This window comes from Chelon labrosus, assembly GCF_963514085.1.
Source record: "Chelon labrosus genome assembly, chromosome: 8".
Taxonomy (NCBI): domain Eukaryota; kingdom Metazoa; phylum Chordata; class Actinopteri; order Mugiliformes; family Mugilidae; genus Chelon; species Chelon labrosus.
The window spans coordinates 7294294-7582651 of NC_140358.1; the positions used below are offsets into that span (position 1 = coordinate 7294294).

The following is a 288358-nucleotide window of genomic DNA, read 5'->3' on the forward strand; positions in this document are numbered from 1 at the left end:
TAATGACATCAGTGAATATCCTTAATTCTGGATCTTTTCCAATTTGTACGCAGAAAACCCCAAGCAGAGATGGTTGTGTTAGATGATATACGTAGGCTTGGCCCCGTGCTACTTTTGCTGCTTTCACTTTTTAGCACCAACACATTTATGCGCTTGGCTATGATAAACAGCCTCAGTATGGACCCAATTTACTTGTTATGGGTCTTAAACTGAAAATATTTAATGGCTCTCATCTTAATTCATAAAACATTTGTAATGGGTTCCCTAATTCACCACATGTGTTTAATTCAAATGACTATTAAAGGAGCTATTTCTCCCTCCACCAGAGGTGTTATTTACTGGCTTTCCTGGAGTTAGGTTCCCTCTGTGGCTGAAGTAATGTGATTTGTTATCTATTGGCTTTTGGATTGATGATATCACCTTTAATGCACAGTTAAGGGTTTCTGCAAGCTTTATTGCAGACATGTTAATCCCTTATGAGACAGGTTCCTTCTTACTGCTGCAAAGTCTGTTCTAGTGGTGATCAGTGATTCACAACTCAGGTGGAGTAGGGGCCAAAGGCTAGGGTGATTGATCTGGCCCTTCAAGACCCTGTCCTAAAACAGCTTTAATAGACTTTTATGGGATGTGTGTACTTATTCCCCAGCTGGGTTTAACTTTAGTTCATTGTAATAAAGCATTAATTATTAGTGTCTGGCATAATGCTCTTTGATTAACTGCAATGTGCACGTGTTCAGAACGGCCATAAATGGGCAAGCTGGGACTTGGATGTGTGCAAGTTGTGCCAGTGAGACAATTAAATACTAGTTTGTGATACTCACAGGTTAAGACTTTGGGGAAGTTTACTGTTGTATCTTTCACTGTAATGACTGTGAGGCAAACATGAGAAACACTGCTTTGAAATTACAAACTTTATCATGTGCACATGCATGTATTCGACTGGAAAACACAGCTCGTTGCAAGACGGCATCGCATTGCGTCAAATGCTGAGCACGATTCAACTTTCATGCTGGGCGTTCCTGTGCTCTTTTACTGGGGACACACCTCTCCTGCTTTAAAGTAGCGGCACCAATCGAAGGCGTGAGACGGTTTCAGTCAGAGTGTCTCTCCAAGTCAGTCTGAATGCAGCCTAAACCAGGAAGTTGCCTTGTTCTGCTGTTAGGCTGCTGTTGCATCATGTAAGCTTGTGTTGAACCGTGAGAGTGCCTTTTAGCTCTGGCTTAGTCTTTTGGATTTGAAGAGTCTTACTTATGGGCTGTGGAAATAATAACTTCCACTATAGGACTTGGAATGCTAAAAGTTGTGGTAGCATTCATGATACTGCAGGAAATATCTCTTTTTTTAGATACCAAGCCGATTATTATGAAATCATTCTTTTTATTTCATGTTCACTTTGGCACTTTTTAAGCAAATGCTGAGTGCTCGCTCTAGAAATGTCTTTCAATGTTATACTTTTTGTTCATTTCTTGCCACATACCAAGCGTACAGGGACACCAGCATTGTTGGCAGTGAAAGCATCTGAATGTGTCCAAACAGTGTTGAACTCTCAATTTACTTCTGAAATATTTTTTGGGGATTTATCCACGGTTAGCTCACTGAAGGTGAAGGTCGAAAACCTGCAGGGAAAGGTGGCGGGCAGTGGAGGAGAAGGCTGTGATTCATGTTTTTAGTAGACACAATATTCACATATTTTTTACTTTAAGGTCACAGTATCACCTTCAACTCCACCTGTTCCCATCGGAAGATTGTCCACTATGCAATGAAAAAAAAAAAAAAAAAGTTATTTAGTCAAACTTACAGAGAGCCAGTGCACAGGGGCAGCAGAGGTGCAGGTTGCCCACCACCATTTCAGACCATATTTCCTCGAGTCATTCTCACACAGACAAGACAGTGTAGCTGCTGGACTGTAAAATGTTTAATGTTTCCTTGTGTTACTACACTTAAAAGCAGATATCTTTGTTCCTAAAGTGCCTGCTACAGTGGAAATTGACCATGTATATTTTTCCATTGATTCAGTTTGTTTGGTTTTGGTCTGTCTGTTTGGTACAGTTTGATATTGATCTTTTATAGCAGACATTTACTTCGATTCACTTGGATCCTTTGTCGGACTCACGAGGTTTGGAGCACTACCTTCCAAGCAATTAGTCAGTCAATGCTCCATCGCCAATCAAAAGGCATCCATAATAACCAGTAGGATACCAATCAGAGTGATGTGCACAAATCTCCAATGCCAGGTCTTCACCCCCCTGCATCGTGGTTCATTAATAGACCTGAGTACCCACCCCAGACCAATATCTATTACAAGTTAAAGACCTCATTTAGGTCTAAAGTTAGAAAGTCAAACAGGGATTTAAAGTAAAGAGAAACCAGTTGTATGAATCCCAACACATATTCCAGCAGAGAAGCAAGTGCCTGCTATCTGATCCACATATATCATGTCATGATTCAGCTCGTGTCAGTGATGTTTTGTAGAGGGTAAAGATGCTGCTGTTCTTCTGTCAGACTTGCACAGCCTATAAAAAGCGTATGGATTGAACAGAATGGAACCTCCTCGCATCTACATCTTTTCTCATCTTGCCAATGCCCTTGAGGGTCAACACAGTGTCTTTGGTAATTGGAAATGCCTGCCGAACCCTCCCTGTGAAGGGCAAAAAACTATTTTGGGCCAGGATGGGTAATAAATGGGACGGATGTCTTTGCCATTCGGATGCTGTCTGCGGGGCTGAGTTTTTGTGTATACAGCCTGAGGCGGTGGAAACGTTGCTCTTCTGAGGTCAGCTCTGACAAATATCTGAACCCAAGAAACGGCTCGCAACAAATATAGAAATAGGCCCAATGAAAATAACCTATATCAATAACATTGACTAAGACTCAGCAACGCACAAAACATTCACCTTCAAAAATAACAAACATCACCATTTTTTTCCCCTTTAAAGCATTTGTCAACAGATCTTAAATAAATGATCACATAAAAATCACCACAGTCAGGCGCATTAGATTTTGTGTCCCAAATAGCCTGTACAATACTATATTGTTTTTAAATACACTCTTTCTCTCTGGTGATAATGTACAATATAGCCAAATTTGATGATAAGACCCACTAGCCAAAGCACTATGAACCTTATTCTTTACCAGCGCCTTAATATTCTGTCCAAAAATGACTAAACAGCAACCCACATACGACGTGTTCCTTCATTATGATGTTGACACACACTGTGGATTATTTTGAGTCTGTCCCACGTACACCACCCTGCTGCTGCATATTTGCTGTAGCCCGCGCCTGAATATAGTCTCTAATAAACAGACTATTTGCTTTTGTTTGAGTAATGTTTGCCAAACTCCACAGTGCCCAGCTGCTTTAGGAAATTACACAGCCTTTAGAAATAAAACTTGACATTCACAACCCATTTCTAAAGATTTATATCTTCACTGAGAATGAATGTGTTTGGGCCTGAGTGCCAGAGAAAGGAGTCGGAAAGTATTATTACCTTATCCATTAAGCTTGTAATGTACACTTTTTGTTGCGACTGTGTCAGAGTGATGAGATTTGCAGCGTATCTATTTTTCTTTCACCCACATAAACTCCACTCTTCTCCGCTTTAAAAGTTACCGAGAGAAACCAAGTGCGCCTCACAAGCACTTCTGAATGACGACAACGATCGAACAGTCCAAAGTCTATCATTCCATCTTCTTGGTAATTATTATCCTTGTCAGGACTGCAGTTGCAGCAGGGTGAGCTAAGCAGTTCAGCCCTCCTTTGACACGCCAAGCTCCTTCCACGTCTCCCCGGGGAGACCTCCACTGGAGATGTAACCCCTCCAGCACGTCCTAGTATGCCCTCTGACTGGTCTTCTCCCATTAATTTGTGCTTGAAACACATCCAAAGGAAGGCACTCAGGGGTCAGCTCAACCAGGTGTCGGAACTTCCTTACATCCACCTCTTGTTGTGTTCATTGTGCATGCAGCTCCAGGATGCCTCTTACGGTGCATCACAAACCTTATTACCTTGAGTCCAGGCCAGAACGTACAGATATTGTACAGCAATCAAAAGCAATATCAGTGTCTGTTTAAAAAGTTTAAAAAGAATATGTTGTTTTACTTGTAAAGAGGTTTGAGGTTGCATTTTTTGTTTGCATATTTATTTATATGAGAGAGGTGTCTATCGTGTCATGCTTAAGAAACCGTAACTATTTCTTTAAATTCAATGCCACAGATCCACCCAATGAAATGTATAATGCCTAGTTTGCACAGTTTAAATTGATGTATATGTATTGTATCAGCCCAGGCTTACTGTATGTACTGTGTTGCAGAAATAAGAATCGAATGCATCACCTCTGCTAAGACACTCAGTTTAGGAGTGCTGCACAAACAATTGTGCTGTGCATGGTGTGTGTATCACTAAAAGCCTCTCCATCACACATAAGTAACTGAGATTGATTTCTCCGAGGAACAGCACTATGGACATTATATGACTTCACTGACCTTCCTCTCAGTAGTCTCAATCTACTGTGTGACTTGAGCTTCATCTGCAGAATAATGTAGCTAAAATTGTACATCAAAGAAGTTATGCAAACATCTGACATTCTCTCCGGTTTATGAACTTTAATATCTTAATGGAAAACTTGCTGGGCAAGGCAGAATATTAAAGTTATCATGTTGAATTATGAATGAATCCACTTTTTGGTATGTAGTATCACAATATGATCACAGGGCTTAATACATGAGAGAAGGGTTTATCTGTAATCCAGAGGCAGTGATTGTAAGATTAGATTGTTTATTCAGTCTTACAGCGTTGGCTTCAATTCTGGTTTAGCAGAGGAAGTGATTTTTTTTTTTTAATTGCTTAGAAAGAGATTTAAAAAAAAAAAAGATGTTTTATCAGTTGCACTGGAGGTTTTTATTTCCATTAAGATTTATTTCAATATTTGCCAAGCTGTTGAGAAGCACGATGAAAAAGGAGACATTACAGAACCTGCTAACTATCAATTTACCCAGTTTAGAACAATCATAACAAACAGCAGACCTCTTAATTACCATTCATGATTAGCTCTAGCTAACAGTCTACAACTGAATGCATGGAAACACGTGGATCTAAAGGTTGCTAGAATACACAGACTGTTTGTCTGTTGTCAGTGAAAACTGGAGATAGGTGACAATGACATGGATGCGGGTCAGTACGGAGCAAGGTCACACAGCCACATATGCAGGATCAATCAGGCAGATTAATGAAGCGCAGCCATCGCAGCCTGCTGACATGACAGATTTGCAAGTCCTGTTGGCGCTGTGCTGTGGTCACCTCACGCAAATCGTTTATTGTACAGATGTGTCTCTGGAACTGCATATCCCACTCCCGCTCTGCATCTTTGCAAGGTCTGTCAACAAGATTACAGTTCTAGCTGAGAGTTGCAATTTTTTTTTATTTTCAATACATTTCCGCAGCTTTGATTAGAATCAGGGGAAGCCTGTTTTCCAGGTAAAGTGTTGAAACTGGATGGCAAAGTTGTTTTTAGGTGGAGGATGGGCATCCGAAACACAGTTCTGTCTTTGCTTAGATGATAAATCAGGACAAAAATCTTTGCTTAAACTGTGGGTTGTGACGCACAAAGCTGTTAGCTTAGTTTTGGTGGTGTGTCCCACACTGTTGTCTTTAGTATGATCCCTTTTGCTGGCTTTTTAGACTGTTCAAATTGTCGAATCAGCAGTGGCGCGTGTCAGTGAGAAATATGACTCTGATTCTCTGTTATGAAATGCGTGTACATGTGTGTGCAGGTGTGAATGTTGACAGAGGTGCGGTAAATTTTTTACAGTGACATGGACATCTGTAATGAGGGAACTGAAGACCAACTGAAAAGCATGGATCACAGGAGGCTAGCTCTGCATTAGCGTTTGTAGCTCACCCTAGCTTCCAAGTTAATCCTAGCTCCTCCCCTTTTAAATTACGAATGAATACTGCCACCTGCTGGTTTGAAAAGTTATCTCCTCCCACACAGGCATTGCACTGGCGTTCTAATTGACCAAATAGCTGTAGCCTTTGCGGTGTGCAACTTTCTGATCCATGCGGGGTGAAGTCAGAGTCAGCCTTCATTGCCTGGAGTTTTTTGGTGTTGGTTAGGCATTCGGTTATATGTGTTCGATTTTATTGTAAACACGATTTTATGTTGACTTTAAGTGTTTCTCAGCATGAAAGATGAAAATGTTTCTGCACAGAAGGTCCCACACTATCAACTAGTACAGTCCCAGAAAATAGGTTTACAATATCTTTTGTTCTACACATATATGGTACAGCCAACTGTAATCAGATTTGTCCGTCTGCCAGGAGTGAACAAATTTGTCAAAGTGATTTGTGAGAGGAACTGTTCAATTGCAGCAACATCCTGTATAGCAAATCTCCCGGTGGCAGATTTTTCACTGACAATAATTTGTTGTTGGAGTGTTGCTTGCTCACTCGCAGAGCTGTTGTGGCCCTGGGGCAGCGATTCAAAACTATGTGAACGTGTTAAGAATGAAGCGCGACGGGTGTGGAATTATGGAAACTCTGTCAAAGTGTCGATTTTTACACTCTGAGAAAAATTAACGCAGTTTCTTTGTGTGTCAGTCACGTTATGAGGTGCTGTCACAGCACTTCACGTGCACAATGAAGATGAATACGAGCCAAGAAACAATGAGTTCTGCCTCTGGTGACAGTATGTATTCTAGCTACACCTATAAAAATGTGAATCAAATCCTCAATTCCTGTTATTTGTTTTTTTTTTAGAGGTTGTACAGTATAAGCCAGTCCAAATAAAATTACCCAAATCATCTGAAAATGTTTCTAAACAAAAGAACATGAATAAAACTGGGTAGCACACTTAAACTGAACATTACATGAAAATTTAGAAAAGATTCCATCGGAATACCCTTTATAGTTACCGATCCTTGCGACTAAGGATAGTGGGGAACAATCTCTGGGTGTTGGTCAGTGGGCCTTTACAGTTATTATCTCTGTTTGGTTATTATTTATGCTGTTTCCTGTTTTATTTTGAAAGTGTATGTTTGTTCATGTGTCTCTGTTTGGTTCATTTCCTGTTTCTTTGTTTTCTGTTGCCTTCTCTGGTGTGGTGGTTTTCACCTGCTCCTTTTAACTCCCGTGTTTATCCATGGTGCCTTCAAATGGGTTTGTGCTGAATACATGAAATTGTATTTTCCCTGCATTCCTGATGCCATGTCAGTGTGTTTCTAGTTTATTTTTAATTTTTCCTTTAGGTTCCTGGAGATCTGCCTCAATGTGTTTTTGTTTCTTTGCGTTTTCTTCTGCCTTCTGTGTCCTGCACTTCACCCGTCTCCCTCTCAGTATTATTCCACTGACCCCGCCTCTGCTTCACTTAGCCTGCCGACCAGACCCACCTAGTCAGTCAGCTCAGCTCACCTGTGCACTCAGCAGCTCCTCGTCCCCTGTAATCAGGCCAGCATATACCAGTTCCACACTCACTCCTTTGCCAGATTGCTTTTTGCCATGCAAGACTTTCCAGCATTCTTCTGCTTTACTTCCCTCTTCTCTGACCCACCTGTTCCATCTGCCTCCCGGTAAACCATCTTAGCCTTCTTTTCTCGACCAAGAGTTTTGCCTTTACCCTCCTGGCTCCTGTTTGCCTATGTGTTGTTTGCCTGCCTGTGGCTGCCTGATTAAATAGTTGAACTCCACACCAATATAGTGCCTCTTTGTGCAGCAATTAGGTTGGTACACCAACTGTTTCAACATTTGGGACACAGGAGCCAATAAAATCTGTCTGTCTCTCTGTCCGTCTGTCTGTCTGTCTCTGGTGTTGAGTTTGCACACCTCATAATTTACTGGATTAGTTTGCTGTAATTTGTAGAAAATCTCCTCTTGTCCGTTAACTCAAAACCTATTGAAGTATTTTCCAAGTATTTATTTCTCATCTTTACTTTAATCTCAGTGTTTTTGTTGCTCCCATAGAGCAGCTGCCCCGGTTTAATCTCTGAATCACATCTGAAAACAATGACTGTTGAGATTCAGGCTTAAACCTTAAACATATTAAAGCGATGGATTCTGTAAAACATCCATTTTTCCCCCCACCAACTGAAATCATAATAAACCGGTAATGCTTCAAATCTCCTCCAAGCTTCAGGTGAAAAATCCCACATAATTAAATATAAAATAATGATCTGTCACATTATTGTCAAGGTACAAACTCCCAGCTTTGGTGTCCCCATCGGAGACTTATCTTGTGAAGTACCATCTTAAAAAGCTGTCTATTCTCACGTACTAAGCATAAGCACATTATTCACAATTTGCCACGGTGCTTAAGGAAAGAGTTGGATTTATAAATAAATGTTCTGGGACTTCACAATTTATTTTATCACTTATCACTGTATTTTCATCGCTATATCTGTCATGTTGTTATATCTCAGCTTTCATGTTAAATACACAGCAGTTCCAATTAACTCTTGTTAGTGCCTTCACAAGACTACACTTTGTATGTGCTAACACATTTTTCTTAATTTATTTACTTTATTTAAATATAATTTAAGCTTTAATTAGAAGATATTATCTGAGACAAAATTATGATTTGAATCAGTTGCATTTGCATGCATCATTAGTATATAGAATACAGTGGTCAGGCATAACATTTTGACCACCTTCCTAATATTGTGTAGGTCTCCCTTGTGCCTCCAGAACGTTTATGACTCATCAGAGAATGGACATGGACCTTCTGAGGGTGCCAGGTCCAAAAGTTTCCCAGCAGAACATTGTATTGTCACAAGATGGTCAATGTCATTCACTTCACCTGTCAGTGGTTTTAATGATGTGGCTGATCTGTGTTTACGTATAAATGCACACACTATTGAGTCACTAATGCAAATGTTTTTACAAAATTATATTCTGACTTATATTACAATGAAAGTCTCCAAATGTTTATGCAAATATGTTGTATAATTAGTTTAATAGATTTTAAAATATACAATATGATACAATAAAATGTGATACATTACGATATAAAATGAAACCATCATTACAATATACATTATGAGAGGATATGATACAATGCAAAGTGATGCGATACAATATGACATGACACGATGTGTTTAAGGTACGATAAGGCATGATACATTACGATGTAATACAATATGACGCCGTGCACAATGACGTGACACATTGTGGTGCAATACAATAAAACACATCATGATAATATATCCTAATTGTTTCCCTGTAGAATAAATTAATGTTGACACGACAATGCAGGGAGTAAACAGTAAAAAGAAAGCTCCATCAAAAGTACTGTTAAAAAATAATAATCACATAAAACTGAAATAATGGGAACTGACTATGTAGAGAAGCATATTTATAGAAACTGAAGAAATGAAGTCTGTCTGCGTATGATAAATGCCCTTCATGCATAACAAATGCAAATGTTTATTTGTCTTGATCTACTATGTAATTATCCAATTATGCAGTAACCCAAATTACGAGTGATACTGATGACTTGGTGGGTCATTCCATCCATGGAGGCAAATTACTGCTCTGTGGTTTCAGATTTCACCAGAACAGGCGTTCTTCTTCCAGTGTGTCCAATCTGTACAGCAAAGTGGGGAGTGCAATCCATTAGGGGTTGAATGTCTGAGAAACATTAATAAGTACACTAGCATGAACTTTCATGTTATATTCTTAAATAATTCTCTTTGAGAGAGACCGACCAGAACAAACCGGCTTTCGTCTTTACATAGACATGTGTTTTCTTCTCTTTTGTTCTTCAAAGTACTGATTTAAAATTAAACTGAAAGAAGGAGTTGTGTGTGTTCAGGCCCTTCACCTCTTGCTGAGCTGATTTCTGTTGTTATTGGCTTTGAAGTTATTTTTCCACTTCCTTTGACCTTCAGACAGTACATGGTGGAAACATTTTCTGAGAAACTCAGACAATCAAACTACTTGATGCTGATATTCACTCTGCATAGCTTTTATTAGATAGATACTTCAATGTAGTGTTCACAGCAATTACACTACAGAAGAGGAGAGGTTTTTTTTTTAAATTAAAAATGATTAGTTTTAAACACAAATGCATACGTGTTTGTTAATCTGGACATTAAGTAGCATCTGTCTAGGCCTATACAAATACTGCCAAGTCATTTGATGTTTATATAACAATTTTAAATACCTGTAGTATCTTTTAATGTGATTATGGATCATTTTTCACACATTATTTTTGACAGATTTAAGATTTGCGGTGTTTACAGTAAATAGAGTACAGTAAATTCTTTTTTTTTTAAAACAAAAATCTGACTGAAGTCAAGATGGAACATTTTCTACACTATGAGACATGATATTGAAGACATGACTGTATTGACTTGTACTCCTATTCTTTTGAAATATAGACGTCTCACTGTTATAACTTAAAGTCAGGCTTAAGAAACGTATGGTCAGCGTGACGGCATGAATCATATGTAAATGAGAGTTGAGGATCTGTTGTGAATCAGCATATACAGAAATTGCTGCAGCTCCACCTAATATTATGTGTGCTGTAAATGAAAGCAACTAAAATCCGTCTGTATTTATGGAAAGTATAAATTAGGAAGCTTCAAAACGATATCATATGCACTCACTTTATCCTGAAAGCTGCAGCAGTCAGTGAGAAATAACTTTAAAAAGCTGAAATTTATTTCAGTGTGAAATCCACAAAGCACATGTTTACCAGCCCAGCTGGTCCGTGATGGCTTTCTACCAGAGAATACCGGAGGGACGGGAGGTGGAAAAGATTTAATTGGCAAGTCAAACTTTTTAATGGTTGCTCATTTGCTGCTTTGTAAAAGTGAGCTTGATTTAAACTTTTTCATTTTCGAGTTGTTACTTCTCGTACATACCTAACAACAGAATTTAATTTGGGCATACACCGTCACCCTTGGGACTTTTGTTCAACTATCATGAGACACCTTTCTCTTGCATTGACACTTTGAGAACTGACATGACAAGTTTAATTTTATACTACAGTGAATCTCTTGACTCATCCTGAAGGAAGAAAACTGCACACAATTCAGGGCTTGAACTGACTGTAATACAAAGTAGGTTTTCTTTCTATTTCTGTCCCAGAGGCATTGCTGGCACAAGATTCTTTATGGCTTTTCCTTGTAAAAGTTACCGTTTCATCATAAATTAGGTGTCACGCTGCAAGTGTAAACACGACACACATGGAGACTAAAAACTAAAGGGGCAAAATAAGAATTCAGCTCCCACTGGGCTGAAATAATGTTGCAGCAGAGAAGACTGGAGAGTGTGATGAATCCAAAGAGGGCTCACATATGCCATGAAATCATTCTCTTGCTGAACGCTGGCAATCAAGGCACAATCAGTTGCAGTGACATATGAGGAAATCGATCCATGAACCCTCCAGTGCGAAAGACAGACAGATGGTTTAATCCAGCTCAGATATCTGATTGGGCCCATTTAGCCTACGCTCATGCAAAAATCCTAACTTTTTTCATGGTGGGATATAACTCAGACTTCAGTTATCATTCAAGACGAGAAAACCCATTATCTCAGAAGCTGGTTTGAATGAGAGAAACGATCTCTGATTTCTTGTAAACACCATCTCATCAGTTCATAAAGAGGCTTCCCTGTTGACTCTCGTGTTGTGACGCAAATCCCCAATCAAAGCCGACTTTTATTGGCTGTTGCTAGGCTACCAAACTTTTTCTATGTGACTCACCCTGGACATGATGAGATTTGGGCAGGTTTGACACTTGAATGCATTGCATCATTCCACACACTATGCACTTCAAAAATACTTGGAATGCATAAGAGTGGGAAATCTAATGAGAAAAGCTGAAGAGACTAGCGGAGGGACGGTGGACAGCAGCTTGGAAGGAGATTGGAGGCCTGCAGGAGGGCTGATATTGAATGTGCTCACATACACTGTTGATGAGAAACGGCATGTTTTCTTTGGTTAACAGCAACTTATATTACGGAAAGGTAATCTCCTTTTTTCACGTTTCTGCTGGGATGTTTTACCATCAAAGCCCTGTAGCATGACAGAATAATCTCTCTGAATGAATGTTTGAAAGCTGGCTGTCCATCATTAAACCAATTCACATTCCTTAAAATATCCAGTTTAGGTAAACAGATTTTTTTTTCACCCCTTGCTTTCCTTTTCTCAGAGAATAAAAATTTGCGTATGAATTTGTTTACAGAGAGATTTACATTAGCCACCAACAATCCAAGTTTGGATAAAGGAAGGATATAAGCTCATGTTATGTACACCAATCAGGCATAACATTATGACCACCTTCCTAATATTGTGTAGGTCTCCCTTGTGCCTACAAAACAGTTGTGACTCATCAGAGAATGGACATGGTCCTTCCGAGGGTGTCCTGTGGTGTCTGGCAACAGAATGTTGTTAGTGGGGGCCTTTGGGTCCTATGGGTTGAGGGGAGGGGCCTCTGTGGATCATCCCACAGATACTTGATCAGTTTGGGATCTAGTGAATTTGGAGGCCAGGTCAACACCTTGTGCTGTTCTTCATGTTTTCTGAGTTGTTCCTAAACTGTTTGTGTGTGTGTGTCTGTGTCAGGCTACATCCTGCTGGGGATGGCTGCTGCCATCAAGGAGTGTCATTGCTATGGGGTGGTGGTGTCTGGTCTGGTCTAGGTGGGTGGTACATGTCTAAGTAACATCCACATAAATGTCAGGTCCAAAAAGTTTCCCAGCAGATCATTGTATTGTCACAAAATGGTCAAAGTTATTCACTTCTCCTTTCAGTGGTTTTAATGTTGTGGCTAAAACAGAAAGGTGAGACAAAGACTGGGTAAGCTGACTAACAACCAATCTTCCAAACTGGCCCATATAGTCTTTAGTTTCCTGTGTGACCCTTGCATGACATGTGGTATTTATTCACCAAACCAGTGGCTTCAGAGATCCTCAGCCATCCATTACTTTTTACTCCCACTTCAACAGCTTAAGCTGCAACAAAGCCACTATTAGGACCTGCTGCCAAAAGCTAACGTGGGTGCAGCTATTTATTACCCACCCTGAAACAAACTAAGTACACATTTATTTATTTTGTGAGGCACAAGTACAGAAAACCATTCATTTGCAGAAGCAGAGTCCAATGTGGCTAATTTCCAAAGCTAATTTCCGAAGTTAATATCTAAAACCAACCCCTTAATGGCCATAATGAAGCAGTCCATAAAAATACACATTACTGTTTACAATCAGTACAAGTGGAAGACATATCTAGTTTGTGCTCATATACAGTACATTAGTAGTCACTGTTTTGCGTTAAGGGTGCAGTTCTGGGCACCAGGAATTACTGTGAATATGTTAAGATCCTGAACTTGCTGTAATACTGGAAATTCCTGATGGTTGGGTTTTAATTGAAAATGCAGATTGTACAAGGGGTGTTTTACAGTTTCTTAATTTCAGTCATAACCTGAAAGCAATAAAGAAAAGTGAATTATTGTGTGGTAAAGTCTGTACTTGCAAACTATCCAATTTAGGCGACAAGATAATCCTTTAATTTGTCCCACAAACAAAATGACAAAGTTGCAAATGACATAGGTTAAAATATCAAACAAAGTTCAAGCTCTCTGTATTTTGAAGAGGCATGTAACAGTGTAGAGAACACCTTTGGCTGGGTCAGAATTTGTGTGTGTTGGGGGAGGGGCCAACTGTATGTGTAATGGTCAATATATCTGCATTAGAACTCCAGGCTTGTGTTGTGCAGCTGAGGCAGTGCAGTGGGCGTCTCATTGAAGCAGCCTGCTGTGAACAAGGTAATGGTACATCCCTCCAGCTGGGAGGGACATGGTAACTCAGATTATGGCTTATTCGAGTATATTAATGGATCATTACGCATTAATAAGTCTCCCAGATCAGTATTTACACTGCACCGGCTTATCCCTTTTAAATGGCCCATATGTGACATAGAGAGCAGAAATAACTATCTGTGTCTTGTCACACTGAACAAACAGACAACGGCTTGGAAGAAATAGTGATTACAAGGTAGTGCAATCAAACCAAGCAAGATGAATTCATTCTAAGTTGGCAAAACATGTCAAATATCATAATGAGCCTGGGGGCAAAAAAAAGAAAAAAAAAAGTATTAGCAGTTGAGTAATTGGCTGTAAATGGTCCAAAACACTTAATGATGTGGGAGTGAAATGCATGTTGGCACATATGATAATCCCCTTGTAATGAGAATTCACTAGATATCACTGGCTTTGTTCATGTCCCGGCATCTCTGAAAGAGCTTAGCCACCAGAACAGTAACAATAAGCCACAGAGAAGGAGGCGAGTACAACTGAGAGCAAAGTGAAATTACACACAGAATGAAATAACTTACTTAATAAGGAGAGACCTATTGTTGAAGCTTTAAAATGGCGTATCCATTGTTTTTCGGCTTTCTTGTGATTAGATTAAGACATTCAGGATGCGTTGGTGGCAAGATTGCATGGTGCTTACGGTCAGTTATTCAGTGGGTCAAAGAACAGCGTTTGTGAGGAATGTCTAGCTAACTCGCTACCACAAACATTTCAAAAAGCAGGTTACATATAATTAAAGCATATTAGGGTAAACCGGAGAGTCTGTGAGTAGATGTAGGCGATTTGCAGCCATATTGAATTCTTCCCAACTTGACACACCGGCAGTATTCCATGATACCTGATAGTGCTTACAGCCTACAGCAGTGACAGTCACTGGCAGCATGTTGCCCAATCACCCCAATGGAGAAACGAATGAAGACAAACTAAGTCTCACAAATCCCATGTCTAGGTGCCACGTGGACACAATAAAAAGCGAGGACTCAATGTAAATACGTGACAAACAGGATGTTTAGTGTCCTGCTTTTCCATCCACAGCAGCTTAGAGATGAAAGTTGTCATCATTAGTTGGTGATGGAAATAGTCAAGGGACATAATTCACTGTAATCTGTGGTGTACAGTACATCATACACACTGTCATGCGTCGAGCCTGTTTATATCGGGTTTGGGGTTTTGCGTGTTGGCGGGATTTTTTGCCTCCCTAAGCCTGCAGATTCAGTGACAGCACCAATACATACCACATAAAATTCTAAACACTACTCAGGTAAAATCCTATCTGGCATTTACTGCACATTGTTATATGTTATATAACATTATTAGACTGTTGCTTATGCAAAGCTATGCCTGCATAGTTATTACATTTAAATACTTTGTGTATAGTTTGGTGCAGTCATCGTAAGACGGCGCTGGCTACACATAAATTTCCTTTTGAAATTTCATTTAATAACTTCATGTGGGAGGACAACTCATGCAACTTTAAATGTCATCAAACTTATCTACATAATAGTCTTGTATTAATTTGAACTAAAGTTTGAAGTCAGTCCATTAAATAACCGCAATAGAATACTGACAGCTGTAGAAGAGAACAAAGGCTTCCGATGAATGCAGCAGATGGATAGAAATCCGTCTTTGTTAAAAACTAAAAAGAAAGATGTGAACTGCCAACTTTAGGAGGTTAGGATTTTACATTTTTGTCTGATTAAAAGAAATCCATCCCATTAATGTGAAATGAGATGAGGACAATAACTGAGTCCTTCAGATTATAAATTGGAGGTTCTGAGAACTTGACTGACCTAAAAATGTAAATACTAATTACAAAATTGCCTTGAATCAATGGTGCATTTTTACAATGAATATTTGCAATGAAAACAAGAACATCTAACAAAGCGATCTGTTACGGATTTAAAATTTGTTGTAATAAACACTGAATCTGTATATTTAATACAAAACTATCCAAGACTCAGCTGTGTAATTTGTTCTGCAAACAAAATCTCGATAAACAAAACACTGTAATTAAACTTTTGAATTCTCAGCAGATGATCCTGAAAACTATTTCATATCGCTGTTTAATTATTATGATTACACGGCGTTTTAGGCGTTTGGTTTAAACTCTATTATTTGCACTTATTTTGAAAGGTAATGAGCGCACCACCAAAACGAAACCAGCCGAACGTAAACGCAAAGCGCAAGTAGACCTCCGGCTTGCCGTACTTGGCTGCGCCATTGTTTGACAGTTCTCGTTGCTAACCAGAGGCTTTCCTGGTTACCCACTCCGTAACACAGAGTTGCGTAAAGAAACTTCTAAGTGGGTTTATGGGAAGCGTTTCAGCAGCACACGGAGCGCGACCAGATGATAAGCACCTCGGCCAGGTACTTTTATACTTCCTCTTTGCTTTCAGCTGTCACTTCACCGGCGCTAACTTCCGTCAACGGTAGTTAGTGTTAGCTTCTGTCGCTGTAGAGTCGCTGCAGTTTACAATAGCACGTGTTTTGAAACCTACTCAGCGATGGATCATATAAAGTGTTGTGTGACTACAAATTATGTCAAGATAACATTTGTCTACGGGACTGTAAGTTAGCGGACTTTACAGTTCGTTATCCTGACTACTTATGTTTACTTTGGTTTAACTGAGCAGCAGCGCGACAGCTTAGCATTTCTTAACATCTTGGGAGCATCCGCAGAGGTAGTTTCCCCGTTATTTTTTGTATTTCACCGGGATATGTGAATCCGTTACAGTGCTGGTTTATCCTTGACGGATGGTCTGTTGAGTTTAAATGGATGGTAGTAAGCTATAGTTACTTATAGCCGAGTGCAGGAAGGTCTGTGGCGCACAGACAACAGTTTACTGCACCTGCCAGAGCGGATAAACATAACTCCCTAAGGGAGTGGAGTTTTGAAAAATATTTTTTCTAATCTATTTTCAAATGATTTAAAGTTATAAACGCCTGACCGGCTTGGCTTTAATCTGGGCGAAGCATGGAGAGTGTGGGTCACACGTTGCTTGGTTGAGGCTTAATTAAGGCTGGCATCTTGCACCTTTTGTGGAACTCAAGAGGACTTCATTTTACTTGGATAAGGCTTGTGGCTGCAAATAGTTCTGATATGGACCACTGATGAGCAAGCATCATGTGGTTACAGGTCAAGTGCAGTAAATACACTTCATTTAGTTCTTTGTCATAGCATGGTTATTGAATAAAGAGATTTAAAAAAAAAAAATAAAATACTTAGAAATGGCCATCAAGTTCCTTGAGGCCCATGGTGATATCTTCAGATTACCTACTGATCATCAGTGTAGTATCAGTTATATTTTTCCATGTGTTTTCTTTTGATGTTTACTGCAAAAAACACTGGATCATAACTGCTGTGCCTTAGGTGCGATGTTTGTAATTTAATTTAAGCAATTAACTTATTATCAGACTAAGTTCATCATCTAATTCATTAGTCAGTTAATGTTTCAGCGCAGGGGTCATGTGTTAAATCATTTAGAGAAAACACTTTCCGGTTAAATTGTTGCTCTGTGCAGGTGTATATGAGTTCACTCTCTCTGTGTAGGAAGACAGTTTTATGAGTGCTGTGTGGGAAATAATAGCAACAATATCATTGTTGTGGTATTTATCTAAATGTTCAGAATACCAAAATACCAGCTGTTGCATAAATACGCAGGATCATTACTGTAGACGCCTCTACAAATACATCATATCCAGTAAGGCTTGTGATGAGGTGTATTTTGCTGGAGAGATTTGAAGGATTACTGAGTCATTAACGGTAACCTAATGCCAGTGATACGTGGGGTGTCATGCAGGTCTGAAGATCTAAGTCTAATAATGAGCTAAAGAATGTCTTCACAGGTATAATCCTAAATCTCGACTCCACGAGAGCACACCGCTGATAGAAAAGGTTAATCCGCCTATTGATTAAAAATGGAGGATGCCATTTGTTCTGGGCCTGTTGTCAGAAATACTACCGGAATGTGGGCAGGAGATATGATGTTGGAGGTGCTTTAAGCTTTTTAAGCAAACCGGCTTATTCAGGTAAAGGTGGCATGGGTTTTTATCTGCCGCAAAGACGTGGTACCACATGGGTTATAATTTTATGTATTTCTTTTGGGAATGTGCAGGCGTATGTCGTGCTTGCATTCATGCTTGAAATAATAGGTTTAATCTCACGAACATGTCCCTGTATGCTGAAATGATTAGCTGATGAATTGATTTATAAATCGACAGAATATGAATTGCCAGCTATACTAAATGTCGATCAGTAATTTTATTTAACATTTTCCGTAGGGGTTGCAATTACTAATTATTTTCATTATCAATTAATTGAGTTCTCCATTAACTGTTTCGGTTATGAAGTAGTTTGGCACAAATTGAATGCCGTAACAAACTGAAAGAATAATTTTCCATTTGAGAGACTGGCAGTTTTTTTGTGGGGTAATTACAGACCAATGCTGATGCACCAGCCCACAGGTATACATGCTTTCACCGGTGTAGACATCAGGTCTTGGCTCCATGAAGACCAGTTGGGGAAGTATAAACACAGTCCCAGGGTCGTGGGTTTGAGCCCTACATTGGGTGTCCGTGTGAGATCACTGGCTCAATCCCCTCTATGTCCATGGCTGAGTTGCCCCCAACAAGCACCTAAATACCCCCAAACTGCTCTGGGGGCTCCTTACATAGCTGCCCACTGGTCCAAGTGGGCTCACTTGGAACAAATATACATGGCAAATAAAGCAGATTTGATTTGTTCAAGCTTCAGCCCGACAATACAGAAGATATTGCACAGATATACGGTTATTGCACAAAGTCCAAGTTATTGCAGAGAGGTGTTTATTTCACAGCAGCTTATTATAAGATGTGTGTGAGGGGTGTTGTGTTGGAGGCTACAGTTCTGGGGAAGACACTGTTCCTCAGTCTGTGAGTTTGTGTTCTGGTGGTCGTGTATATTTTCCCGGTTGGAAAGAGGACAAACAGACTTTGGTCTGGGTAGGTTGGCCCTTTCCTATCTCTTCTCTCTTGTGTAGACGACTAGGACACACAGGGTCCAGATCGGGGAGGACAGTTCCCACTATCCCCCCTCTGTGCTGTTTTGACTACCTGGGCCAAGACCTTCCTGTTCTTTCTGTGCTGCTGGCATACCAACACCGCGGCGTAGTGACATACAGGATGTATTCTACAATGTTTCTGCACTGAAACTATCGATCAGTTGTTGCAAAAATAAAATAGTTGCAATTTTCTATTGATTGGCTAATTTAATAATCAACTAATTACTGTAATTATTTTGCTAATTTGTTTTGTCTAAATGATTTATCAAAAAACAGTAATCAGTAGAACAGTATAGAACAGTTTAAAACTTAGTTCTTAGCTTGAGTTTCTTATAAATAGGTCATCTTAAGCCTTTTATCTCCCAAGAAATTAAAAACAGAAACCTCTGAGCACAGATTAAATTGATTGGAGCCACTGCTGGCAAAATGAGGTCTAATTCAGCGACTTTTTGTGACTTAATGTTTCAAGAGACTGCCACATTTTCACATTATTTTCAAGCTCATCTTGTATTCTGCTCATCATGTGATGGATTAGGTTCAGAAGTTTACCTGCCTCCTTCTACTTGGTCCTGATTTATTTAAGCAGGCTTGAGGACTGCGTGACCAAGATGTAATAGGGGTGTCAATATTCGTCATGTCAGCAGGTTGTGCTTCATTAATCTGTCTGATTGATCCAACATCCATGACCTTGCTTTGCACAAATAAGAACTGCACCCATCCCAGTGTTACCTGATCTACTGCTCTGCTTATGGGTTTGTGCTTGACTTATTGAAGTCACAGGACAGAGACGTATGTGGACACCAAAGCCGTGAAAGCCGAGGGGATTCTCCATGTGCAACAGGGGTGGAGGTCTCTTGTTACATTTTATAATGCTACAGAGTCGGGGTAGTGGTTTGAGATAATCATTCCAATACAGTTATTGTGAGAGGATGATGCCAGGCTGTAAAAACAGCAAAAGGAGCTCAAGTAGCCGTAGAATTTGTCTTTTGAATCACCACTGAGAATCACCCATCCGTACTGTTGATCAATTTACAATTTTGGCTTATAAGCGTAGAAACAGATGTGGTTTATCACATTTAATGCTATTTTTGCTTAAAAATTTACTTCAGCAAAATCTTAAATCGAGATCTGGAAATGTTAACGTTCTGTCTCCAGTGGTAAAGAGCAGCTTTTCAGCGGCTATCATGTGCCAGCAAAAGCATTATTCTCCAATTTGTACAGGGCCAAAAGCTGTGTAAAGTGAATAACTTTTTACGTGATTTATGTGTTTATAGTGCTTACTCATAGGCCTTTTAACCATAATAGTATTATTATATCCTTGATTATCCTTTACTTAATAAAAGTAGGCCCATCATGTGTGACTGATGATTATTCCTTTTGGCTTCATCAAGAGCGTCTCAAAATAGCGTCTCTTACAAATCTAAGACAACGGCCCAGGACTCAACTTCATTTTGTTCTCTTTAGTGCTTAAGCAGTCTGTCTTTTGAAATTTAAATGGGAAGGGATTTTTGTCTAAGAAAAACTTACATCATGAATTGCGTTCTGAATATTTGTTAGAAAGTCCTTTTTGCTTCCATTTCTTAAAATGGGATTAAAGTAAACTTCTTTAACATTGAACCAAAAGGGGATTTGTCTGCACTACATTCCAGATCTGTTGGGCCAGTTAAAGTTGGATGTTCAGTAAGGTGACCCTGGCTGCTTGGTACAGAAGGAAGCCTTAAAATGCTGTAACCTTACATTTGAATTTGAAAGCCAGTCTTGCATACAAATTTAGGTTAGTTTTCCACTTAGGGATTAAGCTCGCCCCTTCATAATATGATCTTGTACTTTCAAAAGAGATTTAAAAAATGGTGCTTTGTGCAGTTTAGGTAGAACACACAGGGGCATGGAAATCAGTTCATTTAATGAAGCTGTTTTGAGATTTAGGGCTTGTTCTTTTCAGAAACAGGTATAGATTTGTAAATGTATTGGATATTCAGTTAAATACTTAAGATGCAAGTTAAAAATGAGGTTGTATGAACCTGTATTCCAGACATACAGTGCCACTGCGTGCAATAAATGTATGTGTGGATGTTTATATTTGCCAGTCACTATCTCATTTATATTGTGATGGACAGTGCACATTTGTGATCATGCCCCTAAAGGCAAAGCAGAGGAGTTGTTGATGATATATGTGGCATGTTCCTACATGTTCCATCTTTCTCTGCGAACACAATGAGAAATATGTCTGTAGTCTTAATTCACTTTATTAAAATGCGCTACCATAACAGCCTTTTGGTCAGTATGTTTATTACTCGCTGTGAGTGGTGGGCAGCCCCTCCGTTTTCACAGCCCACATATAAAGTGTGTGTCATATCCTTTATTATGGGTGTGCAGCGTTCGAGTAGCTGCAAGCTTGTTTAGGAATATTAATGAAGTATACAAGTTTAGATGCCTTAAGGCAATTTGATCAAATGTACAACAATGTTGTGTTTTATAGCTCATGTCAATCATAAACTAACCAGACATTTTGAAAGTACACCTCAGCTGTGCTATTCTAAAAACTGCAGCGGAATGTTAATGTTTTGTTCAGACTTTAAGAGAGGCTGTCAGAAAACCTGCTGCAGCAGTTCTAGACAGAACTCTCCTGTCTTCAACTACACTGTACAAAACATCTTGTATACATTGTTTTAAGAGTCAGAACAGCCAGTCCAGTTTGATCAATTTGTCAACTGTTAGAACAGTTATTTTCTATTTTGATAGTTGTGTAATACTTTTAATGAGTGTTATTCATCTTATTTATTTGTCTTATTAAACAGAATGTTTGTGGATGCTGTACCCTTAGGCTCTTGTAAGCTGTGGTGGACATTTTTCACTATTTGTATAAATTATATAGGCCAAAGATCTGACTTATTTAATCAAGACATTACTTGGCTTATTAATGGAATACGCAAAGTTGCAGCATTTTTTAGTGTTTATAGTATTTTAATGTCGGCATTGAGAAAAATATTTTGGGTCAGGACTAACTCTGTTGATAGTACATTGCTCATTAGTGCATTTTAAAAAAGCATTTGCCATCAGTAGACATGAAACTTACCTGAACAGTCTTCTAAAACCTTGAAAAACTGAACAATGACAAAAATGAAACTGTTTATAATGCTGTTACGATGGCGAACTTTAGTCTTTAAGATCTTAGTTTAGTTCAGTCTTACGAGCTAAGAGAATACGTAATAACTGTAGGTGTCTTGTTGAGCCCTGTTCCTCAGAGATCCAAACACTGTTGCCTGCGTGAACTTCGTCAGTGAGTGGCTCCACCTGCTTTGTCTGCCAGACATGTACCATTAAAGGAGCGTACACACTGGAGGCAATTAGCAGCGATATGGTGACAAGACACCATGTAATGTTAATGAAATTCGGCTAAATGTTAATATGACAGGTGAGAAAAGTGGGCAGGTAACAACTAATGGCGAGCTTGGAGTGTTGGGTGAACCCAGATGGAGAGGCTGCGTTGTTGACAGTATTTCCTTTTCGAGTAGAGAGTGGTGATGGCAAGAAGAGCTAGCTCAGTCCACAAGCTAGCAATATTTTTGTATTCCACGTGTTTCACTTTGAAATATTTAGGATGTAAAATATACAAGAGGGCAACCAGAGCCTGGAACATCCACTAGCAACCAACTGTCAGCTACAAAGTGATGGATGACAAACTACTTTTACTTTTTTTTTTTTTTTTACAGGCATTCACCAGTAGATAATTGGGTTAATCATCAATGAGTTCAATTCAGTGAAAATCTACAAGATATTCACTTTAATTACTGCATTAGGATGAGCACTCCCATCATTGCTGTTCATGCCAGTCTGTTCATGACTGCTCTTATCCTTATTAATGTCAGGAGTCAGGACTGTGGTTTTGTAGCATCCTGTGTAAAACTGGCCCAGCATTAATTTGATTTCATCTGCTAAATCTGTGTGACTAGTTTTTGGTGCCTGAGGTCATCTTACTAAACTTAGCTCAGTGGATGGCACCACGTTGAGAACATTTCCCATGTTCTGAAGCAAGTTGTTTTTGTCCCAGTTCGGGTGAGGAAAGGTGACATTTCTCATTATGAGATGTTTTATTGACCCTCAAGGGAGTTCGGGAGCTGGGTAAGAAAAGGCAGTGGGTGCCATCTCAGTGAGTCAATATACTCGTGCATACTGTGCTTTCGAAACTCAAGGAAATTGAAAAGTCAAAATTGTTTGTAAAAAAAATAATGCCTGTGAATCATTATTTGAGAGGAATTCTTTGTATTAGAAAACTACTGTGTCTGCTGAATATGTTTCAAAGATAAAACAATGGACTGAATTTGACAATATGTCCACTGTCATCCACTGTTGATGACACATAATAAATAAGATCATATCTCACTGATTGTTAACCATGATGACGGGACCTTTTAATGACGTTAGTTGCATTTAACTACTGTATATTGAAACATTCCTATTTAACAGAGCTGCATAATACGGTTTTAGAAATGAACTTTAGACAAGAAAATGTAGCAATGCAACTTGTTTTAATACGTTTAAAAACAGTGTTCTACATCCCTCATAAATGTTTTGGATAATATAAGCCGGAAAGAGGAATGGTGTTTGGTGCGGCAAGAGCGACTGCAAAAATCAAATGCAGGTTTCAGCCAACAGAAGATGTTAGAGGGCAGTTGGAATTCATTCATTCATCTTCTGTAACTGCTTGACCTGTGAAAGGTCGCAGGGGCGCTGGAGCCTATCCCAGCTGTCATCGGGTGAGAGGCGGGGTACACCCTGGACAGGTCACCAGTCTATCACAGGGCTAACACAGAGAGACAGACAGGGGCACTTGGAATTTTGTAGCTAAATTCAAAATAATGGCATTTTTCTAACCAGTCTGTTAACTTTTCAGGAGAAAAAAAAATAAATCTGCTTCCACGTCTAAATCTCTGAGTAACAGAACTGACTAATTCGTGACTCATTAGTTACAAGACAGACCATTTATTTTTGTTTGTTTTTGAGCTAAAGCATCACTCAAATGTCTATACTGTCATTTCTTCTTTATGTGCTTTGCAGAGGTAGAAACGAGGGAAATATGCAGATGCAGACACTCAGTTGGCATACTAACTTAATTATAGTCACCTCCCTCGTAGAGGTCTTGTGTTACCTTGTGTTCCACTTCACTCAAATTGCTGTTAAAAATAAATCTATTTTGTGAGTCAAAACATCACCTACCTTTTTGCGACAAAAATAAACTAGCTTAAATGACAGTATGGGAGCATTTGCTCTAAGCTTCCCTGGAGGCTAGAAAAATAGAGCAGTGGACTCAGCGATAAACTGCTGTTGGACCGCTTGGGGAACACAGTTGGACTGTGCAGGTGTATAACGTAGAGAGTTAAATGGAAACAATGACCATGCAGTACATGCACACGATAAATGACTTTCACTGGCATTGGTTCTAAACACTGACCTGCTGTATACAGTCTATTTTTTCCTCAGGCAGACTGAGTAGCTGTTGACTTTGGTATTCCTATCTCACTACAATAATCATTCCCTGTAGTGAGACATTTAGGCTGTGTGCTTTAGGCCAAATCTCCTCATCAGATCACAATGGATACTGATCTTATGTGAAGTCTACAAAAGGTGTGAAGTAAATTCATTTCATACCCGAGTAAGTCTGAAAGCTGCGATGACACTGATGAGTGGAGAGGCGGTGGACGTACATTCAGGTTAATCCAGCACAGGAAATGGTGTTGTGTTGATCATAGGCAACAGATTTCAGACATGCACGACTTTCCAAAGTTACGAGCTGAAAAACAATGTGAGCTGCGTTTTACCTGGTCATCTGAGGATGACCTTACTGCTTAACGCCTTTTGGGCAGGGCAATTGCTTAATCACAAATGCCGTATTTTTCATAAAGATCGAAGCGACCCTTTTAATCAGGGAGCACTGATGACGGGTTATAATCCTAGTGATTGAACTAAATCTTCAGATGCAGTGATGAGCTGTGAGGACTTTGATTATGACAAAAAAAGTGGTCACAGCACCACTGCATACTTTACCCTTGATATCATGCCCTGTATGAATGACATCTACATATTTCAAGCTTAATGGGAACTGGAATTAGATTTTTTTGAAGATGTCCTTGCCCTTCCCTGTTCTCTTGGATTTGTATAAATCTCTCTGTCTTACTTTTCTGGTTTTATCTGAACTTTTATTTGTGGGATTTATGGAATGTAACATTTGAAACAAACCTATGTATTTACCTTTGCTACATCCAACAAAATGTCTGTAGCAGGAAGCCAGCCAGGCAGAATCCAAACATTAAAGCTTCGAATCACTGTACAGCTGAAATGCAATCTTACCCCGGTATATTTTGTAAAGACAGGTTTGGCCCCGATACTGCAACTTTTTTTGATGAAAGATAGTGCCTGATTAGCCGCCAAGACATCTGAAATGACTCCAGCACTAAAGCCAGGATGCAGTTTTGACAGAGCTGTGTGTCTGAAGCAGCCAGACATCTGGATTAATGTGCAAAAGGATTTGACTGGCTTTCCTTCTCCAGAGCAGAAAATCATACATACAGATGAAGCCAACTTTGAAAATGTTTTATTTTTGGGGGGGCAGGTAACACAGTGAGTTAATTTTCATTTTCCTGTGAAAGAAGATCATACAATATAGATATATATTTTATTATATTTCTGAAACGGACTGTATGACTCAGCAATTGTCTGCGTATGTGTTTTTTTAATTAATGTTTGCCTGTGTGTGCATTCATGAGGTTTGTAGGGAGGGGTTGACAAGTCCATACTCCTCTTTTACCAAGGTAATCAGACCTAATTACATTCAACTACTTGCGCTGACTTGGTGCTTGTGTTCGATATTGCCACCTTTTTTGTTCTCTTAGCTGCCCAAAACTCCTATATCTTATATCTTAATTTTTCTTTGTTGATTTCCTCAGCTGTTAAGACCATGTTTAGTTAGACATACTTGGTGTGCATTTTTGTTTTTATGATATGGCCTTTGAGAAGGTATTAGTCAGAGAAGCTGGGAATGTGCGGTGTTCCCTCCTGCTCTCAGCTGATTAAGATGACTATGACAGCGGATTTCACTTTAAATTCCTTCTCCCTGTCGGGCTGCACTCTATCCAAACCTTAACCTCTGCCGAGCGTGAAATGCCATGTGCAGTGCCAGCCTTTGTTTACCTGGGAGAGGACTGACAGCTGTTGGAATGAGAATGAGGAGTGACGCAGACAATTAAAGGGCTGGATTCAGCCTGGCCTGACCTTCTGATCAATGCACTCCTATTTAGGGCTGGCAGGCTAGAGACCCGACACTCTTTTTCCAGACTAATAAAGATGGCAGAGCGAGCAGCTCCTGAGCTGGCCTGCCAATACTTTTAACACCCCCATCGATTCTCATTACTGTTAATGGTTTCTTGCTAGTCTGAGTCGGATGTTGAAGAGGGTGTGGGTGGACATGGGTGTAGTTGGAGATTTGGTTAGGGGCAGAGTCATCATTTTATGTCTCTGGTCAGTGGAGCTGGAGAGAAAGCGTTGAGCTTTTAGTGTGTCGTCGTCTTTTTTGTAGTATAGGAAGGAAGTGTGTAAAAGTAGTCATGGTTCTGATCATGAGTACATCCTTAACTTCACAAGAAACACTCAGTCATACATTCACCTTCGCATTAACATTAATCTTGCGCTCACATGTCTGTTTTACACTGCTCAGCCACAACATTAAAACCACTGACAGGAGAAGTGAATAACACTGACCATCTATAATACAATGTTCTGCTGGGAAACTTTTGGACCTGGCATTCATGTGGATGTTACTTAGACATGTAGCACCCACCTAGACCAGACCAGACACCCCCACCCCATAGCAATGACACTCCTTGATGGCAGCAACCATCTCCAGCCGGATGCAGCCTGACACAAACACACACACACAAAAACAGTTTAGGAACAACTCAAAAAACATGAATGACAGCACAAGGTCTTAACCTGGCCTCCAAATTCACTAGATCCCAATTACTGTAGCAGTACAAATTACTTATGAACACAATACAAGGCTAAAGTGATAAAATAAGATTACACCCAACTGTCTTGTTTCTCTCAGAAAAACCAGCAAAGCCCAAAGATCCAACTGTAACTCGAGAAGATTGGCCTGGGTCAACAGAAGAACTTGAACTTTGATCTACAATTGAAGAAACGGCTTTTGGATTCACGTGGTTGTGCAGTACATCAACTCAAGCCCTCTCTCTTAGGCGGTGTAGCCACTATAATTGTGCAGCAAGGGGGAGACGAACAGATCATAGCATTGTTTTTAATCCCCTGACATGATCCACTTCCTGTCTGGCCTTAAGTAGTTTCTTATGCCATTGTTCTCTTGCTCTCACACTGCAGTAAATAGCTCTGCATATTTTAGTGGCCTGTGGAGTTACTGTATGCACTCATTATTCATTCTTTGGCTGTAATTGATAAGCATCCCCAGTTGTGGGGTTTCTTCTGAGGTGTAAGATTCTTCTTTTGCTCATCTATAGACGATTCTCTGTAGTCTGCCATTGACTTTTTCTTCCTCACTCAAATGTTCAGGGATTGCAGAAACATTGTCTGCTCATCATTTCAGCTTTCACTGCTGCATTCGATGGCTTTGCACTGACAATAGCACCATGGAAAAACATTGCATTGGGTTGTGTAAGTGTGGGCACTTTGCCACAGGGCACAGGTAAAGAAGATGAAAGACAAACTAACAAGCCCTGAGTGTAGGCATAAAATGCAAAGACAGCAATTTATGGCCTTGTACTCCTCAGAGGTCTGATTGTACAGCTTTGGAAAGTTAACACAATAACTTTCTTTTCTATCTTGATTCTAGCCAGGTAGTGCAATACTACAAGGTCCTTGCTACAAGATAGTCTGCATTGATGTGTATGCTTGTACATATCTGAGTGGCCGACAAGGTGCTTTGCCAGATGACCTCATATTGTATTGTGGAAAAGAAGATGGCCTCACATTGTACACTGTGACAGGCTCAGTATGAAAGATGCCTTAGGGTTCATGTTAGCATCTGAAACTACATCAAAATGAACTTTGTAGTTAGAGATTTAGTTCTGTAGCTCCAAAGTCCATTCACAGCCATGATTTTAGATGCACATCCAGTTTTATCGGTGTGGGCTCAATTTTCTTTTGTTGTACTTTCCAGGCTACAAGATGAAGACGACAGTCCTGGTATCTTCTTGGCCAGAGTGAAGCGGCCAGGCGCCCAAGAAAAGCAGTTCTATGGCTGCTGCAGCATCACAGGTATGATCTCCATGACATGCAAGAATCATGCTGTTCAAAACCGATTAACGGTGCATTTACAAGCTCCTTGGATTGTCTCGTTTCTCAAGGTAGTAAGGTCGTTTGTCTGTCTTTGGTGTGTCAATGTTGTTTTAAGTCCGAAGGTGAAAACCATATGTATGCAACAATCTAACAAGTGTTTTTTTGCACTTGATTATACTTGATGATTCCAGTTTTTGCATAATAACAAAGAGAGAAAGGGAAAAGACCAAGGTAGACGTGACAAATTCTTGATTTTGAACACACACCGATCAGGCTTAACATTATTACCACCTGTCTAATATTGTGTAGGTCTCCCTTGTGCCTCCAAAACAGTTGTGACTCATCAGAGAATGGACATGGACCTTCTGAGGGTGTCCTGTGGTGTCTGGTAACAGAATCTTGTTAGTGGGGGCCTTTGGGTCCTATGGGTTGAGCGGAGGGACCTCTGTGGATCATCCCACAGATACTTAATCAGTTTGGGATCTAGTGAATTTGGAGGCCAGGTCAACACCTTGTACTGTTCTTCATGTTTTGCTAGTGTCATTCCTATGGGGTGGGGGTGCCTGGTCTGGTCTAGGTGGGTGGTACATGTCAAAGTAACATCCACATGAATGCCACTGTCACAAGATGCTCAATGTTGTGGCTGATAGGTGTATGTTTACTGATCATAAAAAACTGCGACAGATGCAGCTGACAAACTTGTAATAATTGCCATGTTAGAATAAAGGTTATTTATGTCTACCATTCTGAGTAGATGAGGGAAACAACACATTTTCTTGGAGGGGAATTTACATGAATTTTCCCAGAAGTAATTTTCCCGCTTATTCCAGCATCACATAAATGTTCTATTAGACATCAAATCACAGCAAGTGTGTTTTCTTTCAGCTCCACATTAAAATTGAGATACGAGTGTTGTGTAAGGGCCACTCAAGCGTTCCTTCCATTCAGTCTACGACCGACTCTGACCTCCACGTGCTCCTTTGTCCTCAGAACCAGCTGTCTGTCAGCAGCTTCTGAGGAGCAAACACTCTTCACCACGCTGACTGACAGCAGAAATTTACTGGATAAAAATAGTTCTCATGTAGGCTCAGCAGGAAGAAGTCAACAGTGTTTTGATGTATGGATTCATTTATTTTATTGATTTTCTCCTGCCCACTGCCGAGACTGAAACCAGATAGCTCACAGTCACACCGAGAGCCTGATCAGTCAGTGCCATTAAAAATTTAACAACATATAAACAGCAGGAGATTTGTGTGATTTAAAAGCTGGCTGTTGGAGGTTACCCTTCTCTAAGCGCGATACGCAAGAAAATAGACTTGTGGAGATATGCATTTAACCTTAATTATATCTTTATCAACTTTCATCTTGTATTTATTGAACAGTCAGTTCGAATTATTTCAGTTTGTCCAATTTTCTTTAGTGTCATTGGGCTGGAATATTTTAGTTGCTGATATTCTGGGTGATGCCAGCACCTGTAAATTGATGTTTGTCAAGACTGCCTACAGGTACAGCTGTCTTTTTCTTATGTTTTGATGACTTAACGTTTTGTTAAAGATTTGAAGTGGTTCATTGTGCTAATGTCTTTTACTAGAGAGTAGTACACAGATCTCTATAGTTCCCGGCTATCCTTTAGGCTCAGGTGCTGCATTGCCCTCAAGCTATAACTATTGGAATTTGCCTTCAGATTCAGCAGCAGATAAGAACAGCAGTATTTCCTCTAATTGCCCCTTGCCTAAGATCTACTTACTACTGGGGATGTGGGCTGCATGTCAAGTGGTTTTCCCAAACTAGGTTCTGTGCAGCATTTGCAGCCCAAGCCCAAATTAGAGTCATGCTCATTTGAATATGCTGCAATGTATTTTTCTGTCCATGGAATAGTTATTTAACCTTTAATTTGGGAAGCATATCACCATTACACCTAGTTTATAAACATGACAACAAGTTCTACTGAGCAGGCCCGGTCCATCAATTTTGTTGTCCAGTTGTGATTCATGCAGTTGAGTCGATATGAATTGTATTTTCATATGAACGTATTTCATGTGCTGCAGATGAAAATATCTTCTGCTTGTTGTGTTTTCTTTTGTGCTCTTATATTCTGCTCCTAAAGATTATAATGGTTACACAGTTTAGTCTAGAAATTATAAATAGATTACACAATATTATCTGACAATGATCAACCAAACACACCAGAAGGGAAAGCACAACAACCTGAAGGAAAAATAAACACTGTGGCAACACTGCACAGTTAGTGACATTGCATCGAATGCCAATTTTCGACTCCGGTTCTCATCCAAAACACACAATCAAGCTCATTTGCAGAGGAGCTAGAGTCAACAATGATTGCTGCTACCTGTTTCAAGCAGAACTTATTAGTATGAGCTCTTACTCTCATTCATAATTGTTCTGAGTGGGAACTTGCCAGAATTAGGTGCCAAAATGAAGAGTGACAATTGCATTTGGCTGCAGTATGAACGGTGTCTTGTGGCCTGCAGGATGTCGTAATTATATAATGTGTGATTAATTAAAAGTAGATTTATATTCTTCGTACACACTACAAATATCTGACTAACACTGCCATATGCGCAGGCCCAGACTTTCATTTTGATTTGGCGTTTTTGCCGTATGTCCCCACAGAGTGAAATATTGACCAAACAGTAGATTAAGCTCCACTTTCTTTCTCTCTCGGCCTGTGGGTCAGCCATGCTGTCTGGGTGGAAACACACAAGGTTTTTAGAGGTTTTCAGCTAAGCCACACATTTCTGTTATCTCCAGCAGAACTCATTCTGCCTTTACTGCGACTTTAGAATGATTCGCGCTGCCGTATGTAAAGAAATTGGGATCCTGAACTCCAGTATTAGCTAGATGCTGATTAGTTCCTCTTTCTAATTTTCTCCATGCGATACTCAGTAGGCACTATAATGTCCCAGTTTAATACCCAACGTGGAAGCAAATAGGTCAAAGCTCCTGTTTTTAACTGGGCACAGAAGAATGTCCGTCACTGCCACTTTTGGGAAAAACTTTCAAGGAGAAAGGCTGGATTAGAGCCTGCTGCTTACTGAGAGTTTTACATTAACCGCAAGAATCCTGTTCTCACTGCAAGATATTTTTGAATTTCTGGCCATGCTCTCCATAAAAAAAAAAAAAAAAGAAAGAAAAAACACCCACCAAAGCCAGCTGTGAAATGTGACAAGAGATTTTTCTGTTCTCTTTCATCTGAATCATATTCAAAAAAACTGATCCTCTTGTCTTAGATTTTTGCTGAGAGCAGCTGGCTCAGTGCCGCACAGCAACCTGACCACACACACACACACACACACACACACACACATGACGGGAGATGCTTGGCAGAGGAATGTTCGTCAACCTCTTACTGGTTATTACTGAAAACGGCTATTTGACATTGAGAGCAGAGATACTACTGTCAGACTGAAATGGAGATGATATTACCTGTTATTCAGTTACCGGTGCAGGAGATTTATAGTCCCGGACAAATAGCTCCCAATGTCTAATTTAGCATACAGATAGTGCCATTCCCTGTCAAGTGCTTTGTGCATTTCTCTACTGACATTTTCTCTTTCCTGTCGTATGGGGTCCACACTTCAATCTATTGAATAGGATGAAAGGTGGGTAGTAGAAGTAGTAGCTGAAAATCTCCGCCGTAAAATCAACATGTGGTAATAACACGTACTTTTAAATGAAAGACGTCAACGACTCCATTATGACCTCTTTAAAGCGTCTGTCAAGAAGTTACGTCAGTGTAGGAGAATCAGGCCAGAAGTTTTCACCTCCATTTCATCAACAAAGCAATTTCTTGTCATTTATTTATTTAATTTCTCTTAATGTTATTTTCACACATTGGAACTTGTTGGTGAGCTTTATTTAATCCTTTAATAACAAAAACAGTTAAGATCTATAAAACCGGGCAAAAGTTTGATGTCTGTTTTAGCCATGTTATTGGCACTCCTCTAAAGATCCCAGTGTTGGCTTGTCAGTCTGATTCTTATCCATCACACAATACCTAACCAGGAGGTGTCTGATTAGTCCCAGTCTTAATCAGCAGCATGACAACAAAGAAATAAACGGGAGTTAAAGAACGGGAAGTTAAAGACACTGTCATCTGATTGCATGGCCCCATAGAGGCCTGATGTGCACAGTGTTAAACAGATCTAGGATTAGCAGAGGAGGCCAGCGACATCCTAACTTCACAGAAGAACTATGGCAAGTTTTCCAAGATGCTTGAAAACTATATGCGAGATTTGTTAGGAAGATTGGTCCAGTCTAGTTTAAAGGGAATGGGAATGATCATTTCGATTTAAGCATAGCAGTACAATGATTGAGTTGATTGTAAGTTGTTGTGCACTTTAATGTTTTGGCACAGTAGTGTGGTGGTTAGCATCAAGAAGGTTCTGGGTTCAAATCCAGGCCGACTGGGCTTTTCCGTGTGGAGTTTGCATGTTCTCCCTGTGTCTACATGGGTTCTCTCCATGTTCCGGCTTCCTTCCACCGTCCAAAGATATGCGCCTTAGGTTAATTGTTGATTCTAAATTGGCTGTAGGTCTGCATGTGAGTGTGAATGGTTGTCTGTTTGTCTGTGTTAGCCCTGTGATAGACTGCAGACCTGTCCAGGGTGTACTCTGCCTCTTGCACAATGACAGCTGGGATAGACTCCAGCCCCCCCGCGACCCTCCAGAGGACAAGCAGTTAGAGAAAATGAATGAATGAATGAAATTGCAGCCCTAAAATGTTTCAGCACTCCGCTCCAAGTTTAATGCTTTCAGCTGTTGGGACGTTTACAAAATTATTAATATCCTTCCCTTTTAACCTCATTCAGTGATTTTAACAAGGAGAGCAAAACTGAAGAATATAGTAGATATGGAGGTAGTTCATGGCTGAATCTTTTACAGTAAAGATGGACAGTCGGAGAGGACTGTTTTTTAAGATTGTGGTCCAAATTGTTATCTTTTCCTCCAAACCAGCATGCCATTCATAGCAGCAAGCTAATATTAGCTTCCACCTTTGCTCCATCTTTCAGTCTGTCTCCCTCACCAACATTCTGCAGATGTGATGCTTCTCACACACACACGCACACACACACACACACACACACACACACACACACACACACACACACACACACACACACACGCACGCACACAGAGACACAGACACACACAGAGACAGTAAATTAGCTCCTCTTAGCTCCATCAGGCTCAGTATTAAGCTCTCTTTCACCTCTCTGCCTACAGAGAGACGAACAGGTGTGATTGCCTGAATACTCCCAACTCTTTCACATTGGCTAATGACAGCCTAATCTCTGACAGTCGCTTGAGCAACATTTAAGCCATGTTAATGAAATTCACACCAGTGAATCAGCTCTCAGCATCAGTAAACATTCTGAAACCAAGACTTCTGTCTTCATGTGCAGAGTCCCTATTTAAAATACATGTATTGAATCTTGATCAGCTCCTATTGATAAGCTATTTTTACCATCATCGGGGCCTGCTGCCTACCCAGTGTCAGCCTACTTTCATATGCTGAAACTGCAAACTATGACAAGTAAGTGGGCAAAGTCGTACAGTCTAAAAAGTGAAACAGTTAACATTTGGTTCAGTGAACAAATCATGGAAATCTTTAATGTCTTTTCTCTGGCATTTTCCACAGCAACAGTTTTGTGATGGTGGTAGCTAATTACAATATCTTGTACTCATCTCTGCCTCCAGCCCTTTGTATTTTCAAAAAGAATCTCGGGATTTAAAATCTAGTAGGCTGAAAGGGCTGTTTAAGCACCTACACACACTTGAGCACTCTCTTCCACACGAACATATATTAATGCACATACAGAATCTATGATTATTCATCTCATCAAGAGAGCGTGTGGAGCGGCTTCCTTGACAGTAAATGAGGGAGCAATGTCACTCACAGAAACTCTGTCTAGAATATAAAATGTATCTCAAACATGCAGAGGGGTGTTTTTCCAAACAGTAACCTTGTGATAAAGGAATATTTCGAGTTTTGGTGAAATCGATACCACTCTCATACCTCCATTAAATATGAAATTACAGCTGGGAGAAGCTACCGAAGCTTAGTATAAATACTGCAAATGAGAGGAAAACCTCAACTACTAGCACAAATAGCAAACTCACTCACAAAACCCACTATCAAAATACATTAACATTTTTGTTTGAATTTAAACAAACTAATACAAATATAGTGTGCAAACTCTCGTGTGCAAACTCTCATCTCTGAAGCTTCATGTTTAAGAGATAGACTGGCCGGCTGTTGTTTTCTTCTATTTCATTGCACACATCAAAGCTAATTTCTTGAGAAGAAGAGTTCATGTCTCAGTACCTCATTAAATTTAATAATTTTGAATGGGGAAGCTGTTTACTATGATGACATGACACATTTGTTTAAGGTCTTCTTTGTAGAAGTTAAGACTTGAGCTTCTAACAACTGGGCTTCCATTTTCAAGGGAATCAAAACAAGTGTATTTTGGTCTCAGCGTCTCTGCCTTTATCTCTAACTGAATTGGCTAGTGCAATGGACTGTTTTAGTTGAAACGGCTTCAAATGATCCAGAATACTACTGCAAGAAGTCAGAAAAGCTGGGCATATCGCACCAGTTCGCAAATCCCTGTCCTGTTTACCAATCTGCGTTTCAAATATTGCTCTTTATGCATAAAACGCTGAATGGTCTTGCCCCACTTACCCTATCTTAGATATGTTGGTGACAGACTGGGTTGCTTGTTTTGTCCACAATTAAATCTAAACTGCCCTCATAGTTCTTATGCAGCTCATATTTGGATCAGACTACAAGAAAACTCTCAACTCAGCTGCATTTAAATTGGAACTAAAGACTTTCTATTGGTGCTTCATCTGAATGGTCTACAATATATATAAACAAACAGAGGTTTTAATAGCATGAATAGCCTGGTCCTTGGCAAAGAAAGCAAACTTATTTTGCAAAATGTCAAACTATTCAGGCTTTTATACTCAAAGTAAGAATATTTGGTGAATGTCGAGTAAAAAATAAAATCAAAACAGAACAAAAGACACAGTTATACTTTCACATTTTAATTGATTGTCTTATGGATCCAGTTCCTTAGTCTTAGGTCAGGTGTTTCTGACTACTGTCTTTCTCACTCTTGGTCAAGAGTGTCCATGTTTGACTATGTTAATACTAGTATATTTTTATTGTCACAAAGATGATCAGCCCAATTTCAGCAAGATGTTCAGCATTTCCTCCTTGTTTACTTCCATTTGTAATATACTGATAGCGTTTTTCATCTCGAACAACATCACAGTTACATCTGTCAGTCACAACTGTGCAACGTGGCTCCGAATAAATTGTGCTACTAATTGAAGTTAGACTGACATTTGACATGTATAAAGTTGAGTAACAGCAAAATAAACTGTCACTGCGTTGCATGAACTGTGATAATGGGTCTGTTATGTAATTTCTGAGTGTTTCAAATTCTTTACTTTTATTGGATCTGTTAAACACAGTGACACATTAATTTCACATGGTGACATGTTCATTACTGTGTGAAAAGCTCTCTGATATGAAATATTGGTGCCACCAAATTATGCATCCGTGCCACTAATGGGAAAATGTCAGTGGCGGCAGGAGCTCTGTGGAGGTTTTGAGTTTAAGCAACTCGTTACCTGGTTTAATTGCGGTGTGCTTTGCCGCAAAGCTGTAACTTGCCACTTTTAGAATTTTCCAGCTTTTGCAGAGCAGATATAATATAAATAATTTTTCAGGGTCATGCCCACACTTACGTACAAGCCATTAAACCAGATCTGCTGCATGTTCTTTTTTTTCTGATGTATCTTGTAAAGTGGCTTCTTGCGTTTTTTGATGTCTGACATGTTTGACAGCATGACAAGTCAAATTGTGACATGAGCTTAATCAAAGGCTTTATTGCAGTTCTGTGCAACGTCTACACGTATATACGCCCACAGTGTCATTGTCAACGGAACAATATTTGTTTCTTATGTCAAGTCGTCACCGTCTCTCTGAAGTTACATGTTTGATCAAATCCATTTAGAAATCCTTAAAAAAGTCACAGCCCTGATTTGCTTACAGAACAGATATAATCAGTGTCATGTTGAAACACTAATTCCTTTGTGTAACTCATACACCCCAGTTTCTCTCTGGCTGAAGGAGTATTTGCTACGAGCGGAGGACATTGTCATTAGTTCACTCCTCTGGGAAAGCCTTGCAGGGGAATAAGAAGGCAGAAGGTCATCATGGTGACTCATTTTCTTTTTCTTTTTCCACCATGGGAACATCACACAGTATAAATAGGCTGACAGTCTGGTGGGACCAGGTGGTCTAATCTGCCAGTTCGGTGTCCTGCTCCCTGCCTAGCAAGGTGGCGTGGCGGTTGTTTGTCCCCGCATTAACATTGGCCTCAAGCCCCACAGATGGGCTACTTCTTGTATATTGATGAAAAGGTGGCATTCTTTTAAGAGACATGTGATGTTAGATCCCAGTATGGCTAAAACTGGACGCCTATCCTGTTCATTTAGTTTTTGATATTTTATGGAATGACAAAAAACAGTGGACTGATTAGAGCTATTCAATGTTAGAATATGCTGCTCTTCTTTGTCTTAGTATATTTCTACATGAAGCGGTACTCCTTTACATATGCAGTCACTTCCATGCCATATCCAATCTACTGCAAAAACAAGCATTTATGACTTCAACAACTTTTGACAAAATCACTGTACGCATAAAAAATGCTAAGATCTCAGAATATGTACATATAGAACAATCACCCAGAGAGAAAGTCTTTCCTATGTTTTTCTCTTTAAAAGGCCACCTGCCTGCAGTAGCATATATATGTTCAAGCTAATCGTACTGGTCTGTTGTCCTAAGACAGAACAAACTGTGCTTACCATCCATGTCAAAAGATGTGAAATTTAATATTTTTCTTTGTCAGACTACTTTCTCCTTCGTGCATTTAATATTTTTGGTGCTGTTATGAAATCGTTGAAGGAAAGAAATTGAGAGCATTCAGTTATATTTCCTTGTTTTCCATCTCTTGCCACTTGGAGAACAGCGTGGCTGCTGAATAATCAGCACAACAAGGTCTTCCCCTTCGTGATGGCTTAGGAGCAGCAGGAGCAACAACAAGCGCTATTATTGCGTGATTAACGGAACCTGCCTGCCGCCATTTTTCTTTTCAGTTCATGGTGTACACTAATCATTATATGCTTTTATCGGTTATTTCCCATTGTGACTAATTTTATTTGGTAGCCAGACCAGTCGAACATTTTTTTTTCCTCATTCTGTCTTGTCCCTGTGTGGTCTGTCTCACTGTCCCTCTTCATCACTTTCCCCCATCTTCAGTCTCTTCCCATCAGAGATGCCAACATGTCACCAGCAGCGCTGAAGTCTAATGGCTATGGGAACATTTTCTGTGACACCTGCAGCAAACATGAAGCCTGCTGGGCTGCTGGGAGAACAGAGGGAGGTTTATCTGGGATGGCAGGCCTCGCCGCCACTGCCATGCCAATAGAGACAGCAGCACAGAGCTTGGCGCTTCACAGCCAGATAAGGCCCCCAGACAAAGAAACACTGCAGCTAGACCCCACTCACTACAATGTAGCAAAGAAAATAAGATATATGACTAATAACCCTTGACAGCTTGCTCCAGTTAAATGCTTTACTTTTAGCCTCTCAGTGGTGTGTGCTGTTATCTAGGGTACAAGTGTTAAATCTGAAGGTATGCAGGAGACAAAAATAAAGTTTCTCCAGAATCTGGCCTGCGGGAAATGTGTCAGCTTTAGCTAAATTTATATTGGAGATACTGTTGAGGTAGACTTTCTAAGATTAGTAGATCGAAGATTCCCACAACCACAGACTGAATCTACAGTACTCTTGATCATGCGTTGGCTCTATACGGCACCAAGGTCAAAAAGGTCCTATATGTAATCACCATATAATTGACTGAATACCATTTGTAATTAGCTTTTGCCATCTTATGCAATTATGTAAATGGTTTTATTACACTGATATTTCACTCTGACAACTGATTAACCCTTGTGTACCGTTTGGGATGAAAACAGCCACTTGGAGTCACTTGGAATGATTTTTGCTGCCGAACCTTAATTTTACATAAATTTTGAAAATATGATCTCAACATTTTTGAACGGTACACAAGGGTTAATGGCCACATTGTTGTGTACTCGGTCAGAGCATATTTGTCCTTTTTGTTATAGTGCTTTTCAACAGTTCTCAAGTCACCTAAATTTACAGTGGCTTTTATTTAGCTTTCACTGCAGAGGTTGTGTTTTCTCTTGCAAGCTTTCGATAATGGCAGATATTGTCGAAAAAAAAAAAAAAGAGAACCTGCTTTACCAGTAACACATTTTTAACAAAGCCATGTCCTCTGTGATCTTTCATCTGTGGCACAGTGAGTGAAAGAACCTAAATGCAGCGACTGAGCTGTGCAGTTGATTCAGTAATGACCTGAGGTGCTTCTGCCCACTCTCTGTTTTACTCAAAGAATGTTTGGAAGCACGTTTACTGCAAAGAGTGCTGTTGTAGTGGTGATATCCATATATCCTATGGCAGGACGGAAGTGGTGGATGCATTGTTAAGCCTGTTGAGAAGTCGACACCTTCTTGTATCGCCTTTTTGCAATTTTCTTAAGACTAAATAATGTTACTACATTTGCTGACCACAGCCAGAGATCTGGACTTAAAATCAGCTTTTCATTTGGCTAAACATTGCAGGCAACTTGAACAGTGAACAAGATGAATGGTTCCTGTAGTCTGTCGCCGTGAACATGAAGAGTAAAAAGTCACCTAAAACTCAGATGAACAGGAATAATACAAGGGATAGTAGGTTCTGCTTCTCTTTAGTCTTTTCCCATTTGCATGCTGTACATTCTGCAGCTTTTCACTTTTTTCATGGTTTGTAGACTAGTGAAGCATTGATTTTAGGTATGCATTTGGCCACGAACAAGATGTTCATCTATACAAACTGTGTCTGAATTGGTTTGAACTTTACTGAATAGTGCAATCCTTATGCTGAGTTCTTACACCAAGATATTGAATGTGTAATCTGTTATAGGTAGCTATTGCATTATATGATGGCTTCAGTTATATTTGTCTATTACTTGGCCAATGCATAAGCATACAAAGAATGAGCTATTCACTCAGATTCCTTGAAGGAAACTCATTTGGCATGGGTCACCTCATGTGACCAAAATCTAGCCAGAAAATAGAGCCATTTGAATTATTCTGTTTTTTTTTGGTTGTTGTTTATTGTGTGTGTGTCTGCATAAATGTTTGTGCTTGTCTGGCAAGAAATTAACTTTGTCACAGTGGCCCTAGACAATAGAAGGCAGGAATTGCTGAGCCTAATATTGCACTCTGGGAACAGTGAAGTCATTTTGCTCCAGCAGACCACTTAATAGCTTTGGCTGATGCAGAGTTTGGAATCCATCAGTCAATTGAGCCAGACGGAGATGAGTGGTATTCTGAGTGTCGGTATGCTTAGTATGTGAGGAAACAGGTAAAAGGACAATTTAGCTTCTCTCATTTTGAGCTTGATTCATGTAGAGACAGCAAAACTTTTTAAACTGCATGGTGACATACAATAATTGCTTGATATGGCATCATGCTATGAATTACCATCAAGAGTTTTGTGTAATTTCTGTATTGTCTGTCATGGTATAATACAACCAGTTCAAGAATGTTACTGGAGGTGAGTAAACAGATAAATGCATTGGCTGTGTGTTCAGTCACAAGTAAATTTCTGGCTCCAGATGTGATCTAGATCCGCCACGTAAATAGTTGTGCTGCTTCAAAGTGATCATTATTTTTTTAATATCAGCAGTCATTAATACTCAGTCTATCCTACAATCCTAGAGTGTACCTTCGGTATTATCCTTTAATGTTAAAGCTACACTAGACAGCAACACAGTTACTATTAGGTCTCTATGGAGGATAGTGAGTCTGAAATATTTTGATCTTAGTCACTCAGAAGCAAGGTTAAAGTATCTGACCAAGGTTAGAGTTGATTCAGTCTCTACTGTCAAAGACCAAAAAGGACAGCACTGATCATTCTTTCAAAGAGAGCTGAAATGCGTTTCCTGACAAGCAACCTGTTGTTAGTTGTGTTTGTTTTCTTTTCCCCTAACCTGAATAGTTTAGTGAACTTCACTAGTTTTACACATTAAAGTTTGTTTGGCTGCTTTCTTTGGCTCAGGACGGAGTTGCAGCTATCACAATCAAATCCAAGGTCGTGTTGCCTTGTGTTCGATCTAGGTGCTAGATTTTACTAGCAAAAACAATGTGAGGAATAACGTTTTATGTGTATGTTTTGTATGTAATGATTTTACAAATGCAATTAAAAATGTACTGTCACAACGCAAATACTCTGCCCTACCATGTACTTCTGCCAGTGATGATGCAAACTGATGACAATTAGTAGGTGTCCAAAATTTCTATTTAACTATTGAGTAATTCAGTATTTAGTGTCTGTCACATGTGGAGTACTGAGTGAGTAAACATAGGAATGATTTTAGACAGGAAAAGAGCTCACTAAAAATAACTGGTTATGAGCATAAATCATCAAGACTACTGCTGGGTGTTTCGCTTTGTTTGGCAGTCCCAGGCTAGACTGAGTTTAGTTGAATGAATAAATCTTTGCTGTGGGTACATTTGGTACCTCTGAAACAGAAACAGGTTAAACTGAATGTAATTAAAAATTCCAACCTCGTACCTATCTAATTCCTTCCATCTTGTCATTATGTGGACGGGAGGGCAGACGACTTGGCACACTGTGTCAGTCTATAAGGATTAGTTGTCACTCTAGCAGCCTCCCAGCTACCCTCAGTGTTAACACGTTGATCTGACTGGTTAGGATTTCAGACACATTGCTGCTGATGAAGTGCATGACCTTAGGTGGCTTAATCAGCCACAGTGATGGTGCTGGCCAGTATGAGGCCATTGGTATTCACTGTGTCAGACAATTAATTAGTTTGCTGCAAGGTAGCACCATATATGGTGGAAAGAAATGGTGAAGAATAGCTGGTTTTATTGTTACAGCAGCAGTTTTAAGCAGCTTGTTACACAATTTGTGGCACACTAAAGTTATTAGTGAGTTATTAGTGACTTGCATTGTTTTAACAATTTTAACAATTATCAGAGGCGGATTTTGTGTTGGGACAATGTAAATAGCCGTGAGGAAAAGCACCTGTATTGGAGAGGTGAACAGACTCATCTGCTTTTCACTCAAATGGTGTTGTCTGGTCAGGACCTGGAGCGAATACAGTGGGTCATCTCAGTGAGGATGCCTCCTGATAACTAATACTGGGAGAACAGATAGTACTGCTGCGTTATTTCTACGAGAGGCAGCCAAATTTAAAGTCTTTTTAATTGTGGATCCTTGCAGCATAAAATACATCCACTTAAGTGGCAATCAAAAGGCTTTTCATCTCTTTATTTTTTTTATGCATAGTATAGAAAGATATGGACTGGTGTGCGCCCAGTCTGTGTGTTGGCACAGGCAGACTTGAAAGTGAGACAGCTGCAGACTGAGCTTTCAGCGCAGGACAAGTACTTAGGACATAGATAAGTATAATTTAATGTTAATTAGGTATAACGTATGACAGAGCTAACTGAAAGAAATTTTTGTAGTACAGAAAGAATTGCCTGTGGTCCCTGATTCATGGGCTCCCACACACACAGTGCTGTAAGACAAGATCACACCCTCCTCGGGTCAATGAGTCTGGTTTGAATGCCTGAAGCCATTTTAGTCATTGGCATCCATGCTACAAAGAGGGCCGAATTTATCAAAGGCTTCCCGGTTTCAGAAATCTTTAAACATCCCAGTTTCTTCTGGTGAGAAAAGGTTCTGTGCTATTTAGAATTGATGCGTATTTTCTCATATAAGTTCAGTATTTAGCCCGTATATGGTAGGTCTAACCCAGACATCAGAGTTAAAGACAGGGGATATGTGCTTGTTGCAGCAGAATGGGCCTCCGTGTCTCATCCCCTCCCCTCTCTACACACGCTTTAACCTGCCTGCTATTCTTCTGTGACTTAAGTGCTTGTGACAAGGAGAGATGAACACCATCTAGCCTTTCACATGCAAGACTGCTTTTTTAAAACCTGTATTTACCAAGGGTTGGTTGATTCGACACCTCTGAGCATTTCCAGCAATAGCCTGCTGCACAAGTTGCACACATGAAAACTAGAAATGTACCATATGTTTTAGTAAAGAATAATCAATCGTCTAGGAATAAAGCAGCCATTCAAAGCCACAGTTTTAAGGATTTCTAACAAAATAAAAGACGTCACTTTTACAAGACGGAAACTAAAGATAATTGCCTAGACCTTATAAACAACACGGCATTGTTTCTGTTTATCGCCATGTCTAGTGTGAAGTCATTTACTCATAATATTTTCATTAAAATACCTCTTTATCATACTTTGTTAAATTAACATAATAAACTAATAGTGCACACTTGAGATTACCTTTAGATTTTGTTCACAAGGGGAAACTAATCCACACAATAATAATTTAGCCTCCTCCGGCTGATATTAAATCCTGTTTATCTTTCCTTTTTTTTTTGAGTGAAATTCTCTTTTTGGCACTAACAAATGATATCCTGGGCTGCGCGCGCTGGCGGGTGGGAGAAAATGATTTCCCCAACCTCCTCATTGGCCATGAATGCAAAGACAGCACGTGTCAACGGCTGTTAAACAACGCTCGCTGGCTTTCGGCCCACTCGTAAATTACGAAGCGAAAGCCTCTCCCAAGACTGCCTATAGTGAATCAGTTCAGCCAGTAAGGTTGTTTCTCATAACCACCGCCACAGCTGTCAGTTAACAGAGTTTTGTGGCTCAGAGACTAGGACTTGGTTTGCAAATTAAGAAAGACTGCTTGGCTAGGCTCATTACTTTCTTCATTGCTTATATGTCATTACATATACAGTGGTTTCTTTCATTATTCCCGATGCAGTAGTACAGTGTTTGTGCATTTAATAAAGAATTTAAAGCTGCAACAATTATTAAATTACCAGTGCCTTTGACTATATTGATTATTGGTTCATTTTGATGGTCCCATCCTCTAAATTATAAAGAGTTATCTGTTGTTAAATTATTAAATGTGCCGTTGTGGGGTTTGGACTGGTCCTTTATGTTTTTTATGTAGTTTTATTGACTCTTATTGACCATTCGCCTTGTAAGACTCTTGTGAAATCACAAGATCTGCGAGGTGTCAAGCCATGCGGCCATAGTTGAACCATTGAGATTCAAGTGGTTAGCGTCCTTTGAGGAACTACTGGCAGATGTGGCACTTCAGGTGTGATAACAGTCTCTGCAGCAATCAGCGTCACAACGTTGTGTGCCTTTTACATTTGGCGCTCTCCTACGGGTTGATTTGTTGACCTATTTGGTAGCCTGTGATAGAAAGATACATCAAATTATATGCCAGTTATCTTGTTTCTTTTTAACAAAATAAAAGACGTCACCTTTACAAGATGGAAACTAAAGATAATTGCCAAGACCTTATAAACAACACGGCATTGTTTCTCTTTATTGCCATGTCTAGTGTGGAGTCATTTACTCTTAATATTCTCATTAAAATACTTCTTTATCATACTTTGTTAAATTAACATAATAAACTAATAGTGCACACTTGAGATTACCTTTAGATTTTGTTCACAAGGGGAAACTAATCCACATAATAATTATTTAGCCTCCTCAGGCTGATATTAAATCCTGTTTATCTTTCCTCTTTTTTAAGTGAAATTCTCTTTTTGTTGTGGGCCTTTTATGCGCACATTTTCCTTGAAATAAAGCCAAGGATTTCCCACTGACTCAAACTCCTCAAAGTTGTTTTTTATTTTTGGCGCTCTCCTATGGGGTGATTTGTTGATTTGTTGATTTATTTGGTAGCCCGTGATAGAAAGATACATCAAACTATATGCCAGTTAACTTGTTAAAACTACCTGGTATTTTCTAAACAGTTTCCAAGAACGATTTCTTTGAAGGTTCAAATCATGCGGGCCATCAGCTTAATAGACCAAATGATTTTAAAATGAAACCGTAATGACAATGATCTGTAGTTTATAAATTCTTCTGAGTAGCTTTATCAGCTTGCATTCACATTCTCAATTCATTCCGCATTGTGCAGCTCTTACTGATGTGGCCTCAAGTAAACTTCTCCATAAAACAGCCGAGATGTATTTTCATTTGTCACTTGAAGTTGCATTGGTTTTCTAACACTTATGGCCTTGTTTCTTGTCTAAAGCTGATAGAAAATAGTATTGCCTCGGTCCTCTGGCTGTATCTGTTAACATTGTGGAAAATAGTTTTTCCTACCCAGCATCCGAGTTTTCAGCCTGAGCCATGTCTAAACGATGGAAGATGCACCCCATTTGTAACCAGTGCTTTCTCTTTGATCCTTCTATATGGAGCAGAGTCGTGAATATGTCTGCTTTGCTCTCTCTGTCCTCTTGCTGCCCTCTTTGTTCCCTCTGGCTGCTTTGCACTACCTAAATATTTAAAATTCTTTTGAAACTTCAAGTTTTTGACATGTGCAGTGTTCAATCTATAATATAGCATTAACACAACTACACAAGCAACCCATGCTATGAAATGGTGTACATTTAATTTAGAGCACACATTTGTCGCACCACTATTGCCACCCACAGAGGAACAGAGTGAATTTCAGCATCTTTTAATCTGAGCAAAATGATCTACAACCATATGTTGTCATATCGTATTATGTCATATCATATCAAGAAATGTCGCCAGAGGGCAGAAATGACTGCCTTCGTATATCTGTGTCCATTTTAAAAATGCATATTTAACAGTTTTTAAGCTGTGGCTTCGCATATTGCAGCACAGTAGTGTTGCCATCTTCCCAACATGTTTCTCTGTGTGTAGGAAGATTTGACAGACTGGCATCTTTTCAGCATGTCAGCAGAGGCTTATTAACAAATAATGCATGCGTGTGTAATGGCGGGGGAAACACTTGTGGTTGTATTTTTTTATATATGTACTATACAATTCCAATTTCCTGTAGCTAAAAGCATGAATTAGATTCATTTTTGTAGTGCGTACAAATTGTGATTGGAGGAGGGATGACAGAAATATCAGCATCACTACAAACACGACAATGCCTCTGTGCAGTGAAGCGTTTTTATTCCCACAACCCACATGTCACATCTGACAACTGCAAAGGTTTTCCTTGTCATTACTGTATACATCAAACCAGCTGTATAAGGCATAGGACTCACTATGAAGCTGTTGTTGACTGTAGAAAACATTAGTGATGAATATTCTGGTCTCGTACTATTATACGCTGATGATGGAACTGCACTTGGAGCTCTATAAACCAGTGGAAGATTGTTATGAGCCTTTTTTGCAAACCTAAATTGCAACATCGTCACTCTGACACTTGTAATGTGTGACTCTCGTGTGACAAAAAAACAAAACAAAAACACGCTACAACCTCAGTAACAGTGTCAACTAATAGAACACAACAGAACTGAACATAAATACATGAGCTTACCAATACCAGCCTCCTTCTCTCTGTTACCACAGGATGTTTGGTTCAGTTGTTAACTGACTACTTTTGAGAGGCTTTGGACCACTCCTCTGCTAGCGTTATCTGTGACTAGTCGACTTCCTGCTTAAAGCGTAAAGTCGACTAGTCGGTACAACCCCTAGTACAGATTACACTATATAGTTCTCTCCGCAGCTGTGTTACCAGTCCTGTGAAACAGGTTGCTTATCATCAACAGTAGACGTACAATTTATTTATAACAGAAAAGTCTGAGCAATTGTATTTAGTAGATTGTTGCTTAGGAACCTAGGTGATGATAAGAGACAGGAATAAAGAAATATATCTTAGAAATTAAATGCGTTTGAGGAATTCAGTGGTACACGTTGAGTTACTTTTCCCCCATTGCCTTTTTTATAGAGCAGAAGGGACAGGCAGGAATTGTGGCCAAAGAGAGCAGGGGAATGACATGCTTGTAAGGTCCAGAATTGAACTGGAGACTCCTAAAAGGCATTTTAGTCCCTGTGAACGTTCTTTCGGGTTGCCCTGCAGACATGTTAAATGGGAACCTCATTGCCTTACAACATGACAGCACCCCAGGTAAAAATATTACTTCCAGGCACTGGTTGGAGATATGCAAGCTGTCTAATATTTGAATGACTGATGTTTTTCCAAATGAAGCACTCCCAGGCAAAGTAAGAAATAAGGATTTCCTGCAAAATATCAATGTTGCACCACTACTCTATGTTGTGAACACCACACACCCATATATATATATATATATGATTTCCAGACCCGATGCAAAATCATTCAAGCCTTCTTTTTGTTCCCCCTGTGTGAGAGCTGTAGTACTTCATCACAGAGATAAGCATGCAAGCTGAGGGGCAGTTACAGGAAAGAAAAGGGTGCACAGGAGCTACTTGTGAAGTACCAGCATCAGTTCAGAAGTTGGTATGATTAATCAAAGGCTGCAAATAGTTTCAGAGTGCGCTATGGTTTATGTCTTCCCAGGCTGCTGTTTCCCTGCTGTGGAGATAAAAGATGAATGGACCTATCTGGGCTATTATTGGGTATCTCCCTTTTCTATCACTATAGGGGGCAGTTCACTCTGATAATCCCCTTCTCACTGAGGGGATCCTCTAATCCCTGGTGGACACAGGTGCATGGCACTGTGCAGTCACCAGGAAGATGAATGCACTCATCTGTGTGTAAAAATACATAGGGAAATATGCACATAACATACACATAGAATGTTGTCTGAATGATGAATATCTGTTGAAAGGATCCACAAGAAATTTTAATTGCATTTTGCAGCAGTAAAATTGACATTTTGTCAGTTGATTGTGTTAATTTACCGTCCGTAAATGAACAGTAAATCAATAATAATCGTGCTTCCAATCCCCATGAGATGTGTTTGACTGCTAACGAATTAGAATGAGCAATCAGCAAATTGTGCTGTGTTAGCCCCATGTACCATCTTTTCACGATAAACTGTTAAAGTTGAATTTCTGCCTCAAACAGAATCTAGTTTATCATTTTAATAATGTTCGTGTTCTCTGGCCTAGGCACTGTCTTTCTAGTTTTTTCTGCTTACTCTGAAGCTTGCATACTGGGAAGTGTGCTGGATCGGAGTCTAAATTTCAGGGGCTGATTTCAAAGCCCAGTGTGAAACTGCTCTCCCCTCAGCTTCTCTGCTTCATCCGTAATCATTAGTGTAAACATTTGCCCAAGATGGCAACTCAGGCTTTTTCTGAACTATAGAAAAGTATTTTAGAACTAAGTGTGTGGAAATGAAAAATGCTGGTAATAACAAATATGATAGGGGGAGGGAGTGATGAATGTCATTTGCTCTTGTGCCCACTAAGGACCTCAAAAACAAATTTTCTTTGCGCTCCCCTCATTAAGAGAACGGTTATTTTCTCAAATTAAAATAGCTGTCATTATTCTTCCAAAGTTTAGGCTAATGCCATTTGGGTGGTGACTAAGCAGCCTTATTTTTCTGTCTGCACAGTGGGAGCGTGTGCAGTTTTTGTTGGCCTTGATTTCGCTTTGTGGTTACAGCAGTCTCCTCACAAATGCCTGTCAGTGCAAGAGGAAAACAGTTTTCTGTCATTCTGATTCAGCTGTCTACTGTACGGTCATATGCTAAGAAAAAAACTTTTTTTATTTGCCTACATGATGAGGTTAGACCTTTTTAGTTGTACTTACAGATTAAAGATAACTTATCTAAGTTTTTTGTTTTGTTGTTTAGGAACCTGCACTCCACACACTTGTTATTACATCTTTTAAAATTGGGTTCATGTGTGTCATTAATAATCTTATGTCGTTGTTTTTATAGAAAATATTCAGGGTGTGAGTGTGCATACATGAAGACAAGCCATTGTTTTAAATATGCTTTTCTTTTCCTCATTCCCTGAGCATTTTTCTTTTCTTTCTTTCGGTCTGCATTGATTTCTAAACTGAAACCATGTGGCAGAAGGAAAACAATTATACATTCATTCATAAACATCACTTCACCATATCCTGGCTCAGTGTAATGCTGCCAGATTGTCTTCAGTAAATATTATGAAGAAGTCATAGATGGTTTGGAGAACCTCAGTAATGAATTCATCTTACTTCATAGCTAAATACAAAGACAACGTATACATCTGTATAACTGGGATAGCTTGTTTTTGTTGCGTATGTGTTCTCAACAACACATATGGTAACTGTAATTAGTTTGTTGTGTGTTTGTTGGAATCAGGTATATCCTGAGTTTTCAGAAATGTTCCAGGAAAACTGTGTAGTGCTATTCCAATACTGAAAGAAATTAATCACAATTATGGAGTCAACTATGAAACGGTGTTGAGTCAGGGTTCCTCTGATTGATGACTAATTTTCGCCCCTTAGAAGAGATAAAAAGTAACGACACAGACTAGACAAAAATACAACATCACGATGATCTCAGCAGTGTCCGCTGTTTAAGTGATGAATCAAATGTTCATCAGCACATAACAAGTCCACAACTGAGTCAACTGACCCAGAAAACAAGGATCAAACCAGAAAACAAAACTTAAAAGGAATCCTTGTGGCCCAACCAACGCCTTGAAAGCCCGTAAAACTGATAAATGACCCTACATGAGGAGAACAATTACATGAAAAGTATAATGTTTATTTCTTAAAAATTCATGTTTTTCCTCCTTTTATGAAAGATGATTAATGACTTCATTCAGATCTTACTCTGCTTTTCCAGTTGAAGAGGTTGACCCTCACAGCTTGTTGCTTCTCTTTTCATAAGAAAAATGTAAACTGAAAGTGAAGCACAATATTTTTAGCCACACTTATGGAAAGCAGTTAATATATCTATCCCCCAAAAAGTCTTAGCTCTGTGTTTTGGACTGTCCTTAAAGCCAAAGCTTTAGGGTTTCATAGTGTCATCGTATTGCATTGTACCAAAACACTGTGGTACCACCCAAACCTAGCTGGTGCAGTAGTATTTTCTCAGAGGATGTCAATACCTGACATATATTCAATAATAATTGAACATATGTCAATATTTACATGGACACTGGTATTCCAGTAATAACCCAAGAAGAACATAAATGTCTCACATGAGCACCTTAATCTGGACCGACCAGCCTCATCTAATTGGAAGGAATTTTCAATCGGATTGAGAAGAGAGGTGTACATTTTTGATGTTGCACAAACCATGTGAACACGATCCAATCGCTTGTCTCTGGGTAGAATAAATAAATACATTCTTTCTAAGCATATTTGTTCCGCTGTTAACATCAGGTGGTGTGATGAGTTTCCAGGAGGGACAGAAACATAGCAAAACAACCAGTTGTTAAAACAACTGTTTGAAAAGATGAACAAAGCTGACACTGATGGGGGGGGCAGCATAATTGAAAACACACAAGAAACCGTCACATTTCTTGTGTGTTTAAAGAGCCATACAAAATGTATGTTACGGTTGGATGTGTAAACATAGAGGTCTGTTTTGCTCATTTTATTTAGTGTCCACGTAAACCGAATATCTCAGTCGGTTGAAGTAATATCGTTCATGCGAAGCGAGCAAGTGTCTGGCTGTTTGCAGGGATGTACACGCGTGGTGGCTTGCAACAACGGTACGAGAATATTACTTTGTGTTCCCAGATCTTATTATGCCTGTCACATGCTGCATGTGTCAGCATAAATTTAGCTACGTGTGTCAGTGATTGGAATCTGATCAGTGCATCAGCATGTAAGGTAGGGAACTGCATAAGTGATGAGCTATCGTACAATTTCCACTTTATGTGATATGTATTTGTGTGTGTGTTTTTTCATTTTATAAAATGTATATTGCATTTGTCTGCAACAAAGAGTTATTTACATTACCATATAAGCTATTAAATACATGGTCACAAAAGTTATGTATAAAAGTTATCACATCCATGTGCTGGCTGTTTTAATTATATGTTTATTAGTATAAACCACCCCGTAATATAATCTCTTTTAAAAGTAGACCAAAATGTGTATCTAGCCGGGTCCTTGAACTAAAGGTAAAATCCCCAGGATGCAGTAGAAAGGTCTTTCTGTGAGAATTCAGATGCTGCTGTCAGCACTGTGGAGTGAGGTTTGGGGATCGCTGTGACCTTCTCAGTGGCCTGAGAGTGTGTTGGCATGGCATGACTGATGCAGATTATCATAGCCGGAGAAAGCCAATTACTCTGGTCATCACGGTACCCTCAGGGTGTCTCTTGGTGGAATGAAATGCATTACAGAATTCTCTGTGCATCCTTCTGGCAGGGTTTTGTATTTCCTCTATGCTGATCCCTCCAGTTTGAGTGTTAATAGCGCAGTCAATGGGACCATCCCGTGCCTCAGAGCCCTCTCGAGCTCAGATGAGCTTCTGTACCACAAAGCAGGGGGGTCGTGCCTTTTGGAGAAGCGGATGAATTACAGTCTCCTCTGTTTGTCTTCCCTCGATTCGAGACAAAGGCCCCTTCTTAACAACTCCTCTCAGTCAGTGTCCTTGAACGGCTACGGAATGAATAAGTTGGATTGCAGAGTAGCAGTGTAAGAGCCTCTTCTGTGGTGTTCACATCAACAGCACAAACAGCAGCTGATCACACCTTTGTTATCCCTGGATTTGTTTTCCAAAACAGATTCGCTGCTGCAAGACCAGAGAAGTTGAGATCACACCCAACAACGCTGCATCTGTAGGATGTACAAAGATCACAGGCCGAGTCGAGTCACAGGTAAGAGGCCTGAGTGTGTGTGGCTGACGGTGTGTGCACGATATGGAGGTATTATAGTTGTGATCCAGAGAGAGACACACTTTCACAAAGATAATTTGTTGCTCAAAACTTAACACATAAACAACATAGTCAGTTACCCTCTAAAGCTCATATTCTATCTAACTCTGAGGATGTTTTCCGTGTTCGCTTTGGTTTCTGTTCTGAAGGCATCAAAATCTCTTGCGTCCTCTCAGTTATTAGTGTCAAGACTTTGCGTCACGCATATGATTCAGAGAGCAGTGGCACGCAGTGTCACAAAGCTCAGGTGAAAGCTTATTTCATTTGTGAACCTAAAAATATCCCACGATAACAAAACCTGTTATTTGTGTTACTTTGTGTCAAAAGTAATTAACTGCTGAAGTCTACATGCGGGAATGTCTTGCTCAAGATTTGTCAGCTTTCATAGTCGGAAAAAACTTTTCCCAAGACACTCACACCTGAGAAGACGCTATATTAACTCAGATCCTTCCACAGTGGCTGTTGTAAGCGCCTGTGTGTTTATATAATAGTGTAAACATGCATATAACTGGTAATGACTGACTGTTGATTTTCCCAATGTCTTATTATTCTAATTGACAGTGTCCCCGGTATGCAGCTAGAGATTGCCCCCCTCCCCTGAAAGTGTTGACTTTCCCAATGACCTCTTCTTTACATTCGCTGAATTTAGTATACCCAGTCATTAATTTCCTAAACTGTTAGCCCCGGTGGCTTGTAGATGTCAACAGGTGCTCTGCAGCGGTTACCACTTAAACATCAAGCATTTTGTGTTCCCAACTTCCCATGTCATAACCACAAGCTGACAAGTTCAATTTGAAGGCAGAACACAGTGTATTCAGCACAGAGTGAAAGGTTCAGTTTACTTAAACTAGCATGTACTGCTGCAGATGTTTGTTTAAAACTCAGCAATGACGAGCATGCTCTGTAATTGCCTGGATGTAATTGTTATGCAAATTGTAGATCAAGAAACTAAATCACTCATATGGCTGTGCATTCATCCTTTGTGTTTACCTCCCTCCTAAGTACAGCAGAACTGCCAGATGCTGTTCATCACGTGCAGTATAGCAAGAGCCATGAAATGTGGTTTAATTGTGGTTCCAAGATCAAGAACACTTCCTATACCTTGGTAATTCTCTGACTTCATGGTTTGGCATGAAATTTGACACGATCATTCATGTCTTGCAGAAGAAGAATTGTAATAACTTACACGCACCCATGTGAAATATGTTATTTGTCTAGTATTTTGTTATATGACCAGACACTTTCAAAACTAAGTTGTGCTGTAATATTAGACTGCTGACATACTAAAATGCTAAACATGGTAAACTTTACACACTGATCAGGCATAACATTGTGACCAATCCTAATATTGTGTAGTTCTCCCTTGTGCCTCCAAAACAGTTGTGACTCTTCAGAGAATGGACATGGGCCTTCTGAGGGTGTCCTGTGGTGTCTGGCAACAGAATGTTGTTAGTGGGGGCCTTTGGGTCCTATGAGTTGAGGGGAGGGGCCTCTGTGGATCATCCCACAGATACTTGATCAGTTTGGGATCTAGTGAATGTGGAGGCCAGGTCAACACCTTGTGCTGTTCTTCATGTTTTTTTTGAGTTGTTCCGAAACCGTTTTTGTGTGTGTGTCTGTGTCAGGCTGCATCCTGCTGGGGATGGCTGCTGCCATCAAGGAGTGTCATTGCTATGGGGTGGGGGTGCCTGGTCTGGTCTAGGTGGGTGGTACATGTCTAAGTAACATCCACATGAATGCCAGGTCCAAAAGTTTCGCAGCAGAACATTGGATTGTAACAAGGTGGTCAATGTTATTTACTTCTCCCGTCAGTGGTTTCAATGTTGTGGCTGATCGGTGTACATACAGTAACACAATAAATGCTCAGCATGAAAAGGATAATGGCACTCATTAAATGGACAATCATGTTAGATTTTTTTTAAAACAATGGGATACTAGAGGACATTGTCTGAAAATAGAAACTGCACCGAGGAAGAAACTGACAGATTACTTAAAAGAAAAAAAAGAGAGGGGGAATGAAAAGAGCCTTTCTTGCTTGGCTTTGGCCGATGAGTGTGTCCTTTCCCATTACTCTCACACAGCGCAATATGCAGGTCCGTCAGGTGATAATGAATGCTCTGTCTGATACTTGGCCTTTCTCCCTCCTTCCTGCTTGTCTGGTCTGTGCTCTCTGTTGTACCCCCTCTTTCTTCACCCTCATGCACTGCAGAGATTTCTGTAGTATTTAGTATATTTGCCTTCTTCAGGTTTAATTATCTGGCAATCGCTTCTTCCACCATTCAGGTGCATTTGTCTAATTAAATGCGTTTCAGGTCAGTTTATGAGACAACGAAGATGTCATTTTCCGTCCTTTTCTTTATTAATCGAACCGTGACTTAAACTCACGGTCGTCTCTCAGTGAAACCTCATTTTGTCAGGTTTGTGTGGACAAAAAGAGAAGCCACCTTTTGTTATAAATGATTCACTTTAGTCTTCACATTGCACACAGAATTGGATGAAACTAAACAAACTCTGTGCAGACAAACTACCATCTGTAATAGGAGGGGATGTAGTAACACATTCCGCCAAGGATTTAGAACAAGTATGTGATTCAGATTTTAGGCTTTTTATTGTGACAATTTTTTGTAAACAAAGTCTAAATTAAATCAATCATAACTGAACAACACTGAAACAGAGACTAATGGTATGTATACAAAAAGACTAGTATTTTTAGCAATGACAGGCAAAAAACCTTTGGCAATACAAAGTTGATGGCTAACACGTGAACCAATCTCACCTTTGAGGCAATGTGAACAATGGGAGTGACTGATAGTTGATTGACTAAACAACTCTAGTGCCAAATTCACTGTGCTGATAGTGGGTTTGGAGTGTCAGGTGAACCCAGATGTGCCACTGATGGCATGTTCAGCAGCTCAGTCCGTGCACTAGCAATATTTTTATTTATTTAGATAGATTTATATGTGGATGAGGCGTAAGGGTGTTGCCCTTGTATTTTAAGTCTAGAGTTGGTGAATTTGCTAAATTGAAGACCTTTTTCTTTTTCTTTCTGTGAAAGATTTTACCCAGCGCTTACATGTTTTGATTTGTTTCTTTGGACATATTTAACAGTAGCACAGAGTATTTGTTGCAAAGATACTTCTGATATAAAGAATGGAGCATGAGTAGAATACTGCTCCTGATTTACAGGATTTACACAGGCTTCACTAAATTAACGAAAGATTATATTATTTGACCCACATTCCCTGTGACTATTCATTTGGTATTTTAAAATGACTACCTATGTCACTACTACAGTCACCAGACATGACTTGGCCAATGCTATGACTAATACTTGGCAAGGACATCAAACAGGGAAAAAACATTATTTAATATCTCCAAATTTTTAAGCAGGGTTTTCTCACACTTGGGATGTAGGCCTGCTTTTATATCCACGTCTATTTCTATAGGTCAGCCTGTCATTTATCACACCAACTGATAGATATGCAGATACGTAAATGGTCTGTTTTTGTGGAACATTTGCAAGAGCTATTTGTCAACCTCAGGGGAAATCACATTTCCATTTTAAGCTCTCCAAAGTCTCTTTATCCCACGTTCTTTGCCTGTTTTTGTGTTGTTTTTGACCCCTGGGTGGGAGCTAGAGGTCTGGCTACAAGACATTACCTGCCTTTGTGTTAATGTTGACTTGGGGGCAGTGAAGTTTCATGGCTGTGTAATGCTGATACTACACTGGGTGCCAGGAGTCAAGCTAGCTGTGAATCACGGCTTCCACATGTCCCACAGTGTCCACTTGCTCTCATAAATGGATTGCTTTCACCGGGCAGCATTTTAATGCAGTGCGGTAATGTTGCAGAACACACAGGCGATTTGTGTTTACCTTTTCTTGGAGGCAATGCGTGAGTGGTGTCGGAGTCAAGTGATTCTCAGGCTGTGAATGATGGTAGGGAAGCCAGCATAGTTGACAACATTTCAGCAGTGCAGAGAGGTTAACAATTATTTTGCACTCTGTTTCCATCAACATTCATGCAGAGCGAAAATTCTCCAGAGAAAGACCCGGCCTCCGTTTGGATTTAGCCTAATCCGGTTTTCAGAACAGATGCTGCTGTCACTAAGGCACTTACAGCAACTCCCTCATCTCACATCATCATGAAAATGATGGCAAACATTGTTCGGTTTCTCAAAACGTGTTGGCTGCGGTTACTTTTTATGTTGCCTTGTTACTCCTCCACAACTCATTATATTCATCCAAGTAGGAATACACCAGTGTGTGAACTGGGACACTGTGAAGCTCATTTAATGAGGTGTGACTTAAGCTGGGGAGTCACCTCAACCTTTCCTGTCCAGATGATCATCTGCTAACCATCAGTCAGGCTGCAGGGATATGAGGTAAGGAGGGAGGCGGAGAAGAAGGGGTAGGTAATTAGAAATGGAGAGTATTAAGAAAGATAGAGGTCAAAGATAACTAGCAAGAATACAAAAGACATAGATGTCCCCCGTCCTCAGGACACATTTCTCTATTGTCGTGCTCATACAGGGCAGTGGAGTTGATGACCTTTGAGCTACAAACCCACCAATCATTGATCTCAAAACGGACGACACCAAATATCACTACAGTCACTTCAAACTTATGGGCTTTCTGCTGAGCAGAACCTTTTTAAATATCACCCACTCTCCCTCTCTGAAGGCCTTGTGGAGCAGCTACCTGAACCCTTTTGTCTGACTAGAAAGGGCATATTGATACAGCATGGTGCACTCTTACCAAGTGAATACTGGACTGTGTGATTTGGCAAATGAATCAATAGAGGCAGACAAACAGTGCTGACATCTCTTGGGAAAAATAGCCATAAATGTTTAGTGGAAAGGGAAACACTGAATAAAACGAGTCCTATTTAAGAAAGCGGCTGTGCCTCTCAAAGCCCTTGTTAATTTTTTACTGTGATAGTTGTTGATGAGACCCATCTACCATTTAATATGCAGTAATTGAATGTGAATTATTCATTACATGAGAGTTCCCTGTTAACTAAACAAACGTATTGAGAGGGAGATTAAATCTAACTGGGTCAGCCATTCTATATATTTCTGCTTTATTCCATGAAAGACGAGCTGGATGATCTGGATGCGTGATTTTTGAAACATGTGGTGAGGGCTTCTCACATCAGAAAGTGTGTGTTTTAGCCATAATTACTCATTTCACCTCACTTTAAAGCCTTACAATTTATTTGTCTAAAGAAGGCTACGTATGTATGAAAACCATGAAAGCAAACCAAGGCAGCTTTCATCTGCCAAGGCACAGAGTGAAATTAGTGTTTGATTTGAATGTTTTGCTGCACTAAGCAGGCCACAGAGAGAACATCATTGTGAGAAAATAAAAAAAAAAAAAAAAAATCAAGACATCAGACAAACATCATTCCCTATGGACACTGAAATTGAATGAGAGCATGCACTGGCTGTTACTCATTACTACTGGCTGACAGGGGTAATTGAATTCTGCCTGGAAAACATTCAGTTTATTTATGACGAGTCCTTTCTGGTGAAAATATGGACAGCGAAACAGAAAGCTATCAGCTGGTTGCGCTGCACGTTTTATATCCCTAAATGCAGATGATAAATAAGAAAGTCTTGGCCGACAACACTAAGCATTTCTTACATTTTGTGTGTATTCTTTATCTTGTGTTTTTATTAACCTACTTCAGCATCTGAAGCATATTTTTCAAAGACTAGACTGTAGTCCAAACCGGGAAGACAGGCCCCTCTATTGTGTCATGTTGCTGAAGTCTTTCCAAGTATCCCCATTGTAAAATAGCTTGCGTAATACACACACTGGACTATTAGTTTACTTTTCACCTTGATAAATCTGCAGGACAGTTTTATTTCTCTGAGATTTACATAAAACTTTGCAAGAACTGAGGCAACAGATGCATATAATAACAAATCAAGTCTGAGGAGCAAGTGTTAAAAGAATCTTGTTAAATTGTTGCTGCAGTGCGATGCTTTCAGGTGGTATATTTGAAGTCTATTTATATATTAAATATATATAAATATATATTGGGCTGAATCTGAGAAGGATCGTTCTATGCATATTCTAAACATCGTTTAGCAGTGACTGAATATACACTATATGTGCAAGATTTTATTTGCAGGAGATAACAGGGCATGCTGATGAAACGCCATTGTTTGCCTGGTTTATTTCTCTAAATTATTCAAAGCTGTTTGGATAGCAGCTGACTGTAAATGAAGGACAGAGTGTCGGAACTTACTGTCCTGACTGTACACCTCGCTTGTGGAGTAGTATTCTCCTGGCTTCACAGTGGACTGAAAATTGAGAGCTGTTTCTGGTTTTGGAAAAAAAAAGGGAATGGCACTTTAACCTTTGGTAAATACTTTCATTTACCTTTAAAATGATTTTGTGATGGAAGTGGAAATAGAGTTATTGCTGTGGGGCAGGAGAAAATCATTTGACACAGAAGCGATCCACGGCTTGTTGACCTGAACTATGCAACCTCAATTTGAGTTTGTGTATATATGTATGCATCTTTTATGTCTATGGGCACAAATAAATACAGCTCCTCAGCAATATCTCCTATATCTTTATGGAGATTTTAGACTTGCTTTTGTTTTATGGAAGTGTTGAATAAGCTTTAGGGTTTAGGTGCCGGGTCTTGGAAACTCCATGCGACCAATCATTCTTGTGTTTTTTTTTTATGTACAATCTCTCATTGCCTCTGTCCCACCACTCTTTTTCTGTCTCTTTATCTGGTCAACCTCGAGCACTGGGGACTGGTCTGCCATGTGAGCTGAATTCTGCTCAATGTTTCTACTTGTTAAAAGCGAGTTTTCCTGAGTAATTGATGTGGGCGTTTCTGGATCTAGGTTCTGCAAAACGTCAAGAGACAGTTTTGTTTGTTATTGAGGGTCTATAAATAGAATTTCATTGAGCACTGTAGCTTCGAGGTGCTGTTGTTCTTCACGTTACAGCAACTGAAGACTTAACACCACAAGCTGATTATCATGTTGCGCTCCACTCTAAATATTTTGAAGGAAGTGGATGGATTCATATTAATTCCCATTTTGTTTTGCCAGTTTTCTGACAATCTGCATTTGCGAATTTAAACGTCTATTTGTTGCTGTTATATAGCCTTTCAACCACATCATATGGTCATACGTTGACCCATGGGCGTGGTAGTGGGGGGAAAAGGGGACCTGACTACCCAGGGCCCGAGTAGGGAGAGGGCCATGAAAATGTATTTATTTATTTATTTTTTGAATGAATTGGGCCCTCCAATTAATTGGTGTCATAATGTATTTCAAATATATTGATAACATCAACTAAGAGAATGCACTTTGTGTCACAGCCCTCTCAACATATTGGACATTCTGGGGGCCCCCTCTTGCAGACGCAAAATGGTTTAGTCCGCCCATAGACAGCGGCCGGCGAGACGTAAGTCAGTGAGCCCGGGTTGAATGACCTGGGGGCTAGCTGCCCATCATCATGCCGCCCAAAAAACACAAATTGGGGTACCAGAAAAAGAAGGAGCGGAAAGAAAAAGAAATAAGGCAGAATGAGAGGAAGCAACTGTTAACTGCTTTCTTTCCGAAAGGTGAACCGAGTTTACTTGTTGTGTAACTGCATCCAATTAACGTTAACGTTGTCGTAGTCCAGAGTCAGTGGGCATTTACTGGGATGTAAATTACATCCTTACATCTCGTGTAAGGCTTTAGCAAGGCTTTATTTCTTTTTCTGAACGCTGAAGAACAATTATTTTGAAAAATTAGATAGTTTATTTGATTTGATTCTCTGTTGTTGGCTCCTGTTCAAGAATAAATGTTTTTAAATCAAAATGTGTCATGGATCGAAACGTTAGTACACAAACCAGATGTAGCCTAATGTTTATAGGTGTTTGAGCACAAGTAGGCCAAATGCATCAGTTCAGGTGGTGAATGAAAGAACCAGTCATCAGTATAATCTGATCTGATTATAGCTTAAAACCCTATTTGCTTGTTTATTTATAAATAAATGCCCCAATTTTTTTTTTCCTCACACGCTTGCCATGGATAGGGGCCCACTGACATTAAGAGTGTGGGCCCAGAATTTGGTGCTACGCCCCTGCGTTGACCACTCATTGTTCAGTGAATGAGTAGTTGTAGTGGGCAAGAGTCAGTGTTAGTTTGATCAAATGAGGCTCCACACAATAATTTTGTAGTCATTTTTGAGGCATTGCATAACATTATGGAACGTTTCCAGTACTGGCCCTCCACATTTGTATGGATAAAGCAAACATTAGACAGTGGAATCGATACTACACTTTACCATTTTCGACAAAGACTGACCACTATAATCTAATGCAACATTTATTGTAACCAGGTGTACCCTTGAACTTAAACCACAACTAACTCTGCATGCTTAAATATTCATCCTCCTAATACAAGGGGAAATAAATACTCACGAAAAGGGGTTTCATTTTTCTCTTGGAGGGACTTGACGTATCACGTTCCCAGAATGATCACCATGCTTATATTACATTACCTGAAGAGTAAACTTTTTTGACATGCTGTAGCCATTAGAAGTCAAGTTAAATATTAACAATAAACAGGTGATGTCAAGGTCTCTCCAGGATTAGGATTTAGTCTGAATGGAGTTTGTGAGATCACGACGGACTCATCTGACCACTGCGGCGATACATTATAACTTTCTTATGGATTATTTCTCCCGTCTCTGTACACAGCTTGTGTCTAATTATGATAGCGTGATAGTGTTTGCTCTGCTGTTTTGCTTGTGCAATTAATCATTTGACTGTGCGTTGCGCACAGCGTGGGAACGAGATTACACAGATATTTGAGTGGGATACTTCTAAAGAGTGTGTTTATCAGGAGCCGTCACTGGAAACACCGGGAGTCAGTGTAGAAACCTGAGCAAATGCAGGTACTGTTACAAAGCTGGTCATTAGAGATGCACTCCAGTCAAGAACAAACAAATACATGGAATCCTTTAGATTTATTTATTTATTCATTTTTTTAATGAATAACATAGCCCAATTATACAAATCTGAACAAGTATTTTAGATCAGAGACTTTCAGTGATGACAGGAATGCCTCTCATCAGTCTACATGTTAATCTCTATGCTTCTCCTCCTCCAACTGGCAAGCAGCAGAATGACACCTTCTTAAAAGCACGGCTGTCAAAAGTTTTCACATCACCTGGCGTTCATTTGTATGTATATATCGGTCTTTTAATGCAATCTGAGGCAAATTCTTTTATACATTGCACTGGGGTCTGGGAGTTGCTGTCATGTTGGATGATTCTTCAGGACCCGGCCCCGCATCTCTTCGGACGCATCGCCTGTTTAACAGTCCAGCAGCGCCTGTGCTCGCCTTTTACAGCAGAGCAACGAAGAGTTTTCTCGGACAAGCCTCTCGCAGCCTGAGCGGTTCACCCCGTGTCGCCTGAATCGAACTAGTATTCCGCTTCAGTCGCGCACCGGGCGCGTCGTGAGGGCGGGCTCGCCTGCCGTAGCTAAAAGGTCCCGCTTCGACTGGCTGCTCTCATTGCAGTCCAGTCTGCCGAGCGGAGCGGACTGACTGAGCCGCAAAGCCCCGTCTCCATTCACGGATTTTTTTATTTTTTTTTTTAAATTTTACCTCGTACACTCCGTCCCACGGCACAGGACCGACAAGGAATCGCACATTTCTCTGTGTGGACAATGTTTCTCTTGCAGTACACAGGTAACGGGTTTTCAAGTTTTTATCCCACTCCGTTCATTTGGCGTCTTCTCTCCGTTAATTTATATATATATTTTTTTAAATCCACACACACCGACTCTCTGTACTTATGTTGCTGGAGGCTACAGTGTATCACCGCACGAGTTATGCGGCACATTTTGACGCTCATCTTTATGTTATTTGATTCAACTTCTAACTGCAAGCTCGGAGATTTCCATGCCGCGTTTAGACACTAAAGTGTCGGGCGTGTGCCAGCTGTTGAGACCGCAGCATAAGAAGGGCGATGCGTTGCTTTCTTCTGCGCGTCTCAGCATTTGATGTTGTGCCTTGTGGTGATATATGATCAACAGTAATTCCTTGCTCTTGTTTACGCTTGCCCGTCAGTGTAGTAGGCACGATCCATCGCTATAGCCTCCACTATCACACGCCTGCCGATGCTGTTTATGGATGGAAGTTTTCAGCCCGATCAATGCTACTGAATATATTTCCACATGCCATTCAGCCAGGTTTCTGTTAGACGTGAGAGGAGCATCCTTTTAGTGTACACGGCCCTATCTTGCAGGGGCTTGCGAGTTGTTTGATCTACAGATACAAGTTGTTTTTGGTTCCTTTACTGCGACGTCCGACATTTCCGTGGCATTTATTCCCGACTCGGGCGAAACGCGGAAAGCTGCCCTGCTCTTTGTTTTTCTCTCTGGGCTCTCAGGATCTAATTAAGCGAAGATGATGTTTGAACCCTCACATTAACCTGCTTACTCTGCTTTATTCTGCCACTCTGTTCACCAGCTTCCTCTGTTTATAGTCATGGTAAATTTACCTCAGATGTCCCACAGCTTTTTGCTGTTGTCTGTGTGTTCATAGCTTAATTGCTGCTTTCCCTAAGCTCATAAAAGCAATGACTTGTCAAAGATTAGTCTCATGGTATTAATTTGCTATATTCTTAGTGCTCTGAGTGGGCAGCTAGGGTTCCTACCCCATATGCAAAATATTTTGCAATATATTCTTTTTAACATTTTAGAAAGGGCTTTCCTGTCTCCTTAAAGGGCAACTGAAATACTTCAGGCCAGTGTTTAAATGTCTCATGAAAGTACTTTCTAAGCTTCCTCAGTGCATTGATTAAAATATAATCAATATATAATAATGCATGAGGTACAGCATGCATAAAACAAACAAGGAGTTCACATGATCTGAAAAACAACCTTTCTTCAGTGGGTGAAAATGTATTTCTTGCGCTTCCCTGATTGAAAGGTTTTTGTTTCTCGCTTATGCCGTCATTTATCTTGCACAGACAGAAAGGATCAGTTCCCCTCTCCTCTATTTCCTTTCCCTTTCCAGAGGCGCAAACATGCTCTGAATCAAATTGAGTGAATGGAGGTCGAGTGCCTCCCTATGACCACTGGGAGAGAAAAGGTCCATCAGGCCCTGTGGCAGCTATTTACCTCCACACTGCTGTAGTCCTCTCTGATCAACCGCCAGAGCATCTTTAGATTGGCTTTAATGGCGCAAGGGAGGGGGGGCACTTTGCTTAGATCTGTCAGAGAGAAGAGATTTAAAGGTTGTGCTCAAAGAGAGTCCTTAAATGTTTCAGCTCTCTTTGGCATAGGATGATAGCACTGCAGAACAAATTAAGACTGAATACAGAGCAGGCCGCTGTATAATACCAGGAGATTTGGCAACTTTGGAAACTCTCAAATTTTAATTGGTTGCTGCATGACAATTTGTGGTTTCGTAAGTGGGATTTTCGTAGCAGTGGCAGTCGAGAAAAAAGAAAAAACATAGTGAAAATGTGAGTCATAGATTACTTGCAAATGTTCAGCTTAATGAAACCAACCATCTCAATGAGAGCTAAACTTTATTTCTAGGAATATATTAGCATATGAAACTCTCCTGTCTTTTTGGTCATATAAAATGAAGCCTCTGTCTCAGCCCTTCAAAAGCATAAATTGCTACAGCGACAAACAGACTGGGATCCAACTAAATCCAACACTAGGCTATTTATTCACATTTGCTGGACTAACTTAACATAAACACAGTGCTATTGATTATAGTTGAACTGATGCATGCCTGCTTAACAGAAGTGATTATTTTAATTATTCATTAAAGTCTCGAAACAGAATAAGTATAATCAAGTAATTGTAGACTAGATCATTTACTTATCTTTAGGAACTTCAGCTGTAGGAACTTCAGTTTCATCCACGCCCGTGATAATCTCCCACAGCTATTTACTGACTCAGCCTGCCCATCGGTATTCTGCTCCGCTGTTGTCACCTGACTGCTCAAAGCTGAACTGACAGACAGGTTGGAAGCTCTTTAGATTACTGATGAGGAAAGTTTTTGCATTCAGAAGTCTGAATGCCACTTGGCGATGTGTCTGTTGTGGTCTGTTAGTTAAATACAGCTAGTGAGGACTGTCCTGCTCCTGTGAATGCCACTGATATGGCACATGCAAATGAGAGTTTGGGGAGCCTTCATATCCTCCACTGTTTTGACATCAAATGCTCGTTTGTAACAACCCGGATGCAGCCTAAAAACAGACTGGATGGCAAGTCAGTCCCAGGGTACAGGCAGTATTTTCGCTGCATTCAGACTGGGTTGGAGGAAGAAATGTATGGAAATGCACAGAATAGCTTATTGTGCAAAATTGCAGCCAACAATCAAAAATCTATAGAAGAGGCTATGGCTTTGGCAAATCCAGTTTTAGTCAGTGGGCTAGGCTAAATAACAGAAACACCAGCAACACAAACTACACCCTCCAAAATGATCATACAGTTGAATTTCCAAACTTTCTGATGCTGAATTGAATATTATAACAGTCATAAAGGGGGAGTTAATGCTGTTATGTTAGAATGCATATGTTTTTACGAGTGTACTTAATGTTTCGGCAAGTGAGTATAATTGCTAAAAGGCAATATATTTATTATATTCCTAAAGGAAAGACGATCAGTTAATGTATTACAATATTAGTACTTTTCTCATTAGCCTTGTGACATTTGTTAAATGTTTGCCTTAAGCTGCAGCTTGTGGATTTTTCCATGCTGCCCAAAAGATTGCCCTCCACATTTAGACCTGTGTACTCTCGTGCCAAAGTGCACCAATTAGATGCATATAATTTCTGCCAAAATTTCTCATTCTCCCACTATAGCCCCAGAAATGCTACGCACTGATCCCTAAATATTTTTTTCTCCTAAACGCGCCCATATTGTTTAGCTTACATAAATGGAAATATTATTTTCTGTACTCCCCAGTTTGACAATTGCTTATTTGTATTATCTAATATAAATTAATCTTGTTTTTTTAAAGTGTTGCTGCTTCTCGTCAGAGGAACCTTTAAAAAGAATAACACTGCTTTGTGTTTCTTCAATGAGCAATGCGCTCTGAAAAATGAAAGCTAGAGCAGATGTTGTTGAGGTTGGTGTGTTTCAGTGTGTTTCAACTCATCTAAAGGAAAACATCTTCCCCAGTCCCTATTTGTGGAAAGTGCTGTGGAAAAGTCAGCTCTTTGTCCTGAAACAGCCATTCATTAGCAACACTTTACAAAGCTCCCAATGGCAAAATGATGTCTGCACATCACTTTTTACAATATGCTTAGCTGATTTTTGTCAAGTCACTCCAGCACACCATCTGTTAGGCTGATGTTTGTGACTGTCGGTGTGATAATTTGATGTTTGATTGCCTCACCGCTGGTCTTAAACCTCTGTAGCAGCTTAATAGCTAGATGATGATTGCTGTTAATTCTGGTGTGTGATGTTTACTTGTATTTTGCCCTCTAGAAAACCCATTTGACTTAGTCTAATTGTTTAGCTGTTGAATTACCACAGCAGTGTTACAGAGAAACTAAAAACTGTTCTGGTTAAAGAAATGTAGTGTATATTAGCCTGTGTGGAAGATCCCTTGGAGGATCAGCAGTGTTGGCAGCAGCAGCAATACAACCTGCCATCTGGTAGTGAGGAGCTAAGAGATCTTGGCAGCCTGAAGGCAACCAAGTCAGGGGCTCCAACCATATCACTGACAGAGTTCTTCATTTCTAATCACTTTCAAGATAAGCAACCACACAGGGAACCTTGAAATTGAAGGTAAGGACTTTGCAACAGCAAGTTCAGGAGCTACATGAAAGATGAAGTGAGCCATCAGCCTTATTCTGCATTACTGTACTGTATGTGAGCAGTGTGTGAGACGGGATTGGGGCTGCAGCTCTGCTGTGTTAAACCCAGCTGACAGTCCCTTTGAGACGAGAAGAAAAGAGAAGCAGTCTGAAGAAGCTGGATTATGCTGTACACCAGGGAGCTGCTGTACAACTTTTCCTCTATTTTCATAACTTCTCTCAAAAACATAATGAACAGCTCAGTCTTCTACACTGGTCTCTACACTCTGTGTAATCTTAATCCCATGGGTGTTGGTGTTAGCTAAAACTAACATGTCCTTTACTTTTGGTAATATTTGCCATATTTGAACTAAGAGCTCCTATCCCCGTACTCTACCTGGTTAATTCTCATACACACCCAGTAATCCACTCACATTAATTCACTTGTACTAAATCAATACCAGCCCTTTTATACCAGTTAATCATTGTCTGGGTTTACATGGGTTTACATGGTGACCTCTCTTCAGAATAGAACAGTCATGCTATATTAACTCTATGAGCGTCATTTGTACACTACGGTCAAGCATGACCAACTACACGCTCAAGTAAGTCTTACTTGAGCGTGTAGTTGACGTTGTTGAATCTGTCATCCATTTAAAGTTTATTGCTGAAACGAATGTATGTGATTGACTGACGCATCATTGGAGCAGTGAATCCAGTTCATATTTCATATGTACAGTATACACCCATCAGCTACAACATTATGACCCCCACCCCATAGCAATGACACTCCTTGATGGCAGCAGCCATCCCCAGCAGGATGCAGTCTGACACAGACACACACACAAAAACGCTTTAGGAACAACTCAAAAAAACATGAAGAACAGCACAAGGAGTTGACCTGGCCTCCAAATTCACTAGATCCCAAACTGATCAAGTATCTGTGGGATGATCCACAGAGGCCCCTCCTCTCAACCCATAGGACCCAAAGGCCCCCACTAACAACATCCTGTTGGCAGACACCACAGGACACTGTCAGAAGACCCATCATTCTCTGATGAGTCACAACTGTTTTGGAGGCACTTTATTAGGCAGGTGGTTTTAATGATGTGGCTGATTGGTGTATATGTCTGTATTGTAGCTACAAGTGTCAAGGCATCACATTGCTCCTTCATATTGCCAGCTTCCATTGAAAATAAATTGTGGCCCGTTGCTTTTTGTCACTATTGCAAACATAGCATTAGGATTATTCAAATTAGGAGCACAAAGGTTAGAGTCTCAAAAGTAACTGTATAGTAGCTTCAGAGATATAACAATAATGGTATCATTAGTGTTGTACCTAAATACTAGAGCTCATTAGCTTCTGCAATAAACAGCCAGAAGGGTGCCTGACCTGGCGCCGGTAGACTTGTATAGTGCTGCAAAACATGTCTTTTATGACTGTAATGATGTATAAGCTCCTTCGACATGACGAGAAGAGGAGAGCAGGAGAACAAACATTAGCTCAGCAAAGTTTGCTAGCTACGATGGTCTGGATGGTACAATACAGTGCTGACAACGTTCATTTGAGTTTTTATGCTTTTTGTGCCATGTTAGCCAGTTTCAAGCTGCATGTTTGACACACTGCCTTTGTCTTGTAGTCCTTCAGTTTAAAGTGTTCCCACACGGTACATGTTTTTGCTTGAAAAGCTAAGGTCAACTAAAATATTCATGTTCAACTCTAGGAGCAACTTTTACTGTTGTTATTTTGTTTCAGGTAATGAATGACATACAGCTGTAACTTCAGCATGGGTTACTCTAACTTTCTATCTGTTGTTGTTCTGACTACTAATGTTTGTTGCCTGTAAGGTACTCCTAGGATGACATTTGGTTAATTTGTGGAGCTTGGGTTCAGTCAGAACTGTGGGAATGTCTTTGTAAAATATAATCTTAACTTCACAGCTGAGCTAGAGGAATTGTGCTTACACATGTGTGTTACTGGAGTTGTGAGGAAAATCTAAAGTACAGGGACAAGTGTCATTATAATGTGCAGGACAGGTACCAGAGGACAACTGGTTGAAACAGAAACAAAAATAAGATACTTTGCCAGAATAATCCTGAGTTTTACGTTTTACCGGGGCATTTCTTTCTCCTTATCCCGCAGCTCCAAAGGAAGCACCTGAGGGTAGCAAAACGTGTGGCATGATGGATCACCAGAGGGATGTAGGTCACCAATGTTGTACATCTCTGAAGTTACTGGTGTCCACTGCTACTTCAGAGATTATATTAGGATAATTTTTTTGCCTTGGTGCTAGATGATAAATTGAGCCACTAACTTTACCTGTTAGGTAGCAGTTACTTTTTATATGTATTGTCTTCTTTGAATAAAATAATGGCTTTATTGGTGACAAACTAAGATTTATCGCATCGACCCTAACCCCTAACCCTTTGTTACTTTGCTACTGTCCTAGCAATCTATTGTTGTGTAGGAGTTGACTCTCTCGGCCGAAACCTGTTCCTCCAAACACTGATATGTTGAACATTTCCCTCATAGCTGGGACTGTGGTTCAGTGGTTTGGACCAGAGAACAGGGGTGTCCACAGAGATTGCTTGTCTGGAAAGCAGCCATCACTCCACTGTAATAGAGACTGAGAGCCCAGATTTATAAGGCTCTTACTTTAGAAAGAAGGAATCGCTTTAGGGGGGAAGTGGCTTGAAAACAAAATGATACCAGAATGGATGGACAGAATGTAACCAAGAATGCATTATTAATATGGTAGCAGAGGTTCTCTGTGTTCTTTCTGTCATATGAGGGCATTTTGCCCCTCAGTGAAAGTCTGAAGGAATAACAGAAGGTGCTTTCATAGGCTGGTTGGTTGAATAGGTCTGGAAGGCTATTAAGTTCATATTGTAAACCATGTTTACATGGGAATATAGCTCCCGGTGGAAATACAGCTAACTTGGGGTAACCAAGGAATTTTCCATTTGCAGGAGGCCTATTTTGTGGTGAATTTTCTTTGGGGTGTTTTTTCCCCATTTTGCATCAACAAACTCTCACTCACAGAAACTTTTCATAGCGGTGGAGAAAAAAAAGAAAACGTATCTGAAATGTCACTAAAACAGCTCTGAAAGGTTTGGTGTTTGAGCTCAAAGGAAGCCCTGTACTTGCATGCACTGAGCCTGGCTTGAGTCAGACCCCTGGTGCCGGATAAATGCTGGGCTTTTTCTGCACTCAGCACATCTTACCGGCCAATATTAGTTCTGTATCATTTTTTTCTCCCTCTCTCTGAGGAATGAGAGGTCAGCATTTATGGGAGGATGATACAACACTAGTGTAACATTTTTACCAGGGAATGGGGAGCCGTTTCCAGTCGGGTTCTTTAAATTATAGCTCTGTCTATTTTGGAACATTGGAATGCAAGTTGAGGTCGGCATTTGGTTGAACTTAAGAGCTCTCTCTGTGACATTATCATGGCCAGTTGAACTGAGGACAAACACACAGGAGGCTTAACTTAACAATAAGATCCTTGACTTCCATTGTCTCTTGGTGTTTTTCAGATAAATACATATTGTATATGCCCCATATTCTGGACTGCAGGTTGCATATCACAAATGGAGTTGATGCTTAACCCCTCATGACATTGCTCATTGAATCCATCCCATCTTTTTTGCTACAAATCTACAGTAATGATTATCAGTGGTAGAGATGTAACGATATGAAAATATGATATCACGGTTATTGTGACCAAAATTATCACGGTTATCAATATTATCACGGTATTGTTAGATGTGTTCAAAATGTTCAAAAAGTACTGTTTTTTTACTGGGGGGGGGGGGGTCTCTGGAGCGCAGGTGGCTTCAGCCATGTTTTCACAGGACAGACAGTCAGTGTTGCCAACTCCTCAGTAAGGAAAGTAGCTATTGGATGTCCTAAAAGTCGCTAGAAGTCACTAAATGGCGTCATCGGCTAATTTGCATAATTTGTCATTTGGATGTAATTGTGATGGACGCTAAAAAAAAAACTAAATATGTTTAGAACTACAAATGAACATTCTTCTGTTGATTCTTGGTTGTTGTTTTTTTTTAATTTTTTTTTTGCCATTGAAATAGGCCATCACCTCTCAGAATAATTTCATGATGCTTTGCCTAGCCACACAAAATTAATTTTGTCCTTTTTCCGGGATTGGTATTGGCAAAGTGACTCTAAAGAGACACTCTGGCAGAGTAACTTAAGTTTTTTTTTTTTTAGTTTTAGTTTTCTTAAGTTTGGTTTAGTTTCTAACCGTATGCTCCACTTAGGAGCCTACAACAAGTCACAATAAAACATGCATTTTTTTTGCCATAACTAGAACATTTTTAACATTTTTTGTATAAACGGTTTTAACTTGAGAAAATTAACAATCTAAATGGATTATTATTTTATTATTTATTTTAGTGTGATAGTGAAGAAACATTTACATCCCGCTCTGTAAACGAGGGCGCGATCAGCGGCAGCTTTGCGCATGCGCCATTCGTTTGCAGTCTGGACGCGGAGTGGCGTGGGTCTCCTCTCTGCTCTGTCTGCTGCTGCGCGGGGCGACTGTGAGACTGACCGCCTGTGAGTGCTTTGGCACGGGAGAGGGGCTCACGGCAGCACCCGCTGCTTGTTGAGGACAGTAACTGAACCGATATGTGCTTTCACATCAGTCTCCAAGAACCAGAAAAGTCTCCAATAACACCAGAAAAAGTCGCTAGATTTGTCGCTAGTCGCTTTTGACAAAAAAATAAAAAACAAATAAAAGTCGGCAAGAGGATTTGAAAGTCGCTGGATTTGGCGAGAAAGTCGCCAAGTTGGCAACGCTGCAGACAGTGCAAACTGCGCATGCACGCCCGCTTCTGAGAGAGTGCCGTTCAGGTGCCGCTGCTTCAGGAAATGAGCAGTATCACTGAATTTTTCGGTAATCACTTGCATGGTTTTAACAATAATTAAAATTTGAAACGGTAGTACTAACCGTCAGGAATTTTACCGCGGTTTATCGTCATACCGGTAATCGTTACATCCCTAATCAGTGGTCAGCGTTTAATGTTCCACAAGCACTATGTCTCAGCCATTGACTACTTTGCCAGTAGTCAGTACATGTTCGTTTTTAATATGAACAGCTGTCCTCTATTGAGGTAATACCAGGGGTGGCTGAATGAGATCCTTTAGCACACCATTAGTCTTGTTTTCTGTAAAAACAGCACACATTCTTGCTATTCATTACCCCTTGTTTAAGAAAGCGCCACTAGTAGTTGTGGCTAAAGCTCAAATTACGCTGCTAGCCCTCAGGCAAGTGTCACTGAACTTTCTGGGGATAATGTGAAACAGGCAGTCAGGGGAAACGCTGAGGGAACTGGCGGCGAGAGCCATGTGAACTGCCGCTGCACCAGTTTGGCTCGTATTTGAGATCATCAAAAATCTTTAAGTGAAAGCTATAAAAATGAGGAAATGGAGTGCACTTTTAGCACATGTCCCATAAAATAATTTATGTTACTACACTGGATGTCGCGTTCGATCCCACTCATGTATCACTCGCTGCTGCCACTATTCCTAGTTTCATGGCCATAGGGTAAAGCACTGTGCTTCTTGTTAAATGTGATCATTTTCTGTATCCCGTTTAAGATAAACAACACTTCAAATTAACGTTCTACTTCCTGTGTACAACTCCCACGATCTTAGACCAAAACTTTGAAATGAAGTGACTATAAACAAGATACTTAGGTCTGTGACGCTTGTTGATCATTCCTTCTTTGTTTATGCCAGCAAACTAAACTAACTTTAGTGTTTTGGCTTCACATGAGACCGTCCACCATCCTCTACTGCTGTGAATCAGTATGGACATTTAAATGAGATGCTGAGTGTTGTCCACAGTGGAGGCTGTGGCCTTAAGGACATATGCTGACAACAGCTGACTTAACATCATGGCACTGAACGCAGCCATTACAGAGAGGGAGGTAATTGGATTCACAAATCAGCCATGGCTGCAGGTTTATAGTGGCACTGGCCTTTATGGGTCATATTTCAGATGCTGGTGGGCAGTTTGTCAGAGGGGGCTTGGTGGTAACGATAAACTGGTTCATGATATAGAGAGAGGGAGAATCAGGGGACCATCTCAACTTCCTTTTTCCTTCAGAGAAATACATCCTGAAACGTAGAACCCAAATAAGATCTTGTCAAATATTATAGATCTTAGCTGGAGTAGAGAGAAATATGATGCATGTTTTTTTTTTTTTTACTTTTCTGGAAATTGTACCTTCATCACCTTGACCTTAGTTTCTTGATTTGTGCTCCTCTTAAGCACTTCTTCGATACGTATCTGTCTACCCATTTGGTTGCTGCCTCCCTTGAAGGCAAATAAAATGTCACCTATGTAATGGGGAGGCCAGTGATGAAGTGAGTGCATGTTTGAGGGAGTGGGTGGGAGGAATAGCTAAGGAGAATCCCTTCACTGTCTTCTCCTCTCAATGAGCTGAAACATACTGCAGGTCCTCAGTCACACTTTGTGTACTTGTCCCAACAGAAGTCAAGGGGGTGGATCGATATGAAGATTAATTATTGTGTCCAGGTTGACGGTTGCAGCAACAACCTGCGTTTTTCAGGTCTCCAGTGAGTGCCCAAATGCTTCCCTTTCTGAGGAGCGCTGAGCTTTAGCTTGTTAGTGTGGTCTCTGGACCGAAGCTGCGCTGAGAGAAAATTGGACCAGGCTCTAGGGGTAACAGGCGGAGGCTCAGTGCAGCTCAGCTCAGCACCACCAACATTCAAACCAGGGGTCCCACGGCATTTTCTAGGCTTTATAGAACCTCCTGGAAATCAGGTATTAGGTTAACTGTTCTCTTAGGTATCAGAAGGGTACCCTGTAGGCTATAGTCTAATGATTGCTTTTTCTCTTGAGCTCCCTGCCTTAAAATGAATGTGTAAAAATATTTATCGGTTTATAATGATTAAGATAGGAATATTTATGCCGCAGTGCATTAGGTCTGCTTGTCTATGTGGGGATCATTCACTAGGTTTGTGCAATTCATTATTGTGTCTCTGCATTGATGCATGTTGATATATTGTGTCTTGAAATGTCCCTTATGTCATACCAATAAATCAACACCATGCGTTCGGTTGTAGGCCTCAACTGTCTAGGCTGGGAAAAATGACAGAATGATATTATATTCCCACCCTGAAGGCGCATTTTAGTGTGTTAAAGATGTGTCACAATATCAAATGAGCGTTAATCAGTAACATTCAGGTATCTATAGCAGATGAATTGAAACTGAAAAATGATTATATCCCTCAAACCAATCCCTGTTTAGATAAAAAAAAAAAAATGTTGATGATGATACAAGACACATGTTAAAACAACATGAATCCCTTGAGTCATCCCCACCCTGTTGAAAGATTTATACTTCCTTGTATGTTTCATATATCCTCAAAATATAGTCATGCTATGGAATTGATTTTCATTGATCTCTTGCTTTTAACAATGTGTCCTTCACCGCTTTCAACTACAGTAGGCTGTAGCAGAGTCGACTGGGAACGAAATGTCGGTGAAAATATTCTAATTATGGTTTAAAGGTTGGCCACAACAATACACCTGTCCAAATTTCATACTCTAACCCGTGTTATTCAGAGCAGCCACAAAGCACACGTCTGATTCATTGACTCTATCTGAAGATGCATGAACGTCATCCATAGGATTCCTGAAGAGTGGTTTTGATGCTCAATGTGGGCGACTCTGGCTAGTGCAGTTTTGGCAGTGCCTTATTCCCCCTAAGCACCAGCTAATTCAAAAATATGCAAAGAGGTGGAGCATGAGTGGATGGCACCAAGGCAGACTGCTAGCAACCTTAGATGGCCTCCATCACTTAAAGCGATGGAGTTATATAAAAACTGAACCCTGTGTTGTGATAATTGGGTAAATTGGCTATAGTTTTTTGTACCAGGCTGTAAACAAGGAAGGTCTGTAGGGATTGACTTGCTTTTGAAGTCAGCCTCAATGTGGTGCAATTTTTGGAACATCCACGTCAGCTTCATTTTTCAGCTCCAGAGGTTGCCGTTTGCTTTGACTCGGGGTCAGTGAGGATGTTAAATATGTAAGTTATGCAGGGGAACCAGTCAATAATATAGGTTTTTGATCTGCTGGTCTCTCACTTCTTGGTCTGTTCAAAATTTATTAGAATGACAGTACAGCAACATGCTGCTAAAGTTTCTTAATACTTAACAGGGAGATAGATGGTGTCTGTTATAAGTTCTTCAATGTATTTAGCCCTAAAATATTTTTCTTGATAGAGACACACTCGATTTGACATCATCAGTGTTAAAGGGGAGCCTCAGTCCTTTTCAGAATTTCACATTGTGTTGTGGTTATTTCCCAGTTGCAAGGCGTCGTGTTAGTCACACTCCGTTGCACAGAAACAGAAAAAAAATAAAATTGTGCTGGAACTTTGAGACCCAGCACTCATCTCTACTCGCCAGTTCGCTCACAATCCCACTTTCCAATCACTGCTTGGAATGAAGTTGTCAGCACTAACAACTGTGAGAACAGCTGATTGTGTGTTTGCGCACACACACACACACTTGAAGGATTTGTGAGTTTGCTCTGTCTGTATGGAAATGTGTACCGCTGAGACTGAAAGAACTACACATCAATCCTCTGCTTCTTTTGGGATCTTTCAGAGATGAAAGAATTATAGCATGGAAGTAACTGTCTTTATATATCAGACAGTTGGCTAGTCATTAAGCGTTTGGCCTATACGACGATAAGAAATCCTTTAAAATGATAGTAGTTATTTCCTGAAGGCTTGTTTTGTCCAACAGTCCAAAACTTCTATCATTCATCTATCAAGACTCGGAGACTAGGAAATCTCTACAGCAGAGCATTAACACACACAATGGGGTTGTCCGTTAGCTCACCCGTTTGAGTAGACAGCCTGTGAACTAATGCCATGGTCCTCACTGCAGTGAGAGAAATAAATCTCTATTCACAGCCGAAGATTTAGAGATTTTAATTCTGCTTTTTTATTACATAACTTAGACTGCACGTTGTGGCTGTTCAGAGGATGAGGAATACGCTAACAGACGGTTAAGTTGTTACACCCATACGCAGAGACTAGCGCTGCAGCTGACGTGCACCTCCCCAGAAATGTAACTACGCGCCACGGCGACGCAGAGCGCAAGGGCTGTGATTGGTCCGCTTGGTGGTAGCGTATTTCCGCCTTAGTATTTCCGGCTGCTTCTCCATCTCTGCAATTTTCGAATAGACTGTATGGATCAATAAAGATGGAACACGCCAAGGAAAGGTTAACTGAGGAGGCTTAGAGTTACAAACGTTTGCATGACTCGTCTTCGGCGGAATTTTGGTGAAAGTTTCAGTCGCCATTGTTGAAAGTGAAGCAGGTAGTGGAAATTGAAGCAGGAAGTAGAAACAAAAATTAACCCGACTAGCAAAAAAGACACGGCGCTGACTAGCGTTTGGGTGGTGTTTTTACAGAGCGAGTCAGACTGATGAGCGCACAAGTATAAGTGGCTCGCATCGATATTGGCTACGCGCATAGGTCATGGCGTCTATGTCCCGTAGAGGTATAAACTCCGCTTAAGAGTCTGACAGCTGCTGAAGATTTTAGAAGGTGACTGATAAACATCAGCGAGCAAATTCAAGATAATGTCCCCTACATGATTTTTAAGTATAAAATGATCAGTCATTGCCATCTCGTGCTTGTCACACCCTTTCTTTCCTCTTTCCTATCTTGTCACTTTAGTCATTAATAACAGTGTGACTACAGTCCCCACTCTGTCTCCTCTGATGAGTGATGGATGGATGGATGGCACGAAGAGAGACACAGAGAACAAAGACTGGACAAAGGAGTGAAGCCAGGCTTAACCAAATCATAGCCTCTGGAGCTATATCCTGTTGCATGATCTATGGGCTTCATTTGTTTGTGCTGTTTTGGTAATTAAACAGGGGAGGCCCACTCAGTGGAATCTGGCTCTTGGCTTAGTTTTCTCTCCCCTAATCTTCCCATAAAACCAGATAATTAATGGTGGAATGGCAGGAGTGCCCGCAGTCCTTCTGTTAATGGAAGGGATTCGTCTTGTTTACTCAACTTACTCCTCATGTCTTTATTCAGAGCTCGGCCGGGGTGTCAGGGTGTGGTGGCAGAAGACATCGAGATTTGGCCTTTGTCCAGACATCTAATGGCAGATGACATCGGTGACAAATTCTGGCGCAGACAGGAATATTCTCAGCGAGGATTTATCCCTCCTCCTAATTGTCTGACTTGATCACAACTGTCTGTTTTAAAGACATCTTAAATGGATTATGAGCGTGCTAAACGTTCAAGCACTGGATTTATCTTTTCAATTTATTTATTCAACAGATCAGCACAATTTATGTGAGGAGTCTTGTTAATTTTATTTCATGTTTTTTATTGAGAACATTAACGGATATGGTCTGTGATCCTTACGGGCTCATTACTAGTGAATAAATATACAATATGCAATGATTTAAAAAGAAAGAATACATAAAGTTGTACACAGCCGTGAACAGAAGTTTTTTTTTTTTCCAAAGAAGTAGAGTATGTGTGGCTTCTTCTGGCTTAATACACAATCGTTATTGAAGTAATTCACTATGTATTTCTAATAGGTTTTTGGACAGTAATAGCATTCTGTTGAATAAAGGAAGAAGCTATACCAGGGTCTGACAACAATATCTCTTCACATAAAGAATTCATTGTTGGTTTTGGTCTTTACATGGTTTTTGTTCACTGCAAAAATAGAAAAAATAGTGCTGAACTTGTTCTTGAAAGATAGCCTGTAGAGTTTGACTCCTGTATTGTTTACATCCCTGTTCAATGGCAAGCAGTCTTCCTTTTGCTTACCTTTGTTATCACATTGCTTGGTTTCTTGTCACGTTAACACCACCTGTAGATCAGTAGAGTGTCTGTGTATGCTGTCACTTGTGTGCATTGTGCAGCATGAGGTGCAGATACAAGATAAACAAGACAGGAGCCCACTCTCTGGTGCTATACTGGATGTCAGCGCTAATATCAACAAATCTGATCTGTATTCATCGTCGGTTAATAAAGTGTTGGGATTAGCGTAAGCTGTCACGTATAGGAGCTGGACATGAGAGCTATACCCATGGTTGAAGTGTCCCTGTGGGCAACTTGCTGCTCAAATCTCCCCTGAAGCATTATTTTGACAAAGGCTTTTAAAGAGATCTGCTGTCAGCGTCAGCCTCCTGACCAGACCCTCATTAAACAGCATCTCCAGCAAAGGGAACAAGCGCGGTGGGGACTCCTCTTCAGCAGCACTCAAGAGAAAATGCCGTACTAACTGCAGATTAATTTCAGAAAGGGGGATTCATGGGTGAGAACAAGATGAGGAGTGAGTGACGTGCCACGCAAATTGTTATGAATGTGGTTTCAAGGGAGAAATGAATCCCTGGGAGCTACTTGAAGAGGTAAACAGAGCAATATGGGGATGAAAGATAGTCCCATGCTAAGTTGTTTGAGGATTTAGTTAAATTGTCTTTGCACACATAGGTCTGTACATCCTGACTCCAACCAGGTCCTTGAGTACTTGTGAAGGACATGCCACTTGGACAGTTTACAAGCAGAAAAGGTTAAGCAACTGTTCAGAGAGCTGGCTCTAAAACAATGACAGGCTTCTGAATGATTTCTAAACTGGGGACTCTTGACATCTTAGAGATCTGGAGGATATTTCTCTGTTGTAAAGTGCCCTCGAGATCAGCTTAGACGGGGGGGGAAAAAGTTACTTATTTTTCGCTTACTGTCCTGTCATTGTACAGCTCTGATTACAGCTGAGACACTAATTTCAAACGTGCCTGGTTGGCGTGAGTTAGTGGAAACTGCACTGGACGGCATTTGGAGCTGACCCTAGCAAAGTCAGCTCAGACGCGACAACTCTTCTTCTTTTTCAAACAAATTTTCTGTTAAATATTCAGCTTTTTTGTTAGATCTCTAGTCGGTAAAGGAAAAAAACCCAGAGTGAAATGCTTCTAATGACAAAGCAGAGTTACCTTGATGTCCCTTTAGTAGCAGTTGTTGGGTATCATCCGATGATCAGCAGCAGAATTGACGATTAAGTTATTCGTGTTATTTTTTACTTGATTTCTTAATCTCATCTTTTCTTTAAATATCATGTGAAAGCTCAAAATGAGCTACTGAAAAGATCGTAAGCGAAAATTTCTTATGCCGCGTTTGTCCCTTGCAAACCATTAAGCAGGTTTCACTTCACAACAGCATATTGCGCATACTGTGTATATGGTAAACCTGGCTTCTCGATCTTTCATCATCCTCATTCCAGAGATAAAGAGGCATCATCATTAATTAGTGATCTTGTGATGATCCTTTGAGGAATTCAGACCAATGGTATGGAACTGGGTCTTGTAGTGGAGACAGGATTAGGGTTCTGCTGTGGTCCATCATCCAGAAATAGCACAAGCTGTCGGCTGGCTGCTCAGGGACGGCGTGGTTACTGGAGGGCTGCAGGGTATTTAGAGGTCTGTCCATGTTTGAGTTTCATTAAGGCTGGTTCTATATAATGAAAAGTCAATGCTAATCTGCCTGTAAATCTCCTGCAAATCACTAATGCATCAGTAGATTATCACGTCTGTCCTTTGAAATCCATTCCCGCGTTCCAAAAGGTTCAGACTGTTGCACCTGTTTGACATGCCTGAAGCAATTTCAGTGTTCCAGCAATATTAAAACATTTTAGTCACGTTTATAGACTTAAGGAGAGCCCCTGCAACACACACACAAACAGTTTTCTGTTAGTTGGTAACACTCATAAGTTATCATATATTGTTTTTGATGATAATCAGTTTTCTGTCGCTGTTTGAGCTTTGAGTTTTTTTGCACAGTGACTGGGTTGCTAGTGCTCTGGCCAGGCCGAGCTTCTAGCATCCTCACCGCTCAAGCCAGAATTAACTTGGGTATGACTTTCACACATCTGGGGTCGTAACGGCGGGCCGCCACCCATTGACGGTACAACAGTACAGTTGTGTATAAATGAGACTGCATGACTCTGTAGAAAGACAACAACCTAACTGGAGCTGATTGTCCCCACATTACTGTTGCCAACAGCAGAAGTTTTGTGTAACGTTTTTTGAGATTTTCCTCTAACACATGGAAGTGTAAAATAACAGGCGATGGAGGAAAATGTGACAATAAAGCAGTGCCAAAGTTTACGCATAAGGATGATTTGCGACTTAGATTTTTACTTCAGGAAAGCAGGAAGAAACAAAGGCCTGCAATTAGTAGTACAAAGCAACACTAGTAATGTCATTTAAGGACAATACCCTGGCCACATATCAAGGAACAGTCACAGTGTCATGTTGTCTTTATTTCTTCTGTGAAATACTGTAGGGTGTTATCATTGCTTCCAGATATCAGAGTTCATTTAAATGTCAAATATGTATAATTCATGATCTACATAATACATGAGAAATCATCAGATGCAAAAAAAAAAAAAAAATTACAAGGTTTAGAGTGAGCACGGCAGCTGCTTCTCCCGTTGCACAAGTACTCCATTGATTGAGAAGGAGATTGCAATTGATTGAGAAAGAGACTGAAGCACTCCAGTTAAAATCACGCCCTTGCTCTCCTATTTCAATGATAATGCATTGTGCAAGAGTAAGCAAGGCTCTGTGGCAAGCCAGCAAGTTTATCTTTGTTGAAAACATGTTGAAGAATAGTTGCACAAATACAAGCGGGTGCACACCAGCAATTTGCTAAAAGTTTTTCTTTTTTTTTTTTTTTTAACATACTCAGAAGCGAATTGCATTTGTAACACATGTGCACAGTAGCCTACTGATATACTGGTATTAAGTTTACCAATTTTGTACTTGGTTTTTGTGCATTGTGATGTGCTGCAGGAGACTTCAGAGAGATCTGCAGAACTTTTCACCCTGTCGCGTATCTTTTTCTTCCCCATCTCATAGATGTTTCACTTCTCGCTGAAAGTTTTTTTTTGTCCTTAATCTTATGGAGACAAACTTGAAAAAGTTGTCAGTACAGGCTATACAATATCAAATCAAGGAAATGCTGCACTGTGAACTGTGATTCTGATACTAGAAAGCGTCCTCCCTCTAATACATTATCTAATGCATTAGATCTCTTAGGGGATCTATACTTCAAATGGAAGTGGGACTCTTTATTCATTACTTTGGTTGACTGGCCTCTGCTGGGCTTGGATGCTTTCTCTATAGCTGCTTAAGTGTGATCTATAAACTTCCTAATTGCCTTTGTCCTGATCTCCTTCATGACCAGGCCATTTAGTGTCTGCAGAGGTCATTTCCTGTCCTATTTCTGTAGTATTCATCAGAAAGACTTTGCCACTGCAAAGTGAAGCGCTGTAGAAGATATCATTGCAGTATTATCATTTAGTTTATCTGGTAAATGATCAAAAGCTAGCCCCTTGAGAGATGGCATGGAATGTGCAAACAGCTGGAAATGTAGAAGTGATTTCAGAAAGGCCAGCAGATGGTTAGCTGAGCACTCAAGGCTGCCACGCTACATTTGTGCTCCACAGCTCATGCACTATGTCTGAATGAGAAGGGAAATTGTCGATTAGCTGTGGAAATGTTTGTCTATGTCAAGCTGGAACTCTGGGAACTAAAGGAGCATTGACTCTGACTTTATCTTTGCACATTTTCATTGACAGTGTGAGATTGACTCAACACTTGAATGTAGAGTGAACATATTGCTCTTCATCCTCCAGTTTTGACCTGCCGCTAACTAGCTGACAGTCTTTTTAAAACGATTGTGGTCTCATTATAACTGAATCTAAGAGGCTTGTCCCTTTTGGCAGTGAACAAATTAAGTAGCAGATTCTTCAGACAGCTGATACTCTGTTGTTTAGTTTCTCGCTCTACTAAAGGTACATAAAAATAGGATTTGCGTGTTTTGAGATACATTTGCAGTGTTACTATTGACTTTGACAAATTGCACTAAAGCATGGGTAGTCAAAACACTCTGTAAAAAATAACAGATAGCTCGGTTTATTTACAGTACAGCCAGCTTTTAGAGCAACCACTTAAGATTTATATTTCAAAAAGCAGTTTTGGCTTCCGCACAAAGACACCAGCCACAAACTGTGTTTTATAATGGCTCTTCTTGGCACAGGGAGATGAGCGGTGAGGAGACTGATTTGACAAAGTAAAGCTGTGATCGAACATCGGTGGGTAGATGTGAGCACCCTTTCTTGAGTAGCAGCCTGCAGATTTAGAGTGTTATGACACCGTTTGAACTTGAGTTTTATAAATAATGTTATTAACAGTCTCAAGACAAATTTTTGTAAGGTATACATTAGGCCAGCAAGTCGTTCTGTGTCTCTTCCTCTATTCCCATTTTGAAGTGTTTTATTTCTGTATATTCAATTTACAAGTACACAAAACTGCAAAAAGCTGAAAATGCTCTTGCAGAAGAACCTGAATTAAATCTTTTAGCAGATAATAAAAAAGCAGTATTACAGATTGATTATAGATTGTCTCTTACTTACGCTATTTTGCTGAGTATGGTCTAAACATCAACCTAGCATACTTGTTTTTGGTGTGCTGTTGCCATTTTGTTTTTAGAATTTGTTGTGTTACTATTCTTTCTAGGGTGGCATAATTAGCTAGTGAAGTTTGCACCAGGGATAACGTTACAAAGATTGTTCACTTTACCGTTTGTCACTATGTCTCTGTCTTTAAACAAGTCAGAGCCTGGCTTTAGCGTGCATCAGTGGAAACCCAAGGCATTTGAATAAATCAAATAAATCAGTGTGCCTAAGTGGGTGTTTACTTGACTGAGTGCAACCTATTGTGACCCCAGCTGCTCCCAGCCTCCCCAAAGTAAAACAAAGATGTTTTGCGCTCTTGTGCCTCACTCTGGCTATTTGCTTTATTTATGCTTTAAATTTAAGCGTGGCAGCTTTTGGAATAGATTCTCTCTGACTTGTTCTCTGGTCATTACAGGAGGAGGTTTCTCTTGCTTCACTGAATAATTCCTTCTGGCACACGAAAACCCTCTTTGCCACAAACACCTTCTCTCCCATTTTCCGGTGACAAAACAGCAAGAGATTTCAGACAATGAGTGCTGACATTTCCTGCCACAGGGTCCATTAGCATTCTCATGTGTGACTAAATATTGTTTTTTGCACTCAAAGCTCCAAATGTTAGCATCTCTGTACATAGTGAGGGAAAAACAGGATAAAAATTCAGAGCTGGAATAAATCTAGGCTATGTTTACGTGAAAAATATTTTTTTCAACCCTGTCGGAAAAGAAATCGAATCCAACTTAACTGTTTACTGGGACTCTAAATAAGATGATCTGATAATAGCCATGTGCTGAAATGCCCCAAAACATCAGTCAGAATATAACATTCTGACATCTGCAACACTTCATTCAGTAGAGGTAAACTAAAGACTTCTGTGTCCCTGCTCAATTTAAATCCTGCTTCACTCATCTTTTCAAGCGTCTGCTGTTTTGCTACCTCCATGATTCTCGTTATTACCTCATGTGTGGGAAACATGCACAGACAGAATGCATTTATACCAGGCAGAGACAAACGAGCAGATCAAGTGTTTACATGATCATTAGACATGTATATTATCTTATTCTAAGGACTGTCAAAAAGGTTTACACCACCCCTCTCAATCCAATTCCAATCTTCCTCACAGCTGGGCCAGTCTTTGTCTTTGTTTTGATTTGACTTTTATACTATATACTATGCTTATGTCCATGTAAGTGTAGCCAAAGAAGCCACTCAACTCATCATCACAACGTACACTGATCAGGCATAACATTATGACGACCTTCCCAATATTTTATAGGTCTCCCTTGTGCCTCCAAAACAGTTGTTACTCATCAGAGAATGGACATGGGCCTTCTGAGGGTGTCCTGTGGTGTCTGGCAACAGAATGTTGTTAGTAGAGGCCTTTGGGCACTATGGGTTGAGGCTGTTGTTATCAAGGAGTGTCATTGCTATGGGGTGGGGGTGTCTGGTCTGGTCTGGGTGGGTGGTACATGTCTAAGTAACATCCACATGAATGCCAGGTCCAAAAGTTTCCCAGCAGAACATTGGATTGTGACAAGATGGTCAATGTTATTTACTTCTCCTGTCAGTGGTCCTCATGTAATGCCTGATTGGTGTATGTGGGCTTATCAAACAGTGGTGATCTAAAGAAAGACACTACTGTGATGTATCTTTGGAGGTGCTGTAGAAGTGTTTTGGAGCTCATCCACTCCATCTCATTATTGTTTACAAATCCCCCAAATTTGTGAACAAAGGACAAAAGGGGAAATAAACACACGCCTTCAGATGATTACATATAGGTTGCAAAGAGGCTCACAGCTTATCCATTTTTCTGAGACAAAAGAAAGAAAAGAGAGCGGTCTTACACAACTAAATGTAGCCACAGGCTTGAAACAAACTAGTTTTATAAACTGTAATTAGACCATGGTTAAAGCTGAAAGTGTTCATAGTTGTTGCTTAGGGATTCAAAGAAAGGTCAAATAGCTTAGTGTCATACAGAGTGGAAATGCACAATGAATCGCACAAATTGACATATTGACATTAGCTTACACACAGTCTTTCCAAGACGCCATTCATGATGTGGCACTTGGCTGTACAAAGAAAGAACATAAGAAGTATTTGTGTAAAGAATGAAAAAGAGACCCAGATAGACTTGCTTTAATTGCTTTGTCCAGCTCCTCATCTTCAGAGTACTTAAGTTAGTTTCCCATTTGAACCTATTTTTATCCAATTATTTTGTGTGTATTCATCATTATTCCATAAAACTCATTGCTAGCGCAACAGACTCTTCCAAAAACATCTACCTTAACACTGTATGACTTGGATTCAGTTGCACCATTTCTTCTTCATCCACAAGTGGAGGCATATAAATAGACACGACTTAAATAGCTGCCACTAGACTGCCTATAGAAAGGAGCGGTGACAAGTGAAATCAAAGCCAAGTGAACCACATAATATCATTGATCCCCACACACGCTATACCATGTTCCCAGCTGTCAAGTTTGGAGCAGAGATTCAGATTAGTTTTCACAGAAACTGTTGCAACTATAACAAATGAAAGCAAAATCACTTGTATGCTAATTGGCAGATATATCAATGCGGCGTGTGTGTCCCTGTTAGATCGTGATCAGCATCAGTTTTCACTGTGTGGACCAGAATTCAGAGCTTAGACTCCTAAAGAATGACAAGTAGCCATCTGGTAATTCTTCTCCCCAGACCTCTATGGTAGCTACATCCCAAAATAGCATCAAAGGCAAAAAATTGTCTTTTGAAAATGGGCTGTAGCATCTAGAGCTAGAGAGATCTCACTTGATTTGTCACTCAGGGGGTCTGACGCATTTGGATCCAGATTCAGTTGTTTCAGGGAGGAGGGAGGAAGCTGCATGCGCAAGACAAACAACACAAACAACTAAGGAGCACTTTTTGCAAGTATTAATTGACACACAGGGGAATAAGGCCTCTTATCTGCTCTCCTCGAAACTAAGTACAGCCTCTGGGATGTTCTGAAGCGTACTGACAAGGTGTGGGCGTGCTTAAAACATGATGCGTAAAAGAAATCTGTTCAGTTGTCACACCAGCTGAGACAAAAAAAGTGAATTATTTGGAATGGGCATTAGTTGATTTAGCCAAATGATTCTGCTCTGCATACTTTTTTGTAACCTGTTACTATTATTACTGGCGTCAACTTTATCCCCTGTGACTAAATTTTCTTGGAGAAAATAATTAATCAAGAAAGAAGGAATTACAATTATGCTGCCCTGAACACTTTGGGTCAAAACATTGTTTTAAAAAAAATTACTGCAATCAATACTCTAGTGACCCTTTAACCCAAGGCAAAGCAGTACGGACAAATGAGCCGGAAAATGAGAGAATGAACTTGAACGAGAGAATAGAATTGGCGCTAGATTGCACTAGGTTTACACTTTTTTATCTAACATCTTTTAGTTTGAGCCTTTTGGGAGTTGGCAAACATGGACATTAACAATCAACAGTTATGACTTAATTTTAAACTTTATAATAAACACTGATTCTTTTATGTATTGTTCTCCCTTTCCTTTGTCCAATTTATTATAATAAATCAATATTAAATCCAATATACACAGATCAGCAATAACATGACCACCTTCCTAATATTGTGTAGGTCTCCCTTGTGCCTCCAAAACAGTTGTGACTCATCAGTGAATGGACATGGGCCTTCTGAGGGTGTCCTGTGGTGTCTGGCAACAGAATGTTGTTAGTGGGGGCCTTTGGGTCCTATGGGTTGAGGGGAGGGGCCTCTGTGGATCATCCAGCAGATAATTGATCAGTTTGGGATCTAGTGAATTTGGAGGCCAGGTCAACACCTTGTGCTGTTCTTCATGTGCTTTTTAGTTGTTCCTAAATTGTTTTGTTCTGGGGATGGCTGCTGCCATCAAGCAGTGTCATTGCTATGGGGTGGGGGTGCCTGGTCTGGTCTAGGTGGGTGGTACATGTCCAAGTAACATCCACATGAATGCCAGGTCCAAAAGTTTCCCAGCAGAACATTGTATTGTCACAAGACGGTCGAGGTTATTTACTTCTTCTGTCAGTGATTTTAATGTTGTGGCTGATCGATGTGTAATATATTAAGTCTTCTTCAGATTTAGATATTGAAAATGTCCTTTAGAACCTTTACAAATATTGTAGGTGAACAAAGAGCTACTGAAAGACAAAAGGTAAAAGGTTGGAGCTGGGTACATCTTGCTGCTTTTAAAAGCTTGTGTCAGCGACGGCAGCTGCTCATCATAAATCTGTCGTGTCCTCTGTTTCAGTCCATTCCGTCACAAGTATAATATATAGGTGGCCTGAACCAAATTATAGTGCAGCTGAGATTTCAGAGCACGCAAGAACATGCTGGAAATGGTGGATGGCAGATGAGAGAGAGTAGAAAAGCATAATTAACAGAACCCTGCATTTGAGCAGACAGATGGGAGAAAACAAGAGGTGGTATTAAATAAAATGGCTGTTAATGGTCAAGCAGGCAGTGCCAAAAAAAATGGTCATGTACTGGTAGTGATGTTGATTCTTACTTTTAAGGAACACCCATGTTTTCTTTAGTCTGTCGCAAGACTACTATTTTTTAGCTGCTTATTTTGAATGTGGTATGCCAACGAGTGTACAGTATATGTAACCTGGGACCTTAGAGAGTTTCGAGGCAAATCTTTTGATGTGAAAGAACTTACAATGTCGAGCCAAGTGTCCTTTAAAGGTGGCCATTCACAGCCGTTTGTGTGCATACTCGGACACAGACACATCTCTCTTAGCGTGCCAGCGTTGAGGTACGTTGGAGCCAGAGAATGGGTCGTTTGCCAATTTTCTGGAACATAAATCACATCAACATAGGCTGGATGTTTTTCTAACAGACAGCAAAGAGCCTCACTGGCTATTTTAAGGGAACGGTGAGTGTTTCCAAATTCATTAGCATTAGTGTGCCAGTGGCAGTCATACTGCATGCCATGCTGTAATAATGATACAGCAATTGCCCACATAGTCAAGATATCCTTAGTACCACAGCCTAATTGTTGATGGCTTGATGTGACCATACCCTGCATGCATTAAAGCATCCTGGTTTTCCAAGGAAGGGACAGATGGTGAGGGCTTAGACATTAGACTGTGGCCTTGAGGACAGTATAAAAAGAACAGGTCTCTTGGGAGAAACTTACATTTTGACTTCCTACCATGAGAGCCTTTTAGATTTATTAGTCCATGCATTATTCTCAAAGGACATTGCACGTGCATGTGTAAGCTAACATGACCTTATCATCTGCTGTGTTGTCTTGTTAACACACATACACAGAGTTGTTCCCTCACTGCATTGCAGAAAGGGCAGGGGCCTTTGACAGTAGAAAGCGGATTAGACTGCAAACCAAAGATTCTTAGTGAGTTTAATGGAATGATGAGTGGATGGGAGATTTAAATAAATTAACCTTCAGTGAATTCCCAGAGGCTTGGAGGAATGACAGAGGGGGTCTGAGGAGGATTTTTCCCCCCCCTTGTCACTGATGTAATGAATAGTCATGACATTATTATGGTGAGCTCGTGCTCTCGGATTGTGGTTGAAGTACAGCAGAAAACGACACTGGAGGTATTGGCAAATGTAGGAGCAGAACACAGTGAGGCATCCTTTATTTGAACTCTTGAGTGTGCTTCCACTCCGTATGCCCATGCACTGGCAGAGTTTATGCCACACACAGAGCAGGGGCAAATTTGCAAATACACAATGAGATATTGACGCACTAGCAACATTTCGAAATGCCATCACAACGACTGGGAATAGATTAACCTTTACCAAACTTCCATGCTGAAGAACATCATTCTTTCTACGTACTTATCATGATATTAACCCTGATTGGTGTCACTGACATTTACTTAAAGATGCAAAATGCTAAATATTCGTGATATTCTTAGCTTTGGTACGTAGTTAATGACACACTGTAATAGGAAGGAAAACTGTGATGTTTACCCTATATTCACTATTTCTTATTTGCACACTATTTCCTCCTATAACTGCACGACTGGGCAATCATAATTAGCATAGCATTAAACCATTAAGATCTATAAAAATGAAATTAGGTTCCTTGATTAATAGAAATAAGCTATTTTCATTTTTGTGTAATTTTATCACGGGGCTAAAAGGCAGCAGGTGAGTGATTGGTCTGCCAAAGTATGTGTTGTGTTTTTCGCATGGAGCAGAACAAATATCGATTTTGTGTACATGTAGTGGTGACTGTGATGTCTGCTTCATCTGTTTTTTTGTACAGCCGAGTTGACAGGTTACCCAGCAGAGATCCTCAGTCTATCTTGATTTGACAGGTCTCCATGGAAACAGTCAAACTAAACAGCAGCATCTCGTACCACCTCCGGTTGGTAGAGGACCCCATGGGTGACATTGTCACTGTGTTCCTCTGTATTCACCATAATCAGTTCTCCACACTCTGAGTTAGACACCGAGGCTTCACCAGTACAGGCTGCTGTCTTAATGGTTTTTAATTGTCTATGGTTTTAATTAAAGCCGAGCTTCTGTTTTACCTAGGTGCCATTTCTTTTCAAGACCGTGAGCAGGTATTGTGTAAACATGACAATTAACTTTATGGAAAATTGGCCCCTCATGTGTAAATATTCAAAACTGAAGTTCAGTTTTAACTAAGACTGATTGGCATATCCTACACAGGCTACAGACTGTTAAGGTTTAACCCTCTCTTCAGGAAATGCAAGGGACAGAAGCAAAGCAGAATGCTCTCAACCATTAATTTAATTTGTTATAATGAGTCTGACAGATAATGCAATTGTGCATAAAATGATCCCGCGTATTCTCCACTCGTATGAAGTGCCTGTGGTTTTGACTGCTTTGTCTTTGCTATAAATACACAGGAAGTGAAAAGCTTGGCTAATAGTCTCTTGTGAATACTACAGCTGCTTGGCATTCTTTGCCATCCCCTGCTAAGCCACATCAGTCAGACACCTTGTTTATGCATCTGCTAAGGGCACTCATAACTTCACAGTCGGCTGCCTTTTTAGGAAGCCCGGGGCTCATGCCCACCGTCCCGGTCCAGAATGTATTCTGTTGTTCTGACGGCTATGAATAGAGTAATGTCTCATTTTATTGTGGTGACTGATTTACGCAGAAAGGTTTTTAGCGAGGTCTTGCGACGTGGTTTCATCAGGAATCTTTCAGGTGACCGAGGGCTAATTTGGGATCCTGTTTGTGGACTTGCCAGATGCCACCCAACAGGACCCAGAGTTATAGCCTGTGACTGTCACATTTCTCTGACCCACGGCAGCCAGCTTTGCCGTGATAGCAATGCAGTATGATTCTTGAACATTATCAGAATGTGACTTGTGATCTGCGTTACTCCAGTGTTATTTATGTATCGTAATGGAGAATGTAACCTCTCTCTCTCTTTTTTTTGGCATCTATTCTAATGTTTCTGCCATGATATGGTCCCTCCATGATCTGCAACTATGTTATAGTTTTAAAACTATTTGTGGATTGATAGAAACCGTTGATAAGCAATAACCAGCAATATAGATTCATTTGCTGGTTCCGGGTTCTCAAGTGTGAGCTTTTGCTGCTTTCCTTTATTTCTTAATTCTTTAGATTTTTGATCCTTATTTGGTCTTTAAGAAACCAGGATGGCCGGGATCAACCCCTCCATGATGTGAGGCTGATCCAAAAATAGCCAAAAAGTCAGATACTAAGTGGAGCTGAGGTGGGTAGGTCATGCATAGACAGGTACATAGCAACCCAAAGACAGTATCTTCCTGTCATTCCATCTTTGGCATAACTTTAAGGCTTAATATAGTTTAAACAGGTGAGTTATTTAAGAATCCATATCACTGCAGTTGTCATGAATGAAGACAGTAAAACTTTATTTTTTCCTGTATAATTGATCATTTTAACATGAGGGTCCGTAGAGATTGACATGCTTTTTGCAGAAGCAGCTAGTGCCCACCCGTAGAACTGCAATATTGTCATTTCTCATTATCTTCATTTTTCAAGAGGTTGCTGCTTGCCATTCTGATGAAAGTCTTTGTTCATTCCCAGTGGAGTCTCGGCGTACACCTACACCGTTGGTCGTGTCTCTGTACCGTGCACTGACGTCTGCCTGGGTTTAGATCTTGTGGGACTGAAGTTCAGAGAGAAGGGAGACAAAAAAATAACAAATGAATTAAACGCAGGAACTCTTGACGTCTTCTCTTTAATGGGACAGGGGCTGTGGGAGTTGTTGCTTCCGTTTTGTCTCCTGAGTTAAATTTGAGCATCGTAAATAAATATTTTCTTTTTTGCAGCATTTATACTGTCAGGTGCATCCAACTGTGAGCTCACAACCTTGCAAAACTAAAGTGTTTGTGAAGCCGTTTTTCTGCTTGTGTATTGGGGATATTTGTCTTTAATCTATGAGCATGAGAAGCATAGGACTCAGTCCGTCCAATTCCTTTAAGTGTAATTTTTGCTATTTGCTGTTGTAGACAATTAAGAGGAACAGTCAGAGAAGCATCTTTATTTCTGTGAGTTGGACTATCACATTGTAGCGTGCCACCATCTGGCCCTTTGCCACAAGGAATGAATGAATGTGCAGTAGTCTACACAGTCTCTCTAAGTTTCTCAGTGCTAACTTAGATTAATAGTCCTCTGCGTAGGCCATCCACCCACTAATGCTGTTCCTCACAGTGCTGAGCTGATGCACATTTCCTTATGCTCTGCATTATTAATGCTGTACCATTGGGTTTATTAGCTGATAAGAGTTAGATTAAGAGCTACAGGAAAATTACACCAGTATGTTGGTAAGAGAATCATTACAGCTCAGTGCCATTCTAGTTAAAGCCCCGCTCTTTGCCTGAAAGATCACTGACTCGATCCCATCAGCTGCCAATGATGCAAAGTCATTATTAAAAACAAATTACAGAGTCATTATTTAATGGCTCTCATTCCATAATACTGTGTTAGGCCAAATGTGATTACATATATTCTCAGTAATTTGTTTAACTGACACAGACCGTTGCTTCTGTATGTCATTTGAGATGTGTGGTGCTCTACCGTGGTTTCAATCCCTGCAAATTAATTCAGATATTATAGATTTTTGTGATTTGTGTGAGTCGTGAAGCTTTTAGAATTACAATACATTTAATAAACAGTATTGTGTTTAATGGGTTTTCAGTCATTCTGATTTAACACACCAGAAAAGACTACCTGAAAGGCAATGTATTAAATCTAATAAAGGAAACACAGGCCACACATTCACACCACTCAGTTTGCTGGTGGAGGCTTTCATGAAGCTAGCGTGATGGCCGAGGAAGGAGAGAAGGAAAATCTGGGCATACTTAAAGATTTGTTAATTCACTGCAAATTATTCTGTCATTATAGTATTGGACAATGTTATGTCATACAGTGCTTTGCAAAGTGGTGGTTTCATCATTTACGGTACAGTGAAATATACATAAGATGCAGATGCAGGTTCAGGTGCTTGTTTCCATTATTTTGTTGCAGTCTTTAAAATGCAAATAAGTGGAAAAAAATAAATAAATAAAAAATATCTTAAGCCATCTTGTTTTGTCTGACCATTGATCCAAAGCCCAGACGTATTGAGATTACTTTCATAAAAAAGGAAGAAATACACAAATTTGAGCTAAAATGAATAATGTTTTGACACTTGCTAAAAAACTTTAAAAATGAATGAGTTAAACTTGGATTGGTCCTGGCTTGGCTACAGATTCAGTGTTATTGACCCATTTTAACATGAGGACACAGTCAGCACACGCTGCTCCACATTCTCTCAAGAAATTTACGATGTAGGTGCACCAAGGCAGGTAAATGGTGTTTTAATGACCCACTTACTTTCACTTCATATTCTAATGGTCCTATGCTTTTCCTGATTCACAATACCATTACTGGGGCATGTTTTTAATGCTTCTTTGATGCAAGATCAGGTCAGAATCATTTGTGATATTTCTTGTATCGCATCTTCAGGTCATAAAGTTTGTCTCTCAGTTTGCAGTTTTTGTGTCTGTAATTTACTCCACAGCCCCTGTGTCTAGTCTCCTCCTGCCTCCACCCAGCCTCCTGGTATTTATTTTCCTCCTCCCCTGGGGAGTAATACTCACCAACATTGTTCCACCATCTGGCCAGATGTTGAAACTCAAACACGTCATTCATCACCCTACAGACATATGAGTAGCAGCGGAAATGGGGATGATGACCCAGCATAGACTGTGTTAATATACACGGGTTTATGCCCACACTCCCAGACTTCAGTCCTAAGCTCTCTCCTCACCCTTTGTTTTTAAACCAACAAGGAATTTAGCTGTGGATAACTGTCTGATGACTGCTTCTGAACACTCACTCACACAGAACCAAGTTTCTGATGTGTGATAACAGCCAAAAGCTTATTCTGACTGGATTTTGCGGTGTGCTTTTCTCCATTTTTGCCCCTGAGTTTACACTGTAGTGTTGCTATCACTCCAGCCAGATGAGGTATCTGATTTCACATTAAAATCCTCGCTTGCTCTGTGTATTATAGCTCTACATCGGTTTTAAATCACACATTTGATATCAACTGGTTTCTTCATTCTCTATTAATCCTTTGTCAACAGGACCAGACACGTTTGTACCATTTTTTTAGAGGTCCAGTTCTATTCTTCAAGGTTATAAAATCTTTTAGATAAGCTCTCCACCATGGGCAAAAGTGTACTTCTTTCTTTCATCTTGAACTGTGCTGACACTGTAACCACTAAAGCTGAGTGGTATTTCCCTGCCAGCTGTTCAGTGTCGTTTCACTCTTTCCATGGCTTGTCTTCCTGGGAACTCTTCCTGCCTTTCATGACTGAAAAGGCTCTCTCTTTGAATGAAAAAAACCTAGTGTACAGTTAACACTGGCAGAGTAATGGATTCTTTTCACTATCCAGACTGTTGTCGGTCATCTTTAAAGAAATGTGACGGTTGGGTGCTGAGTAGAGATCAACTTAAGACATGTGTGTCCGTGTTTGTTTGTCCATTTACACTCTGCACTAAATCTAACAAATCTCTCCTCCACAGATGTAATGTATTTCAATGCCTTATTGCTCAGGTTGTATTGTACCTGGCTTGTAAGCGTGGCTTTGAAGGTTCAATGGTGTTTTTCTCAAGCTTGGTCCTCTATGGTTCTGTTAAATAGTGAAGCCACTTTCATGATAACGTGCTCTGCTGCATGTAAACATATTTACATTTTATCACTGTATACGATATTTAACTACTATCTAATGGCAGGGGATGAATATGTGTTATTAGAAGCGCGGAAATAATACACAGAAGCTGCTACAGATACTAAATGAGGCTTTTTGTCCTCGGCCCGACTTAATTAAATTTCTACAGCGCATGGACAATCAGTGTTTGTGTCTACTGTTGCCAGGCACTCCTACAGCATAGAAATGATCTAATGACCAACCTGCTAGATAATACACAATCTTGGCCTCCAGCCTTCATCGTTAGCTCAGTGTCTGGGGGCGGAACCTCGTAAGCGTTACAGGAGTAAAGCTCGGGACACACTACACAACTTTCACAGTCTTTACAGATTCTGAAAAGACTAGGAGTACAAACTAACAGCAGATTTTTGTATGACGCTGAAGAACTGGGGATCACACACTTAACAACTGTGCCTGATGAGCGATCACACACTATATGATTTGTCAAACCAACTCTGACGCCATTTCCTGGATCCTACCCTCTCTTTTTCATTGGCTGTTGGAAACACATGTTTGCAGTTGGATCAGTAATCAGTTCACACTACCTGATGTTTGACTGACTGCGACTGAGGTCGGGTCAGGTCTGTTCCCCTCATACACTGACTCCCTCGCTCACACACAAGCAGGTTTTTGTGCAAACTATCCATGCCAACTGTCCCCAACTACTGCAGACTGGTGCAGAATTTGCCCAACTGGGAATGTTGGTCAAATTTGGCAAAAATTCTTGTAGTGTGTCTTCAGGATGGGAATCCTGTTCTATGCTATAGATAAACCTTGCTCTCCTGTCCATACAGGTCTCCAAAGGTCCCTTGCCATAAGTTTCAGCCAGCGCTGTAGTCAGTTTAATTCCCAGACTACATGTTCTTGAATGAAAATACACTCTGTGGACACCTCTGCTTCTCCTTTCTCACATACTGAACTAGACACTACACTGATTCACTATCGCTTCTTGAGGTACATAGTGGTGTTATAAGAGGGGTTACATGCAGCTCAATCAATAGGCATCTTTGACATTTTATATATTTTAGATGGCACAATGGGTGTTTCTATGAAAGAAAAGAGGAGTGTACACACGTCAGTATTTTCTGACAGCACCTTAATAGTAAAATTCAAAGAAATAGTTTATACTGCCTTATTCTGCCTTTCAATCGGGGCATGTTTTGTCTCCATTTTCTGTTTCTTTCTTTGTCTCAGTTGTCATTCAGTGTTGATCAATCTTACTAGTGACTGATGGAAATCATGGAAATAGAAGCCACAGATGACACAGAAATCAATAACATCATTAGGTCTAGTGTTTCATGAAAAACAAGAATGCAGATCCACTTACATTAATTATTTTTTTTCTCCAAAGTGGTAGCATTAAAACTTAAGCTATAAATCTTCTGTAATGAAAAGAAGATTTAAAAAGAAATTCGAGAACAGTTTAAACGTCTGGTAATAATTATGTTGTCTGGATTTAATGCAAACTGATCGTGGTCCTTCAGACCTCTGATAGTCTACAGCAAAGTGGGGCTTCTGATCTGTTGTGCCGTGGAGGGAAAAACAAATCGGAGCACAAAGAAGTGTCATGAATTTTTCATGAATGTAGACTAAGTCTCACCAGGACCCTGCTCTGAATTCTAGACAAATACGACCCTTGAAGAGCACAGATAGCTGATGCTATATCAGAAAACACAAGTTAAGTTGCTTATCATTTATCGTGAGTCTTTTTAGTTTTTATTATTTTTAGATGCAAGTTTTGGGACTTCTAACTGATCAAAACTGAAATCCTAAATAAAACATTGCCTCTACAGTAGGGCCTCATTGTATTTGAGTTTATGTTCTTATAGTATAGGCCTGCTTCATCCCAACTTACTTTAGTGTTGAAATTAATATGAAATGTTGAATTTAAGGCGATATGGTGCATTAGATTCTTTACAGCTACAGCATTTAAAAAAAACAAAAACATAACATACAACAAAACATAATGACAATAATCCTGTCTAGGTGACATTTGCAGCAAATGATATTTAGGTTTACTTATTTTTATTGTTAGAGTTTTGCTTGTTAAAATTGACTAGGACTGGAAGAGACAGTAATGAGTGTTTTGTTGGTGTGTCTATGAATGCACAAAGTATTGAATCAAATGTCAGCCAACTACACAATCGTTGCCTGTTTTTGGCTTAGGAATTATTTTGACAAATAAAATAAAATCCTTCTGTTGAGTAAAATTCTCAATATTAAAAGTGGTTTTCCAAGGTCTTGACGTTTACTCTCACCCAGTACATAAAAATACTGCATTCAAAGCTGCGTGAATGTCTCTTAACTTCACATTAAAGATACTGTTAATCTTTTTCTTTATACAGATTAATATGCCATATTTTTTTTAAATGTTTTTTTTTGGGGGGGGGGGGGGGGGGGGGTTGAAATTAAAATGTAAAAATAGTGAAGAATTCCACGTGCAAAATAAATCCAAGGTGACCTCTCCAGCTGCTGGTTTTCCTGATCAACAGTTCAAAACCCAAATTCTGCTTAGATAATTAATTGAAAACCCTTTTTTTAAATTGCTAATGTTTAGACTTCCATTTTTTGTTCTCTTAAAAGTCCAGGGTCAAATATGCAACAATCAGGCATAACATTATGACCATCTTCCTAATATTGTGTAAGTCTCCCTTGTGCCTCCTAAACAGTTGTGAATCATCGGAGAATGGACATGGTCCTTCTGAGGGTGTCCTGTGGTGTCTTGCAACGGAGTGTTGTTAGTGGGGGCCTTTGGGTCCTATGGGTTGAGGGGAGGGGCCTCTGTGGATCATCCCACAGATACTTGATCAGATTGGGATCTAGTGAATTTGGAGGCCAGGTCAACACCTTGTTCTTCATGTTTTTTGAGTTGTTCCTAAACCGTTTTTGTGTGTGTGTCTGTGTCAGGCTGCATCCTGTTGAGGATGGCTGCTGCCTTCAAGGAGTGTCATTGCTTTGGGGTGGGGGTGACTGGTCTAGGTGGGTGGTACATGTCTAAGAAACGTCCACATGAATGCCAGGTCCAAAAGTTTCCCAGCAGAACATTGTATTGTCACAAGATGGTCAATGTTATTTACTTCTTCTCTCGGTGATCGCTGATCGGTGTATCTTAACCTTGCAGACCTCTGTCTATCTGTGGTCCTGTGCTGGAGCTTTCCATCGTATTACATGATCAGCAGCATTTAATATAATGTGTTGTTCTGTGTTTTCCATCTTCCAGGACTCAACGCTCTGCCCTTTGATCCATCAGCCAACAACGACCCTCTTCAGTTCAACGGTTCCAGCGTACCACTGGTGACTGAGTGTCCTCCCTTGGAAAACACTGCTGAGAGCAGCAAGAAGAGGAAGAGAGCCAGCCTGCCTCCAGGTACTGACAACAAGTACTTCCAAGTATTGCATCAGTGCTGCAGAATTACTCTATGGTCTCAAATTCTCACCGTTTTGCCCTTAGCCATATCGAATTGTAAATGTAAACTTAAATAGAGAATGTCTCCCTTCACTCTGGATAGCTTTGATACAACAGCTAGATTTCTTACCTTGAGATTCCCCCTTCCTCTTCCTTTTCCAGCATCAAATGACTGCGATGGGAATTGTTGCATAATCCTATTATTTGGAGGCAGTATAGGGAAAAAGGGTAGCTTCGTTCAGTCTTTGTTGTTTTCGATTACCTTGCCATGTCCTGAGGCTCCGGTTGTCAGGTCTGTTTGGAGGTCAGGCAGCTGCAGCAGGAAGCTGCTCCGCTGAGTTTGGATGTGTTTGTGTGTGTGTGCGTGCGCGTGATTGTCTGTTACTGGGCCAACACCACCTGCCAATCACAACCCTAACACGTCTTCAGTTTTTGCAAACACTGGCCTGTCACTCAAGGAGGGACACTCTGTTCATGTGTGTTTACGTGAGAGTGCGCTATAATTAAACAGCAATTTGAGTAAATGACGGCTTGCCCACTAATGTGTCAAATTAAGGACGGACTTTCTAATTAAAGAATTAAAGAAGTACTGACTAATGAATTGCTTTGCAGAAAGAAGAGGGCCCTTAAGACAGAGAGGTGTTGCATGTTCTCTGCATTCTTGGCCGTGCTAATTGGACTGAATTAATACTCCACATTAACACAGCCCTAATCGACTGTTCATCTTTTCTTCACATCCGACTTGATAACGTTTAATTTCATTTTAATTCGCTGACCACGTAAACCTATGATTGGGCAATGTGTCATATATGACACACAAATATTCATTATCTGCACAAAGGAGGGACTAAGTGTTGATAGCTACACATAGTTTGTTAAAACCTTCCTTAGATGAGTCCAAAACACTAAATACATTCAAATGTATAGTTCCAAAGGTTTTCAGTGATGGCAGCCTGATCCATCCAAACAACATCTTACACCAGCTTTACGATAAACAACTTCAAGCGTCGAGTGTTTCGCAGAATCCCTCAAAAAAATCTGGGGAACCAGAAAGTCTTTTTCAGTGTTGGATTCTAATTTATTTATGAGTAATGAGTTCTCACTTGTCAAATTTTCCCCGTACAGCGCTGAAAACCAAGTATCCTACAGTCATAATATCATTAGTGTAAAGCAAAATCTCTCTGTCAGTACAGCCAGTGCAGTTTTTCTCTGCCGCTGTCATGGCAGAAGCAGAGAATATATTATGTCTCTTTTTTTTTTTTTCATATTTTTACCACATTATGAAATGTTGAGAAATGGTCGAAGTGGCAACAGTGGCAACGATGAATATAGTTACAGTCTTTGAATAATGGGAGAAGACAACAGATCAATTTAAGATAAAAAAAATAATAATTAGCAGTGCATGAAAGTAGTAAGTCCTTCTTTGTATTGTTAACCAGCTCTGTAATACTGCAGTTATTTGTCTATGGTGTTATCTGGGCTGTTTCTTATCATACGTGCATTAAATGCATGTGGTCGTAAATAAGTGGATATTTGTTTTAGCTTGAGGAAATTCATTGAGGGTTATCTAACATTTGCAAGGGATTAACTGTCCGTAGATACCTGCGGTGTAGTTTTTGTCATAATCCCGATTGCACCACCACAACACAAGCCTGATGTAGTGTACACGATACAGGTTTGATTATATTCTCCTCAGTAATTATTTTACATTTCTTTTCATTTACTTGGTGATATAAAACAACATTGGGCGACATCTTCTGTTTCAACTCATGTCCTTTCCGATTGGACTGTTGCTGCATTCGAAGTTTTTGTGCAGAATTGTTAAACTGCAGAATTGTTAAACTTTCTCATGTTTTCTTCACAAATCCTCTTAAGTGAGACAGTACCTGTCCTGTAGTGTATCTCAATAACCACCTTAGCCTTAACATACGTTTCTTCCAGTTTCCACCTATGTACAGAGGCTCTGTAGAAAGCCCGTATGTGGCAAATGTGACCTTCCAGCACACTATGGTGATTAATATTATTACTACAGATTAGCTTTGCTGTGACCTCCGCGTCTGCTCTCAGTTATGGCTGCTTGCTTGCTTGAGCCCCCTAAAGGACTAGCGGGTAAGAGGAGGTCGAGAGCAGCTGGAGCTGTGGATTTATTGGCTTAAAGGGTCTGGTTCTATCCGGCTCCTGATTGTCTTCAGTCTCAGGCAGGTCCTCCAGCTCTGTGACGAAGCATTGACTCATTAACAGCCGTACAGATTGAGTCTAGTTAAGGGACCCTAATGGATAGATTTTTCTCATTACAATTGCTGTTACACTTGATAATCCATCATGCATGCATGGAAGCATCCTCAACAACACATACCCTTTTTTAAATATTACAAAGCTACATGTTCTTTCAACAGCTAAAGAAGAAAACTAACAAGTGTTTGATGAGGAATTCAAGTCATTACAGACTTAATGTGACCCTGCTGATGGATTATTTACTAATGATCATTAAAGACCAAACACCAGGCAGCCAGATACATAGAGTAATTAAGAGCCCTCACCTCTTGTAAATGGTGGGAGGAAGCGTTTGAAGTTGAATTGAAATTCTGTTCACTCGGCCTCAAAATAGACAGCGAGTCCACTCACTTCACACTCACTGTGATTAAACTTCATATTTTTATTTAGCTGAGTAGAAACGTTTCCAGGGAAACTTCTATTGGTTGAAAATCTTGTGAGGATATTTCTAGTTTGTTGTGACTGAAAGTCTGTTTGGGACCAGTGATATTGAGAAAGGAAACTTTATTTTTACTAATTCAGTTTCTCCTGGTGAACTTTGACTTTTTTTTTTAGTCTCTTCTGTTTATGTGCATCCGCTGTATGTGTGCATCTGTCTTTTAACAATCCACCATAAGTGGTGCCTTGGGGCAGCTAGCACATTGCAAGGATTTTCTTTATTCACTTTTATTTATTTATTTTTTAATATCTGTTCTACAGCACAGTCAGGGATGGCCATTTTCCCTCAAATCCTGCTGTGTTTAAGCTGCAGGTGGTGAAGAGAACGAGATGTAGAAATAATGTTCATTTTTTTAGCAGAGCAGTACTACAGTGAATATAAATGTCAGTTTAGTGGCAACTGCACAAGCTGAATTTCATTATCTCATGCCCGTTATGTTAATGTTATACTAAAGATCATCCATATGGAGCACTTTTCAAAACAAAGTGTGACTTACAGTTCAAAACAGAGATGGAGAAGAATAAAGAGGCACTATAAGAAGAGCACTTGGGTTGTCAAAAAGAAATAACTTTTAAGAAAGGTATTCGTATGTAATACAGATTTTTCAGTATTCAGCGAGGGGCTCCACAGCTGTGGGAGGTCCTGTCAGCTTTGGTAATGAGGTGTGGTTTCACTCACTGCACACAGTATGGCGCCTGCAGCACTCCTTAACTGACATCCTGGACTTTATGCAGTCTGCAGTGGCTCCACGAGAGCACTGGCTATAGCCAGAAATATTTTAGTTAACGGACAAGATTGACATTTAGGAAATATGGTCACATTGCCTCAGACATGAGACCTGACGGCATGCATTAGTCTGTCGAAGTTCACCACTAAGAATACTTTTTCCTTTCTACATTTAAGCATATGAACAGCTTCAAATGGGAACCGTCTCTGTCTGTTTAGTGCTCTAACAAATAACATTGTTTGTGTGGAAAAATATAAAATCTCTTTGAAGGAGAGTGTCTGGTCTTTGGCTGAATGGCTTTCAAGTACCCTTGTAACAAGGTTGTTCGACTGGAAAAATTATTGAGTAGTGATCAGAGCTGAGGTATATTTTCAAACCTAAGGCCATGTGTATAGATTTATCTAAAACCTTTCCAGTGCCAGGATTAAAGACCTCCCACCCGTCCACCACTCACTTTGTTTTCTGTGCATGAAAATCAATTAATTACATTTGAACACAAATGCCAGTTCACATGCGTCTTTTTTCTTTTTTTTTCTTTTTTTTGGCCAATAAAAGAAATGTGCTCTCACCGATCCAATCTCTTATGCATTAACCTTTAGTGGGAGCTTAGAGAGAGGCATTGGATAAAATGCTATTGATTCTGCAAGAGAAAGGTTAATGTCACTGAACCAGGGAGAAGAAGAATACATGTAGTGTGGGTCGGTTGCAGCAATACTTTTTAGACTGCTGGAGCAAGAGGACAGGAAGAAGCAGAGGTTATTTGGACACATATGTCCCGGTAGGAAAACACTCTAATAGGGACAAAAACATTAAACGTCCCTCGTGGAGCTTTAACAGTTTTATTTCTGTTCAGTGCTTTACAGACCTTTTTAGACTCATATATTCAAATATTTGAAACATAATATAAAGGTAGAATATTTTCTGAGATGTATGTAATAATGTAAAGGCTAGGATGTTGTGTGTTTTTGCATCGAAATTTGCTGTGAGACAGAATGAGCAGCACCTTACATTGTAGGGAGAAATCCATGTGATCTTGCAAGCTTACTAGCATAAGAAATAATATAACTCGCGGTTTGGAGAGGATTCTCTCTGTCTGTATCTGGCTAGGACTCTGAGGCTCTCTTCGTGAACCTTAAGCACTCTCTATACCCTCCACGAATGCATAGCCACAAGAGTCCATGTGATGTAAAATTCATGTTCCGCCCATATCCATAAAGGCCTGCGCCGCACAGAATGTATCACTATATGCGCCAAATAGACAGGCGTCCACCTATGCAGACGCTTACAGCAGAACCTTTGAGAAATCTTGTACCACCATATGATCAGCTGTAGTAAAGCCATGATCAGATACACACACTACACAAAACTGAATCTCTCTTGTTTTAGTGGAGCTGGTCCAGACAGTCTAGTGTAGTGGGGACTCTGGCAAAAGCCGTGCCAGCCACAAAGGTGAGTCTGGCTCATTTGGATATCATCTGGCATGCTGCCGTGTTGGCCAACCAAATACACTTCTTCTACTATTTATCTCTGCTACCGCCATGATAACTTTTAGTTTTAGAATCCTGTCTGAGAGTATTACAATCATTTGTGCTGTGTTTTGGCTTCAATACACATATATCTTTGAAAGAAAAGAGAAAGAGAAAGCTGTGAGGGAAAGAAGTCCTCACTCACTTCTGTGTTCAGGGTTGTATTGGAGATAGTCCGAACCACTTTGTCGGCACAAGGTCTCTGAGTGTGTAGTCCACACCATGTCTTTTTACTCCTCCTGATAAATGGTTTTCAGTTTGACTGAGTTTTCTGCGTGGAGAACCATAATGCTAGAAATAAACTGCACTTCAGAAAACTGACTGTGGTTTCGCATTTGAGAAAGTAGTGTGTAATAGTTTCCTATATTACATGCTCTAGTGTTCCCTTTTTGTGGCTTTTTTTGGAAAGTAATGGATTTGAGCATAAAAAATGTAATGCAGTGACATTGACCCACTACTGGCAGGCAAAGAGCTGTTGGAAAGTAAATAATGTAATGGGCTACTTAAGTTGTCATGGATGACAGTCCATTGAGATATATGCTTGTGTCATTGTCCCGTAGAGGTGTATGTGTGGAAGTACAGTGTTTTGATTGCTGTGAGCTGAGGCTGGGCGAGATCTACAGCTGGATGTCAGTCCCAGTGAAGCCGAGGGCACACAGTGCCACAGAAGATTTAGAGATGATGATGGATGGAAGACAGGGAACGACAAGTGACGTTAAAAGTGAACTCATTAGCTCGCAAACAGGATGTGTGCGCCCATGCAAGGGAATGTAGATGCAAAGAAAAGAAATTCTGATATGTTCTGTCTGGAAGGAGCAGCTGCATGCTTCTGAAGTCCTCTATGTCTACACACTATATCTACACAGGATATGTGTTTTAACTCTAGGAGAGAGCAGTGATTGAAATGCAAGACAAGCTGCAAAGGGGCCTACCTCTGTCTTATTCATCTGGGTCCCCGCTGCTTCATTCACAGCATAACAGTTCAGTTGTCTCCACTGTTGCTCTGGGAGAGATAAAGACTACACAGCCCCTGTAACTCTCTATGAACAATGTTCTTTTGCATGGTCATATCAACCATCTTTGAGTATTTGTGCAGATATCAGATCCTATATTCTACATCTACTCTACTGATGATTATCGAGCAAAGGATATTAAATTGGCCCTTTTCCCTTTTTATCTCCAATATATTTTTTCAATTGTGCTGACTTGTCCCTTGCCAATTTTCTGTATGCTGCTGTGGTCAGGTATTCAGTGCCATCTCACTCGTTCTCTAAAAGCCTACAAACACGAGATGTAAATAATTCATCGCCGGAAGGCACACAGTTCCGGTGTGTCTGTAGATTCATGCTACAGCTAATGGCAAAGCCTTTAAAGACTGCAACACAGAAACAGGAGTCTTCATTGTTTTTGTGAGTGATTAGAGCAGAACCATGTCTGGTTTGCTTTTGCACATGGCCTCCCTCTCATTGTTACCTCTCTTCAAGCACAACACCGGGGAAGATAAACAATTAGCCCTTAGATGAGCTTGTTTCTTCATCCTTCAGCCTGAGGGAAATGGCCAAATAAGTTGTCTTTTTTTGGCCAGTCTCCTTGGTTATTATCTCTGCATCTTTCCTGAATTGATTTCTAATCAGAACATGCCCTGTAGGCACGACTTTCAGAAATTGGAAAGGTTGTATCAACAACACCAAAAACAAAAACACATTCTTTGAGATTAATTGAAATAGCAGTTTTTGTATATAACATACAGTTTATAGTTAACTTAGCCAAAAGAAACTTTAAAAAACCTCCCAAAATGATTGATTAAATCTACTATTTACATTTAACTTAACCTGAATAGCTCTGTGAATAGTGCTCTCATTCATTTAAATCCTACAAAAATAACAAAGATTAAGTCTGAATCATCTGTTTAGATATTTTTGCTTCAATTAAACATCAAATATGAAAACACTGAACAGTGGTAAATACTTTTCATAGATGGTAAGCTCCCACGATGAGTTTATTGTTATAGGTTGGGATTTTACACATCCTCTTGAGCATTATAGTGAATGGAAGAAAGGTGTTTTAAAAAGAATCTTCAGACATGAGACACTTGATGAAGTCACCTTGAGCACATCTATACATCTTCAGAAGAGAGCTATAATCTACGCATCACTTCCTCTGTATGGCAGCCCTCCCACCCCCATCCGCATTTTAGCTGAAATAGAATCTGCCATTTCCTCTTGTTGAGTGCACGTTCTCTAACAGAGGAGGCCGGCCGGAGATTTAAGGGCTCAGATGGTTCAATTACCAATGTAAAGGCTGCTGAGAGATTTTATCTTCAGTGTTTTTCACGACGCCACCAGCGACCGTCAGTTCTCTACACGTTTGACTCTGCCCCAGAACACAAAAGTATAACCGCTCTCTTAGATAAGTCGGGTTACTTGATGAATTATTTATATTGTTGAGACAGTGAGCTTTGTTTCTACTACAAATGAACCAAAATTTGATTTCAACAAACCTACGGCCTTTATCAACTTACTTAAATTACACTAGAGGACTATTTCCTCACATATCACTGTTGTTGGAGATAGACATGGTGATGTTACACCGTGTTACACAGGAAGTGACATACACAAAACCTGCGTAGAGTTGGAAGCTAATCACAACAAGAGGAGACCCTACCATGGAAAATGTGATCTGTGCTCTCCCACATCAATACGTTCATCACAGACGCCCCGCAGACCCCCTCCTCTTCTATCAACACCTTTCTCTCTGTGCTCCTGTCTTCTCTCTAATCCTCCAGCCAGGTTAACTGATCCACACCAGCTGCCACCAACCGCCTGACATTAGTCTCTAAACCAATGTGCCTCTTTTCTTTTTCTTTATCGTCGTCCTGTCACCTTGTTTTCCAAACCAGCACCCTTATTTCACTATGCTCTTTAAGAGACCAGAAGGGCAAGTATTTAATATATCTAAACTTAATTAATTGATATGACTGCATTGTGAGGTTTTTTTTTTGTGTGTGTGTGTGTGTTTTTTTAAAACATTGTGTGTATATTGTGTATATTATCTAGTTTTAGGACATCAAAGGGAATTGTTCAGAAAGTAGAGTTGGGAAAGATACTTAAATCATTTCTTTGCGTGTAATCGTTCTATTGACCTTACCAGGAATTTTCCGCATTGTGTCGATTGATATGTGCTGTTTGTGATTACCTTGGACCTGCACTATAGCAAAATGTCTGAGCAGCTTTGTGACATGAAGCACAGTGTGAAGGACTGACAGAGCTGGATGAAAAATGAGACTGTCTTCTGTTTACTTTGCAAAGCAGCTGGATTCTCGCAAGAGCATGCAGAAATCCATCCTGCCGGGCATCAAGCAAACAACAATGGAGCGTGCCTTTTATGTGCTGATATTCCTTGGAGAGATGGCGAGAGTCATCAGCCGACGAGCTGCAAAGCTACACAGACTGGCTTTGAAGCTCCTCAGACCGCAGCTTGTTGTGTTTCCACTTTGGTGCTCCTCTACAATGTGATGTGGTTTGTTGATCTGATTGGTGGAAGCTAGACAAATGGATCCTCCTAATGCCTGCCGTGCATATTTTAAACTTGCCTGTCCTTTTTCAAACGGTTACAAAGGACGTCTTCTGAGATGGTTCTCTATCTGGCGCATTAGGTTAGCCTCCATAGCGGTCTGACGAACATGCACTACTGCACTAAACCAGTTCTTGTCCACACAGCGGCAAGATCAGCTGGTCATGTCTCAGTTGGAGGCAGTGGTGACTGGTGTTTGTGTTTATAATAACCTATTATATTAGAAGCTTTTTGGAGTGTGGCTATTCAAGCATGTGCAAATGCAACCTGCCTACGTCCAAAACAGAAATTCACAGTGAAGACTCTTTTGCTTAGTTCCACTGCTGCTCACAGTCCAGACACTATCATGGGCTTATAATTGAGTATTATAAGCTAAGTATTCCACATTATCATATCAGTCACTTTTTAATAGCTAGTCAAAACCATAAATGAAGCTTATCAGCAATAAAATGTGAGAAAAGGGTGATAGATATACCAGATTTGGTATCATAAATATTGTGATGTTGAGTGATGGTCGGTTTACAACCAAACGAAATGATTAATAGATTACAAAATTGGCAGCTGAATCATTCTGTCAATCTGCTGATCTTTTCTACACATGAGGGATGTTGGTGATGCTCAGAGAGGGAATCCCCAGTGTTACTGTGTACTCTGTCATCCTTTTAAGTCAGTGTTCATTAGGCGGCATGCTCAGGTGTTCATGTAAGGTGCCACCCATCCATTATTAACACTCGACTGTACCGGTGTGCACACAACCCAGGGAGTGTTTGTTGATGTCGGAGCTCCTCGGTAAAGAGTAGTCTACCTGAAAGCCACACCAGGAGGAGCCAACACAACAAAACATCAAAGAGTAAATTTGGAAAATGGGATTACGTTCCGACAGACAGTACAAGCTACACTTTCTTTGTACTATTTGAGCAAAGTCTCTGAAGCCTAGAATGTCATGGGAGAGCTGCACTGGTGCGGATCGTGTGTTCTGTCTCCTTTGAAGAAACACATACAGCGTGTGAGCAAGCAGGCAAAACTTTATTTATACACTGCACTCGTCAAGGGAAAATGCAGGGTGCTTCAGAAAAGTAAATAAAACAAGAGCGTACACGGACTGTAGGTGTCTATGTTCAAGTTTGAAAATCAAAATTCCTGTCTCTTGAATCTGATCTTTAGAGAGGCACCCTGAGCTGACTTTATTCATAGCCACCATTTCTTACTCAAAGCCATTTTCTAAAGGGCACCAGTCTCACTGTTTTCTACAATGACTGCCTGGACAAACCCAAAATTACAACAGAAACATTCTACTACAATTCTAGATTTGCCTCTCTTTGACTACCGACAATATATAAAGGACAAATATACTCAGTGCTGTCAAAGTCTGATTATATTCTAAGAACAAACCCCTTCCGTAACATGACTCTTACTGCTCTGCTGCTGCTTCCCTTTCTTTTATTCAGTATCCTCCTCGATCTCTCCTATTCCACAGAGATGGTAAAGTTCTTGTGTGTAGGCGGAGGAGTGAGAAGACATGGCTAGAGGTTCATGAGACTGTCTTCGCCTGGCTATATTTTGTACACCGTGTAGACAGGTTGATCAGGTGGGACTCAACCTGTCAAGCCCATTGTTGTGATTCGTAATACGAGTTTGGTCAAGATTAAATAATTAATAATTATTATTAATAATTATAAATTATTAAATCAAATTAAGTTGTTATTAATCAAGATTAATATTACGGGGCACCACCCTGCTTACAGGGAACCTTGACCAAATGTGATACAGTCTCAAATCATAAATGTTGAAGTCATGAACTCCGAGCACAGACTCTCTCAACCAGCTTGACACAATATAAACACACAATAATACAATAATCACTAGGAGTAGCTTACTTTAAGTACAAATAAGTTTATTACAATAAATGTTAATCAATTAACAATATCCAATCCACTTAACGTACTCTACAAACTACTCGTAATCATAACATTCCAACACGGTGATGCAGGTATGTGTGTGCGTGTGTATGTGTGTATGTGTGTATGTGTGTGTGTGTGTGTAAATGAGGACGGGGAAAAGGGGGGAGGAGCGTGGTGATGTAAGGAAGGAGGAGGACAAAAGGGGAGAGGCAAGATGGCTGACTCCGCCCACGAGTGGGTTTACGTCACCAATGATCTTTGCCCCGGAAAATGGCGGACAATTCAAATTGGTGTGGCTGATGGCGTGCTGATCAGCCGACAACCACGTGGTTATAACTCAAAAGAGAGAGGGAGATTTACCGCTGGGTAATCTAGCTCTCCTTGACTAATTAGAACCGAGAGGGTCCACGTGTAGCCTATAGGTATGTAGGTGTGTGTGGGTGTGTGCGTGCGTGGTTAGCGGAAAGCTCCAAGGGAGGAGAGAAAAGCAAAGTTTACCAAGCGGATCTCGTGAGGATCACGATGATTGTCTTTAATCTGTCCGGAATGGATAGACACGGACAGATACGAAGCAATCACCCGTTTCACACACGAGAACAAAGGAGCACGGCGGCTCACACACTCTAATTACACGATAACAACACTGGCGGACTCGCGGTCCGTAAACACAGCAAATAAAAAGGGATCACACGAAATGCAAAATAAAACATAAAATAAAAGAAAATCCTAACTCTGCCCAGACGTTAACCTCTTACTTGGTGATGAAAGGGGGAGCGGATGGCGTGTGTCCTTGCGTCGTTGCGATTCGGCTCCGTGCGGCTCGAATACGACGGGTCCGTTGTGCGCGTCGCTGGCGGACAAACGGCGGCTGATCCTCGGCGATGGCGCGGGGGAAATCAGCGAAGTCGACTGGGTGAAGAATCTGGTTCTTCCTTCTGCAGGCACCGAGGGATCGCAGCGGCGGCGTTCTCGGGAAGTCCGGATAGTGGCTCGGGTTGAGCGTAGGTAGAATACAGGAATCTAGTCTCGTCCAGCGAGGTGAAGATGGCGTAGTCTCTTTGCGTAACGTTACGTTTGTACCTCCAAGGTAACGAAGTTACAACGGGAAGCAATGTGTTCAGAGTCTGCGGGGTTATTTATATCCAATTTGACGTCATAGAACTCTGCGGGAGTTCTGATGGCACTCAGCCAATCAGAGTCAGTGGGTTGACTCTGCTGGATATTGTACCTGGTCATAAAACCGCTAGGGCTGATGGGAAACGGAGTCCCTTTAGGACTCCCTTTGTTCTCCCAAACGTGCTGTCAGGCTTTATGAGTTACAACAGGCCTCACTCAGGCTTTGTGGGCCCAACAATCCCCCCTTTGGTCTGAAGAGTGGGGTGCTGGCCACAGTGTTCAGAGCAAATCCAGGGCCGAACAGTCTCTGTTGTTATTAATAACCAGATGGTTATGCAGTCCATCTTCACGATGAGGGATGAGGGTACAGTCCATATTCCTGAGTGTCAGAAAAGGGTTAAACAATCCGAAGTTTCAGAGGTTCGTCTGGGCAGACGAGGTACATCTGGGCAGATGATTTCTAACTAATCATAATAAATTTAACATCACATCTTAATACTGTGCGGTATATCGCCTTAACCTTCATATTCCAACATTACTAAGATACTAATGTAAGAAAAGGGAAAAAGAAAGAAAAAGGAAAGGCAAGGTGATTAGTCATTGACTTACTCTCCCAGTGGGCTGGGGTTAGTCAATGGAGTGGACACAGACTGGAGTGCAAAACGTGGTGGCACGAGGAGGAGAGAATCCAGTCTGGCCTGTAGGTTTTTGGATGTACTTGTACATAGTGTATGCAACAATGCAGTGATGTAGACATTGTGAATGAGGTAGAGGAGGAGTCTACATCATGGTGTGCACGTGTTGGTGGTATATGAGTGCACTGTTTCTCCAAAACCGAAATTTAGTACAGACCTTAATCTATAGATATCTGCCTTTCCGTGGTTGGCAGAATTAAAATTAAGACTATATCTAAATTTTAGGATTTACATGAAGTGGTATTGCACTGCCAAGACTGTACGCTAGATGCTGTATGGGATTAGGGCATGCTAGTGGATGGGTTAGGCATGCAACTGTGTTAGTAGCGTTACAGGTGTACTATATACAGTTTACTTCTCATGGGTGGAAGCAGCTTCATCCTCGGGGGTTGAAGGCTGATCCCCCCTTTTGGCGAGAGCAGGTGGTTGGAAGGGCTTGATCTGATTTGAATGGACCCATTTGTATGTCGGCATTTGGCTCGGTTTTGAGGTCCTTATGCGGTATGCTACAGGTGAGAGCTTACCAACGATCTCGAAAGGTCCTGACCAGCTTGGTAGGAATTTCTTGGAGACTCCTACTGGTTTGGCGAATCGGAAGTAGAGGACTTTATCCCCTACCTGGTGTTCTCTGTGCGACGCCTTCCTGTCATAGTAGGCTTTGGCTCCCTTGGCGCTTGCCTCCAGGTTCTCCTGGGCCCAAGCGAATGTGGCTCGGAGGTGGCTCTGTAGATCGGCGACGTACTGGTGTGCCGTATAGGCTGTTGCCACACTGACATCCTCTGGTTGATACAGAAGGTGTAGTGGAAGAGTCATGTCCCTCCCAGTCATCATCTCAAAGGGTGTGACTCCGGTGGAGCGGTGTGGGGTGGACCTGATGGCCATCAGCACCAGTGGGAGTTTCATGTCCCAATCCTTACCATTGCTACTAACATACTTTTTTAGCATGTTCACAATGGTACGGTTGGCCCGTTCGACCTGACCTGATGACTGGGGGTGATAGGGAATGTGAAAACTGACATGTACGCCTAAAAGTTCGTACATGGTGGTCATGACTGTCGAGGTAAAATGGGTACCACGGTCTGAATCTATAGAGAGGGGAAGCCCCCAGCGGCTGAACACGTGGTTTAGCAAGAGGACAGCGGTGGTTGTGGCCGTGTCGTTGGGTGCCGGAAGACACTCGACCCATTTTGTGAAGGCGCAAGTGACCGTGAGAAGATACTTGTTCCCTCTTGAGGATTTTGGCACTGGACCAATCCAGTCCACTTGAAGGTGGGACCAAGGGAAAGTGACACCCCTGCTCTGAAGTGGGGCTCGGTTCAGTGGGTGTGATGGCTGGAACTGACAGCAAACCAGGCATCCCTTGATATAGGACTTGACATCCTTGGACATGGATGTCCAGTAGACCACTTGTTGGAGGGTCTGGAGCGTGGACTTGTAACCCCGGTGGCCTCCGACAGGGGAGTCGTGCGCATGTGTTAACATTACACCCCTATGGTCCGTGGGGACGACCCAGCGGGCTGGCCCCTGGCCATTGTGGCTATAGACCAACAGGCCCTTTTCCAGTTTCAAGTGTTGCTGTTGGCGATGAAGGGCACGAAGCTCTTTCACTTCCACTGGTGAAAGTGTTGAGGGCTCCTGCGTTGATGGTTCCATTATCAGTTGTCGAACAGCTTGAATGACTGGATCTCGTTCCTGCATAGTGGCCAAGTCAGCATCATCAGGCCTTCGGCCCAAGTGCAGTGTCTGCTCACTGATTTGCGTGTTTTCCTGCATCTCCCTTGCTTGTCGGCGGGTGATTGCGTTGACCACATGAGTGTGGAGGACAGGGAGCCATTCCTCTTGGAGCTCCCAGGTCGTGCCCTGTATTGCACCCAACTTCGCCAGGCGGTCGGCTTCATCGTTGCCGTCTTTGTCTGGCCCCGAAGTCTGGGAGTGACCCTTGACCTTCTTCCAGTACACTGTCATCCCTCTATCTGCAACCAGTTGATCACATGCCAAGAAAATTTCAGAGTGTTTAACCTCTTTGTTCCTAGCATTTTTCATGTTGTTTATTTTCCATATGGGAAAATGGGAAATGAAACTGTGACGAGCATAGTTAGAATCAGAACAGATCACCAACTGGCTGAAAGCCAGCTTAGCAGCTTGTTGGAGTACAATGAGTATTGCGGCGACTTCCGCATACTGACTGGTCTTTCCGCCTAGTCGGTAGTTATTTGGCTCGTCAACCGCACGGTTGACCCAAACAACACCAACTCCGGCTTGTGTCTGACTCTCGTGGTGAAACGAGCAGCCATCCACGTAGACCATCGGGAGCCCGAGACAGACATTTTCATCATGATAGAGATGGTTGGATGGCGGAGATGGCATAGTGACAAGCGGAGGTTGGGAGCTGGATTGCTCCTCACAGTCGCAATGGTGGCAGTCAGCCAGACCTTGGCCCAGGGTCATTTTGTGGTTTTGGGCATACTTGACCTCGATGTCGTAGCCCTGTAATGCCATCATCCATGATGCTACGCGGCTGTTTGATACCTTTCCATCCCTTAACCGCTGGCTGTTGAGGAAAGTGACCGGTTGGTGACATGTCTCAATGATAACTTTCTGTCCCCCAATGTAACTGCGGAAATGCTCAATTGACCATACAGTGGCAAGGAGGGCCTTTTCGCAGTCCGAGAATTTGATCTCTACGCTGCTCAAAGGTCGACTCGCATAGGCGACAACTCGCTTGTCTGTGTCATATATCTGAGCCAGTGCTGCACTGAGACATTGGTTGGAGAAGCTTGCTTCAAGGTGAAAGTCCTTATCTTTATCAGGGTATGCCAGGCAAGGTGCCGAGCAGAGTTTCTCCTTCATCCAGCAAAAAGATCGGTTTTGGGGGTCCCCCCATTGGAAGACTTGGTCTTTCCGAAGAAGTTCAGTGAGGGGTTTAGCGATCTCAGCATAATCCTCGATGAACTGACGGGAGTAATTGCAGACCCCCAAAAAGCTTCTGAGTTCCGACACATTGGTCGGCGGTTTGATGTCTTGGATGGCTCGGATCCTCCCCGCTTGGGGTTCGATGCCATCTCCTCCCACGGTCAACCCCACGTACTCGACCTTACTGCGACACCACTGGCCCTTTGACAGGGCCAGCTTAGCTCCTGCGGCGGCAAGCTGGGTGAGTACATGTCGGATTTCGCCCAAGTGTTCTTCAAAGGTTTTGCTTCTCATGAGGATATCATCCACGTAGATGAGATTTCCACGGGAAGCTGCATCACTCATGGCCTTGTGAAGAAAGATATTAAACTCAGCTGGGGAGTTTGAATATCCAAATGGGCACCGGTTCCAGGTGTACTGACGGTTGCCAAAGGAGAAGGCCAGCTTGTACTGGTCAGTTGGGTCTACCTTCATCGTCCAGAAACCGTTCGCCACATCGACGGTGGAGAAGAAACAGGCATCTTTGATTTTGGCTAGCTCCTGGTCCAAGTGGATCATGGGCCAGCGAGAAAGGGGAACCTGTTTGTTCAGTGGACGGTAATCGATTGTGAGCCGCCATTTGCCAGTTGGTTTCAATACTGGCCAGATGGGTGAATTATAGGTCGAATTACATTCCCTAATGATCTGCTTTTCAAGCAACTTGTCGAGGATCTCTTGGATCGACTCGTATGCGGCCAATGGAATTTTGTACTGCCGTACAAATGTTGGCGGGGCATTAGGATCAGTGGGAATGCGGACCGTATGAAGATCAGTGACCCCACAGTCTTGGGAGTCCTTTGAGAAGATAGCCTGGAAGTCGCGAAACAGTTCTCGCAACGAGCTTTTCTGTTCTTCCGTGGTCAAGGCGTCAGCTTTTGCCAATTGTTGGGCAATCTCGGACTCGAAGCCAGGGTAGGGTTCCTCTGTCATGGAGCAGACTCCTCCACCAGCTAGGACTCCCTCTTGTGGCTGAGTCACGAGAGCATACACCAACATGTCGCCTCCAGCACCAAGGGAAGCACTGCAGATAGCTTCATTTTGGAGAGATTCGTGACGGGCAATGGTGATCATTTTTGTCGGGTACGTTGAGAAAACGTTCCCTTGGTCGCCATCTCTGGCTAAGGAGGGCGGAAGCTCTCCGATGACAGGGATTGACAACTCGAAATCGTGGAAAGAGTAATCGATTAGCATGCCCAACGGTTGTCTTGCCTTCACCTGAATTGGGTTTTGGGTCAGATTTTGCACCAACAAATATGCTGATCGATTGTCCACCTCAAGAATTGGGGTACCGCAGACAGTCAGGTTGAGCTCGAAGAACCGTGACAGCGGTTGGAAGAATGCTTGAGAATTGGGCATTGTCTGTCCCTTTAAGATCATCAGGCGGATGGGAGCACCTGTCGTCCTTGCGGGAATCGTCCCATCAACTTCACTGGCAACCTGACATGCTTGGGGAATTGTTTGACCCGATACCATGTGCTGGGGTTCCATGCTTAACGAGTGTTTGTCAGCTCCCGCTTGTGACCACAGGACTTGATTGACTGTGTCAAGCTGGGCTCCCAGTCTAACAAGGAGGTCAGCACCCACGTGGACTGGGTGCTGACCCAGTCCACGTGGGTGCTTTTGCCACCCTGAGCTTGGGAGTAGTCCCCCCTTCGCCGTGGGGACGTACTACGGTCAAGGTGCTCCGACGTGCGGCTAAAATAGGAGTGAGGCGGAACTCTAGAAGGCAAGGCACTTGTGTCCTTGAAGCGGAGTGGCGGGGTTGCCTGGTAGGTGTCCAGACAGATTAAGTCAGCGACGACATCAAGGGCCGCTCGACTACTAGTAGGCGGCCTCTGGCTAGCTGGCAGGTTTGGCTGGGCTGCGTGGAGCTTCTGGCGCAGTTCAGCTTCTCTTGCTCGTGTGGCTCTGAGCTCCTGTTGCAGCCGCACAGCTTCATCCTGCTCAACTGAGGCCTCTCGGAGCAGGCCTGCTCCGGGCACGGTTAAGGGAGGACCCTCTTCGAGTTCGGGTGCCAGGCGGTGGACCTCCTGGTCACTCGTGTTGCCAGTCGGTTTTACCTGGCTGGCTGGTTGTTCTCCGCGCTCCTCATCCTCATCAGTTCCCGGGCGGACGTGGTGGAGCTGCTCAACCAAGGTACGATTAGCCTCCAGTGTTCGAACACTTACCTCCCGAGCACGGTCTCGCTCAGCTTGGATGCTCTCGTGCTCCAGACGTAAACTCTGGTTGTTTTCTTCCATTGCACGGATCCTGTGTTGCAGTTGCGAAACCTGATCTTGGCGCTCCATGGCTTGCAGCCGAGATTTGTGCTGGTGGAGGAGGAAAATCTGGCCCAGAACATCGGGGATGGTGCGGTCAGGTTTTCCAACCGGGTTATTGACATACTCCAGCAATTCTTCCAATGCCTTATCACAACTGCTGATGTCATACCCGCAAAGGCTGTCTCTCTCATCTAAGGAGAGACGGAGGAGGGCAGCGACCGCATCCTGCAGGGCTGGGTCACTCGCCCCCTTAGGGCCCTCAGCACCAGCAGGTGGGGGTCCTTGATGACTCATTTTTAGGATCAGTAAAAGTATTAGCCTTACTATTTACTCCTAAACAGCTGTTTCTCACAACTGCGCAGGTAATCTCGACCTGCGGCTTACACGTGTGTTAAAGTGTTAGGTAATATTAGTTGGTAACTTTGACAAGTATGGTTAGCAAACTTCTAGTGCAAAACACTGAGAAAAGGAAAAGAAAGGGGAACTTGCTAACCTACGTACTAACCACTAATGTAACACCTCACAATGCTGTGTTGGCAGCGCAATGAAAAATAAATTTCAAAATTCCAAAAAAAAAAAAAAATTTTTTTCTTCAAAAATTTAAAAAAATAATTATTGCACAGAAATATTATGACAAAGCTGGTAATATTGATGAGCCTCACACGGGGCACCAAATGTTGCGATTCGTAATACGAGTTTGGTCAAGATTAAATAATTAATAATTATTATTAATAATTATAAATTATTAAATCAAATTAAGTTGTTATTAATCAAGATTAATATTACGGGGCACCACCCTGCTTACAGGGAACCTTGACCAAATGTGATACAGTCTCAAATCATAAATGTTGAAGTCATGAACTCCGAGCACAGACTCTCTCAACCAGCTTGACACAATATAAACACACAATAATACAATAATCACTAGGAGTAGCTTACTTTAAGTACAAATAAGTTTATTACAATAAATGTTAATCAATTAACAATATCCAATCCACTTAACGTACTCTACAAACTACTCGTAATCATAACATTCCAACACGGTGATGCAGGTATGTGTGTGCGTGTGTATGTGTGTATGTGTGTGTGTGTGTGTAAATGAGGACGGGGAAAAGGGGGGAGGAGCGTGGTGATGTAAGGAAGGAGGAGGACAAAAGGGGAGAGGCAAGATGGCTGACTCCGCCCACGAGTGGGTTTACGTCACCAATGATCTTTGCCCCGGAAAATGGCGGACAATTCAAATTGGTGTGGCTGATGGCGTGCTGATCAGCCGACAACCACGTGGTTATAACTCAAAAGAGAGAGGGAGATTTACCGCTGGGTAATCTAGCTCTCCTTGACTAATTAGAACCGAGAGGGTCCACGTGTAGCCTATAGGTATGTAGGTGTGTGTGGGTGTGTGCGTGCGTGGTTAGCGGAAAGCTCCAAGGGAGGAGAGAAAAGCAAAGTTTACCAAGCGGATCTCGTGAGGATCACGATGATTGTCTTTAATCTGTCCGGAATGGATAGACACGGACAGATACGAAGCAATCACCCGTTTCACACACGAGAACAAAGGAGCACGGCGGCTCACACACTCTAATTACACGATAACAACACTGGCGGACTCGCGGTCCGTAAACACAGCAAATAAAAAGGGATCACACGAAATGCAAAATAAAACATAAAATAAAAGAAAATCCTAACTCTGCCCAGACGTTAACCTCTTACTTGGTGATGAAAGGGGGAGCGGATGGCGTGTGTCCTTGCGTCGTTGCGATTCGGCTCCGTGCGGCTCGAATACGACGGGTCCGTTGTGCGCGTCGCTGGCGGACAAACGGCGGCTGATCCTCGGCGATGGCGCGGGGGAAATCAGCGAAGTCGACTGGGTGAAGAATCTGGTTCTTCCTTCTGCAGGCACCGAGGGATCGCAGCGGCGGCGTTCTCGGGAAGTCCGGATAGTGGCTCGGGTTGAGCGTAGGTAGAATACAGGAATCTAGTCTCGTCCAGCGAGGTGAAGATGGCGTAGTCTCTTTGCGTAACGTTACGTTTGTACCTCCAAGGTAACGAAGTTACAACGGGAAGCAATGTGTTCAGAGTCTGCGGGGTTATTTATATCCAATTTGACGTCATAGAACTCTGCGGGAGTTCTGATGGCACTCAGCCAATCAGAGTCAGTGGGTTGACTCTGCTGGATATTGTACCTGGTCATAAAACCGCTAGGGCTGATGGGAAACGGAGTCCCTTTAGGACTCCCTTTGTTCTCCCAAACGTGCTGTCAGGCTTTATGAGTTACAACAGGCCTCACTCAGGCTTTGTGGGCCCAACACCATGTTTGAAACAGGACTTTGATTTTCTGTAGGAGGTGCAGCCTAATTATAAAAGCCTCCAGCGATGCATTTGGACATAAATTAGAATAGTGGAGAAGTTGTCAGTGACAAGGTAGCCATAGGAAATCTAGATCGGCATCCGTGAAAATAATTATAGGCTACAACCCAAGTGTACCATGGCTGCAGCTCAGGCTATACAGTGAGCCTTTGTTTTTGAAGTGTCAGTTCATATATTGTGAAGACCCTTGGGTATTCTAGCATGATGATGATTGTATCAACACAGCGCTGGCTTTGTTAACAGCATTGGCATTCCGCTGCTTGGCCCAACTTCCCCCTCAGGTGTTTGTATTGCATGAGGAGGGCTAATGGGTTTAATCTAAAGTCAGCACACCAGATAATTAGGGTTGTTAAATTCCAAACTTTGCTGTAATGGCATTGACCTGAGCAGTGTATGAATGACTTGTCAAAGCCACAGGAAAGTTTTTTGTAACAACATTACACCCCCTCTTTTTGACTTTTTGCTGTGTAGATCCACTCCTCCAATCATAAATTGGGTCTTGCGTTTTGTCAGATTATATTCATTCTTTTCCTCTCCATTTTAACATTTCTATTGACTTGGAATCCTTGCCCTCTGGCTGCGCCATGGACTTATGTGATTGAAGCTTACATGGACACAGAAAAACTGCTTTGCTATGTAGACACGTACTATTCCAAATGGCTGGAGCAGAAAATATGAAGGCTGTCTTTCCCATATCTGTAGAGATTAGATGCACGCAGCAGAAATGGCTTCTAATCTCAGATAATGAATGCAATATGAACAGTGTGAAGTGCAATCAGTGTGCAGTGAGACGATGGTAGTTTTTCCAGATTGGTTTTATAAATAAACATCTATCAGTTCATCAGTCGATGTATAGCCTGGTTTAACGCAGAGAGAAGAATCACAGTTTGTCCCATTTAAAACCTTTATGCACTCGATCAGTAGTTAACTTTGAAAATGTGTTCATCCATGCCACACCACCCTGCTGCATAGAATATCTTTGCTATAGTATTGTCACTATTCCACACCAATTGAAACCGGTCATCTGATGTTTTAGCGAACCGTACAGCTTTATGTTTCTGCCACTGACGTTATCTCCCATGGCTCTAGTCAACCATGCTGCCATTAGAGAAAAGATGAACCACTGAAATAACGGCAATGACCTCCATTCAGAGAGCTTTACTCGAGAAAGCACCAGACCATGATTCATTCAATGCTTCGTTACTCTGTGGAGGTCACTGTCTGCTGGCTGGTGTCTTGTATGTGGTCTTAAAAAGCCAGTCCGTACTGTTATGTCTTTCATGACCGCTGATGCAGTTGATGATGACATGTGACGGAAATGTGCTTGTCTCCACTTACAGGTAAAGTGGTGACAGGAAAAGCGTCATGTTTTGATATCCCCGCTCATTTTTCTTTCCTATTGATCATGTTGGTGTTTTCTTAACCGTACCAGTCTAGGAGTCTACAGTGAAACAAATGAGGAAGCATTTGTTCGTATTAAGATAACACAGGTTAAAGTAACAGGTTTTTTAATTAAAAACAAAATATTAATTCTTATTACTGTGTAAATGTGGCTTTTGTGGGATTTAAAAGGTGTGTGCACAAGCTGGAGCTAAAATGATTCATTTTTGATTGACAGAAAAATCTTTGAGTATTGGACTCGCTCTTGCGCTCTGTGCAGATGCAATGGGCAATATTTGTTTGCATTTTATAGAGCAAATAATCTATATATAACTTATAATCATGATTAGTTGGAACTCTTACAAAACAAAACAAAACATGTGAATTGTGTCATTTGTGAACAGGGCTTTATTGACCTTTGTCTTTTTTAGCTTTTTTTTTGTCATGGAAAGCTGACATGTTGAAACATTTCTTGAAAATAACGTGGAAAAGCAGTACTTTTTCCATTTCTTTATTTCCATGTGCCTAGTTTTTAATATCTTCTATATGTTTATTTATTCTGGACGCACACCCAGCAGAAGTAAATCTTCCTTTCTGCTGGGTGTGTGCCCCTTGTACTTTTCAGCTGTCAAAAACCTACTAAAATATTGCAGTCCTCAGGAAGTGTGGAGCCTTTCCAGGAGGCTTGCTCTTTTGAAACCCTGCTATTCCTCCAGCCCTTCTTGTCACAACATTGCACTGGCAGCTGTTGCAGTGACACACTCAAAGAAAGCTGCCTGGATGGAGAGGCGTGGCCAGATAAGAGCTGCGGCAAGTTCACTGAGCTGTTGACATTTTCTCATAGCTCCCCTGGTTCTAATTGGCTACCGCTGATAAGATTCCCATGTTGTAATTGGCAGCCCCTGATAAGATGCTGTCACCTGCTGCAGCACTCGGCAGGATGGTGAGATGACAACAGCTCGGGAGTCGGTGGGTGGACAGGGCTAAATCCAGGGCCTGAACCTTGTTTTCCAGAGATACTATTCCAGTCAGGAGTTGGCATACTGGCTATGACAAACTTATAGACCAGGCAAAAACTGTTTAAAGGACCTAAAAATATGTATCCTCAGCCGGTTTCCTAATATAAATAAAAATGCTGTTTCTTTTTGACAATTTCTTTCTTTTACTCCCTGCTTTTTCTCCCTGTTCCCTAATTTGCAAGAAGGTGAGTCACACATTTTGTGTGCACCAATGAAAATTAAGCTCTGTATAAATAGCTGTGTTGGCATGTTGTTTTCCTATGTTGCTAGGCCTCTTCTTAGTCAAATCTGAAGAAATTGCCCCTACATGAAAGTTTTGATAAATAATAACTTGGAAAGGTTTTCTCGTCAAAACTATAACCAGCAATTCTCTTTCCATTTGGTGGTAGCAAAACCAAGTTGCTAAGCTAACGCGAGCAGTTGACATGGTGGTCTTGCTACCAAACACATGACGAATGCAAGCCAGATATTCTTCCGTAGCTTTATTTTTGATTTCTGTCGAGGAAAATAACGGGCTAGCTTTTCTTTCACAATTTAGTCTCTAACTTGGTCTGTTTGTCTGCTGTTTACCCCTGAAAGAAAACTACAAAGAACTGAAACCCTACTTGCTCTTGTCTGTCAGGTTTTAACAAATGCATTCATTAAATTGCTGAGTGGTAACCATGGCAACTAGACACCCCATGAGGTTCCCCGGCAAAGTTCTGTAGGAGGCTGTGAGGGGAGTATTGTTCCTTATTATGCTGATGTACTGTAAGTTAAGTCCCATGATACTAACTATGCATCTTTTATCCAGGTTTGGAGGGAAGTCATGTCACAAAGATGAACATTTCTTCTGTGCCATAGTTGCACAGCTGACTGCTAAAACTGGGCCATTTTTTTTTTCTCTACATATTTCAGTGTATTTGGTCATGTTTCAGGTCACAGTCATATTTTGCATGAACAGATGTTTTTGCTGGAACAAGTAGACCAAAGTCTCCTGGGTATGAGCTGGAACTGCTGACAAAGATTTTTTTTTTTCTTTTTTTGTGCCATTGTTTCATTAGCCTAGAAGTCTATGTAATTAATATGGCTCCACACTGACCTTAAAGTTCCTATTTATCTTCACCTCACTTCCCTTCTGCCCCCTTCCAACTGCCCATCATGCCTTATTGTATCATCTTTTGATTGATTTTGAGGAAGTAATTATGCTTCTGTTTTTAGTTAATGGAAGCCACTAGAAGCTTTGCCTGGCAAACTATTTGATGTGAAACTTGCTAAACTCCCCAGAGGTTGTATAATGGACGGATGTGTGGGTGTGTGTAAGTTGGATGGAAAGGACTTGAGACAAAATTCCCAGAGTTACTACTGAGAGTTGGGAAGGCAAACCCCAATGTTCCAAGCTTCACTAGAAGCATGCATGCACATTTACAAATAAATAGTTACTTGTAACTCTTCAATTTAACACCTTAAAGAAAAAACAATCTCTACAGAACTATGTTTTTGTACATTTTACATTGTCTCTTGACATTCCAGCTGATCAAAAGAGAAAACGTTTAGAAGTTTGAGGATTCTTGACATTGAAAAAAAAAAAGCATTTTGACACAAGAGTTCTATCCCAACTTATAGACAGTGCAGACGTCGTAACTGATGTGGACTTCCCCAGAAATGTAACGCAGACCACAAGAGCTGTGATTAGTCCACTTGGTAGCAGCGTGTTTCTGCTTTACTATTTCCGGCTGCTTCTCCATCTCCACAATTTCCAAATTGATTGTTTTGGATCAATACAGATGGAACACATCGAGGAAAGGTTAACTGAGGATGTTCTGAGATACAAACATTTGTAGGACTTGTGTTCGGCGAAATTTCGTCGGAAGTTTCAGTTGCCATTGTTGAAAGTTCACTGCAGCAGTGTGGTGTGGCATGAAAGTGAAGGAAGTAGAAACAAAAATGAACCTGACTGGCAAAGAGCCTTTATCGTAAGCCTTATACGATAGTAAACTGATTATCTCTTGGTTTTTAGAGCGAACCTTTAATCACTTGAGAAGCTGATTGATAGGCTAATCAATAATGACAAGTGTCATTAGTTGGAGCCCTGCATGTGATGACAGGTAGTCAAATTTGTCTGTGTCTCTGGCATCAGACGCGTCTGGTCTCCTTGATGTTGATGACTTTGAGTTGATGAGTTTTGATGTGCAGGTTAAGGTGTGCTCTACAGATAAAGGGAATATGAGTTGCATGTGCTGAACCACTGGACTTATGACAGGAGGACATTTTCAAATCCACCCCTTGAGGCAATTCATTTTCAGTGGTTTAATGTGATGGAACAGAGATCACACAAATGCAAATTAAAACATATGAACCTGCCTGTGCTTCTAGGTTATACAGTGGACATTCACTTTACTTAGGTCTGAATTGAGGGGAAAAGCAGCTTGTCATATACTTGTAACTGTTTTACAGTTTCCTTTAGGACTTTTCCGGCTGTTGATTAACCATGACCATCAAAGATGTCTTTTCTCCAAGCATGGCATTCTATAACAAGCTGCAATGACTTAAAGCGCTGTTACCACAGCAAAGAATGACAGTCCTACCACTTTTTTTCCGAGGGCCCAGTCTCTTGTTCTGACAGTTTAAGCTTCAAAGGAGAAGGAAAACAGATTTAAAGGAGCTCTCTGGCTTGTTTTCTTCCTAGAGGTTGTCAAGCTGTCCTTCAGGCATCAATAGACACATTCAATTTGTGTCTCTTGTACTAAACAAGGGTTTGTCTGTGTGGTGAATACTTGTTAAACAGAAAAACTCCTACAAGGCTGTAAACCGGACACAGACTGTCTGGAAAATCCTGAATATACAGACAGGCGTACACAGCATTGTCTGATATAACATATAATCTGATACGTTCAAAGATTTGGTCAGAAATATATTGTACAGAAAACTGCTTCACCTTGGGAGGCCATGTTTTATAGACGTGTTGGGTTTTAATTTTCCATCTCTACCTTTGCCTTAACCTTCAGTCATCTATCAGATTGAGATCTCCCTCTGGCATGGTCTCAAGTTCTCTTAGATTTTAGAAATACATATCTTCATATTGTATAAATACTACTATATATCCTCACCATCTTTTCTCCTCCATATTCTCTTGGGAAGGATGAAAGACATACGCGCTGACAGCGCTGAGGAGGAAATTAATCAGGCCCTCTGAACTTCACACTTGGTCACTCTGGAGGTTTCTGCCTGTGAAACTTCTGGGAAACGGCTGTGGATTTCTCTGTGACACTTCCTTTCTTCTAAGTCTTCCTTTACTCTCAAAAAACAGTTTATCTTAAAAGGTGGGGATTTGCCTCCAAGCTTCTGTTTCATAACTATAAAAAAGTCCTAGGTCCACAGCTAATTGCACAACAGTGAATTGAAGGCAAATTAGGGTTGAGGAGAAGGCAAGTTTTGCTAGAAGGGAAGTAAACACAAATATTAAGCACGTTCACTGCTTTTAACCCTCCTTCTGTTTGGAGAGATGATGCATTAAAAAGACATTAAAGGGCAACAAATGGCAAACACATAAAAACAGAGGAAAGTGTTTGTATTGTTCTCAGCATGCTACGGATGAGGTCATTGTTCTGAGTGCAGTGTTTTTATTTGTTTTAATTTTCAAAAAGAATTTCGTGTTGTAATTACGAATTTAATGAAGTTGAAGATGACGTTGAACCAGATGAGAGCTGCACTGCGGCAATAGGGAAGCACAATCAAATCCTAAATCTCAGCCCTGACACTGCGGTATCAGACTACACATCAGTGGCCTAAACAGTAAATCCAAGAATGCCAAGTGCTTGACATTACATATGGGATCAATTATATTGCGCAGCTGTTGCATTTTCCTTCAAATTTTAACCGGCTCTGAACTATAGACTATAGTATGGTTTGGATCCTATGCATTGTTTTTTCCCCCATGAAAACTGGAGGTTTTCCATTTATTCTCCTCAGCCAAGTCACCATCTGATCCATCCTGAGTTGGCAGACAAAGCTTCCAACACTTTTATTGATCCTTTGTCTTTGCTTTCTTTTGGTTTGGCATTATGTCTTGGTCAATGGAGACAGTTTCAGATATATTACACAGGACTGAGCCAACTTGGAGTGTATCAAGATGTGCTATTTTTATTATAAACAGTAGTCCAGGAATGTTAGTCTCAGTAGTATTATTATGAAATGTTATATAGAAATATATGCAAATACAAGACCAGAGACACCTTTTTGAACCGCTACATTTTGTGTTTTGACACCAGCATTAGATGTACTTCTGTAAGGTTAAAGGTTAAAGGTTAAAGAGATGGTCATTGCAGACATGGATAACTGGAAAAGGTCATGGATATGGTTAGCTTCCATTAAGCAAATGGACTGCTGACTGGACACTTGGCCACTGCATTTTAAATGAAGTCCAGTTTAGTTTTTTGCAGTGTTTTTGTTGTCAGAAACAAAGAACATCCCTGCTAACATTTAATTTAAAAAAGCTTAAAAAATAAAGGCTATTATTGCAGAATAGCTTAAATTCAATTCAGTTTTATTAATTCACCAGCAAATCTTAACATACATCATCTATGATCAAGACCTTCAATTATTAGCTATGCTTCAGATGAGCTATATTTCATACATAAACTTCCAAACATATTCGTTTCTAAAGTGGTTTTATGGTCCAGAATCTGTTTGGTTTTCCACCTCTGCTGTCTACAGCTGACATATACATATTCTCTACAGAGAACAGGAAATTATTAGCACAGGTTTCATGAACCTTCTCATTAAGTGTTTAAAATCGGTGTGAATCAAGTGAGCTAACGAACTGAAAGTCATTAATGGATCCATCTGTGAACCCGTGAATCTGTAGCAATATTACTGTAATGTTTTCTATGTGGGTTAGATTTCGTCTTTGTTAAAATCTTACTTACCTTACAAACTGTATTTACCTTTCATATTAACTTTAGATGTACCTCAACTTGTTACATCTCAGATAAACTCCTGTTATTCCTGTTTGTTTTGTCTAAGATGATTTTCCTGGTGAACTGCAGGAGAGCTGGACGTTATGCAAATTGCTTATGATAAGTCACGGACCGACAGTACATAATGGATGAGAGAGAGTTAAATTAATATAGCATGTCTTTTTATATCTGTGTCTGCGCTTATATAAATTCACTACCATGACATTCGTGGTTCAGCACTGAGGTTTGAAGTCTCAATGGATTAGTTGATAGGAAAAGTTTAACACCCCATGAATTTATCATTTTTATTAGCACATACAAGTTTTACACTCTGCTATCGTGCTGCTGTGGAATTATTCACTTTGAGAAAATGCTGCAGGATTTTTTTCTCATTTATTTCTCATGATTTGCTCAATTATATTCCCATTCTAGTCACACATGATAAAAGTTGTAAAAATATACATCAAAGTGGGATTTGTCTTCAGCAAATGTGTTTAAAGTGATTATGTGGCCAAATATGGTGATGAATTATAGAACCAAATCAGGATTTTCAGTATCTAAAATATAATATGTTCTCAGAGGGCAGAACTACACATGCATATTCTGAAAAAGAAAGAAAACGTTGGAAAACAGCTGTAGCTGTCTGACTAGTGGCACGATTTAGGAGTACGTGATCTGTGACTTCTCTCGTCTGTATGTGTCACATTGATCCTTGTCAACCCTGATGATCTGCACCAAACACTTTAGCTTTAAAGCAACTAGACCCCCAAACACTCAGAAAAGCAGACCCAATGCAGGCCACATTGGCATTGTGCCTGGTCAACAGGAACTTCGTCATATTTCCTTGCTACTCTAGACACTCCAGTCTTTTTTTTTTTCCCCCACTTCTGCAGGAAATGAATTAGCTCTGGTGGCTTGTTAATCATGTTAATCGAATTATAGATGTACAGTTGGTCTAACTCATTTACTGTATAGCAGTCAAGCAGGACACATTCATTTGTGGCAAAAACGCAGAATGTACTGTAAACAGAACAAACAAAAAAAATGCAAACCCTCCCTAGGGAAGTTCAAAACGCAGAGGAAGTGAAGCAAACTGAAACACAATATGAAAATTTTATGACTGTATCTTTACTTTCACTCGAGTTAACATTTCAAGATATGAAGAAAATGGGACGTATAACTACAGAAGTGTTAACATGCAAAGTAAAAGTCTGTTGAAAACAACTAATCAATAACTTTTTTTGGTAATTGATTTTGGTAATGGTTTGGTTATTTTTCAAACATAATATTTTCAGAATTGTTAAATTGTGAGGATTTGCTGCTTTTCTGTCTTGTGACTGGAAAATTAATGTATTTAGACAGTTAACGAAACAAAGAAATTTGAAAATGTCAGCTTGGGCTTACATTTAGGGGGTCCTATTAGCATACGTAAAATAACACTCCTACCTATTACCTGACAATAAGAATCTTTACAACAAAATGAGCCTTTTATATCCACATATGGAACAGGTACCCACTCATGGAGTCCAGTGTTTTGCATGGCTGTGTTCCTACTTTAGCCCAGAATGGAGAAACAAAACACTGTCTCTAGAGAGGGCCTTACATGTTTTTAGAAGCCACTGTACACACTTGGAAAGCATAAGTGAAGGGTATTCACTTGGTTGCAGTCTGCAGTCTCACCACTAGAGGCCACAAAATCATTCACACTGGACCTTTAAAGAAGTCACAATAAGCTCTTTTTACTACTTTTTTTTAATGACATTTCCTGACTCCTGGACAGTTTATTGATTAATCAAAAATGTTAGCTGTAGCCCTAATGCCCTGACAGTAATTTAGGCAATGAATATGCATTGCATCTTTTTTTGCTCTCTCTGCGGCCGTCTGTACTGTAGTTCTCAATATAAATGCTGATGAGGTTCACTGTGTTGAAACCAATTTCAGAATGGTCCGCACAAGCTATCTAATAAAAGTAATAGGATCTTTTATTGAACCCTGGTTGCATGTACTTTAAATGCATGCAAGATTAAACATGGTTCATCTGCTTGGAGCAGTTTGTTTTTAAGCACTTAACTGCTTGTATCACATGAATTGGTGGCTCAGATCCCGCAGGATTCAATGCCAATTTCATCTCCTCCTATTGCACTGCTCCTAATGATTAAATTGCCTATTACGTCTCTTCTCTTTAGATTGATGTCCTGGTAATAGTATGTTTCTTCACATCTGCACCATTAGATTGGCCTCTCACAAATCTGTGTTTAATGATGTGACAGCCTGGCCAGCTTAAAATATATTTCAGATTCATAGTCTCTACTGCTGTCGCTCATCTACCCCCTACAGGACAGCCGAATAGGTGCTGTACATCATTTACACATTAAAATAAGAAGCCATTTCTTCAGCCCGGTAATGAGATCTGTAGGACTTGGTGTAGGAACAGGTGCAGTGTAAATGTGAGACAGGTATTTGGAATGAAAAGCACATCACAAACGTTGCTCATGCAGTGGAAGCACATTTCACGTCAAGCTTCATACAGTTGTATGTAATGCTTCACTGGCGCACTGTGCATGTTCAAATTAATAAGCCAACAATTGGAAGAAAAAAAAAAAAGTACTTTTTTTCTATCTGTGTTGCATTTTCTTTCCAGGTGTGACAGAAATACAGGACAATAATATTCTCTGTAATTGGGCAAATCCTCACTGCTGTCAGTGGACAGACGGATGTCAGCCTTCTCCGTAAACCTATTCATTAAAGTAACTTCCTGTCTCTTAGAGCTCATCATTCCTGCAGATTAGTAGCAGCTGCTTTCTTACATCATTAAGATCAATGCTTCTATCAGTTTGCCCATGCATCCTGTCAGCCATGCAGTCCCTCATCTGCTTGCAGCAGTGTGTTAGATCCTAATTTGTGTGCGGCTAGTGAGAAATCTAATGAATTAGATAGCAATATTATTTTATATTAAGATAATTAGATCCTTCTCAGAACTTCAGAACTAAGAAGGCTTGGTATCAGGTTTGAGAAGAGACACAGCCCAAATGTTGTTTACATGCTCATGCTGGCAGCTAGTAGATGAAGCAGCAACTAAATAATTATTATTGTCTGCGGTTGCTTGGGAGCAGTAAAGCCTTTCAAGAAAGTGCTTCGCAGCAGAACTGGCTGTTCTTCAAGTCAAACCCAGTCCAGTTGGAGTTGAAATTGGTTTTTGCTCTGAGATGTTGAGTTACATCCATCAATTTTGTCTTTTACATGGACACCAGTATTCCACTAATAGCCAGAAAAGCCCATCAGAACAAACCGGAATAGTCTGGCCCAACCCGGCCTGATTAGGAAGAGTTGGTGATTTGAAGCTTTACAGTAGCCCAGAATGAACAAACTAAACACTGGCTCTAGAGAGGGCCTTACATGTTTTTTAAAAACCGCCATAGGTTCTTCATCATAACTGGAACAGGAGAGTGAGGCAAAGGGTATTCACTTGGTTGCAGTCTGCATTCTCTAGGAAAATATCTGCACTCTGTGGTCGGAATAAATACATTCACTCTGCGCTTGTGTGCCCCACATGTGGTAAATATCAGGCGGCATGGTGATTTTCCCAGAGGAACAGAAACATGGCAGAAGCAAAACATTGTTGCTCAAACGTGAAAATTAGTTGGAAATGATTAACAAAGTTGGAATTGATGTGGACAGGGTCGAGGAAGTGGGGTCTTGGTCAGCTTCTTCTATTGAATGAATTAGTTCTGGTCAGTAAAGCTCTTCACAGCAGCCAGAACTACATTGTGCATGTCAAAAAAAGTTGCGTTCTGACTGATGTTACTTATTGGATCATTTGCATTTAGCCTCCACATATAAAAGATAGAATGTCTAATTAGAATTGAAATATCTTCCATGTAAAAATAGCCAGTGTCACTTCAGCATGATCCTTCAGTTATTCTGGTTGTAAACAGTAAGGGAGAGCAGAGAGCTGACACTTGTTGCTTTTGCCTCATCTTCACCATCTTGACCACTGTCTAACGGAAGCATGAGGTCGTCTGCATTGATTTCCACACCTATTATAGACCCGGCTAACATCGCATTATTTACAAATGCCTTGATAGTACTGATGTGGGGAATTTTCCAGCTCTTTTTGCAATCTCTGTTTTTCTCTCTTTCATGCTTTTTATCTCCCATCCCTCTCCCTCCCAACCCCAGCATATCAGAGTAATCTGTTCCTGTCTGTCACCTCTCCTAGCCCGATAAGAGAGAGAAGAGTCATGCTCCTGTCCAGGAACGGATGTTCCTCCTTGACAGCATTGACACAAACAAAAGGGCCTCTGCTCCTTTTGTATAAAAATAGCTCCCGATAAGGCAGTTGAAATTGAGGTTGTTTACTATAAGTAATCTGCCTATCAGAGAAGTCTTTCAGTGAGACCACTTCCTCAGTGAGATAAATGCAGATGTCCACTGTGCATCACTGCGTCTTTTTCTTTTTCTCTGTCGCTGCCAGTTATCATGCCAGGCGTTTATGACTCTGTAGCCCCTGATGTGCACTAGTGTGGCATCTTAGCTTCATAGCCCAGTCTAATAATGGAATATTTTTTGAAAGATGCAAACACGTTAGCGAGTCGTTTCAAACCCAGCAATAAAACTCATTTGGGGAATTGGAATTAGGCATTTAGCAGTAGTCGCTGAGCAAAGCTTATTGGAGACATGACTGTAATTTGTTGGTTTATTAAGTCAGCAGTAATCAGTCCCTCTCCATGTGGATGATTTTTTGGGGAGGGGGTGAATGAATGTAAGAATGATCTTAACATTTTTAACAAGAGCAGTCGTTGAACCCTCTGCAGTGTTAATGTTGTTGCTTATCTAGAATTAAAACACATAATTGCGTTGTTACTCGTTGGTCAGGGCATGATCAGCAATCACTTCACTAGAATGGAAAATCAAAATTTTATCTGAAGTAGGTCTGTACACAACACACTTCATGCTTATATATTCAGTTTGACTGTTATTTGTCTGTTGCTTTGTGGGGACAGTTTGATGTGGTGTGCACTGATGACTGGTCTGATTTCATTAGTTAAAGGCTTACATCTTGTCTTAATCTGCATTCACAATCTGCTCGAATGGATGTAATAATCACATGAAACGAGTAAAGAGACGTGATTGATCACATTCTGATGAGGGTTTCTACTAGTCAAAAGAATGAATTAATGAATAAATTCAATTGTTTAGATAAAATAGGATTGTGTACCTTTTGACTCTCCAGATTAACTGTTGCAAATGCTGTGGCTGAGTCTTTATAAGCTCTTGATTGGGGGAGTTTCACCTCTGAGGAGAATTGGGTTCACGCTAGTTTTTCCAATCCAATTTCAGAGTCAGTTATTTGATTTGACAGCCACCACTGCCAAGGCCATGGCAACCTGCTGGACACGACAGCAACATAGATTCACTCTCCAGCATTGTATTGCAACAGATTTATTCACAGTGGACATCAGTGGCTTGCTCAACTGTTATTTTCATTTTTCACTCAGTTTTTCCTTTGGTTACATTTTTAATGCAGCATAGCAGAATTCAAACAAGGCTCTGCCCCTGTTCAAGATCCCTATGCGAATAAATGCCTGAGGTTCTCTCTTAGTCAGGTTTGGAGCATAATGTAATTACTTTTTTCTGTACCACTATAAAACCATCCTTCTTGTAATTAAGGTAATTGCATTACACAGTCAGCTATTCAACAGCAGTTTATTTATGTTTAACATTGTTTGGCCTTTTTAAACTATTTATTGTTGTTATGAAATATTCCCCTTATCTTATGTACTGAAACCACTTTGTGGATAAGTAAGAAGATTAATACAGAAGAATATGTTTTGCAGGAACAAAGAACAACAAAGAATTGAGGACATAGTGAACATGAGGCCTTACTATCATTCATCTTTTACCACATTATATGAAACGTAATCATAGTGATGCAAAAATCTTACTAAGAGATGTTTGTTGTCAATCCTTCCCTTGCTAATAGTACATTTTGAAAAACAGTCAGATACTGTATATACGTATATATATACACAGTATATATACAAATTTGTACAACCTTATAAAATGTCACAAGAGCAGACAATTTGATTAAGATATTAATAATAATAATAAGATAACCGCAGGTCAGACTGCCAGAGTTTTTGTCCATCAGTTCACCTCTCACAACAGTTGAGGGAGAAATCCAGTCGAGACCGAGGTACTGAGGTTCGGGCCAGATTATTTGGTAATATGGGGCCTTTTGGTTACACTCATAAACCTCCTGCTTGCTGACTCTGGTCTGGAGCCTATCCCAGATGTCATTGGGCGAGAGGCGGGGTACACCCTGGACAGTTCTCCAGTCTATCGCAAGGGCTAAGACACAGGGAGAACATGCAAACTCCACACAGAAAGGCCCCAGTCAGCTGGTAGATTAGAACCCAGAACCTTCTTGCTGTGAGGCATTCCCAAGTAATATCAAGCGCATTTGATTTTTTTTTTTATTTATTTGAAATCTGGATGATTGCATCAGTACTTTCACAGTAACCAATGAGAGAAATGAGTCTACAAGGACACGGAGTAGGGACAGTGCTTTTAAACAAGGATAAACATTTAAGCTATTCTTTGCAGTCTTCTTCTTTTGTTTTGAATGTCGCTTGGCAGTCCAGCTTCCAGGTGAATTAGCGCCACCGACTGGACTGGAGTGCAGATCAGTAGATTAACAGCAAGTTGATGCACCAGTCTCTGATTTGTTTATCTCAGTTTCCTCATCAGATCACATTAGGTGGTGCATTCAAAGCTCCTTGATCTGGCACAATAATTTAAATAATGTATTGTAAGGTGTGTTGCATTATTATTTTCAAATCATGTAGTGTGTGAAAGTTTGAGAGTGTGAATGCAATACTGGCAACACTCAGTTGGGTTTTCGTCAAGGGGTGTGTTTCAACCGTTACAGATACAATACCTTTGCTTGCAAATGGGTAGTCCCGCAACCAATCACACCAGCGAAGTTAAAGCTTTATCAGCGTTAACTGTCTTAAAAAAAGAATTGGGAGAAAATATATTTCAAGATTTCTCTTCCAGTCTTCCAGAACTCCACTCATTAATGATTTTATTTAATCTGAAGGGACTGAACGAGAAATGGCAGAGGGAGTTTCTCCCCCAGTTTTTCGTCCCCCATGAGGCCAGCCTATCTTCAGGCCTCTTCTGTCATCTTAACATCTTCACTTTGTTGTCTTCTTTCCTGGTCCTAAATGAGACGTGGTGTAGTATAACACTCAGGGCGCTCTTGACTGTGCCACCACTAATCACCAGACCCCTACCAGTTTTATCATAATTAACAGATCAAAGAAGCGGAGAGAAGGGCAGTCATACATTATTAAACAGACCCTGTATGCATGTGAGAGTGTGTGTGTATGTAAGGCACGTAAGTAATAGAGAAAACTAGAGTGATCTTTATGAGAGTATTTATCTATTTTCAGAAGGCTTTCGTAATGCATCAGAGATAAAGTTGTACAAATTGTCCTCCAAACAAGGTTCTCTTCCTGTTGTATTCTTATGTTCCTTTTGCAATGACATTTTTATTATCTATCCTTTAGTTTTCCCTATGTAAGGTCAAAAAGGTTCTGTCCAGATATTTTAATCATTTCAGTATGGACATTTCACACATCATTACAAATGAAAAACGCAAGACTTGTCCTCCAATATTGGTCAAAAGAGCCAGAACATCTGAGGTTTTTATTATTTCATTTGGTTGGAGGACACATATTGAAATTTAATTATGCTCATTTGTGCTCTCAACCACTTTGTGTTCAGTGATGGCATTATATTATACATGATTGTAGGTTTTTTCAGTTCCTACCTTGCAGTAATGACTATCATCAGGCCTTCTGTGCATTATTCATTGCTGCAATGTTCAAAGTTCAAATTGAGATAGCTCCCATTTTTCTGCTTCACTCTTCTTCCTGTCACTTTGTCTCGTCAGCATCGCGTCCACCTATTAAAATCGACCTATTCTGTCTCTTTTTGCCTCCATCCCTCATCTTTTTAGCTCCCTCTTGAATTTGCTCTCTAGGGGCTGTAATAAACCTGTAGTTAGCTCTTAAAACCATGCGCATTTTAGTTCAAATGGCCCCCAGCGTGTCTCTGCCTGCTGTTGGGGCTTACGGCCAATGGGCCTTTAAATGACTTAATTTCCTATCTGCCTCCTGGGGGAGCTTTTAGAGAAGCTAAAAGCTGGTCACAGCCCGCAGAGAGGGAGTATCAGGAAAGCCTTGGGCTGCATGGACCCCAGCTGAATCAAAATCGCTATCACTTTGACTGCCATCGGCAACATCCAAATACAGAAATGTATCATGGTAATGCTAATGCAGAGTTGCACACAGAGTGGTCTCTTAGCAACATGTCCTTTTGTTTGACTTCTTAGCATAATCTCTTAGACTTACTGTAGTTGTGACACTTGCATTGACTTTCTGGTGGCTGGTGTGTAATGTGTGTTGATCATTTTCTTGATTAACCACATCAACATTCTGCCCGCAGGCAGGCGTGTTGGCTGCTCTACTCCACTTTATCCACATGTACACAATTTTTCTGTCTCATTTTATCAGAGCCCCAGATTATGACAGTACAGTATCCTGGTTAAGTGATCGTGGTTGCCGAGGGTTCTTGGAAAAAAAATATGTTTAAAATATTCATTTTCTTGTGGTATCAAATGTGAACTGGCACGTGGTAAGACCTCACGCTGTGTTCTCATTGTGTTTTCCAGCTAATAAGTCCCAGTTACAGCTCTCTGAAGGCATCTAAAGATATTCAGATCGTAATAAAAACCCTCAATTTCAGTCTGCTCAAACATCTATGACGCAAAGTCAGTAGAAGTTGCAGTAATTCTGACTATTCTTGAGCAGACTACGCAGTTTTACCTTTCAAAAGAAACTTAAACCATGTCTACATAGTTTGAGAACAGCTTTCAATTTTCTTTGGGCAGGCGTATTACGCCAATTTCGCAGTAATAATAAGGGATTAACTTGTCTATAGTTTGGTCCATAAAATAATTTAGTTAAGTTCATAATTCCACTGTAATAATTCCACAGTACATGTAATTATGCTTATCAAATAATAGTTTTATTATTATTGTCTCATTTGGAAAATGTGAAACGTGCCCTTCACTGTAGCTCTTTTTAAATCAAGTTTAACCAGACTTACCGATATTAAAGTCAGGTCTAAATGTGTTATGAGGCCTTAGCTGCACATGATTAGATTGTTCAGTTTATGTGTAGCATATGCATTGCAACTTGAGCCCACAGCTGAGCATAATTTGGCTTATTTTGTCGTATCATCATTGATTTCTTTTGCTTTCTCTGATCATCCGACCTTAGAGTAAACACTTACATTCTGAGATTCAATTAGCTTTCTACTCCATGCAGATTACTGGCTTCGATGCAGGAAAGAAAGTGCTCTCATCTATGTTTTCTGTTATTAATATTTACAGCATTGATGGGCAGTATTGTCTCTGGTTCTTATTCCTTCTTTCTGGCAAGGTGAACTTATGTGCTGCATGTGTCTGTGCTCGGTGTGCTCTTGCTCGTGTGTTGATTTTTCAGCATCTGTTTGCTATTCCTCTCTCAGCTCCATATATCGATGTGATGCTGTGGGACTGTGCGTTTAGGGAGAGCCAAGGCTGACTCCTGACCATAAGGTCACTAAGCATTACCAAAATCAAAAGGTCTCAGTGACTGACAGAGGTTCCTGTCTGAAAAGTAGAATTGATTTATAGAGGAAAAGGACTGTGTTAGTGTGTGTGTTGAGACAATGAATGGCAGGATGGTGAGGTTGGGTCAGTGCAGAATGAGCAACAGAACAACAGGAAGAAGGTTTTGAATGATTAAAAGGAAGTCTCAGGAATTGGCAGCGCTTAAATGAATGGGAGCATCGGCACAGACTCGTGAACCGGATGGTGTGTGCCGCAAATGCACAACGTTTGTCAGTCAAGGTTAGAAGACTACTGGAGAGGAGTTAACCTATCCTGCACTAAGCTTACACTTTAACATCTACGACTCAGTCAGTAAAATGCGGGAGGCTTTCAGTATGAGCTACACACTCAATATGTACTCCGTCCTCCAGTGAGGGACAGAAATTAGTTAAATGTGTACGACCTGTGCAATGATTTCCCATTAAAGGCAAACCCTTGTTGTGTTTTTATTTGCATTAGTAAATTAGCTGGAAGGACACATTTTATTTTTATTCATCAACCAAAAAAATCAGTTTCAGCACTGTAAAACTCTGCTTTGTTTCTGTTTTACTGTGCTTTCCTGCAAAGTGACATTTGGACCAATTGTTGATCAAAACGACGAATGTAAGGGAACTTTAGTAGCTGTCTGTGGCATACAGGGTGTAGTAATATATATTAGTTATACAGCTCTCGCTACTTGCACATGCAAAATATTATTACACAGAATGTTTGTAGTGAAAATCTTTGGCAGTCAGGGCTGTCTGAGAAAATGGAGGACATCAACCTTCATGCGACCATCTGCTACCTCAGAATGAACGGAGGTCCATGAGGACATGGTTGCAACACTAGGGAAGTGTGCGCCCTCTTACAGCATGGAGAAGAAGTAACTGGATATACCATTTGACAATGACTGAAGTGTAAAAATGCTATTTATTTTTTTTTTTTTTTTAAATGAACTCTTTCTAGCTGAGGACACAAATAACATAGTCAAAGAAACAAGCTGAATGAGTCACTGTTTATTTTATTGAACTAAGAGACTAGAAAATTCTATCACTATCGCATTTTTATAAATGCAAGGATCTCAGGAAATTGGACCACAATGCAGACACTGGAGGGTCTTTTGGCTTAAAGAACAAAAAAACAGCGAACAGACGGCTGTCAAATGAATTTTAAAAAGGCAAAGCTGTGAGGAACAAACAAAAGGCAACAAATTATGACAGAAACAGCTAGACAAAGTACAAACTGTGCAGACTTGAGCAAACACAGGTTAGGAATACCAGGGATGACATTACAAATGAACCTAGACAAACTGACTAAGGAACAAGGGAGAGACTCAACTATAAATACACCCAAAGGGCTGACTGTATAAAAAGACACAGGTGAGACGAATGAGGGTAGAGCACACAATCACAAGGGTGGGAACACGTTAGTAACAAACATAGAAAACAAAGAAGAACCAAACACAAGCCTACACCTATCCAAGGACTGTACATATGGCAAAATGATCAATTCCCAATCTATGTTGAAGTGTTTATCATGATATCACTCGTGTTGTTTTTTTTCTCAACTTGCTCTGTTCATCATTATTTTTACTAGCCAAGTAAGAGGATTCAGTTGGACTGAGGACATCACCTGTCCAACCCTGAGTGTGTGCATCCATCAGCACTGCAACAGTTAATGTACTGTAAACTGTAATAAAACAGCTATAATTGAGCTCACCATCTCTTCACCCGTTTCTCCCCTTCTTCATTTTAACTCCTCCAGTGTGTCCTCAGTTAATAGGGTCGTGTTAGTTAACAAGCCTGCGAAGTCCTCGTCTGCAGCATTATCACAGCGACACACAGACACCGCCGGTTTTATCAGGCTTCTCTGTGGCAGCGGCTGCAGACAGCTCTGAAATTAGTAGCTTGGAGAGGGAGGCAAACAGCATTATTACACGGTGCCAGCTGTGTCTGAACACCAGGAATACCAGTATACTGGTTGTTTTTCCAGACAGACACATGCGCTTATACACACAGAGCAGAGTGTTTGCACCACGGTGGGCTCCGCTACAGACCCTCTGAGGTGTGAAGTGTGTGCAGGGTGCAGCACTTTTCATCATTAACAGTAGTGTTGGCTTTGGCATCAGGAGAGAAGAGGGCAGCTTGGCTCAGCCAGCAGTCGCAGCAATTTACAGGTCTGTCAGAGAGAAAGAGGTCAACCAGTGGAGAGAATTAAAAAGCATTTAGAGTTGTGAACTAGACTGCAGAAGGGGAGAATGAGTCACTCATGTTGCCTCCTCTGCAGGGTTTTTGGTATGGGGACTTAAATATGTTATGCAGATATGCAGAAAACCTGAGTTCTGGGGTTGCCGGTTTGAGAAGATGTGCGTTGGAGATGTGTAAAGTTTTTAAAGGTTTATTTGCAAACTGCCTCGCAAATGCTTGATAGCATCAGGATATGTGCGTAGCGCCACAGTAATCGCGTTTTACGCTTTTGTTATTTTCTTACTCTGGCTGACAAATAAAGTCTCTGATCTTTCACTGCAGTACTCATTGTTGTACATTTTGTGTAGATGTATATGAATCTGTTCCCGTTTTTTTAACCTGCAACCTGGCAGTTTTGTTTTTCACTCATACAGCAGCATTTCCAGTAGACCCTCGGTACAGGGCACTGAGAGAGGAAGTGTCAAAAGGCCAGGCTCTTGAACCTCTGCAGCAAGCGAACAAACAGCAACATCAGGATGAATAGATTCACAGTGACAGTGTTGCTGAAATCACTGTGGTGTCAAACTGACTGCAGGGTCACAGTACCGCTCCTCCACTCTCATGCTTAAAGGAGCGATTTGTAGAAAAGAGGCAACTAGAGACGCCGTGACAACACCATTGTTGAAAACAATCCTCTACCCTCAGTGCTTCGAGTCTCATGATTCCTCTCTTGGCATGACCCTTTTGTCATAATGATTTAAAGGTCACAGGACTGAGACTGACTCTTCTTGCTGATCCTTTTTTTTTTCCTTTTTTCTGCAGAAGGCATCTGTAACATGACGATGGAATCCAACTCGATGACGATGCCTATGTCAGATCCCAACCCCTGGGCCACAGCCATGAACAACCTCGGGTTGCCCCCCATGGGAATGACTGGACAGCCACTCATGCCAGGTACCAAACTTCACCTCTGCTGGCTAGAGATGCAATATGCCTAATATTGGTTACCTAATACCAAGTCTCTTTTCTTGTTTTTAAGTGTATTTTTCCAAGTTTCTGTTTATATTTGTATTATTCACTGAATAATTATTATTATTATTCATATTCTCATTAAATTTCTTTGATTTTTTTTGGCTAGTGTTTTTACCCTTGGACTATTTTCCTGGAAATGGAAAGAAAATGAATGCAAATCTCAGTGAAAGCCGTTAGCTCAGATATGACTAAAATAGAACACTGAGACAATGAACAGGGTGCTTTCGTATTGGGTAGGGTAGATCCAAATCTCATATGTGAAGTGTTAAGTTTGTGAATTTGACTGCGTTGTGGAGTTCAGATCGTCTGGCACTATGGCTGCTTGGAAGGATGCGGAAGAGGATTGCTGTGTGCGGCCGTGTGGGTCATTTAAAATAAGTACGGCGGAATAAACAGGATGAGTTGAGTCACCACGATGGGACTGCGAGTCGGTAATCAGTCTTAGGCGGGCACACACAGACAAACGAACTTTGTGTGTCAGAGGCTGATATGAGTCAGTCTGGCTGGGATCAGTAAAAAACCCGCAACCTGTAGACTATAAAAGTTTTACAAGAGCTGTTAAGAAATAACTGCATATTTCTTTCTCGTCAGTTATGCATACTCACGGTCATTTCCTTTGTCTTCCACTTCTAAAAACTTTTCACTCTCGTCTCTCAGCCTCTTGAAGTGGCCGTAATGTATTACTGAAATGCAGATCCATGTTCCTGTGTACCAGCAGTAAAGGAAACTTGCTTATTTTGTGTTCAGTGCACGACCTTAAGATCTGTCCGAATAAAAAGTGGTTCACTCGGCTCTGTTGCCTTGGTAACCTTCATGTATATTTCACACCCCAAATGTTTATGAGTGAAACAAGAAGAACACAAAAATACCCATTTGGGTTCACACAGCTCCAAGTCCGCCATCAGCATGGTGAATTGTGTTGTGGGCGGTTTCCTTGCTGTAAACTTTTGGGGGCGTCAACTGCATCTCCTCAAACTTGAGATTTGTTCAACTTGGTACACTTTCTTCACTTTGTGTTGCTACAGCTTGCTAAATTTCATTACAATTCCACAGTCTCTTGCCGCCATGTTACTGCTAGTCTCTATCTGTGTGTATACCTGTTCAGACTCTAAACTCTTTTAGCTGAATATGCTGAATATGAACTACCACTGATAAGAATTTTACGTCCCCTTTCTCAAACAGACAACACAAAAAGCATCTTCCCTCTGTATATTTTGTAGTGGCATTTCTCAGGAACAAGCTCAGTTGTCAGAAATAAATCAGTTTTGTGCGTTTTAATAGCGACTAGATACCAGTTGTGATGATTAAAACGAAAGGATCTCATTTATTTGGTTTCATTCATCTTGTATTCTTAAGCCCCCAAATAATATCGTATGCCTGAGACTGAGCCACTGTATGCTGATCTACCTCTAAAATATCCAGCCTTACCGATTGCTCTGCTATCTATAACATTAGGTTCAGCTGCACCCTCCCACTCTCCATCTCTGAAGAGTTATTCTGCCATGTCTTTTCTCTCTCTCCTCAGTAGAAAGCCTTTCCCTAAAGCCTTTTATAAATCACTTCCCACTTCTTAGCTGAAATGCACTTTCATATTTGAAATATGCCAGGCAGTGTGTGCGTGTGCATGTGTGCTGATGTGTGTGTGTGTGTGTGTGTGTGTGTACACACTTGAAGACGAACAGTCTTCCAAATGCACTCCTCGAGATACATTAAGGGAAGCACACATGCACCCATACACACAACCATGGCATCTTTCAGATGTAGTAAATTAAAGCATTTTCCTTGAGAGAAAAGAGAGAGAACATCAGTGGAAGACAAATGTTTTATAAAGACAAAGAAAATTTGCACCTCGTGTAAGGGGATTTTCAGACCTCACTGACCGTTGACGGAGCCACCGACAGAATCCAAATCGGGGATGAGATAGTAAACTTGTTGTGTTTTCGTTAGTTCCATTTCTGTTGACAGAGTCAAACTAAATATATCAATGTGGAAACATTCAATCTGTTTTTTTCTTTTTTTTGGCTGCTCATGTCCTCAAGAAGGTTCTCTCTGACCAAATGTCAAGAGACATACTTGTTACTCGTCAGTATCAGACACTGATTCATTTTCCAGCTATCTGCTAGCAACTTTTGATTGTGCTCTGCGGCATCCAAGAATGCAAAGCACACTCAACTCCGGAAGACGTTCAGCTCAAGTACGATAGTTAGGTCAGATCGAGGCTGTATCTCAACCAGGCCGTCTTCACCAGAGTCTCAGTCTCATTGTTTTTGGTCAACATCCGAGTATAATTGCAGTGTTGAGATTGCCCAATCAAGTGGGAATTCAAACTAAACTCATTCTTAACCAGACCAAACAACACACTTGAGAGATGTTAATGGACTCTACGCTGAGCAACACATTTTTTTCTAGAGGCTATATTTCAGATAAAGTGTGGGGCTGGTGACCTCCTACTGAGACTCTCCCTTTATTCAACAAAGATGAAACTGATATTTTAACCTCATAGAAGGGAAAGCACCACTGCAACTAAAGACACTAATGATGGCCTTGATAGTGATCCAGTGTGCCAATGACAGATCTGTGAAAGTGGCAAACTTATATGGAGCAGCAATTGCTGATGCTGTTAGCTGCACCTGTGTTTGGCAAGTCAAACTGTGTGCTGTGAGAAACGTCAATTAAACCACTCTTACACCTAATCAAATGCTCTGACGGTTTTTTCCTTCAGTCGTACTTACAGGTGTACCAGTTGGTTTTTGCTTTGTGTTAGTGTAATGAGAAGAAATAACCTAAATGTCTTTTACAGCCTCACAGGTGTTCTCACTTGTTCTCGTTCATTAGACTTCTAAGCTTCAGTCACTTCATGAGAGAGATTTCTCTTACTTTCAGCACAGTATTAATTATTCAGCTTTAACCTATACTTTATTTTTACTACTCAATATTTTAGAGGGAAATTTTGCACTACATACACACCATTTCATTTATTCAGATACTTCTAGTAACTCTAATATTCTACATAATGCATAATGAAAAGTTTTGGTTTATATGTTTCTATATGTTTTTCATTAATGTAGAATGTTAAATAGCCATTAGACCATAGTCAGTAGATTACTGCTAATGCAAAACCATTTCCTGCTGCGTCTGCTTTACATAAAAAGCATTCAGTTTGCATGCACTTTCATTATGAAGTACTTATAGGAAATGCAATTTGTTCAGGGGTGAGCTTAGCACTGTCATTAATCGAGACATTGGCCGTCTCTGAAATTTCTTGGTAGTGGATCAGTTTGAAATATTTCACGGAGTAATGGAATAAGAAGGCGGAGCCACAGTGAGCTGTTGGATGAAGAGCTGCAGGGGTAGGGTCGCCCAACTTCTCAGTAAGGTAAATAAATCCTTTCACTGTGGATTGGTGGTCACAGAATCTGCTGGGTCAGTTCACAGTTGAAGAGGGACAATTATTGCCTCTCTAATTTATTAAAATGACAATAGTTTGTTTGGCAAATTATTATTTTTAGTGTTAAACTGGCTTTAGTGTTGGATGTATTCAGTCATTCATCCATCTTCTGTGACCGGTTGACCTGTGAATGGTGGCACGGGGGGGCACCAGCCTATCATGGGGCTAACACAGAGAGACAGACACTTTGGATGTATAGTACTTGTTTTTCTATACGGATTGGTATTTATTTATTTTCCATTTTGTGGGTTTATCATGGTTGTGCAAGGCTTAAGCCTCAAGTAGGGGTTAACCCATCAGATTTTAGAAGAAGAGTGAAAGAAAGCGGTAATAAGGGAGGAGGCAGTGACGAAAGGGAGGAGACTCAGGTGAAGAGCACAGCTGTGACTCCCATTGTGGACCATCTGGCAAAACTGAAACTACCTTTTCTTCATTTTTTTTCTTTTCCTTTTTTCTTCTTCTTTTCCCCCCTCCTGCTCCTGACAGCTGCATCAGCCACTTTAACCCCGAGCCACATTAGACGGCATGCTGTTCGTCTCCTCCTCGCAGAGCTGAGCTCACATACTCAAACTCTTGCACCTTTAGCCCGTGCTTAGTCACTCTTTAGTGATCCTACTGGTCTCAGACTATACTGAACACGAAGCAAAGCAACCTCTAATCATACTATTGAGGATGAATTGCCACAGTAATGCATCAATAAAGTATCTCATAGCAAGTTTAAAATGAAAGTGATATTTTTCTCCCCCAGATGAACAGTAAAATACATTAAGTAAGTTTCTGAAATGCTATTATATCACCAATCTGCACTTTAACTTGTATTCTATGATATTTTCAACCCGTGCATTTTTCATTTCACTCAAGCCCAAAAGAACTTCACTTGTTGAACCCCAGGAGAAAAGTCAGTGTGAAAAGATCCACTTAAGCACTACCTTTTTTCTTTCCACTTTATTTGTTCGTAGTTTTCAACAACTTACAAGGACAAAAAAAAACTCAAGGTTGGCCTCTCTGTGTTCCTCTGTGTGTAGATTTGGCTTTCATGAAGTATTCAGTCCTGCCTTAGATATGGGAACATGGCCTCTGCAAGTCTTTGCTTTTCCATGTGTTCTATCATCAGGCCAGTTTCATCATGAACATCTCTGAACACCAAGCACTGAATTCATCACACATTCATATGATCTCGCAAAGTCTTACGCTGTCATGCAGGATTTGTTTCCAGAGCACCTTTGGCTTTGAAGTAATCCATGTGGAACAGTTATTGATTCCCCATCATGACTGTACATCATTTTTTCCTGCTTTTTGTTCCCACATCTAAACACCAAGGGATAATTCACTGTCGCTCTGTTCTGGCTTGTGCACTTGGTCGTATGCTTCCTTCATGTAGATTTAAAGTGTTTGTTTTTGTGTGTGCGCGTGTTAGTTGTAGGCCCATTCACTGAAAGAGGCTGCCTGGGCTGGAGTGCTTTCTTTACACATTTAGAGTTTGCCTCTGTTTCATTCACTGTGAGGCTGGAATGAATTTCTTCACCACAGAGTCTTTCCCTGCCTCCAGCCAAGTGGATTTATCCAGACAGACAGCTGGATAAACAGACCACTGTGGATGGAGCCCTCAATACTCAGCCTCACAAAGCCTGGTGCACGTATATATGAGTATATGAGTGAGTTTTTATCATATTTTTATTTTTATTATATATTGAGTTTGGACCCAGACTTTAGGGTGTACATACTGTATGATATGATAATACAGAGTGACAGAGGAGTTTTGTGGTCTACGCCCAAGTGCTTGATGGCAGCAAGAATTTGACTGGAAGCCTTTTTTCGATTCATATCCTCGGGTTTGCACTCTCACTCTTTAATCATAGATCTACCCTGGATGTATGATTAAGATTGTATGTCTTTCTCTCTTTTAAAAGAGATCCGTCCTCTCTTGCTTTTTCGGGGATTTCCTCCTTTTTTTCTTCACGTTATTTATTTACTTTTTTAAGTTTATCCTCTTCCAAATAAATGGCCTAAGCATGGATTCACAATGAAAACAGACTTATTAACTCACAGAGCTGTGCTGGTAGTGTAAGCTTCTAGTATAGTTAAACATTTATCAGTCACCAAAACACTGCTCAATTGTTTGTAATAGACAGACAGAACCTTATCATGCCAGCGACTATAATCCGCCAAGGCAGCATCTTGTCAGATGAACTCACACTGCATTGCCCCTAAAGCCTGGTTCAACTTTTTATTTTTATTTTTTTTATTTTTTTTGCTAGAAAGTGTCAGACATGTATTGTTAGAGACCTCTGCGTCCAATTTAAGTCGGTTCTGAACACAGCTTAAGGTTGGGTAGTTTGTACACACTGGAAAGCCCTCTGACGCACATTTGGGATTTTGGGTTATGTAAAGTAAATTGACTTGTATTGCTCAATACCAGCGACAGTATCTGACCCAACACAAGCTATTTAAAAGGAAATACACCAGCCACAAAAAAATTAACGGACAAAAGCAAGAAATCAAGGGAACGAAATTCAAGCAGACTCACCACCTTCCTAACCCTAATAGCAAAAGTTAGATGAAAGTTTACTGATAAAGTTTATGCCTTCCAATATCACCCTTGTGCATATTGCCATGTGCCAAACGGTAGGTAAATGCATCTGCTGGTCGTGCACTTTTTGGTGTGGATTCATTTTCTCATGCACTGTCTACCTTTTGAGATCTGGTTCACCTAATGTGGCTAGCGCATATGCAAAATGGACAAGTTGAAAGCTTGTGTGTGTGCAAGTCCACCTCTGCAGGCATATAATCCATCAGTGCCAGAGCGTGGGGATTCCCAGATGGAACAGAACTCGTGAAAAGAGTTTACTACAACAATTGGAAACACACAAAAAAAAATCTGCAATTGTTTGTCTTAGAATGACACACAATACGTCCTGTGCATTTCCACTTCCATAGTTATTTCAGCGGGGTGAATTGCTTCTTTTTTCAACAGCAATTCCTATTGTCTTGAAGAAGACTGCAGTGGTTCAAGCATACCTCAAACATTTTTAACGTTGTGTGACCGGTGCACAAGGAATAACGGTAGAACGGGGCCAATAGAACAAGACCAGGCCTAAGCTTTACATCCAGTGTCAGTTATTCACATTACACCAACTTTCAGGTCCAATCTGTCAAGTAGGTGAGGAAGGCTTTATGGAAAAAGGTCAATGGACACGGAGACACAACAGTCCTGTGAGCAAATAAGGTCCAAATCCCCTGAGGGCAAGAGACAGCAGGGCCAACTGGAGCTCAGCGGGTAAGAAACTTCCAGTACACATGGCAAAGAATATTGATCCACTTTTAAGACTTCAGGACAGTTGAATGTACGGAACCTGACCCACATGTGACAGGGAGGGATGGCTCCAATCATATCGCTGGAGGGATATTGATTGTGTGCTCGGCTCTCTTAATAGTTGCAGCTGCAGGAGTTTCTGCCTGTTTTGTTGTATTGAGTCTGTGCAGTCAGTCTCAGACAGTGCCCCAGTGCTGAATATAGAATAGCAGTTGTTTATGTTTGGAAAATCCAAACATGTAAATGATAAGATGAAGCTTTTATAAGTATGAGAATTTGGTGATTTTTTAAAAAGAATTTTTATTATTATTATCATTTTTGAAAAATTCTTTGGGGACATTACAATAAGATCTCCTCAGGTTTTTGTAATTATGACCAATAGTAACGCAGATTTCATTACCTGATAACTGGCAAAGTCATGTCCTAATGTTAGCAGGCACGGCGCCTGGTGACTAAAATCCCAGATATAGTGTGACCTTACAGAATGGAGCAAAAATTGCAACAGTAACAGCAGGAATCGACATCTGGTTTCAACATATTTGACGAATGACAGAGAGGGAGAGAATATCCTCCTCCAGGAGCGTTTACCGCGGATTTCCCCAGCCTTCGTCAGTGTTCTCTCTAGGACATCCAGGCTCTAAGCAGAACCAGATGTACAGCTATAGAGTTCCCCCTCTACATTTCTCACAAAATACAGACCTCCCAAGGTGGTTTTTGTTGTGCAAGATAGTATATACTGTATCGCTGTTCATGTATATATAACCAGCACCACAGTATAGTTGCTTGATCTTAAGATTATACTAATATTTCCCAGACTTTTGGCACTCATGACAGCATAAAACGAATCATCGTCTTCTTTCTGTCATTACACATTTAGTCACATTTGTTTAAAACACTTCTGTAATTATTATTACTTGTCACTCCTCAACAAGGGCTTTGTGTCGGAATTACCACTCACTCTACTAAACAGTGGCCCCGTAGATGGAATGTTTATGTGGCAAGCAGTCGATGCATTTACAGACACCAAGCAATTCAAATAATACGTTTTTTATCCATCTTTCATTTCAAGCAGAGGTCAGCAACAAAATGACCTCGCCCACAAAGGTCAACACAGCAGTCTGTCCTTCACTCCGTCCAGGGACAGAGACAACTTCCTGGAATAGTATAAGTTTGCATTGCTAATGTATTACTATTAGTCCGGAGTTCTTTGTAGTTAACCACAAGGAAAAACAACAACATATAGATAAGTCAGAAGAATAAAATAAATAAAAATTTAAATCAGATGCCAAAAATGTCCATGTTATACTACCATTCTTCATGTTAATGAGCAGTAATGGCTTCCCTTTTACAGTTGCCACTTTCTGGGTTCATCTAACCTTCAAAGTTAAGTTTATTTTTCTAAACCAGTAACTGCACAGCAGCCCAGCGCCCCCACAACACCTCAAACATGTGTGACAGCTTTCTGTAGTAATACTGGGTGTTTTCACAGAGAGGACGGCTTTGATTAGCCACTCTGGCGTTCTCACGTTTTGAGTCAAAGCTGCTCTGTGTTCAAATCCAACAAAAGATGGTGGCGGTCCACACACACATACGCACACACACCCCACCGTCAGGAAAGCATTGATCTTTTCACACACATGTATTTGCAAGTTTTTCACAATTAATTTAGATGCATATACTTTTGCATGAATACACACACACAAGCTCAAACACCCCCACAGAATAGATAAGCAGACTCCGGGGACAGGGAACTGTTTCCTGAATAAACAAGGATTCCTTTGTCTGGCGCATCCCACTCGTCCGCATCCCTACCAAACACGAACCCCTGCACCAGTGTATGCACAGTGGAATATATGAAAACTTAGTGTCATGTCTCATTAAGCCCTCATTTAGGCTGTGCTTCTCATATGATCAAAGGATATGGCCCAGGTCCCCCTCATTCTCATGCTTTAGCTCACCTGGATTAACATCAGGAAATACATGAGATGACAGTCGTTCCTTTGCCGTAAGCATTTTACGATCCTTGGACTGAAAGCTATGTCCTTTTCTGCTGACTGCTCAGGAGCTGCGCTGGTACAACGCCAGAGGTTTTCGGCTGCATGTAGGCGGACAGAGGGGAGAGGCACAGACTTTCTTACCTCAAATATATTGTGTGTCTGGCAAAAATAGACTCTGAAATTGGACTTTTCTGACCATTCTCACCCATCTATAGCGGATATACTTGACTAGATAATGTTACGAGCTAGAGATCTGAGGTGTCTGATAAAGACGATGGATTTTGGAAGGCAACGTAAAGTTGCTGATTCTTATTTAGATGTAGAGTTGGTGATGGAATGACTTTTCTATAACAGGAAGGTGTTTTTCTCAGTATCCTGGCAGGTTGCTGCACCAGAGAAATGTCGCTGTAAAAGAAATTAAGTCAGAGATGTTCATATGAAAATGCAAAGAGGATGACTCTTGGCAGGTATTGAGAGAGGCAGCCTCTGGTAGGGTTCCAGGTGGCATGGCTAGCTCGCCTCATTAGAGAATATTATCCAGCATGCCTCACGGCAACCGCCTATGTCCTCCCTCCTACCCTCCACCATCCGCTGACTGCTTGAAGGGACGTTTAGCTTGGAAATCAGAGAGCAGAAGAGGGAGAGGAAGATGACATTAATAGCCAGGAGCGTCGCACAATCAAATGTCTTTTTCTTTTTTTTCTCTTTTCTGCCTGTACGTCCCGCTTGACGGGCAGCTCAAACCATAATTACCTTGAACGAACCTCCAGGAAATAGATTGTTTAACATCAAAAAAGACGTGAGTGAAGAAGTATGCGAGGTAAAGTGAAGAAGAATGTGGGTAATAACCTTAGAGGCCAACTTTGTGCGCTCATGCATATCACTGTGCAGCGAAGAGGTGCTGGCAGGGAGATGTTTGTGAATTTCAGTTTTCCAACATGAGAGAGAACAGAGACGAAAGCTGAGAGACAAGTGCGGTGTAAAGGATCAGACAGATGTGTGGCCATGTGTGGGTGGACCCAGCCCCAGGTTTCTTTTGTTGTTCTTCTTCAAGAGGACCCTTGTGCTCTCTCCCTCCCTGGGGAATCTACTCTTTCTCTCTCTCTCTCTCTCTCTCTCTCTCTCTCTACCTCTCTCTCTACCTCTCTACCTCTCTACCTCTCTCTCTACCTCTCTACCTCTCTACCTCTCTCTCTACCTCTCTACCTCTCACTCTCTCTCATATGCTGGCCAGTAGTGCATCCTTTATCATTTGTTAACTAGTATTGACTAAAAAACCAAAATGAAATGATCATTTCAGTCATGTTCCCCTCATTACCCTTTAGTTGTCAGTGCTATCAAACAATCCACCAAATATTCATATGTGAGGACCATGAATCACTGAATTTCTATTTTAAAATGACTTGAATGTGTAATTGAGCTGTTAACAATTGCTGCTACTTAATTATTTTCTGTTGATCCACTAATTGAGCATTCGACCAATCATTCCAGCTCTGCTCATCTTCTTTTCCATTTGTGCTATTGTTGAATCACAAATCTGGCTCTTGTTATCTAATCATTCGCATCCTGGTTTCTAAATTACTGTTCAGCTAGTTTACTTTGTGAATAAATTTAACACAAGTAATGGTCTCTTACAGGTTGTGTCCAATTATGTTCTCATTATTTTCAGTTTGTAATTCACAATTACATATCATTCAGTCGTAAGGTTTTGAGACCTGCACCTGCAGCTCTTCTGGGCATTCAAGTGAGAACATCACTTTGTTTATTAGAAGATGCTTTTTTAAGCATATATGTTTGTGCCTGAATCCTCCCTTTGCTTCAGTGGCTTAGATGCTGTAGCGGAAGAAGTATTCAAATCATTTACTTGTGTTAGAAAATATTAATTCCACATAAAAGTACAGTAGATGATAAACTAAGTATTTTAAATGCAGTCAGAATGAAATGCATGCATGCTGTGTATGTAAACTCCTAATCTGCATATCTATTCTGCAAATAATGATTTCCGATTGCCGATTTAGCCGCAGATTTTTTTCTGGATTGGTCTATGAAATAATGTTGTTTTTTTCCTGTTCTGTTTCTGAGCTCAGAGTATATTTGACCTGATTTCTTGGATGTGTCTCACACGATGAAATTATGAGCCATTTTCCAGTTACATTGTTCAGTAGTAGTTTAAATAGTATATGCTTAATAAAGAGAACCCAGACGCTTCTTTATCCCAGTGACTGTTAAATCTAGACCGGGCTGCTTTTGTCATTGCTCTAGGTGTGAAGGACGGTGGTCCTGTGTCGTTATAACATTTCTTTGAAGGCTTTCGATTTGCTCTAGTTTTAGATAAAGCCGCTCTGATTTAGGTACCTCTATGACACACTCACCCACTCATCCCTTTAGCATTATCATTGGAGGTTAATGAATGGAGCTGCCTCGCTGTTTGTCCTTTCATAGTTATGAATGCCGTAGTGGCAGCAGCTGCTTATTAACCTCATGCTACCTTTGCACAATCGACAAATGTAATTTTAGATTGATTTTAAAATCATATTGATCTCCTGTAGCGCCACTGTTGGGCCTTTTGTGTTTTCCCCACAAACAAGAGATGGTGACTGGAAACAAATGACACAGATCAAATCAAAACTCAGAACATTTTTTTTTCATATGCACTAAAAGCACTGATGGCTCACAGCAAGAAGGTTCTGGGTTTGAATCCATGGGCTGACTTTCTGTGTGGAGTTTACATGTTCTCCCTGTGTCTGCGTGGGTTCTCTCCGAGTACTCTGGCTTCCTCCCGCTGTCCAAATACATGCTGGTTAGGTTCACTGGTGATTCTAAATTGGCCGTATTGTTCATGTGAGTGTGAATGGTTGTCTGTCTCTCTGTGTTAGCCCAGTGATAGACTGGTGACCTGTCCAGGGTGTACCCTGCCTCTTGCCCAATGACAGCTGGGATAGGCTCCAGCCCCCTGCAACCCTTCACAAGACAAGTGGTTACAGAAGATGAATGAATGAATGAATGAATGCATATATAGTAATTTTAAACCTTTTGCAAAGAAATCCAGCAGTTAATGCGGAGCTACGTCCTGTCTGTGACATTCGAACTGTTCTAAAACAGTTGTTACTTGACCAGTTAGCTCTAACAAAGTCTCTACACTGATTGCAACATTAACATGTCAACACATGCATGTTCAACTCCTGCTGTCATTAGTTTTCTTTGCTACAGGTGACACACGTTGCTGTTCATGAACAGACTGGAGTGCTCCCTCTTGTGGAGAACATTCAGCTGTGTGATTGACGCACTAGTACTTCACATGGAGTGGAGCGTGCACTGTGGTGTAGACTGTCATTAGCTGCCTCTGATCACTTTGCATCTGCACTTGGCAAATATTTGAGTTGTTTCACTATAAAACGCAATATATACAGTGTGAACGAATTCTTCTCGTTCTTACAGGCATCTTACTACTATTTACCCACTGGTGACAATTAGAGGAGGCACCCAACAGAGTGCCAGGATCAGCAGAGTTTTTTTTTTTGTCTTTAACCATGCAGATGTAGTTATCTGTGCAGAACAAAGCGAAAGCCATCTAATCTAATTACTGAACATTATCTGCAGCTCTTGATATTTTTCACCATGGAAACTAGCTACTGTGATGTTACGTCTATAAGCAGCAGACATAACTTTGCACCAAAGATCACCTTCAAATTCTAAAATCTGCACTTGCTGGTGATAATATACCCAGTGTGCCTGGTCTGTGAGAAATGTAGTAGTAGTTTGAGTTCAGTCTTTCGGGACTGAAACGCTGAGACGAAATGAAACTGAAACTGGAGCAAATGCAAAAAAAAAAAAAAGTTACACTCTAATAAATACTAGACCATTATAAAATTTAAATCTGGAACTCAACAGTAATCCTAAAAGCAGGTGGTTGTGCAGAAAACTGCGTGTTCATCTGTGTCCACTTACAGCCCACTTTATAATGAGATGCACTGAAGGCGGGAAGAAATAACGGTACGCGATGAAACATGTCCTCGAGCTGTATTGTTGAAAAAGGAAGACGAGGGAACTGTGGCGGAAAGCCGGGAATCCTTTGGAAGAAGTAAATAATCTCCTTCATTACACACAGCTTTGCTACACGCTGGCTTCAGGTCTCCGGCTTTTAATGGTTGTGATAAATATATAGGTGCACTGGCACACATACGCACACACACAGACACACACAGACCAACACCAACAGTCATTCCAGAGGGAACACAAGTAGCGCTGCAGTGAAATTGCACCCTGATGCAACCTGATCGCTTTCTCCATGTGAGCTGAAATCCAGTTTGCTTTGCATCAATATGCAACATATGAACTCATGTGTATCCTTGTTTTATCACTGGAACAAAAGAGCATAGGTTTGCTGATAAATGGAGCGTGATATCAAGAATTATATTTGCAATATTTTCTTCCGTATGGCAGACTCCCACAACACTCCATTTGGCTGTGCACTTTTGTTTCCTCAGTCCCTTTCTACACAGAGGGTTTGGCATTCAGGTTATCCTTCACCATTTCTTATCCTCCTGATCTCCATCTTCATTTTCTTCACCTTAAGATGCAGAAGAACTCATCAATTGCCGGGCAACGAGGGTTCTTATCACCTGTTTCTTATCAGTCTGTCACCTGGTTACAGACTGATGGTGTGCTACATTGTTTTCATCAATTTCCCCTTAATGTAACTCACTTTGCTCGTTTTTGTTTTTGGGACTATGTGTCTCTGTCTTGCCTCTATTTCTCTTCCCTCATTTTGTACTTGAGCCGGTTTTATCAGTCTAACATATTTATTACACCCTCTGCTGCTCCAGGGACCCATTCCGGCTCTTTGATAATGTGCATATTTCTTTATTCTCCTTCACTTAGTGTCATTTAATCCAACCATTTTCTCTCTAACAGCAGATTTAGAGGGAATCGCTTATGAGGAAAGGTTTCTGTATCCATCTACTTCCAGTTAATGCTGTATACCGAGGAGCATTAAATATGTTTTTCTTGGCCAGATTCGTTGCTGTTGAAGATGAAAATAGTCAGAACTGATATGGAGCCCATGTAATGTGTGCTGCTGTTATTTCCTGTATATGAGCATTATCAGAGTGAAGTAGAAAAGAAAACAGTTTGAGACACTTACATTTCAGTAAACTCTAACGTTCATTTACATGTTTGTCATGGTACCCTGTGTTGTATGGAATAGCTCAGACTGGATATATTTGTTCAATAATACATGCATATTTTCTTTCATATTCATTTATTCAGTATTTAACACTTTGTGGCTATTTTCAAATACAGGATATAGGAAATATTTGCATAATATAGTATTTTTTTTCTGTAGCGTTATGATTGCATAATGTTTTACTCTGTACAGAGGCTCCAGTTTGGTTAATGTGAGTGATTTGACAACAACACTGTCAAGAAATTGAAAGTTTGAAGTAAAACTTTGCCTACGGAAAGATGCTCTTTTGCTCTCACCATCAGTGTAGGTGTGAAGCTACGCATAATTTGCATTTGTCAAACCATGAAAATATTATTGGACAGCAAATTCAGCGATGGCAAAAGCAAATTATTCCATAAACAAACTGAAGATATTGTAAACATTAGATAGTAACAAGAAAACTAGATAGACAATTGAATAGAAAAGCTGTCAAGTTATGACATTCTGTTTCGTATCAGGAATCATACCAGTGAAATAGCAGTGTTACAGCTACGTTCATGCCAGGTTGGATGAAGAGCTTTGACAATGTGACGCCATATCCATTATTAGCCAGTTTGGTTTTATATGAAAAGATGGGATTAAAATTCAGCCTAGGTGGTGACTGTGTTTTTTAACCGACCAGTGTATCTGGGAAAACTAGTCCTATTTTAAAGGCTTAAATAGTTCCACTAAATATTGACTTAATTTTAGGTTTATTAAATTTTTGGAGGGCCTGTGCCTGCGTGGGTTCTCTCCGGTTACTCCAGCTTCCTCCCACCGTCCAAAGACATGCTCGTTAGGTTAACTGCTGATTCTAAATTGGCCCTAAGGTGTGCATGTGAGTGTGAATGGTTGTCTGTCTCTCTGTGTTAGCCCTGTGATAGACTGGAGTCCTGTCCAGGGTGTACCCCGCCTCTCCCCCTAAATGTAATATGAATATGCTTACTGTATGTTGGGGGAAAAAAATGGAAAGCTTCCATTATAATTACAACATCAGTTTGACATGAACGCTGTTTAAGTTGGAAACTGGTAATTATGATACCTTCAACATGACATGAACGTAGCCGCCCCCACAGGAAGTACGACACAAGTAATTAATCTGGCAAGCATACGTCCACAAGAATGAAAGAGAAAAGAGTAAAATATACAGCAATTATTTTAACACCTACTTAGCATAGTGCCTGAAGGGCATTTAGTAGGGCAGATGAAAGAGGCAGATCTGATAAATATAAAAACATAACAATACTTATACTTAAGCTATTTCTTGATTCATATGTTTTTACAAAATTTATATCAATGTTGAGCCCCTCAGGGTTCCTTGCTCGTTTTGTTTTCGGCCTCTGTCTATTCCCGCAGCATCGACCACGTGCATATATGTGATTTTGATTTTATAAAGCATGTCTTACGTTTGGCAGCTACAATCTTCTGTAACATGATTTTTAGCCAGTGTGTCAGATTAATTGTGTCGCATGTCAGGTATATTGCAGTTTGCATACATATAGGATTTGTTTTCGTGAGCTGTGTTATTGGATCCACATGCACAGGTGCATAAGCACTACACATCCTGCGGCATGATTGTTGACTCCCAATCCTCTGCGGGGGATGCTGAGGCATATACTGGAGGGCAGCGTCATTTCCATATCAAAAACTTCCATACAGAGGAACGTGTGCACATAAAAGCACATGTGGCGGTTATGGATGCCAGTGCTTGTGTCTGCGTATCTATGTCCATGTTTTCCCAGGTGCGGTGTAAATCAGTGCTGTAAATAAAGCTCCTTTGTTATGTAGACCCAGCTACATTATCTATAAGGTCATCATTCAAACAGCAGGGAAGACAGAGAAAGAGTGACTCAGTAAAAACTTCTTAAAATATGCATGTCGTTTATGTGATGATTTATTCATGAATGGCTGTGTATTCCATTATGTGTAGACTGCTTCCGCATCGCTCGTGTTGACGGGAGAATCACTCAGGGAATAAGCACACAGTGTGAAATGCAACTTTAAAGATTTAGTGTGGGCTAAAGTGATATTTGACCAAAGGTTAGCTGTTGAATACAAGTCTGTGTTTACTGTGTAGGTGTTGAGAAGGAATTACAGTTTCATACAGTTTTTTTTTTTTTTTTTTTCCTGCCTTCAGATTTTGACCCCAATCTTGGTATGATGGCTGGAATTACCCCCATGAACCCCATGATGCCTGGCATCGGCATGGTCCCTGCAAATCTCTCCCAGGACATACCAGTTATCAAGGAGATCATCCACTGCAAGAGCTGCACCCTGTTTCCCCCCAACCCCAGTAAGTCATAACTTTATGCTAATTCTACACCAGAGTTTTCTTCTGCAGTGGAGCTTTATGTAAACGATTCACGGTAGAAGACATCCAGTTACACTGATCAGCCACAACATTAAAACCACAGACAGGAGAAGTGAATAACATTGACCATCTTGTGACAATTCAGTGTTCTGCTGGGACCTGGTATTCGTGTGGATGTTACTTAGACATGCGTCACCCACCTAGACCAGACCACTCCTTGATGGCAGCAGCCATCCCCAGCAGGATGCAGCCTGACACAGACACACACACAAAAACGCTTTAGGAACAACTCAAAAAAACATGAAGAACAGCACAAGGTGTTGACCTGGCCTCCAAATTCACTAGATCCCAAACTGATCAAGTATCTGTGGGACGATACACAGAGGCCCCTCCCTTCAATCCATAGGACCCAAAGGCCCCCACTAACAACATCCTGTTACCAGACAACACAGGACACCCTCAGAAGGCCCATGTCCATTCTCTGATGAGTCACAACTGTTTTGGAGGCACAAGGGAGACCTACACAATATTAGGAACGTGGTCATAATGTTATGCCTTATTGCTGTATATTATTTAGGCTTTTGGAGATTGCAGCTGAAAGAGTCTTTAAACAAGGACCAAGGGGCAAACACACAGTAAGAGACTAGCAGTGATGTAGCTACTGCACTGATTGGCATGCAAAGTGGGCAGGTCCCATTGCAACTTTTAGGTGACCCAATTGGTGCAACAACCAATGGGATGGATTGATATAGTTTCCCAAATGTTTACTGCAAGGAAACACTCTCCAAGACTACCACCATAACCAGCACGCAGAATGCAGTCTTGGAGCATCAGATGAACTCAGATGGAATGGTGCCGTTGTTGGGGAGCAGTCATGGCAACAAGAGCAAACCTCGTCCATACACCAGCAGTATTTTTACGTTCTGCTTGTTTCACTCTGACATATTAGCGGTGGGAAATACCAGCGCAACCAGATCCTGGACTGTCCTCAACCGACCATCTGTCAGGTATAAAGCAATGGGCAACGAATGAACCGGTTTATATGTGGACGTTTTACAACCAAATCTCATGGCCTTTCTCAGTACTCAAGGTCAGTTCCAATCAGGTCAATATGGAAACTGATTAAAGAGTTGATCTGTAAACTGAGAGAAAATAGTGAAAAATTTCAACTTCTCAAAGCCTGACATGATGTCTCGTGTGCTGTAATAATCCAAAGTCCCTGAATAAATCAGTTTACGATCAATAAATCAGTTTACGATCAATGAAAAATAAGAAAACAAGCAAATATTCACACTTACAAAGCTGCTACCACATATATTGAAAATGTATTTTCTATAAAAATAGTTTTGCCTTTTCATTTTCTTTAGATCAAATGGTTGTTTTAGCTCCCCTTACGTTTCACAGTGTGCAACAAAAGAAAGATTAAAATGACAAAATGAGTTATTGTGCATGTGAGCATGTGTATCTGCTTGGATGATTAATCTCTGTAAGGGAATTTGAGATTATATTCTTGTTTAGATGTCATGCCCTAGACTTTTATTAAATCTTTTCCCATTAACCTCATCACCCTAAGCTGCATTCACATTCATAGGAGAAACTTTAGAACTTTTCAGGGCAAATCCCTTTGTATAATGTGACTAGGGGTGTGCTGCACAAGCTGTTGTTTATATTTATCTGTCTCACCACCTCCTTCCAATTATCCAGAGTTAGGGAAGAAGTAGTGGGGGGTCCTTTGACTGATCCCACCTTTGCTTTTCAGATTTTCTGCTGCCGGAAAAGTTTCTGCCTGAGGATTTTTTTCAAACAACCGCTCCATGTCATCTTCAAGGTGAACTAAAACAAAAGCTCCTCGCCGCAGCTGCGCTTGGGAGTTTACAATCCTTTTAGAAAATATACACTCGTGCATTCTGTTAGGCAAATATTGTTTTGTAAAGCTGTTTTAAGGTATTCTTGTGTATCTGCTATGTGAACTATGACTTAGAAAAATGAGATCCAATATGTTTCAGGGAAAATAGCTGATTAAAAGTTTAACTTCACCTAGGAATACATTTCTAGCTTGTCCTCTGGAAGTACTTCTTTTCAAGGGCACATGAATGAAGGATCTGTTTGTCAAAAAATTACCTAACAACTGCACAGACTGTCACAAACACTCTGTGTGAAAACTTTTGTTCCATGTAATATGTGGCCTGGTTTGCATACATTACTTGTATTGACATCTTGACACCATGTCTTAGACGATCTGTGCACCAAAACCTGACAGAGTCCTCGGTTCTGTATGGATCTATTTATTCGTACTTTCCTATCTTTCTACTCTGTCCCACCCAGTCCTCTTCTTTTGATTCCCATCTCCTCTTAAGATCTTTTTGCCTGTCACCTATTTCAGTGTCACAAAAAGAAGTTAATCTCTAAGCCAGGCATTTCAATAGGCAGACATCTGAGGAAAAACCGTCTAGGCTTGATTCTTCTCATGAAAGTCAAGTAACTCTGAAAGCCAAGAGGCACGGCGAATGCCCTGAGAGAACCGTCACCTTATCTTGGTGTGTTGATTGCGTGTTTCGGTGAATCTGGCATTGTGTTTTTGGGGTCAGCAGTTCCTGGTAGTGCCTCTCAAGACAAATTGGGCCCAGGTAAGGGGCTAGGCGAAAACATGGAGGGGAATTCTGACATCCCCTGCTTGGCCACTAATTGCATCTCTGCTTTGTGGCGGGAAACTAGTTCTGTTGACTTAATTAGACCATGACCACCGGGCTGCACTGCGGCGGTTTACAGCCAGTTGTGAATATGTTGGAATTAGAGCGCCAATTAGCATTTATATTCTACCTCACAAAGTGAAGATTAAGACTGAGGGGAAAATGGAGCTGAAGGTAAAATTTCTTAATCAGAGTTTCTAGGTTCATCCTCAGTCCACATCCAGAAGAGGCTGTAGTCGAACTGCTGCTTCTTTTTTTTTTTTTTTTTTTATTAAAGCCAGGATCAAACATCTTATCTCCTGGACACCTCTAAGTGGATGAATTCCAGGCACGTCCACCTTTAGGACACACTGGGGCAGATCCAGGAAATACTGTAGGGATTATATGTCCCTCCTAGACAGAAAATGACTAAGAATCCCCCCAAAAGGAACCGAAGGAAATGGGTGGAAAGAGGGACACTGGGGATATATCTGGGGATTTCTGCAGCCAACGCAATCCTAGACCTGCAGAAAGCAGTAGAAAGTCATTAGTTAGGTAGAAAGCCTTTTTTCTGCCCATACTGTAGGAGCAGCGCCTGCAAAGTGACTTCATTGAAAAGGCCCATTATATAACCTGCCAGAAACTTCATGTGAAATTTCTTTTGAAGTCTGCTGTTGCACATGTTACTGCTATAGCCCAGATTCGTGGGCAAAAAAAAAAGTCTACCAGGTCTTTCGCATTATAAAATCTAAACTCTAATAATTGAGTTAATTTTATATTTAAGGATATTTCTTTGAAACGTCATTTGCAACAAAGCTGTGGTCACCTGGCAGGCTGTCGGGTAAGTGAGAGGAGAACATTATTTCATACAATATGCTGTCAGAAGTGCTTTTATATTTTTATATTCAAACAGTAATATATGAAGACAGTCTGCCATTAATGCCGCAGACTCTATATAAAGATGGACAAACACGCCGTCAGCCACAGAATTCCTGTAAAAACAGTTTTGAAGCTCAGTGTTGGTGGCATCGGCCGTCACCATCTTGGCAGTGACTGACAACTTCCAGCTAATCCAAAAATAAGTGTGATTAAATCAAAAGTGGCCAGGTGACAGGGGGCAGCAGCTGGGGAAATCAGTTATTGGCCAAAGGCATTTCTTGAACCAGCCTGTAAAGATGATAACCTTTGTAGGAAAGGTGATTTAAACATGGAAATTGATGCTGATTTACTTGTTTCTGGGTCCAGCCTCAAGGGGCCATTTGAGGAATTGTATTGGCTTTATTTTACAGTGCATGATGTTGTTAGGTTAGTTAATACAGGTAACATACAATACAGCTGGGCTAATCTTACAGGAAACTGCACGTTCCAACTTGTGCTTTGAACTACATGACAGGTGGGGAGTCTAGCAACTTATTAGAAACATCTGTAGTTGGTGCTGAAACTTGGGTCATGAATGTGTGGTGAACAAGCTTCAATAAATCTCACCCACTTACCTTTTCAGCTTTGTGTTTTGATTACCATTACCCGGATAACTTAGAATCTTCTCTTCTTTGAAGCAATTAGTGTATAGTCAACCATCTACAACACCATGTGAGCAACAAAGGGAAACAAACACTTGTGATATCGCAGGAAAAAGCGCTGGCGTATCAGCAACAAGCTTGCATATGGTGTCCATCACGAGTAGTCATTAGCCTCTTGCTGCAGACACTCAACCTGACACCGTATGCAGCATCCTCTCTCACTGACCTTTTAGCAGAACAACAACAACCCCTTAAGCCCTCCCCCAGCTCTCTCCCTCTTCGGTCTCCTCGGTGTGCATAACCTTACCATCAGGGTGCATCGCCATCAAGCTCTTCTCTCATCGCATCCTCCTCTTTTTTCGTCAGTGAAACGGTCCCCATTTAGCCTTGACCACACATTCACCTTCTCCACTGCCACTTCTGCATACTTCGCCTCAGCTACACAGTGTTGTGTTGGAATGGTATGCTTTTTAGTCTAAATGATTTGGAAAGACGTTACTCATTTTAACATTCGGACACATTTCCTCATATTGTTGATCAAATAGTACATCAAACACTTTGCTGTCCGTCTCTTATTCTCTGTTATTTAAACATCTTGAGTGGCCCAAGAGAATCATTTTATTATGATCTGTAGTGATACCCACTGTTACATACACACACATACACACACTCCATTTAGCTTGAGTAAAAAAAAGGATGCCTAAAGAGAGAAATATTGTTCTGTTTCCATGTGTTTATGGCTGTCCTGGCTGACTAACAGTGACCAGATTTGTTAATCTTATTCTAAAGGACCAGTGTGTAGTGCAATGTACAGTGAGCTTGCAGATCGTGGCCAACTAAATATCCCTTCTTTGCTCCTGCCTTTACAAGCATGTTAAGGACCTGAATTTGTCATCCAAACCAGAAGAGCTACTGTTAGCTGAAAGACTAGGAAGCTAGGAAAAGCTACAAGCTGTCATACAGAGCTGACCTCTCCACGGACCAATGACTCGACACCAACTAACGGCCATTTTCACCGGCTTGGTGTGTCACAGCCTTAATAGATATGCCCAATTTAAAAGTCCTTTTCTGTATTATCATTATTCCTTAAGCAGACAGAGCAAATCTAATCTTAACAAGGGTATTAAATATTATTGTAATGCCAAATATGCTTGTCTGGTCCTTTTTAGTATTGAGTAATCACTTAAATAAAAAGTGAATGAAGTGACTTGCCAAAAATATCTACAAGCATCCTAATGAAAATCAGACCAAGTTTTAACTGGGACGAGGAAGTCGCAGGGTGTTATATTGTGAAACAGTTGAGCCTATTTTACCACATCGTAAATCTTCATGTACTCGGGTTGATGCTTATTTTTTGTTCATGTGTGACGTGAACAAACTTACTATGTTTACCCGAGTGAGTGTAAATGTAGTTTATCTTGTGAACAGCAGTCCTTCGAGGGTTGAAGCCTCCTCCCTGTGGCATCCCCTCGGACCATGAAAAGGTGTTTAGCCAGTCAAGGTGATGGATGGTGATGACCTGTGTGTGTTTGTGTAGCAGACCAGTGGGTGGCAACACCGATGGCAGGCCTGTGGGACGGAGCTGGACTGAGAATTGGGCTGTTTGTTTTCTTTGCAGAAGCCTGCAAATTCACCCAATGTGACATTTCAGAATAAAATCACACATGGGTTGCACATGGGTCTATTAGTTATTTGTTGAGTGGTGCTGCTAATTTAAAAGATTTAAAACATACAACAATTGCATGTGCGTTCAAGTTCAATCCAGCCTACAGATTTATTGATGTGTCATTTTTAAGAATTATTCTCTTTTTCATTAGATTATAAATTCTTCTTAACATTTAAATCCCAATAAGTTGGGCACAGTTTTTAAACATTTTTGTTAACGCTCTGGATATTACCCTTGTCCCCTCTCTCTTCCTCGTCATTGTATACACCTACGGCATATGGAATTCATTCTTTTTAAAACTCTAGTGCGCCCCTGTTTCCCCTTCCTGCATTTCTTTGCCTCAGGTTCACATGCCTACTTTATCTGCATCAAAATACAATTTTTTGCTCTGTTTACAAATGCCTTCATACATTGTGCGATACAAAGAATTTAGTGTAATCTGGAAATCATGAATAGTTCATCTGAATCTTGTTTCTTTGCATAAACAGTTGGATGAACCATTGTTATAGACAGTGGGATTGTATAGCACAGCAGGTAGCTGAGAGGAAAGCAAATTTATCTCACTCCTGCTAAGTTTTAATAGGTACCAGCCAATCACCAGATTTAAACCAAATAACTAAAACCTATCCCTGCAAAAGGAAACAGTTTTATTTACGTAGTACGTTAGCTTATTGCTGCTCTCCACCTGTTCTCCTGTCTCTATCCTCGCCGCTCTATCAGCTACTCGCGGACCGAAAAGGTCAGTTAATTTGGAGCTCTTTGTTGCATCAGCCAACAAAGCCTTTTCCTGCTATCGCAAGCTTTTTCTGCACCGCCTTCGCTTTTCTGTCCATCTCAACTCCAAAACGAGTTTAATCTGCCAACTTTAGAGGTCAAGGAATGAAACTTGAGTCAACATTTTGCTTTAACAGTCACATAAAGAAATGAGGAGGTAGACGGAGGGCTGGTTGTGTGTGAGAGTGTAAGAGAGACAGGGAAAGTTAAAAGTAAGGGGCAGTGCTGGCCCAGACTCAGGGACATCCGGTTTTGTTGAGATTCTAAAAGAGAGTTGCATGCAAACACTAGGAGTTCTGACAGCAGGGGATTATGAGCTGATAAATCTTTTTAGCCAAAGGTCTCTGGATCGTTATGTTTGCACAACTTCCCCTCCATTTTTATGTGACTTACATATTAAAGAATGCAGTTTTATTTATTCTAAATAAGCAGCGTAACCACTGGATGTAAAGTTTATTACACTCTACACAACCAGTACCTTAAGCTTTCAGAATTCCTGTTAATATAGTCCTAGAGCCACCATCTTATTAAAAGCCCAAACAATGTCAGCTCAACAAGAAGCTGAAATACCAGCCCACTACCAAGGTCTCCCTCAGCTGAGCTCCTTACTTCATTTCATGGAATGAGATCAGCCGCCCTGCTTCTTCTCTCAGCTGTTTGTCTCATCTTCCTGTTTATTCTAGTGAGCAGGAATTAGAGATGTACTTAAAATGGAGCAGTACATGTAGAGCATTGTTTAACGTTTAGCAATTTCCCCACACCAATCAATCAATCAGTTCGACTTAAAAGAGTACCTGGTTGTGCAGCAGTGGAATTAAAAAAACAGCACAAACACAAAGCATTTGCAGTATTGATACAAAACAGACATATTGAAAGTACACAGGTTAAACCAACTGAAAGAAAACTACAATGTGACAAGTACAAGTACAACGTAATTGCTGCGGTCAATGCACCTAACCAGTGCTCAGTTGTAGAATTCTTGATCACACCAGAATGAAGTTCTTTTCGAAGTATCAATATCAACGGGGATGCAAGCCTCGGCAACAGTGATTGCAAGGTCTTTCCAGCAGAATCCAGAAGTACAGCATCCTCAGCGTTCCACTGATTAGCTGGTTCACTCCTCATAGACCCTACTAATCACATCCATCATGGATGAGAAGCCTGATCTATTGGAGATTAGATCAGTCAACACTCATCTGTGTTGAATAAGTGATTTCTGCAGTGCAGGGGACCTTCCACATGAGAGGATTTGCAATCACTTTGTGGCCAAAAGGATTTCATTTTCATGCATGGAATGGTTTGATATTAACATTTATCTAACAAAAAAATGATCTGAGCATATTGCTCCGAGTTATCATTACTCACACATCTAGCTTTTATCATTTTTAGGTCATAAGTGCTATGTTTTAAATACGACTTAATTGAATTTTGCAGCATCAATATCCAGAACAGGATCTGTCATTGACTGCGTTACATACAGTTGCCTTATTCTTCTTTTTTAAATGCTGCTGAGTGCTTGGCCCTTATTATTCTCAGCCTTGAGATTAACCTCGGGGCATTTTTGTGATTCATTTGTCATTCATGCCTTCTGGTTACTGTGTATTTGCTTTTGTCTTTCTCAGTCATTATTTGGAAATGAGATGCTTTATTGTAGTAGTCTCTTTGGTGCATTTCCATGTTTCCTTCCTCAGAGTCTTTCTTGGCATTGTTTAATGGATCTTTTTATTCTACGTAATGAGTGTGTTTTTATGGGTGCCTTTCAGTTCCATTATATTTTCTTGTATGTGTGTAAGTTCTGTGCATGTTTAATATATAACTTCAGCACCTTTTTGAGTAAGAAATGAAAAATATATTTTTGTATTGGATCCACAATGTTCTGTTTGGTTTTCTTTCTCTTTTCAAAACCTGAAGCATTATTATGTCTGTATTTTGTTGCACCTGCTATACAGACATGTGTATGTATTTCTTCTTCAGTGAAAAAAGACAAAAAGGAAATCAGACCTGGTCCTTTTGTCTGCCAAAATGTGTAACAAAAGCAATTCTTGCCATTTGACATATTGTTCCCGGTTTCTCAAAGAGCATTTTTCTTACTCAGAATTGAATTTCATTGCTCCCGGGACAACTAAATCATTTCTTGTGTTGCTTGTCATAAATGCACACTCTTTCTTTGTTCAGGCTAGATTTCCCATCGTTTTCTCTATGTTTCAACCTTCTGATGGTTCACACTATATATCCTGTTGTTTGTCCCGCCCCCTCTGAACAGACCTTCCCCCTCCAGCCACAAGAGAGCGGCCTCCGGGGTGCAAGACGGTGTTTGTCGGGGGCCTGCCAGAGAACGCCAACGAGCAGCTCATCATGGAGGTCTTCGGACAGTGTGGTGATATCACCGCCATACGCAAAAGCAAGAAAAACTTCTGCCATATAAGATTTGCTGAGGAGTTCACTGTTGACAAGGCTCTCTTTCTGTCAGGTAAGCTGTCATATCACAAAAAAAAACAGTGGCTTTGAAGGAGTGCTTGAGGCTAGCTACAGTAACTGGCTGCCCTAACAGTGGAAGAAAAAAAACATGTTACGTATGATGAAAGAATGTTAGTACAAGCCCTCCAGGCACCCATTTCTTCTATTCTTTCTCCCTTTGGCAATGTGTCACCTGGCTACAGCATTGTAGATACTGTCCACATTAAAAACCTAGTCATTAAGTGTTAATTAATATATTTACATATTTCACTTGCAAGCTGAGCCTCTGATGTAGAAACCCTGTCATATTTTCCATAACCATTATTATGTGACTCACAGTTGGAGCACTTCAAGACCTCTATGGTCATGAAATTTTCCCTGCTAACAAAATGACAATTGCGTAAATATGTCTGGTGTCTATAACATAAAACTCTAGTCCAGGTACTTGCAAATAAATAGTTAGTTGTGGAGCTTATGTGCTCCACTAACGGTGAATTCAAGGTAAAGTTTATGCTGAGAAGACAACGACAGCTTCAATCTGCTGTTTAATCTAAATTTTAGATTAAGCCAATTTGTGCTTTCCTCCTAGTAGAAAAGGTGGCCGAGGTTCATCATAGCTATTGTATTATTTAAAGCCCTCTTTATTGCCAGACGTTATGCAAGAAAAAAACCTAAAAAAAAAAAACCCACGTAATTTCTCAGAGGTGTAAATTATTAAAAGTTGTGGTCATACCACGAAACATAAAGTTTCATTAAATTATTAAAGGTGCTCCATGTTTCTATGTTCAGAAAATCATTAAACAACACTTTGAAATTCAGACTGGGGAAAACACAGCGGCTTCGCCTTATATTTTCAGTGTTTCTGTATTTGTAATTCAGCAGGAATTCAAGGGGAAACAGTGTTGAGAGTTGAGAGCCTACTAGAACCTCGAAAAAAAAATAACGTCACAGACGTTTAACAGTAGGGACCTGACTTCTGGACTGCCGGACTTCTGAAACCTCCCTGTGCAAACTGCTGGCCATATACTCCTGCTTTAAGAAAAAAAACACTTCAGAACTATTCCCATCATCGACTGTGTGTTCATGCATGTGCAAATGTGTGTGGGTGTGTTTGTGAGCGAGTCAGTTTGAACGAGAGTTCCCTTGATTTCGTCTGCCTCTATTCTTACAGTGAGCTGTGGGAGCTGAGGGTCCATATATTCAGAGTGATGACAGAGCTGTGTAGTTTCCCCATAAATAATACCCCACCCACCCACACACACACACACAGAGTGCAAACAACAGTACCCGGCATGGCACACACATCAAGCAGCCCCAGCCAGCACCAAGATCTCCTCATATGAAATATTGAAGTAGTGGTAGATTGGGAGCCCGAAGCGGAAAGAGCAGACTGAAGTAGAAACCCCTGAACTTGCACTCATTTCTTTTCCTGTTTGCGCTGGCATCCACTCCTTCTCCTTTGATGAAAGTAGTATGTTGGGTCTCTCGGTGAATCACACTGTGCATCATTACTGTGTCCAGCTGCACTGGCACACATGTTGTACCCTAACATACACACACTGGACACTCATTCTCGGATCATTTCAACCAATTAAATCACGAAATGGCAGGATTTCATTTCAGTCTGCAACCAGCCATTAGTGAAAATTGAGTAAGGAGGAAAGTGTGGGGATAAGAGAGGAAGTTAGCGAGGAGAAGAGGGGGTAATGAGAGATATTGTGGGTCTTTCACTGCCACTAGAGAAGTAATTGGCCTTCCTAAGTCTCTCTCATGTGTTGACAAAGGGATTCAGGCCTTGTGTGCTCCACAAAACCCTACAGCTACAATACATCTTCTCAAACAAACATATCCAACAAGAGAAATGATGAGGGCACCAATAAACAGCTTCCTCACTGGTTTTGCTTTGCTCTCTAAAAAAATGGTCTAAAATACAAAGTGTAGAATTGTGATGGAAAGCGTCTCGCTACCGGCACTAAGACAAGCTCCACAACATAAACAACTCATTTGTGTACCCTTTCACTCTCATGCTGCATATTTCAATTTTGCTATGCACTTCAATCAAATTCAAGCCTGCAGGCATGTTTGTTTGTCCCCCCCCCCCCCCCCCCCCCCCCCCCCCCCCACTTCTCCAATGTATGGTCTTTTTTTGTTTTCTTTGTGAGCTAGTTGGAACAAATCGGTAATGGACTTACTGTGAATTTGTGCCAAATTATTGATAATTAAGCTTCTTTATTAAGAAACTAATATGCATAGGAGGTGTTAGGTTGACAGCTGTCCAAAATTAGAATGCAGCAGTGGTAGCTCAGTGTTTCGAGATCTGTCTCTACTTACTCTCTCTCACTCTCTTTTTGTCTTTTTGTCTTTTTGTCTTGTTGCTTTCTCTTCGCTCCCGATGGTAGACTGTTATCATGCTATTAAGCAGATATTTATGCACTGGCAAAATGCACACCTATGAAAATGGCAGTAAACTGTCTCCAAATACAGATTGCCCCACATGCGTCGACGAGTTCCACCACCTACTGCTGCTTTTTTAAAATAAACACTTTCTTTTCTGAAGGTTATCGTATCCGTTTGGGCTCCAGCACAGACAAGAAAGACACCGGCCGACTCCACGTGGACTTCGCCCAAGCCAGAGACGACCTCTACGAGTGGGAGTGTCGCCAGCGCATGTTGGCCAGAGAGGAGCGTCACAGGCGCAAGATGGAGGAGGATCGCCTCCGGCCGCCGTCCCCTCCCCCCATTGTTCACTACTCCGAGCACGAGTGCAGCCAACTGGGAGACAAGATCAAAGGTGAAACTGCTGGCAACCTGAAGCATATGCACTGGAATATATGCAGGATATGATGGCACAGAGAAAATCATTTGACACATGTGGAAGGTGTCACATTGTTACTGAGACAAAACAATGCAAACCATAAACAAGGTAGGGTGAAAGAGTAGTTAAGTATGTGTGTGTCTTAGGAGTCATCCATTGCAGGTCGACACATTACAAGAACGGTGCTAAACTCCAGCTGGTAATTCTGACAAAGAAATTCTGATGCTCCAACAAACTCGTGGAAATTGTTTTGAAAAAAAACATCACACAAAAGCTGTTAAACCCAGTATATCAGTTTCCTCTCCCTGAGCACATGCTCCCCTCTTATCTCCTCTGCTCTCTGCACTCTCTGTTCCTCTCTGCTCATCCTTTCCATTTTCTCTCCTCGGCTCTCTTCTCGGCTTTCTGTCGAGTTTCTGGCTGAATAAACTTGTTTCACTAATGAGCAATGACACTTCCAGGTCTCAGTCACAGTTGCCTGATAACAAAATGGCTGTGACTTTCTGCCGCTCCGCCATCTGCGTACGTCTTTTCCAGCTCTCCCCTCCCTGGCCTCGGTGAATAGAGCTACAACTCTGTGCAGATTTAGCCAAGGATTTGTTTCTGATCACTTTGGCTGCTGTTGTGAAAACAAGACATTTGCTGCAGATTCAGGTTTACTGTTTCATGAATCCTTACCCACAGGAGCAAAACAGATTTAGTTGTTGTCTCTTCCAGTTATACTCCTGTGCTGCAAACCCAATTCTTTTTTTGGATGACGAGAAGGAACACAGACCACGTCTTTTTACTTCTCTGTCTATGTCCATCAGCTGTCACTGAGGTCCATAATGTTGTTTTATTAACAATTACGATTGTCATATTTACATTTTTCTTTTCTTCCAGCACCACAGCTCCCTTTTCCATTTGACCTTGTTCTATTTTTTATCCTTTTATTGACACTTTTCTCACGTAAACCCTTTTTATATTTTCTGCTTGGCACTGAATCGGAGATGTGTTGTGAAATCTACAATTCCAGTATTTCATTGTTCATCCCACCTTCTGTGCCAGTGAATCAAATCTTCATTATATTAAATAACTACACTGTTTCAGAATCTTTGAATGAGCGCACCTTCAATCAGACAGATTTATGAAACAACCTTTGATATGACATTCTTTCACATGACAAAGATTATTTCATGAAAAATAACAATTTCAGAAGCCTTTTTAGTCTGCTGCGCAACTACCTGCTCAATGGGAAAAAAAACAATAATCTGGATTTGCTTAACCTCATGAAACTCTATTTTACAGCTTTTCTACATTTAGAAGACGAAACATTCATTCCAGCAGTGATTTTTTTAAACTCTCTGTTTTGTAATCATCTTTTTAAACACATTACGTGGTGTCAGACTGTGCAGGAACAATGTACTTTTACTTCCTGACACTTCTCCGCTTCCCCACCTCTTGCACAGACGACGGCAAGTTTGCAGAGGCTGTGCGTGTGCTCCTGACCTGGCTGGAGCGAGGTGAAGTCAACCGCAGGAATGCCAACAACTTCTACTCCATGATCCAGTCCTCCAGCAGCCACATCCGCAGACTGATGAGCGAGAAGAGTCAGCATGAGAAAGAGATGGAGGAGGCCAAAGACAAGTTCAAGACTGCTCTGGCTGGTATACTGGCTCAATGTGAGTCTTAACAGTCACACACACACACACACATACACTACACACTGCGCACTTTGGTGTATAATGCAATATAGTGTACATAAGTTTTTGATTTGAGCAAAGAGGAGCTCATGATTACACTGGTGTAACTCATTTTAAGCTTACAACAACCGTACTCCTTGTTGGGCAGGAGGAGGATAAAATGAGATCACACTGATACACACCACATAAATTGAACACAATTTACAGCGAGGCAGAGACAAAATCCGAATGACTGAATGGAGTAAAAAAGTAAGTATAATATTGTTTACAGTCTCTCTCATAATGCACAGTGTGTGTGCGCTCTACTGTGAATACTTACCGACTCACTGGATATAAAGTTTGAGTTTATTCACGTCATAGAGTGCTAGTGCCAATTTGTTCTGGGAGGATGGTTGAAAGGTAAGTCTATTTTCTTTCCTAACAGTGGCAGTGTCCCCATAGATCACCTTCAGCTGACTCTCCAGTTCGTATCATGTCACTTTTAAGATGCAAAAGTCTTAAAAAGCGGAGTGGAATTATTGGAATTATTACGTTTCCCTTCAGATAAAGGTAGTAAGTGGCCCAACACATGTATTGCAAGAACACGACTGAGGCCAAACATGTACAGTAAATGCACAACACCCACCTTAAACAGCTTTGGTTCTGCAGAGGCTAGTTTATACCACAGCCTGCAGCACTTTGTCTCCACATACCCCACCACATGCATGATAAATAGGATGTAAACATCCTTGAAGCTAGCCCTCAGCTCACAGTTGCTGTTTCATGTTCATTAGGTAAATGATGCACGTAGAAGTTTGTTTGTATGAAAGAGGAGAGAGAGGCAGACCTTCTGTCCTTGTATTAGCCCTCTTTAATTATTTTAGCCCATATAAACACATTGCTATTCATGACTTTGCCTTCCTTTGGGTGCAGTGCTGGCCTCATTCATGATAGCACAGAGACCGGCGTCCTGTAGGGAGGTTTTCCAAATTTCCTGGGAACAACTCTCACTTGTCATAACAAATTCAGTCTCTTCTTTCTTATTTGCCGTCTACATAAATCAGTCGGTCACCTTGCAGGGTGGGTTCATCCACGTCACAAAAAATATTTGCACTTAATCTTTAAATGCTATTCTTGCCATTCATAGAGTTTTCTTGTAGTCAGCTTTTGAGATAGTGGTTTCCGAGTTTCCTTCTGCTACAGTGGAAGTTTAGAGAATTGAATTTGTGGTGCTCAAAGTGTTGAAAGAATATATATGTATATATGTTTTTCAGAAGCAATGTCCCTTTTCTTATTAAGATAATTCACTGAGCTCTCTGTGAACCGTCTTTATTTGAAGTACTTTCTCCCACCTTGGAAACAAATAGAATATAGTAGTGGTTTTCACACAGTATACTTGCATATAAACTCACTGTCCTGAAAGTCTGTCTGTACCGGGGCCTTCTTTGCCTCTCCTATCGATCTGTTCCATCAAATTACAGGGTGCTGGGAAGATGCTATTGATCCCTGAACTGTTCTGTCTCTCACCACTCTGCAAACACACACATACACACTTAGCGCTTGGGTTTATTGACTCCCCTATGTGTACATTAAGACCTCGGGGATACATAGACCACCCATACAGTTCTCCATGACCACCCACATGACAGACAGATACAGTAGGTAGCTGATGGGCAAATGACTGATAAACTGCAGCTAAGATACAATCTGATGGAGAATATGTAAACCCTGATCAGCTGTCATCATACTCATCCTACGTAGGGTGGGTACAGACCTCGGAGTTGAAGGTTTTGGCTTTCCTGGTCCTAATAAGACATTTTGACACAAAGTTGCCCACTCAGCTAAGCCCAAACTAGAGTCTCTACACACTAACTGCCTTTTAAGCTACAGCTGTGCTGAATATTGAAGTAGTCTTGAAGCGTTCTGCCGTTCCTTTTTAAGAGAGGCATCTGCCCTGGGAAATGAATCAGAAACACTGCATTACTTTGACAAGGTGGTGTCCTTGGGCAAGGTTCTTAAGAGCCCACTTCTGTTGTGGAGCTGCACAGTGGTCAACAGTGGCAGACTAGGAGTGGGTTATTTTTGGCACCTAGCAGTTGCTGTGCAAAATTTCCGTTATTAAACAATAAATCAGCAGCCATGATACCCTCTCTGACACCCCGTACTTAAGCCATGTTCACGTCATACCTACTCTAGATTTCACTTTTAATAAAGCGTCCAAGGAATTATGACTTGGAAAGTCACGTCTTTCTGAAAAGTCTGATATAATCCAACTTAGCAAAACAAGCAAATATGAGTTCCTCACTTCAGCCAGGGTTTGTTCTTTCAGGCAGTTTACTGAGATTTAATACAAGATATAAAGCGCTATATAGAACAAGTACAGGATTTCTTTGCAGTAAAAAAAAAACAAAACACAACTATCTCTGTTATTACAATGTGTTGTAATGTACAGAAGCCATTAACTGTGGTTTAAACAAATAGTTTGCTCACTGAATAGTACAGTATTATTTAAAGTATGTAGAAGTTGAACCTTATTGATTAATACAGCGGGAATCTCCAGCAGCACAAGAAGACGTGCAGTTGTGTTGTGCTCTGTCCTAATGTTGATGTATGCTGATGTGTAATGCTTACCACACAGTTATCTGGTTATACAACAATGAATTGCTGAATGATTTGGGCCTGTGATGACATTAAATTATTCAAGGAATGTAATTACAGCATCTATGTCATTTAACAGCATTCCATCTTTTCTTTCTGAAAAACACAAATGTCAGTCTCTATCATGGCACTAGTCTACAGTGTAGGTCAGAAGATCACGAAAGTCAACAGGGTTCATCCTTTGGGCACCATTGATGGCTGTGCCAATTTTAATGGGAATCCTTCCACTGGCTGATGAGATAGGACTGAACCAAAGCTTGCTAGCTTAGTGTGGCTGTGAGAAATCACTATAATAAGTTGTGTAGTGTTAAAGGGCAGCCAGGCTTTGTTCCGCATGAACCAGTATATCATAAATAATTTAAGTATGCTGGATGAATGTATGACTTATTGAAGTTTAGCATGTGGGGACTATATGATCAGCCACCCATAGTATGATGCACTGGCATCAGCTGGTAAGTAAAACACACACATACACAAACATATAAACACACACACACACACACACACACACACAGTTCTTTACATCTAGTTGACTCCACTTTCTCACTCCTCTGCTCCTTCCCAACTGCCCTCTGTCTTTCTCTCTCTCTCTGTCTCTGGATGGTCTCTGGTCCTTCCCTGCATCCCGCCACAGTTGAACAGATTGTGTCTGTATTCCAAGCTGCTTCCAAACAAAAGGCATGGGACCATTTCTCCAAAGCTCAGCGCAAGAACCTGGACATGTGGCGCAAACAAGCCGAGGTTGGTACACTTTGATTTCCTTCTGTTGTTCACATAATTATTGGAAAATTAGACATTTTTCCCATCCACACCTGTGTCATTGTAGAGTTCTTTATTTTTCTACTGATAGTTTCACGAGAGCAAATTTATAATTAACAAGGTGAAACAAAAGATGATAATAAAAAAGAAATAATGGGAAAGAGCAGTCCTTGTTTCGTAAGTACTTTAGATGAAGCAAGGCTACAGAACAGGTGCCCATTCACTAAGTATGAAGTCCAAACCTCTATCCCTTCCTTCTCCCCACCCTCCACTCCTACCCTCTCCCATGAAGGGATACAAGTTGCTTGGTGAGTTTGTTTCCATCTCTGGCCTGGACACAGGTAAATCTGTAAAAGCTTTTTCCCCTCTGCACCAGTCAATTCAAATATTTTAGAGCATATAATTAAGAAGCAACATCTTGACCTGAAAGCGTGTCCATTTTCAAAAGTAACAACATTTTTGCTATCCACTGTCTGCTCGTCATTTTCCCTCTGTGCCAAATGGAACGTTAATTGGTATGATAATGGGTTGTGTGTAATGGAGGGTCTGGAGTGTGTTGCAGTCTGGGGTCTAATGGAGCATATATGATCATATCTGATTGGTAAGTTTTTTGGACCTTAGTATGAAAAATGACTGATTCAATGTGTCATTCAGAGACTAATTAAGACGCGCTCATACAGTAATAACAATCTCACACGGCAGACGCAGCAATCAACTTGTTCAAAAACTTCTCTTTAAAGGTAGGTGTTGAAAAGCAAAACTGTTGCTCTAATGCTCAGATTTGCTGCAGGATTATCGGAATGAACAACCCAAAATTTTCACCCATCCATAATAGCAGTCGTTAGAACTTATAATAGCTTGTGTGAAGGTCTTTTAACACACGCTCGATGAGTAAGTAGGAAGTTGGATGATGCATGATTATATGCAAATGCTTGAGTACGTGCCTGCTTCTGTGAAATCGGTAAAGACAACTTTCCATTATTGCATTCCCTTGCTCAGTCTTTGGGGTGTTCTCAGGGATTTATACACTAAAGAATCACTCTGTAGGCTACCCGTCCAGAACCAAATGACTGACACAGTTAATGACTAGCTGCTGAACTTAGGGCCTGTTCAGCCCTGGTCTTATCATGAATCCTGAGTGATTTAGTGAACAAATAAAAGTGAACAAATAAAATTATTGAATATAAGTTAGCTATGTGTAATTCTGTGATTACAAACCTTATCAGTATGTGGTTAATTAGCAGTATTTATGTTGATGTATGCAAAGTAGCCACGTGGAGCCACATCAAGTTAAGTATTTTCTCAATAAAGGCCAGTGCCCCCATTTACGTTTGTTGCCAGAGATTTTTCACTTCTCCGAACAGTGCAGGAGTGACAATTCTGTGCATATGGACGATTCCAAGATTGGATTTATGTTGGAGCTTTCAAATGCTTTGTGCCTATATCTAAAAGAACTAAAATAAAACAAAATGCATGCTCTCAATACAGCTTGTACCAAAATATGTATCGTATCCCTATCACTCCCTTCCAGATCACTCAGTATGCATGTTGATATCCGTCTGAACAGGGCCAAAGTGAATCCAGTAGAGAAAATCAGTGTTAAGCTTGGTTTTTACTCCTTCAAGTAATCTATGCAGAGTCTACGCTATAGCAGGCTATGCTGGTGTGAGCAGTAATACTTGAGCCCTGGTGTGTCGACATTGTTCAGTAATTATGCCTCTAAAACCCCAGCTGGCAGCTAGTCAGGTATGTTGAGGTTCCCTGTGTACTTCAAACAATGGCAACAGGAACTGAGTGGCTCATGTTGGTGATGAAATAAATACATTTTGAACAACAGTTTCTTTTACTGAAATCACTGCAATGCACAAAAGAGACAAGACGTCTGAATAGCTGGTATGTACAAGGCAGAAGGAGGGAGAATCTCTGTTCGTCCAGCTGAGAGACGTGAACAATGAAATGCATTTTCGTTTGATTCACAGCTGTTGCAGTCTGAAGCACCACAACATGTCGCCACATTTCTGGGGAGGTGCATGTCAGGCTACTGCAGGGGCTACTATTCTAGTATTCTATGACTCGTATTAACCAACCATTACTGGACTTACGTTTTATTATGTATCTTATGTATCAGAGTGTCACAGACCATAACAAAATCCTTGACTCCAGATAAATTCTAATGTTGTTCCTTGTCCACTGTAAAACGAACAGTACTCCCACCAATGATTGAAAATGTGTCTTTGCATGTTTAAATCTGCATTAAACATTTGTGTACCTTTAGGAGTCAGAACATCAAAAATATGGCCCCTGTACTCTACATGCTGACCAAGTTGCCTGTTTACGCATCCAAATTTAATTTGCACCCAATGTTCACTTGCATTTTATCCTTGGCATAAAATGAATCCAGCCTTTATCCAGCTCGGTTTGCAGCATCTTATGAGAAACATATCTGTGGCTCACAAGATGCTTGAATTGCTTCACAAGCAACTCCAGCGCTTTGTCATTTATTGCTGGGCTGGTAAAGTGCCCCTCAGCCTGTCTGAGCTGGAAGCTGCTGCCTTTAGTTAAATATGAGGGGGTAATAAGAGCTGTGGGATGCAACCATACATTCTGCGTGAAGGTCGCTGAACCAAAATAATGGGCTTAAAGTGTCAAAAAGCTGCACAGAGCTGCAGAGGTGGGTGCCAAGTCTTTACATTAATTTCTGCAACACTGATAATTCCCTTGCATTACACTGATTCACTACCAAAAAGATGGCTTTATGCTGGTCCGTTTTCACATTGATCATATGGACCTGCTTCAGGCACTGCAGAATTGGCAGCTACTGGCCAGTATAAAGAGCATATGTAAGTAAATGCAGTAGTTTGGGTCTGGTTTATCATCAAATAGGCAGCCAGTTTCACTCTCAGTCATATCGTATATTCAGTATGATTCTCTGGCCTGGAGGTGAAATATGGAGGAACAAGAAGCGCTGTTGAGTTGCTGCAACTCCCGGGCAGAATCAGACAACAGCTGCCTACCTCTATCAGTGTTTTTATGTGGCGTATGTGCAGTGGTTGTGTGTGTACACGGTGTGGTCTATGCACACCAGATGGTTCTGTTTGCATGTGATGTGCAGCTTGTTTGTGTAGAGTACCTGTTTGACCTCTGCTATGGGCTCTAGCTGATAACGTCAGCTGACAGATGGTTGTACGTTTATTTACTCTTGGGTAGCTTTTTGTTCACTTAGTTTTTTAACAGTAGTTTTCAGCATGTTTTGAATGTTTCATTGATAAAGCACAGGTGTCTCTATGCACATGTGGTGTTCTTACAGACTGTGTTTGTGTTTGTTTCAGTGCGTCCTATTTAGTTTTCCAAATAGGTCTCATTCTAATTCACTGCTTTTGTGAAACTTGATATAGTATGTTTTTAAGGTCAGTGGCATTGCTATAGCACACATCTCACATTTAATCCTACTATTTCATTAAATAAATGAGTTAATGTTTTTGAGCAAGTAGTTTTGAGTGTAGTTGCAGAAGGGAAATAGTTCTTGCTGAGATTCTATTGATCGATTTCCCGCCTGTAGAAGATGAGTTCTCATTTGTCTGGGTCTTACTGCGGCCCCTTCGTAAATGGCCAACTGTATAGATTGTGTGATCAGCAGAATATAGCTTGGTTTACCCACGGCATACCTATGCTATAGATCCGACGCTGGAGCAAACATGTATTCAAAGCAGACAGATTCCTTACCTCCTTGTATCAGGTGACATAGGTTGAATTAAAGATCTCATCCAGTCAATTCAGCCAGGAAATGTTGGAAATCTGTTGTATTGCTTCTCATCTATAACAATATCATGTTTAAGACGGCCTGTCAGAACATCTGATTGTACATTAGATCTCTAGATGTACTGACGTAACACAAATATATCATCACAACCAGGAATTAAAGCTGAATGGTTTGCAAGAACAAATTATACACTGTGTCTAAGTATTGACTGCCTAATAATGTGTCACTAGGAGATTTGGTTTGTTTGTTTGCTTTCCTCTTGAAGGTTTGGTCTCATTTACAGCCAGTCCATTTCAGTGGGTTGACCTTAATCCTCAAACCCGCTTCTGGTTACTGGTCTCCGGATGGATGTCGTCACTGGGGATTCTGTCTGTGCGGGTGAAATGGAGACATGGTGAAATGGAGAAGATATCATATAGTTACTGCTGGTGATTTCAGAAGTATGCACAATTAGACTACAACATGGACGTAAACCCTGGTAGACACCATGTGTAATTATGTATTGCTTCATTAACATGCTGTTTTTTTCCAAGTAACAGTACAGTGCATACCTGTAGGGGCTCAACACTGCTACTGTATGCATTATCACTGTGCCAGAGAAGGAACCGAGCATTTTCATCATCATCTACACTCTTTTGTTCTGCACTGATCTGTTCAAAGTATTACATCTAGCTCATGGTAAACATTAACTGTTAAAGAGGTCACATAATTAATGATGGTACTCTTGTTTTAATGCGCAATGCCTGTGAGTCTTTCCAGTTTTAACCCGCCCCTGTTTTCATTGTGTTTTGCAGGAGATTAGAAACATGCACAACGAGCAGCTGATGGGCATCAGACGAGAGGAGGAGATGGAGATGTCTGACGATGATATGGAGGACGTCCCTGACAGCAAGGACTCTGAAGACTCAGGTATGCATAGACATGCATCACTTTTGTCATTTTGGCAGGACGCGCACCGATCAATATCTCCAGAGGAGGAATGTAGAGATCGTTGAATAACTGAGCGAGACAGCTGTGTTTGACTGGAATGACAGTAATCATCCCCCATGCATCTGACAATGCCGCATGAATAAAATACATTCAAAGTACATCAAGATGCTGACACCATGCACGCTTTACTGAGTTGATGCCAAACACAACGGCTGGATGACATTCGGCCCAGTCCACACCAGTGAATGTACCTGCCAGCTGCCATTTAATCTCAGAGTGGGGTACCACTGAAGTGTCATAATCTTCTGTTTTTCACTCAGAGGAGTCTCTTTGAGTTTGCTGAAGCAACAAAAACTAATGGTGCATCTAATCTCTCAACCCCCATAACAATAACCCATAAGTCTAGCATAGTCACCAGGGCAGCATGCTGAAACTGCTCGCCACCACATGTAAGGTCGCCTCTCATCCTCCTCTCTTCATGTACTCCTCCTTCTTGCCTTTTAATCACTGTGATCTCTGCCAGTTGCCAATATGACAGCATCTCTAATCAACATGCAAATGTATGTAAATGCTCTCGTCAGCTCAGCCCCTTCTCTTTTGCAGCCTTGCTATTTAGCTATCAGTAATTAGCATTTCTGTCAAAGACCTGTCATTCCACTCGATGCAGCAGGATCGGCTGAGGTGACAGGTGTTGATGTGACACTTCTTGGTATTCGTGTTAACAGGCTGAGTGTTCCACCCCCTTTACTCACTAACCCTAAAGGGGCATGTTTGTACGTCAACCAGCTTTGCTAAAAACACCTGTGTTATGATTGCAGTCTCTTAAAAAGTGAATCGATACTCAGCATCTGACTCATGCACAGAATAGAAAGCAAAAGGGCTGCCTGCGTGCATGACTGTACGCCTGAAGGTGTGAGCGTACGTACATGCTCACGGGTACCTGCAGGTCAATAGCGCTGTCTGTTATGTAACAAAACCTGGCCAAGCAGTTGACATCTCACACCAAGTAGATGAGGCTCTCAGATCAATACTCTTCTCACCTCAAACCTTCGTTTTGCAGGGAGAAAAAAGTGCACACAAATTCGGCGCGGGCACACACACACACACACACTCAACCAGCAAGAGTTCATTAACACTGCCAATGGTGCTCCGTGATAGACTGCAGGCAGCACTCATGAACACCCACACAAAACCTAACAAGACACGCTTTCATGCGCACACACATAGACGCACTCACACAGGATTGGGCTTATCTCTACGGTCCAGTCAGTGTATTGCACTTTCCCAAAGAGCTTCTGCTCAAGGCCCATAGGAGGGGAGCACAGTCCACAGTACTGGACATTTGAGAAGCTGAGTAGGTCTCATATAATAACAACTCCCTCGTCTAGCATCATTGCTCAGTAGGTCAGGTCCAATGTCTGGCAGAGTGCTACCAGATTATTTCAGCTTTCAGTCTAAGTTAATACAGTATACTTCAGGTGTTCATCGGACATGGAGTGAATATAGATCAAGAAGATACAGTTCTTATAAGTTAACATAAACAATAAATAGGAGAAATGTGTGTTTGTGTTTTTCTCTGGGCTTTTCTCACCGGTTAGAATGGCTTCGTCAGATGAAAGTGATACATCCAAATCAAGTCTGGATTTGAATCCAAATGGGAATTCTCTGTTATTCATCATGGAAACTTCCTCGGATGATCAAACTAATCATGTTGATGTGTAGATCCACTTCTCAGACGAATAGAAAAAGCTGAGTTCTTCATTGTTGAATGCTGGAGTTGATCAAGGCTTCAGTTTTATGAGCCCCATAATCATAATACATTACAGGATTTAAAGCTTTTAATTCGATTTTTATCACTAAATTGTTTCTTGTATGTCATGGTAAAATCGTCCTCCAAGTATGTATGTGTCAGTTTTTATCAAAGAACTTGATGTTTTTTGATGCAGACATCATTCCTTTTGTATCGGTGACTGATGATGCGCATCTGTAATTTTTGAAACTGTATTTAATCTATGTAGGTGTTTCCCAAGCAGAAGCCTTAAAGGAGGAGAACGACTCCCTGCGCTGCCAGCTGGACGCCTACAGGAACGAGGTGGAGCTGCTCAAACAGGAGCAAGGCAAGAACCAGCCAATCAGGAGTGAGGAGGACAACACTCACTCACAGCAGCTCAGCTTCTTACAGCAGGCTCTGCAAGGCATGCAGAAGGTAATTGTTATTGTATGTGCAGGCACAACCTACCTGTCATCTGTCCAACAACGAGTTTAATCTCCCATTTGTTGCTGTTCACCGCCAGGTTATTTATAAGAACAAGGTCGTTCTGGTTAACCCGCTGAATTTCTCATCTGTTTGTCTGACTGTCATTTATTCATGACCCAGCACTTTAAAAGAAAACTAAGTGCTATCTGGGAACAAGTCAGAAAGTGCAGCTGTCTGGAGCATCTGTGAAGAGCAACTATTAAAAATAACATGTTCAGGTTTACTCTAGTTATGGGAAAGCTTGCGGGTTGTTATGCTTGGGTTCTGAGAGTTCTGTGTGGTACAAACAGCACATAGAGACTTGTTGGAACAAACCCATTAAAACTATTTCAGATCATTTATTCAAAGAAAGATGACGACATTTTTTTCTCTTTCTTTGAAGATGTGCCTTGAATCTCATTGAGTGAGTTTGCGTATAAATGATGTTGTAGAACTTCTTCAATCTTCCGTTCTCAAATCAAACCATCGAAGTGGTTTGTATAACTGTGTAACTTGAGAACAGATTTGTCATTTTTTTTTAGTCCCTGGCTTTTACAGAGGCCACCAACCTTTTTCAAACAGGAGACAAACATTAAGTGTCTACTATGAAGACACTATTCAGAAGAATAACAAAATAATAATATAATAATTTTAACTGGTTTTAAATCCTTTATCCTCAGTTGGGGTTCAGAGTTCATTTTTTGACCATGAAAACAGCAGCAGAGTAAAGAGTCTCACCACAAGGTCTGTTGCAGTGGCTGCTCCTGCTAAATCTTTCAGGGAGGCCAGCCCTGGCAAGGCTGGATAATGTGCACGGTTGTTTTTTTTGCTGTTAAGCTCATATAGGAATATTATATATGCCTGCACCATCTAGAAAAAACAAGTTACATAGGACTTAACCACATTAGTACAAGTTGCATTACAGCATCTGAAGTTTGGAAAAAAATAACTCTTTAATATGAAAGTATATCAGAACGTTCTTGCCGATTTGCAGCCATATTGAAATCGCCCCAAAGAGACCGGTCAGTGGTACAGAATGGAACACTGCTTGGCTGTGATTGGACAATGTCACTGACAGCTAGCCAAACATGTGGTTCAGTGTGGTGGAAACCGCCCATGATTTAGAAGCTGTTCTGGAGCATAGACTGAGGAAATAATGCAACACAAACAATAACTACTTTAATGCTCAGTACTCATTTGATGTGTAATTATGATCAAAAACAGTTCAGCATGGACATTCTTGACTTTGGTTTCTTAACCACTAAATCCACTGAACATCCATTGGTATTTCAGAAACCCTTAAATGTAGCTTTCAAATGCAAAAGAAGTACTAAATTGACTGATTCCGGCGTCGTCAAGTGGCCTCACTTAGCTAGTAGTCTCAGGTAATGGAAATTATGATCGATTCATGTTCAGAAGAAGTGGATCCATTAAGGCCCCGCTGTTCATTTCTGCTTGCGGAGAGTAATTACCTTTCCAACTTATGTCTCTCACCGTGTGTTTATGAAAAGATTAGGTGAATGGATTAAATGAACTGGAAGACAGTGAAATTGGATACCTCTGCTTGCCGGGTCCACACATTACATCACACAGTGACTTAAATTGCAATAAAAAACCATCAGCATGTACCGGCAACCTGTTTCCTCTTTTTCTGAATTGCAGCTCATGTTAGAAAAAGGCAGTCAATGTGTAGCTGTGCTGATGAATATTGCTGGCTGTAAAGACCCCCCTGCAGTTCACAGATTTTTCGTTGAAATTAACGCAGCAGGGGGTGAATCTTTTTTTATCTGCGTTTCGTAGATAACTTCAGAGGACAAACTGGAGATAAATATAGTTGTTAGCCAATCAAAGCTTTTGCAAAACTAGTTCTGCTGCTACCCAAAGCAAATATGAAACCCAAATGAGTTTCATCCGTCTTGTGATGTTTTTCCACCATATGTATTTTTAAATTTTTGACTCAACAGGCATGTAATTTGTCAACTTACTGCTCTTTGACAAAAATATAGACTAGTAACTTCTTTCTAGAAGATGTTTATCAGAGATATCATTTAAGTCCCATGTCTGATTGCTTTTTGTATCAAGTTCCAATTACCACTGTAGGGATCACATGCTCAGTGTAAATGAAAGACATGGCTGATTTCCCTTCTGTTTTTTCATTATGAGGTTAGTGCAGTATTGTCACAGTGGGTTAGCTCACAGTAACATTAGTGGCCTAACTTTCTTTCGTTTTCTTCAGCAACTGTTAAAAATGAGGGAAGAATTAAAACAGCGGGATGCTGAGCTGGAGAAGAGTTTGGAGGACAAACAGCAGCTGAAGAACCAAGTCCAGAACCTGAAGGAAGGTCTCCAGAACCTGCAGAACACACACCTCGTGCAGGTCAGTGTGACGGGAAACACTCTTGTCTGTGTTTGGGTTTCTGAGAGCAAAGAAATGGGGGAAAAAAATCTTGATAAGATAAGATAATGTAATACATAGTACAATGCATAGTGAAATGTATTTTTGTACCTGTAGCCAGTAAAGGACGCATTTTTGTTTCATGGCAGGATTCATTTCTGGGTTACTCTCTGAACGCTTTCTAATCTGCACTTTAATAAGAAAGAAATTAGTTCAAAAAGTTGCAACGCACAAAAGAGATTGAAGAAATAAATCATCAATAAACAAAAGAGCTGAATGTGAGCATTGTAATATGTAGTTTGGGGCTGAGTAAATGACTCAATACTTTGAGCCAGTTTAAATACTTTTTCTAAGCTCATTAGGTGTCCCATAATAGCTACTATGGGTGCAACTTTGTAATATAAAATCTGCAAGATAAGGCAGACCACGGTGAGACAGATGTTTCTGACTTCAATCAGTGTTCTGATTCTCTCACTTTCATTTACTTTCATTTTCATGATTTCTTATTTTTTTTTAATACACACGATAAAATCGACTCTTCAATTTATAATCTTGCTCCAAAAAAAAGAGTAATATTACAGCTTTCAAGTTTTAAATGGCTCTGTGAAATAATGGAGTTCCCTTCATTTTGTTTTTATTATTCCACAATAACGAGTCCCATTTACAAAAAATAATAATAATAATAATAATAAAGAAGGAAGAAAACATTTTAACCAGTAATCATTTGCAGAACCATTTATTATTCTTTGTGCTTTGTGAATTTTCAATTTTTGTTTCTTTCATTGGCCATTTTAATTGGAAAAAAAAACACATTCATGCAAATTACAGCCATGTTATGAATGTAATCGCCTATTTATTTCATCCATTCAAGGAAAAATAATAAAATACTGTGATAGTCAAATAATAATGTCTGTCAGTTTTCATGCAGAACTTCCAAATTCTCAATCTCTGGCTTCTCATATGTGAGGTTTTGGTGCTTTTTCACAATACATGTTGATTTTCCACTACACTGTCAGCAGCCTGTTGCACCAGCAAAACGTATTGAGGAAGTGTGACAAAAAAACGAAGTGCGTCTTTGTAATTACTTAACTTCACTCTCAGCTCTTCAGTTTGTTCAACAACTTAATTAATAATATGTTAAGAAATAAGAAAACGTCAAAAAAATACCTCGTTTACACCTGGTATAACCGTGCGAGATCTATCCTGATCTCAAGGGAGAAGGCACATTAACGCAGGCTGTAAATGTCCGTAGGGACATTGGGATTTGGATCTAGCTGCACCGATCTCATGATGAGATCTGGCATCTGTAGCTGTGATCTGCACAGTCAGACCTTATCTTAAAGAAAAGCATCCGACCAGCTGGTTGATGTCACCTAACTTCCAGCCAAATCAGAAAACAAAAAAACAAAAAGAGAGCTTCAGATAGCAGCTGGCACTAACTCAAACATGGCAGTGGAATTGAAATACAGTCCACAATGCAGCATTGCTTCCTCTGACCTGGAACACACCAGGCTAGTTTACTATTCAGCTTGTCCTAACTAATTTGCATACTGAGCCATTTAAAACCAGATGTAAATGCAAAAGCTAGATTTTTGGATATTGTCATCCGAGCAACATGTCCAGGTGTAAATTGATTTGTAAAAAGTTCCCTGGAAAAACACATGTCATGTTTTCACTGCAACCACATTTAAAATCCACAAAGGAAATCCTTTCCCTTCTTAAGAAGAAACATATTGAGCATGGCTGACCGTAATCTATTTTTTTCCTTACATATCTGCCGCTGAGACTTAAAGCGACATAGACCACCAGCGATTCAGTCATGCGCTCTCATTCTTGCACATTATGTCCTTTTAGGCTGCAGGAGCATCACACAAGGCAGTGATTTATTTTGAACTGGCCAAGAGGCAGTAACTAACAGATGACACTGTGATCACCAGATAGGGAGACGTTACCTGCAGGAGATATTATTACACTAATTTTAAACCACTGTCTGTGTCTCGGAGCTGTTCCATAAAAGCCATATCATCAGTTATAGCCCGCCACATTATTCATCCATCCTAACATGACATTTGTTGGATGTGTTGCTCACATTGAAGCATGTTTTTCCCCAACAAAACTCCATCTAATATTGATTAATGCCAAGCTGCATTAGTACACCGGTGCACTGCTTAATGCACAGTCTTCAATCTTATAAATAATTTCAACTTTCGAGGGTCATTTTTCTCTGTTAATGATGTCATGTTTACAGGTGTTGTCCCATATACCCACTTATGTTTGTTAATGTTCCTTCTAGCTCAGTGTAATGAGAGGAATGCCTGTCGTTAAAATGAGCTTCGGGTTAAATCGGCTATTAAATTGGATATTAATACAAAGCAAAGGCTCTCAAACAACGCAGGGAGCCGCTCCGTGTGTCGTCTCTTTGCTCTGAGATCACTGCAGGTTTCATATAACTCAAAGCTGAGTTAATCATTTGTTAACATTGCTTCTTCAGAGTGCAGGAGTTGTCAATAGCTTGTTAATGATGATGGGTTTGATTAGATGCGTGTCCCCACAACTGTGAGCGCCAGGAAACATGCTAATTAAATTCCTGTGTATGAGCAAACGTCATGAATCATGACAGACAGTCTCATTAAAGACAGAAAGGGAAATCAATTTTTGGGTGTGGGCTCCTTCTGAAGATTAGCCGTCACTGTGGCATCGTTTGTCACATTGAGGAGATTTCTTTATACCATCAGTCCTCCTTCACTGGTTCAATCACTGGCCCTGCTGTCACCCAACTGTCACCAGACATTACTGGACTGATGCGAGTGCAGGTCATTGACGTTATTAACCGCAGTGTTATTCTTATAATCACAACAAACGCTTTTATCATTTCAAGGTTTAAGTGCTGACACTTCTGATTGATCTCTTGATTATATCTGAGAAAAGGGATAGTCCAGTGATTTAGTATTGTATTTCACACACAGTTCGTTTGCTTTAATCTGAATCAGAGTGTTTTCCTCTTATTTCAGAAAATAAATCTGAGTGAAGGCAAATATTTCACTACAAGATACAGTGTTCTGGACATGTGTGCATACATCTTTGAAAGACATAAAGTTAAGGAAATTAACATAAACATGGAGCAACGGCAGAGATAACATTTGCTCATAAACATAGTTATTTTCTGGACTTTAGCAAAACCATACCAACCAAGTGACAAATGCACTTTAACGATGCTGTACTGCTTCAAAGACGCCATGCATCCTTCAGACAACTGAGGAGAACTAAGCGGCTAACAGGAGCCGCTGTGCTCAAACTTGCACCTTACACCTGGTAGTCAGATTGAGGTCAAATCATCACTAATGAATTGTTCCGGAGTTTGTTTGGGACCAAACCAAGACTACCTCCTCTCGGTTCCTCTGTGGTTGTTTCCGTGCACACCTGAGTGCAATTACAGTGTTCACACCTGTCCAAATGAACCGAACCAAAGGGTCAAACACTGCAATTCGATCCAGAATGTCTCAATGCTGCAGGTGGGAAGGCATCCCTGATGTTAGTAACCCAAGAATAATGGGTGACTAACTTTCCATTATGCAACGCAATAATGAATATTTGATGGACCCTTCCTGCTTGGTAAAGGTCTTTGTCTTTCATTCGCCACTCTCCAAACTTACTCTAGAAGCCTTAAGCCCAAAATGAGGAAAACCCAAAGACATCATCTGGAATATTTTCTTGTAGAAAGCTTCTTTTCTAGTCACAGAGAGAATTATATATGGGCTCTGTGAAGGTTCTCAGTCATCCGGGTGTACCATGGTATATCCAAAAAGAAAAACAAAGGCAGTTGCACTTGTTGGAGTTTCTGGCCATTAATAGATCACCATTTATTAGTCAAAACTTGAAAATGCTACTTGGATAAGTGGCAAAACATATTCAAGAAAACAAATTTGCCTTTGCTTCGAACTCTATAAATTGTTGGGTTTTTTTCTCAAGCTGAAGGAGACGGTATGCTTTACCTGAACCCGTTGTTGAATGATTCAGCAGCATCTCAGCATAAGTTCTTATTATACCTACCAACAAATACAATGCTGGTATCCCAATATTTAAACTTATTGCTCCTCATCTCTCAGTGACTGCAGGCTTCTCACATCATTGTCCACTGTGGTTGCTCTGAACACTTAGAAACCTAGAAGTTTTTGTTCTTCAAAAGATGTCCTGCAAACTGCTTCATTTTCAGCGCGCCAGTATCTTAAGTTGTGAACTGATCCGTCCAATTGTTTGAGTGCCCTTTTAATTGATTAACCATTAAGTCTAAATTATGTAACCATAGTCAAGCTAAAAATCAACGTGAAGTCTCCAAACTGGTGTTCAACCAACAATCATTGATTAAATGCTCAACAGAAAACAGGAAAAAGCATGAAATCTTTACATTTGAAAAGCTGGATGGGATTTTTTTTCCCCCTTGAAAGGTCTTAAACACTTAACGAGTTAGCAGATTTGCTGTAGATGACGGTGCTGTTATGATGTCTAACTCATCACTTCTGCAGCTATGTTCCTGTGAAATCAGGATGCAGACTGTTACATATTTAATGGTTGTTTGTTCCAGTTTTCACTCACAAAGAGTTAATCATATTCATATGGAGTTCAGCGTCTCCGCCTCCCTTGCTTGTTCAAAATCAGCTCATTTCCAGACATTTTTCTAAAAATATACAGTGCTTGTATAGGCCTGTTTTTGCACATCATGCTGTGCGCAACCGTGCTCACCCGTCTGCCTACATTAATGTTTTTCTTCATATGTTTCTAATGTGCCGCAGCTGGAGATGTCGAAGCAAGACGACAGAGCCAGCGAGGAGAGCGCTAATCAAACCAGTGTAAGTGGGAAAACGTTGAGCCTCCCTCGCTCGTTCAGATATTGTTTTGTGTCCTCATTTTCCCTTCTTCTTATTCTTCTTTCCCTGACTTTCCTTTTGTAACCTCTTCAAGTGACATGACAGATCATTACGGGCCAAAGCAGCTCACTGTAACTACATTTGTCGCTGAATAAATCACCCAGACACAACTGGGCTGAGAAATAAAGGAGTCATAAAGTCAAAATGGCTTGCACATGTGCAAATGTCTACACACCCACACACTGACACACACTTGCAGGGTGTTACAGATAGATTTAAAACAGAAAAAAGGCCACCAGCCATCCCACAGCAGAAGTGGAAATAGTACACACAGTACTATGTAGGACAACAAACACAGACAAAAAGTCCTGTGTTATTCTGCCTCTTTTCTGCCACCTGTCACAGATCTGAAACAAACTGCTTGATCATTTCCCTTCCAAGTCTCTTCCCCTCTCCCTCTATTTGTTCTCTTTAAACCCGTCTCCTCTTTGTGTCATTGTGTGTGTGTGTGTGTGTGTGTGGCATGTATCAGAAATATAGCTGCTGGCTGAATATCCTCCCTCGCCTCATTATCCCCATCCTCATTGTTTCTCCAGATTGGCGTGTTGGTTGTGAAACTTTTTTTCATGTGTTCCATCCAGTTATATTTCTATGATTGTGTTTTTATTGTGTGCATTGCATCAGCTTATATTTAACTTTGTTTACATCACGCCAGTGCCGGTGGCAGATTTGCTTATAGTAACCGCGCGTGTGTGTGTGTGTGCATACGTGTGTGTGTAGGAAGCCGCAGTATCAACAGTGGTGTCCTTCAGTCAAGAAAAAGAAGGTCCTATGGAGAAGAACCCGCCGAGTCCTGTCCACTCCGAGAGGGAAGCTCTGCTTGTCGGTACGCTGATGCTCAGACTGTTGCACTTACATTTCTTAACATAATTCTAGATATACACGTGTCAAGGTTTTCTCTTTTGGATTACCACGAATGCCACAGGTTCTTTGTGCCTCACCTGAGATTATGATCATATGGTTAACTGCAAATTTGTTTGGGAATATTCACAATAAAACAAAAATGAAGTAAGCATCTTCAAAGCATCACTCAGCTCAAAACAAATGGCTACGCTGCTGTTTTTCTGGCTTCTGGTTGCATTCGACTGGTCTGGATTATTAGGGTATTCATGTCTCTGTAGTATCATTTAATTTACAAAAGGGGATGATGGTGCACGCTTATGGCAGTCTGCCCTCTGTAGTCATAATGCATGAGGTGGACGTTACTAGATCTGTATTGTTACAGTTGTTACGTTGTTAAAGTTAGCAAAAATACGGGCTTCTGTCATTGGCTGTTTACAAAGAAGGATGAACCCAGTGTGATGTCTCCCATAGATTTGATAAACCTATGGGAGATAGGGCTTTTAGAGCTTGGTGTGGTGGCTCCTGGCATTGTCTGACTTCCAGCTAATTAAAAAATCTGCAAGAGGTGGACTATAAGCTGGAGGTTAGGTGGGTGGATGACCCCTAGGCAGACAGCTGGCAGCTTGTTAATTTACCCGCTTGTCACTCAAAGTGACCTCACCCTAAATTAACAAACTACAAAATCTCACTCCTAGCTGTAACCATTTATTTCTCCTGAAAAATTGGACATTTTAACATGGAGTTTGATAAGATTGGTTGGCTTTTGGAGCCAACATCAAGTGGCCATTTGGGGAAGTGCAGTTTTGGGCGGTGCGTTGGCCTCTCTTTCTGTCCCTGGAGGTTGCTGCTTGGTTGCATCCCCCACAAACCTCCATTAGGTTTCAGGTTATATTGTGCTTGTATGATGAAGCTCATCTATTATGGAGTTGTTTGAATTTGCTGACTGTGTAGTTGTAAGACTTAAAATGTGGTGTAACAGAAACAGAAACAGTAGTTTCTTTTAATTTTTTAACAGAAACAAAATTCAACATTTACCATATTTTATTCTGAAAACAAGTGTGAGCTAGTGTGAGCTCTGACACTGTCTCATACTGATAATCAGCGTACACATGGAGTGGGTGCATGTTGATAGAGCAAACGTCTGCTGTCAGTTGGAGGATGTGTTCATTGGCTGTTTGAGGCAAATAAACATGGACAGCAAAACCTTTCTAGTGGGCGAATTCATGCAAATAAAAAATAAATAAATAAACAAAACGTGGCCGTGAAATGTCTTTTGGTGTTCTGTCTGAATGCACCATTAGACTCCAGTCAGTCCCTTAATCATTGTCAGTGGAGCAGCTCTGGAGTAGCACATTGTTTGTGTTCAAGTATTGATTGACTTCCTGCAGGTGACAAAAATGAACTTGCAGAGTTGCATTTTCTTCTTAAAAGCCTTGAGTGATTCCACCAGCGGTGAAGCCATTTGAGCACTCTGTGTGTGTTTTTTCAGGTGCTGGTACCTTGGTGCTCTATAGGTGGTTAGTAAGCAGAGGAGCAGGATTACCTCTCTCCTCTCTCTCCCTCTGTTAGCTGATGGCAGATGGTTTGTTTGAGCTGTGGGAACGCATGGCTTTGATGCAAGACAACAGCATCAAAGCTGTCATTAAACACTCCCTCTAATCTACAGCCACAGTATACAAGAGGCTCTTAGCTGTACTGGGACTCTGGGAGAAGTCACTCAAAGCTCGTGCTGCACTCAGCCTGAGGAGAGGAGTTGGATAAGCTGATGTTGCGAACATCCTTTGGTGGTTGGTCAGTGTTTCATGGATGACATGGCTCTGCGTTAACATCTTTTCATGACTTCTTTCTCAGGGATCATTTCGACATTCCTGCACGTCCACCCGTTCGGAGCCAGCATCGAGTACATCTGTTCCTACCTACAGCGTTTGGACACCAAGGTAAAAGACTCGCATGAATCACAGCGTCCACTGTGGAGCAGATAAACAGAGCTGGCCTCCACTTCCACTATCACTCTAGATGCACCTACACAGACAGTATGTCAGTCTCCCCTACAGTCAGACGTACGGGGCAGGATCCTGCTGTGCAGTTGACACACTCCTTAATGCTTGTACAGACCCATTCTTAGAAATGAATGGATTTTGCAGAAGTGATATGAAGCCAAAGCACTTTAATGGAGGAGTTTGACATATTTGTTTTCTCTCCAAGAGACTGGTGAGAAGACCGACAGCCCTTGTAACTGTCTTAAAAACAGAGGTACATGCAGCCGTCATTTAGCTCCGTTTAGCAAATACACGAGCAGGAAAGAGTTTTCCCGGCTTTGTCCATCTGTAACAAAATCAACTGTAAATCTCACTAATGTACACAATGTGTTTTTTGTAATTTAGTTTTTGTTAAATACTGGAAACTTTTCTTTAAGTAATCAGGAGCTAGCTGTCGGTGGTGTGTATGTTTGCGGTAATTTTATTTAAAAGTGAGCAAAGACATAACCAACAAGGTCAAAAAAAAGTTTTGGCAATAGTATTAGTTCACTTTTCTGTACTTAAATGTTGTAGTTCTGTGCCTAGTTCTGGGATTTCCCTTGATGCCACTACAAATTAAAAGCTGATCCTTCATCCTGTCACCTGAAGACAAACACCACCCTCAAATCCGCAGACACTCTTCATCTCCACTCTGTCTGCTGAAGCACTGCTATTTTATGCCCATCTTTTCTGATGAGGCATTTTAGAAGTATTATCGCTCCTCACTGCCACTTATATGAGGCTTTCAAAGTGCCAACTTTCAGTGTCACCTCCAAGAAGTAACACTGTGATTAATGGCCACTTCTGCTCTCTGCCTCAACGAGAAGACCTTCGGGAAAAAATGGCGGCCCATCCCCTTAACAGAAGACACATTTAACGTCTAATGAAACCAGTTGCACTGAGAAACTACTGGTCATCACCACCCTGACTCATCCTCACACTAAGAATGCCAAGAAATAGTGTGACGCTCTTCTCTTGTGCCTTTTGTTTATTTATTTATTTGTGCCTAGTGTTCACGTGTAAGTCGGCGTGTCAGTGTGAGTGAACGCCCACGCTTGTCTGTCTGTGTGCGTCCGAGTTTGCCTGTGCGTCTGTTGTTCCCACACAGACTCTCACACTACGCATCCAGCAGCACCCACAGAGCTTTGTCAACATCACTGACTAGACTCCCCAACAACAAGCTCCATCCTCTCTGCTTATCTGGTCGCTCCACACACGCGCAGCTCCTTTGTATATAATGACACACCAGTCCTATCTCCATGATGGACTTTAATGTATCCTGACATCATGAACGAACTGCTTATTAATTCAGAAGCAGTGCTGTGTACTGTGGGTTTTGGCCGCGTCACCTCAGGATTTTAGCTGACTGACTTATTTTCAGCCCACCTGAGCGTCGGTCGTGAGCCAGATTAAACTTAGTCAGGTGGCTTCTCACTGCAAATTTACTTGCGCTACGATGCTCTAAATGCGGTGGAGGTGCGAGTGTCGTGATTGAGCGTGTTGTGAGTGTGAGCGTACAGGAGGTGTGGAGTGTGTGAGAGAATAAAGCGTGGCCGTATGAGCAATGTCCACGGGGTCACCTAACAAGAGTCGGTGATGGGCATGTCACAGCAAAGTGCTCTCGTATCGATTTACCAGGCAGGAGTGTGTCAGTTAAAACACTTAAAGGAGCTACTGAATGTAAGCATAATTAAAGAGAATGAAAACATCTGCACAATGATAGGTGTCGTCAGAATGTTTGAGATTGAGATTTCAAACTCATGAGCTACTTTCTCGAAATTATGGGATATAGAAGTCATAATTACAAGATAAAAAGCTTATACATATTTTGGTGAAAGCAGTTTACATCCATAGACAACAACTGAGTTCAGAGAAAACTGATATTTAAATTGTAAGTTAGCAAGGCTGTAATTAAGAGTTTTAAGTAGGAAGAAAAAATGATTAACTGTCAGGATTCAAACTCTTAGTTTAATGTGTAAAGATTTGATGCATAATACAGTGGAATTCTCTCTTTCAGGGTCGTTTATATAAAAGAAATCCCTAATAAAAATGCATAGAGTGTGGGAAGAGAAGTAACGGAGCGTAAATGGTTCATAAACTAAGATTTAAGGTCACCAGTTGATGAGTCTAGACGCCAAAAGCTGGGTCGCTCTCATTGCCAAGCTGAGATTTGGGGATCACTTTGAGGCCACACTGAGTTCATGCTCATACAGAACAAATCACATTCATAAACAGCAGCCTGGTCTCGCAGAGCTTTAAAAACCAAAAGTAAAGTCTTAAAATCAGCCGACAAGAAGCCAGTGAAGGACAGCAAGGGCATGGCTAATGTGGTGGATTCTCTCCAGTGTCAGGGCTCTTCGCTAGCCGTAGGTGTTAATGTTTTCCCTGTGAGTCCAGAAAAAAAAAAAAAAAGCACGTCACTATAATCAAGCCCGGAGGAGATAAAAACATGAATGACCTTCTCCAGGTCTGCTGACAAGAGAAAAGACCCAATTGAAGCCATGTGTCCCTGCTGATTAAAACACAATTGCGCTGCCTCTGTGGCGGGAGCAGCTTATGACAGTTTTGAATCAAAACATAAATCAAGGCTACGGCCTTGGGGATTTACATTTGTTGTTAAGCTGTCCAGACTAGAAATGATATAATTATTGTCTAGAGATATGGGAGACGCATGACACAATGAAGAACATATCTGTAACATCTGACTTCTTAGAACATTGGATGTCTGGTTTTTGTCAGTCCTATTTCCAATACTGGGACACATTATGTACAAAGGCTGATAGGGATCTAATAGGCGGTTTAGACTTCTGCATTAAAGGGGAACTCCGGCGCAAAATGAACCTGGGGTTAATAACACATGTGTACCGAGTTCGACCGTTCTCTGGTATTTGTTTTCATGTATTTGTTTTGTTAGTCAAATGTGACCAGTTTTCTTGCAAACCGCTATTTAGCGTATAACGCTAGCCTTCGGGGCACACATACACATAAAAAGAAATCGCTATTTCTATACCACTAACAAGGCTCACAATATCACCACACTTACACGGTAGCATAACTAGGGTCTCTACATGTAAACCGAAGCATTGAGAACTTTGCAAGTATACAGGCAGTTTATTAAAAAAGGAATACAGTACCGTTCGCGTCCGGCTCGCTTATCCAGGCGGGCGCCATCTTGGGGAAACTGAACTCTCTTCTTTCATTGCTTCTCTATGCTCTCAGTGCTTTCTTCCGGCAACAGACAGTTCAGTTTCCCCAAGATGGCGCCCGCCTGGATATGCGAGCCACACATGAACTGGGTTCCTTTTTTAATAAACTGCCTGTATACTTGCAAAGTTCTCAATGCTTCGGTTTACATGTAGAGACCCTAGTTATGCTACCGTGTAAGTGTGGTGATATTGTGAGCCTTGTTAGTGGTATAGAAACAGCGATCTCTTTTTATGTGTACGTGTGCCCCGAAGGCTAGCGTTATACGCTAAATAGTGGTTTGCAAGAAACATTTGACTAACAAAACAAATGCATGAAAACAAATACCAGAGAACGGTCGAACTCGGTACACATGTGTTATTAACCCCAGGTTCATATTGCGCCGGAGTTCCCCTTTAAGTTGACGCAGAAGCTACGGCGACAGCGCAGACCCATACGCAGACCCTAGCGCCGGAACTGACGTGTCACCTCAACAGAAATGTAACTGTGATTGGTCCGCTTGGTTCTTGCGTGTTTCCACTTTAGTATTTCCGACTGCTTCTCCATACCCGCAATTTTTGAATTGATTGCTTCGGATCAATACAAATGGAACACATTGAGGAAAGGTTAACTGAGGAGATTCGGAGATACAAACATTTGTATGACTTGTGCGAAATGTTGGCAAACGTTTCAGTCGCCATTGTTGAAAGTGAAGCAGGAAGTGGAAACAAAAATGGACCCGACTGGCAAAAAAGACAGCGCCGACTAGTGTTGGGTGGTGTCGTTACAGAGCGAGCCAGACTAACGAGCGCACGAGTATAAATGGCTCACACCGGCGCAGGCTCCGTGCGTAAGTTACAGCGTCTAGGTCCCACTGTACTCTAAAAGATCCTTAAATCAGAACCAGGTGGAACCTCATGTGGTAGTGGATTGTAATAGAAGACGTTCCTCTAAACACTGAAAGGGTCCATTTCCTAGAAGTTGTTTAGATCATGGCAGTCTTCTTCAATCTTCTGGAGAATTCCACAAAGATGACTTGCAAGAATACCATATTTTCTAAATACTGTAACAGGGTCGTATACATGTACAGATCTGTTTTAAACAATGTGGACTTTGTGTGTGTCTGCAGATCAACCCCAGTGAGGTGGAGGCTCTTCTTTCCCGGCTGCCGTGCACCTTCAGGCAGGAGCTGACTGGTGTTGGAGCCAGTCTGGAGAAACGCTGGAACTTCTGTGGCTTCCAGGGCATCAAGAGCACGTAGACTCTGCTGGGGACGCTTCTGGTGACATGGACGAGACGACAGGTGGACGAGGCAACACAGACACACTGTAAAGATGTGAAAGAGATGGTATAAAGCCTTCAACTATCAAAGACTGGGCTGCACCCGGCTGCACAAGGACAACAGAAGACTGAGCACAGACCTCAGATCAGTAAGGAATGTTATATGAGCATTTCAGGGACTTTGTGAAGGTGGCAGAGACGTAAAATCGCTGCATTTCTCTGGCTACAGGAATGATGACACCGAGCCCTGGTGATGAGGTCTTCATGGGCTTGAGCTCTCAGTTTCTGGGTGTCTGCAAAATATTTTTAGACATAACGACTCGTTGGGAGTCACAGAAGAGCACAGATTCCTACAGTCACTGGATTAAAATGTAGTTTTTGCCACGGGGCCGGGGGTATTGTACTTTCTGATCCCAAAGTTGGCTCGGCCAGTGTGGGCCGGGCCTACAGGGCTAACCAGGGGAGCTGATCAGGGTCAGCCTGAACACTTCACTCCTCCACACCCTTCGGCCTCCCTCTCTTCTCTTTTTGCTGTTCCTGGTTTGTAACATAGAACACAAATGGATATATTTCTTCATTTTCTGTAAAGGCTGTTAAAAGTTGCATAGACTCATTTGTTGTAATACACTGTAAATGCTTGGATGATATTTTTGATTATAAAAAGATGTTTGAATATATAACAGTGTTTGAATTTGGTTTCATGCTCCTGGTGTTCAGAGAGTTGTTACGTGTTATTCGAGTGCAGTCGTTCAAACACCTTGAAGCCTGCCAACACTTACTTTCAGCCCTGAGAGACACAAACACACACATGCACCTGCATAAGACAAGACAAGGGCTCTCCTTCTAAGTTTGTGTCCATTCTTGCTTGAAGGGCTCTATTTTTCTTGGTTTTCTTGTTCTTACAGAAGCTGTACTCTGTTTTTTTTTTAACATTACATAAGGGCATTTGTGTCTTTCAAAAGCCTATTAAGTCTGGCTGTCATCCTGACTAAAGGCATAGTGCATTCACATCACACTTAACTGGGAAGCACACCTAAGGGATCATGTTAATGATGTTTAATTGGTGAGGCAGTTGGTGTGTGTGGTTTTTCTGGCAGGCAGCGTACACAAAAATATTTGTGTGTATGTGTGTTGTTTGCCTGGATCCTTATATTAAGTGGTTATGCAACACTCTACTGAGGGGAGATTTCTTCTCCACCTTCACCAGATAGAGAGCTATTGCCTTCAGGACTGGAGGTTCCTCCCAAAAGCCCAGTCAAGCATTCTTAATACGCCTCCACTGGGCTGTTTGGCGGCAAACTCGCTTCCCCCCGTTGCTCTGGGAAACAAAGGTTTATTATTACGCATGATTTGCTCTCGTTGGCCTCCTCCATCTCCTGCAGTCATCGCATTTGAAAAATTAGCACTCACATAATTCTTAGCATACTAGTTCTTGTACATGAATAATTAATAAGGGATGTGTTTTGCCTACAAGCTTCTACAAGACCTTCCTTCCGCACGTATATATCTATTATTAAGAGCAGTAGTTTCAAAAGAAAGGGGCTTAGATTAGTCAAAGTAAGCTGTCTGTCACTGAATAGTTTGCATATTAAATTCACACCATTCAGGCAAAACATTATGACCACCTTTCTAATATTGTGTAGGTCTCCCTTGTGCCTCCAAAACAGTTCAGAGAATGGACATGAGCCTTCTGAGGGTGTCCTGTGGTGTCTGGCAACACAATGTTGTTAGTGGTCCTATTTGTTAATGGGAGGGGCCTCTGTGGATCATCCCACAGATGCTTGATCAGTTTGGGATCTATGGGATTGCTATGGGGTTGGGGTGCCTGGTCTGGTCTAAGTGGGTGCTACATGTCTAAGTAACATCCACATGAATGCCAGGTCCAACAGTTTCCCAGCAGAACATTGAATTGTCACAAGATGGTCAATGTTATTTACTTCTCCTGTCAGTGGTTTTAATGTTGTGGCTGATCGGTTTAGGATGTAATAATCTTCAACCTGCTTAGTCTTCTGTCATGATTTGGAGGCCAGGCCTTCTCTCCTCTTAAAATAAAAAATGTTATTTGTTGTTATAATGCCGCCTCTGCTAGATGAAAAACAGTAAAGCTGTACTTTTTAGCTTCAGCCTGCTTGATGGCACGTTTGGGATCGTGAGAGATGTTGCCTGTGCAGATTTGTGAATCACTACACCTCCTCTCCACGCTGTGAGATCTCAACAGAACATCCCGGGTGACAAACTCAAGCACACCTTACACCAGCCTCTTCCCTCTCACTCACTAGGTTTATGCCTCTCTCCCTGATATAAACACAACACTAATGTGGTGCATTCTTTTCTTATAGAAGAGAAGCTGCTTTCTGTCTAGTGTTTCCTCCCAACTGAGCTGCCATTCCCACGCACTGATAGACCGGAGGCACTTGCAATTTATCTCTTTTACAGTTGGTTGTCTGCGAGTGTGCACGCGCAAACATGCTAGCGATTGTGCTTTAGGTTTTCAGGCATCGCGCAAGGAGGTAAACACAGACTAATTAAATCCACCAACATTCCCTGGTGAGTGCTGCTCTCCATTCACTGTTGTCTCCTCATCGCTGTGACACAGTGAGAAGCCTCCTCATTAATTCAATTCAAGATGTATGCAAGCGAAAGGGTGTGATTCACCTCACCAACAATGATTGTGCCAGAGGATAGCTCCCACCTTGTGAAGTCTCTGAGAGAGATATTAGAAGATGTCCTTGGGCATCTGCTGATGTTAAGCTTGAACAAATTCTGAGCCTGTGTTTTAAATTTAAGGGCTTGAATGTCATTCTGATGGGAATGATTTTATAAATCCATTTACACATACTCACATCACGTTAAAGATGGGAATAATTGGACGGGAGGAGATAACCGGGTTCTTTAGGGTGATATCATGATGCTCTAGATACCCTTAAGTACCTTTTCCTCTCATGTTGCTTCCTGAAGGTATCCTCATCTACTTAATTATGATTATGGCCTCCCTGGAGCGAGCAGGTGAGTGGATGCCGTCTGCATGTGCAGAGTTTGCAGTCCGAAATAAGATAAACAATTACACCATGAAGTGGATTAGAAGAACACCGAGGGGATTCACCTCGAAGCTTGTCCACATTATGGTCATGGACCCACTGGTTTTGCAGCTGAAGATATGAACCCCCTCACCGGCATACTGTTTAAGGCTGGAACCAGTTAAGCCATTACTTACCTTGATATATTACTGGATAAAGCTCAAAAAGCTCTTTGACGTGAGGTGATGAGTCAACAGCTCCTCCTATTGAGCACAACAGTAATTACACCTCACACTTGTCATTTTTCAGCCAGCAGGACAGCACCAGGGGTGATTTGCATTGACAGCGGGTATATGGTCACAGCACTGTGGGACATGCTCGTCCAGGCTTCTCTCTCAATAAAATCTGCATGGCCCTCATTAATTTATGTATGCATGAAAGCTCCTAAAATCTACTCTTATTTCCAGGCTGCCGGGGCTGAAGCACAGCTCCAGCAACACTTGCCTTCAGGCATTTGGAATGACATCTTAGAAACTCCAAACTATGGAATATTAAAGCTGGAACATAAGAGATTTCTATTTATTAGAGGATTATTAGTTTGGCAGGGAACAAATCATGTTTTGTAGATTCTTTTTTGTGTGTTTCGATAGGCTTGGAGAATTGTATGCGCTTTTAGAGTTAGAATAACTGCTTTACACTGTGCTCTCTATGGTGTCTGGGCACAGGATTTCAATGGAGTATGTCATGCAATGCATCTCACTTTACCCTCTCTCTCCTGTACATATATATTCATACAAAGCAGGAATGAGTTGAAAGCACAGCAGTCAATGCCCATAAGGTATTAGCACCCACTAAGCACGCTCTCTGCCACATCAAACACACAGAGACCCTGGAGGTGAAAAGAAGGGTATAGAGTCAGAAATGCTAAGGGGGAAAGCAAAGTCTCTTTCTGTACTTCTACTCATTTGATTTTTCTTTAAATCTTTTGCCGTTTAATAATACTCACTTTACGAAACGCCACACATCCTCCTGCGGTGAAGTCCAGCAGTGGTATTTCTGGCCCATTAGTTGGTGGAACCAGTGGGCCTGATCACTGCATTTGATCTGAATGCCAGCACAGTGTGGCTCATGCCAGGTAAGGTTTGGTAGTAATACTCTCCTCTAATGAGCGACGGCCACTCATGCTGTTATGAGTTGAGTGACCTTTACCAGAGAAAAATTGCTTTTTCACAGACAGCAATTACCTGCACAGTGGACATTTATTTGAGCAGAGTTTATTTTTAGAAATGAGAAGAGCTTCGGTCGGCGTCAGTTTTTTGACATATCTTCTCTAATGTATGGGTTCTAAGTATTTATGGTGTTTGGCAGCAGCACCGGTAAAGCATTCTCTTGTGGTATTTTCAGTCAAGTGGTTGTAAGATTTTCATCAGGATCTTGTTAAACTGCAAACACCTGAAGGCCTGCAGGGACTCATAGCACCTCAGGAGGCTGGCAGTGGTGTATATAAGTATATTTTCCTGAGCCTAAATGGAATGCATATTCACAAATATAAAACTAGGTTCATGTTCAGGATGATGCCTCAATCATTCACAACTTTAGTGTTGCTGATTATGTCATAGTGACTGAGTTTCATTATAGCACTGGCCATAACGGCATAATACAGCTAAAAAAACAAAAACAAAGGATGACATTGTGACATTGTCATCAATATAGAAAAATCTATAAAAACTTCGTATCTAACTTCTAAATCAAAGGTCAGTTTTCTCATCATTTGCAAGGGCAGTAAAGATACAAGAAGGTGTTATTTATTAGTGTTGGAATACACAAAATGTATGACTAGTACAAAGAGATACCGTCAGCTCAGAATGAAAAGACAAGATGTGAATGGAGGATGGTATTTGTACTCGACACTCAGTGGTCGGATCTGACAAATGCTGAATGAGAAGGGGGGCAGCCGTGAGGTACATTAAGTTAACACAAAAAAAAATGACAGCTGAAAACTGCCCAGAGAGGATCACTGTTACCAACACTTTAACTGACAACCACAAGATTGAGTTCACTGAGTTGACAGCCTTGGAAATGTGCATAAATATCTTATCTTTGTGTTCTGTCTGTTTTCAATGAAAATCTTTAGCGAATATCCACTCAGGGCCTTTCTTTGAACACTGAATAACCTCATAACTCAAGTATATATGCTTATTTTCTTTTAAGGTAAAATGTATTGTGACTTATATAAGAGTGGGAGTACGCATTTATCTTACAAGCACCATCTGTTTGACTCTAACATTTTCTACCGCATATCCACAAAGACAGTTATTGAATAAATGGCTGCAGCCTTGCCAGTCCAAGGGAAATGTTGCAGCTATTAATTTATATTCATCAGTATGTTAAGAAATAAAAATAAGTTACCACAAAAACTAAGCAACAGTAAATGTACTCGTTTAAAGAACATTTACAACATACTTATTTGTAGACAAACTGCTCTGTGTCTTTTGTCCATGTTAGAAAAAAATTAATCTAGTTTTTCTAAAACTGTTATACCACACTATAAACAAGTTTTTACATGCTAGAACTGTCGAGTGTAAAGGTGACTGTAGGTTTGTTATGCATGTTTACTGCAACTTCCTGTTTACAAAATTCGTTGCTTTTGATTGGACAGCGGCATAAACGCAACCGATTTAGTTAGTGCTATAGATTTACGAGAAAATGTGTTTCTTCTGATAATTACACGAGAGTCCCAGTTCGACTCAGCAAATGCAGACAACTTAAGCTTCCAAAAAGTTCACAAATATAGTCTAAAAATTCGGCCAAACTTACAATTCACTGTATGCATAGCAACGTCGTACTTCCTGTTTATGGCAACCGTTTATTTGTTGTTCTGAAGTGAAGACTTTTAAGGTGACACTTCATTTATAATCTCATATTTATCGGTTCACAATTTTAAAGCTAATGTTGCCTTTATTTATTTGGTTTACTGAGAATGCAAAGTGCTTACCTAAACTTCACTCACGCTAGTTTTGAGCAGTCGGGCCTATTTGTTGCCGTGGTGATATATCTCATTTAAAATGGCGCTAAAATCTTTCTCCTGAGGATCTGCTGTGATGGACATGCAAGCCGGTAAGCCCTTGCTATTTTCAGAGGTGATATTACAATTTCCTTTAATGAAAGTCATGAAAGTCATATGTTGTTGGTTGCTAATGCTTGTATTTTATTTTTAAAAATAATACAGACATACGGTTACCACACAATATGTCTGTGTTGCTGATCTAGAATTGTACTATAATAACTTTTTTCGATTTGGTTTACATCCTCCAAACCGAAAGACATTCCCATCAACTTTAATTATGCTTTGTATGAAATACTATCTATGAACAGTTAAGCTGTACTAAAGTGGTAAACATAGCTCCTACAAATCAACATGTTGCCATCATGAGCATGTTAGCATACTGTTGCTATTATTTAGCTCAGATCACCACTGTGCATAAACGTCCTTTACGTTGTTTTGTCTATCTTGTCCTTGTTTTAACACAATACTAGTTAAGGGCATGAAACTCAAACTATTACTAAACTAAACTAGTTAACTTTTTTTTTTAAAATCCTACACATTATCAAAATGTTCAATGTCGTCAGATTACTCCACTGATCACATTAAAGGACGGTGGTCTTCTAGTGGGATGTTTGAAGTTGGTTCGCACACTACAGAAGTAACTGGCGACAGGGGGTCAGGATATTTTAAGAGGAAGAGGAATTCCCAAAAGCTCTATCTGGTCTCCATACTCCAGCCTGTCATTGCTGGTCAGATCACATTTCAAACTGCAGGATTTGGACTTTGGACTGTCTTTAGGCCTTTTGTTTGAAATCTCCGAAACTGTCGGTGAGTGGAATATCTTGTAGTTTACACTTGGCATAAAGGAGCCATTTTTTTTAGTTGTCCCTCACAGCAACAATGTTGTCATGAATTAAACCTCTTAAGGCATCTTGTTATCAGCTTCTAGATGTTAAAGGTGCAGCCTCAGGAGGAATTTCACAGAAATGTGTCTGTATTTATTTATTTTTTCTCAACAAGGGTTACTGATACATTAAGCATTTTCCTGCACACCTGTACACATTTTATAGGATTTGTGGGGGGCATTTCTTGGTGAAAATGTCTAATTATCATTAACATACAACAATATAACAGCTTACTCTCAATAATAATCATTTATAATATGAAATGAATAATTTAATAGCAGCATATAATATACATCCCTGATAACATGAGAGAGAATTTCTAGTGTGGAGCTGAATGTGTCAGTGAAATTGGAATCAGTTTTCAGTTGACGTATTTTGAATTCTCGCTGGACATTTTGAAGATCCTCAGGACTCATTCTATCTAAAATCAACAGTGACTACCTCTGAGCCTTCACTTAATGCATGACCGAACCCATATTAAACCAGATTGATTGTCAATTTGTCAGCTCTGTTCCCAAAGTTAATGTCAGGGATTTTGTAGTTAATCCAGAGAGGCTTGAGCACTTCCAGTGGGAAGTGTAAAAATCTTAGCGCTACTAAGCTACAAGTTGTGTACATATCCATAATTTCAATCATGAGGCACATAGCTGAGCATTAGTAAGCAGTTACATTTTTAGAATCTGGTATAGTTGAAATGTTTCAAATTTTCCACTGGTGCACTGACACATTAATGTGAATTAATGTGAAATGACACAAAGCATCCTTAATTTAGGTCATTTGTTATTAGCTTAAAAATGCCCAAAATAAATGTAATGTGAATATACAGGTTCTGTTGTCTTTGGCAGAGAATAGACATATTTGTATTGAACTGCTGGTAAGAAAAAACTGTCTTCAATTTTCAAACCCGTATTTTATTATTTTTTTAGCAGTTTGTTGGCAAAACTATTCAACAACAAATAGACAATAGTTAGCTACCGCCCTAATTAAAGCTCAGTTTTATTGCATGTTATTTTCATTTTATTGAAATTAAATGAACATACACACTGTGACCCAAAACACAATGAACAAGAAAATCAATTTGGGAAAAAAACATCATGGACAAACGTTCAGGTGGCACACTCTTTCATCCAAGTGCTTTAACTAGCCTTTTCTGGCTTGCACCTTTACAATAATGCGAGAAGTCTGCTGTATATCAATTTCCTTGCAAAAACGCATGCAACATTTGGACCTTTTGCACTAAATAAAGAAGTGCAAAAGTGCAAAATCCTAATAAATGGCAAGTAGTTGGAAAGTGCAGTTTTACAGACTGAATGGTATATGTCAAGTCTCATCAAAGGAACATTTCTCTGCTGGAACCTTTAAGGTGTCATTAACATAGAATGAATTCGTCAGCTTTCCTCTAAAATATTATTAATATATTGTTGCTATTGGCATTGTACTCTATTTGTTTTCTCTTTGGTAATGTATTTTTCTTTCTCCTGTGGATAACTGGACATATAAAGTCATGTCTAGGATCATGTGGATGTCTTCCCAGCTGCACTCAAATTTATGGATGAAATTTCACCTGCCAGCCATCTATCGCGAGTGATAAATGTATATTTGTCTCTCACTCAAAAACACAGCACTAGTTCCTGTTTCTAAAGTCACAATTTTGCACCGATATTCAGCAATTACTATGAAAGCAGAGAAACCAATTTATTTCCGTCAGTAGGCTCCATACGTAGTGTAAACATCTACCTCACAGCAAAGTTCAACAGCATGGAGAGGGGCTGTGAGAAGATACTGTGCAATGACTCTGCAAAGGTGAACACTGGAAAATTCCAAATGTGGCAGTAAAAAACGACCACGTCAAGAGCTCATGTCTACTTTGTATAAATTACAGCTGTGTGCAACTTTATATTGAGGGATTCTTCCTCACCATAAAACTGTCATGGAGCCATTTTACAGAACATGTCCATCAATGACAACATAGCTCCTCTCAAATCATGTAATACCGCCAGAAAACGAACAGAAAAATTGTTAGATCGTGCCGGGCTCCAGACTCAGCCATAGCTTTGCTGTTATCTTAAACGTCTCAGGAGGTTGATAGCGAAGTCCAAATACAGAGCATTGATTGCAGAAGTTCAGCAAATTTCCCAGCTCAGTAAAGTGAGACCCTTTTGATGATTATTGCTTTTTTCTGCCTGTCAGTCCTGCAGAGAAGGCAGCCGGCAAGACTGCACCACTGAGATACTAGAAGAGCAGCAAAAAATAGAGCCAAACTCCAAAACTATATATAGTTATATGTGATAAATGTCTTGTATCTCTCTTATCAAATCTTACCACCTAATTGATTTGAATGGCTTGAACAAAAGAGACACTTTTTCACTGTCCTGTTTAATATTGATATACATTTAATTATTTCATTAGCAACAATGGGTTGGGTTCACACTTTATAAAACATGGTATTAGTGTACAGGCAGACAAGACAATTGAAATCCTATCAGTTTTTGTTGTTCACAAACATCTTAAAGAAATAATCAGCGCTAACCAGAGCGATATGCACAGCAAGACATTTAAACTAAAAACTGCTGATCACACTTAGGTGTTGCTTTTTAATTTTTAGTGAATTTGGTGAGGTATTTTTGCTTATGCAGTTCATTTCATTCATTTTTGCTAAAAAGATGGTGAAGAAAGGAAATGAGTCTGTTTTTCTGCATTGTTTCACACAATCTTCATCGAAACTGCTTCAGAGTCAAACAGTTCTACTTCACATGTTGCCAGTCTCAGAAAAACAGGTACATGTTTTACATCCAAATTTCTCTATAGCACCATTACTTTAAACTCACGGCTTCTTTGTCATGTTTTGCTCAAAGTCTAATCAGTTGCTTCATAAACAGCCTTGGTTATGTGATATCAGTTTAGTCAACATTTGAAAGCAGACTTTGCAGACTTTCTCCGTCGTGGTTAGAAACATTCTGGATTATTTGCTATAAAACTAGGATATGGTTTTATAGCATGTTTCAGCCCCATTTGGACGGATTCAGATCCAACAATTTGCTCTGTGATGTGATATGTAGAGGGCAGGATTTATTATTGGAGCACCACTGGCTCAAATCCAGACATAATCATTAAATCTTAAATGAAAAAATATGTATTCTACATGTGGGCTACAAACATTATTCGTGTGACACACTCCAAAAATATTATTTTATTTGCAGAAGTTGATATTTTAGAGAGATCTTTTTGTCTCATATAGGTAATAATGAGGTAATTTTATTAGAAACAGCAAATCTACAGTATGCCTCCAGATCTGAATGGTCTTTACATTGCTGCTGTACCTTGTATTTGTGAATTTGTGATGATTTCTTTATTGCTGCAGTAATAATAATCCTGGGACCCATAATCTTTATTCAGATTGGTTTTGCTCATCCTGCATGCAAACATTTTAAAATGGTGTAGGAGTTTTTGATAGGAAAGAGTGAATCGCCAAAGCCTTCCCGCTGTTCTGTCAGGAACCTCCATGTTAATTATTTCAGAGCAGCTAAATGGGACTGTGTTTGCAGTAAACACAGGGGCCTTGCCTCCTCTACTGATACAAAAACAAAAACAATAAAAACAAACTTAATTTGCAACTTAAGTTGCATTTGTATTGTTCTGTTCTGTTGTGCTCGGTTAAGACTAAATTCCCATTGCTTGACTTGTTTGGCCCGTCGGGAAGTCTGAGCATAGTGTTATTAAAGCAACCTGAGCTTAAGGACAATTTAAAGTCACTGTAGAGAAAGCAGGAAGAAAAAAGCAAAGCATACTGTAGGTAGGATGGTAAAACTGAATTTTTATTAGCTCCAGCAGCTCAGCATGATAACTGCAGTTTACCTGAACATGAAAAGTCCCTTCAGTGTTTCTTTTTGTTTATGGCCTCCAAATTCTGAAACCTTGTTCTCTAGCATTTGATTGACACTTTGTGGTAAGTTATTATTTCAAAATGCGTTTCATGTATGTGTTTAGACTGCTGTTTGCCTGAATTGGTTTGAGTTTATATAGTGACATGCCAACAAAAAACTACACTGAAGTATGAAGTCATGTGTTTTGACAAAATGACGTGGCATGACAAATAAAACTTGACAGATAAAACTCTTTTGGGTGTTAAATGCACAAAACTAAAGCACTTAATTGCTGTTTAGTCTCAACACTGTAGGGAAACTGTAGATAAAAAGATAACTGCACATCTAGAGCATACTCTGGTTTAATTTGCGTATTTGCATTCAGGAAATGATATATAATGACTAGTCTATCAGGTAGTCAGACAACACTTTTTAAACAAAATTGCCACACATTTAATTTTAATAGTGGTGTGTGGTAGTTTACCACGCTAATCTGTACATTACTAAATAATGAAGCAATCCTTGGTGGCAACACAAGATTAATTCTTTCCAGTATCTGTAGATAAAATGCTACACACCTACCTTCCCAAATCTGACCAGAGAGCACCCGTATTTTCGGTGTAAGCAGGTCAGTGTCTACCTAAAATAAAAAGTTGTTTACAGTGGTCTAAGCCTGAGTGTGGCTTTAAATAAAAGCAGGACCTGATATTTTTACACTTGTCCCTTCCTCCAAGAGTGGGAATGAGCGCAGACACTTATAGACATACAGACATACATTAATGTTATGCAGTCTGTTGAAAACAGAAATCACATTCAAGGGCTACAACAGTGTTTTAACATATTTTGCTATTTTAATCTTGATAGCAACATATTTGAGGAGAATGTTTTAGTAAATATTTTAGTTACAAACAAACCTCCTTTATCATGCAGAAAATGTATTCATGGCCCAATGAAACGTCCTTAATTAAACTTTAGTCTAAATTGCCATCTCCCCTTCATTATTATTTTTTTCTCCTTTGATTGACTCACTAATACAGATTACCTACGCTGACCAATCAGATTTCGGTGCAAGCCGACGTCAAAAACTATCCTCCCGCCCCCTTCCTTTGGACCAGCCCCTGTCCCGGTCCCGACCGTGCACTTCCTGGTTATTATTCCCGTTGTTATGGTGACTTCTCAGCACCGTCACCGGTTGGCGGAGTCTCCATGACATCAGAGCGGTATCGGGAATTCCTCTCCCTGTAGGGCTCCGTGTGACGGTGCAGCGGAGTTTGAGACGCCGCTGTGAGGAAGCAGCACGTACTAAATACACGTGAGGCGTCAAGTTGACCATGGTACCTCGCCGTGTTTTCATCCACCGCTAAGCGAAATGTGTCTGAGTGGCGGAGAAGTTTAAGTTTAATGACAGAACTCGGAGAAGAGGCATGATGATCGTCCGTATCTTCTTCTGCTCATAAACACACCATCTGAGAGCTGCACTGCTGCTAAAGTGACCAGAGCAAGGTCGAGTTGAATGTAAGTGTTTAAGTGATATAATAATACTGTCATTTTACTCACTTCCAGGAAGCAGTTTTTGTCTAATGATAGCTGAGTTGATGAGGTGGTATTTCTAGCCACTGTAGTTTGAAAACTTCGGGAAAAAAAACAAAAACAAACAAAAAAACAAGAACAGGTTCTATCAATGATATTCTGCTTGATTAATACAACTATCTTAAATGCAAGTTAGAAATAAATTAAAAATTATCTTTTGTCTTTTTTATAGAGACAATTTTTTTCCTGTCAGTTAACAACATGGGAAAACTAAAATGTGTGTCTTTAACATGTACTGAAGTTTACCTTTGATAACATGGGTCTGTTTGTTGTGTACATTAACTGTACATTGTGTCTTTGTTCTTTGTGAGCTATGCGTGCTTTCGTTTTAGTGAAGTTGGCCGTACAAACAGTGGCGTGTTGACGAACCTGTTCAAATCCGACTACCTGACTAACTGGTTAAGAAATGTATTTGTAAATGAGAGATACAAAACAGCCCCCAGACTGTTGAGGAGGGTGTCTGTTGATTGGGGAACACGTAGTCATTTTAATTTGATTTAAATATGTTACTAGGTAGTTCAGATGCATGCCAGAAAGTGTTTGACTCTGATGAATGACGTGCAGTGTTTCCCTTGAAGTGAGGTCTGGAAGTTCACAGCCATATGACAAACTTCACATGATATAGGCACTGAGGTTTTTTTTTCTCAACCTCAGGGTTTGGTTCCCAGCACACTTTTACATTAACAGTAACTGTATTGTGTTGCAGAATATTTCTCAGCAGGCCTATCGGTTTCTGTCATTTGACTCTGCTTGTGCACCCACTTGGCTATCTGTTTTGAATCTCATCACTGACCACATTCTCTGGACAGTCTATCTGAGCCCCACACCAAGTCTGGCCGACCTTGTCACGGAGCTTTGCCGTAGAAGGGATCAGCTGAACGTGTACGGACATGCTGGCAGCTCAGATGTCTGCTCCCAAGCTCCTGAGGCCGCTGGCAGATCGTCTTTAAATAGATAAGCACTTTAGTTGTATGCCAGAAGAGAGGCCGCGACCTATGAGCAAGGTGATTTCTCAAGTCTATCTGCGTCCCAGAGGATGATTCAGCAAAACACCGTCCTTCTCTATTAGTTCTCTGCATTAAAGGAAGACCAAACAGGAAGATTGCTGATTTTTATTCATCCCTTTCCCACCCAGAGGTTATTTGAAAATGTCAGGTTGGGAGTGTTTCTCTTGAACAAAAAAACCTTTGAAGCATTTAAGACAAAAATAAACTAGCTTTTTGCTGCTGTGGACAATTCATCTTAATAATCCTCCAAAACTTCACTTGTTCCTCAAACGTGAAGCTTCTGCTGTATAAAAATCAGATTTATTTTTTGGGAGTTTGGACTCTTAAAATAAGCCCCCTCAAAATGATGATTGACATTTAATTGATCAAATTAAATTATTATTAAATTAAAGTAATTTCAGTGATTTAGTCAAATGAGATCACTCTTGTAATAACATATTAATTACAGGCCTACATATTATCAGGTTGTGGTTATTGCGATTTAATTGAGTTTTCCTGTTCTCTCCTCAGAGGGTCCACCATGTTCCCCGATGCCCTGGAAGAAGCCGGGCGGGTGGAGGGCCTGTCACTCTCCTCTCCGCAACCACTACCAGAGCTGGAGGAAGAGGAAGCAGAGGAATCGGTGGAGAGGGGCCCAAAGCGACGAGGCCGCTACCGGCACAGCTTACAGATTTTGAAGCCCTTCAGGATAACACACAAGTAAACAAAATTTTATTTATGTTCATGTGGGAACTCTCTGACAGTGAGTCAGATGAATATAGACATTTTAAAGACACACACAGACGCAAAAGTTGGTGTTTGTTGTGTTTGCTGTATGTATAATGTGCTGACTGGGTGCAGCAGGAGGCATTGATAAGGAGTGGGAACTTATCCCCCAGCGACACACCACACCATGTTTGAACATCTGCTGACTGATAAACTACCTCAGAACTTTTTTTTTCTTCTCTCTTTTCGCTGCTCTGTTAGATTTCTGTGAAGAGCATGCAAATTACTGTCCAAACACTGCAGGCATGATTCACCTTTCATTGACTCTGGCGAGCAAAGGCGCCGCTTACTTCTCATGTGGGCCTGCTCCACTAACATAGCGCCTCTGTGTGTGCCTGCACTTTTAGACATCTCACCCATTTCCACGTCTTCCACTCTATTCCAGGCATCAGCACCCAGTTGATAACGCTGGCTTCTTCTCATTTATGACTCTGCACTGGCTCTCCCCGTTGGCACTGAAGGCCTACAAGGCATCCAGCTTGTCTATAGATGATGTGTGGGGACTGTCTTGCCACGAAAGCTCTGCAGCTAACTGCCAAAGGTGAGGTAGCTGTGGCACTGCTGAGGTTTACCTGATGAAAGTGTGGTGTTAAGAAGACTCTATTTATGTTGCAACACAGTATTCCCAGAATATTGGATCTTGGTGAGACATAAAATGAAAAGGCCGACTACCAGTATCATGCTATGAGGCCCTTACTGACCCCAAACTACCCAGTTTTGTGAATTATGTATCTACTCTATCTCTGTTGATATATATAAGTTTGTTGCTTATTGTCAAGAAAACAAATCCAGTGTAGAGACCAAAACCAATGATGGATATGATTGTACTGACAGACATTAAAATGAGCCAAATTGTTGCCTTTATTACTATAAACATAAACACTGGAGTCTACTTTAGGTGCATCAACGTGTCAAAAAGTAACTGATTAAACATATATAAAGTATAGTTAGTTTTTTATATAGATGGTGGTGCTGTTAAGCTGTACTGAATTAAACACTAAGGTTTTTCTGTTATTTAGCCGAGCCCACTGGCAAAAACAGAGGTTGTCAAAGTAGTCGAAACACGTGTCGGTACAACACAAATTTAATAGTAATAGTAAACCACGGCCTCCAAAATGAAAGCAGTTGCTCTCAGTTTAAACAAATGCTGAATACCATGACCTTCATGAAACAAAGATTTAGTGCAGGACTGTAAGGTTTGAATACTTTCACTGGTGCACCTAATGAACTGGTAAGTGAGTGTTACTATTTTGATGATATGACATGTTGTGATGCTCCATTGCATATTTTAAATGTGTTACACATTAAATACTGAGCTGAAGCTTGACTTTTATAAAAAATAAATAAATAATTGCTTGTAAACCAAACTTAATAAACCATTAATATGGCTGCCTCTATCTGTTTTGGAAAATATCGGACTCTTTTTAAAATATCCAAGCGTGTATTTGTGACGTTTATAAAGAGTTCCGTCTTAAGTAGGTATGAGAGCATGTGAGGTCCAGAGTCACAAAAGGCTGTTGAAACGAAAGACAGTGTAAAGTGGATTTTGGTGCTCTTAATCAGATTTGTTGACATTTGGAAAAGCTTCATGAGAGAAGCCAGCACCAACAGCAGATTGCACATGGCATCTACATTAGTGACTGAGGTGCTTTATAATAATCCAATTACTAACTGAACCTGTGGTGGGCTGTGGTAGGCTGTTGCTTGGTTTCAGTGTATTAATTGTTATAGAAGATTATACATGGCTCCTAGTTTTTTGTTAAAGTTAGTGCATCTGTCATGTTTTGTAATGTATTCACAAGCACTGAAACAGAGAATGATCCACAAAGGCGGAAAGGGTCATGTTATTTCGTTCAAGTACACAGTGCAGCTTGTTGATTCAAGGTGTGTCCAGGTAAACTGATCTAGGCCAAACTGTGTTACTTACATGCTGTTCCTGTTTGTTGTGTCAAAAGAAAAGATCTTTCTTATCTAAACAAATCTTGAGAAACCACCTCTGTTTTTCCTGGTCACACATATTGTTCATAGAAAAAGGAGTCCACAGTTTACTTATGGTATTAAGGCTTGTTTTGTTTTGTTTTTTTCCAGTTTTGGATTGATACGTACTGTATGCGAACACCATAGACAGTACACTGTGTTTGACTTCGTCTGTGTTCTGTGTGTTTGTTGTCAGTCTGTGCGGGGTGACCTAACAGATGAACATCCTGCTTCTCTTTAGCAATACTGGAACATCTCGCGGGGATTGGGGAAAGCTTAGAATAGTAGGGATTAGAGATTAAAGTGAGAGTTGGTGCCTGACTTGGTTGGTTATGTCATTAACTCCTCCATCTACGATTAACAGTGTCACATTGATTAGCTGTCATTGACTGGAGCCAGGCTGGAGCAGGCTGTGAGATAAAAAGTCAGTGTTTGCCTGCCAAACCACAGCTTGAGAAATGCCTCATAGTATCACACTAATTCTGTGAATGAACTGCATTGACTTACAATAAGCTTATTAGGGGGCATTTAGTTTTTGTTGCTTGCTGAAAAGAAAACCTATGCTTTGCTATTACTCATGTGCTGTCAGTGCCATGACTCAGCACTACAGAGGAGGGTGACAATTTGAGGAAGTTCACTCTTGTATCTGGTGACAACTGCGTGGGCTGTCAATTACTTATTCTGTTTAAAGATTGTGGCTCAGGGCCTGGAGGTTCAGTGCTGCTGCTCGCTGTTTTCTATGTGTTAAAGACCACATAGAAGGCAAGCAGCAAAAGGAGCACAAAGCTATCACTGCGGCACGGGTGGGCTCTGGAGACAGGAAGGCTTTATTTTGTGTTTACATAGCAAGAACAGTTACACAACCCCAATGCAAAGCAGAGATGATGGCGAGATGGGGAATTGGAAAGGCACCCTGGGAGAGTTGACACTTGTTTCGTGCTCAGTGAGGTGCGAACCTTGAACGCAAAGTCCCGGCCAACACGCTCTTGAAACATCAGCTTCGCTTGCCATCTGGCAAACTGAAATTATGGCTGTTTCGAACATTTTCAGTCCCGTTTAAAAGCAAATAATGAATCATTTGGAGCCTACAGTGTTGCCCTGCTGTTCTCATGCTGTCCATGCACATTCTACGAATCATATGAATAACAGAAAAGATCATGCTGAAAACTATAAACACATGATTTGGGGTGTTTACATTAATAGACGGGTGTTATTATGTGTTATTATTGTTCTTTGGTGAATGTATTCCTCAAATATAAATCTCTTTTCCAATGACTCAAGCTGCGTCATTGCAGCTTTTTGGTTGCACTTAATTCTAATTTCTTACATTCACCACCATTTGACTTCGAGTAGTAATTATCAGGCTGTGTGAGAGTCTAGTTGGTTTAATGTTCTGTCTATCTCTGATACGTTTTTAATAAAGTCGTTAGTGCGTAAATTACTTTCTGCAGCTGCTCCGCTGCTGCTTTATGGAGTCATTATCCATGACGCATTTGGCCAACAAGATATTTACCCACTTCAAGTGGCATTATGCAGCAATAAAAGTACATTAGCACATCTTTAACATGTTTAGTAGTACCTTTCTCAGTCTAATTGTGCAATTCATCATTCATGATTGTATATTGTAGGTCACCTTTATGTTATCATCACGGTAGCTGCCCTTATGTTTCCTTTGTAATGTTCAGTTGCCTTGATTGTCTGCCTCAATCTGAATTTTTTCCCCATTGTGGGACAGTCTAATAAATATCTTTTGTGTTATTTAAGAAAATGTAACAATACACCCAGCATTCATCTACTTATGATAATTTTCACCTTTAAAAATGACAGCTTTTACATACAGTTAATTGGCACTTTGCATAGTATTCATGTGCAAAACAATGGAAATATTTTGTAGGTTTTATCTATCTGTAAATAGAGTTCAGTAGCAATACATTGATACTCGATTGAGCTGTGTCTTTGTGTAGCTCATCACTGTTTTGCACTCCTGGTTTTTGGTTCCAGGCTCGAATCTTTATGGCACGACGAGCTGAAAAGACACGGTCGAGAGGGGGCCTCTCTGACTAGAGTCTTCTGGAGGTTCTGCCAAACTCGAATGCTCGTAGCCATCTTTTCCCTGCTCCTCACAATGGTGGCTGGCTTCGTTGGGCCTGTGAGTACCGTCCAAATCCTCCTTTCCCTTTGTATTTAGCTGATTCGGCTAATATGCCTTGGAGCCCCAAGCTCTTGTATTTTCTGAAAATCACTTCATCCCATTTCACGCTGGTCATACAATTGAAGTGAAAACATACTGGGAGATTACAAAGCTTTAGATAGTGAAACTCATAGATTAGCTGGTTTATGCTCAGTCACACTTTGCTCCAGAAATTCCCTATATATCTGGCACTCTTAATGGCTTTAAAATTTCCCCAAAAATGCACACAGATAAGAATCAGAGTGATCATATTGTTAGGCTTATTTATTATATTTGGGTTATCCAGGGTTATCCAGTTTATCGTATTTCTGAGTGGATTGCATTGTCCCTCTTCCTCTAAGCTCTTTATTTTGACATCTTGTAGTGTGGGCACTACTGTATGTGGCTGCTACTACCTGCAACTAATAGCATTAAGTGGGTTTAGTTTTTACACAATGACGCATTTGTCTCACATTCCTGTCTGATTAATATTAGTACACCTGCTGACAAAGCAGGGTTGTATTGATTCTTTCTGCAATTTAACAATATTAGGTATGTAAGTAAACACAAAGCAATGTACAGGCCTTGTCCTCTCTTTTCTATTTTTCTCAGGCTCAAAATTGTTATCTAATCTACTTATTTAAAATACTGTTTGTGGTTTTCTTTCTCAACTTTTTCTCTTATTAGTTCTCTTTCATGTGTCCCCTGCCTTGCTTATCTATATCTATTGCATTTCCTCAGTTATATACCATTTCCTTTCCTTTCCTTTCCTTTCCTTTCCTTTCCCATATCTCTTTTTTTCCTCCCTGTCCCTGCTTTCTGTCCCTTTTTTGTGCTTATGTTCTGTAACATTTTTTTCTCTCACTTTGTCCTGTTTCTTTGTGTTCGTCCCCAGGCTCTCCTGGTTCGGGCTCTGCTGGAGTATTCCCAGAGCTCAGAGCGTTGCTTGCAGTATGGCCTGGCTCTGGCAGCCGGGATCTTTCTCATGGAACTGATGCGATCCTGGTCTCTAGCGCTGATGTGGGCCGTCAACTACCGTACTGCTGCACGCCTGCGTGGAGCAGCTCTTACCTTTGCCTTCCACAAGATCCTCCGCCTGCGCAGCACTAAGGACATTAGTCCAGGCGAGGTGGGTGGTATAACCCCGGAGGGTACCCATCTCCAAATTAACTAAATCATCCCTCACTGTAGGGCACCACATGCACATGATTGAGAAGGATTTCATTTCAGCTCTTACACCATACCTGCTTAGATCTTGACAAATCCCACAGCCTGAGGGAGGGGAGGCTGTCTAAGACTAGTCATTACACTGCTTAGGAGGAATCATTATCCAGCAAGTTAGCATGGGAATAAAGACATCTTATATTTTTTCATCTTTGTGGTGATTTTCTTTATGAGTAGTTTGAAATGGTTTATTTCTTTGAGGATTTTTAATATTTTTAAATTGTCATGTCTTTCTACTTAGTTGATCAACATCTGCTCCAGCGATGGCCAGCGGCTGTATGAGGCAGTGTCAGTGGGCTGTCTGCTGGCTGGAGGGCCCCTCGTGGGAATATTGGGTTTGTCTTACACTGCATACTTCCTGGGCCCCACTGCGCTGCTGGGGTCAGCCATTTTCATCATCTTCTATCCTATCATGGTATGACTTCAGCAAGAAAGTCTGACACTTAGAGACAAATGTGGAAATGAGGAAAACATCAATGTCTGTCAGCAGTTTTTATTATAGCACAATATAAAATAATTATAGCAGCAAATTAATTGAAAGAATTTCTGAATGTTTACCCAAAACTTAATGTCCAGAGATTTATATTATTATATTATTGCTGTCTCGTTTTTTGCTGAGCGGAAACGGTTTTGAGTCTGGTTAATAGAAAGCATAAATAGTCATTGAATCTTTGAAGAACCCAGACTGAACTTTTAAAAGCATCGTAACTCTGTAGCTATCAATCTCCTGACAACGTTATAGCTTCTATTTTCAAATTACACTCAGTTTAAGCTGTAGCCTGACAGACGGAAACGCTGGTTTTCATGTGAAAAGCGTGTATCACTCTGGTCCCCTGGACAGGCCTGCAGCACAGCTCATGTGATTGTGTCTACTTTCATTTCCTCCCGTGCCACTTATAACTCTTGTCATCATTTCCCCTGTGCCCGTCTGGACAGATGCTTGCATCGAGACTAACGGCGTACTTTCGCAAGAAGTGTGTGACGGTCACTGACCGGCGCGTGAGGCTGATGAACGAGATCCTGGGCTGCATAAAGTTCATCAAGATGTATTGTTGGGAAGATGCCTTTGCACAGAACATTCTCAGTGAGTCAGGCTCCTAAATGACTCAGCACACCTTATTTCCTGTTTCTTGTATAAAAAGGGCGAGTAACTTTCCATAAAACTTCATGTTCTCTTTTTTGAGGTTTTTATCCCCAACTCACTCAGTAATTAGTAACTGAATGGTCAGTTTATCACTTAAAACATCACTTTAAATTAGAGTTATCCATGTACTAAAATGGCAAAATAGCCCTGACCCTAAATGCATTTCCATTAGCTCGCTCCATTTAAATCATAATTCATTTGAAAAGTGTTCAAGACCTTATGATACCTTAAATGTCTGTCAAGACTTCTCTGCTTATCCATGACTTGATGATAGCCTTTTCTCATGAGGTCCTCACTGTAGGTTGAGGATAAAGATCATCATCCCTTTTTAATCATTCTCCAAATTGGCCAGGTGGGGCTTGTTCCCACTGACATCCTGTGATTACCTATCATAATGATAATTAATTGACATTCAGTGGCCAATGAGCCTTGAGTTACAGTGTTTTCCTCTTTAATCAGCATTGCTTTTAAATGGATGATCAGTGTTTTTTGTTTTCTTTTACCCTGGATGTATGACTTCTCCTTTATAGTCTGTGCGGAAACACACATAACTTCCACAAGGGAATCCCAGTGGGAAATCAGGTGTACAAGGAGGAGGTAGTCCTCATATTTCACAAACAGTGCTGCTGGGGCTGAATTACAGTTTCACAAGGTTTTCACACCAGTGTTTGTATCCAGTGAATGGTGTTAACAAAGCAGCTTGCCCAGCATGCATGTAGGAGATGCAAACGTGGACACATGGGTCAGAATTTGGACATTACACTCAGAGAGTTATCAAGATTCAGCCAGATTAAAGGTCCCTTTCAGGAGGCAGGCGCTTGTCCTCCCTCTTGTATCCATTTCAGTCTGCTCACTCTGTTGGTTAGTGACTCTGGTGTTGTTGATTGAATGTTCACAGGAGAACCCTTTGGGAGTCACTCAGCCCTTACTTTATTTTCTCTTGCTCTCTGTCCATCTTTGCCTTTTCATCCTGTCTCTCGGTCTTATCTTGACAGAGGTGCGATCAGAAGAGAAGAGGATACTCGAGAGAGCCGGGGTCGTCCAGAGTCTGACAGTGGGTGTGGCTCCAATTGTAGTGGTGATAGCAAGTGTGTGCACATTCACCCTGCATATGGCCTTGGGCTATGATCTTACTGCTGCTGAGGTACGTATAAATGGATACAGTAAAAATATAGTTCACTGCATATCTTCCATTTGGATTGTTTAAGGATTAACATATTTACCACCAACTCTGCTCTATCGCTGTCTCTTAAGGCCAATAAAATGAACCTCACACCCCAAAATAGTTCTTTACATTAACTAAATGTGCCATTATTAAATTTGCATTTTAAAGTTAATGTTTAAAGTTTAGCCACAAGTCACTCAAGAATAGTTGTAAATAACTGTCTCCATCTCTTCATATCCTATCTCAGGCTTTCACTGTGGTGGCTGTTTTTAACTCCATGACTTTTGCCCTGAAAGTCACACCACTGGCCATGAGGTCGCTGACAGAGGGTGCAGTTGCCGTCAAAAGATTTCAGGTAAATAAGATAGACAAGTCTCCAATAAAGGTGGGGTATTAAAGATGAACGTAGTCAGTTTAGATGTTATTTAATATGGCCACATTGTGACACACAACAGGATTTTAAAAAGTCAGCATTGTTAAAGCTCCTTAATATGGATCCACTTTGTCCTTGGGCAATCAGAAAATGCTCCTGTTAATCCTAGTAACACATACGCCCACACCACATACTGACATTTTCAACATACTGGGTAAAAGTCACATGTTAGTGAGAGAGGGTTTTTGCAGAGACAAGGAGGGTTAAGTAAACAAATATTTCTGCCGAGGACGCATCAGATGGCTCAAGATATTTTGTATTGTACAAGTACATTATCTAGAATGAGGTACTGAAGAACATAATGACCAGCTGGACTGTATTATTTAAGAAAAAAGAAAACCAGCAATGAACTATTGCCATTGTTACTATTACTAACGTACTTTGTTGAGCTGTGGTATGACGTGACCTATCCTGTTTGACTCTACAGAGGCTCTTCATGATGGATGACAGACAGGCTGTGGTAGTCAAGATGGAGGATCATGACAATGCAGTAGAATTCCAGGATGCCACACTGGCTTGGGAAAAGGCTCGCTCTCCAGCTACGAAACCAAAGCCGCCTCTCAAGAAGCAAGGAGGGATGAAGCGCTTGCTGCGCAGGGAGAAGCTTACACTGTACATTCCCACAGAGGACGGCAAAGTAAACAAGGACGGTCCCAACACACAAAGTCTTCTCACAAATATGGAGCAGGAGAGTCCACAAAGCACCATCTCCTCCACTCAAAGCATACGACCCCCACTGCACAAGACCCTGCACCGCATTGACCTACGTGTCAAAAGGGTAATGTCACAGACATGAAGTGAATTAGGGACGTGTTTCTTAAACAGTTGAACAGATCTTTACCTAAACCTGTTTTTCCTTCTTTAGGGTACACTGGTAGGAATCTGTGGTGGTGTGGGAAGTGGAAAGAGCTCTCTTCTGTCTGCTCTGCTGGGACAGGTGAGAGTCTGTTGAATGCGAAATTCAACTGAAATAGAATAAACTAGATGCTAGATGTCTCCTTTTTACATAGCACACACATTAAAAACACCAAGGATAGTGTTTCTTCCTCAAGTTTTCATTCCAATGCAACGGCACTGAATGACACACAGTTTGAACAGGAAGATTTCAAATGATTTCTCAGATTTCAGCCTTCTGTTTTGTGCTGCAGATGACATTGTTAGAAGGTAACATAGCTGCCAGTGGGGGCTTCGCATATGTGTCCCAACAAGCCTGGATCCTCAATGACTCCCTGAAGGAGAACATCTTGTTTGGAGAGGATTATGAACCAGAAAAGTAAGATCCAATTTCGTAAATTGAAGCTATAATGGAAAAAAAAGCCACAAAATTTGAGAATTGTCCCTAATTTTACATATTTGTTTCAGATACAATGCCGTGCTGGAAGCATGCTGTCTTCTCCCCGATCTTGCAGAGCTACCATACGGAGACATGACAGAGGTATCTGTAGTCATTTCTCTAAGCTTTGATACCTCAAGAATCATGCACAACGTGCAGTTTTATGGAGCATTTTTTTTAATTTCTCTGTATAGATTGGAGAGAGGGGTGCCAACTTGAGTGGAGGGCAACGTCAGAGGGTGAGCCTGGCACGTGCACTCTACAGTGAGCGGCCCATACTTCTCTTGGATGACCCTCTCAGCGCTGTTGATGCTTGTGTGGGTTCCCATATGTTCAACAAAGCAATTCGAGGCCTAGCTAAAGGCAAGACGGTACTCTTTGTGACACACCAGCTGCAGGTGAGGACTAAGTTTCCAAATGTTCCTTTAGAATGGGCAATTTTTCCCAAAGCATGCAAAATCACTGATATATATATTTTCATTTTGATTACTGTTAAAATTTCATAGTCCTTTTTGTCCACTTTTTCTATTTTGCCACCGGACTTTCTTGTTCTGAAAGCAAAAAGTTCTAAATGTCAACAAATCTAAAGCTTCACTTGTATTTATTTATTTATTTTCTAGTATCTGCCTGAGTGTGACAACGTTATTCTGATGAAGGACGGGCAGATTGGTGAACAGGGTACTCATGTGCAGCTAATGGGTAAAGAGCGCGACTATGCCACCCTATTCCACAGCATGCAACAAGAGGTAAGGCCAGGGGCACATGAGGAACAAAGGCACCTCTTTTGAATAAGGCATCTTTGCCCCCGCTACACAATAACAGTGAACACTACAAGTTGAATAATTCATAAGCCCAGAAAGGCAGGCCCAATAGCAGGGAAATGTTAATGCATACAAGGCCTTTCATTATTTATGCGTGCATTGATTTTCTGGTAAGCTGCTGAAGACCATGTCAACCATATCTCTGTTTAAATTACTTTTGGGATGTGTTTGCTACGGTTGGTTTCAAAACTCACCCCTCATTCCCATTTTTGTCTCTCAGAATCTGGTTAAAGAGAATTTAAAAAACAAACAGCAACAGGCAGTGGAAAAAAAGCCTGACGGTGCTGTTGATGTTGCCAAGGTCGGACCAAAGGTGAAAAGCAAGAATGGAGGTGAGAGACCTAGCTACTTTTCGTGATCCACATGTTAAATGAATGCTAAATGCTATTACCTTTGCGTTCGTAAGCAAACTCCTTCTGATTTTCTTTCTTTCCTCTTTTTTTTTTTTTAGAAAAACTTATGAAAGCTGAAGAGAAAGGCTCTGGTGCAGTCGCCTGGTCTGTGTATGGAGCCTACATCAAAGCAGCAGGAGGTCCGATAGTTTTCTTCATCAACGCCTTCTTCTTCCTCTCCACCACAGGAAGCATAGCCTTCAGCAACTGGTGGCTGAGCCACTGGATCAGGCAGGGCAGTGGGGTGAGTTGCTGCTGCTTCTCTATAACACCCACCGCTCTATAGTGTGTATTTGGCTCCCAAAAGAAAAATAACTCCTATGCTTCAATGAGTTGTGGCAGCCGACTGAGCATTAATCTGAATGTGCATGATTAAAAAAGTAACAGCACCTCGGTAAACTTAATTAAAAGCAAGCACAGGCAGAGAAGGAACAGATGTGCAGCAAAGCAAGCGGTGGCTTCTGTTGAGAAATGTGCTTGGAATAGTAAACATCACTGAACTGACTGATTTTGTGTACTTTTTTTGTAAGCCATTCTGTGTATTTCTGAATTTCATTAGGGACCAAATAGTTTTTTGTTTTTTGTTGTTTTAATTTTTTCTCTGTCTTTGTAATTTGTTGCTCCATCTGCCCTCAGAACACATCATTAATCTTGGTGAATGAAACGATGGCAAGCAACAGCATGAGACTCAACCCTCATATTCAGTACTATTCAACTGTTTACGTCGTCTCCATGGGAGTTGCTCTGCTGCTGAAGACAGTGAGAGGCCTGGTGTTTGTGAAGGTACGCCTCTTTCTGTGACAGGATTTGTCCTTTTAACCACTGTGAAACTTGTGTCATTAAAAACTGATTTATTAGTGCTATACAGTTAAGCAGTGTTCCTCCCTAATTGTCTTTACTGTCATTTGTTCACGCTCCCATGGTTCTAGAGCTATAATTGAAAATGCCAGCAGGCCAATCCATTTATCTGTCCGCAGCCACATCTCGTAGGTTTATGGCGGCCGTGCATATCTCTCTGTCTGTGTGTTTGTGAGGGCAAAGAAGCAGAGAGAAGGGAAGGATACGTGTGTGTATGTGGCCCCTCCGCTGTGCGTCCTCAATTTCAAGCTAACCCATCCTGACACTGCATTGCAGAGGTTAGGTCCCCACGTTAATGTGTGCCACTTGAAATTGCAAATTTTTCGAAGATGGCTAATCTTTTTTTACCTCTTGCTGTGATGAGATCTTTGCAAGTGTTAAATATTCCATTAATAGAATTAATTTGTTCTCTGCTGCCGCAAGTAATTTCTGTCCAGTTGGTGAAATGTCTCTTGCGCATTAGGTCATGACCTTTATGTCAGCCTCACAGAAACCCATTATAAATGAGAGATTTGACAGCCAGCCTCGTGCAAGGGAAAAAAATAGCCACCCACCTTTGTGCACACATTTAGCATATGGTGAGGCAGCATTTATGTGAGCATCATAGTACTTACCCCTTTTGTGTTTTATGTTTGAGGCTGAGGGCACAGACAGACGATTTCCTTCCAACTGTCTGTTTATCCAAGCCATGACTGTTTCCGTATGTTTCTTAAAGTTGTTTGTTTACATGTGTCAGGTGGTCTCATGTTCAAACACAGCATGTTGTTTGTGTTGACAGTGCACGGTGAAGGCATCCTCCGCACTCCATGACAAGCTGTTCAGCCGGCTCCTCGTCAGCCCCATGCACTTTTTTGATACTACACCTCTGGGTCGTATCCTGACCCGCTTCTCCAGGGACATGGACGAGGGTGAGGTTTGATTTGTCTTGACTGTGAACCCTTCCCCCAGGAGAGCTCTCAGTCAGTAAAGTCACCCTGTTTGACAAGGTGTAGTGCCAAGACACAGTGTGATTTGACATAGTATTTTCTCTAGTGAGTGGCTCTCTGTTATCCACTTCACTGCTATGTTTGCTTGACATGTTGATTTGTGCGTTGTTGTTTTTTTTGGATGGTTGGGTTTGTTTCTAAGAACATTATTTTGACTCTACTGTACATCTTCTGTTTCTCTCTTCTGTGAATAAAACAACACAAAAATACACAAAATGAAATGTTCACACCCAACACTTCACAGTGGGTCTGATGTGGTTTATTTCTCTTCCTTGTAGTTGATGTGCGTCTGACCATGCAAACTGAAATGCTGCTACAGAACCTGACCCTGGTGCTGTTTTGCTTGGCCATGGTGGGCATTGTCTTCCCCTGGTTCCTGATCTCCATCCTACCCTTGGGGGCCTTCCTATTCATTGTCAACCGTGTCTCCAGGTTAGACTCTCATTCATTTCCTTGTCAGCATGGCTAATGGCAAATAGTCTATTATGTGCAATGTCTTTATAGTTGTATTTTTATTCAGTGATTGGTGCCTTTTTGCTCCAGATGGGGTTGATGAGATTAATTGTGAGCATAGTAAAAAACAGTAAGCTAATAAAGGTCAAAAATCAACATAGAGCTTTAAAGTTTGGGTATACAACTATATTTCAATTCTGACTTTACAAAGAAGCTTCTGATAAATGCACAAATATGCTATCAGTTTAAAGGTACTCTCTCTCTGCTCTATGTTGTGGTTGTATGGTTATCGTGTTGGCCTACATATTACATGTCAGCACAACCTATTCAGCTATCATTAGAAATTAGATTATTCTGTTCAGTAATGTTTATTATTGATTCAGACACAGAGACCTTAAGATAAACCTGGGTCTTCTCTGCCTCTGATTTATTTTTTACAGCTTCTGCATTGTGGTAAATGTTGTAGGAGCTCACTAGTTGATCTGATGACTTTGCTTCAGTCATTATTTACATTTTTGCTGCAGTTAAGCAATAAAGGTGGATTCACAAAGGGGAATAACAACTTGCTGGTGTCTTGGGAAATAACCACAGTATTGTGTTATTTCCTCATGAGCATGACTTTAGCATGACTTGGCATGTTGTGCAGAAATTAGAGAAACAAGATTTATGCACACGTTAAATATACAAGTAACTATTCTAACATTATGTCATGGTAATGATGAATAAATAATGATACATCTATGATTATTTTGGTGTGGCACAGCTGGATTTAATATGTAATGTAAAGGCATGCAGCTCAAACACATGCAACCTCCCTTCCCCTTCAGTGTATGTATCATAGCTAACAACCACATATTCAATGCGATGTGTGCTAGCACAATGTATTGAATTTCTTCAGTATGATGTGCTACTAGTTTGTCTCTTGAGAGACAAATTCAATTACAGACCATCCTATAAACCATTTTTGTTAACTTTTAAGGGATACGTGATTTATGCATAGACCGAGTGGAATTAATGATAAACTTGTGGTTAACAGCACACAGAAGGAAGTGATGATCCACAGCTGTTACCAGAAGGTAACGATAACCCTTGGCGATGCTGTTCAAAAGGATGACATACTGTATCTTCAGCATCCCAGGATATGTATGGATGTTAGATCAAGCTGGTATTCCCATTGAAATTACCCACTTCTAAAGCATCCTTTATTGAATTCTGAAATGAAACTGCCCCAGGCATAAACATGTTTGTCTGGATCGCAGCCTCGGAGTGGGGAGGTGTCATGTTCTTTCCCTCTCTCTTCTCTGCTTTTATGAGAAACCCAAATGATTCATAGGAGACCTGTAATTCCCACAAACGATCCATTCTGTCCTGGCATTTAGAAACATCTCACCTCAGTCTGTAAAGTTGTGTCTCTCACACTACCCTGTGGACAGTCTGGTGTCTTTCTGGCTACTAATGAATGTCTGTGTGTGACATTGCTGATAATATTACACAAGCATCAGAAAACAGTCAGTAAAATGGGCACTTGGTCATGGACCATCTCTGTCTCTGTCCATCATCTCATCAATACTTGTCTGCCACACAACTACATCTTGAGAGCTGATGCATTTTCCATTCCTTCACTTCTCAGTTGTGTCAGTATTTAGATAATGTCAGTGTTCCCTCCAAGATCTTAAAAAGTCAGTTGGTGGCTGAAAGCTGCAGTTTCAATTTAACTGAAATGTGACATACAGTGCGTGTGGTGGTTCTTAAGCCAGACCAAGACACTATCACAAAGTTTTGTGCTTCAGATTTCATATGGGATTTTAAAAATCTGTCTCTTTAGTGCTTACTGTGGCTTGTTTTATATGATTTCCAGTTGAATGTAATTTATGTGATTGGTGGAGCGTTTTTTTTCACACTGTACCCTCCATTTTCATTCAAATGAGGCTAACGTGAGTGGAGGGCTTACGATTCTGCTGCGCTGCAGACTTGACTGATTGTGGTTTTCATCACCATGTAGGATTACAAATCAAAACAGATATTAGTTGAGATGTATTTCTGCAGTTATCATACATCTTCATCTGTGTTGTATAGACAGTGGAAACGGCTAAAACTAACATTTGCAGTCATCTGTATGCAGCTTCACAGGGAAATGTGAATTATTTTTAAGTTAACTGTAAAAAATTATTATTGCTTTTTTCCAGGGTTCTGATTCGTGAGCTGAAGCGACTGGAGAATATCAGCCAATCACCGTTCACCTCTCACATCACCAGCAGTCTTCAGGGACTCTCCACCATCCACGCCTATGGAAGAGGGCACGATTTCCTCCAAAGGTGACTACAATGTTATCTGTCAGAGAGGGAGATCATTAAACTTTAATTCCATCTTATCTCTTCTTGTAGTTTGTCAGTTTACTCCTCTGCTAGGAAACACATCAGACCTCATACTAGGAAATTTCTCCTCAGCAAACAGCACTGTGGAGCTCCAGTTGTTTGTGCTCTACCTTAAATGGCTTTACATTATCTCTCACTTTTTTTTTCAGATATCAGGAATTGCTGGACACCAGCCAGGCCTCCAACTACCTCTTCAGTTGTGCTATGCGTTGGCTGGCTGTTCGCCTGGACCTCATCAGTATCTCTCTTATCACTGCCGTAGCCCTTCTCATTGTCTTCATGCACAATCAGATACCTCCAGCCTATGCGGGCCTGGCCATATCGTATGCAGTGCAGGTTTGTAAATGAACACATGTAACACTGAATGTATGGAGACACTGACTGGCAGTCATCTGAAACATCTGTTAAAAAAAAAAAGAAAAAGAAGCAGTTTAAGGTTGTACAGTTTCACTTAAGCGTGCTCAGATTTACATACAATGTTCCCTAGATAAATATAAGTTAAAGTGAGATTGTCTGTCACATTTGACATCTAATGGGAATTAATCATTGATATAATGAGTCTTCTGTACTCGTGCTTAACATTTTAGCTGCTATCTACTAGCTTAACATTTCGCTAAACTGTAGCCCAAAGCATTACATGAAAGGGTCATTGTGCGTCAAAAAATTCCTTTTCTGTGTTCAGCACTGCATACTACACACTGCATACTTATTAAATATACAATTGTTCAGCATATTGTGTAAAACTGTTTTTGGACACACTGCTGCCTTACTTAGTCTGGTCTTACTCGTCACTTTTGTTGGCTGATTGCATTATTGTCTATTAACTTAATGATTTCCTGTGCTGCATTCAGGATACTTATTAAATGTGCAGTAATTGCTTTTGTGTAAATAAACAGTAGTATGTATACTTTCAGACTGTTCTGTCCACAGCCACAGTTAGGAGGTTCTACTGTGATGACCTTTCTACGACATTACACTGTGTGATATTTATGCCAATGTAGTGTCCAGTGTTTATTATATCCTGTTTTAGCATACTATATAGCATGTTAGGATGAAATTTTGGGTGTAGCAACACCCAAGGTTATTTCCACGGCACGTGTTAGAGCTGTGTTATGATCAACATATCCATCACAGCCCAAGCAGAGAATTGGAATCGATTAACAAGATTGTGAAGGAGCCATATCAGCAAATACGTTTATTAGGCTGTAAATTTTTAGATGTTTTACTGCTCTGTTGCTGAAGGGAAGCATCACACGTAAATAGCGTCTGTAATTGGAGTGACAATGCTAATCATTAAACTTTTACCTCTGCTTTTCCCTTTACTTCCAGCTGACTGGCTTGTTTCAGTTCACGGTGCGGCTGCTCACAGAGACTGAAGCTCGGTTTACATCAGTTGAGAGGATCAATCATTACATAAAGGTAAGAGCATTGATTAGCACAGTGAGGAAGGTGGATTATGTGGCACTCAGACAAATTGTACACATAGACTGGGAATTGAATCACAGCACCAGACCTGCCCGGTATAACAGAGCAGTTGAATTCATGGCACTTGGCATGCTCAGATAGGTTTGTGTGTACTTTCGTTGTGTGCATGTTATTGCGTATGTGTGATGAACTCAGCAGGAAACAGATTGAAACTCTCTGTGTGGTCTGCAGTGCACATGACAGGGCCTGTGTCACACAACAGCCATCAAACCACAAAGATACAAATATCAAATCCACTTTCTCTTCTGCGCCAAGAAAGGCCCATGGAGAGAAAATCCCCACAAATCAGTTTGAGGGCTTGCACCTCTACAGAGATTCTGAGATTAATAGCAGATATCATCACCTTTCCTTATCTTAGAGTCTTGAGAGCGAGGCACCTAGACAAAGTCTTGAGGCAGCCACTCCTGCCCCCTCCTGGCCTCAACATGGAAAAATCACCTTCCAGGATGTGAAGATGAGATATCGCAACGATCTGCCACTGGTGCTCAAGGACCTGTCCTTCACCATTCTGCCTGAAGAGACTATTGGCATTGTGGGCCGCACAGGATCAGGTACTCCTCACCTTTCTCTGTTTCCCAGCTATCTGCTCTGTTTCAACATGCCCACATTTGTTAACACACCATCTTACCTATATGTGTTTGCAGGGAAGTCCTCTCTGGCTATAGCTTTGTTCAGACTTGTGGAGCTGACTGGAGGCACCATTAGCATTGACGGGATCAATATAGCACAAATTGGTCTGGATGACCTGCGGAGCAAGCTCGCCATCATTCCTCAAGAGCCTGTTCTCTTCATCGGTACTGTCAGGTAATCCAACCATAATTACTTTCATTATTAATAACGTGACTAATGCATTGTTCTAGCTTAGAAATTAATTTTTTGACTGAAAACCAGAGGAGATGACCAAAAAATAAATAAATAAAAAACACCCACACTGCAATTACTGCAGCCGCTCTACTGGAAAATCTGCTTAGTAGTGCAAGCAGGTGGTCAAACTGGGTGTGTGTTGTTTGTTTAAAGGTCTGCATGTATGTGGCACTCCCTTCTCATACAGATCACTACGCCACCCTAGATACAGAGATATGCTTTTGTTCAGCCCTTCTTTATAAAGATACAATATGTGTTTTTTACACTAAAACTATGCATATATATATTTTAGATATTTGACATATCAGTCACTGTCTGTGGTATTAAATGTTTTATGGTCAAAATGTTATTATTTGCTTTAGCAATGATCTGATCTGTGTATATCAGTTAGATTTTCCAGAGGGTAAGAGACAGTCGAAAACTGTCTGTTTTTTTTTTTTGTTTTTTTATGAAACTTTCATTTGATTTAGGGATGTTGATCACGTCAGCCTCATTTGCAAATTAATCTTGATCATTAATGGTTTTGAGTTCAGTATCAGCACGTCTCATCTTAAATTGTCTTAACATTCGGTCCAGTTGTTGAGTATTGCAATTATTTTCCAACAGGAGTAATTTAGACCCGTGGGATCAATACAGTGATTCTCAGATCTGGGAGGCTCTCGAGAAGACACACATTAAAGAAATGGTGAGTGGTAAGAAGTTTGGATTGTAAATTGTACATTACATGACTAGAGTGGTTGTCCTCATACCTCTGTATCCCTCTTGACCGTCCTCAGATCAGCCAGCTGCCTCATTCACTCCACTCTGAGGTGACAGAGAACGGAGAGAACTTCTCGGTGGGAGAGCGGCAGCTGCTGTGTGTGGCCAGAGCCCTGCTGAGGAACAGCAAGGTGCTGATTGTACAATACTGCTGTTTCATATTTACATGTGCAATCTCACTTTCAATTTTGTAATGGCAATTAAAAAAAAACATCTCCACATCACTACCTGCTTGGGACATCACTGCCACCTAGTGACTTCTTTCTTAAATGCATTTCATAAACTGATAAAACAGTCAGCAGCATATACAGTGTGGTATATAGTGTATGATTTTTTTACTCCTTACATTTCATACACCCCGGTTTCATGATCATTCCTATCTTTGAATGATTTATTTTTCCATAATTGGTTTTCTCTCTGTAACATTTCCTGTTTTTTTCTTTAGGTCCTCATATTGGACGAGGCAACAGCAGCCATTGACACAGAGACAGATCGTCTCATCCAAGAGACCATTCGCTGTGCGTTTGGCAGTTGCACCACTCTCGTCATCGCACATCGTCTCAACACGGTGATGAGCTGCAGCAGGGTCATGGTCCTAGACAAAGGCCAGGTGTGTACAAATGCAACGTCACTGATTTCACAGTGGTTTGAAACCCATTCCCAAGTTCAAACAGCCCTAATTTGCTTTGTGAGCTGGTCCCTTTGAGTTGATGGATGTGATAAGTTTAGATTTTACTTCTTGATTCAAGCAGAACCTGAAATGAATACATACCAGTTTCACTGTCAGCCCTGTTAATAAGTCAAGACCACCTCTCTGTCTAAGTTGTTCATCAGTATGCAGTCCAGAGCAGTGAGTGAAATGCGATGGATGCATCAAGAGAGACACAATTCACTGTGTAAATTTAACCCTGATTTATTCCCACTGTGGTTTTGTAACCCTGCTCACAGGCAGCAAGTTGCTAGTGAAAAGGCAATTTCTATACAGACATTACTGAAGTGGAATTTTATTTTTAATATTAGATACCTTTAAAAGGTCTAGTACTCGTTGCATATTGTATTAAAAAGCTCATGAAAGGGTTTGATAATCATGTTTGGCAAGTTGTCTTTTCACTTTTAGCCTATAAATTGTTAACTGGTGCTCACTAACATATGCAATGTGCCAGAAATTATTAGATATTGTGTCAACATTTCAGTGTCAGAAGCTGAGGGAAAGGTACAGTGATCAGCACTGATTTCACCAAAGTGTAACAAGGTCGCCTGAGGACAACATTTTCCAGATATTAAAATGCTTTCCATGCACTACCATTGGGAAATAACTTGCAATATTCTTAGATAGTAAGTCTTGGTTTTATATGCTGGTACTGATTTTATCCTACTCATTCTCTTAGATTTCGGAGTTTGACAGTCCCGCTGCTTTGCTGGCTGATGAAAACTCAAGATTCGGAGCCATGATAGGAGCATCAGAAAACCAAAGCAGCTAAAACACACTGGAGCTGAGCTCAAGATGTGAACGATGACGCCACAAAATAAAATAAGTTGCACAAAAAAAAAAGAACTACACAATTAACCCAACCCTGCCACGGTGTGAAAGCGATGGGTTAAGAAATACAGTGATGGCAGCTCTGTGTTTCGGTGTCTTTTTATTTCCTCACCAAAGCCCCAGGGACCACGTTTCTGAAGGACACATCACATCTCAGCATGCAAAGTAAGACGTAACAGCCTTCCGTTCATTGCCGCCGTGTCGCAGGAGTTATTTCCTGGAGGCCAAATAATTAAGTACAAGTAAAAAGAGTTGTGACTCTGACAGTAGCACTTTATGTTTCATGTGGACACGAGGAACGTCATGCAGTGCTTCCTTTTCCTCTGGAGGTCAGTTAATCAGTGAAACTCCAAATTAGTTTTAGTCATTTTATTTCCATAACAAAGACCTAAGCAGAGAATTGCTCAGAACAGAATAACACTTTATATTATAACATCAATATTTTAATTGATATGTTTTAGTTGAAGAATTTATGAGTTTGTGTTAATTATTCATTATTTAAAAAAATCACCTGTTATCCATTCCTAGGAGGCACTGTCTAAAACATGCTAAAAATGTTGTTTGTTTTTTTCCTCTTTTTTTTTTTTCGATAATGCAGTAATTGAAATGAATTATTGCAGAAGCGATGTGTGCCTAGAGCTGTTAACACTTTCAGGTTATATAATGGAGCTAGCCATGTAAGCATGCTTTTTTTTTTAGACTGCATGCAAGTACTGTGTTTTGAAAAGAGCTAACGTTTCCAAATGCTGGAGTTTAGAATCTGCACATTTTACCCTGCTGGTAATGTTCTACCGTCGGGGTACAGTCATTTTGTGTTGAACAAAGTGTATTATTCAGTTGCAATTTACAGGTACGCCGTGTTATTTGCGACAAAGCTGAATCATCAGGAGTTAAATGTTGTGTTCTCGCAAATTTGAAGATTGTAAACTTCTGCCTTATAATCAAGTATGTGCTGAACAATCAAGAAAAGTGCAATATCTTCCTATTGCTTTGATGCATTTTCAAGATTGCCTTTGTACATTACATTTGAGATTGTAACATTGCAATAATTGCAATATATGTTTGTTTAATGTTTCATTTTTAATATAAAGGTTGTTTTTTTTTAATAAAATATTTTTGTAGATGATGGCGTTGAATTGTGTAAGATCTTCCACATGTCAAAGGGAAAGTCTGTTTGCAGTTCTCAGCTGCATATGTGAAAAATGTTGCATGAAGCCTTTTGTGGCTCTGAGTTGCCTTAAGAGCCTCAACTTGAATGAGCATCAGACAAATAAGACAAGGCCTCTTTTACCCATTGTTCATCTCTGATCAGGGCTAGCAGCTTAAGGCTACAATAGCCATTGCTCGGCGGGTTTTATTGTGGGTAGTTCCCATACAGTCAGTGGTAATGAGAGGGATTGCATGAAAACAATCAAATTTTCCAAATTGACACTGTTTTAGAAGTGCAAGTCAGTGACTGGCTCCTATGTATACTTGATAAAAGTTATGGAGACATGTATGGCTAAGCAACACGGATATCCCGTTAGTCAACTTTTAAACATGTCAGAACAGCCCAGCATGACAAGGTAAACATGACATACGCCTCCCGGGCTTCATGCAGGGGCGGAGTTAAAACCTTTTACGAATTCAACCCGCTCAAAGGTCAAATTGGTGTTTATCAGTTCAACACAACAGTGTGAGGTCCTAATCTCCAGGCTACAGTAAAGATCTGTTTACATGTACTTATTTACAGCTAAACCAGATCCACTCATTCATCAGCCAGTGAAATACGTAAAATAACATCTAGAGTGTTGTGACTTGAATGTATGATAACTTGTTCCTACGTGTTCCTACAGCATAAACATTTGCCAGACTCTGGCATAAACAGCTGTTAGTAAGAAAACACAAATTCCTTAACAGGGAAAAAGTCTTGAAGCTACAAAAGACTAAAAGACAATAGTGCTTTTTTTTTTTTTTTTTTTTACTTGAATGCAATGCAATAAAAGTCCTTCAGAGAACCCTGCGTGTCTGTGTGTGAACGATGAAACACTGTGTCCATGTTAATCTGGATTCAGTATCAGTGCATATCCTACTTAGATCCCCTACTAGCCAGATATCAAACGTCAGACTATTGTCCAAGGTTCACAACCTTGATCTCACATGATGCAACAACACATCACATCACACCACAACCGTATCTATAAGATACCTGCCTCCTAAACGGTCTGCTCCTTTCTGTACAACCATGTGTGTAGTAGACAGTGTTTGAGAGGAAAATGTTTGATGTGCGTGACTGGCTGTAAATTAGCCTTCCCCTGCTTATTGCTTTGTCTCTTTGTCTGTTACTCACATATATTTAACTGTCTACCTGTCTTCCTAAAACTGAGTCTGAACAGGGAAGACTGGTTTTTACATTTCATTACCGTTGCTGGATGTTTGAACAACCAACCATTCCTTCCTTTGCTCCAGAGTAAACGTGGGCTACTGTGCAGTTGTTGTACAGGTAATCTTTGCTAAAATACACTTGCTGTATTCAAAATAAACAACTTATAATAAGACATTTCGGATTATGCACAACAATAAATGGCCCTACCATGGCTCATTTCAAGGGTCCAAATAAGTTCTGAATATTTTCAATTTTGGGGTTAAAGAATTTCAATCCATTTTTCAAAGGCATTACGGCGCTTTACCAGAGCCACATTTCAGGTCTGCACAAAACTGTTCCCCGTGGGACTTTAAGGTTTATAAAATTATCTGTAAATTCTTCTCAAGGAAAAAGAAACTCACAGCGTTACATAAAAACTTTGACCCTGTTTTTATGATTGAAAGCAGTCAGGAACATTATTTTAACTTCTGGAAGTCAGGGTAAGAAATTTCAATATCACATTCAAATTATATCTGCACTTCTCAAAACTGTTCAAATTCCCATCATTTCTTTCATCTGTGAAAGAAAAAAAGACCCATTGCCTTCATGTTTTAGAGGCTTGATTTCACTTCAAGGTTTTTAGCAGACAGGGCCAGCACTTTAATTCTGCAAACAAAACATGCACCAGTGAGGTCTAGTTGCACTATCAGTAATGCTGTGACCCTTCTTCAGTGCAGGGGCCGAGATAAGAGGACTTTCAACTTTTGTTTCTTGCACCAGTTATACTAAGGATATAAACGCTGGTATTTTTTTCTTTGTAGTGAAAGCATCACACAGTAATTATTAATCACATGCATCATAAATACTCATCATAATCACTCATGATGATGTGCACAAGCATAACAACTTATTTTTAGAAACGGGAAGTGAGCCCACTGGAGCTGTTTATATTTTTGTGCAACACCACTGCTAAAAAACATTTCATAAAATCAAACATTGATATTGTAATGACAAATTGTATTCATGGCGGACAAAAACAACATCCTATATTGTATAAAAACAATCCAATAAATATTAATGCGCCATATACAACATTACAAATATTGTTGTTGTATAAGTAAAAAATAAATAAAAAGATCCCTTGGGTGTCTTTAGCGGCTTTTATTTTGAAGTTCGGGGATGAGCCCGTACCGGAAGTGTGTTTAGCTGTTGTAGCTCTGTTCGGGCTGCTGGGGAGGAGGAAAGCCCTGGCTGTGATGCCGCTGGATGATGGCTGCTTTCGGGATCTTAAGTTACGAACACCGGCCATTAAAGCGTCCCCGGCTCGGCCCTCCGGACGTCTATCCTCAAGATCCAAAGCAAAAAGAGGTCAGTTTTCTCGATGTGCGACGTGAAACGCCGGCAGCGGTGTTTTAGGGAAGAAAATGTCCAGCGGAGTAGCTGAGCGAGCTAACAGCAGCTAGCCTGTTTAGCAGCCTTGTAGACGACTCGGGCCTAGCAATAACAATGAACAGCACCTAGTTGTCAGTTTGTTAGCTTGCTCGACAGCTTACTTGGAAAAAAGCCGGGTCGTTTGCTCATCTGCTAGCGGCTGTTATGCAGTTTTATATTAAGTCTAGCTAGTATTTTGCTTTGTGACGAAAATCAGGAGGCGTTGGGAGTTTTAAATTGTCCGTTAGCTTGATGTTTTGGTCCAACGCATTAAGCTAAACCTGCACAGCTAACCTACATTACCTGCAAGCTGTAATTTAAAAGAAATTATCTTCTCAGTTTTAAGGCAGGAGTAGGCCTAGTTTGGTAGACGGTGCTGTTTGCTCATGATTGACTATTAATCTGATGTAATATGTTCACTAATTTACCTAAGCACTACCACCTCCAGCAATCATTTAGAACATTATAAATATATATATATGTATATATATAAATATATTTATATATATACATATATACATATATATATGTCCTTACTCTTAGTGGCAGTAAAACAAATCGTGCACATCCTGTCTTTCTCAGACTACTACTGGATCAGAAATAATAAGAAGGTGACAAATAATTTTAAATCGATTCCTTATCAATATTCGCTAAAATGTTTCTTTCAGGATGAGTTGACTGCACTTAATGTGAAGCAAGGATTCAACAACCAGCCAGCTGTGTCTGGAGATGAACATGGCAGTGCCAAAAATGTCAACTTCAACCCTTCTAAGGTAATATCTGCTGTGCCACTGTCTCTTCTCTGTATGTTACACACCGATGTAGCCCTTTTTTCATTGATCTAATCATAACACACGTTTACAGATCAGTTCGAACTTCAGCAGCATCATCGCAGAGAAGCTGCGCTACAACACGTTTCCAGACACAGGGAAGCGCAAACCACAGGTCAACCAGAAGGATAATTTCTGGCTCGTCACGGCGAGGTCGCAGAGCTCCATCAATAACTGGTTCACGGATTTAGCTGGGACTAAACCTCTCACACAGCTCGCTAAAAAGGTAAGGCCCTGGTGTGAGCCACTTAAAGCCTTCCTTACTTAGCCATGTTGTCTCCAGGTTGGTAGTATATCTGCAGTGGAAACAGAAGTGTTACAGTCTGTTTTAAAAGGTTGTGTGGAGCAAACAAGGAGCCCCACCCTCTTTATTGTGCATCCGGCGGCTATCTGTTCAGTGTAATTCTTTGTGTGTTTTCCTGCTGTGTGTGTTTTTTTTTGTTTGTTTTCATGTTACATTCCTACTCATTTCTACTATTTGCTTTAGGAAAAAATAGTATGGATGTTATCCACAAGAGAAGAAATAGACCCCCCGAAAAAAATAAAATAAAAACATTTAGCTTAGTTTATTTTTAGTGCAGTTATGTGGGTAAACTTACAGCCATTCTTCAGGCCATTTTCTAAGTCTGTTTCATTGATTACGTATGTATCATAGCTTGTGAACATACTGGACATTAGCTCTTTAAATTACCAGCTAAATGTGAGCATTTGCCAACTCGAACTGGGACATGCTACCATATGCTAACATTATGCTGGAATACTCCGGTCTAAATAATTGTGGGGCTGTTGAGCTTGCAAAAGTAAACGAGAACATGACAAAGCACAGAGAAGGAAGAAAATTTAGACAAGTTTGAAAATTTAGCATTAGGGCCATGACACACCAAGCTGACAGTAGGCTGCTTTTCAGATTCAGCATTGAATTGGTAGTGGATCTCTCTGATTGGTTGTTCATCTTAGAGCACAAGAAGAGAATCGACAGATATTCGTGTGCGACAGTTTGTGGCTCCTCATAGCTTTCTAGCCTCCCAGTTAATAGTAGCTCTTCCGGTGTCTGCTTTGAATGACAAATGCAGACTACTGCCACCTGCTGGTACAAAGAGTTATATGCTTTCACACGAACGCTGAATGTATGTGCCAGCTGGCTGTTAGCTGCAATCTTTGTGTGTGTTCAAGTCCAAATTATTGGCCAAGACACAGGACATGCGATGTGTTTTTTTTTTTTTTTTCTACATACCTTTAAACTTCACAAGCTAGTCTAAGATGACCTAGTGGACTAACTAACGTGATTACTTTACCTTCAGACTTTTTTTATAGCAATGTTGTATAAGTAAATGTTGTTTTGCTGTTTTCATCCAAAAAATATTTTGTTTTTATGGCACACAATTAGCCTCCCGAGGATGCAGCTAGCTATATATTTCAGATGTTTTGTGTCTTCATGTTTTTGTACAGTGTCCTTGTGAGTCTTGAAAGGCGCTTATAAATAAAATGTATTATTATTATTATTAGATGTTTTTCTCAGCTAGTATTTAGCTAATTGGATGCAGATTCTGTATATCAGTGTATGTCTGCACTCCGAGCTTGCTTTGCTTGTTGATCTGGCTAAACTGCGTGGGCCGTTTCAGCTACGATAGCTAACTGTTAACAGATTGCATATGTATGATCCCAATGGGTACAAGACCATGGGAGAAATGTATGCACTGCTTGTTACAAAAGCTGAAGAATAAGAACAAATTTATGACAAAATGGCCCCTAAATTGCGCCATGCTCTTGTGGATGATTCAGTCCCACGTTAAAAAACAAGAACAATTCAGCAAAGGTAAGTAATGTGTTGTTTTGTTGGTTTTTTTTCTGTAAGTGTCCTTGTTGAAACAACCCAATTCATGCTTCTGTGTAAATCAAGTCTATTGTTTGTCTTGTTTGGGTGTATTGACCCAGAACAAAATGAATGTCATTGTATGTAAGTGGCAACAGCTTTTACTGCAGTTTAGTTATTTTTTTATAACTAGAAAAATCTATTATTTATAGATTACCCTGGTGAGATGTTTTTATTCTCTCTCAACAAATTGTTCTCTCCGTAAATGCTCTTCCAAATAGTAGCAGAAAGGTTTTGAATACAACAAACCACCAAGGTGAGGTTTTTATAAATGTAGAAGCTTCTCACCACTTTGCAGTTTCTTTGTAATTTTTTCTATGCTTTCCTGTATTCCTGCTTACACTGGGTAGTTTTATCGCTATAATAAATCAACTGGATTCATTTATGACTTTGACAGTTCACAGCTGCTTCAGAATCCGGAAAACACAGAAGATGAAATTGCTGATTTTGTGAATGAAAATCCTTCAGGACATTAATTGTCGAAGGGCTACTGAATCCTGTATTTACATGATTTAGAAGTCATGTGCATGTCCAGCCCCTACTGGTTTTCATTTAGCAGTGTGTATCCTAGTTTGAGCCTTGTTAAATGTGTCTGTCACCACCACCACTACTACTGATGAATAGCCTGAAAACCACACCAGTGTCCCTGCCTGCAATTATTTCGTGGCAGAAAGTTGGTCTGGAACCACTCCCCTGGGAACTGATTATGCGGCAGTAAAGATTTTCATCGTTTTCATCTGAGCACTGTTGGGTTGAATTTGTTTACAACAAAATGGCTGCTGTCTGAGCCGTTTAGAGTCCGCCGTCGTGTCTGTTGCAAAAGATATTGGCTGCAAAATAACTTTAAAGTTCAGACTATTAACTGCGATGAAGGAATTTGTAGAGAATTGTGTAATGTCACGTACTTCTCAGCACGGATTAGTTGTAGGATTATTTGAATGAATTACTGACTTTCCAGCAGAGTCCTGTTTTATTTGCTCTGTGATGTTTTGATTTTTTTTTTTAGTGTTTCACCCAGCATCGCTGACAAACATGAAATTCCTTTGTCACAGGTACCAATCTTCAGCAAAAAGGAGGAGGTTTTTGGATACTTGGCCAAGTACTCTGTCCCTGTCATGCGCTCAGCGTGGATGATAAAGATGACCTGTGCTTATCACGCGGCTATCACAGAAACTAAAGTTAAGAAGAGGCATGTGATTGATCCTTGTATAGGTAAGCAAGTTAAATGGGTATTCAAATGATTTTAAGTCTTATTTAGTCTTATTTTGTTAAATATACATAAGTACCTTTCAGCAGATTTTATGCTTCCATCCGTATATTTTTTGAATGGCTTTCAAATGTGTTTTTGTCCATGTGTGCTTGTAGAATGGACCCAGATCATTACTAAGTATCTTTGGGAGCAGCTTCAGAAGGTAGCTGAGTTTTACAGACAGGTTCCCAGTCAAGGCTGTAGCTCACCCTTACCAGCCACGCCAGCGGATGTGGAGACGGCAATGAAGCAGTGGGAGTACAACGAGAAGTTAGCCATGTTCATGTTTCAGGTTGGTTCATTGTCTTAAGTCTACTGTTGAAAAATGTTGGTTACATTTCACATTTTTCCCCAAACTGGAATTTTTTTAGTTTTAATCAGATACACAGCAGGTATCACGGAGAAAATTTATACTTACGGCATCACAATTACTGGAGAAAATGGATTATTTTTTAGATTAAAAAAGGAATGTAATTCAAAGGATCCTTGAATTGAAGAGCAGAAATTGTACCTGTTTCTCAGGATGGTATGTTAGACCGACATGAGTTCCTGACGTGGGTGCTGGAGTGTTTTGAGAAGGTCCGACCTGGTGAAGACGAGCTTCTTCGACTTCTTCTGCCCCTTTTGCTACAGGTAGGCATATCTATGTACACACTGTCACCTCAGAATCCGTCTTATACAAAAAACGGTTGATTGCATTTGGGAAACATGCAGTCCTCAGCTGTTCATGCTTACACACACTAGCTGCTCCATGTTAAAATGAGTTTCTGCAGCTGACAACAGTTCGTCATGTTTTGTGTCTTCATGTGGCGGTGGCGACCTTTGCTGGCTGTGCCCACCGGGCCCCGCAGCCACTCATTTTGTTTTTATCTGCAAGGCTGGCTGATGTTAATGGACACTGAGTGCTCTGGGTAATGCTGTGAATCTCTCGTCTGTGCCACAGTACTCAGGGGAATTTGTACAGTCTGCTTATTTGTCACGGAGACTGGCTTACTTCTGCACACGCCGCCTCAACCTGTTGCTAAGTGACGGGAGCCTGGGCCCCGGCGCAGGAGGGCATCCAACACATGGCATCTTGACACAGCAAGGCAATGCCCTGCCCCCAACCCCAACCTCCCAGCCGGCAGGAGGGAACCAGCCACAGACACCTTTCACTGATTTCTACATCTGCCCGCAGCACAGGCCTCTGGTGTTCGGCCTCAGCTGCATGTTACAGGTATTTAATGTTCACTATGACAGATACATCATTTGTTCAAGACAACTGTGGCGTATTTTTCTTAGAATATATATTTTGGAAATTCTTCCTGTCCTTTTTCTTATTTCTTTCTTTCCCCTTTTGTTTGTGTCTCATTATCAGAGCATAGTGTTGTGCTGTCCCAGTGCCCTGGTGTGGCATTACTCTTTAACAGACAGCAGAAACAAGACTGGTTCACCCCTCGACCTCCTCCCAATTGCCCCTTCCAGCTTGCCAATGCCAGGAGGCAATACTGCCTTTACACAGCAGGTACTTCCATCAGTATAGATACAGTGTCTTTATTTCATCTTTTAACTATGTGTGCAGCACAAAAGCCTCTTGGTTATCATTTTATTTGCAGTTAAAGTGTTTTTTGTTCAATAAAAAAATTTTTGGCCACATGGGAGTATATAATACAGACAAAATTAGACTGGAAGGAAAATAAGAGCAATCACAGACAAAGATTGCTTGTGCAAAAATCAATTTTTATTAGGATATTAAAGCCTGTAGCATCGACACTTCCATTAATTACTTCTTACATAAAGAGTTGTTTGGTTGTCCCATTGAATGTGGGGAGTTTTTATTTCCCGGAAGACTTTTTGAATCGTCTTTTCTCTGCAGGTTCGTGCAAAGCTGCGAGAAATTGAGGAGCAAATTAAGGAGCGAGGCCAGGCAGTGGAGTTTAGGTGGTCATTCGATAAGTGCCAGGAGACCACAGCAGGTAAGAGGAGTGTTATTTCTCTGCAGGCGCCTATTCACAGCTTGCTAGGACAGTTTGAAATGATGTAATCTGTTGCCAGGGTTCACCATCGGCAGGGTTCTCCACACCCTGGAGGTTTTGGACAACCACAGCTTTGAGAAATCGGACTTCAACAACTCTCTAGATTCGTTGTACAACAGGATATTTGGTTCAGGCCAGAGTAAAGATGGCCATGAGGTAATGATCTATTTCTGTCATCTTTATTTTTTGTTATAGACGTGAATTTAAAAGTTGATGCTAGCTTCTGATGATTACTTGATCATCGGATTACAAAATGTGTTTTGTCTCTTATTTTGGCTCGCATGTCTCATAATGCGTGTTTATGTCCAGATGTCACCGGATGACGATGCGGTGGTGACTTTGCTCTGTGAATGGGCAGTGTGTTGTAAGCGCTCTGGCAGACACAGAGCCATGGTGGTGGCCAAACTACTGGAAAAGAGACAGGCAGAAATAGAAGCAGAGGTAATAGACACACCACCCCGACTCAATACTCATACATACTCATCTTTAAAGTAACTTCACCCTAATTTAATAATAGTCATCTTTATTACATTTAATCTGTCAATAGTATCCAACCATTCTGACTTGTAGTCCTTTCAAATAAAGAACTATCTCCTAAAATGCTAAATAAGCAAAGTTTGTAAATAGGTTTTCTACATTTAGCACTCAAAGGCCACTTGTTGTGTGTTTTCTGTCTGGTGTGTGTTCGTTTGCAGAGGTGTGGTGAGTCGGAGGTGGTGGATGAGAAGGGCTCTGTGTCATCCGGCTCCCTCTCAGCTGCAACACTGCCAGTCTTTCAGGATGTACTGCTGCAGTTCCTAGATACTCAGGCCCCCACGCTGAGTGAGTCTCCTCCTCCCTCCCCCCCCCCCCTTCATTTCCTGCGGGTGTGATCCTCAAATGTGTCAAACTCAGTCGAATATTAAAGAAACTTTTGTCTTTTCCTTTTATTTCATTACCCACTGCATATTTATTCAATGGGATTTGGCAAGGGGAACCTGCTATTAAATTATTCAAATCCTTTTTATCCCCGTCACAGCGGAGCCAGGGAATGAGAGTGAACGAGTGGAGTTCTCCAACCTGGTCCTTCTCTTCTGTGAGCTCATCCGTCATGACGTCTTTTCCCACAACATCTACATGTGCACACTCATCTCCCGAGGCGACCTGGCGTCCGACTCCCACCTGCCGCGCCCACGCTCCCCCAGTGACGAACCCTCCGATGAATCAGAGCGCAAAGAGCAGGATGCAGGCAGCAGTGTCAAGATGGAGGCATGTTGGAGGCATCTGTTGGGGTTGTGTAGTGTGAAAGACCATGTCTCTGTGTGGCGTAAAAGACTAAAATGAGGTTGTTGTTTGTTCAACAGGATACTGGTCTGTCAGAGTCAATGGAAATTGATCACAACTCCAGTGCTAATTTTGATGAGGTAAACACAGTGCCTTTATTCCTTTTGAACCGAGTATCTTATTGGTACATTTCTTCTCTAACACACACTTATTTTCTGTATTTTAGCATTAGCCAGATATTCTTGCTTGACGTAATTTCGTGTTGCATTGCTTTGCAGATGTTTTCACCTCCGATGCACTGTGAGTCCAAGGGGAGCCCCTCTCCAGAAAAGCCTGCTCCAGAGCAGGACAGCAAGGCCGGCTGTAAGGACAAGGGCATGGACCCTGCCTTCCCTCAACTGTATGAGCAACCCCGCCACATTCAGTATGCCACTCACTTCCCTATTCCTCAGGTAAGAACACTCACAGTCTGCCTTTAAAAGAAAATCAGAGAAAATCACAATTCTGGGTTTTTCATGGGATGCTTATTTATTATAAGCCAGCTTCAGTCCTGTACATTTAATAGAATTTAATATAAAAAATAGTGCTGCTCAGGTTATCAAGGATCTGTTTGTCTTTGTTCATGTCTCTAGGAGGAGAGTGCCAGTCACGAGTGCAACCAGCGCTTAGTGGTCCTCTACGGGGTAGGCAAGCTGAGAGATGAGGCGCGACACACCATCAAGAAGATTACCAAAGACATCTTGAAGGTGCTCAACCGCAAAAGCACAGCAGAAACAGGTAACCGTGTTCTTCAATTTTACCGTCTTCTGACTGGTGTTCCACATTTTCCATTTCCTATGTCTTACGTTACTTTCGCTGTTGGCATGCAGTTTGTCTGGCAGTCATTTAGGAATATGCTTCAGTTTTATTTAGCCTTTTTTCATATTTTAGGATTAAATTAGAGCCAGTGAAATTGCCTTAAGGGTTTTAGTTTCGTATGTGTTCCCTAATGTATTTATTAGATATTTCCACTTCATCTTTGTGCAGAATAATCCATGTTTATCATATGAAATACTTTGTTCTGTCAGGCAGCAGTGTGAAAAGGAGAACTCTTTATTACGTTTGGATGTAAAACATTGTTAACACGCTGGCTGATTGCTTGTTTTCCCACTGTGACCAGTTCTTATCCTGCTAATAACTCTCCTCTTTGAATACTTTTCATTTGTTTCCCTTTTTCTTCTCCCCTTTCTAAAAAGAACAAGCCATTTTTATTTCTTTATCAACCCTTGGGGGCTTGCATCTCTCAATCTTCTTCCCACCCAATTTCTATGCTAATGGCTTTCATCTGTTCACATCCACTTTATCTCAGATACATGTGACCTTATTAAACTGATTTAAGGTTTTCAGGGCTGTAATTGCGTAGACTCGACTGGTTTGTGGCAGATTCCTGCGAGCTCATGATGACCTTCAGCTCACAACTGTGTTTCTCTTAAAGGAAAAATGACACCTTTTTTTTTTTTTTTTTTTTTTTTACTTCAAAGTGCTTTTATGGCGGTGTCTTTTGGCTTTAAATAACAAGCTGGAGGCTGGAGATCAGATAACTGACCACTGGCTTGACTGGACTTCATGGCTGACCTGTTCAGACTAGAATGGATATCACTGAACATTTATGAGTAGCTGCTTCCTCTCTTATTGTTTTATTCATTTCTTTCCTACATAAGGAGGGGAGGAAGGACAAAAGAGGAAGAGGAGCAAGCCGGAGGCCTTTCCCACTGCAGAAGATATTTTCTCCAAATTCCAGCACCTCTCCCACTTTGACCAGCACCAGGTCACCTCCCAGGTAAGACCACGAATATGTCATGTTTCACAGTATGTAGAAAGCAGTTAAGATTCTGGGGACGAGCCAAGGGTTTATTAATGGTAATAAAGCAGAAGCCCAAAGTAAATGACCTCCTGAACGACTCATCTGAATGTAAATGTAATTTACATGTAACCTGATTTCTCTTGTGAGACGTCCGGACTCAATTTGAATGGATAATGTGCTCAGGTAGCTGTAACCTGAAAAAGCATTGAAACATAATTTAAACAAAAATTTAAATTTTAAAATTAAATTTTAGATGGTACCGATTGTAAGGGAGGGTGTGCAGCTGCTCCTGAACAGCACAGCACAGTTAATAATAGCAAAAAGTTGTAAAACATTGTGTATGTGGAAATTTCATTTAGGTTTTTATGTGCTTTTAATTCAAGTTTTGCCAACGTCAATCCCAGAGTTAAATCTGTGTGGGTCTCATGAGGCCAAAAGCTGTTTCATAATGTTCATAGATTTTCAGTTTAATATACAAGATCAACGTTTCATCCAGATAACGACTCAGCTGGCGGCCATATTTCTATTAAAGGAATAGTTTGACATCTTGGGAAACATGCTTATTCATTTTGTTGCAGATTGAATTAAGATAGTTTCATGTCTGTTAAATATAAAAGTGCTTTCTGCTAACCACCCCTGGGCTTGAGCTTCATATTTAACTGATCTTATTTATAATCTTCATGGAAAAACTATATCAGTTTAGCCTTTTCTTGCAAACTAAATTACATGTTTTGCATAATTTGATATGTATCCACCACACGCTGCAACTTCGTCATATCATAAAAAAGTTATTTATCTGTTACACTGGTTTATTAATTAGGAGTATAGAGATATTTTCCCCAGATTTATAAGGTTTGAATGTATCTACTGGTCCTTTGTTTCACGTTTGATCTTTGTTTGCGTGCAGGTGTCCAGAAATGTGCTGGAACAGATCACCAGCTTTGCCTTAGGGATGTCTTATCACCTTCCTCTCGTCCAGCACATTCAGTTCATCTTTGACCTCATGGAGTACTCCCTCAATATCAGTGGCCTCATAGACTTTGCTATTCAGGTACTTCATCACCACTGATGAATGTTTTACACGTATGAATCCAGACTTCTTATTCATTGTCGTTTGTAAAAATCGGTTGGCTTTGTTTTGCAGCTCCTGAATGAGTTGAGTCTGGTGGAAGCCGAGCTGCTGCTTAAGTCATCCAGCCTGGTGGGCAGCTACACCACCAGCTTGTGTTTGTGCATTGTAGCTGTGCTGAGGAGGTACCACTCCTGCCTCATTCTCAATCCTGAGCAGACAGCACAAGTTTTTGATGGGTAAGTCACTTGTGTTTTGTAATGGTAAATTACAAAACTTAAAAAGAGAGAGATTTGATCCGTCTCTGAAGGGATCTTTACAAGGTTAAGGCTTCAGTTAAATGGATAATTAAAGTAGTAAAAAGGATGTCTGAGATTGTAACAGCAAGTTAAAAAAATCGTTTGCACTCAGAAACTCATTCTGCTGAGTTTAATTAGGATTTTTATTTCTCATGAATGCTGACTGGGCACTTCACTCGTGGTTGCTGTATCCCTAAAATTATTAACAAAAGCCTTTTGATTACACCTCTAATGGTCAGTTACTACCAAAGTATGTCTTGAATTTGTTACAAGGGGTTTTGGATTGGACAATTTCTGCGGGATGTTTTTGGTGACGGCAAAGGAAGCGGCTCATTTAAAACGGAAAACTGTTGTTTTTACAATGCATGTTAATTTATTGTTATTGTGTAACCTTTGGACTGAATAAAACGAGCTGTTTTATGGTGAGCTAAATCAGCTAGCTGCTAGATCCATACTTAAATAAGGGGTTCTCAACTCAACAAAAAGCTCTTAAGCAAGATTCTTTTTTTAATCATTTGTGTAAATGCATTCCCAGGTTGCGCATTGTGGTGAAGTCAGGTGTGAACCCGGCCGACTGTTCCTCTGCTGAGCGCTGTATCCTGGCCTACCTGTATGACCTGTACACCTCCTGCAGTCACCTCAAGAACAAGTTTGGAGAGATCTTTAGGTAGAAATAAATTGAGAATGAATGTTTCCTGTTGCCTCAACGGCTTCTATAGGCATCACTGTCAGTTAGTGAATCGTCTAAAACAGAAACATTTCAATACATATACGTATTTAACTCTAATTCTCTGCTTACTTCCTCCTATCTCAGTGAGTTCTGCTCTAAAGTGAAAAACTCTATCTACTGCAATATCGACCCATCGGACTCCAACATGCTCTGGGACCCTGTCTTCATGATGGAGGCCATTGCCAACCCGTCGGCCCACAACTTTAACCACTCCATGGTGGGGAAAATCCTCAACGACAGCCCAGCCAACCGCTACAGCTTTGTCTGTAACGTGCTCATGGATGTGTGTGTGGACCACCGAGACCCTGAGAGGTGTGGTATTCTTGTTGTGAATCTGTTGTTTGTATGTGCGACTACAATTCTGTACCTTTTGTCGGACTGCTGTTTCATGTCGTGTAATGTTCTTTCAGGGTGAACGATATTGGGATCCTGTGTGCTGAGCTGACGGCGTATTGTCGCTCCCTGAGTGCAGAGTGGCTTGGCATTCTCAAGGCTCTGTGCTGCTCCTCTAACAACGGCAACTGTGGCTTCAATGATTTGCTTTGTAACGTTGATGTAAGTTGTGGTTCCTTCTTCAATTTTATGTAACACTTTAATTATCCATCTCACATAACCTGTATAACTATTGACTGTCTTTCAGTTTGTCTGTTTCCTATTCTCTAAATAAGAGTAGATTTTATTATCGTAAATCATCTCTGACCTTGTGTCCTTCAGGTTAGCGATTTGTCTTTCCATGATTCCCTGGCAACCTTCGTAGCTATTCTCATCGCCAGACAGTGCTTGCTCCTAGAAGACCTGGTTCGCTGTGTGGCCATTCCTTCACTACTCAATGCTGGTAAGGTTTATCAAATCTCAGGCATTCTGGCATCGACACATATTTTATTTCCTGGTGAGGCAGCTTGATTCTTGCAACATTTGCCAGATCAGGAAATATCACAACAGTCCATCTTTCCAGGCTTCAAGCTAAGGCTTTAGGTACTATTAAAAGTACAAAATCTCCTTACAAATATGCCCGCCAAAGTGCTAACTACATAGCGACTGCCTGCTAGAGTTCAAAAGCCCCTCAGATTATGCCCTGTTGTGTTTTTTTTTCTTTTGGTACTCTCCTGTGATAGACAGATGGTTCACACAATCACCTGCCAAATATTTTTTGAGAGCACCTGCCCTTTTCCAAACATTACAACCACTTCCCATATGGTTCAGTTTAACAAACCATCTGGTGGATCTGGAGTATTTTATGCAAAAATCTGCAAATAATCTGATCATCATCCTGTCATTTCCAACGTTTTGATATTTGATGTGGCATTACAGTCCTGTTCTATCAACTCAAATACGGGTTGGACAGTTTGGTCAAGTTTTAGTTCTGCCATGTGGATTCTCTTAAGCTGGACATTTTATTCTTTATATTTTATTACTTTACTTTTGCTATCTGTCTTCTAAGTACCTATATATAAAACCTCACACATATACGACTTATTCTATAAATTAGTGAGCAGTACATCACAGTTTGGCTCAGTTGAAGATCTATCCAGCTGTATTATGCTTTACTTGTATCAGTTAGGAAAGTATGGCTTTGTGCAGTCACCAGAGAAGTGCCTCTCTCTCTCCCCACTGCTAATTTCTTTTCCCTCCCAGTCTGGAGACAAAGCCTCATTCAGTCATGCTGTTTGGGGCTGGCTCATTTTACCACACAAGCCAAATGCCAACAGCTCTCACTTGTGTTGAATGTTTTGTTCTGACTCCCCCTGTCACAACAACAGCTCTATGAAATTTCCACTTCCTCATCCTGCCTTATGAGAAGTCTATCTAGGACAAGGTTTAAATTTAGATATGTGACTTTGATGTAGTGAAATGCGTAGCCTATCCAAAAAAAGGCAACCTCGCTAATGTGAAGAAACTCAGTCAATGTATATGTGTCTGCCCTTAACTTCAGCTTGCAGCGAGCAAGACTCCGAGCCAGGAGCCAGACTCACCTGCAGAATCCTGTTACACCTTTTCAAGACCCCACAGCGCAACCCTGTCCCCCAAGATGGTGTGAAGTCAGGTAGTGAACACAATTACGAAAGATTTTACCAATTACTTAAGTTTCTTTTTTGTTGTTTGTTTTGTTTCTGTTGGTCAAAAGTGTGACTGTTTTTATCTTGTACTTGTGCAGATAAATCCTCAGTTGGTATCCGGTCGTCCTGTGATCGGCATCTTCTTGCTGCTTCTCAGAACAGCATAGTTGTTGGAGCAGTGTTTGCCGTCCTGAAAGCAGTATTTATGCTGGGTATGAATCATCGCATTACTCTCTTGAGTTTAACCTTTCAGTGTGTCATCTAAATAACGTGGTTTCAAATATGAATAAGGTTTTACCAAGTCAATACTCAATCATGGACAGAGTTGCCTCGTAAGTGGGTCATTACAGGCTCATTATTTCACCATTTTCACTTGCTATGTTTATATGGTCAGAAGAATGCCTTAATCAACTGAATCAGAACACACTGGTGGGATCTGAAGTAATTGTTCAGACAGATAGGAGTGGTGTAAACTTGTGATTATCCGTTCAATATAAAAATATTTGCTCCTCATAACCACATAGAAAATGCGTAATCTGGTCATTCCTCTTTGGAACAAATAAATACATTCTTTCTACACATGTTTCCCAACACATTGGTTGAACATCAGTTGACTTGATTCACCGCAAAGGACAAAACATGGCGGACATGTTATTCAAACAAGTATTTGAAAAAGATGGGACCAGTGTGAGCAGCGTAACAGGAAATGTTATTCTGTCTCAGGCCATTTCAGCCTTGTTATTGTATAAATTAAATATTGTCAGTTGTCACACTCCACAGTGAGCAGAACCATTTTGCCCATGTCAAGCAATGTTCTATTCTGATTGATGTTTTGTGGCATGTAAATAAATATATATATTTGGTGTCCATATAAACAGTTAAATTGAAATTGCTAATAGATTAGATAAATAAATATGATTTTACAGTTGAAAAAATATTGTTCATGTAGCCACTTAGTTTTACTGGTTGGTTTAACTTGTTCCTTCGTGTCATTGTAGGTGATGCTGAGCTAAGAGGCTCAGGACTGTCACACCCAGCAGGCCTCGACGATATATCTGAAGGACGTAATGTCTCCATAGAGACGGCAAGCTTGGATGTATATGCAAAGTATGTTCTGAAGACGATCTGCCAGCAGGTGAGGATATGAGTTGAAATGGGGTGAATATTTGAAAGTGAAATTCACAGCTGCAGTTCACGCAGTCGGTGTGAAATGGAAGAGGTGAAAAGGATGGTGCTGAGATAAATAATCAGTGACAATCGCTTTCTGCTGTGAGGACCTGTAGACACTGTCTTAAAAGTGTTGTTGTGTAAAAAGCCTTTGTGAGAACACACACCAAAACAATTAATTTTTATTTTTGCTTTTGTGGGATTCTTGTGAATGTAGTAAGGTGAAGTGCATAAAAAGCATGAATGAGATTATTTTCCGCACCAGATGTCACTCATACCGCAGATTTGAAGGACAGATAGCTGACAGCAGTTCAGGGACCTGGACATGCTCATGACATGTTCATGGCTCGTGGTCATGACATCTTCATTTCTATTTCTAAGATATAAACCATTGCCTTGGTTTCATGGCCACACAACCAGCTTTAGACAAGTTTGTTTTGCGTAGCTGAGTTTACCTTGACACTTGAACTTCAGCATCTCTGAAATTGTTGATTATTGCGATATTTCACACTTGTAACACACTTTCCTTCTTCCCCTCTGCCTCCTTTTGTTGTATCTTGCAGGAATGGGTTGGAGAACGCTGCCTGAAGTCTCTGTCTGAGGACAGTAGTGCCCTCCAGGACCCGGTGCTGGTAAACATTCAGGCCCAGCGGCTACTGCAGCTTATTTGCTATCCTCACCGCCAGTTAGACAGTGACGATGGTGACAACCCTCAGAGGCAGAGGATCAAGCGCATCCTACAGGTAAACAAAAAATACACACGGTTGAATTTGTATCATGTATTTGTGAGCGCACATGAAGCAGTTTTTAAGAACAAGAGTGTTAGCTTAGACCCTCTTGATTAATCCATATAATCTGTGCTGAGTGGTTTCTTGAAATGGAACTGTGGGGTTTTGCTGCCCTCCTCTGGCTAAATGAGGGGGACATGTACTACTAATGCCATGAAGTTACACATGACTGGCTTCTGATTATTAACCACAAGGTAGAAATGTAACCATGACCCTGTCCCTTATGTAGAATATGGACCAATGGACGATGAGACAGTCATCTCTGGAGCTGCAGCTGATGATCAAACAGAGCACAAACAATGTAAGTGTCATTTGCTGCTGTATCACAAATATCAATATTTATTTAAACAAAGTCCAAGTGTGCACTGGCCTGTGATATCAGGTATATCCTGTGAAACATATTACATTATTTCCTGTTATTTCCCATTATCTTTTCCTGTAGGAGCTCTACTCTCTCTTGGAGAACATTGCTAAAGCCACTATAGAGGTGTTTCAGAAATCAGCTGAGATGAACTCCAATAACCCCTCAGGGAATGGAGGGACAGCCCAAGGGGGCTCAGCATCTACTAACAACAGCACTACAAACAAGATGAAACCTATTTTAAGGTGAGAGTCTGTGCAGGTCTCATTGGAATTAGTTTGTCAGTTTGCCTTTGCATTGAAATTCGCTGTCAAGGTGACAACATGAAGTCCTAACCCTTGTGCAGAGGTTTGAATTGAAGCCTAACAATTATTATTTGCAACCTTATCTGCAGCTCATCCGAGCGGTCAGGAGTTTGGCTGGTGGCTCCGTTAATAGCCAAGCTGCCCACTTCAGTCCAAGGCCATGTGCTGAAGGCAGCCGGAGAGGAGCTGGAGAAAGGACAGCACCTAGGCTCTTCCTCGCGTAAAGAGAGGGACAGGCAGAAACAGAAAAGGTATCAGAAAAGGACCAAGTCGGACACTAGCAGCATCTAGATTGTATTTATTCTTATTCTGAAAAGAAGAACTGTATTGGAGGAGGCTGTTTTCAGTTAATATAAATATGTTTTCTTTTCTCAGTATGTCCCTGCTTAGCCAGCAGCCGTTCCTGTCTTTGGTGCTGACCTGTTTAAAGGGTCAGGATGAACAGAGGGAAGGTCTTCTCACCTCCCTCTACAGCCAGGTGCAGCAGATTGTCACCAACTGGAGAGAAGACCAGTACCAGGATGACTGCAAGGCAAAGCAAATGATGCACGAGGCCCTGAAACTACGACTGAATCTTGTAAGCACTTCTTGGCTTGATAGTACACCAACTCTTTCTGATAACAATTTTTATCAACCTTGGGGTGTCCTGAGAGCTCACCTGGTCGAGTGAGTGCCCCATGAACCGAGGCTATAGTCCTCACTGCAGTGTTGCAGGTTTGAGTCTGTTCTGTGTAATTGCCTCTCTCTCACTCCGTCACTTCCTGTCTCTCTCCACTACAACCTATCAAAATAAAGACCAATAGTATAAGCATTAAACTTTTGTTTTTATCGTTAATAATTTTAATTTTAATAAATTTTAAATACCACTTTACCAGAAATGGTTCTCTTAACAAAATATAAACAAAAAAGTAAGTCTTTTCACATCGTTATTACCTTACTGTTTGTAAATCCAGCATTAGTTTTTCTTAAGCAAGTTATGAGCATGTTATTCTGCTTTTTCCCCATAGGTTGGCGGCATGTTTGACACGGTGCAACGCAGCACCCAGCAGACCACTGAGTGGGCGGTACTACTCCTCGACATTATCAGCAGCGGCACTGTGGACATGCAGTCCAATAAGTGAGTTGTTGACTACAAAAAGGCCCATTCCTAAGTAAAAGCAATCCATATATTATTTATCTGGCTTGACACTTAATCATTAAACACAAATTCTATAATAGTAGAGTAAATATCAGTCAATTGATCTGCCTGACTTTTATGTTTGCCTCTTTTGAACAGTGAGCTCTTCACAACAGTGTTGGACATGTTGAGTGTGCTGATTAATGGGACACTGGCTGCTGACATGTCCAGCATCTCTCAGGGCAGCATGGAGGAGAATAAGAGAGCCTATATGAACCTGGTTAAGAAGCTCAGGGTAAGAACGGTTCGCTCACCAACAGCCAGTATATTGATGGAAATATCTTCCTTATTTCAGTTTAATATTATCATCCCTGCATGCATAAAATTACTATCAAATCTACATTTTGTGGGGTGCTTCAAAGCCGTACCTTTTATTGGCTTTTACCTTTGTTAATATTTATTTTCGCTCTGTTTAGTTTTTTATACGATACTATACTTTTCTATACTTATTTTTGAGACAGGGTTCTGCATTTTGTTCTTTTCCAAGTCAGAATGACAATAAAGCATCCATGAATCCTTGAATTTATAAAGGCACATGAAAGAAAGAAAAACAAAAGATATTAGGTGATAACTTCATCAATAAAAATAGTTTCCTGCCAAAAGTTCACACCAAAAATGACTAACCACATGAGTCACACCTGTTGTGCAGAAGCCTTAAAGAGAAAAGGTCTCGGTTAATTTTAGCTGTTGATTATTTTGTATGTAAGAGGGTTTTTCGAATTGTAGGTTAATGTAAAAATGAGACACAAACTTCACTTTGTGTTTGCAAAGAGGCTTTTTACAAACATTGTTATGATGTTTGCTCTCCATGCACTTTATTTCCACAGAAAGAGCTTGGAGATCGGCAGTCTGAAAGTTTGGAAAAGGTTCGCCAGCTTCTGCCGCTGCCCAAGCAAACCCGTGATGTCATAACCTGTGAACCTCAGGGGTCGCTCATAGACACTAAGGGCAACAAGATCGCTGGCTTTGAGAAGGAGGTAAACACTTTGTCACACTACCCAGTTATATCAGGACATTATATATAAATATACACTGATCAGCCACAACATTAAAACCACCAACAGGTGAAGTGAATAACACTGGTAATCTCGTTACAATGGAAACGACAAGGGGGTGTTGCTTGCTTCCTGGTGCCATATGTTTTGCAGCTTCAGCAGACCAGGCCACTTTCTTCCATTGCTCTGTGTTACAGTTCTGATAGGTACTGGCCACTGCAGAATGGGAATACTACACACAAGCTCCAGTTTTGAAGATGCTCTGACCCAGTTGTATGGGAATCAAAATATGACCCTATTCAAAGTTGATCAAATCCTTCTGTTTGCCTGTTTTTCCTGCTCCTAACACATAAGGCGTGATAACCAGATAATCGTTTTGTTTTAGTTTTTTTCATTTTTCATTTGACCGGTTCGTCATAAAGTTATGGCTGATTAGTGTATACAGTCTTCAAGTGCAAGGTTGCTTATCACTACGCTCATGTTTTATCTATAAAATGAGTTACCCAAAATGAACACGTTAAAGCTTTATCAAAATATGCATGCAAGACTACTTAAGCAAATATGAAAAAATTGCAGCTATGAACTAACACTCTGTTCCATCAGGGCCTTCAAGTATCAACCAAACAGAAGATTTCTCCGTGGGATGTCTTTGAGGGTTTGAAACATTCCGCCCCACTCTCCTGGGGCTGGTTTGGCACAGTCCGCGTCGACCGCAAGGTCACTAAATTTGAGGAGCAGCAGCGTTTCCTGCTTTATCACACCCACCTGAAGCCCAAACCTCGTAGCTATTACCTAGAGCCACTTCCTCTGCCTCCTGAAGAGGAGGAGCCCCTGACACCTGTCTCCCAAGAACCAGAGAAGAAGATGATGGAGGCCGTGAAGCCAGAAAAGAGTGTGCCTGCTGTGCCCCCTGACTCGAAGAAGAAACCCAGCAAGAAAAAGAAAACTCAGTCCACCAAGACAGAGGTAAGCCATCTCTGCAAGTTATGCTTTTAGAATAATATACATTAACTAACATATTTTGTACAGTGATTTAGAAAGTAATTGATTTTTCCTCAGCAGGACTACAATCGTACTCCAGGTGGTGTGAGCTGTGGGGCTAATATGCCACCAGAGTTGATGCCAAGCCACCCATATAGCAGGCTACCCTATGGCCAACAGCCCATGAGCATGTACACACAGAACCAGCCTCTACCTCCAGGTCTGAGCGCAAAATATTTATCGCACACACTCCGCAAGAACATTCTTGGCTGAAACAGCAACATCTTAAAAACCCTCTGAGATTGTGGCTTATGTTTTGTTTTTCCATAGGAGGTCCAGGTTTAGAGCCTCCATACAGACCTGCCCGCAACCCACAGATGAACAAAATGATGAACCCTCGGTCCAGCTATCCTGGCATGATGCCTGGCATGCAGGGGAACATGCCCGGTATGATGGGAATGGACAAGCAATACCAAATGGGTTATAAAGCCCAGCCCACCATGCCACAAGGCCAGATGCTGCGACAGCAACTACAGGTCAGACTGGTGAGTCAGTCCACACTGACGTGTCAAGCAACTTTTAGTCAAGTATAGTAAAGATTAGTAGCCTAGAAAGCAGGAGAACAATTAGTTGATTGTCTGTGTTGATTTTCTTTTACTTCTTGAAGACGACCCTGCTGACTTGCCATTTTCCTTTTCAGAATCAGGGTTTGATAGGGCAGCAGATCAGACAAATAACACCTAATCAACCTTACACATCAATGCAGGCATCTCAGGTGAGTCTTTTTTTGTTGCGCTTCTATTCATTTAGAAAAGCATTTATTGTCTGATCTCACCTGTTGTTGGGAAATATGTCACCCAATACATACTGACGCCCCTGTATAAACAAAATGCCAGCGCTGTCAGACTACCCTCAATGGTTTTCTTTTGTGCCTTAGTTTTAATTAGACATTGTCTCGGTTTGTGCAGAACATTTCTCAGGGCTATACCACATATGGATCGCATATGGGCATGCAGCAGCATCCGTCCCAAGCAGGTGGTATAGTTCCTTCCTCCTATGGGAACCAAAGCTTCCAGGGCACCCATCCTGGAGCCAACCCGGCTGTGGTGGATCCTCTGAGGCAAATGCAGCAGAGGCCTAGTGGTTATGTTCACCAGCAGGCTCCGGGCTACGCACACAATATGCAGAACACTCAGAGGTCGGTCTTGTGTTGCAAAAAAAAGGCTGTTGCTTTGTTAGCCTTTAAAAGTCCAGTTATTGAAAGTTGGCATTATTTTAATAAATTGCATTGCATCTTTTACTTGTCCTTGATTTTTTTTTTCTTATATTTCTATATATCCTATTTTTTTTTGTCTTGTAATTCGCAGGTTTGCTCACCAGCCCATCCAGCAGAACTCTATGATGCACAGTCTCGGTCACATGGGAGGCCAAGGCGTCCATCCAGGCCTGAGGCCTAATCAGATGTTGGCAGAGCAGCAACAACAGCAACAGCAGCAACAACAAGCAGCACAGCAGCAGTACCTCAGACAACAAGCACTCAGAGTACGTCACTCATTATTCATATATCCAGATCTTGATTTTGATTTATTATCATAATAACTTGAAGTAAAACTCTGGGTAGTGTTTGGTGGTAGTCATCGAAGACTACTAAAAGTATATGTGTGTCCTGCTAGCCTTAAGTTTATAGAGCTTTGCATGAAAAACTCTTTAAACACACTGACACCATATAAAATGTTTACGCCTTAGCTTCTTTATGCAAACTTCTTTAATGCCATTGTTAAGTGCAATGCAAAACTGAGTCGCTAAGCTTTTTAAAGGGCTTAGTCAGCAAAAGCATAATCACCTTTAAGGTTACATCCAGTTTGCAAAAACCTCTGAAGGGCATCAGACTGAGAAGCTCAGGCTTCTTAATTTTACTTGACTTTATATTGCCAACTATGAACTCTTTCCTGCAACAGCAGCAGGCCCAACAAGTTCAACAACAACAACAACAACAGCAGCAGCAGCAGCAACAGCAACAGCAGCAGGTCCAACCACAGCAGGTTCCTCCCCAACAACAGGTTCCACAACAGCAACAGCAGCAGGTGTCTGCGGTGCCTCCCCCGGGGCAGGCACAGAACCAGGGTCTGGGCATGCAGACGCTGCCTCCACAGCAACCCATGGTAGGTCCAGGCCAGGTCCAAAAGATAATGGCCGCGTTTCCCAAACGAGTTAAGAAGCTCTTAGCGCTAAGATCTTCTTTGGAGCGCTCTTAAGAACGCTCCGAAAGAAGAACGCGTTTCCCAGAGTCGCTCTTAGCTTAAGAAGATCTTTCACTAAGAAGGAAACGTAAGATCGATCCGACCCACTCTTAACAGCCTTCTTAGCGATCAAATGCTCAGTGATCATAGCCTGCCACCAGGGGCGTCTAGATTTCTAGGCTACAGTGATCAAGCTGCGTCAGGGAAATTTATATCCTCCACTTTTTGAAATAATAAAACAATGTTTAATGTTGAAATGCACTCATAGCTGTGGAGCACTGGCGCAAGAAACATAGGCTAATAGTAGAGAAGGAAAAAAAATATATTATTGAAGTACACGTTTAAGTTTTCCACACATCTGCATATGAGCTTACACATAAAAAACATCAACCACCCTGTGGCATTTCACAGATATCAAGGAAACAGATGTAATTGAACTCAGCTGAACCTAATCCAGAGAGGCTTCACCTGCTACTCTATATAAAGGCGTTGCCAAAGTCCGCGTGTGTGAGAAACCATGGCTGCAATACAGCACATTCTCGCTGCTAATCAACAGCGGTGCCGAGCGCGGAGCCAGACGGTTTATATAAATGTTTATGTGCGTCAGCACTTCTCCCCACTCGACGTACTGTCAGACCGGGCTGTCCAGGAAAAGTACCGGCTGCCCCGTGCGACGATCCGACGGCTGATCACTCTGGTGTCTCCACATATCCAGAGAGCAACCCGCCGCAATTTTGCCCTCAGCCCGGAGGTGCAGCTCCTGGCTGCTCTGCGGTTTTATGCAGTGGGGAGCTTCCTGGAGGTGGTAGGGGACGGCACAGGCCTCAGCAAAGCATCTGTGTCCCGGAGTGTGGCAGCTGTGACACCGATTCTCCTGCGCCATGCCCGTACCCACATTAAGATGCCCACCACACGGGACGAGGTCCGCCAGGTCCATCAGGGGTTCCACGCAGTGGCTGGGATCCCCCGGGTGATCGGTGTGGTGGTTATTGCAGGCCGCCTGGTTAAGCCTCCCCGCATGCGGACACTGGGCCGTGCTGGTTGGCGCACGGGGACAGGGCACGGCTGTGTGGGGTCGTCCTCTCCTGTGGGCGTTCTGAGAGGCCCTCGTCCCCCTCAACGTCGATGCCCCCTGTGATGCCTTCAGAGGCCGTCTTCCCTATGATGGAGAGGACTTTCTCTTCATCGGGAGTGAGGGTCGTCCCACCCGGTGCTCCACCACCCGTGCCCATGGCTTCCCTTCTCACCTTGGCACTCTTCTTTTTGGTCAGGCTCTGAAACTCCTGCCACTTCTTTCTGACAGCACCCCAGTCACGCAGGCCACATGGGCTGGAGGGGGACATCTTCTCCGCTATAGCCTGCCATACACGGTTCTTCACCGTGATGTTTTTTTTCCCTTTTGTTCCTCCAAATAAAATCTCACGGTGCTGCCACACCTCGTCCACTAGGACGCCCATCTCCTCCGCGGTAAACGACGGTGCCCGCTTGCTCTTTTTGCTGCCAGTTTCATCCATTCTCACATGTGTGTGCCAATATTCATGGGGGTATATATGCACTAATGGGCTTGATTACTACTTGGATACACCTGATGGCATACACACACTTAAAACAAAAATTAACTTAATGCTATATCCACGTGCAAACACTTTGTTTGAGCAGGAGAGACGCTTATAAACAACGCTGTGTGTGACTGCGCGCTGCGCTCAGCGCTGATAAAGGAGTGGGTGATCGATTAGCCTGGCATCGATTGATTCAGTTTCAGCACCACCGCGGTTGACAGCTCCCGTTAAGAGCTTCTTAAGAAGCTTCTTAGGCTTGATCTTAAGGTTCTCCTAAGAAGGCAGTTAAGAACGCTTCTGGGAAACACCCGTATCTTAGCGCTCCTTCTTAGCCGAACCCTTCTTAGGAGCCTTCTTAAGTCCTTAAGAACGATCGCATTTGGGAAACGCGGCCAATGGCAGTAATTTTGCATGGTTTACTATTGAACTACACATTTGTGTACTGTACATAACTGCTTCTAAAGTTTTTTCTGAATCATTAATTTTAGTATGATGTGGAAATCGGCTTCAAACAAAACTGAAAGATAAACAAAAAGCTAAAGCCCTAATTTATTTTTTCATGTCTTTGGTAATTTGGAAACTCCTTGTTTCTACTGGATGTTTATTATACACAATAATTTAGTCAACTGCTAAATGGTTATTGTTTTTATTGGGAATGTATTTAAAGAAAAATCAATTTTCCGATTCAAATCCATCTTCATTTGAAAAGTCAGATACTGATTCATAAAATCCTTGGATTGATTTTATTTATTTTAAATTTATGCCAATTCTTGTTTCACATGACTCGTCTCAGTATATGAGATTAGTCTGTGTGAGGGCGATTCAAACCATGACGGAGGCTCCATCTGTCTTTGTCTTCTGCATTTGATTTCCTCGACAACTAAGGTTGTAAACAAAATGTAATTTTAGTAGCAAATGCTTAAAGTCCCAACATTTGTACATCCTGAAGAGCAACACTAATGCATACATTTTAAAAACAAATGTTTTTACTCCAATCATCCAGGTAGACTTTTCATTTGAATTCATTGTATTTAAAATGTAAGCAATGGGGTGGAACGAATCTTGGTGTGTTTTTTGCTAAATGTATGTCACTAAAAGTTTGATGGGGATAAACATGCACACCATCAACTACATAGAAAACTGTGAAATAGGTCTGACGACTGTCTTTGCATATCTCTGTTTTAGTTCCCACGACAGGGGATGCAGCAGACTCAACAGCAGCAGCAGACTGCAGCTCTGGTCCGACAGCTGCAACAACAACTTTCAAGTAAGTCAGAAACCTCTTCAGTGGCATGTTATTTCATTTAGCTTTTTTATTGTTATAGTTTTCAGGTTCCATGTTAGTAATGACCCTTTTTCCTCTTCTTCAGATACACAACCAGGACAGGGCACCAATTCATATTACTGATCATGCTTGTTCATAGTTGTGTGCGGAGAAAAGGCTCTCGTTTTGTGGGGAGGCCCAGCTCCATTGATTGGCAAATGAATGTGTCCAGTCCCATGAAGCGATTTAGGAGGGAAGACTGTTCGAGGCACAAAGGACCACCAAACAGATGAACCAAATCCAAGTGTGACCACTGAGGCAACGATCGGAAAATATCTTGACTTCAGCTGTGTAATTATGGATTGTCAAAGGAAGGGATCCTGATCTGAAGTAAACACGTTATGGTTGGTGATGGAAAAGTCTATGTACAAAAAAAAAAAAAGTACCACAAATTATAAGAATAATGCAATTTTTTTATTTTATTTCAATTTGTACAATTTTTTCAGTTTCGTGTATTTCTCATTAAAAACTCATGTCAGTTTTTATGTCTTGTACTTGTGTCGGCTGCCTGTTTTTAAAAGCTGTCGGTTTCAGCATTTTCACCTTTTTTCCTGGCTGTGGCTAATGTCGCACGCTGAGCAGTCATACCGTTGTGACCGACTGGTCAAGTGAGTAACAATGATTATCATGGCGCCTGTTAGTGTGCAGGATATATTTGGCTGCAAGTGAACACTTTAGACGGCCAAGGTTCTTTGTTGCAGGTGGAGAGTCTGATCCAACAGCTCAAATCACTGAAAAAGTAAATGCTGGTTCTGTTTGAAAGGTGTTGAAACACACAGCGCATTGCAGATTGTTTTTGAGACCAGTCAATGTGTGAAACTGGAACGCAACCAATAATTTAATTACAGCAACATGTTGGAATGTCTTCCAGGAAAACGACCTACTGGTAATCAGCAGACTATTACCATTATAATGTTAAGGTGTGTCCTTTTCTCAAAAGAATGATGGTCTAACGATCACATTCTGTTTGAGGACAGTTGCTACCTATATAGTATTTCATGACATTTTACAGCAACCAATATGTTTATTCAGACTCTACGGAACCTTTTAGTGTGTGGTAAATGCCCCTTAAATAATTTCAAACAATGATACGGCCTTGTATACCCTTACAAGTGTTTTCACTTGCTTGTCAGACTTGTGCTCAGGTGAAAGTTGCTTGGAATAGATCTTTAAAGCAGACAGTGGCATGCCAATGTAGAAAAAGTACAATTACTACGAATAATGATGAAAGACGGGATCAGGGTGTAATCACTTACAGCCATGGTTTAATGGAATACTTACATGCAACAGAGCAATGATAGAAGCTCCACTTGTGTTTTTTCTGTTATGACAAAGATATTTTGCATCATGAAACCCTAATAAGACTTTTGAAGATAAGCTGACTAATGCCCGTCAAGCACAGTAGAGCACTTCAGAGTGTCTGGATATGATGGAGTGAAAACATCATTTCAAACTGTTTGGTGACTTTTTTGTTTTCTTGGATTTTTGTTTATCTACATTCTGACTCTCCAAGCGACTAAAAAGCACTCCAGTGTCAGAACCTAGCGATCTCCCTTCAAAGGGACAATCCATTCCCTGATACCTGGACAGGAAGTTCAGAGCAGCCCAGCTCCTCTCATCTGGTCGCACTCCGAGTCTGGACAGCAGTTTGTCAGAAATCTCTGGCACCACTGGCTGGAGGAGAGTTCCATAAATCCTCAGACATTCAAGTGAGACGTGGATAATGGTGTCTACCCAGCGCTGGTCTTTGCTGTCCGTCCTGTCCAGCTTCCAAGGTGTGTGTCGCTGAACAAACCCGTTGGTCTGCCTCACGCAGGCACTGATAGCCTCCAGAGCTTTGTACACGTGCATGTTCTCATAGTGCCCATCTACTACGGATGGTAGATTTTTAACAGCAGTCAACATGTGGTAGTCTTCAACCACAGCTTTGCCTCCATGTTCAACGGGGAAGGACTGAGGGCAGAAATGGGGGTAGACCTGAGCTGGGTTAAGAGCTGGAGCGGTGCAGCGGTTAAGCAGACCACCCAGAGAGTCAGCAATCTCTGCATTGAGGAGCTTCATAACTTTGTTATCTGTATAATCACAGTCTGAGTCTGGGACACCTTGACGCAGCAGAAAATACCTCATACCATCAGTTGTGAACATTTGTGAGCGTTCAAGAGGATCTACCACGTTACCCAGACTTTTAGACATCTTCTTCCCTCCTACAGTCCAATGAGAGTGTACATGTATGACCTGTGGCAGTGGCAGTTCAGCTCCAAGGAGAAAAGCTGGCCAGTAGATGGCATGAAATTTTAAGATGTCCTTTCCTATAATGTGGTGAGCTACATGCCACCATTGGTCATGTTGACCTGGATAGCCAGCTACGGTGAGATAGTTCACAAGAGCATCTAGCCACACGTAAATAGTTTGTTCAGCATCTCCTGGGACTGGGATGCCCCATTGTAGGCGACTCCTCTGACGGGACACTGAGAGGTCAGGAAGGTCTTCATGCAGCCACTGGATAACAGCCTGATGGAAACGTTCAGGTTGAACAGCCTGAGGATTTCTTCTGAGCCAGTCGAGCAGCTGTGACCGAAACGCAGACAGACGAAACATGTAGTTCTCTTCTTTCATCCACTCCACCTACAAAACAGTATTAAAAGATTTGTTAATTTAAAATAAAGACTGAAAACAAGGAAGCAGCTAGCCTGGCTCTGTATGAAAGTAAACAAACATCCAGCTGTTTTCACGAGCTGACCTTTATGTGCAAAACCGGCAGAGTGCCCCTTTAATGCTGCCACTCAATCAAATGCCATGCTGTTTATTACCTTGTGTCCACTCTCCAGTGACACTTTGATCTCTTCCCCTGATGAGTCCAGAGCATCACAGACCTGCATCGGCATGAGGAAGCTTTCATCTTGTGTGGAGTACCAGCCCTCATAACTCCCCTTGTAGATGAGCCCTTTATTCCAAAGCACCGACCAAAAATGCTCCACAGCCTGCCGGTGTCTCTGCTCGGTGGTTCTTATGTAGTCTGTGTACGATATGTTGCAACTGCTGAAGAGATGCTTGAATCTGTCGGAAACATTGGTGCAGAAGGTCAGGGGATCTTGTCCTGCAGCTTCGGCCGCTTGTTGGATTTTCAAGCCATGTTCATCAGTTCCTGGAATAGAAAATTGCACAACGTAATATTGATTTTGGCAGTAATATAAAACTGAAAAATTATCATAGTTAACAAACAAGAAACAGACATTTTGGGGGATTTAGCTTTAAAATAAAGTGACTGATGTAATTAGCTGATTACAAAATAGTTAGTTGGACGCAAACTAAGCTTTCCAGCTGTGTTATGTCAAGATATTACAAAGATTTAGTGAGTGTGAATGACATGCAATAAAAGCAACGTGTACATGAATATTTTTGAATATGAATATACCTGTTGCAAACTTGGAGTTGAATCCCCGAAGGAGTTTGTATCTGTGAAAGCAGTCAGCTATCACAGCTGAATACAGGTGTCCTAAATGAGGAGCAGCGTTGACATAGAAAATGGGAGTGGTAATGTAGTAACTCCTGTCGTCTCTGCACTGCCGGGTGGTCGTGTATCTCAAAGCAGTGCTCTTCTGATGTTTCAACAGAGCTTCAGTTGGTGATAAAAACTGGCTTTGCTGGACTCTGTTAACAGCTTTACAGCCCCTGGCAACAAAAATAAAAGGAAACCTCATCGTTGGAAACCAGGAGACGCCAGCATGTGGACCACGACTCGATATTTAATCCAGGGACACAGCAATCCTGTGTTAATGTTTGCAACTGAACTGGTAGGACTCACAAAACGTATTCCCTTTTATCCGTATTCTTGTAGCCCATGTGTTTTGGTTGCTTGTCAAGGTGAGCGCTTCTTCCGGTTTCTGTGAACGACAGTGGCTCGTCCAATGAAAGCGCTTCAGTCTCGAACACCAACGACCAATCAAATTGCGAGGTCTTTCTTCGCAAAGTTCCGCCAAATGTTTATTTTTTTTATTTATTTTTTTATTTTGGACGTTAAATCTTCTTAAACCGGACAAGCAGCTAAATGTTCACTCATCAATCGTTTCATTAATATGAACACATAAAAATAAAAACGTTTACTTACTGTAATAATGATTCCAATGTAGAGGACAGATGCGGAATGTACAGTTTACATCCACTTTCGCCGTAAAACAATATATCAATAAGATTGATAATAAAGACACAAAACTCATTCTTAACATGACTTACACTACCGGTCAAAAGTTCTAGAACACCCTAATTTTTCCAGTTATTTATTGCAATTCAAGTCGTGCAAGTCCAATAAATAGCTTGAAATGGTACAAAGGTAAGTACTGAGCAGCCAGAGGTTAAGAAAAAGGTTTGATTACCCAAATCTGAAAAATAATGTATATTTCAGAATTTTACAAAAAGGCCTCTTTCAGGGAACATGAAGTGGGTTAACAAGTTAAAGCTGTTCTGCAGCGATGAAGGTTTACATCAGCCTTGAAAGCTGGTGCTACTAATATAGAGATGTTCCAACTTTTCTTGGTTACTTACAACCCTCTCTGTCTGCATAAAAGCAGTGTTGGAACACACTGTGGTACCAGACCCCATGAGCATCAGGTGAACAGTATTGTACTGCAGAAAGTATATTGCTACAAAAATGGCGAGAAAAAGGCAATTAACAATGGAAGAAAGACAGACCATCATAACACTTAAAAATGTAGGTCTTTCCTACAGGAAAATTGCAAAGAAAGTCAAGGTGCCAGTGAGTACAGTTTTCTTCACCATCAAAAGGCATTAAGAAACTGGGGGAAACTCTGACAGGAAGAGGTCTGGCAGACCTAAAGCCACAACTGAATCAGAGGACAAGTTTCTGAGAGTTAACAGCTTGCATGATAGGCGACTCACAGGACAACAGCTTCAAGCACAGCTTAATAGTGGTCGTAGTAAGCAAGTCTCAGTTTCAACTGTGAAGAGAAGACTTCAAGCTGCAGGTTTGACAGGAGGAGTTGCAGCAAGAAAGCCATGCTAAGATGTCAGAATAAGACAAAGAGGCTCGCCTGGGCCATGAAACACTGCCATTGGACTACTGAAGACTGGAAGAAGGTATTATGGACTGATGAATCAAAATTTCAAATCTGGAGGTGGAAGTGTGATGGTTTGGGGATGTTTTGCTGGATCCAGGGTCGGTGACTTGTACAGAGTGAGAGGCACCCTGAACCAAAACGGCTACCACAGCATTCTGCAGCGCCATGCAATACCCTCTGGTATGCGCCTAGTTGGTCAGAGGTTCATCCTACAGCAAGATAATGACCCAAAACACAAGTCCAAGCCATGCCAGAACTACCTCAGGAAAAAAGAACAAGATTGAAAACATGCAGTGGCTAGCACAGTCTCCAGACTTAAACCCCATCGAGCCGGTTTGGGATGAACTGGACAGAAGAGTGAAAGCCAAGCAACCTACAAGTGCCAAACATTTATGGGAACTTCTGCAACAGACTTGGGAAGAACTTTCTGAAGAATATTTGATTTATATTGTAGAAAGAATGCCATGAGTGTGTTCAGCTGTTATATCTGCCAAAGGTGGCTGCTTTGATGAGTCAATAGTTTAGAATACATTTTGATCTATAAATTGATTCCATGATTTCTTTTTCAACTCAAATTGCTTATTTGTTCTATGCTTTCATTTCAGAGTGCAATGAGACACTAAACTGAATACTTTTCAGTAAAAAACTGGAAGAAGTGTGGTGTTCTAAAACTTTTGACCGGTAATGTATATGTCCATACATGACTATAAGTCATAACAATTGAATTCACGATGTAACATCTTTGACTTGGGTGTTGTAGTAGTGAGGGGTAACTTGTTGTAACTAAGCAAAATCTTTCAATATTACACACTTGTTTCACAAATATTATTTTCATTCACTTGTCATTGCATAGAGGTCAGTTTTTATATAACCCACTTTTATTGTAAAAAATTATCTAACGATGAAGAGAATAACTGTGTTTGTTACGGTGGAAACAACACAATACTGTATATTTATGAATTAATTTGACGTGAACATAACCGAGAGCCTCCTCCCTCCTTCTGTTTCCTGGGCAACCACCACGAAGGAACGGGTGACGACCATGGTGACGACCAGCCAATGAGCTGCTTCACTTCCTGAGTCAGCGACGAATGGGTTTGACGTGACAACCGAGGTAAAAACATTTTACAAACTGTAAAGTTAAGCGGCAGTTAAACGCTGCATTAAACGTAACTAAATTATTAACAAGTTAGAGAAGTTGATAGTCTTCCGTTTCTCGTTCTCTTAGTACATCTAAACAGCTGGTTTCAATTCGTCGCATTACAGAGAGTCAGCCTATCATGTGATTTTAAACATGGGCAGCCTGTTGCTTGATTCCTGAAAAGTTCGCGACAGAAGCTGGGTTAATTCATTCGTGGAAACGTCATGTTGTGCTATTAACAGTTTTTGCATTCATTTTAGATGGACGTCAACCGTGTGGACTTCTACATCGGTCTGTCTCTAGCTGTTAGCTCCAGTGCTTTTATCGGATCAAGTTTCATCCTGAAAAAGAAAGGCCTGCTGCGATTGGCCAGCAAGGGATCGATGCGAGCAGGTAATGTAAGCTATAGCTTGGAAACTTCAGCAAATACGGAAGACATGCATGCTCAAAATCTTCAACGCTACCGTAATCAAGTAACAACTAACGATAACTGACAAGTTAACAATACTATAAAGTGGGGGTAGGGTTAGATGTAAACGTACTGCGTTAAAGTGCGTCTTCATTACGGAAGCGACAGTATCACAACATCAAAAGTACGGCGTAGTCTTTATGCAGACGTTATTGGCAAATAGTTAAGGCTACAGCTAACTACTGGTTTTCGTTATTGACGAATTTGTTAACTATGACATATCGTCATATTGAATAGGTGAAATAATTCAAATAATAATGGAGGATGTAGCATGTAGTTTGTGGTGCTGTTAAACCACGGAACATGTGCGTGTTTAGTCTAGCCCACTGACTAAAATGGAGTTGTCAAAATAATAGAGCCATGTTAGTACAACACAATAAAATTCAATAATACCATAAACTCCAAGTTCCAAATTGACAACAAAGTTGAATAAAAATCTCTGATACTGTTATATTAGATTGCATTTATTTTCATTAGAGTACACAATGAACTGTCAGGTGAGTGTATATTTCTTTTGCGACTCGAAATATACCAAAAGATGTAACACTGAATCCTGTTTAGAAACTTGTCACCCAGCTGTTAAAAGTAAATTATTTAGCCCCTTTTAAACTTAAGTGTAGGTTATGTGGGATGAGTTTGTTAGAATGATAATCATTTAAATATGTAGTTGCAACATAGTTGTTAGTTTCCACCAATTACCTCATCAGTCAAGTAATCATTGCAGTTGATGACTTCAATGGATGACTTATGGTGTATTGCATTGTAACAGTTTACTGTTGTGGCTGGTGAATGTGGAGCTAGTTTCAAATTCTTTACATACTTTTGAGTTTTTAAATTGATAACAGTATACTGTATTTGATGATTGCATGTAGACTATTAATCTGACAACAAACTAGCAACTATAGCTAAAATACTAAAAAGCACAACCTGTTTATGTGAAAGAAAGAAGAAAGAAGGTAATGACCCTCCAACTTAAAGCCTGTGGGCACTTATTTCCTAGGAGAAGCCTGTAACTGTTACATCGTGCTCCAATTTTGCCCTCTGTCTCTCACAGGTCAGGGGGGATATGCTTATCTGAAAGAATGGCTATGGTGGGCAGGACTAATTTCAAGTAAGTGAATGATTTACAGATTTATTTATGCCTGACACGGTCAGCTATTGGTTACCCTGCTGACTAGCCATGCCCCAAAACACTGTGGTCTTTGTTCTTTAAAGAAAAAATGTGACTGTTGTGGGTTTGGTATTTTTGTTGATGACTTTTTGTTGACCACACAGCGTGGGTGCTCCACGTTCCTCCAAAGAGCACATTTGCATCTGTGGGTTGGAAGAAAATATTTTTTCAGCGTATAACCTAACCAGCACCAGCTATGAATATGTGTGTAATAATGGTGTTCTGGTGTCTTGTAGTGGGAGCTGGAGAGGCCGCTAACTTCGCTGCATATGCATTTGCACCGGCGACACTGGTGACTCCCCTTGGAGCATTGAGTGTACTTGTCAGGTAATTTATTTATTTATTTATTTTCAGTTTGTATGCTACTTATGTTAGTATAGCAACTGCACAAGTGGCTGAAACTAGTCCCCAATAAATACACTATTTTCTTTTGTTTAAACAATGTTTTCTAACAAAAAAAAAGTTTTTGTCCAGCTGTTTCAAGAAACTGTTTATGAGGGTTTACCTTTCACTAAGATTGAATGTACGCTGGAAATAAAAGGAACACAATATTGGTTTTGGTCATTTCTAATGATTTTAAAAAAGCATATATAAGCAGTGCCATTTGTGCTAAAACTGTACCTGGAATGTTTTTTCCAGTGCTGTGCTCTCCTCTTATTTTCTAAATGAGAGGCTGAATGTGCACGGGAAGATTGGTTGTTTGCTGTGCATCTTGGGCTCTACAGTGATGGTGATACATGCACCGCAGGAAGAGGAGGTTGCATCCCTCTCTGCCATGGCTGAGAAGCTTGTGGACCCAGGTAGGCTGCAATCTCCATCAGTATGATCTGATTAACCGTGCAGAAAGTGACTCCCAGATAAAGCTTTATTTTCAGTGTACTAACTCATTCTTGAATGCTCCCGCTAGGTTTCATTGTGTTTGCTGTGTGCGTTGTGGGAAGCAGCCTGGTTCTTATCTTTGCCGTGGCTCCGAGGTTCGGACAGAGGAATGTGATGGTCTACATCCTGATCTGCTCTGTGATTGGCTCCCTCTCTGTGTCTTGTGTCAAGGGCCTGGGTATTGGCATTAAGGAGCTGTTTGCTGGGACAGCAGTGCTGAAGGAACCCCTGTTCTGGTCCTTAGTCATCTGCCTCGTAGTCTGTGTCAGCATCCAAATCAATTACCTGAACAAAGCCCTCGACATATTTAACACCTCCATCGTCACTCCCATTTACTACGTCTTCTTCACCACATCGGTCATGGCCTGTTCAGGTATCCTCTTCAAGGAATGGTTGAACATGAACACCGATGGAGTAGTGGGAACAATTAGTGGGTTCCTCACCATCATTTTGGGAATTTTCCTTCTCCATGCTTTCAAAGACATTACATTTAGCTGGGATTCCCTCCCACTCTTTCTGAGGAAGAGCCCTCAAGACTTTCCATGGGGACAGCAGCCTTATCTGGCTCTTCCCAGCCACGACTTGCAAGCAGAGGATGACGTGAAGCTGCCTCGAGAAGGAGGTTCAAACGGGACATGGGGTACGCACCAGAGAGCTCCTTAAGGAGGCCCAATAATCCTGTCACCTCCTAGAAAAAAATTGCTTGTCAATTGTGAAGGTTTCATGCACATCATAGCTTTACAATGTGACAAGTTATTCTCTTACAACTGTGCTACACTGCTTTCCTTTGTCTTTTCATTACAGTGTCCATGTTAACAGGTCAGTGTAGCCACACTGCCTGTGTGAGATGTGTCTGAACTTTAAGCCTTGCTGCAGCAACGGGTCAACTATAGGCATGCGTTTCACAGCAAAAATAGGCAGTACACATATGACTCAGAGAACTAGGTGTTAGGTGAAGGACAGAAGTTTCCTCATTTTGAACGAGTAAAACAAAAACAGTAATCATGATAAACAACGTTGTATTAATCATGGCCTCTATTAAAGGCAAAGCAGTGTGGGAGGATGGACTAGGCAGTAACAATGCTTGCACAAGCTTTATACAATACAGAATGGAGTGGATGAACAAAGTTGCCTTAAAGTGAGCATAACTAAGCTGTCAGTGCACTGGATTTTATTTGAAATGTTATTTGTACATACCTTTCTTTGTTTGCTTTAAAATACAAAAGACAATATTATATGTTCCATAATTTATATTAGTATGAATGTCTGTGGCACATCTTTACAATATATTTAGTTTAAAAATGAATGTAGATTTAATATTTGCCTACCTAAGCCAGATTGTGCCTGTTACTGAAAAAAATAACTAATTTGTAGTTAATAGTTTTTAACCTCGATCACATGTACAAATGTATGAACTGATTAGTTACTGTATTACCTCAGTATTATATACAAACTGCACCAAAGAATGTTATTTCCTTGTATTATATCCCAACATGTGCCAAAACTGATGTAACTGTTTTGTGTGTTTGAGGCTATTAAAAGATACTTTAGTTGACTAGTTTTCCAAAAGATGAACAGAATGATTTGGCATTTTGTTTATTGCATATGTACAAACAACCAAACAAAATGGCATTGTTAGGTCTTTTAAATTGCACCAGTGTGTGGTGAAGTATGAAGTCCTTATAGCTGTCAAAAACAGCCGGCAAGCTGAAAGTCCCGGATGTGATGGTGTTTCTGCAGTCTCCCGCACGTAACCGACAAGTTCCAGCATTGCAATGTTAACACTTTCAAACTCAGTTTTACAGTTTGAATTTGCAACTTAATTAAAGTGATTGACCTGACAAAACCAACATAAGGTCACTGCTAGCAAGAGACCACAGTCTAAGCATTGATATTCCAGCTGAGGACAATAAAACCCTTAAACATGAGTTCATACATGGTGTTAAGCTCAGGCACTTCTTCATCAAATGTAACACTTGATGTTCCTTCTCCAAGTAGACTGAACGGGTCTTCAACATACTCTACAGACAGCTGTGTCAGGGCCAGATAGCCTCATCTCACAACAGTGGCCGTGCACATGTGCCTTGTCAGTCCATCCACTGACAGTTTTTAGTCCAACATGGACTCGGAGAACGACCCCTTGCTCCTCTGAGTCTGTTCCAGTCTGTTTAGGATGAACTGGCTGGTGTCAATAAATCGCTCCACACAGTTTACGAAGCACGCTTCTGTCCTGGAGTCCAGCTTTGGCCCGGGTTTATCCATACATTTCTCCTGAAGACAGAACAACATAGAAGAGGTGCAGTGGTTCATACAAGGTAGATATGATGCGACACAATACTTTGTCTTTTAAAATCGTGACACTTATATTTACAACAAATATTGGTAATAAAGCGGTATGTAGACTTGCCCTAGCTGTGACCTCCCCACGCTATACGTAACTATAATTTGGTCGCATAACGTTCCACATACAAACATATGAGGTGAAGCTAAAACTAATTTACCCCGAGTTATTCTTCATCAGGAGGCATCTTCAACTGTATTTTCGTGTTCTCGCGCGCGTCTGCTTTCTGTCTGGTATGACTTCATGAATCAACGTTTAAATCCATCATTTCCACACACCGGCGCTTCACTTTTGCTCGCCTCCAGAGCGCTAGCTACAACAGGCCGAGGCTAGCTAGCTACCATGGCAGTTTAAGGAAATAACAGATGTAAACGTTCGTGTTGTGAACATATTTGCATTACAGAACGAGAGCACAAATCTTCAGAATCCCGAATAGATATATGAACATGCAACCCACGACTGAATAACGCATAAATACACGAGTTTTATTTGTCGCATTGTGTTAGCTCAATAAACGCTGTGTGCCCGGGATAACAGTGACAAGCGGAGTTAACAGATGTAGATACGTTTATATATTTAAGTTTTATGACTTGGCCACAGCAAATAAAACACTCATCTGTAACTTTTATATCAACATAAGACAAACTTGCGACCATTCATCAACTACAGACATACATTATAACAAACAACAGAGCTGTACAGTTAGCTTAAAGCTGATCTTACCCAGCAAACCTCAGTCATTTGATGCACCAGCTGCTGAAATCTTTGTTTTTGAGACTCGATTTCGATGAAGTGTTGAAGCTGAGGGTCAGCTGTCGCTCCCTGTCCGTCCATTATAGCTAAAAAGGCGTAATACCTGCAATATTTACGTATTTATCAATGCTTGAAGGGTTTATTGCTGACCTTCACGTGTGTATGAACGACGAGAAACAGGAAGCGGTTCAGCCAATCACGGGGCACGTTTGTGTAACGACACCATTGACTGTATATACGACACTCGTCATCAAGCAAACGTAAACCTTCATAGCAACTACCTCTTTTATCTTTTATACAGTCTATGGAGTATATGTATGATGTCTATTTGATGGCATATTTTAAAATTAAACAATTAATCCCACTTCCATCTCATACAAATGTATTACTCTTACCTCAAAAGAGGTTTTGTTTATATCACAGAACAGCAATAGGTCAATTAAACGATCTCGACAGTCATTTCATTTTCACATGATATTTCAGTCACTTCATAGCCTAGCATACTTGGCTTTTATTTGTGCAATACATATGTGCTTACAAAGCTTGTTTACACACGCAAAGGTGTCTACATTACAGAATACAGTAAAATAGATACATTTTTTATTCCAATAAACTAAACTAGAATATACACATTTCAAATGCTGTATGACCATACATCTACTAATGTGATGGGAAGGTTAGTCTAATCAGAGAGTAATAGTGACATTTATATTACACAAATTCACAGTACAGTGGACACTGGAATGGTTGTAAAGCCCCACGTTCAAGATGTTTTAACAGTTGTTTCCAGAGACATATGGAGATGCTGCTTTGTTGAAATCACAGTCTCTGTGTCGTTGTGTTGTTAGGTTTACTGGAGTTCATAAAGCGAATCTTGAACTGTCAGTGACAGCTCCTGAAAGGTGGGTCTCTCGTCTGCTTTCTGAAAAGAAAGTGAAAATTTGAGATTGGGTTCAGAGGATATTCTCTTCCATCATCCAGCAGGTCCAAAATGCAACACAAATTTTACTTACATCAAGCCAACAGCTTGACATAATGTTGTAGACCTTTTCGTTGGCCAGCTGGGGGCGGAAGAGACGTAGGCCCCGTGACACCTGATCCACTATTTCCGTGTTGTTGAGGCGTTCATACGGAAGTCGTCCCAGAGTGTACACTTCCCACATTAGTACCCCTGATAAAGTATGCAACATGTAAAATGGAGAATACAGATATCAACTGCTGGTATTTCATTCTATGACTGTCTAGAATGTATCAATGAACTGACAGATAATCATAAAACAGTATTTATTACCCACCATATGCCCAGATGTCTGACTTGCTACTGAATTTGCAGTAGAGAAGGACTTCAGGAGGCGACCAGCGAACAGGAAACTTTGAACCTGCTGAGCTTGTGTACTCATCGTCTAAAACATACCTGGTGTCAGAAGAAGACGATTTTGGTATACTATTTGGGTTAGTGTTCCTTTTTCGTACACTTATGTGAAATATTTTACCTTGATAGGCCAAAGTCAGTCACTTTTACAGTGCCATTTCCATCTACTAAGCAGTTCCTGGCAGCCTGGAAATAAAACAAACAACATGTTTGATTTAAAGCATAATCATTAAACTTCTAGGGTTATCTTTAAATACGAACCCACAATGATGCAGGAATGTGTTTGGGTTTGTTTTAAACTGACACACAGTGGGTCTTTGTCTCTCACCAGGTCTCTGTGGATGTACTGCTTTGACTCGAGATAGGCCATGCCCTCTGAGACATCTTTACACATTTCTAGGAGCTGGACAGTTGTTGGGTGTTGCTTCAGGCCTTCCCTGAGGTATGTCAGCAGGCAGCCATTTGAAAGGAACTCAGTCACGATGTAAATGGGTCTTTGTTTGGTGCAGACACCGTACAGCTGGACCAGGTTTTCATGGCGAAGCTTCCTACATTGAGCAAAAGCAGAAGGAAGCTAAGCGTTATGAGCTGCTTTTCCTCAGTTATGAGAACTGCCCTTCCTAGTATGACACATCAGTTTTATGAGCCTCAAACACAAACTCAGCACTCATATAGACATTCAGTCGATGAGCTGAATGGTAATCAGTCAGTAGAATTGTTGAAATAAATTTAGTTGTGCTTACATCATGATTTTGGCTTCCTCTATGAAATCATCTTCTGACATGGATCCCTCTTTAATCATCTTAATGGCCACGTCATGCTGGCCCTGCCACTTTCCATACTTCACCACTCCAAACTGACCATTACCCAACTCCTTGATGAAGGTGAGGTGGTGCGGGTCGATTTCCCACACGCCTGAATTAAATAAGACAAAAATGGAGGAACACTTTTACACTAGCAGGTACATCAAAGGAAGAGTTTGACATTTTTGTCTTTTTATCTGCCTTGTTTAGAGTTAAATGCGGAAACCGGTCGTGTCACATAAACACATGTGTTTGGAAACATTTCCATTTTATCTGCTAAGCTAAAAATAACAACAGTGTTCCCTTCAAAGTCATTCAGACTCAAGGTACTCAAATCTTTTAGATATGTGCTGCTGCCCCAAAATAGTACTAAAAAACTGTACACATTTAAATAGTCTCTGACCTCAATGACATTCGTTGGTGGTGAATAAAGTGCACACAGAAAAAACGTGATGACATGATAACATAAATAAAAGGTAAGAGAGCATGTGTAATTAAACTCAGTCTGTACTTCAAGTTCAAATCAATCACAGTCTTACCATAGCCAAGCCCTGCTGTTGATGGAGGCCGATCTCGGTTAGATACAATGTATTTCAGCCTGCTAACCATACCTAGTCAGGGACAAAATAAAAGCACATTACTGAGTGAGTAGGGTCGGGGTGTTTGATGGAGAGGATGATGAATTTGTCTGTGTCTACACTTTGTTGCTTTTACTGGTAAAATTTAACTGAGTGATTTAACTTACAATAACCTCCATAACCCTACACCTCTTTCTCTGACTCCTACTTGAAAATGACATACCAATAATAAATATATCTGTATCTGATATACTGAGCAGGCTATAGATGCTGCACCTACAGCATTTAACACCGCTAGGGGTTTAACACTTCTAAATTTAACGAGTAAGAATCAGATAATATGTTACTGGGTGAGAGTAAACATATAAAGAAGGAACATAGCAATGTTACCTGTACCAAGACTGCATATCAAGTGAAGCGGAGAAGATTTTAAGAAGTTTTACAAGAGACTTGGTTAGGTACTCTATCCAAACCGGCTATTTTTGCACGTTTTGGGACCATCTGTATGCACAGCTGACCGTACCATTGGCACAATGCAAACATTTTTTTTTTTCATTGTAACAAAAATGAGTGATCAAGATGGCTTCTTGTGTTAAAGAGTTAGTTCTTCATTTAACATGGAGAATTTGCTGCCACACATCCTGCTCTTGCAGCTATTTTGCGCTATCATCCGCACAGAGAAATTCCCAAGGACGCTTAAGTGTATTTGGATAGGACTTCATGCTGTTTCCTTAAAAATTTAATGATTTGAGGGTATTCAGCTCATGGCGACAAGTAAAAAGCAAAAAAACTAACCCATGTCAACACATATCAACATTTGATATTTTAACCAGAAGAAACCCTATAACCCTAGATTTACAGTGAGTTAAGAAGAAAATATTAGTTGATTTCATTTAAGTTTTACAGCGCTCCCCTCGATGAGTATTTACTTATCCTGTTACCATGACTAACCTAAATTTAAATTTGATGCGTAATAAATACCAGCGAGCTAACACCTGAGATGTGTTAAATATTTCCATGTAGGCTACAATCAGCTGCTCTGTTAACCTGCTGCATTGTGCTGGTGGTAGTTGATGAGCTCTGCGATGGTGTTGAAATTATGTTTCTCTGCCAGGTAAAACTGGCCCTGCGCGGTGGTGCAGATGTTATAATGTCTGCAGCTTCCACTCGTTTCCCTGTGGTGAGAATAACAAAAGCAACATTCAGTAGATTTAGTCAACAGGTTTTCATCTACTCAGGAACTCGTTGTTTATCATGTATGCATGAGCAGGTAATATCTCCTCTATGTTAACCACTATGTGGTTCAGTCTTAAATGAAAAAGTTCTGCAGGAAGATTAGTCCAGGTTTTGCATGAATAATTTACATCTCGCTCCCTCTGCTGCCCACTGTTTCCGCTTTCATTACAAACAGTTCTTCTTTTCATACGTTCACACATGACTGGAGCCTGTGGATACATTATATAAATGTTAGCAGTGTTTAATGTCACGTGTTTAAACATAGCTTACTCACCCGCCACCTTTAGTGAGCAAAGACACAGTGTATTTCCCAGCTTTGCTTGAGTCCCGTACCAGAAAGCCGCCATCTTTGTTCTGAGAACAAGAAACAACACAAAGCATATTCTGCGTAAGTTTCAGATTAGATATAAACCAAATGTGTTCCTGTATTACATTGTGAATGTCAGTCATTGGTTTTTACCTCAGTCTTTAACAGCTTTTCTGCTTGGCTACGGTTCATATTCTTGCAATACCAGCTGTGAAAGTAAATGTAATCATCCAATTTTTTTTTAACTTGACAGTGATGTAAGACGTTGCTTTATCAGTTCAAAGACGGATGGATAGCCTCATACTTACTCAAATCTTTCTAGTCCATTTTCTGCCTCTACAACATAGTTACTTGGTATATATCCTTCTTTACTGCAAAGATAAACAAAAACATTGTAGATTTTAGTAACACCTACAAAAACATGTGCATCTTGGCTGGACCCTTAAATGTTAACCAACACTGGTGGCTCTTCAACAAATTTAGTCTGTAAGAAATCTAAATGCATTTATTTATTTTTTACTTCCCAGTTCACCCTGTATTGTTACTAAATGTTATTGTTTTGACTAATTATGCCAGAAAATATTCTTAATTTCTTATTTATGTCGCACAACTAATGCAGTCATTAGTCATTTAGTCAAATACTTATTCAACCAATACTTATGCACACCAAAGATGTCAGTTTTCTGAAAAAGGAGGTTGTAGTTGTTTTACTTCGGGTGGCTCTTTTCCAAATGCTTCCAGAATGAATAAAGGATTGAAAATATCCAGTGTAAACGGATTGCTCTGCTTTCTTTTGTATATGTGTCATCTCACCCGTATCTGTCTCGGGCTCTCCACCAGTTGGGGTCAGACATCTCCAGGATGGTGTACTCCTCATCCTTCCTCAGCTCCAGGTCTTGGGGAGTCATGGGCGTGTAACTGTACTCTGCCATGACAGTCATGCCTACAGAAGGGCCTGATGGCTCAGGAGGCTGTGGAGGTAAGGGACGGCTAGGCTTTTCCTGAAGCAACACAAGATTAGTTGATGTAATGTTGAACAAAAACAAGACAGTGATTGGTGAATATTGATCTTTAAGGGCTGGGTGTGTACCTCTGTTGGTGTTGGAGGAAGAGGTTTCCTGGATCCTTTTCGCCGAGATGCTTTAGATGTAAAACCTATTAATAGCATTATTGAATATATAAGTTGAAGTTTAGTTGCTATCTTTTCATATTTCAAACTAAAGGGAGTTCTCACCGTTCTTACTATCCAGCACTTTGCAACCCATAGCTTGTTTAACTTCCTGCTGACAGCACAGCCACACCCCGTCGACCCAGAAACAAGGATGGTACTTCTGCATCAGATCTTTGTTGAAGCGCACCACTATTCACAAGTATGGACACACGCACGCATACACAGAACATTTACATTATATTTGGCATTTGCATGCGTATGCTGCACTTCTTTTCTTCACGCTCTGCACAGTGTTTAGATATGGTCTACTGTGGCAGGGACTGTGTGAGATACTGTGACAGACAAGGCACATACATGCACAAGAGATAAATGTGCAAATCTGTATGCATATACTCACATTCTTTCAGCTTCTTTATCCACTGAGCCCGGACGTCATCATTCTTTGCAAAGATGTACAAAGGCCCCTCATCATAAACGATCTGTGGCAAAATCCACATTCCACCAAGACATTAACAGATTTTACGGACTTTTTAAGCTGTTAATAGTACGTGCACGCAACACCTTGTGTGGCAAATGCTGCATTTAAATACATTTGCCAGGATTAAATCTACATGGCTAAAACCAGCAAGACACATTTTGTACCTTGCTACCTTTACTTTTTACAATGGCAACACCTGCACTGTCCCTGAAAGCCCCTTGTTCATCTGAGTGTGAGAGAGAGTTTCACTTCTTATCAATAGACTTTCACATTATTATTATTCACACTATTGGAGGATTGGGTGTTTTTTTTTTTTTTTTTTTGTCTGCCAAGAAAAAAAACATGATTACAAAACTCCAGCTAGTATGTGGTTACGATTTAAATAGACTGTAAAATGGGGAAATAATTGAATGAATTCTTATTATTTTACAGTCTGAAAAAAGAATTGTGCTAAATGATAAGGTGAGAGGAGATAGCAGTTAATCATTAATCATTGGACAGTTTTGGAAAAATGTCTACCTGGAATGCAAACATGCGCTCTTGTGGTGCATTGGGCTCTGGCTGGACCGTCTCCACACACTTGACCTTCTCGAGGTCAACTGACCCCCTCAAACCTTTTCGCTTCTGCTTAACAGATGAGGAAACAGTCAGGTAACTTGGGTATAAACAGAATTTTTTTCAAAGTTGCCAGCCAACTTTAATCTCACTCTGTTTAAACAGTCTTTCCTCAGCCATTTATACGCACCCCTTTGTCAGGATCGAAATCGTAGTAGGCAATTTTTTCCTGGGTGAGAATGAACCATCTCTCCTTGTAGTTCAAAGGGGACGTCTTCTTCTTCTGCTGAGATCGTTTGATGAAGATGTCTTCCAGGATGCTGTCTGACATGATTCAGTCAGGATTAATCTATATTGAGAGAAGCACTGAATGAATCATTTTGTGAAGCAGGTTTTGTAGCAGCGTGAAACCCGGCCTTGTTTGTGGCGGAACGACACTTAACAGCATTTTCACACGTGGACTGAGAAAGCAGTCGTTCTGCTGAGAGCTGTGACTGACTCACCCACTGTCACTGTACTAAGCACTAACAAGAAAACCCAGCATCACACTAAATTATTCAGCGTTTACATTTCAGTTGAAAAGCCTTTTTTCCAAGTTACCCAGTGTTCATTGAGTCAATGCCACTGTAACAGGTGAGAGTGGAGATCTGGAAAGAGATGAACAGACACGCAGTGTGAGCACATATCAGCGTGTGTGGATTAGCTCTAGTTTGCATAACCCCTGCTTTTCATGCCAGTAAAATCCTCTGTTTCCAGCATTTCCCTCTGTGGTACATCTGTTTCCCTCAGCTTGTATATCCTGGTCATCACCACAGTGACCCAAATATACAGTTGATTTTACACTGGGTAATATATTATACTATATTATGTTAGATTTCATTATGAGAGAAACTGGATGGTACTTATTTAATATAAAATTTTGGTCTCGTCATCATGTGACTACTTTGGTTTCTCACACAGATAATTGTGTTTCACCTAGCTTATGAGATAAAAATCATAGAGGATCTGTTTTTAGTTGACAGCGAGGAGTTGTGTATAGATTTCTACACCTCCAAATCACCAGGGCTGAAATGAAACTGCCACCTCCAAAAACGAGACGAGACCACAACTGATAAGAACTCTTGACGTGACTGACAGGGAGCAGAGAAACGATGTCTAAATCCAGACTCCGTAAAAGCACAAAGTAGATGAGTATTTACTTTGGATTAACTGACAGCACGAGAAGGCAGTCACCACTAGACTGAAACACAGTTTAATCCTATTTCTGTTTAATTCAAATTCAAACAGATACACCAATAAGAGGCCAGCATGTTGTCAAGTAGGCAAGTAAAGTTTCCTTTGGTTGCACCGATGCAGAACTAAAACTCAAATCACATCAAATGACCGCATTAATCAAAAAGCACCGTTCACAGACACAGTCCCGTCAAAAACAACAAAAGTACACCTTCAACTACAGATAGGAAGTCATACTGTCTGGTCAAATATGGACTATCAAGTTCTCAAACTCACCCACTTCATACAGCTGAGTGGTTATTGTCTTCTTTGTCAAATGTGTTTGCACTGCAGCTCAGCCTATTTTCAGCCTGTGAGCACTTCCTTCTATCATCTGAACTGTAACACTACCAGAAGCTTCTGTCACTCTCTACTAACCAGGAGTGTGACATTTCTTCACTCTAGACTGACAATACCGATTGGTTTTGTTTATGCCGTCACGAACTGTCAGCTGTGTTCCCTATTCTGTGAAACATTGTTTACTCATTCCTCATTTGCCACCACCTATGTTTTCTCACATCACTAAGTCGAGTGAAGGTCAGTCAGGTCTGATAATGGATAATGAAAGCACTGGTGCACCGTGCCCTCTCTTTGCCTCAGGTTAAGTGGAGCCTGTCGACTAAAACTGTATGTCTACATTTCTGTTGCCAGAGGGAGATTTCTCTTTTGTCTTCTGTAAAGGGAGTTGACTCACGGTGGCTGACACAGACGAACTCATAGGGAAGTTGCATCAGTGTAGCACTGCAATATGAAGAGAGAAGAAACCCTTTGCCCTGCAGTACTTCTACCTGACATTGTCTTTCTCTCATATGAAGTTATCTATCATTTACATGTTTTACTTGAATACACTGCAGGAGAAAAAAAATCTCACTTTCTACTGAAAGTGTGTTTTTGTGTTGTGAAATTGAATCCATTTCTCTATTTCATTACCAGGTATATAAACTTTTGGAAATAGTTCCTAAAATCATAACATAAACCTCACAATAGAATAGAATAGAATCATCTAATGACTAGGTAATATCCTGTACTTGTATATATTTAAGCTGATTTGTGACCTGGTTGTGTACGTGAGCTGCAACTAGTCTATGGCCATTCGCCAACTGTGTTTCAAAGGCCGTTAAACGGCACAGACATAATCCTCACTTCTTATGAATGTTGTTTCAACATTAAATGTGCTTATTCATGTAAGTGCATGATGTCCGCTACATGTGACACAGCAAATAAAACCATATCACGAAAGACTTGGTTTAACAGGAACCTATCAAGATGCTCTCTTTCCTGACATTTCCTGACAGATAAGTGGTAAATGTGCAATAAGATGTGTGTGCGCATGTATGTGCGTGTGTGTGTGAGAGAGAGAGAGAGAGAGAGAGAGAGAGTGACAGTGAGAACAAACAAAACATCGTAAGGCTTAATCTAACCACAGAGACTCCTTTTAACACATCACTAAGCTACTAAGTAAATTTAACTATGTGGTAATCTGTGAAGTTCAGCTCTCAGGATAGAAAATTTCCCATGATGCATGTAAATGTGTAGGGAAAACTTCTCAAAATTGTGGTTATAAAAGGCCCATGCAAAACTTTTACTGTGTCATGCATATATTAGTATATAACCACACGAAACTACTATCTGATTATCTATTCACCATGGCTGAAAGAAATGCAGCAGGCTCTCAGCACTGGCAAGTACAGCAGGAGCACAAAACATTCAAGAATCAGTACAGTACTGTTGGGTTTTTAACACATAATGTCACTAGAATTCAACTTATGGCTAAATAGTTGTACACACTTTAAAATTTGCTGAATATTAGTGTATTTATTTCTACTTTTTATATCTCTCAAACAACATGCATTCGCTGACATCTTCTGGTATTTATACTTCTATGAACAAAGTATGACAAAAAATAGCCTACGTCGTGGCCTTCATTCAAAGAGCATTGTCACTCACCCAGGCATCCAAAAAAGTCAAGCATCAGATCAGACAGACAAGTGCAGAAGCTTGAAGAGGTGGTATAAACCTTTGCTTCTGTTGCTCGCTTTCCATAAAATGTGTGCTAGTCTGTGATGCAAGAAACTTAAACACACCCACAGAGAGGAATTGGCTTTACTTACTTCCCCTTTTTCTTCCTGCTCATTTTCATATCAGCCCCCTGGACAGTTTTGGTAATACGTGGAAGCATGTTAAACATTAACAGAGGACCATATTTGGATACTGTATATAGCTATAGTCCCAGACATATGTATGTCTGTATTAATTGCATTTCAATTTAAGTACATTTGTGGTCCACTGTAATATGGCTACAGAGGAAAGAGATTAAGAAAGAAGATGATAATTATTCTGTAGGCAGTAAAAGCAGTAAAAGCCTGCTTAGTGTGTTTTACAAAAACTACATTTATAATTCTACACTCAATAACTTTATTTCATTAAAATTTGAGGTCTTGGGGATCTTGTTTGTGCACGGTCTAATGACATCTTCCGCCGCTAGGGGGCAGTCAAAGGAGCAGAGGGCCGCAACACCGCTGAGGTCTGGCCTACTTCAACGACTGCTTCCGCTTCCGTCTTCCTCTTTCCCTCTGCATCGGGTCGCCGCCATGGTATGAAATAATTACACCACTACACTTTGAAAAATCTAATTCAATCTGGACAGATAACGTATCATTTCTTCACCTAATCAACTCAGATATGTTGATAAAGTTTCGATACACGCAACGATGGTGATATTGCTCATCTTGTGTATATTTATTACTGTTAAAATTGTTGATTAGTAATGACTACTGTGTGAGTGGTAAAATGCCGCTGTTGGAGGGTCTTTGCTCCAACCAGTCTTTCACTTTAGTTATGATAAAGGCAACTGTCCACAAAATTAGACACTAAAGCAGAATGCTGTCTTTCCTTTTTTGCAGCATAGCGGTGTTATGTTTATAGCCGCATTGACGTTGATTAGCTTCCATGCTAATATGTTAGCTTGCTAGCAGATGTCGGCTACATTTAAATCTGACCGGAGTGCTGACAGTTAAAACGATAAATACTAAATTTATACGGTCAAGGCTTTAATATAAATCGAAGCAAACTTATAATTAGTCAGTTCCGTTGCACTCAAATTAGCCGGTTAGCCATGAGTTAGCAGTAAGGCCTTGTAGTAGTCTGTTTTTCCAGGTCAGATTGTTAGGGAGCTTGCAGTTTAGATGACTGAGATTTAATTAATGTTTGCTAAAGATTGTCATCCTTGTTGTACAGGTGAACGTCCCGAAGACCCGCAGGACCTACTGCAAGAAGTGCAAGAAGCACCAACCTCACAAAGTTACCCAGTACAAGAAGGGAAAGGATTCCCTCTATGCACAGGGTAAATATATTAAAGTGTTGTACAGGTTCATTAGGTACGCTAGTGACGGTGAATAAATCTGTCCTGCACTAACATAGTTCCATCAGCATTTAATAAATGACAACCCCGTTTTAGTCAGGTTTAAATAACACTTGTGTTTAATTCAGTACGGTTTAACAGAACCACAAACTACATCCTTGAAAATAATCATTACTACCTACTAAGTTCTTTTGACTGATATAACCTTTTTGAAGGAGGATTCAGTGCAGGACTATTCTATTAGGAAGCACTTGTTTTCACAGGTGTACATAATGAATTGATATGTATTTACTTAAAGAGCTGTGGCTGAACTGTAAATGTTCTGCAGGTAAGAGGAGATACGACAGAAAGCAGAGTGGTTATGGTGGTCAGACGAAGCCCATCTTCCGCAAAAAGGTAACCCCTACCCTGTATCCTATTTGGTGTGATTACATGGACACTAGTATTCTCATGCTGTGTATAATACATCTCTGGCTTGTCGGGTCATTTTATTTAGTCCGCCGTTAAATTGGTCCTTGTAGTTTTAGTGATTTTGGTTGATGTGGTAAATATTGCCCGTGTAAACTTTGTCATTGTGTGTGAAAGGAGACTTACTGATACATTTTCATTTCAGGCTAAGACTACAAAGAAGATTGTGTTGAGGCTGGAGTGTGTGGAGCCCAACTGCAGATCCAAGAGAATGCTGGCCATCAAGAGATGCAAGCACTTCGAGTTGGGTGGTGACAAGAAGAGAAAGGTAGGCGTCACCTGTGTTGTGTATTTTGAACGGGCTTAGCCATACTGTACTGTATTTAATGTGAACTTTCTAGAGTCTCTGTAAATAAGTAAAAAAAAAAAAAAAAAAAAATCACGTATATCCTTTGCTGTTGTCAAAACGCGCTGATGTGGGTACATATTTGGCCCGAGAAGACGAATAATTTTGCGTAGCATATTGTGAGACACTATAATCTCGTGTTAGTCATTTTGGCATGTTGACATCCATTAGAATTGACATAGGGGTTATAAAGGTAAATCTAATCTTTTATTAAATCTAAAGTAGGAGTTGATTCATTGAAACGTAAAAAAACGACCAGAAACCCAGCATGAAAAACAGGCTTGAGTCTTTTAGTCAGCACTTCATTTTTGCATATCGGCACAATTTTTGGGCCTAAACACACACTCCAGAGGGCATGAAAGGACAGTAGTTACAGACATTAGATACAGAGTAATGGGGATGTCTCTCAGAGTGAAGGCTTTCTGAAGCATACAACTACGGATACGAGAGCTAAAGAACAAGAGAAAATTACCCACATCTTGCACCAGAGCATATTTTACTGGCAGATTTGCCAGGTGTTTGGTTGTGAAGTGTTAAATTTGGAACCATACGAGTTGAACGTGGAGGACAGTCTCTTTTCTAGCCTTTAAGACGCAGTCTGTTTGTTGGAATTCAGACTACATTTTACATATTACAATTAACTATTTTGCAAACGATTGGTTTGCAGTTGTCAACATATTAACACTGAAACATTGCTTTAAACTTTGAGGAAAATAAATTAAACTGGCTGCCTTTTTTCTGGTGTGCATTTCACATCCTGTGCCACAAAATCAATCACCTGCATTACTCATTGTTCAAAGTGTGTTTGAACAAATCATTTACAAAAAATATTTAATTGACCTTAAGATTTACTCTTGAAATATTTAATCTTCTTGCAGCCTTGTAGGTAGATGTGAAATGAAAACATTTCAGCAGAAATGGACTCAAAAAGAACCAGAACATAATACCATTAATACTAAAACAGGATGGGTCAAAATGAACAGTTTAATTCAGTTATAATGCAAAAGACATTCAACATCCTCAGTAAGTCATTGTTTAAGAGAGCCATATATCATTGACACACATTGTACAACATGTTAACCAATCTTTTCCTCTTCTCTCTTACAGGGCCAGGTCATCCAGTTCTAAACTGTTGTCACTATTTTCAATAAATGTATGGAAACATACTCTGGTGTCAGGCGCTTACTTTGACTTTTTTCCATCATGCTTGTTTAAGTGTTATCTGAGGTATTTTAACCTTTAGCAGCAGGACAGATGCCATGTGTGCAACAGTATTTTTCAGTTATTTATTCATTCGACATGTTTAAAATGACGGATGCATTGTAATCATCAAATCGTGTGAAAAGTTTAAATGTATACATCGGTTACAAAAGCAAAACAATTTAAAAGAGTAAAATATCAAATTTTACCTATATTAAAATACACATGACTAATGCGCACAACCACCAGAGGACTATAAAAGCATGTGCTTGCGTCTGGCAGACGTGTCCTGCCAGTGCAGCTTGTGAAACCCCCTAAAGTCGCTGCCGATTGGAGTGATAGTCAGCAGAGCGGAGCCTGAAGGGTTGACAGATAACACAATTTTGCTCAGTTGAGTCTGAATGCCCAGCTCCTTGTATTGAGGCAGGATCTGTGTGACGTTACACTGGGGGTCACAGATCTTCCAGCCGGGAATGAACATGATGAAATACCCTCGAGGACCACCAATCTCCTGCCTGTTGAGCACTGCGACTGCCAGACGGTTCTTGGACAGGGGCCTCTCCCACACTTCAAAACTCTCAAACTGGAAAATACAGCAGTAGTTCACAACCCTTACTGCACACATTTATCATGTTTATTACAATCTGTGCCATCCAAGTTTTCTATCGCATCACTGCCAAGCTGATCACAAAGCATTCGGTATTTCTAAACGGGAACAACATGTAACGAATGCCGACAGCTGTTGCTACAGGAGGCAATCGTGGTTTATGTCACCCACCTTGAAAGTTTGGTATCCCTGCTTGCCCAGCGGATCCTGGCTGATGTCTATGATGTGGCTGTTCTGCAGCAGCTTTTTGGAGCGAGGACAAATGTCCCTCAGATCATTAGACATGAGCAGAGGGGCAGCCATGATGGCCCATAACGCCATCTGAGACTCCTGCTGGTCATGGCTCAGGCCAAAGTTCCCAATTACGAGCTAGAAAAAATACCATAAATATGTAAATTCATTCATTATTGATACTGGGCTGAATCAACAACTGACTGCTGAGGAATGTGGTCTTCTAGCATTTAAATCAATAGCCTATGAAAAAAATATATACATGCCTCAATTATGGCATTTAAAAATTTAAAAGGAATATATCGACATTTTGGGGAAAGCTGTACCAGATTTAGATGTGAAGATTAGTATCACTGATTGTACGATCTGGAAATGGAGAAAACATTGACCTGGTTCTTAAAGGTAACAAAATCCACCTTGCTGTTGTAAAAAATCGAACTTAATGTCATTAGTTTTTATATGCACATAATGTAATGTGAACATAACTTTGAGTTTTAAGTTGAAGCTTCATATTAGATGTTGAGACGTGAAAGTGGTATCACATGTCTCGCATCTCGACAAGAAGTGGAAATAACTGCATTAAAAAATGATTATATTCAACCTGGAAAGTCATTGAGTAGAAATTATAGTGAAGCAGCTAGGCACTCTTTGCTTAGTTTGGGGTAAAGGAGAAAAGTGTCCATGATCCGGAGTAGAGCAGCGTACCATATCAGGGTCGTTCCAGCCCCCAGGTCCAGCCGAGGGGACAATGATGTCCTGATGAGAAGCAGTCCAGTCTAAGATCGACTTGACGGAGCTCCACGAATCAGACACGTCATCGAAGTTGCGCCAGTGGTTACATGTCTCACGGATGGCAGTGTAGTTAGGCTGGAGGAACAGAATAAGACGAGATGCGTGGTCATGCAGTTAGTGCGCAGCCTTTTGGAAAGTTGACCAGAGATGGACAATAGATTTTTAAAATTAATTTTAAGTGAGTCCTCTCTCACCTTTTGGTGGGACCACTCATACAAAGGCCACTCACAGGAGTACAGGATACTTTTTCCAGTTTTGTTCAGTGCTTTTGACATGTTTACGTAACCTTAACCAGAACAAATATGTAGTTAACGGTTGAGCCTTATGCGGACCAGCAGGAAACATCCAGAAACAATGATAAAGAGCAGTTTAAAAGTCAAAATATTGCTACATTAACAAATCAATCAGTGGGCCTTAAGGTGAACCGGCATTAATCAGCAACATAGGAATATATTTCTGTTCTGAATTAAAAGCTCACCTTCTCCCAGTAAAGTCCAGTCCATGTAGCAGCCATCAAACTTGAGCAGATCCACGCCCCAGTCAGCAAAAGTCTGAGCATCTGTCTCATAGTAACCCAGACTGCCAGGGTATCCAGCACAGGTATTTTTCCCCACATCTGCATAGATGCCCAGCTTCAGACCCTTAGAATGGACCTAAAGGCAGATAAAAGAGGTTGTGATGCGTTCAATCTATCAGCAGGTTTTGTCTGGGCAAAGAACATCTGTGTACCAGTAGGTGGTGATGTTACACAGCTGAGAACTTGATGGTACAAGAAACAACCCTGTCTTAGTTGTGCCGCTTCCCTGTATGTGTAGCTTGGGTCAGTATAAAGCTCAGAAACAAGGTGCGTGGCGGCTCGATCTGAGACAGCATATGCCTACGTATCTCCCTCGGCTCCACGTGCTGTATTTCTACCCATATGAAATCTGAGACCCGGGTTCCATATCCGGTCCGTTCTCCCTTCATTATGTAAATAACTGCAGGTTGGAGGTATAATGAATACGTAATCTGACTGTGTAATCACTTTTACTTCTTATTCAAGCAAGAACTTTTTAATATTTGCAAACTTAGACACAATGCACGGATGATTTGAGAGCGCTGCACCCCTTAGAACCACATCAGTGAGAGTGTGTGTTAAATATAACATGGTTTAATATTATATAACTGTGTAGTATTCATACTGCAGCCCACAGACTGAAAGCTTTAATAAAAGCAGTCCCAGCCTGTCACATATTCTCACTTTGTTCCTTCCAGCAAGTAAAATAACAGAAATTGAAGTATTTCTCACTTTCCTTAAGTCTCTCTGAACCAGTTTGTCTTTGATGTCTATGTAGGATTCATGGTGTTCATATTAGATTCAGTCTTCATTACACTTTTATACCTGCTACTCACATAGTCGGCCAGTTTCTTGATGCCCCCAGGGAATCTTTTAGGGTCTGCCTGCAGGCGGCCCTGGGCATCGCGCTGATGGGAGGGCCAGCAGTCGTCGATGCAGACGTACTCGTAACCGGCCTCTTTCCAGCCCTCCTTCACCATCACATCAGCCATCTGCATGTACAGACGCTCGCTGCCAGGGCAACAGGAGGAGACAGGAGGGCCCGATGGTATCAGTTAGATGCCAGTGTTCGGTGTCATGTTCAGCAGCAATATGGCACACACATGCTGAAGGAATTATTAGCACAGCGAATGCCAGGTTTGCTAAGACAACTATAAAGATTAATCCAACTCAGTGACATTTGGTGCTTTGTTGGCTAGAAAAAACAATTAGCTACGCACAGGAAGTGAGGCGTGTTATGGTTGTCATTAATCAACAAAGAGATGTACAGAAACAGAATTTTGCAGATTATAATCAGCATTTACAAAAGAAAAGAGAAATATTTAAAATATATTGACTGATGATGGAAACAGTTGTTTGGCGTGGCTCTGTGTTCTTTCTCTGCATCAGTTTTTCCTTTAAAACCTCTTAAAAACCTTAAAAACTCTTCTGATTGATACAATTTTTGTGTCTTATTTTTTTCAATCAGTCCAGTCTATTCACGTACACTTACGGCCGTACAAACCTCTTGTTTAACACCACTGGAAATAAGCAAGAAATTACTTTTTTGTTGCATGTTTGCAAAGTCTTTTGCAGATTTAAATTATTACACTGCATGTTGGCACCAATATCTCAGACCTCAAGGTTTTCTAATACCTAAACCTGAAGATCAAATAAGAGCTAATCAAATTAGCTGTCAGCAACTGTTACCAATCACGTGTTTCATAGGACAGCTCATAATGAGATGTCTCAGTTATTATACACGGATGTTTACTATAGATTTGACCCATTATAGTCTGATCCAAACCAATATGGAAAAGGAAATGTCACTTCCTGTATAGGAATTTTTGGTAGATATGTGATCAATTCAGAAAATGTAGAGTAAGACATTTGTTGATTCAAGCCTGAATCAGCATATTCTGTTGCATTTCCTTCTTCAGAACAGTACAATAAGTATATCTTTGAGTTTTGAACTGACAATTGAACAAAACATATATATATATATTTTTAATTTCTATGCTTTCTGATGCTTTACCTGAACCTGAAGGACAAATAAAAGGAAACTAAATCAGCTGCCAATAAGTGTCAACAGTCACGTGTTTCTGTTCTCAACGTCTTCCTGGTTTAAATCAAACTCACGGCATTATAAAAGATTAGATGATGTGCTTCTGCATATTTATGTCTATGATTACATTTTGTAATTGATTATAGACCTAGGATCTAAACCTATGTGGACATGTAAACGTCACTCGCTGTATACATATGGACTTTTAGTAGGTTTGTGATTAATTAAAACTGAAAATGCATAAAATATATGTGTTTCTATGATATGTGCGCACACAATGTCCTGGGAGTTTTAGACAAACGTGTCAGACTGCTCTGGATCACTCTGGCAGGTCTTCAGTCTTACCTGATGCAGTTATTGGGGTCTCTGTCACAGTCGGTGTTACACATGAACCTCTCCCAGTGCAGCCAGCCCATAGTGGGTTTCAGCGCCAGACCATTATCCAGCGCTTCAGCGGCGGGACTGATAAAACCGATGACCGAGAGGAGAAACACAACCTTGCGCATTTTTACTTTTCTACTTCACACATTCCATGCAGACTAAAAGAAACTGCTTACTGTAGCTAGCTGTTCCAGGATCTATTTCCTTATTCAAAACAGCCCGCCTTTCCGCTATGATTGACATAACTCTGGACCAATAGGATCAAAATGCGTTTGTAAGCGTCCAATGGCGCTGCGCATAGGTTCCCTTAACGCACACAAGGAAGCACTGCGAGAGTCAGGTGAAAAATATCAGTCAGGTGACATGATAAGGTGATACCTCAGTCTTATGATTCCTCTAAATGCCAAAACGACAAAAACACCAGCACGCCAGTTTTTCTTGTTGACAACCCAGGAATAATTTGCCGTGGCGCCTTAGAACAAAATCAGCCCTGTTCCCAAAAGCATTACTGTGTGGAACTATGAATTCTGGATGATGATATGTCTCCAGATTTGTTGAGTGGTAATTGTGTTTCACACAAACTAATATAGAAAGAGGCGCCACTAATGGCGGCAGCAGTTATGCTTTACAAAAGGGAGTCTTTGCAGTGCTCCCATACAGGAAGTTGCTCTTCACTGCCAAGAAATAGTCCAACACAACCTCCCCCATAGAACCACAACTCAGCTTTAAAGGTGCCTGCTGACAGATGTTATTGCCTTCGGATAAAGCCTGATAGCTTGTTTCTCACTTCATATTCACATTTTATGCCAGACATGAGAGCAGTATCGATCTTTTCATCTAATGCTCAGTGAGAAAGCAAATGAGCGTAATTCCCAAAATGTCAAATGAGCCCTTGTTTTCCCACTCTGTGTGTGTTAGGTGTATCACTCCGCTATGACTATGACATGATCTCAGAGGATGTGTTGTATCTCACTTCTCAGGAGGGGAAACGAAAACACTTCCCATCACTTCACAGTCGGCTCTTTTTACGATGATTCCAGTTAACAGAACGGCGTGTGTAAAGACATGAACATGGCAGTGGGAATATTCAAGTGTTTTGTCATTCTGGCGTTGGATACCTGTGCTTGAATTCTCCCTGAACTCCACCCTGACCAAAGAGAAGTACTCACCTTCACAGGCATGCTGCATTCTCTGATTTCTTTTCTTTGTGGATTTGTCCAGCAGCAGTATAATGAACCAAACACACCTCAAAGTCTTTTTTCTTATAAAATGTAGTATGTTTGTTAATGGGTTATTTACTTATGGTTAAAATACTTGCCTCAGCCTGTGTAGCAAGACTTAAAATGTTGAGTTTAAGCTTTAATTTTCAGATTGTAATCAAGTCTTATTGAGAGCCACAGATACAAACATCAATAGTTATCCACATAAACAGTTGTAGTTCCTCTTTAGAGCAGTTAAGGGCTAATTGAGGCAGTGAACCATCATCTTGTATGCAAAGGTTTTCTGATGTGAAATCCTCACATTTAAGTGGAAAACCTTGGCACACACAGTGATATTTATTTGTATTTGTTTTCCAAGGAAACATAATGACTCACTTTTACCCTATTGTTCCCCGCGGAGCATGGTTAATCAAAAATGCCTCACTATGTGTATATCGACACCGCTTCAATCTGTTTATTAGCTGAGGCTGCAAGACACTGATTTGCACGGCGCTGATGTGAAATGAATTACACATCGCTTTCTTAATTCAGCTGTAAGCCGACACCCTGCTACAGTATCAAATTAATCCTGGACGTCTTTATTTGTGAGGTTGTCAGACATCTTCGCATGCATGCAGAGACAGTGATGAGTTTTGCATCTATTGTAGTGCCCTGCTCCTTTGTAGACATTTAAAGAGGACACTGCTAACCAAAGGAAGTATTTTGGAGTTGGAATGGAGTTCCAAAGGAGTTGAAACTTTATGTGACACTGTTTTGAATCAGCGGACTCCTGTGGTCCATCCTTGCTGTGCATGACTCCTCTTGTCCTGCCATCGAGAGGAGTCAAAACAAATGATGCAGCACTGGGGAGATGGCACAGACCCAGATTAGAACAATAGTCCTCAACCCCCACTGTTGACTGTATGTAAAAAGGGGAGCATTAATGAACACAAAACATGACCTTTCAGTGAAATGTCAATGGTGCCTATTTCAACCCTAAACATTATCAGATGCTTCACCCAGGGACAGACCTGATACAAACAATTTGTCACATGCTGTAGTTCATATCAGAGCCTGTGAGCAAAGGGGCTGAGGCTCTAAATGTCAGATTTCAATTTGACTCACCACCTCCTGCTGATGGATGGACCCATCCAGCTCATCTAAATACATTGTTTCCTAGACAGTTGTTTTTCCACCATGCTGCATAAAAGAGCAGCTTCTATCTTTACAGTGGTTAATTGAGATTGTTGAGTGATGGGTCAGCCCATGTTTGCTGCCTGGCTCATACTACTCCCCAGAGCTTTGACACAGATCCATCATGTTCCTTTCTTCCCCTCCGTCACATAATTGAAGAGACTGCCATGGCTGACTTATGTTGGCAACTTTGTTATGAAGTGTATGGAGGGAATATGAAAGGGAACACCATGTTATGGTGCGTCTTCTTGCCAAGGAGTTTAATTTTGTATTGATCTATAGGGACAGATGGCAGCACGGGTAAATGTCATAAAAAAATTTTTTTTAAAAATGTTTAGCCTCCATAAATACAAACCCTGTATGGTTCATGCACACTTGGGGGGAAATCATTTATTGTCGTGTAATTAGCTGCTTAAGTTGTTTATTGAAGCGTCACAGGGGAAGGTGTCGACATGTGCTGATGTTGCTGCTTTAATTAGGTCCTCGTTGGACCGAGTGTGTCTGAAATGGCTTTTTGGTAATAGCATTGAGAGGCGAGCTTATGACCTGTAAATTAGTATTGACAATATTTTTCAGCTCACTTGTATGTTTTTTAAAAACTCAAATTGTGCAAGCATTTTGCTAATGAGTTAAAGATTAATTTAAGCTTTAAATTCCCTGGCTTAATGATCGTTTTGGTTTTCCGTGCTGTTGGCAGAGCTGCTTCTATCTCAGTGGGTTTATTATTGTCTGATGTGACAAGCAGGTTTAGGAAATGCTTCACTTTAGACAAGTTTATATTTTAGACAAGTCATAAATACAATGTGAAATTTGTCTCTAATGCTGCTAGTCAATTATTAGACTGTCCAGACTTACTGACATTTCTGATGCATGTACTGTATGAGGAATGGAGAGTGGCATGAATCTTAACCACGCTGTCAGCCGTCACCTCCATATAGTTTAATTTAATATTTAGTCCATTTAGGATATCTCTAATTACAGTGTAATTAGAAAGAATGAACCATTAAGTTGTACGGTTATTTAAACTTAACTGCAGATATCTATAATTAGATTCTCCATACGACTCAGTGCGTCGTCCTTACAAGTCAAAATGTAATTAGAAAGTCACAAATGTAGCGAGTTTATCTTAAATGCGTGTGCCACGTCAGTCTTATATGCTTTGTGTTAAATCCGCTTGCTCTACGTGCTGTCGTTCTAGCTGCTGGTTATTTAATTTTCTTCTTCAAGATTCTCACTGATGGAAGCATGTAGTGGAGAGATGGATTTGGATGTGTTCTGTATGAATCAGGTTAAATCTCTTGGCTCTCAGAGGGGGACTATGCTGCTGCATTCCCACAGATTAAGACATCTGGAGCAAAGTAGGCAAGCATTTATTAACCAGTTTTCTCTTTACTTATGTGCTGTCTTTGATTAATTATTTGACATTACATGCGACATACAAAGAAGGGGAAATCATTTGATTTCTTATGTGTCCTTACATCAGTTTCTGCAGCTCCCCTGCAGATATTTAGGCAGCGCTCTGGAGGCAATTGTTTTTATCAATAAACCTTTGTAATACATTATTAACAGAATGCATTATTCACTGCCTAATGGCTAAAGGGTTTAATCGAAAGCTGGAAATGTTGTTTCTCATTATGATTTCACGTTCTTGCCAATGTGGAAATGATTACATTTGAAATATTATTACTAATGATCTCAGGAGCAGCTAACCTAACAGAGAGAGGGAGAGCACCTCAGCACAGAGTATATGTTGTGAGAAATCTATTTTAATAGTATAATCAATACATGATTCAGTTTGTAGTCCTTAAAAAGTCAGGGAGTATACAAAGGCTGACCTTAGACCTCAGCTTTTACAGAAACACTAAGGGTCTGCCAGGACTAATCCTGCTTTGGAGGAGTCCCAGTGAGGCACATTTTCTACAGTAATTAGATAGAGCGCTCCATTGTGTGGTATAGCTGATCAATAAAATGCGTTTCAAAATCAATACCATTCAAAGAGAGGCAGTATATTTTTTATGAAATCAGTGACTGGACGTTTATTCAAAGATATTTTGAGACTCGACTTGCATCTGCTTTGGTTTGATTCTGTTGTCCTGCCTGCATACGGATAAAGGACTCTTCCTATAGTGTTTTGCTAAAAGACATGTAAAAAAAAAAAAAAAGTTCCTTTAAGGCTTCAAATGTGCACATCTGAACCAGAAAAGGACAAAGAAGTAATGAATAATATGTTGTTCCTTCAAGGCTTCCCAGATGCTCCAATAAGGATTAGGTTGCTCTTCCTTATTTAGCGATTAAATGCAAGCCAGATGATTACAGAGTCATTTGGGCCACTCATGGATGAGTTTGTTTTTATTGTTGTATTGACTGACAAGTGATTGATTTTTAGCCACGCTAGCGCCATTTCTCTATTGCAGTGTGAGTCAGATCTGCCATTTGAACCAGACTGAAATGCCTACACAGTTACTGGATGGATCCATGACATATTGTTTCAAATATTTATGGTGGGCAAATTATAAATCCTTAAGACTATGATGATCTGTCTAGTATTAATTGTAGCATTGTATTGGCACAATCATGGTCACCACACAGCATATCCATAATGTTGTTTTTCCACTAAGTTTTCCCAATATAACACCAAACAGCTGAGGTTTTGTCTGCAATATTTTCTTCTTAATAATGAATTTTAATAATTAACTGACATTGTCATCTGGTCATATTCTCCGTTTGTCTAATACTTTGTTTTTTGATCAGCTACCCGCAAAGCTACTGGCATTTCTATCAACCTTTGTGTAATAAGCAAATTACACCTAAGCATCAGCACTGCTGTCTCTGTAACTACCTTGCATGCTGAAAAAGCATTTCGCTATTAGACTTGTAAAAGACCGCTGGGCGACAGAGCTCATCCCAATATGTGAAATGTAATTATTATTTTGAGGAATGCACACTTTTCTCACTTTTCGTGCTCACTAATTGGTCTTGGCAAATAAAACATGAGTGTAGCACTTTTCTGGGGTTGAACTGGAGTACATTAGTAGTTCTAGAGAAACATATTTATACTTAAAAAATCCGGGGAGAGCAGTTTCCTCAACTGCTGAATGAATAGCTGAGAGCAGTTGTTTTAGCCCTCCATCACTGTGCTTTACTTCACCGATTTTGCTGCGTAAGTTCCAGGCAGAGTGACCTTTGATTGGGTGTTTTCTCGCTTACAGAGTCTATAACATCTACAGGTTATTTTTGATTGCATTGGTTTGAGGAAGTTTTTTTTTAACAGAGTACGATAAGCTGCACTGGACGGTAAACAAAAAGGTCCTTTTGCCTTTCATGAAGTGAGACTGAAGTCAACCATTTTGCCAATTCAAACTCCTCTTCCATGGTTTACATGTTGCATCTGTGTGTCTGTATTCTGGATGCAGTCTTGAACTTTTCAAATAGTGATAAACTGTGGTTCCAGAAAAGCCCCCGCACAGCTCCGATGAGCCAGATGGACCATGCACCAAGCAGTTTGCAGCCTGAAAGCTTACACCTATACTGGACCAAACATCTTAAAGTTTTTATGTGCACCAGCTTGTACGAGAGTGCCTCACAATGATTCTCAATCAATTTCGCCTTTTTTGGGCCGCACTTTATGTTTAATCTTTCATTTGAGCTTTTCTTTCAGACACTACCTTTGTGTTACTTGAAGAAATTATTCTGTGTAGGAGTTCAAGATGTCTCAGGTTACCGTGAACCCACAAATTGATTTCTCGGGGCAAGCTTGCAGCCCCAAGCACATCTTTTATTCTCTTTACTTTGAGAAGAAAAACAAGTAATGTCACGTACAGCGTTCTTCTTCTCTGTTATCACACACACCGTTCTGTTATATTGCTCTGTTGTCATGATAATAAGCAGTAGCCTAAAGGGAACATGTTATCAGGTCATATTATTCCACCTGGCCATGCAGCGTGCGGTAGAGTCAAGGAAATGTTTTTTTCTCACTTAGTTAAAATACAAACACAATCTTTTTCAGGCAGCAAAACACCACACGTGACCTTAATACACAAAAACAGTGTAAGGAACAAGGATTTACACAGGAAACCACTGTCAGGATTTTATAACCAGCATCGCCATGGTAACAAGTCCAGATCCCTATCTCCATGCATCCAGGAGATCCCATGATTGCAATTCCATGTCCATGTTCTCGTGCTCTAAACATCCCCCACTTGTTTACAGACCTGTGAAAATGGAGTCTTCAGCTCATTACCCTCGTTACACTTGGCTGGTAAGCGGTGCAACACTTGGCTCAAATGACAAAGGCGTAATTGGATTCAAATGAGATTTTAACCTACATTAGAATAAACTTCTGTGTGCTTGAAGATGCTAAAATTTTAATGCTCAGTTCTTTTCACGGTGGTTGCTAATGAGGCATTGGTGGGTTAAAGCAAGTTATCTGACACAGAGACTAAAGGTTGTGGCTGCTATTAGAAACACTTTTCAAG

At 40.7% G+C, this 288358-nt stretch overlaps 9 protein-coding genes across 21 annotated transcripts; 5 read left to right on the forward strand and 4 right to left on the reverse strand.

Moving 5' to 3' along the window:
• Positions 1-15474: 15474 nt before the first annotated feature.
• Positions 15475-190505, forward strand: enox2 (ecto-NOX disulfide-thiol exchanger 2). 7 transcript variants are annotated; one of them, XR_014699180.1, is made up of 18 exons: positions 15475-16173; positions 28030-28127; positions 94736-94882; positions 134800-134931; positions 151108-151263; positions 153041-153109; positions 160174-160380; positions 162925-163158; positions 164631-164843; positions 168136-168242; positions 172815-172929; positions 174969-175156; positions 177423-177563; positions 182372-182428; positions 183227-183332; positions 185201-185286; positions 189680-189980; positions 190061-190505. XR_014699180.1 is itself a non-coding variant. In XM_084549315.1 (18 exons), exons 3-18 carry the CDS (start codon positions 50869-50871, stop codon positions 189809-189811), a joined length of 2124 nt encoding a protein of 707 aa, XP_084405441.1. In that variant the 5' UTR covers positions 15475-16173; positions 28030-28127; positions 50810-50868; the 3' UTR covers positions 189812-190505. The 7 variants fall into 7 exon arrangements, 6 of the variants coding, with proteins under 6 accessions (XP_084405441.1, XP_084405443.1, XP_084405439.1 ...); XM_084549315.1 differs by adding an exon at positions 50810-50902 and having other exon boundaries at positions 189680-190505; XM_084549317.1 differs by lacking the exon at positions 153041-153109 and adding an exon at positions 50810-50902 and having other exon boundaries at positions 189680-190505.
• An 11388-nt stretch (positions 190506-201893) lies between these two features.
• Positions 201894-225129, forward strand: LOC311492119 (ATP-binding cassette sub-family C member 5). 2 transcript variants are annotated; one of them, XM_084550288.1, is made up of 29 exons: positions 201894-202177; positions 203770-203958; positions 204410-204565; positions 208003-208150; positions 209067-209300; positions 209637-209810; positions 210332-210479; positions 211535-211683; positions 211952-212059; positions 212565-212915; positions 213003-213074; positions 213286-213410; positions 213500-213572; positions 213665-213868; positions 214091-214216; positions 214512-214623; positions 214743-214927; positions 215320-215466; positions 216320-216449; positions 216806-216959; positions 219167-219295; positions 219505-219691; positions 220685-220774; positions 221199-221391; positions 221485-221644; positions 222311-222389; positions 222481-222594; positions 222909-223073; positions 223852-225129. In XM_084550288.1, exons 2-29 carry the CDS (start codon positions 203780-203782, stop codon positions 223942-223944), a joined length of 4185 nt encoding a protein of 1394 aa, XP_084406414.1. In that variant the 5' UTR covers positions 201894-202177; positions 203770-203779; the 3' UTR covers positions 223945-225129. The 2 variants fall into 2 exon arrangements, with proteins under 2 accessions (XP_084406414.1, XP_084406415.1); XM_084550289.1 differs by lacking the exons at positions 201894-202177; positions 203770-203958; positions 204410-204565; positions 208003-208150 and having other exon boundaries at positions 209166-209300; positions 209637-209730.
• A 2447-nt stretch (positions 225130-227576) lies between these two features.
• Positions 227577-252388, forward strand: med12 (mediator complex subunit 12). Of its 4 annotated transcripts, none has more exons than XM_084549907.1 (43): positions 227577-227715; positions 228447-228551; positions 228643-228834; positions 231534-231693; positions 231847-232022; positions 232253-232363; positions 232674-232946; positions 233088-233234; positions 233586-233685; positions 233765-233901; positions 234055-234186; positions 234441-234567; positions 234764-234993; positions 235089-235148; positions 235287-235460; positions 235641-235785; positions 236709-236827; positions 237759-237902; positions 237996-238159; positions 238755-238886; positions 239034-239261; positions 239360-239504; positions 239664-239784; positions 240883-240993; positions 241105-241218; positions 242005-242141; positions 242737-242916; positions 243191-243262; positions 243404-243567; positions 243717-243878; positions 244003-244204; positions 244635-244744; positions 244904-245039; positions 245632-245781; positions 246403-246765; positions 246859-247000; positions 247111-247325; positions 247481-247555; positions 247749-247978; positions 248148-248322; positions 248739-248942; positions 251765-251846; positions 251950-252388. In XM_084549907.1, the coding sequence occupies exons 1-43, from the start codon at positions 227614-227616 to the stop codon at positions 251985-251987; spliced, it is 6486 nt and encodes a 2161-aa protein (XP_084406033.1). In that variant the 5' UTR covers positions 227577-227613; the 3' UTR covers positions 251988-252388. The 4 variants fall into 4 exon arrangements, with proteins under 4 accessions (XP_084406033.1, XP_084406035.1, XP_084406036.1 ...); XM_084549909.1 differs by having other exon boundaries at positions 248742-248942; XM_084549910.1 differs by having other exon boundaries at positions 247111-247316.
• Positions 252389-253061: 673 nt separating this feature from the next.
• mars2 (methionyl-tRNA synthetase 2, mitochondrial) lies at positions 253062-255737 on the reverse strand. The gene is made up of 3 exons (XM_084549911.1): positions 255319-255737; positions 254714-255048; positions 253062-254528 (listed from the first exon to the last, which is right to left on the reverse strand). Exons 1-3 carry the CDS (start codon positions 255602-255604, stop codon positions 253347-253349), a joined length of 1803 nt encoding a protein of 600 aa, XP_084406037.1. The 5' UTR covers positions 255605-255737; the 3' UTR covers positions 253062-253346.
• A 2214-nt stretch (positions 255738-257951) lies between these two features.
• LOC311492122 (magnesium transporter NIPA2) lies at positions 257952-262071 on the forward strand. The gene is made up of 6 exons (XM_084550293.1): positions 257952-258092; positions 258380-258512; positions 259643-259699; positions 259996-260086; positions 260399-260559; positions 260667-262071. Exons 2-6 carry the CDS (start codon positions 258380-258382, stop codon positions 261299-261301), a joined length of 1077 nt encoding a protein of 358 aa, XP_084406419.1. The 5' UTR covers positions 257952-258092; the 3' UTR covers positions 261302-262071.
• Positions 262072-262218: 147 nt separating this feature from the next.
• Positions 262219-263956, reverse strand: timm8a (translocase of inner mitochondrial membrane 8 homolog A (yeast)). The gene is made up of 2 exons (XM_084550297.1): positions 263703-263956; positions 262219-262909 (listed from the first exon to the last, which is right to left on the reverse strand). The coding sequence occupies exons 1-2, from the start codon at positions 263811-263813 to the stop codon at positions 262748-262750; spliced, it is 273 nt and encodes a 90-aa protein (XP_084406423.1). The 5' UTR covers positions 263814-263956; the 3' UTR covers positions 262219-262747.
• A 127-nt stretch (positions 263957-264083) lies between these two features.
• btk (Bruton agammaglobulinemia tyrosine kinase) lies at positions 264084-273885 on the reverse strand. Of its 2 annotated transcripts, none has more exons than XM_084550291.1 (18): positions 271742-272266; positions 270423-270581; positions 270197-270301; positions 269597-269678; positions 269263-269388; positions 269119-269183; positions 268842-269029; positions 268337-268399; positions 268182-268236; positions 267996-268075; positions 267533-267660; positions 266447-266518; positions 265848-266019; positions 265433-265652; positions 265226-265290; positions 265028-265146; positions 264746-264903; positions 264084-264654 (listed from the first exon to the last, which is right to left on the reverse strand). In XM_084550291.1, the coding sequence occupies exons 2-18, from the start codon at positions 270561-270563 to the stop codon at positions 264583-264585; spliced, it is 1911 nt and encodes a 636-aa protein (XP_084406417.1). In that variant the 5' UTR covers positions 270564-270581; positions 271742-272266; the 3' UTR covers positions 264084-264582. The 2 variants fall into 2 exon arrangements, with proteins under 2 accessions (XP_084406417.1, XP_084406416.1); XM_084550290.1 differs by lacking the exon at positions 271742-272266 and adding an exon at positions 273452-273885 and having other exon boundaries at positions 264085-264654.
• Positions 269344-276845, forward strand: rpl36a (ribosomal protein L36A). 2 transcript variants are annotated; one of them, XM_084550295.1, is made up of 6 exons: positions 269344-269398; positions 273990-274098; positions 274742-274847; positions 275194-275261; positions 275479-275601; positions 276787-276845. In XM_084550295.1, the coding sequence occupies exons 2-6, from the start codon at positions 274096-274098 to the stop codon at positions 276805-276807; spliced, it is 321 nt and encodes a 106-aa protein (XP_084406421.1). In that variant the 5' UTR covers positions 269344-269398; positions 273990-274095; the 3' UTR covers positions 276808-276845. The 2 variants fall into 2 exon arrangements, with proteins under 2 accessions (XP_084406421.1, XP_084406420.1); XM_084550294.1 differs by lacking the exon at positions 269344-269398 and having other exon boundaries at positions 273955-274098.
• Positions 276846-277000: 155 nt separating this feature from the next.
• gla (galactosidase, alpha) lies at positions 277001-282393 on the reverse strand. Its single transcript, XM_084550292.1, has 7 exons — positions 281455-282393; positions 279902-280076; positions 278988-279162; positions 278704-278795; positions 278423-278584; positions 277658-277855; positions 277001-277462 (listed from the first exon to the last, which is right to left on the reverse strand). The coding sequence occupies exons 1-7, from the start codon at positions 281613-281615 to the stop codon at positions 277133-277135; spliced, it is 1293 nt and encodes a 430-aa protein (XP_084406418.1). The 5' UTR covers positions 281616-282393; the 3' UTR covers positions 277001-277132.
• Between the last annotated feature and the right edge of the window lie 5965 nt (positions 282394-288358).

What these genes read in the sequence shown, in the direction of transcription:
- btk (XM_084550291.1), bottom strand. Translation starts at nt 270,563, where the DNA reads ATGTCAGACAGCATCCTGGAAGACATCTTCATCAAACGATCTCAGCAG. An exon ending in AGAGCCCGAGACAGATACGG is followed by an intron (nt 268,400 to 268,841) that starts GTGAGATGACAC and finishes TTATCTTTGCAG; the next exon opens with TAAAGAAGGATATATACCAA. An exon ending in ACTGACTTTGGCCTATCAAG is followed by an intron (nt 265,147 to 265,225) that starts GTAAAATATTTC and finishes TTCTGACACCAG; the next exon opens with GTATGTTTTAGACGATGAGT.
- gla (XM_084550292.1), bottom strand. Translation starts at nt 281,615, where the DNA reads ATGCGCAAGGTTGTGTTTCTCCTCTCGGTCATCGGTTTTATCAGTCCC. An exon ending in GACCCCAATAACTGCATCAG is followed by an intron (nt 280,077 to 281,454) that starts GTAAGACTGAAG and finishes TTGCCCTGGCAG; the next exon opens with CGAGCGTCTGTACATGCAGA. An exon ending in AGGGATACCAAACTTTCAAG is followed by an intron (nt 277,463 to 277,657) that starts GTGGGTGACATA and finishes TGTATTTTCCAG; the next exon opens with TTTGAGAGTTTTGAAGTGTG.
- med12 (XM_084549907.1), top strand. Translation starts at nt 227,614, where the DNA reads ATGATGGCTGCTTTCGGGATCTTAAGTTACGAACACCGGCCATTAAAG. An exon ending in ACAGCACAAGTTTTTGATGG is followed by an intron (nt 238,160 to 238,754) that starts GTAAGTCACTTG and finishes ATGCATTCCCAG; the next exon opens with GTTGCGCATTGTGGTGAAGT. An exon ending in CTCAGTCCACCAAGACAGAG is followed by an intron (nt 246,766 to 246,858) that starts GTAAGCCATCTC and finishes ATTTTTCCTCAG; the next exon opens with CAGGACTACAATCGTACTCC.
- mars2 (XM_084549911.1), bottom strand. Translation starts at nt 255,604, where the DNA reads ATGAGGTTTCCTTTTATTTTTGTTGCCAGGGGCTGTAAAGCTGTTAAC. An exon ending in CAACTCCAAGTTTGCAACAG is followed by an intron (nt 255,049 to 255,318) that starts GTATATTCATAT and finishes TTTCTATTCCAG; the next exon opens with GAACTGATGAACATGGCTTG. An exon ending in CACTGGAGAGTGGACACAAG is followed by an intron (nt 254,529 to 254,713) that starts GTAATAAACAGC and finishes ACTGTTTTGTAG; the next exon opens with GTGGAGTGGATGAAAGAAGA.
- enox2 (XM_084549313.1), top strand. Translation starts at nt 16,154, where the DNA reads ATGATAAGCACCTCGGCCAG. An exon ending in ATGATAAGCACCTCGGCCAG is followed by an intron (nt 16,174 to 28,029) that starts GTACTTTTATAC and finishes TGTACTTTCCAG; the next exon opens with GCTACAAGATGAAGACGACA. An exon ending in CAAGGCTCTCTTTCTGTCAG is followed by an intron (nt 160,381 to 162,924) that starts GTAAGCTGTCAT and finishes TCTTTTCTGAAG; the next exon opens with GTTATCGTATCCGTTTGGGC.
- LOC311492122 (XM_084550293.1), top strand. Translation starts at nt 258,380, where the DNA reads ATGGACGTCAACCGTGTGGACTTCTACATCGGTCTGTCTCTAGCTGTT. An exon ending in GTGGGCAGGACTAATTTCAA is followed by an intron (nt 259,700 to 259,995) that starts GTAAGTGAATGA and finishes GGTGTCTTGTAG; the next exon opens with TGGGAGCTGGAGAGGCCGCT. An exon ending in TGAGAAGCTTGTGGACCCAG is followed by an intron (nt 260,560 to 260,666) that starts GTAGGCTGCAAT and finishes TGCTCCCGCTAG; the next exon opens with GTTTCATTGTGTTTGCTGTG.
- LOC311492119 (XM_084550288.1), top strand. Translation starts at nt 203,780, where the DNA reads ATGTTCCCCGATGCCCTGGAAGAAGCCGGGCGGGTGGAGGGCCTGTCA. An exon ending in CTTTGCACAGAACATTCTCA is followed by an intron (nt 210,480 to 211,534) that starts GTGAGTCAGGCT and finishes TTATCTTGACAG; the next exon opens with AGGTGCGATCAGAAGAGAAG. An exon ending in CATACGGAGACATGACAGAG is followed by an intron (nt 213,573 to 213,664) that starts GTATCTGTAGTC and finishes TTCTCTGTATAG; the next exon opens with ATTGGAGAGAGGGGTGCCAA.
- rpl36a (XM_084550294.1), top strand. Translation starts at nt 273,970, where the DNA reads ATGACATCTTCCGCCGCTAGGGGGCAGTCAAAGGAGCAGAGGGCCGCA. An exon ending in GGATTCCCTCTATGCACAGG is followed by an intron (nt 274,848 to 275,193) that starts GTAAATATATTA and finishes AATGTTCTGCAG; the next exon opens with GTAAGAGGAGATACGACAGA. An exon ending in GTGGTGACAAGAAGAGAAAG is followed by an intron (nt 275,602 to 276,786) that starts GTAGGCGTCACC and finishes TCTCTCTTACAG; the next exon opens with GGCCAGGTCATCCAGTTCTA.
- timm8a (XM_084550297.1), bottom strand. Translation starts at nt 263,813, where the DNA reads ATGGACGGACAGGGAGCGACAGCTGACCCTCAGCTTCAACACTTCATC. An exon ending in AAATGACTGAGGTTTGCTGG is followed by an intron (nt 262,910 to 263,702) that starts GTAAGATCAGCT and finishes TTCTGTCTTCAG; the next exon opens with GAGAAATGTATGGATAAACC.